This window comes from Astatotilapia calliptera, chromosome 10, assembly GCF_964374335.1.
Source record: "Astatotilapia calliptera chromosome 10, fAstCal68.1, whole genome shotgun sequence".
Lineage (NCBI taxonomy): Eukaryota > Metazoa > Chordata > Actinopteri > Cichliformes > Cichlidae > Astatotilapia > Astatotilapia calliptera.
The window spans coordinates 402,382-690,739 of NC_137431.1; the positions used below are offsets into that span (position 1 = coordinate 402,382).

Sequence of the window (288,358 nt, forward strand, 5' to 3'; positions counted from 1 at the left end):
GGTATAACTAATTATTATTCATTTGTCCACAAGGGGGCATGCCAAAGCTTTGAAAGGAGTAAACATGATTTAGGCTCAGACGACTTCTTTAGATATCTACAGGTCAGAAATTATTTTAATCAAAACTTAAAAGTGAACCTAAACGAATTACAAATTGTAGAAACATTTTTATTATTAACCAAATCTGGAGCGCAAAGTAAAATTATTTCCAAACTATATAACAGCATCCTGCGGTGTAAAAATGACAGCACTCTGTATATTACAGCAATGTGGGGAAAAGAAGGTAATTTGTCAATTACAGAGGAGTGCTGGGGCCACGCATGCATGATACAGTGGGCTACCACTGGGTCTAATGTTTGGCGTGAATTTTGCTGGAAAAGCATTATGAGATTTTTCATCACCCCTGCTCAACAAAGATATCGAGGAATTGGTGATAAATGTTGGCGATATGGGGGAGATGGAGCTAACCATTTCCATATCTTTTGGGATTGCAAAGTTATTCGCCAGTATTGGTCTCTAATCCATGAACATCTACAAATTGTTTTTTCATTTGTTTTTCCTTTAACCTTTGAGACCATATTTTTGTGTTATGTACCAGTGGATAAACTGAATTCCAGTGATAGAAGACTCTTGTATACCCTACTGGCCGCAAGTAAAAAGCCTCTTACGAGGAGATGGCTTAAGCCTGAACCACCAACGATGGAAGATTGGATACACTCTGTACAAGAGATCTATACGATGGAAAAATTGTCATTTTCTCTTAAAGTTCAGAGGGATACCTTTTACAGAATATGGTCTAAATGGACAGAATATGTTAAGCCTGTGAGGTGTGATTTTTTTATGAACCATGCTTTTTTTTACCTTAAAGCTCTGAGTATTATGCGAACTTACCCACCCTGCTACCTCCTAACCCAAGTCTTTTTTTCCCCTTTTTTTCCCTCTTTTTTCTTTTCAACTATAAGTTAAAAAATGTGAAAGCAAAGATAGTGTAAAAAGCCATACTACTGTCGTGTTCAATTGCTTTCTCAATAAAAGAGATAATGTTATAAAATTTGCATTTTACAATTCACAGTTTAGAGTGGTTTAAAGTGAACAGTGTAGCAGCTTGTAAACTTGAGCAGATTTTCTTGGGAGTAAAAATTGTCCATAGAACAGCATGTCAGAGGTAGTGGTGTGTAAAGTGCAATAGAATCAGTTAATGGTTTGTGTGGGTGTGTGCGGTGGGGGGGAAGTGGGAGAGCCGGTAGTGAGTTCAAGAGTCTGATGGCTTGTGGGAAAAAGCTTTCCCGCAGTCTGGAGGATGTGGCCCAATACTGCGATAGCGTCCGGATGGAAGGAGAGAAAAGAGTCCATGTGAGGGGTGTGAGGGGTCAAGCACAATGCAGGAGGCCTTACTGGTGCAGCGCTTGTGGAAGATGTCCTGTAGCAGTGGGAGAGATGTTCTGATCTTGGCAGCTGCTTTAACAATCCTTTGTAGCTAGCTGAGGTCGCGACTTGGCAGTTTCCAAACCACACGGAGATGCAGCTGGTCAGAACGCTCTCTATGGTGCCCCTGTAGAACATGGTGAGAATGGAAGGAGGAAGGTTGGCCCGCTTCAGGCGTCTTAGGAAGTGGAGGCGCTGCTGGGCCTTTTTGGTGATGGAGGTGGTGGTCCAGGTGAGGTGGTCTGAGATGTCAACTCCCAGGAACTTGCGGTTGACATGCGGTTAACAGTCTCTGCCGTGGAACCGTGGATGCTGACTGGCGTGTGGGTGGAGCGAGATTGTCACAGATTCGGACGGACTGAGGCCTCTCTGACAGGAAATCTAGTATCCAGTGGCAGAGAGAGGTGCTCAGTCTCAACTTGCTAAATTTGTCTAACAGTTTTTGTGGAACAGTCGTGTTGAATGCTGAGCTAAAGTCTATGAACAGGCATCTTTCTTGTCCAGGTGGGAGAGGGAGAGGTGAAGTGCAGTGGAAGTAGCATCCTCGGTCGACCTGTTCGGCCGGTATGCAAACTGCAGCAGATCCAGTGAACAGAGGAGGTTGCCCTTCACATGTGCCATGACAAGTCTCTCGAAGCACTTCACAGCTGTTTGATGCAGGCTTGTACTATCTGACGGCCTGAATGCCCTGCCATAACCTGCAAGAGTTTTTTTTGTGTTGTGGAAGTGGCTCTGGATCTTTTGTGCATGTGCGCGCTTTGCTTGTCGGATGGTGCGAGAGAGGTAGGCTCTGGCTGTTCTGAGAGCCATTTTATCTCCAGACCGGAAAACAGCATCTCTCTCTCTCAGACATGCACGTACCACTGCAGTGAACCAGGGCTTCTCATTGGCTCTCGTGGTGATGTTTTTGGAGACCGTCTCTGTGCACTTACTGATGTAGCAAGTCACAGTGAACTCATCCAGGTCCAAGAAGCCATTTTGGGTGGCTGCCTCTGTACATGTTACAGTCTGTGCACTCGAAGCAGTTCTGAAGCCCTGAGACAGCCCCACTCGGCCAGACTCTGATGGTTTTCCTGGCAGGTCTTGTGCGTTTCAGCAGTGATGTGTAGGTGGGCAGCAGCAACACAGTGGCATGGTCAGATGAGCCGATGTGCAGGCACAGAACTGCCTTGTAGGCTCCGCACACGTTAGTGTAAACTGTATCCAGGCAGTTCTTTTTCTGGTTAGAAAGTTCACGTGTTGATGGAATTTGGAGAGGACTGTCTTGAGATTCGCATGGTTGAAATCACTGACTACAAAAAGAAAAGCTTACTGGTGTGCAGTCTGGAGCTCGTTGATAGCTGGAGACAGCTCTGCTAGTGCCATGTTAGCATTAGCATTTGGTGGGAGATACAGTGCTATAACAAGTATCGAGGAAAACTCTCTCAGTGAATAGAAAAGATGACACTTTAATATTAAAAATTCCACCTGTGGTGAGCAGTGTTGGTCAAGTTACTTGAAAAAAGTAATCAGTAACTAATTATTGATTACTTCCCCCAAAAAGTAATCCCGTTACTTTACTGATTACTTATTTTCAAAAGTAATTAATTACTTAGTTACTTAGTTACTTTTTAAAAACATGATTTACAACCTGAATAGGTGATAAAGCGATAAATCTTTCAGCCCAATTCTACTTTCTCTGCATAATCCATCATACAAAATGTAATCAAATGGAAAAGTCTCTTTTTTTAACTTGTTTTATTAGTTTTAATCTTTTAACTTTATGCATCAAGTAAAAATTTAATTATATGCAACATTCTCTGACTGGAAGAAATTAGTTTAACATTTAAACCTTTTTTCTGCACATTCCAGCACATAAAATAAAATAATTTTTGTGTTTACACTCAGTCTTTCAAATAGATGCAAGTAAAACACAGCAGAAAATAAATAAAATCAAAGACTCAGCGGTCCTGTTGCTCTATTTTCACCTGTAAAGCAGGACTGCGGTAGGCAGAGGTTTACCCTGGTGCAGGTGTGCCGCAGCAGTCAGGTGAAGAATCCACGAGTTTCTCTGTGAATTTCCCATTACATCGTTGCGCACTCGGAGGTTGTTTAAGGTTTTTTTTCGCTGTAAAAAGAAGTTTTCTTCCCACGCACAGCGGACACTAATGTTTTTGTCACTTTTTATGGAATCAAACTCAAAGTAAGGTCAGTACTTCCACGCTTTAAACGCTGCACGCTCATACTCTCTCCGCACTCGATATATGATCCATTGTTGATCTGCACACAGCTGTTGTCACTAACGGCGCACTCGCTTACGTCACTGTCATGATACATTCTCGCAAAAAAAAAATCACGGTTTTAGTAACGCAGTAACGCAGCGTTCCTACGGGAAAGTAACGGTAATCTAATTACCGTTTTTGCAATAGTAATCCCTTACTTTACTCGTTACTTGAAAAAAGTAATCAGATTACAGTAACGCGTTACTGCCCATCTCTGGTGGTGAGCAGTGGCGGCTCACTTCAGCCGAGTTCGTGCACGTTTCCGTGATGATGAAAACACAACAGTTCTTTACGTCACGCTGGGTTGAATGCTGGAGCCACAGATAATCCATTTTATAGTCCAGGGAGTGAACGTTGGAGAGTAGTGGTGTGCGGATCGATATTGAAATATCGATTCTTCCGATACCAGTAATTTATGTTCTAGAATCGATTCTCCACAGCAGCACCATCAACGGCGCTGCTGTGGAGAGAGTGAGCAGCTTCCGGTTCCTTGGAGTACATCTGACTGAGGACCTTACGTGGTCAGTACACACAAACAAAACAGTGAAGAAGGCGCAGCAGCGCCTCTTCTTTCTCAGGAGACTGAAAAGATTCGGCATGAGCCCCCGCATCCTCAGGACCTTCTATCACTGTGCCATTGAGAGCATCCTCACTGGATGCATCACCACCTGGTATGGCAACAGCACCGCCTACAACTGCAAAGCTCTCCAGCGAGTAGTGCGGTGCTCTGAACGGATAATTGGAGGTGAGCTTCCCTCCCTCCAAGACATCTACAGGAAGTGCTGCCTGAGGAAAGCGGGGAGGATCATCAAGGACTCCAGTCACCCCAGTCATAAACTGTTCAGACTGCTTCCATCAGGAAGGAGGTTCTGCAGCATCCGGTCCCGTACCAGCAGACTGAGAGACAGCTTCTTCCACCAGGCCATCAGACTGCTGAACACGTCATAGACACCTCAGCTTCACTACTGGAACTTCAACATTATGCACTCCACACTGTATATAAACGCCACTTGTTCTGCACATATTCAACTCTGTATATTTTATATATTTTATTATTATTATTATTATTATTATTTTTTTTTTATTTATTTATTTATTTTTTTTACTATTTAATTTGTAAAAATGTGTATACACACACACACACACACATACACACACACACACACACACACACACACACACACACACACACACACACACACACACACAGGAAAATATTTAGTATACACATCCAGAAATGCATACACTATTATATATTGTACATATATTTATTAGTTTCAGGTTGGCCATTCTTGTATTTTGCTCGTTTGTGTTGTTGTGTTTGCACATCTCTGTTGCTTGTGGGGCTCGCACACAAGAATTTCACTCGCATGTGCTGTGCCAGTGTGCCTGCACATGTGATGTGACAATAAAAGTGATTTGATTTGATTTGATTTGATTTGATTCTCATGTTAAAACATCGATATTTTAGTACTTTGGGGTAAATTTGTAATTTTTCATTAACAGGAACACCGTGGAAAGAAACTATATCATTCGGATCGTCTAAATGGGAAGAAACTACTTCCTCCTAGGCCTTTCACAGTCATATGCGAAATACGGCTGTATAAATGTGTCAGCCCCTGGCGTGCGCACTCACAACAATGGCTGATTGTGAACGGAGTCATGTGCGGACGTATTTTACCTCCACAAACGGCTGAGACGTGGTTTGCGATACATGTGGCAAGACAGTGAGGTGTTGTGGCAACACCACTAACCTAGTCAAGCACCTCAGAGTAAATCATATCACAGAATATGACGAGCTTATTTTGAGGCGAACTGAAGAGGAGGAGAGGGACAGGTGCTGCTAGGGGAGACAGACGTCTCTGGCGGAATCCTTTAGTGCTGCAGGCAGGCAGCATGTTCAAATAGCGCACAACTTCAGTTTTTTTTTTATTTCTATAGGATAATTCTGCATTATTAAGCAATATGAACAAGTAGTCTGATGTCCTGTAATCATTATGATGCTATATTATTACGATTACATAATACAATTATATATTGTATTATGAAATACAATGAAACATTAGGTTTTTGTACAGAGTATCAGTATTGGATCAGTATCGTCGATACCACTCTGAATTTTACTTGGTATCGGATCGGAAAGGAAATCAGTGGTATTGCACATCACTATTGGAGAGCAGGATGGATGGAAGTGCTGGCCGGAATGGGTTAGCCCTTTAGCCTAGCACTAGTGTTGGTGCGCTTCCCTCGCTGTTGTTTACATTTGCAGTGCTTGCGTTTTGGCCAGCTGAGCCTCGCTGCCTCGGTGGGGGTTGGGGAGTTAGCAGACGCAGGCTCCGTAGCTCTGTCAGCAGATTTGTCGGGGAAATTGTGCTGTTTTTCCTGATTTTGTCTGCATGTTGTGGGTGGTCTGCATCATAACTCGTTCATGAAACAAAAACAAAACAATACACCATAAAAAGGACTCTGAATTAGCCAGAGCACTATCAGCTGCTGCCTGCTCGTGGTGCCGCCGGAAGTATAGGGATAGGGAGGGCTTAGGCCCGTCAGTCTATTCATACCAGCTGTCCCCTATGCTATGCTCTTTTCACAGTAAGACATCTATAGAGACTGAATAGTCTTAAGATGCCACAAGAAAAAGGTTAAACATTATGTACTGACGAGACACAAGTTCTGCACAAGAAAAAACATAATGATGAGCAAATAATTTCTCTGAGGCTAGTTCTGCTGGAATGTTAAAGGGGAGTTTTTTTCCCCACTGTTGGCAAATTCTTTCTCACAGAGGTTCATCTGATTTTTGGGGTTTTCTCTGTTTCCTTGGTATTGTTGCAGGGCCCTTACCTTACTATATAAAGCACCAGGAGGCAACTGCTGTTGACTGCGTTCTAAGTCTTTTTTTTTAATATGTATTATTCTTTTGTAACTATATTTAAATGTTTTCTCTTGACTCTGCACTTAATTTCACTTAATAATAAAGGTATTCAGATTCTGATTGTGACTATATAAATAAAATTGAATTGAACTGGCCACAAGATGGCAGTAATGAAAAGGATGAATGCACATGAGGAGCTTTATGACAGCACTGTCTGACATGAAAGTAGAGAGATGGCTTTATTATGGCGCGTTTTTATTTATATATTTTTAGATTTGACTTGTTCTGACTGAATGCCACTGTTAAACAGGCAAACATGACTTTCAAAAATTCAGAATCATCAAGACAGAGAACTGCTGCTATGTAGCACAGATCACCTCTTTCTGTCAGGGTCTTGGGCTTTGCACATTTAAATTCTTCTTTATTATTTAATAGTCCATTTGGTTCTTGCTTTGATTGCTTATTCTTGATTGACACTTGCCTAAGTATGTTGAGTCTTAGTTCTTTGTTTCAGTTAATGCTTATTTCAGTTAGTATTAGTATCTGAGCCTTTCCCTTCTGTGTCAACTTCATTTGTTCAGTCTGTGTTTTGTAACTTTGTTTATATTGGTAGTGCATATTATTGTATTAGTTCTACTTTTTGTTGCCTCATGTGTGGTTACTTTCAGCTGTGTTTCATTTGCCTGATTTTCTCTTGTATTTATTGTCTCTGTCATATGTCGAGAAACATGCTGCTATATATTTCCTACTGTTTCTGGTCATGGTGTAACTACTCATCATGGCTCCTGGGTTTTGCTTTCTGTTTTTGGTCTGTATTTTCTTTTCATCATTCCTGCATTAGACGCTTATCCTCTGTGTTTTCCATTTGGGGCTTGTAAATATGCAACCAGAAACCACTTTCTACCAGAGTGTGGTGCTGTCACTTAGTGTTTGCCCTCTCTGCAGTATGACTTCCTGTTCCTGCTACAACACACAATAGTGTTTTGTGTAGCTTATCGGTGTACCTTTTTAATTCCAAACTTTTAGATAACAAATTTTTCAATTTCAGTTAATGTTCACAAAGCACACTCTTTGTTGAATCCTGCTGATTATATTTGCTAGCACCCTAACCTTGTATGTGAGGAGCAGGATTTTGAATTCTGGATTTAACAGGAAGCCAATGAAGGGAAGCCAAAACAGGAGAAATCTGCTCTCTCTTTCTAGTCCCTGTCAGGACTCTTGCTGCAGCATTTTGGATTAACTGAAGGCTTTTCAGGGAGTTTTTAGGACTTCCTGATGATAATGAATTACAGTCGTCCAGCCTGGAAGTAATAAATGCATGAACTAGTTTTTCAGCGTCACTCTGAGACAGGATATTTCTAACTTTAGAGATGTTGCACAAATGGAAGAAAGCAGTCTTACACACACACACACACACACACACACACACACACACACACACACACACACACACATATATATATATATATATATATATATATATATATTTATATAGAATTGTACAAGATCAATGGGACCCTAAGAGCCTTCATCAGGAACTCAATGGGGATGTGGCGTACAACACTAGAGGCCAACTCCAAGCCCATAGCACAAGTCACCATCAAGTGCGGGATCTACTAAGGAGATGCTCTGTCCCCACTGCTGTTCTGCATAGGCCTGAACCCCCTCAGTGAGATCATTAACAAGACTGGCTACGGATACCGACTACGGAACGAAGCAACAACAACAACAACAACAATCTTTATTTATAGAGCACATTTAAAAGCCTTGGGCATACCAAAGTGCTTTACATAAAACAATAAAAAATAAAACAGTTCACACATTAACGTCAAATACATAAAGGTAACGAATTATGTTCACAGATAAAAGCCACCAATAATGGAAAGATAGCAGAGAATTTAATACAATAGGTCAATAGGTCACTGCAAGCAAGCCAGCATTTAACTGGTAGAAAAGGCAAGTTTAAAAAGATATGTTTTTAGCTGTGATTTAAAAGAATGAATAGAATCAGACGCCCGGATGCCAATCGGGAGATTGTTCCACAGCTCCGGTGCAACTAGAGCAAACGATCGATCACCTCTAGATTTCAGTCTAGATCTGGGCTGAACCAGCAGTAACTGTGAGGATGACCTTAACGCCCTAGCAGGAGCATATGGGTTTAAAAGTTCCTTAAGATAGCTTGGTGCAGTGTTATTGGTAATTTTAAAAGTAAACAACAAAATTTTAAATTGGATACGTTATTTGACAGGCAACCAGTGCAGATCAGCGAGGACAGGAGTAATGTGGGCAAACTTCTTGGTTTTAGTTAGAATGCGTGCTGCAGCATTCTGAACTGTCTGTAATCTATGTAAAAGGGAAGAGTGGAGACCACAGTAAAGTGAATTACAATAATCTAGCCTTGACGTTACAAAGGCATGGATGAGCTTTTCTAGGTCTTTATACGGGATATAGTGCCTGGCCTTAGAAATAAGGCGAAGCTGGTAAAAACTAGATCTGACAACAGCAGACACTTGTTTATCAAGTGTAAATGAGCTGTCAAATAAGACACCCAGATTCCTAACAGTGTCAGAGAAAGAACTAGTGAGAAAACCAAAGGCATCCCGAAGTTTGGCACGAAGGGCATTACTACCAAAAATCATAATTTCGGTTTTCTTATCATTAAGGATAAGAGTATTTGCCAAAAGCCATTTCTTGACCTCACACATGCATTCTCGAAAGCTATTCAAAGACAGAGCAAGATCATCGTTTAACTCAAAATAGATCTGGATATCATCCACATAATAGTGAAAAGCAATGTGGTATTTCTCAAAGATAGCACTTAAAGGAAGCATGTACAATGAGAAAAGGGTAGGGCCTAACAAAGATCCCTGGGGGACACCACAGCAAACAGGTACAGCCGAAGAAGAGGATGTGGCCAGATGTACCGAAGAGAGCCGATTGGAGAGGTAGGATTTAAACCAATCCAAGGCAGCGCCCTTGATGCCTACAGTGTGCTCTAGTCTCGCCAATAGGATGTTATGGTCAACCATGTCAAATGCCGATGAAAGATCCAATAGCACTAGGACAGAGGGGCGTCCATTGTCAACCATTAGTAAAAGATCATTGAAGACACGAAGCAGCGCTGATTCAGTGCTGTGATGTTGTTTGAAGGCCGATTGAAATTTATCATTTATATTATTCTCATCCAGGTAAGTCTGCAGTTGAAGCAGAACCACCTTCTCAAGAATTTTAGCCAGGAAGGGAAGCTTAGAAATCGGCCTATAGTTGGCAAAATCACTATGATCAAGGTTCCTTTTTTTTAGAACAGGTTGAATTATAGCATGTTTGAGAGCTGAAGGTACATAGCCGGACAGCAAGGAGGAGTTCAATATGGACAATAAACAAGGTCCAATTGCATTAAAACAATCCTTGACTATACAGGATGGGGGAACATCATGTACAAAATTAGTATTGTTCAGTTTATCAATTAGACACTTCAGAGTAGTGAGTGAAACGGGTTCAAATTGATAAAGAGTAGCAGAACAATCAGGAATAGACATACTATCAGTCACCAAAGGAAGAGTAGATTTAAGAGATAAAACTTTATCTAAAAAATAGTTTTTTCACAAAGACCCGGGGAGCACGGCAGTGGCATAGAGGGGCAGGGGTTCACCACAGAGTTAAAAATTTTAAATAGAATTCGAGGATTATCACCATTAGTGGTAATAATTTTAGAGAGAAAAGCCGCTTTGGCCATTCTGGCAGCAGTTTGGAACTTTGAGCGGCTAATACGTAAAATATCATATGATGACTGGAGTCTATCATTCCTCCACTTCCTCTCATCCCGCCGACAAATACGTCGTAAAGCACGAACAGAATCATTTAACCAACATTGTGAGTAAGTTCTGGGGCGTTTCATTTTGATAGGTGCAACAATGTTAAGAATCGAGGAACAAGTAGTTAAAAGAGTATTAGTAAAATTCTCAAGCGTGTGTGGAGTAAAACAATCCAGCATAATAAATGGGGAGTTCACAAAAGACGTAGAAAAGTTGACCACAGTATCAGCATTAATAGTACGCGTAGGGTAAAGAGGAGCCTCTAAGTATTGTCCAGTGTTGCCCAGGTCAACATCGAAGATAACCGGGGAATGATCAGAAAGTCCAGTATTTCTAATTTCCTTAATGCAAATATCCACATTAAATGAAAAAACCAAATCAAGGGTGTGGCCTTTAACATGGGTAGGCTCATTCACCCACTGAATAAGATTAAAAGAGTCAGTCAGTGCAAGAAAATCTTTAGCCAATTGGTCATCCATACAGCAGACATGAATGTTAAAATCACCAGAAATAATAACAGAACCATATTTAAAAAGAATGGATCCCAAAAAGTCAGCAAATTCAGAGATAAACATCTTATGGTATTTAGGCGGACGATAAGCCACAACACACAGAGTAGTCCGAGAGCCAGTCAATTCCAATAGCTGAGCTTCAAAGCTGGAATAGGTTGGGGAGGGTAGCAGCCGTGCTTCATGTTTATTTTTAAAAACCGAGGCTAAGCCACCACCTCTACCATTAAGCCTAGGTGAGCTAAAGAAGGCACAGTCAGGAGGGAGAAGCTCAGAGAAGGGGATGAACTCACCCGGAGAAGTCCATGTCTCCGTCAGGAATAGAACATCCAGTCCCGTGGTGAGAAAAAAGTCATTAAGGAGGAAGGCCTTATTTGAAAGAGACCTAACATTAAATAAGGCCATCCGAGTCCGAGGAGCCAAGTCCTTAGTAGTAGCCCGTCGCAAGGTGCTAAGGTTGTTGTGTTGAACACCACGGCCAGGCGGTGTTATCCAAGATCGAGCAGAGTGGTAAGCCACTGGGCAGGCAGAGTAGGTTTGAAGGCCGACGGAGCATATCCAATGGTGGGTTAGCAATCTAGCCGCAAAGCGGCTACTGAGATAGTGGATGAAACGAGATAGCTCACGGCTTGTAGCAGGGTAATCCGTAGCCATGGCTCTGATATAAGCCTTGAAGCGGACACGGACACCACTCCTTCTATCCCGTTTCCTGAGACGTTTCCTGCGGAGCATGGGAAGAGGTAAGTAGGTCACATTGGTGGGGGAGACAGGCATCAGGGGGATAGCGGTACCCGCGGTCCCAAGGCTGTCCAGACGTTGAGAACAGGAAAACCGAAGATTCAGGAGCGTGTCTCTATCATAAGTTATTAGCGTACAATCACCTAGAGAACATAAAACCAAAGATAAAACAACGAGGAGTACAACGCCGAGGCGCAGACGGGGTCGAAGAAACAGTAACACTCATTTAGTGAAGCAGTTGTCAGCCACCTCCTGTACATGGATGACATCAAGCTGTATGCCAAGAGTGAACGAGACATCGATTCACTGATCCACACTACCAGGCTATACAGCAATGACATTGGAATGTCATTCGGACTGGAGAAGTGTAGTCGGATGGTAACAAAGAGAGGGAAGGTAGTCAGAACTGAGGGGATTGAACTACCAGAAGGCAACATTGCAGACATAGAGGACAGTTACAAGTACCTGGGGATCCCGCAGGCGAATGGGAACCATGAAGAGGCCGCTAGAAAAGCTGCAACCACCAAGTACCTGCAGAGGGTCAGGCAAGTCCTGAGGAGTCAGCTGAATGGTAAGAACAAGATCCGGGCCATCAACATGTATGCCCTGCCCGTGATCAGGTACCCTGCTGGGCTGGCCAAGGAGGAGATGGAAGCCACTGACATAAAGACAAGAAAGCTCCTTACCATGCATGGAGGGTTTCACCCCAAGTCCAGCACCCTGAGGCTGTACGCTAAGCGGAAGGAAGGGGGCCGGGGACTGGTGAGTGTCAGCACCACAGTCCAGGATGAGACAACGAACATCCAAGAATACATTGGGAAGATGGCCCCAACTGACCGAGTGCTCAGTGAATACCTCAGCCAGCAGAAACCCAAGAAAGAGGAGGGAGACGAGGAACCATCATGGAAGGACAGGCCCCTGCACGGTATGTACCACCGGCAGATAGAGGAGGTGGCTGATGTCCAGAAATCCTACCAGTGGCTGGACAAAGCTGGACTGAAAGACAGCACAGAGGCACTAATCATGGCAGCACAGGAACAAGCTCTGAGCACAAGATCCATAGAGGCTGGGGTCTATCACACCAGGCAAGACCCCAGGTGCAGGCTGTGTAAAGATGCCCCAGAGACAATCCAGCACATAACAGCAGGGTGCAAGATGCTAGCAGGCAAGGCATACATGGAACGCCATAACCAAGTGGCATGCATAGTGTACAGGAACATCTGTGCCGAGTATAATCTGGAAGTCCCGAGGTCAAAATGGGAGATGCCCCCAAGGGTGGTGGAGAATGACCGAGCTAAGATCCTGTGGGACTTCCAGATACAGACGGACAAAATGGTGGTGGCTAACCAACCGGACATAGTGGTGGTAGACAAACAGAAGAAGACGGCCGTAGTGATCGATGTAGCGGTTCCGAATGACAGCAATATCAGGAAGAAGGAACACGAGAAGCTGGAGAAATACCAAGGGCTCAGAGAAGAGCTGGAGAGGATGTGGAGGGTGAAGGTAACGGTGGTCCCCGTGGTAATCGGAGCACTAGGTGCGGTGACTCCCAAGCTAGGCGAGTGGCTCCAGCAGATCCCGGGAATAACATCGGAGATCTCTGTCCAGAAGAGCGCAGTCCTGGGAACAGCTAAGATAAAGTGGGGCAAAAAAGTATTTAGTCAGCCACCGATTGTGCAAGTTCCCCCACTTAAAATGATGACAGAGGTCAGTAATTTGCACCAGAGGTACACTTCAACTGTGAGAGACAGAATGTGAAAAAAAAATGCATGAATCCACATGGTAGGATTTGTAAAGAATTTATTCGTAAATCAGGGTGGAAAATAAGTATTTGGTCAATAACAAAAATACAACTCAATACTTTGTAACATAACCTTTGTTGGCAATAACAGAGGTCAAACGTTTACTATAGGTCTTTACCAGGTTTGCACACACAGTAGCTGGTATTTTGGCCCATTCCTCCATGCAGATCTTCTCGAGAGCAGTGATGTTTTGGGGCTGTCGCCGAGCAACACGGACTTTCAACTCCCGCCACAGATTTTCTATGGGGTTGAGGTCTGGAGACTGGCTAGGCCACTCCAGGACTTTCAAATGCTTCTTACGGAGCCACTCCTTTGTTGCCCGGGCGGTGTGTTTTGGATCATTGTCATGTTGGAAGACCCAGCCTCGTTTCATCTTCAAAGTTCTCACTGATTGAAGGAGGTTTTGGCTCAAAATCTCACGATACATGGCCCCATTCATTCTGTCCTTAACACGGATCACTTGTCCTGTCCCCTTGGCAGAAAAACAGCCCCATAGCATGATGTTTCCACCCCCATGCTTCACAGTAGGTATGGTGTTCTTGGGATGCGACTCAGTATTCTTCTTCCTCCAAACACGACGAGTTGAGTTTATACCAAAAAGTTCTACTTTGGTTTCATCTGACCACATGACATTCTCCCAATCCTCTGCTGTATCATCCATGTGCTCTCTGGCAAACTTCAGACGGGCCTGGACATGCACTGGCTTCAGCAGCGGAACACGTCTGGCACTGCGGGATTTGATTCCCTGCCGTTGTAGTGTGTTACTGATGGTGACCTTTGTTACTTTGGTCCCAGCTCTCTGCAGGTCATTCACCAGGTCCCCCCGTGTGGTTCTGGGATCTTTGCTCACCGTTCTCATGATCATTTTGACCCCACGGGATGAGATCTTGCGTGGAGCCCCAGATCGAGGGAGATTATCAGTGGTCTTGTATGTCTTCCATTTTCTGATGATTGCTCCCACAGTTGATTTTTTCACACCAAGCTGCTTGCCTATTGTAGATTCACTCTTCCCAGTCTGGTGCAGGTCTACAATACTTTTCCTGGTATCCTTCAAAAGCTCTTTGGTCTTGGCCATGGCGGAGTTTGGAGTCTGACTGTTTGAGGCTGTGGACAGGTGTCTTTTATACAGATGATGAGTTCAAACAGGTGCCATTCATACAGGTAACGAGTGGGGGAACAGAAAAGCTTCTTGCAGAAGACGTTACAGGTCTGTGAGAGCCAGAGATTTTCCTTGTTTGAGGTGACCAAATACTTATTTTCCACCCTAATTTACGAATAAATTCTTTACAAATCCTACCATGTGAATTCATGGATTTTTTTTTCACATTCTGTCTCTCACAGTTGAAGTGTACCTCTGGTGCAAATTACTGACCTCTGTCATCATTTTAAGTGGGGGAACTTGCACAATCGGTGGCTGACTAAATACTTTTTTGCCCCACTGTACTGCGCAGGACCCTCAAGCTCCCAGGCCTCTGGTAGAGGACCCGAGCTTGAAGGATAAACCGCCCGCAGGGGCGTGCTGGGTGTTTTTTTTTATATATACACATATATACATACATACATATATATATATATATATATATATATACATATATATATATATATATATATATATATATATAACACCCAGCAACGATATTAGGGGTGCAACGATACTCGTATCGATATTGAACCGTTCGATACAGTGCTTTCGGTTCGGTACGCATATGTATCGAACAATACAAAATTTTTAATTTATTTTATCAACTTTCCTTCTGTCGATGCTGTCTGTGTTTTTTTTTTGTTTTTTTTTTCTTGGAACTTGGAACTTTCTTGGAACTTCCAAGATGCTGTCTGTGTTGAGCGCTCAGTGGATCTGCGCTCGACAGTGCAGCCTAGGCGGAGTAGTCGAACGAAGATTCACTGAGCGCAGGGCAAGCTAGCCAGACAGAAGTTAAGCTCTCCTTGCAACATGGCAAACTGAACCTCCCCCACCCTCATTCAGATCTGGCGTTTGGAATTATTTTGGTTTTCATGTGACGTATGACCCTGAAGGTAAGCGCGTCATGGACTAAAGTAAAACAGTATGTTGGATGTGCCACGCAATGCTCAATTACATGGGTGGGAGCTAGTGTGTTAGCACAGTTAGCTCGTTAATGTGTTGGCAGTCCAGCCCCACGCACGGGGCGATCAGGGATAGCTCGTTAACGGAGATTTGCCGTGTTGTGGCGTTAACGTCATTTCAGATTAACCTGAAAACACTAGTGGGAACACAATGAATATGACTGCACATTTACACCGACATCATCCTGGTGCAAAGACAAGTGGAAGCAGACAAAAACAACAAGCACGCATGCTACAAACTTTACCCGAGTCATTTAGACAGCCGTTAGCACATGATTCTCCTTATGGGGACCTGATATGTTTAATATGCTGCTGAGAATATAGCCCAGAAGAAGCATATAGTATAGCTTTTATTTTGGAAAGAGACATTTCTCTGTAATAAACTCTCTTTTCCAAAGATGAGTGATTCCTCAATCAGATACAAGGCTTGCAATATCGCTAGCCCGACATCCCGGGGCTAGCGATTTTTCCAGTCGGGCTACCAAAATCTATCTCTGCCCTGCCCGTCGGCCTATCGTAGGAAGGAAAAATATATGTCAATGCTTTTGCATTCTTTCGGAAATGTAGCTGGGTAATCATGTCATTGGCATCGGTGAGCCACTGTCAATATGTGACATATTGAAATCGCGTTTGAATTTGCGCTTGTTTTTTGCTTTCACTTTGCAATCGTGCGAACTGTGTATAGAGAGCAACAGCACTGATTGGTGAGTGACGATAATTTGCACCAATTCCTCTGACATCGTCTTATCAATCGTTAGCTTACTATGCAAACATGACAAGTGAAATCTCCGGCAGCTTAAACATGTGAGAGGTTGATCGCGCAGAGAATCGCTGAGCTTATGTGAGTGCGTGTGTAAAAGCAGCAGGATATATATTTTAGTTCTGCTGAGCCAAATAAGACAGGTCAGGGTGAAGAAGTGACAGCCAAAGAAAAGCTTACCACAAAACGGAAAAGTTATGACAAATCAGACTATAAGGCAAAAAGAAAGTGCAGCTTTATGGTTTCATGGACAAAATAATTTCTGTGGCTGCAATATGACGAGCTAAATAACCAGGCCTCTGGAGAACTTCAGGACATGTTGAGGAGCTAATTTAGCCATTTAAATCAGCTGTGTTGGTTCAACGACATGTCTAAAACCTGCAGGGACGCCAGCCTTCCAGGCCTGGAGTTGCCCACCCTTGCCCTACGACATAACAATGAATGGATAAAGTTTTACAAACTCACACACTATAAATAAAAATCTCAAGTTTACACTTTGTAGAAGCCAAAGGTTTCAGCCTGTTCAGAGCTTTGGTTTCCACTGGATCATCTCCAAACTTTAAAGCAATATATTAGTCATTGGGGAACATAAGAACTTTCTTTGTTTGAGCTCTTTAAAACATGTTTCAATACACCATTTTACAACTTCACAGTAAAACAAGAAGATTAATACACTACACTAGATTTCTATGTTACCAAAGCTGACATGAGCATTAAACATCAGTGTTTTAGTTTAGCTCTTGGCCTTTGTGGGGAGTTGTGGTCTCTCTCTGTGCTTTTGAGGTGGGGTCTGTCGCTCTGATGCACATATTTTGGGAGACTCACGTTGGGTTATGTCGTAGGTTTTCAAAGTGTTTCGCAGATAGGACACAGCCATGGTGGAGATTTCCTGCTAAACCATAAATCCTGAGTAACTAAGTTTAACATAATTATGTTTTTTGGACTGACTGCATTTTAAACATGATGTCAAAATATCAGTTGTGTTGTGTCCCTGGGGAGAAACTGTTAGAGGGGGATTAAACATTCACACCAAACCATTTTCTCTGTGTGCTCTTATTTTTTAAAATTCTTTGAACCTTTTGCTCTTTGACTACTCTTCTGATGGCTCTGTCATTCCCTCAGGACTTGGCTGACACGACTAGTACACGAGCTTTACATTGAAGGCCCAGAGCACCAAGATTCATGTTTTTACAAACAGAAAAAAGTTAAAATAATAGCGAAAAAAATGAGCCACGCCTTCTTGCTGTTCTGTTTACAGTGAAGGCAGGTTTAGAAAGTCGGTTCCAAGCTTTTGAAATGTAGATAAACTTAGTGAAAGTCAGAAAAACATCAAAATAAGAGAGAAATGTACAGTATCTCCAAAAGTGGCACATATACAAGCCCTCTGTCTGTCTGCCCTCACTTACCATCACCTTCTCTGTCTGGGTAATGAAAGCCAGATGTATGTGCATGAGGCCTTCGTTCACCCTCCTCCCACGCTCTAACTGTGCCTCTGTTTCTCTCTCTGGGGTTTCCTCTGCAGGCTCTATGCCTCTCTGTCCCACCACCAACTAAGCAGGAAATACTCTCGGTTCTTGGCCAGAAGGGAGGGTTCTGTTTCTAACTACTACCAGATGGAGGAATGAAGGAATGGAGAAAAAGCTATAAACGGACTGTAGCATAGCACAAAAAAGCTGAAATCGACTGGTTTCTGACTCAGTGTTAAATATTTTCAAATGTGGCTGCAAGTTTTTCTTTTGCTGCTGTGTTGACATGTTCTCTCCTCTCCCCTTCAGTTAACTGAAACAGCTAAATCCTAAAGTCATAAAACAGCCCAGCCCATAGAAATCCCCCTTTGGTCTCTCTCACACACACACACACACACACACACACACACACACACACACACACACACACACACACACACACACACAAATATCAGTTCAATTCAATTTTATTTATATAGCAGCCACCTAAAGGCACTTTGTTTGGTAAGGCAAAGAACATAAAATAATAACCACACCTTTTTTACTTTATTCCTGTCTTGATCACAAAATTGCTTTGAAGAGAGCAGCTGACCTTTGTTTGGTTACTCATAGGCACCAAAGATATTTGGCTAAGTTTGGGAAAAGAGCACGGTTTGATTTAACGTTACCAGAAAGCTCAGTTTTCCAGGGCAGCTGGGACTGATTGTCTGAGCAATCACCCCGTTTGAGTAGCCTGCTGGGACTGGAGACATGAGTGTGCTCAGTGCTGTGGTGTTGTAAACATTGTGAATAAATGGACACTCACCCTGCAAAGCTGCCTGTGTGTGTGCTGAGTCATTGTCACAATAGAAGCATTTATTATTTCATTTTTATGGTGATTGATTTCAAATAATCTGCTATTTTTAAATCCCTTGTCCAACTTATTGCATCCTTAATTTTGTAAAGTTGACATTACACACTTGAAAGAGAATATTAAGCCTTAGATATCAGAGACATCAGAGTCACACAGTGGTTGAAGATAGCAACAAAACTTAATGTTAAAAATTATTGTAAATGTGTAAAATGATAAACAGGCAATAAAGACAGAGTCACTGGTCTACTATCAGTCTGCCATCTCTCTGTGACTGAACTGGGGTCAAGTTATTTGCCAAATACATTTAAATACGATTGGCAATGACTTTATTTAAATGCTGCAGTCGTTCTACTAGCCTGTGCTCATCTACATACCTATAAATGAATGACTTACTTTCATACGACATACTAAACAATGCAAATATATTAAATAAAACAAATTAATATTAATGTACTTAAGCTCTGCTCATAAGTGCTTTTGATTTACACATAGCACCATTTTGGGTGAGTAAAAGTAGGCACATTCAGACAGCAAGCTCACCAAAACCTTTAAAACTTGGTTTCTAGTGAAACCTTGTTGGTATGTTGTGCCTTAACCCTTGTGTGGTGTTCGTATTTTTGTTACTCAGCCAGTGTTCATGGGTCTGGTGGACCCGCTAGAGTTTTGGCTTTCCAAATTAACACTATCAAACAATTTTATGTTAAATTACTCAACAGATGTTTACTTCATCCCAATTACAAGACATATGAACAGGAAACATGGTTAATTTTTTCCCTTTACCTTTGTTAGATCACATTTATGAATTAATGTGCTTCTCGTTTTTCTTTTATATAAAATGTTATAAATAAATCAGTTATAATCAAGTGGAGTGAGTGGAAAGACACAACACATTTACACGTGAAAAAATAATTAATTGTTTAATTTTTCTTTTGAAAAAAACTGAACACGGGTCTCACAGACCCGAACACCATACAAGGGTTAAGAGGAGTAGTGTTGTGAAATGAATTTCACACTACAGACACACAGTCTGTAGTGTTGTGATTTATACAACCAAGTCCCAAACAAAAGTCTTGGTCTAACATTAGGCCCCTTATCGTTTTCATTTGTGTCAGGGTAGTTCAAGTGAAGATATACATGGTTTGGAATATGATATACATGTGCATGCGTGACAGTGTTTCAGGACTTATCTGAACAAAGACAAGGACTTTTTTAGCGTGAGTCATCTATTTAAGACTTCTACTATCATGGAAAATGTCATTTCTACATCTTACTTTTGAAACAGAGATTGGAGATGCATAGAGTGACAGCCATTTCCTTCATTGCTTGTTGAGACTAAAACCCATTCATGTCCAAAATCAGTTCATTAGCATTTCCATGTAATATGTCATCACTGTACATAAACTCAAGGACTGCATCTCATGTTACTTCACTTTGGCATTCGTTTCACTTCATACAGTGGTCATTACTTTCAGTGAACCAGTACGGAAGCGCAAGATCTTCTTTTTAAGTGCATGTGAGGCCTTTATCTTGACAAAAGCCTTAGGCTGCAGAGGTGCTCCAGATGGAGCAAGTGTTGATGGGAGGGAAAGTCTTGGGGGTAATTGCTGTGGCCAAACCAGACCACCACTTTCATCTGAATCACTGGACAATGAGCTGGAATCTGGAGAGTCAGCCTCACTCATGCTCGACTCAGACTCTACCTGACCTGCGTGAGAATAATCATCGGTGGCCTGACACAGTTGCGTTTGGTCCCTTTCCAACTGAAACTCCATGTGCTGATGATGGTGGAAATGGTGTGAGGTTGTGGGGTAAGCATATGATGCGTGTGTAGGACGGGGTTTACGTGTGCGCCTAAGACAGCAGTTTTGGTTGCTTTGCACAGGTATTGTCACAGGTGGCTGATCAGCTTCATCTTGGCTGAGCTCCAAAGTGGACAGCGAGCGCCTGTAGCTACCGCTACTTTGTTGCTGCTTTTTGCTTCTGGGTTGATTACCGCGGCTTCCCCTTCCAGCGTTCCCACTTCCACTACCATCCTTCTCGACTGTATTAAACTTGCGCTCTGGAAACCTTTGTAAGCTATTCTCTGACTGAGACCTGCACGCCTTCTTCCCTGGCTTTCTGCTGGCACCACCTCTGTCTTCATTTGATCGACATTTCTTTGGGCCTCCTCTGTACCTTGGGGGTTGGATATGAAAAGCCGTGGGTTGCTGCTCCTGATGATAGAGTCTTTCTGGAGAATATGCACATCGGTTGGATTTGGACACCCCAGGACCTTTGTGGTGGTTGGTGTGGTGATGTGCATAAGCTCGGTTGGAGGTCCGACAAGGCTGACCCGGAATATACTCGGCACTGACCAGATGATCTTCGGGAGAAGATGGTTGAGTAGACTTTGCTGCTGCTGCTGCTGCTGGAGGCGACTGGTACTTGGGGAGACGTTGGGATAAGTCAGGCTCAGTAGTGCTGGAGTCTGGTTGGACATCTTTACCATGTGGATAGTCAAGCAGCGTCATGGAGGCTTGCCTGGGTTTGGTATAAAGCCCCTTTTGCTGAAGATGATATGGGAGTGGGGGATCTTCAGTAGGCCCTATCCTAAGGTATTGCTCCTGATCTAGGTTAAGGCCAGCCTCTGAAGCAATTCCTTCTGACCACTGGGAGGGTGCAATGATCTCTTGAGCCAACTCCTGTTTTGGTAAATGTTGTTCATCCTTTTGGCATAAACTACTCTGCCTTACCACATTAACAACTCGGGCATCATGTGCCAGGCTCGTACGAGGCTTTGAGGGCCGTGTGGGTAGAGTTCGTCGTTGAATCACTCCAAATATGTAAGTCTCAACCTTTTGGGTTTGTTGATAATCATACAGACTGGGGTCAACTTCTTTCAATTTCCCTAAAGCACCCGTAACGATGGCATGTCTTGTCAGGGTGGACATGTATGTTTTTTTTGTCTCTTTCTCACCACTCCCCTCGGGGGCTGAGAGGGAACATGAGGTCACGGGGTAGCAATTCATTTCAGAAGATCCATTTTCCTTGGCTACACGGGCTTTCCCTAACAAAAATAAAAAGCAGAGGTAATACATATGATCATTCTGATGTCAGTTCTCACTTTAATGAACATTTACCTGTAATTATGAATCTTGACCACTGCAGATAAAAATGAAAAACTATGGACCAGTGTGACACTTATAATTGATACACAAACAATACAGTAGTTTTCACTCAATAATCTATTAACCTTATTAGAGGAATAATATGCCTAGACTCTTCCATGTGCTTAAACTGCAAGGATTTAAAATAAAACGTCAGTGTGATAACCATTAAACATGTCTACACCAATGTTTTGTCTTTATTTTACAGCCATAAGCTAAATTTTCAGGTGTCAAGAAAGGCTAGGGTTAGACCTAGGATATGACACCTTTTATGTGCAGTAACTTGAAAAAGGCACCTTTCCACAAGAGTGGAATTATTAGAAAACCGATAAAACATCGGCTACTGTCTGTCGCTCTATGTTATAGATGTGAAACTGAACTGCTTATGAAAATATGATACAATTACAGTTCTAAGAAAAGTTGGCATGTATGTCAAATGTAAATTAAAAACAGAATCTTATAAATCTATAGTTTATTCATAATAGAAAATAGAAAAGAGGTCATTTTGAAGTTGATGGCAGCAACACTCGACAAATGGGACAGGGCCGTGTTCTCCTTTTAACAACAGTCCACCAGTTTCTAGGAATAAATTTCTTCATCACTATGGGGTTAAACTTATCTGAAAGGGCTCACAAATGTGTATGACATGATCCACAAACACAAGCTAAGATTTACAAATGCAATGATTTGTGAGTCATTTTGAATACTTGCAAACTTGTGCTTCAGTCCGATGACAAATACAAAACAATCTGAATGTATGTAAATCGATTTTACAAATCCATAAATAAAAACCTGAACAACTAGAGCTGTTCAACTTCACAAGCCTGGTCATTTTTTTTTCAAAATGCTTCCTGTGGATAGCTCGTCCTTCCTCCATCATACACACCAACAAATATATTGATCAATTATAGATTAATGCAGAGGTTCCCAAAGTGTGGGGCGCGCCCCCTAGGCGGGGCACAGCGCCATTGCAGGCGGGGGCACAGTATGAAAAGAAAAAAACAAAACAAAGAAAGAATGTTTGGACACTGCTAGCGTAATGGACAGGTTTTTGACGGGGCTCCCACACAAACGCAAAGCAGGAGATGAAGCATCACCAAATTTGTTTACAAACAACTTCCTTCCAAAGACTAGAAAATATGGTGAAGCATATCTTCCCTTTGGCTTCACCTGCACAAGTGCCGAGGTACAGTAGGTCTCTGCCACAGAATTAGTTTTTCCTGCGTCGGGAGCAGCGCTGGGCTCTCAAACTCACGGACAAACAGTACCCCACATTTTTAGTTCACAAACACTTTTTGTAATGACTAACTACACCTGACATTTTGGAGATGTTAGCTCTGTATACAGTAAAGTTACAGTGGGATACAAATAACATCAGGCTGATCCTGCCATAATTTGTTCCCCCGGTTCAAATCACAGACAAACAGGATCCCACAGCTGTTTATGTTTTTGAAACCATTTTGCACAGAGGCATTTTTGAAAAATGTATTAATAGAAATGTTGAATATTATTACACAGGAAAAAACAACTACACGTAAAATAATCACACCGTGACGCCTCTGCTTTTGTAAATGGAGGGACAGTAACTGCATGTGTGTATGTAAGCCTGTAAAACCTGCAGATAGTCAGATTAACAATAACAGTATTTTGGCTCTATCTGCCATTGTAGAAATTCATCTCATGTAAACAATAAGATTGCTCTTGTAAAACAAAGGGGGGCTTAACCAAAAAAGTTTGGGAATCACTGGTAAATGTATGTAATTGTGCCCCTGCATAGGAGAACACAGCATGACTGCACATCCCTGTGGCTTATCTTTGTCAAGTAAATGAAGTGAATGCATGCTAGCTTTCTGTAAGCACTATGAATATACAGTGGTTGCAAAAGTATTCGGCCCCCTTGAACCTTCCCACATTTTGTCACATTACAGCCACAAACATGAATCAATGTTATTGGAATTCCACGTGAAAGACCAACACAAAGTGGTGCACACGTGAGAAGTGGAATGAAAATCAGACATGATTCCAAACATTTTTACAAATAAATAACTGCAAAGTGGGGTGTGCGTAATTATTCAGCCCCCTTTGGTCTGAGTGCAGTCAGTTGCACATAGACGTTGCCTGATGAGTGCTAATGACTAAACAGAGTGCACCTGTGTGTAATCTAATGTCAGTACAAATACAGCTGCTCTGTGACGGCCTCAGAGGTTGTCTAAGAGAATATTGGGAGCAACAACACCATGAAGTCCAAAGAACACACCAGACAGGTCAGGGATAAAGTTATTGAGACATTTAAAGCAGGCTTAGGCTACAAAAAGATTTCCCAAGCCTTGAACATCCACGGAGCACTGTTCAAGCCATCATTCAGAAATGGAAGGAGTATGGCACAACTGTAAACCTACCAAGACAAGGCCGTCCACCTAAACTCACAGGCCGAACAAGGAGAGCGCTGATCATAAATGCAGCCAAGAGGCCCATGGTGACTCTGGACGAGCTGCAGAGATCTACAGCTCAGGTGGGGGAATCTGTCCACAGGACAACTATTAGTCGTGCACTGCACAAAGTTGGCCTTTATGGAAGAGCGGCAAGAAGAAAGCCATTGTTAACAGAAAACCAGAAGAAGTCCCGTTTGCAGTTTGCCACGAGCCATGTGGGGGACACAGCAAACATGTGGAGGAAGCTGCTCTGGTCAGATGAGACCACCATGGAACTTTTTGGGCAAAATGCAAAACGCTATGTGTGGAAAACTAACACTGCACATCACTCTGAACACACCATCCCCACTGTCAGATATGGTGGTGGCAGCATCATGCTCTGGGGGGGCTTCTCTTCAGCAGGGACAGGGAAGCTGGTCAGAGTTGATGGGAAGATGGATGGAGCCAAATACAGGGCAATCTTGGAAGAAAACCTGTTGGAGTCTGCAAAAGACTTGAGACTGGGGCGGAGGTTCAGCTTCCAGCAGGACAACGACCCTAAACATAAAGCCAGGGCAACAATGGGATGGTTTAAAACAAAACATATCCATGTGTTAGACTGGCCCAGTCAAAGTCCAGATCTAAATCCAATCCAGAATCTGTGGCAAGATCTGAAAACTGCTGTTCACAAACGCTGTTCATCTAATCTGACTGAGCTGGAGCTGTTTTGCAAAGAAGAATGGGCAAAGATTTCAGTCTGTAGATGTGCAAAGCTGGTAGAGACAGACCCTAAAAGACTGGCAGCTGGAACTGCAGCAAAAGGTGGTTCTACAAAGTATCGACTCAGGGGGCTGAATAATTACACACACCCCACTTTGCAGTTATTTATTTGTAAAAAATGTTTGGAATCATGTATGATTTTCGTTCCACTTCTCACGTGTGCACCACTTTGTGTTGGTCTTAACATTGATTCATGTTTGTGGCTGTAATGTGACAAAATGTGGGAAAGTTCAAGGGGGCCGAATACCCTTGCAAGCAACTGTAGGTATGATCCAGCTAACTGTAGCTGAACTTTGCTACTGTTTAGACTTAATCAGTTTTGCTTATTCCACTGCACTGTACTGAAACAACAAGCAAAAAAACCCAAACACAATGAATGTGGCATATGTAATTCTAAAATTTGTCAATTTTTGTTTACTACAAATCTTTCTCCTACACAGCAAAATCTCCAGTACTGATTTTCAAACACTGGAATATTTCTAACATTTTGAGTTATGTTCCAGTGTTAGAAAATCAACACTGCTCAGTGTTAGTCATTGTTAATCTTCAAAACTGACTAGGTTACTTTTAAAAATATAACACTATCAAAAGTGTTCATTTAACACTCAGAGGAGTGGACTCATATAGACACTCTCTAGTGTCACTTTAAGAATAACAAAAATCACACAGCAAAATCTCCAGTTTTAAAGACTAAAATGGAATGAAATCACCTGTTTAAAGCTGAGGTGTGTCAAATGATCATTTACTATATCGTCCATTTCTTCTGACAGTGGCACCCAAGATGGCTGAAATAATTTGGGTTGTATTATGCATCAGTTCAAAGCACTAATTAGTGTTTACTGGCTAATACAGTGGAGTGGGAAGCAAAGGATGTTACAAGGTGGCAGCCAGGGAAACACTCTGAAGGTCAACATGAATATGAAAATGGGCTCTTCCTGTGTGTTTTACTAGTTTACTAGTAATTAAGACACATTTTAAGAGTTGTACTACATGTTTAAATTGGGAAATAAAGTCATTTTTATACATATGTGTATACATTTTCCTTATGAATTAAATTTTACTTTTTCAGGGTTTTACTCAGTCATATCTCCTCCACTGACGAAATCAGGTAGTTTTTTCTGAAAAATATTATTTCCTGACCCTGCCATTTGTCCAAAACGCCTGCAAACCTGTTGATGTCAATTTGTTTTGTGATACGGTGACCCCGTTCAGTCCTTCTGAACTGAGTCGTTAATGGGTCTCTCTCTCTGTGTGTGTGTGTGTGTGTGTGTGTGTTGTTTTTTGTTCATTTAGCAAGACTATATCTGTATAAAAGGCCCCAAGTTCAAAGGATAATTCTATTTGAGTTCTTATACAGGTGTTTGTAAGTTTATATACTGTTCATTTAATGTTTAAGCTTCTGTTAGTTTGAGCCAGCCCACCGTCAGGTGACGTCATCCAGTTAGTAAGGTGGCCAGTTTAGTGTCGGACGAGAGGTGGATTTGTCGATGGGATGTGATGTGTGCGTGAATAATAACAAACCACACACGCACACCCGTGTTTAGAGCCACAGGAACTGAGTCGTGAGAATAAAGTGCCTCAAACCAAACCTCAAGCTGTTTCTTCTGTACTCTGGGACAATTTGGCCTTCAGTGGTGTTCTGGCCGACACACCAGGGTGACCATAGTGCTAAAGAAGGAATCAGTGCCATAATGCTGTGTATTTCTGATACCTCCACTACAATATCTGTTTTTGGCTTAGTTGAAGAGGATGGTGTGAGATTATAGCATATTCTTAGATTGCTATTGATATTACTGATTATGCTTTTGCACACTAGTAATTCTCTTCGCATCTATTTTCCAGTCATGGTTGTGAGTCTACTAGTCTCATACATATAACAAACGAAGATCTGTAAAATCATTCTGTCTTTGTTAAAAGTAAACTGTGGTACTTACACAGATTAGGCCTAATGACCAGCTGCCAATTATGTTGTGTTGGTCCCCGTGTTGCTGCCAAAACAGCAAACATCTGTGATGCACTGTGATTCTGACACCTTTCTATCAGAACCAGCATGAACTTTTTTCTGCAATGTGAGCTACTCTATGTTGTGTGTTGGATCAAAGCACACGGCCCAGCCACTGTTCCCCACATGCATCAATGAGCCTTGGCTGTCGCTGTCACTGGATCACCACTATTACTGTTACTGAGGTGTCAGTACTGGTAAACAGTCCCACAAGAGCTGCAGTTTTGGAGATGCTCATTGGAAAAAACTGACCTTTAAGTGTTTGAAGGGCGGAGCCCAAAGGAAGCGGGGTATTAATGTGATTGGTCACTTGATGGACCAGTGTACCTCAGTTTGTGGCAGCAACATTGAGCTCTGTTAGAAACTATATCTCTTTACATTTTGGAAAATGAAGTTAGCCAAATTAACTGTCAACACGTATTGTTTTCTGCGTAGCAGTGGAAATGCTGACAGCTGTTACTGGATTACTTTAATGGTAAACTAGAGGTTTTTCTTCGTTTGGGCACTGCTGTCCGAAAAGTCTAAATTCAGTTGATTGGTGCGTGCAGGATTCAGCTTCAAGAGCAGGGAGTTACTGCAGGAGTGTGCATCTGTTGCAGTGTTCACAAAGCAGACACTGTCGCATGCAACATGGCTTGTTTGCACACGTAGCTGTTGAGCTCTACACTTGTTGAATTAGCACAATGTGCTGTTGATTTCTTTCCCGTGTGGAACTTTTGACATTAATAGAATTTCATGCTCCCATGACAGATCTAAATTACTCACAAATGCATGCTTTTGTGAGTAATCCACACACAAATACAAAGTAATTCAAACACATGGAAAAATGTAGCCTTAATTCCATAATGCCCCAGTTTGAATTTGACCTGTGACCCTTTGCTGCATGTCTTTCCCGCCCTCTCTTTTCTGTCTATTCTTCACTCCTAAACTGTTAATAAATGAAAATAAATAAATATGATTTTAAAACTTACACAAATGATTGTATTTTTCAATCTTAGTTTCCAGTTCTGGATCATATAATAGAGATATGTGAGCCTTTCAATGTAATAATGTATACTTTATTGATCCCCTTTATTGGGGAAATTCCTCTCTGCATTTAACCCATTCACTCAGTGAAGCAGTGGGCAGCTATTGGGCACCCGGGGAGCAGTGTGTAGGGACTGTTCCGTGGATTCGAACCATGGAGCCACCACTCTACCTACTGAGCTATCCCTGCCCTGAATTTTACCTGAAATGAGTTGGCTGGCATCCAGATCAGTGGAATCTGATGATTTGACTTCACAGTCCACCTTCAGCTCTGCCACCTGCTCTTCTAAAGATGTGCTTAAACCCCAGGGAGTAAACTGCAGACTGCTCTGTAATACACACAGAAAGAAATTCAAATTGTCAAAAAAAATCATCAAAGACTGAACATTCATTCCAAAGCTGTGTGCTTCTATTTGTGTTCACATTTTATGTCACATTTTCTTCCCATACAGAAGCTACTCATCGCTGTGGTGTATATTAAATGTAACAGTGGCTTTGGCATTCATGGCTTTGGGCTGCCACAGCAGCTCTACATGTTTACTTTGCTAGTTTTACGCTGAACACCCTTCTTGATGCAACCCCCAAGCAACGTCCCCTCTAATGTTTCATGTGTGTGAGCGAACACACAAACTCCCTGAGCGTCCCTTGGACCACTGTGAGCAACAGCAGACGTGTGCACTGTGGTCACGCCAGCATCCAATCCATCCAAGTTACATGTTTATTAAAGTAATCAAATTACAGCATTTATGTTAGACTACTCTTAATTACCTGCTTTAGCCCACTTACAATGAAAATTTAAATAAATCTAGTTCATGACCTGTGCAGCATGTTAACACTATTGGAAGGAAAAATAACCTGAACTCCAAGTTTGAAAACACAACTTCTTCTTTTTTATTTTTTTATAAAGCTCTGACTGTATTATGAGTCTGTGGTCTGGGAGAGAGTCCTGTAACTCTGTCTGCAAATACAGTAAATAATGACCAATGTTGGGCAATTAATTATATAGTTACTTCTTCAAAAAAGTAACTGAGTTTTGCAAACAAAGTTTTTTGCAGCTGTTTACCTAAAAATGCAGCCAAAGCGTTTTTTAAACAAACATTTCAAACTATTTACAGAACAATCAGCTGTTCTGCATCAAATCTGATGCCACACAAATTATTTGTGCCGCTCCAAAAAATAATTTCTGTCCACTATGAGATGAAGGAGAACAACAGCCTGATACCTGCAGGCCTGACAGCAGCAGATGTGTCACTGCTGTAACACCTGTAACATTCAGCAGGCGCCTCATTGTTCTGACACACAACACAACTATTGACTACACTACACACTAACTACACACTAACTACACAAGATTTGTGCTAAACGTCTCAAATCTCTCAAAACACGCCATCACTCCTAAAACTTCCCCCTCCCTAAACAACTAAATGCCATGTTGCCATGTCATTTTTCCACCAATAGGAAAGGCTGGGGGAGGGGGGCTGTTTTGCTCACAGGCTTTCCAGCGTTTTCCTTATAAAACGCTGTTTTTACCGTTTCTTCCTGCAGTAAATAGAAACAACGACAGTATTCAGGAAGAAAAACAAACATTGCAGATATTTTATCATAACTCTGGTTTTACGTGGCCGATCAACACAATTTAAAAACTGGTATAAAGTCCACACTTTGTCCGTCAGTTGTTCCGTCTGTCCTGCTCACATCTCCAATGGTTGGACACGTTGTCATTAACGTGGCTTCACTCCACATCAGCCGCTTTGCTAAAACACCGGTGTCGCACATAAGGACGCTGTCATAGCCTGTCAACCACGTTGATTAGCTGCATACGAATGTGAATCGCATCATTGGCTGGACTGTGGGATAAGGCGGCATCGTTCTGATCCCATACGGGAGCAGCCAGTCACTGACTAACATGCAGAACAGAATTGTTAAAGTTTTCATTTTCATTTCAATTCAGGTTAGTTTTTTTTTGTGTGCAGAGAGCGTGCCAGCAGTGCACAGCTTAGAGGGAACATTCCCCCCAAGGGACCCTATAATCATTAATAATATAAGTAAATGTAATAATTTAATAATTCGTTGAAGTTGACATCATACATACTTTTAAATGAAGTCATAGGAATCTCTTGGAATCTCATACAACTACTCCCTAACTGCACAACTGTGTGAGCAGATGCAAAAATACTTTCTAGTCGTTCCCGGGATGAGAGTAGGTAGAAACAGACAGAGCAGTGACCTAGACATTAACAGACAGCTACACCCACAAACACTTACTATCACAATTAAACTACGTCATGTACAATAACAGGTACCTTATAGCTTAGCAAGTGAACATGCAGTTCACTTGTTAAGCTATAAGAAACATGGTTTATTCACAGGGAGTAAACATTTAGCCAGTATGCCACTGTAGGCCGCAAAATGCAATTTTTGAATTCTAAAGTTTATAGTTAATTTAGCTTTCACTATAAATAGAGGCCCTAATAATAATAATGCTGGCAGTAAACAGAGTCTTTCCTATTTTTGCAGTGCATTTATACAGATTTGAATGTGTCCCCCTACCTTAAGAAAACTGTCCTTCCCATATTGTTCTGGTGGTTTATTGAGGGAGGAACACAATCAGACCTTGTATTCAGTTATGATTAACATAGTTGTTAGATAATGCAGAGTGCATTTATGAAGCGCCTAGAGGCGACTTTTGTTGTGATTTGGCGCTATATAAATAAAATTGAATTGAATTGAATTGCATTCACACAGACACACTACACATTATGCATTCACATTGCCTAATACCCTCTCATTAATCTCTTTACACGCTGGAGGCCACTGTGAAGGTTGCTCTGTTTCCCCACCTGCTGTCAGCTGTCAGCAACTCCTCACTAATAAACACAGATACCCTCTCTTCATGCATACGCATCATTTTTTTTTCAGTCTAGTTGTCTTTGTTCCCACATTGCAGACATAAGGCCTTTTTGTCCCTTTTTTCCAGTACTGCCACACACATAAACAAATACAAGGGAGCAAGGGGTGAATGACTAATTTCAGTATTAACCTCTATAAGTCCCAACCAGTCCAAATTATATATGAAACCAATATGAAGCCATAGTGCCACTGCATTAGGTGTCATGGTTTAGGAATTAACCGATGAGCTACATAAAAAACAGAAAGAAAAACCAAGAGGCAAATGTTCCAAGTCACAATATCTTCTCTTGGGGTTAGGGCAGAGTGTTGTGTGCAACCTTAAGAGTAGTTTGGACATTTTCTAAATTCTGTAGATAGAGAGAAAGTCACAAGATGGAACTATTTGTTTCTTTACAATCAAGCCCTGTATTCCCAGTGCTCCTAGTGTTGTGCAAAGTCATATAAAAAGAATTATATGGCATAGTTGTAACATTTAAACTATTTATCCCGAGTCGGACAAACTCCACCATTCACCATGTAGCACGTCTTACACTGTTCACTGTCACAGTCAGCAGCTCATCTGCTGCATCCTTTTACAGGAGGACATTTGTCTCACTCATGTTTTAAGCGCACACTAGATTTATTGATAGAAATGGCAGCTACTTGTCTTTCAGATGTTACCTCGTTTCAGTAAGAGTTTCAGATTTGCACAGAATGAATATGGCTCTTTATAATGTGAAAAACAGTGTCTTATACTTCAAACTACAAACTGTTGTTGACATGGTTACATTTTTTAAATTGCATCTTTATTTCTGGAAGTGAAAACCAAGACAAAGTGCAGCATCCTTGGAGATAATAATAGTGTATTAAATTCCAAAACTGTAAATGATTATCCCATGCTACATTGTGCTGCAATATATAGCATAATGTATAATTTACAATGATATAAATATATAAGTTGATATTTGAATGAGAATCCGAACTGCATCCTGAGGCCACAGAGCAACTTCTTATCTGCTGTTGATTCGTGGAATTCATTTTAAAGAGTCAAAGATGGTTTGGTGTAATGCCAAAATAATGACCTCAGTCTTCATGTGAGAAATGATTCAAACTCAACAGACAGATCTCTGGATAAGCCACTGTGTTCAGCATAAAATGGATAATGTAATGAAGCTCCCCCAAACTGACCAAAAATGGTAATGTATGCCTGGCTCTCCACGTTTTCATGCACTAACCCCGCACAAAGAGCAGCCACCGACATTTTTCGCGTTCTAGGTCGTTATAGTTACCATCGTAATGTAAAAGCAAGAAGCTATTTCAAAGCCAATCAATCCCTACAAGTCAGCGCAAGTCAATGCTAAGAAACGAGGCACGGGTATTAGCACTACACACCGCTACCCCCCCCCCCCCCCCCCCCTCACACACACACACACACGCACACACACACACCCTTATGTATGGGATCAGCTGTCTTCGTATGCGAACTTTTGGAAAACGGATCAACTGAAATTTAAAGTAGCTGGCTTTCACGTCGGCTATACTAACTTTAATATTAATTTGGCTAATAAGCTAGGACAAATAGAACTTACATGGTGGAGATTGAGACCACAGCTTTCCTTCCCTTTTGGTGCGTCCATAGCACAAAGTTCCGAGCATAGAGCTCCCCAATCCGGGCCCCCGGTTGACGAAGGGTCCTTGATCCCAAGAGCGCGCAACACCCTGCTTTCCTGTCTCTGTTTGAGAAGCCCAAGCTCGCATAACCCGGCCAGGCTGGCTTGCAATCGCTCTTTATTCCGACTGCGCCCCGTTTTCATGTATTGCGAGAACGTTTCAAAAGAGTCTCGAAGGTCTTGGAAAGACATCACAGAATACCGTTTTCCTAAAAATTCAAGCTGAATGAATTCCCTAAAAGTCTGGCTGTCTCTTCAAATTCTTCGAATACCTGTTGTGGAACGGTATCCGTTGTGTGTTTGTCCTGATGAACTCACTGCTTTAGCTCTCGGTCCCATTCCCCTCCTCTAGCCTGCGCTCTGCCGGACAGTCTCACTTGGACAGCTGTTGGCGGAGCCTACAGGAATGCTGCTGGGAATCCTGCACAACCACAACTTAGTCTCATACTGCTCAGTGAATGCCTCATTCCAAATAAAAACGACACTCCAAGATAAAGAAAAGACATAAACACGTTATATTACTGCGATGTATTCCCGTGAGTATTCCAGTGTATTTTAGGAGGATGATGAGGTTGTATACGCCGCACTAGTTTTGCACACTCAAAACATCTGGAGGCAGGCCTTTGGTATAAACTGTAAGCACTTTGTCTAGCTTAGTGAAGAGCCATCAGCTCAAATTCGCAGGACTTTGGACTGTGGGAAAAGGGCGAATATTTGGAGCAAATACACGCAGGCAGACGGAGAACACGCAAATGCCCCACAGATATCCACAGCAGACATGGAACCATAAAGTTTCTTGCTGTGACAGCGCTAGCTGCAGCGCCACACTGCGGTGTGACTTTGGATCGCCTTCTTAGTAATATTACTGTTTACTGTTAATACAGCTCGTATTCTGTCTGGCACTTATTATAGATTCATGCATACACAGATAATCAAACGAGTTTGTTCTTGTGTGTGTATTTCTGTGTCTCAATATCCAAAAGGCTGGGATATAAAATGCTGTGTAGTCCCAAATAAAGCAGGGCAACGTTTCACCCGTGTAATATCTCAGGAAAAGACTGAACTAAATTGAATAATACAACATATTACAACATTGACAAAATATAAGAAGTAGCTCTAAATGTATACGACTAGCTCAATTACAAATATTCAGAATATTACAGGTGAAATATATATGTAACTCTTGTAACTCTCAAGCTTATGTATGTATTTTTGTCTCATTTTTATATCTATTTATTAGCTTGCTTTGCACTGATGTAACTAGAGCCTTGTCGTCTCATCTCTCTGTATGCTGCACTGGATATAGCAGAGATGACAATAAAGTTTACTTTGTCTTGACTTGATATGATTGCCATTTCACTCTAACCTGTCAAACTTTATTCATTGTTATTTTCACTGTATTTTAATTGATGGCAGAAAGCCATGGCTTAATTCCTTTTATTTAATAATTGCTTTTTAACATGTATGAAGAAGCATATCAAAATGAGGCTCTCACTCTGAGACAGGCAATGGTTACTTTGAAACCTCATCATGTAGACCAATAAGTCAGACGGGTTTGGACACTGAAATACTTTGTAAAGTTTTAGCAAGAAGATTAGTATCACACATTTAGTTCATAATGATTAAAATGGCTTTGTACTAGAACGTCAAGGGTTTCACAACATAAGAAGGGTTCATGAGAAATTTGATGCTAAGGATACAGCTTTATTATCACTGGATGCTCGTCAGGTCTTTGACAGAATAGAATGGTCATATTTATGTAATGTTCTCCCAAGAACAGATGGATGTGGAAATAATTTTCTCAGATGGGTTAAACTTTTTATACAAATCCCAAAGCCAGTGTTTTAACAAGCACCATTTCAGTCACTTCATCTGCCTCTTTTCTGATAAGTTCAACAGATTAAAAACATGTTTAAGGAGGAGAGAGAGCAAATAAATCTGTTCAACATCTGATCTTTGGGTTTTTGTTCAGTAATCAGCGTGACCTGTGTATAAACACATAAAAGAGATAACGTTGGTGTTTCTGTCATGTAGTAACTGCTGGCTTTAACTGTACAAAGGTTGTTCGACACTATGAAACACATACAGACTTCATGATGTTCGGCTAATATTTTTATTGTGAATATTAATCATGCTGACCTCGCTCTGTACACCACGCAGCGAGGTCAGCATATCCACGATATCCTCAGCTCCATGAGTTAACACAAAGTTTCCCAGCTGACTATCTAACTGCCAACTATTCCAGAGACGTGAAAATATACAGCATAAAGAAAAGTGTAAGAGACTCAGCAGCAGATTAGAATAACAGTTATACATTTAATAAATCACCAAATGAATCCAAGAAACGAGCAAACCTGTTCCGACAGTTTGAGTTTGTATTCCCTCAGCTGCAGACTCGCTGCTGTTTAAATGTTTGAAAAGGAAGATTAGATATAAACAAACGTCAAACATAGACTCAGTCTGCCTTCACATTTGATATGAGGCCAGCACGTATAGTGGCCTCAGCAGGCTATTACTGAAATACACGTGCTATATCATAAACTATGATATAAATAGGGAGGTCCTATTAACATGTTTAGTTTTAAAGGACACCTTCCTGCCTTTAGTCTCATTCATGAGCAGTATTAGTTTTCTTCTAACATCCAGAAGTCTGCACAACGTGTTTCATAGTTTGTAACAAGCCTTTGACAGGTAAACATAACATGACCGAAAAAGCAAAAAAAAAAAGAGAGAGAGAGAGAGTATTGACATAAGAAGAGAAAATGCTCTCAATTATGGAGACAGACAAATGGTTCATTTATGTTTGACGTGTGTTTATTCCTCCCTAAATATCGTCGGTGAAGTTTGCCATGCACGTCAGATTTTCCTGCGCATTTTTATACCTCTGCCAACAGAGAGAGAAAAAAAATCACATTCTAACAGACAGCTGGTGCTTAGAATACAGTTGAATAACTATTAAAAAACAGATGATATTTAGATGATAGTTCAGTCTAACACATGTGCCAGTGAACCATTAAACGTCTGTGAAACTATGCAGTTATGAAACGTAACTTTAACCTCAGCCAAACCGATTTGCTCAGTTGTAAATAAAACAGCGAAGTAAACGTGACCCGACAGACAGAACCTGAGTGAATGAAGTCCAGCGTTTAACCACTGAGAGCTAAAACTCAGCTGAGGTTTCAAAGCTGTGTGCCGGTGATTGGACATCAGCCGCTGATAAAGCTGTTCGCCTATAAAGTGCTCTGTAAGGAAACGAGCTCCAGCAGCTCTGCGCTCGGGGAAAACACTATATTTACTTATCTTGTGCAGAAAAATGCGCTGACATTGCTTTATATCGAGCACCGGCTGCCCAGTTAAACTGTGACTATCACCAGGTAAGGTAGGCGTGTTTCTTGAATTAGCAGCAGGTGTTAAACAGCTGACAGATGCATGCAGGTAAACTGAGGGTCTGTTGAGCTGATCGCTGGTTTCGTGAGAAAAATGTCAGCTCGTTCTTTATGTTACAGAAGCACAGAGACACAAGACCAGGCGGAAAGAGACGATCGTTCGGTGAAAATGAGAATCTGCGAATGCAACATGTGGAACACGGAGAGTGGAATATGTAAACAAACCGGTTAACGTAACCCCCTGGGTGCACTCTGCATGCTAATTGTTAGCAGAGCTAGTGAAATCTCGGAAAACATCTGAGCACTTTTGCAAACATGTTCTATGTTGACAACCTGACCAGACATACGGCGCGACAGTCGCGGCTAAAACACTGTTAAAAGTGTAGCTGGTGACAGAAAAACGGGGTATTTTAAAACTACACCACCACCATTGCTGCCTGTGATTTGATCTGCATTCTGGGATACCTGGCTGCCCCAAGTCTACACAAGCAATCGATTATCTAGGATCGACCTGTTTTGACTTACTTTGCACGGCAACCAATCAAATGTTAGAGAAGCTGCATGGGCAGCGTTAACCCCGCCTCCTGAGTTTGATGGGTGAGGCTGACAGATAAAATTATTTCATGATGAGAGCCAGGCGTCAGGACTGCCAAAATGAAATAAATAAATATATCATTAAATAATTAATTAAATGTGTCAATAATTAATTAAATGTGTCAATAATTAATTAAAATCAAATCAAATCAAAATTTATTTATATAGCACATATTAAAAACAACAGTGTTGACCATAGTGCTTCACAGTCAATAAAAACATGAGACAGTTAAAACAAACAATAGAAGAGGACAACAAACAATAGGTAACAACGCAACAAGCTAAAACAGCCAACTAGACAGAATCAAAAGCCAAAGTAAAAAAATAAGTTTTAAGACGTAATTTAAAAGACTGGATAGACTCGGCAGTGCGAATATGAACGGGGAGGTTATTCCAGAGTCTGGGTGCCACGGATGCAAAGGCCCGGTCGCCTCTCGACTTGATTCGAGTCCTAGGTTGTGCTAGGAGCCTGTGGTTGGATGATCTAAGTGCCCTGTTGGGATTGTATGAATGGAGTAAATCAGAAAGATAACTGGGCGCTAAATTATTCAAAATATTAAAAGTGAACAAAAGAATTTTAAAATCTATACGATATTTAACAGGGAGCCAATGTAATTTGGCTAAAATTGGAGTTATGTGTTCATAAATTCTCGTACCTGTTAAAAGACGCGCCGCTGCATTTTGAATTAACTGGAGCCGGCAAAGAGAGGAGTGTTGGAGGCCCGAGTAGAGGGAGTTACAGTAGTCCAATCTGGATGTAATAAATGCGTGGATAAGCTTTTCAAGGTCCTTTAAAGGAAGGAACGGCTTTGCTTTGGAAATCTGACGCAACTGGTAAAAGCTGTTTTTTACCACAGTGGACACCTGTTTCTCGAGTTTAAAAGAGCCATCCAGGAACACTCCGAGGTTTCTTACAGTGGACGAAAGATAGCTAGCGAGAGGGCCTAGGGCATCAACTAACTGGTCTAGCGGAGTGTGACTACCAAAGACTATGATTTCGGTCTTATTCTCGTTCAATGTAAGAAAATTATGTGATAACCAAATTTTTACTTCATGCAAACAGTTGAACAGAGGTTGCAAAGAAGCAGTCACATCAGATTTCAAAGGTAAATAAATCTGGATATCATCGGCATAACAGTGAAAGGAGATGTTGTATTTTCTAAAAATTAATCCCAACGGCAACATGTACAAAGAGAAAAGAGCAGGACCGAGCACGGACCCTTGAGGCACACCACAATAAATAGGGGCAGAAGCCGAGGAGTGTTGCCCCATAGCAACAGAGAACGACCTCTCTGAGAGATAGGATTTAAACCAAGATAAAACCTTTGAGACCAACAACATGTTCCAATCTTGATAGAAGAATGTTGTGATTAACCGTGTCAAAAGCAGCAGACAAGTCAAGTAAAACTAAGACCACAGAATATCCAGAATCAACAGTTAAAAGAAGATCATTAAAAACTCTAAGTAAGGCTGTCTCTGTGCTGTGGCGAGGTTTAAAACCAGACTGAAACTTTTCATTAATACCATTTGCATCTAAAAAGGCCTGAAGTTGTTTTAGAATTACCTTTTCCAATATTTTGGAAATAAAAGGGAGTTTAGAGATCGGCCTGTAGTTAGTGAGACCAATTAGGTCAAGATTTTTCTTTTTCATAATAGGTTGCACAACAGCATGCTTAAAGACAGACGGTACACAACCTGATGACAATGATGCATTCAGCAGAGATAAGATACAAGGACCAATAACATGTAAAGCTTCCTTAAAGAAACGAGAAGGAAGAATATCGTGCGGGAAACCAGAGATTTTGAGATGATCAATTATATCTTTTAAAGCAGAATAAGACACTGGCTCAAACTGTTGAAAGACAGTCAAGCATTCAGGAGCTGGAACTGGGTCTAAAACTGATGATGGATGAGATGGATGAGAAGCCCTTAGAGCTGAGATTTTATCAGAGAAATACTTTAAGAATTTATCACAAAGAGCAGGGGAGGCATCCCTATAAGTGGTAGTGCGAGGGTTTATCACAGAATTAAAAGTATTAAAAAGTGCTCGGGGGTTGTGGCTATTAGTCATAATAATGCTAGACAAAAAGGCAGATTTGGCAGCTTTAACAGACTTTTGATACTTAGATAGACAATTATGGAGGATGTCCAGAGAGACGTGGAGTTTGTCTTTCCTCCATTTTCTTTCAGCACGACGACATTCACGCCTAAGGGCGCGAGTAGTATCATTTAGCCAGGGTTGTGAGGATTTGGCACGTTTAATTCTCAGAGGTGCCACAGAATTAAGGATGTCAGCGCATGTAGTATAAAAGAGGTTAGCAAGCTCATCCGCTGATAAAACCCCATTACAGTTAGCAGCAGAGAGGGGACAGTCAAGGAAAGCATCAATGAAGTGGGCGATTGACTGGGAGTTAATCGTGCGCGATTGCCGCACAGGACCATCACTGTTCAAATCCACAATCCTCGCTACAGTATTAAACAAAACCGGAAAGTGATCTGAAATCCCAAAGTCCTCTATGTCCGTGATGCAAATATCCAGACCATAAGACCAAATCAAGTATATGACCTTTAGTGTGAGTTGGTTCACTTACCCACTGGGTGAGATTGAGGGTGCTAATAAGAGCGAGGAAATCCTTAGCTAGCGAACTGTCCTCACAGCAAACATGAATGTTGAAGTCACCAACAATTAATATACGGTCATAACGTGGCACTAGGCTCCCCAGTAGATCAGCAAATTCTGGAAGAAAATCCTTAATAAGTTTCGGGGGACGATACACCACAGCGCAGAGGATGGAGGGGACGCAGTTCACTTCCAATAACTGCACCTCGAAACTGCGGTACAGAACAGGTGGCAGCTGCCGACATCGAAGTTTGTTTTTAAAAACTGAAGCTAGCCCTCCACCTCTTCCAGTGGTCCGGGGTGAGCTAATAAAAGCATAGTCAGGTGGGAGCAGCTCCGAGAAGGGAAAAAGTTCGCCGGGGCGAAGCAAAGTTTCCGTCAGGAATAAGAAATCCAGTCCCGACGATAGAATAAGGTCATTTAAAATAAAAGTCTTATTCGTCAGTGACCTTGTATTTAATAAGGCCATACGGAGAGTGGTCACACTGTTACTGGTAGGAGAACGCCGCAGCAGGCGAAGGTTGCCGAGATTCAGGCCTCCTCTGGAGGACCGCACCCAGCACCGACCGGGTGGAAGATCAGCTGGGAGGTCCAGGTAACCATAAGGTCCGACAGGGCGAATCCAGCGATGACAGAACAGTGTGAAGTTAGCATGGTCTCGGAGGGCAGAAATACATGACAAAATGTTTGTAGAATAGCGATCATTTATTGCAACATAGGACTTTAAAAGGGCCTTGATACGAACACGGATGCCGCCACGTTTACCCCGTCTCCGTGAACATTTCCTTTGAGAGAAGGTAGATGGTAAGTGGCGGAGGTAATCAGGAAAGTCCTTCGAAAGCGGAGGAGGATCGTCAGATCTCCATTTAAAATCTTGTGTCTGGTAGTCCAAAGGCCGGAGATTCAAAAGAGTTTGGCGATCATAGACAAGTAACGTGGAGACATCAGGGCAGCACATAGAGAGAAGGACAATAAACAACAAACAAAAACGGAGGAGACGGCTTGCCGTGAACACTGGCGCCATCTTGTGACTTATGAAATGTGAAATACATAAATAATTAATTAAATGTGTAATTAAGTAATTACTTACATGTGTCATAACTATTTATTTAATTAATTCCAATTTTAATTAATTATTGACACATTTAATTAATTATTTAATGGTGTATTTAATTAATTCATTATGGCAGTCCTGGCATTCCATAGACATGGGGTTAGTATCTTGCCCAAGGATATTTGGCATGCAGCCAGGAGGCAGCCTGGGATCGAACCATCAACCTTCTGATTAGTGGCTGACCTGCTCTGCCACCTGAGCTACAGCCACCCACAACACATGATAAGGAACTCACTACTGATAAGTTGTACAGGAGGCGGACTGGGAAACTGCATGTTTAAAAGCCCAAAGGTAATCAATTAATACAAGGATGAAACTCCTCTGATATAAGTGGTTGATGAGAACTTACATAACCCCAGTCAAACTGAACCACTGGTCCCCTGTCATCCCATATAGCTGTAGTAAATGTTTAGACAGAAAGTTTAACCGTGTATGTAGCTGTCCAATATTACAGCATTACTGGAAATCAATTATATAAACTCTAAGATCATTGCAAAAATGTGCATATTGGATCGAGAGAACTGTGTTTTTAGCTCCAGACAGCTAAAACTGATTGACTCTGGACTCCTGCAGGCCACGTGGTTCATATCTTTGTTTTGGAAGAAAATGGATGTACCCTCAAGTCATATGTAGGTGAAGAAGATGGCATCATGTATTGTATTGGAATGACTTGTATTCATAGCTGGACTGGCCATCGGGCATACCAGGCATTTGCCCGGCGGGCCGCTGGCGATTTTTTGTTTTTATGGGCCGATGGATTTTTAATTTTTTTTTTGGAAGGGTATAAATAATGAAAGGTGCTGGATTGGCCAATTGGTCATGATCGACTCTGGGCTGGACCAATTACAGCCGAGGAGGTCGGATGCACCCTCCCCCTTGTTTAGCAATCTTATAGACGAACTAAAGAAAATGGAGAACAAAAAAAGGAAAGGAGGTGAAGAAAAAATTAGGGCCAAAAAGAAACAAGCCCTTCAGGCAGACGCTGCCAAATGTGTAAAAATAATTGAATTGTTTGGCGGTAGCTATGGCAGAGATTCCACAGATTTAGCAACATCAGCAAGTGGTGGAGGCCAGCAGGTGGATGAGGGAAAGGTGAGGCAGGAGGAGAGCCCCGAGGCGGCCGCCGGTCTGACTGTCAGGTGAACTGAACTTCAGGTAAGAAGTTATGACCTGCAGTCTATCTGGGTCAGATATAAACCAAGTTTAGTTGTTGTTTATTTTCGTTGTGCTGAGTTTTTACAGTCGCTTAGAATAACTCGTACTGCGTACTAGCTAGCATGACGGAGTTTCTATAGTGCTGGGCGGGTGCTATGAAGTTACTGATAGTGAATTTTATTTTATGCTTATGGTTGGTTTCTCAAACTCTTCAAAATCTTAACAAATTGTGCCAATCCTTACATGTTGCACCAGGCTGATTTATCATCAAAAGTGGAGAAGTCTGTGACAGAGGAGACAGAAGAGCAGCAGAGAGAGAGTTGGAAGAGCAGGAGAGTGAGAGCCAGGGCATAGATTACTTTGCTCGCCCTGAACCTGCCATATTACAGGCCTTCTTAGATTACCAACCACAGCAGAACAGCAGCAGTGCAGTTGTGATGAGGGTGTTCAGCTGTAAAGATGGCACCAACAGAAGTGGCAAAGAACACCATTTATTGTTCAGCTTTGTGTGTCTGGCATTTGCAAGGCGGACTGACACCAGCACACAAAAAATTTCCCCCAGGGATCAATAAAGTATTCTGATGATTTATAACAGGCATGAGTGACTGGCGACATATACATCTGCACACAGAGGAGCATGAAAAGAGCACTACACACCAGACCTGTGCTGAAGCTTTTTTCTCAAGGTGCTCAAAAGGCAACATCAGGAGCTTGTTTGCTGGCAGTCAGCTCACAGAGCACAAGTGAAAAAGAGACGGCAAGTTTTAGAGCGTATAGTGGATGTGATCAAAGTACTTGGGAAGAGGGGACTCAGCTATAGGCATGTGGAGAATGAGGCTGCATACACTTTGGGTGATAACACCATCGATCATGGTAACTTTCTGGAACTGATAGGCAAGTATGATATGTGCCTTGGAGAACATTTGAATGACTGCATTGAAAAAAGCAAGAAGTTGCATCAGACCAGTGGATCAAGAGGTAGAGGATCTCTCATCACCCTACTCTCCAAAACAACTGTTAACTCAGTGATTGATGCACTTGGCCATCTCATTCAAGAGAGCATCGCCAGTGATGTCCAGAAAGATGGTGTCACAGGCTGGGTCTCTGACCCAGCGCTCTGAGTTCATTTTGTATTTGTCTCATTTTAGATATGTGATTAGTTTGTGTCATTCCTATTTAGCTTTAGTTAAGGAAAGGCAGTTATTATTTATTGTTTCCTTGGTTTCTATGTTTGAGTTCTTGTATCGTTCATCACGTGTTAGGTCTGTTAAGCTTGTGTTGTCATGTCTAGTTTCAGTGTTTCCTGTTTTATTTTGAAGGAGTCGTGTGTTCTTTGTTCATTGTATTTAGTTTCACTTCCCCTGTCCTGTCATTAGGTTCATGTCAGTCAGCTGTTCCTCCATGTGTTCCCACTTCCCCTAATCACCTCCTGTGTATTTAAGTCCTGTGTTTTCAGTGTGTCATTGTCAGATCGTCTGCTTTGTTTGCAAGCCAAGAAGTTGCGTCAAGTTTCCTCATGTCAAGTCCATGTTCCTGTTGTAGGTTTTTAAGTTAATTTAGCTCACCCAGTTTAGTTTGTTAGCCTTGCATTTTGCCTTTTGTTTACAGTTATTTTGCCAGCCTCAATAAATGGCTCGTTTTCTGTTATTCAAGTCATGTTTCACATTTTGTTTCCGTCTGCATTTGGGTCCACCCTTCACTCTACACACAGTCAGCCCTGCTGATTGTGACAGCTGGGGTGTTTTCTGTTCAGCTAGACACAACCCAAGACATCACAGGTTATGATCAGTGTTCAGTAATCATCAGGTGTGTTACTGAGGCTGTGCAGGAGAGGCTTGTCTCCATAGTGAGGTGCGAAGCATCCACGGGGCAGTACTTTGTAAACTTGCTTTCCGGAGTTTTAGAGCATCTGAATCTAGACAAGGCCATGTGCATTGGGAATGCAACACATGGTGCTTCAAATATGCAGGGCCAGTACAAAGGCTTTTCAGCACTTATGACTGCCCAGTCTCCAACTCATGTGCATGTGTGGTGCTATGCACACATACTTAATCTTGTGCTTGCTGACACAACACAAAGTGTCATTGAAAGTGGATCACTCTTTAATTTACTTAATGACATAGCTGTGTTCATCAAGGAGTCCTATCACAGGGTTAATCTGTGGGAGAAGCAAACCCAAGAGACAAGACACAGACGCCTCAGTCCAATAGGTGAGACACGGTGGTGGGCCAAGCATGATGCCCTCCAAAAACTCTTTGGACATTTTGGAAAACCAGATGATGGCCTCTTCGTTGATGTAGTGCTGACGCTGGAAGCCATTGAAAAGAGGGAAAAAGAAAAGCCAGCTGTTCGTGCCAAAGCACGAGGCTTTAAAGAGTGTCTCTTGAAGCATGAAACTGTGTTAACAGCACAGATATTTCTTAGAGTGTTTGAGCAACAACTTCTCTGTCGAAGTACCTCCAGTCAAAGGGGATGGACATTATCTCTGCCCATCATGTGGTGACTGCCGCACAAGATAGCCTCAAAAGTATCGCCAGGGACTTTCCAACTGTGAAGGCAGCTGCAGACACATTTGTGAAACAGACAAATCAAAAACTAGAGGAGAGGGAGAACAACACAGACATGGAAGTGGAGGCTGAACTACCTGAAAAGAGAGCCAAGAAGAGAAAAGGCCAGAGAGATGCCTGAAGATGAGTTGCAAATCAATGCTGAGAAATCATATGAGGTGAAAGTGCACAACATCATCCTGGACAGTTATTCAAGCAATCCACAGACGATTTGTCATACATGGCCCTCTTCTTGCGGATTTGGCATGGTTGGACCCCAGGAAGTTTAGCCAGGTCAGAACAGTTTCTCTTCCAAGTAATGCATTTCAAAACCTCAGCACCCGTCTACTTAAATTTGACAGCAGGGCTACAGTTAATAATAATAATAATGATAATAATAATGATAATAATGGATTGGATTTATATAGCGCTTTTCAAGGCACCCAAAGCGCTATTCATTCACTCTCACATTCACACACTGGTGGAGGCAGCTACGGTTGTAGCCACAGCTGCCCTGGGGCAGACTGACAGAGGCGAGGCTGCCATATCGCGCCATCGGCCCCTCTGGCCAACACCAGTAGGCGGTAGGGTAAAGTGTCTTGCCCAAGGACACAACGACCAGTACTGTGATCATCTGAGCAAGTCCATCAATTGCCATTCACTGTTCTTTGTCCTTTCACTTGTGTCCTGTTTTTCAGGTTCCCATATAATTTCTTCAGAAGTAAGTACTGTATATGATGCCAGTATTTTCCCATATTTTCTAGATACTGTATTAGTACTGTGTGTAAAATGCCATCAAAAACTCAATTAAGTGTTATTCTTATTCTTCTTTCTCACCTTTCTTTCTCTGTCTCCTTGTTGTGTTAAAAAAATATATTGTGCTACCATGCTGTTTTGTATTGTTTTGGTAAATAAATAGTTTATGAAAATATCACTAAATCTGTCATTTATTAATTTTAATATTAATTAATGATCATGTCTCACCTCTAGTGTTCTTGGTCTTAATTTCAGGTTTCTACCATGTGTTGTAGATAGTTCAGGAGGTTAACTCTACCAAGCAGTCTTTTTGTTTCCGCTATGTACTGTTTAAAATCCAGAATAGGGAGGATGGTGTAGGTTTACGTTCATTAGATTGCCTTGTTGGTATATATGTGTGGCGAGACGGGGTAGAAATAAAATAAATACTCTTCACAGTTTTTCTTTTTTTAAAAGAGACAACACCACCCTGGGAATTCCGCCCAGAGAATACTGGAAATAACACTAAATCACCGAAAAGGCGCCTAGGTTCGCTATACTCAGTCCAGAGACGAGGTTCAATGATAAACAAATTGACAATTTATTAATAATTATTTAAAACACCAAATAAAAACACAATCATAAATATTCACGTACAAATATGCTTAAAAAGGTATTCAGAGCCGAGGCTTACCAGTGGAGGGGCAGGGATGCCTCACACAAACTAAAGAAAGAAAACACACCAACACACAGGTGCAACACACTATCACACTAATAAACTAAACAAGGCGGGTGTGTACACTCAAGGGATCCCACCACCAAGGCACCCTAGTCTCCTCCACGTCGGCACTCCGCATCTGAATAAAAGAAACAAAGAAAATTTTAATATATTACAACAAACTAATGTGTAGCACCGGGGGATAACCCAACTGCAAGACCACACTGGTGATCTACAGCTAGAAAAAGGGCCTCCCACCAGTGGTGTAACAAAAATCCAAACTACAAATCAAAAGCAATAAAACAACATACAATCTGGATAAAACTCTAAAATCTGGAGCAAACGGAATCGCCGTACTGCTCCAACTTGCCGTCACACGACGACAAGTTAACAGTCAATCAATATGCACGCCAGCTGACTCCGATAACTGGCATGCATATGGCCGTTGTCCACGCCGACGTCCACTGTAAAAGCTGACAGCAGCAGGGAAAGAAATCTCACAACGGGAACAGACGGTAAAAGCACAGCAAGGCAAAACAGCAGCACTTCAGTTCGCGTAGCTTGGCGCAAAACTAAGGCCCACACTTCCTGCGAAACATAATAAATAATTACTATAAAAGAACAATAGAAGGCAGAGAGCGTAACAAAAGTTGATTACGTACCAAGTAAGCCGTGTCATAGAACGTAAGCAGAATAGCTCAGAGGAGGCTTCTATAGCTACGACCAGCCGCGATGGAGACTTCAGAAGAGTAACCCGCAAATGATCTCTACCACACCAAGGGGGAAGTCAGGTGACCGAAAAGGAGATCACAGGCAAGCGACCCAGGGACACTCAAATGGGTACTATTTATACCAGCGCCCCCTAAGGTGCCAGGCTGAAAGTGGGTTGGACCGAGGGATAACATTCATCCTGCCACATTCTACCCCTCCTTCTTGCATCGTCGCCCTGACGATGAATTACAAAGACACCCAGATTAGTCCCAAGGCCTAAAAGATGCAGAGACAGCATGTACCCTAAGCTCAGAAATAGAGTTAGCAGCCCCTTGTGCCACCTCCCCTGTTGGTCTTGGGAGACGATGGATGTTTGAATGCTGGCCAGCTGTGGACCGGGTTGTTTTTCGCACCACCACAATTCTTGTATCAGAACTCGTAGAGGGAGCAGGAAGAGAGCTAGATGGAACTGGTGCTACACTCGGAGTAACTGTACAAGTGGCTGGGACATCGAATGTTCGGTCTTCTGGCGGGAGCAACAACTCAGGGCTACTTGGAATCACTGCCACTGGGCTGTAAGATGGTGAAACATTTACTTGAGGAGCTCCTATGCTCAGGAATAACAGGTCACTGTCACTTGATGAGTCATGTCCTGGTTCTGGGGAGGATATTTCTGGGCCATGTGGGCTACTGCTTGGAGCAGGCCCTTCTGATGGTGTAGCTGCCGTTACCACAGCCTTCAACAAGGTACGATGAACATGCTTCACGCTGCTGGGATCATCTGCAGGTGCAATGGTATATACTGCCCCACCTCCTTTAGGTGCCCTCAGGATTCTATATACCACTGGTTTCCATCGATCTTGGATTTTACATCTCCCTCTTCCACTCAAATCGCGCAGGAACACCAACTGGCCGTCGTTCAATGGTGCCTCTTTCACCTTTTTATTGTGGTGCCTCTTTCTGCGGTCGGCAGCCAATTGCAATCGTTCCTTGGCTCCTTCATGTACAACCTGTAGCCGGGCTCGATGCTCCTGAATCCACTCGTGCACATCTCCACTGATGGGGTCCGGTACTCTGCCCAACAGAAAGTCCACTGGCAACCTGGGTTCTTGCCCAAACATCAATAAAAATGGAGTTTCCCCAGTAGCCTGATGGGGAGTGGTATTATAACAGTAGAGTAACTGGGGCAAACATACATTCCAGTCTCTTTTTCTGGATACTGGCAGGGTCCGCAACAAATTGTGCAAAGTCCTATTAAAACGTTCGCACTGACCATTTCCAGCCGGATGATAAGGAGTAGTGTGGGACTTCTCAATACCATAAAACCTGCAGAGCTGCTGGATCAGGGAGCTTTCAAAGTTACGACCCTAATCGGAATGGATACGCGCTGGTACACCAAACTTCGAAAACCACTCAGTCACGAGAACCTGGGCCACTGTAGCAGCACATTGGTCACGACAGCCAATGTATACTTGCTGAAAACATCAGTCATCACCAAAACGTTCTCCAGCCCATTCCGGGAAGGTTCGAGCAAGGTGTAATCAATGGCCAAGATTTCATTTGGTCGAGAAGCCAACAGATGTCCCATGAAACTTTGAGCTGCTGGTTGGGTGTCTTTTGCAATTTGGCAATGTTCACATCTCTGACACCAACGAGCTACCTCAGCAGACATACCTGGCCAGTAGCACCGTGAGCGGAGAAGTGCTAGAGTCCTTTCCACACCTTGATGGCCGTGCTCCTGATGAACATGAGTCAACACCTGCTCAATTAGTGCACTAGGCAGCAAAAGCTGAAGTACCACCTCGGCACCGTCCGGGCGATGAACCTGACGATACAGAACTCCTTCCCTTTCAATCAGACGATCCCATTGTCGTAGCAGCACCAGAGCAAGTGGAGCAAGCTGCTGCCGCTCCTCAAAGCTGGGTCGCTGCTTCCGTCTCCAGAACACCAAAATCTCTTTTATCACTGGGTCGGCCTGTTGGAGGGTATGAAGATCAGGAGTAGTGAGATGGGGCAAAACTGTAATGGCAGCTTGTGATACCTCAGCTGGTCCCAGCCGCAAGGCTTGTTGAAGAGGTCCAGGCAAGGCTGTACCAGGAACCATGGCTTTAATCTCCTGAGGATCAGGTGGATGCTGGCGAGATAAAGCGTCTGCATTCTTATTACTCCTTCCTGACCTGTACTTTAAGTCGAAGTCAAACGAAGCGAGCTGAGCTGCCCAGCGCTGTTCAGTAGCCCCAAGTTTAGCAGAAGACAAGTGACTAAGAGGATTGTTGTCGGTGTAAACAATACACTTGTGGCCCAACAAGTACTCTCTAAATTTCTCAGTCATGGCCCACTTAAGTGCCAAAAACTCCAGCTTCATTGAGCTATAATTTAGCATATTGCGCTCAGTGGGCCTCAAACCCCAACTGGCATAGGCTATTGGCCTCACCTTACCCCCTTGCTCCTGGGAAAGCACTGCCCCTAGGCCGGCATGGCTGGCATCCACTTCTAAAATAAAAGGCAAAGAGAAATCTGCATAAGCAAGCACTGGTGCTGTTGTCAGTTTAGTCTTTAATGTCTCAAAACTTTGAGCACACTCTGCAGTCCAGTTCTCCGCGACACCATGCTCTGACCTCTTCTTTGATTTTCTGCCTCCCCACTCTGCCACCAGTCTATGCAGAGGTGCCGCCAACTTGGCAAAACCCTCTACAAAACGGCGATAATAGCTGGCAAACCCAAGAAAGGAGCGTAGTTCCGAGACAGTCTTAGGAGGCTGCCAGTTAGCCACCACTTCCACCTTGCTAGGGTCCGTGGAGACACCTTGATCGGAGATGACATGGCCTAAGTAGCGAACCTCCCGCTGGAAAAAGGCACATTTGGCAAGCTTTGCTTTTAAACCCTCCTGCTGAAGCCGACCTAGCATCACATCCAGCCGCTCAAGATGTTGCTGTACTGTTGATGAAAAGATTACAATGTCATCAAGATAGAGAAGCAGAGACTGGCACTGTTGATCACCGAAAAGGCGTTGCATTAGTCTCTGGAAGGTGCTAGGGGCATTACAGAGCCCAAATGGCATTCGGTTCCACTCAAATAGGCCGAAAGGAGTACAGAAGGCAGTCTTGGGCCTATCCTCTTCCGTAACTGGGACCTGATTATAGCCACTTGCTAAATCCATGGTGGAAAACCAACAGGCACCAGTCAGCGCATCTAAGGATTCTTCAATGCGCGGCAGGGGGAATGCATCTTTCCTTGTCTTGTTGTTCAATTGCCGATAGTCAACACACATGCGCGGGCTGCCATCCTTTTTCTTAACGAGCACAATGGGAGAAGCATAGGGGCTGCTACTCTCTCTAATCACCTTGGCCCCTAATAACTGGTTAATATGCTCTTTCACAACCTCGTACTCTGAAGGGGGGGATACGCCTATAGCGCTGCCGCACGGGGATATCATCTAAGAGTGGAATGTCATGGGAGATCAAGTTAGTGCAAGCCAAATCAGTGTCATGAGCAGAAAAGACAGAGCTGTATTTCTTAAGGAGAGACCTCACCTGTCCCCGTTCCTCCGCTGACAGTTTAGACAAATCAATCCCTTCCATCTGATCCTGCACAGTAGGAGTGGCGATGTGAGATGCCATTGTGGCTACATTAGGGGGTATTTCTGTCACACCAGCGGGCAAACTGACCACATGAACATCTTCCAGGGTCCCTATAACGGTCCTGGGGTAAAGCAAGACCGCCGTAGTCCCCACATTAACAACTGGTATGTATGCAGTACCTCTAACCACTCGAACCAACTAAAAGTCCAGCAGGCAAGTTAACATCAGTAGGTTCAAATAACACGGTGGCACCTGAATATTGCTCAGAACAGGTGGCGGCCACTACTTTCATTACACCACCCAGAATGCAACATGCTCGCTTACCCCTCACTCTCACATGGCCAGACAATTCCAGTGGGGCTCTTATACTAACGTCATGGCACTCTTGCAGCGCCTGCACAAGGGGTTTAGGGGCCTCTGTGACAAAGCCCAAACTAAACAATGCTTCACCGTGTTACCCAAAAAGCTTGTGGTAACACTTCCGAATGACATTCATCCCCAATACACCCGGAACCGTGGAAGGTCCTGCACCTGGAGGATCTTTAACGATCAACACGCCACACTGTGGAAGAAACTTGTCACAGAGCTCTACACTTAGCTCGATATAGCCAAGGTAAGGAATGGACAACCCATTAGCCGCTTTAAGCTGCAACCAATGACAAGCTTGGAGACGCTCTTGACCCCAGGACTCAAAATGCTGGCGGAAAAAACTTTCAGTAATGGTGGAGACCATGGACCCCGTATCAACCAAACAAGGTACTTTTATACCGCCCATGTCCACATCTATATGAGGACAGGATGAAATTAATTTGGAGACTGCCTCTGGACCATTAGAAGCAACCCTTGAGCCAATAGACACCCCACCCGAACTGTGGCTCGGCAATACGGAGGGTGCTAGTTTTCCAAAGCCGTATTTAAAGGAGAGTGCCTGCGATTATGCAGAGGGGCCTGCGAAGGAGGCCGGGAACGAGGAACGCGTTCCCCATCACACTCCCGAGCAAAATGTCCAGGTTGCTGACAACGACGGCATATAATGGAATCGCCCCGTCCTGAGCGAGGCATTCGATGGGGGCCCTGCAATCGAGCAATGCTCTGAGTGAGCTGATTAAGTTGCTCCTGCTGGCACTTTAACAATTCCTTCATCTCGCTCATCTCAGACAAATGGGTAGACTGGGCTATTCCTGAAGGACCGCTATGGACCCCATACTGAATGCCATAAACAGAAGGGACAGAACTGCTTCTATGCCTAACGCCACTAGGCAACCCTTCACGTTCCCACCTAATAGCTTCCCCTCTAATCTCCAGCAATGTCAGTGTTGGCTGCCTCCTTACTAGCTGCTTTAACTCCCGCCGCAAGGTACTATCTAAGACCTGTTCAACAAATTGATCTCTTAATAAAACGTCAGCATTGGGCATGCCATTGGGGGCACTCGATTTAACTTTTTCCATAAGACCCAAGAGAGCGAGGGAAAACTCTTGCAGTGTCTCACTTTCCTGCTGTTTTCTAGAGAAGAAAGCTTCCTGCAATGCTACATAGGAGTCTGAACAGCCATAAAGTTCTTGCAATATAGTAATTATCTTAGCAGGATCAGTCCTCTCTGCACTAGAGCGATATTTGATCTCCTCACGTGCTTCCCCTTCTAGGTGGTCAAACAGGAAAAATGCTTTATCAGCCAAAGACAAATGACGTGCTCTAGCACAACCTTCTATTTCCTCCAACCATTCATTCAACCCTATACCTGATTTTCCTCTAAACATAGGGCATTTTCTGTCACGGGGCACAAAAACTAGTCTCTCTGCTACAGAGACACCAGCCGTTGGGGGGTTAACAGATGATGCAGTTGAAGTAGAAGGTGTAGCACTAGTACCTGACCCAACAGCCCTCTCCTGGCGCAGCCTCTCATTGTCTGCTTTCAGCTGCGCAATCAAGTCCCTGAGTTCCTGTAACTCTTCCTCCATCTCTGTAACACAGCTGTGAAACCCCACACCAAAGTAGCTGCTGCTTTGCCTTTATTCTGTACAAAATAAAATAAAAAACAGTTTACGTTACACCAGACAACAAAAAAAGAACACACGTCTCTGTGTTAAAGAGTATATCCTGTCGACAACGCCAAGTTTGTGGCGAGACGGGGTAGAAATAAAATAAATACTCTTCACAGTTTTTCTTTTTTTAAAAGAGACAACACCACCCTGGGAATTCCGCCCAGAGAATACTGGAAATAACACTAAATCACCGAAAAGGCGCCTAGGTTCGCTATACTCAGTCCAGAGACGAGGTTCAATGATAAACAAATTGACAATTTATTAATAATGATTTAAAACACCAAATAAAAACACAATCATAAATATTCACGTACAAATATGCTTAAAAAGGTATTCAGAGCTGAGGCTTACCAGTGGAGGGGCAGGGATGCCACACACAAACTAAAGAAAGAAAACACACCAACACACAGGTGCAACACACTATCACACACTCACACTAATAAACTAGACAAGGCAGGTGTGTACACTCAAGGGATCCCACCACCAAGGCACCCTAGTCTCCTCCACGTCGGCACTCCGCATCTGAATAAAAGAAACAAAGAAAATTTTAATATATTACAACAAACTAATGTGTAGCACCGGGGGATAACCCAACTGCAAGACCACACTGGTGATCTACAGCTAGAAAAAGGGCCTCCCACCAGTGGTGTAACAAAAATCCAAACTTCAAATCAAAAGCAATAAAACAACATACAATCTGGATAAAACTCTAAAATCTGGAGCAAACGGAATCGCCGTACTGCTCCAACTTGCCGTCACACGACGACAAGTTAACAGTCAATCAATATGCACGCCAGCTGACTCCGATAACTGGCATGCATATGGCCGTTGTCCACGCCGACGTCCACTGTAAAAGCTGACAGCAGCAGGGAAAGAAATCTCACAACGGGAACAGACGGTAAAAGCACAGCAAGGCAAAACAGCAGCACTTCAGTTCGCGTAGCTTGGCGCAAAACTAAGGCCCACACTTCCTGCGAAACATAATAAATAATTACTATAAAAGAACAATAGAAGGCAGAGAGCGTAACAAAAGTTGATTACGTACCAAGTAAGCCGTGTCATAGAACGTAAGCAGAATAGCTCAGAGGAGGCTTCTATAGCTACGACCAGCCGCGATGGAGACTTCAGAAGAGTAACCCGCAAATGATCTCTACCACACCAAGGGGGAAGTCAGGTGACCGAAAAGGAGATCACAGGCAAGCGACCCAGGGACACTCAAATGGCCACTATTTATACCAGCGCCCCCTAAGGTGCCAGGCTGAAAGTGGGTTGGACCGAGGGATAACATTCATCCTGCCACATTCGTATCAGTGTACATCAAAGCAGTTGTTTTCATGCAAAGGCTTTATGGCTTTTCCTATAATGCCTGATGGGCCGGTCTCTAGTCAAAATGCCCGGGCCAATTTTTTGTCTCAGTCCAGCCCTGCTTATATTCTCAGAGGAAAGGGAGCAGATTATAAAAGAAATGTGGTCACATTTTATGGAACTCCAAAGTGTTCAAAATTAAATAAATAAATAGGTCAAGATGAAATAAATAACTATGTGAATAAATAAGACACAGATATGTAATGTGAGAATGATATTGTGAAATAATGGAACACATTTTGAAAACAATGCTCATTATTGTGAAAAATATTACATTCTGCTATATAAATTTTCTTATTATTGTGAAATATTATTTCATGGTCATTATTTTTCACAATAACAGAGATTATTCCTGAGGCATTTTATTTATTTCCAGCCGATTATATTCCAAAATGACCTTTTTTCAAAGTCAGTCTTTATTTCAAAATCCCGTTTTTCCCGATGGTCTATTTATTTCATAATGCGACTTTTCAGCAGAATGACTTTGTCTGTCAATCAAGACAGACAGGGCGGAGCCAGTTGTGTGATTGGTTGCTCCTTTACTAAGACATAAGTAATAGCACATGAATTGTCGATTTAGGTTTAATGGTGCAATGCGTCTCCTATGCAGCTGGCGGCAGTATGCAGCTCAAAATAAAAATTAAGGCACCGACAAATGCAAAACACTGGGCGCGAATAACGTTACAGGTGTATCAATTCTTGTGAAGGGCATGGCTGCAGGAAACAAGTCCGTTTCTGAGTTACTCAGAGAACTTGCTAACCGCTTAGATTGAACGTCTTCACCTCAGTCTGCGTATTGCAGCAGTGTACTGGAGATGAAGTGGTCCCTGGTCCAAGTTCTCATCACAACCGCACAGTGTTAACGTTAGCAAATGCTAACGCTATCACAGCTAGCTCCACTCCACGAAACGCTGTTCAGGGTAAGTAACGATATGTTATTATTGCTTGGTTAGTCTGTCTGTCTGGCAAAAATGAGCTTTTTAATCAGTTTAGTCACAGATTTTTTTTAATACTGTTTTTTATCATAGCAAAGAATTCTATAAATTAGGTAAGAGAAAATAATTGTCTTCTGGGTTAATGTCTGTATTACTATTTACATTGTTGTAGGTAATAGTTATTCATGACTGTTTTAAAGTGGCTTATCTTCTGTGCTAATATGGAAGACAAGTAATCTATGTGAAAGAAAAGAAAGCAATTTTAGTTCAACGTAGTGATTTTGTAAGTGGGTATAATTTGAAAATGCTTTTACTAGTATAGTGGATGTTCTTTAAATATTTAACATTTAAAGTGTGTGTCACTTTACAGACTCCAACTTCAGTTTTGGTTTGGTCTCACCGTTGTAGGTCATAACACAAACAAGTCGTCAAGTCAAGCAGCTGAGGAAAGGGCTTAAGGAAACCATGGTATGGCCGCTTCTGACAGAAAGATCAGACATCATTCCTCCTTTCTTACCAAGGGAATCAGAGACTGCTCCCTGTTGTGAGGTAAGGTCAGGTCACATCTTTTAACATCTGAATAGTAAAGCTATTTGGTTAATTTATGAAGGATGAACATTAATTGTTGACACAAAACACCAATATACTGTTTTGTATGCGTGGGTTAGTTGAACAGCTGGGTTACATTTAATAAAAATACACCTAATGTTGCTGATGCTCTTAAGACTACAAGATAAGTAAAGCTATAAAATGACTGTGGCCTGCCACAGAAGATGAAGATGAGGAAGAAGAGGAATGCTCTCGAGGATAAATGCAGAGTGGCAGGTTACCTTCGGTCCTTCATTGAAAATGGTAAGTCTGCTGCGATAGGTATTTTGCCATTGGTTTTCTCTGATTATACTTTGGTAAATTACATACAGCCCAGTGATCTTGGGTCATTAACAAAGTACACTATAGTAGAGCTGGGCGATATGAGATTTTTTCATATCACGATATTTATTTTTATTTATTTTTTTATAAAAAGGACAAGAGCGGTGAGGTCTATCGCAATAGTTTAATTTTTCTATTGAGAAAAAGTTATTTCGCAATACATATCGTTATCGTTCTATCGCCCAGCTCTACGCTATAGTATAATTTTGTTTTGTTATTTGCTCCATGCAATACATAAGAGTGGTGGCATTATCAGTTGCACTAGAATTGTATGTAGACTACTTTTAGCTTTGTTAACATAAAAATATCTATAAAAGCTACAACAGCAATTTGAGTGGGGCAAAAATGTCTGGTGCCCTGTATGTAAGTGGTCATCTTTATGGTATTTCTCCATAAAAGATTCAAAATAATGAATATAGGATGTCATTATAGTTTAAAACAATCTTCTGTTGCAGCATCTTGTGCACAACAAAAAGCCCTCATCAAGTTTTGGACAGGATGGGAAGTCTTGCCGAGAAATGACTGTGGAAGTGGTCAACAGCAATCTTCCAAAGTCTTCCACCGGTTTTGAAGTACTACGTCTTCCTGCACACTACTGTACCTATGAGTCATTTCTAATGGACATTCAGGTGTGTCTCAACTCTACTGACTCAGGTTTTGGTCTGGTTTACGATTGATTCCATAACCACATGGTAAAATTAGACCATTTCTTCTTTCTTGCATCACATTACTGTACTCGGTGTTCAAAGAAACGGACAATCTAGTGAGTTCTAGTTCTTTTTAATACACTTGACAGTGAAAAATACAGAGTACAGGTGTGCATTTATGGCTTTTTTAATATAAACTGATGAAGAGTTCAGATATCAAAATCAGTTGTTCACTGTACATTATAAATTACACAATATGTTTTGTTTATACTCGCTACTGATACAAAAAAAATTTCTAGAAAAAATTATTTGAATTAAGATGTTACACTACTCTGTGTTCATTGTATTAAATCTGCTCAGAGTTGACATGTACTGTATATCCAACCAAGAAATGAATATCATTAAAGTGACAGCTGTATAAAACAAATCCTGTTTTATAGCCACTCACTGTTTTGTTGAAAATGAAATTGGTTATGCTGTTTTGAGTCAGTATTAGCTACAAAGCTGTAGAAATTAAAAATAAAAAAAATCCTCCTGACATAGAAACTGATTAAATGTAATAATGTCTTTCTACAAGTGATTTTGAAGTATTGGTAGCACAGCAGGGTCTTGTTCATTCAGTGCATCTGGGAGCTGAATCTCAGGAATGGTGATCTCATTTGATGGGCAGCGATTATGTTGTCCTGTCCAGTCCACACCATAATCCTCATCAACCTGAAAGAGCATGCACATGTTTTAAATCTAAACTGAAGAGCTGTTTCCTGCAGCTGTTCCTAGATGGACTTATTGAGTCTGCCAGGGCCTATGTGAGTTGCTTAGGCATTGGCTACCAACTAATTATTCATTCACCCATTCTAGGTCAGGATTGGTTCTCTTCAGGTATAACAAATTTAACTTTGTTTAAAGTATTGCCATCTATACCTGACAGGTGGGATAAAAGAGAATGGCTTGGGAGGCGCACAGCAAATCTCAAAGTTTTCCAATTAATGCTGAAAGAACCAAGGATGTAAATGTATTCTTGTTTTAGCTTTACCGAAGACACCAGAGAAAGTATATCTATAATGCTGCTGAAATAGACAAAACCATTTCAATAAACTCGCTATTTAACATCAACCTTGTTATGCGTTATCAGAGAACAATCAACTGCAAACAGCAATGAAACATTCAACTATGTACTATTTAAAGCACTAATGACCCTGCTGTCTAACAAGATGTGATAAGTAAGTAGACTGTGGAAAGCTGGTGGGTCTACTCTCTGTGTAAAAGGTTCCTACAGGCTCCACTGACCCCAGTCTCCGAGTTAACACACTAACAGCTAACACTGCTAAACGTGTCTCAACGCCGAGATGGCGCCGATAGCTTTAGCCGTAGCTGCCCCACTTAGTTTAGACAGTAACAAAAAAAAGTAAGCGATAATATTTCATTGTCAAACGTCATAATTAAGGTCAACACCTAAACAATGCTGTGTACAGAATCACACAGGTGCTCAATTACAGCATAAACTTACCTTAGACCATCCTCCGTCATTTTCCTCCTAATTGTGCTCGGAGACACAGAAAATGTATCGGCAATTACCCCGACGGTTATCCCGGACAGCACTAAAGTCCTGAGTGCTGCACTGGGATTTCTAGACGTGGACGGCCAACATTTGAAGACTGTTCTTCCTCGGCGTATTCCAAACGAACACGGTGCTGAATTGATCTTAAACCTTTGACAATGCTGTCATCGATGCGAACATCTTGAAGAGCAATTATCATCCCAAGCATTTCAGAAACATCTAAACGACTCAAAACAGTATCTACAGGTAAATGATCCCTCTCTATCTGATTTGCTTAAATGAGCAGAACTGGCTGAAGTTCACACCAGTCCGCCATCCTCCGTGACTTTTGACCTAGCACGCTGTTGCTAGCTGCAGTAGCCGTCCCGCGGAGCCGGTATCCAGGAAAACTAGTCGATGGTAAACGATAAGCCAATAGGTGCAAAGGTCCAGCCCACTTACATTGATTGACAGACAGTCATTCTGCTGAAAAGTCGCATTATGAAATAAATAGACCATCGGGAAAAACGGGATTTTGAAATAAAGACTGACTTTGAAAAAAGGTCATTTTGGACTAAAAACGGCTGGAAATAAATAAAATGCCTCAGGAATAATCTCTGTTATTGTGAAAAATAATGACCATGAAATAATATTTCACAATAATAAGTAAATTTATATAGCAGAATGCAATATATTTCACAATAATGAGCATTTTTTTCAAAATGTGTTCCATTATTTCACAATATCATTCTCACATTACATATCTGTGTCTTATTTATTCACATAGTTATTTATTTCATCTTGACCTATTTATTTATTTAATTTTGAACGCTTTGGAGTTCCATAACATTTAACTGAGATTTCGAGACATTATGAAGGGCATTAATTTAGAAAACGATGCTTGGTGCTAAGTTTTTTTCTAAATCTTATTTTAACTGTACTATCATTTGCTTGTTTTGTGATATAAAAGAACTCAATAAATATATTGTTAACATTTAAAAAAAAAAGAATATAATAATATATATATATATATATATATATATATATATATATATATATATATATATATATATATATATATATATATAATAAAATAATAATGTCCACAGATTATTTTAGCCTATATGTGAAGTGCATCTATGTAACTGTATGGTTTATTAAGAATGTAGTTTAAACTTAACTCAGAAATGTATTTATTCATTTTATTATTTATTTATTTGTTATTTATTTTTAATTTATTAATCTATTAATTTTGCCTTGATGACTCTCAGGTTACTAGAACAAAATTTTCTTAATGAGTAGATTTTTTTTCTTTTAATTCTCCATCATTAAGTTTGAGTTCTGATAAATTGCACTACAACTCTATACTGTATTCATTGTATTATCATTTTTACATGTAAATAGTTAGTGTTTGCCCCCTGACCTTTTTGTTTGTTTCTTTTGCATATTTGTCACATTTAAATATTACAGATTGTCAAACGAACTTTAAAACTAGTCAAAGGCTGAGTAAACATATCAGTAAGTGCATATTTCTTTTAATGATGATTTGATTTATTAAGGGAAAAGAGTTGTCCAAAGCGACTAGGCCCTGTGAGGGAAGTAATTAACTACCACAGCATTTCAAAACAAGAACATCATACCAGCAGTAAAACAGTGGTGATGATGTCATGGTCTTTGGTTGCTTTGCTGCTTCAGCCTGCTCTTTACCAGAAATTCCTTTAGAGAATGTGTGGCTATCAGCTCCTGACGGATGGATTATATGGTATCAGTCACTAACAATAATTAGCAGGGCAGTCATGTATTCTACAAACAATGATTAACTACTTTGCTTTAGCTGTACTATAAAGGAGAATTAAAAAATAAATATCACAATTTAAAGTTACAAGGTTAAAGTTAAAATACCATCGTCTTCACATTTGCATTCAGAAATGCTTCAGAAACGACATTTAAAGGTAGAGGAGCAGCAAACGCTTGAACAGCAAGTGATAAAATTCCTTCAAACGAAGAATGTAAGTATTCAGAGCCATCATATTGCAGCATGCCACACGCTCCCCAGAAAAGACAGTAAAACAAAGCCAGCAATCATTCTTCGGTTTGTGAGTCGCAAAACAAAGATTGAGTTACTGAAACAGGGTAAGAAGCTAAAAGGGACTGGTGTGTATTTAAATGAACATTTAACGAAAAAGACTGCTGAAATTGCAAGACAGGCACGCATCCTGAGAAAACAAAATAAGATACAAGCGACATGGACGAGGAACTGCAAAGTAATGATAAGACTAAATGGCAATCCCGAAGAAGCGAAAGTTGTGATGATAAGAGAACTCAAAGACTTAGAGCAATATAAATAATCAGGAATCTGCTATGGAATCTATTGGAAAAGTGACGATTGGATAATGAACAATGGGTATGGAAAGTATTTCTGGCCTTATGGCTCAAAAACAATGGAAACAACAACAACAAAAACACATAAATGACAAGTTTGGACACAGATTATAGGTTTCCATTCGGAGATATTGAAGAGGAAGACTTTGATTATGAAAAGGACTGTCAAGGTGGTTATTTTGCCACACACGCTGAGAAAACGAACTTCAAAACGTTTAACTATGCAGAGCACAACATGAATGACCCTGAAAGTAGCATTGACCCAGATACCCACTTCTACAATAACACCAATAATACTTGTGAGTACTATACAGATGACCAATTCAATGTGAATATTAAAATGGCAAATGCATTGTCGGTCATACATTTCAATAGTAGAAGCCTGTGTTACGTTTCGGTGTTGTCAGTGTGTTCTTTTTGGCGTGACTGTTATGTGTTTCCTGTTTTACTTTGAAAGTCTGTGTTATCTTAGTCTTTTCAGTTTACTTTTCCCTGTCTCGTCAGTTCTGAGTTGCCCCAGCTGTGTTTCCCTCTTGTTGTCCATTTTCCTGATTGCTCCCTCTAGGTATTTAAACCCTGTGTTTCAGTGTGTCATGGTCGTGATTTTCCCCCCGTTGTAAATAGTTTGACGTTTTGTGTTTTGATGTAAATAAATATCGTATTTTGCTTTGAAGAAATAGTTGTCGATACTTTCGTTTTGGGATTATTTTTGTGGAAGCCCGTATTAGTTTTTTCTCGTGTGTTTTTGCCTTATTTTTATTTTTCCTGCGTTGCACACCGGTTGCCTAGGCCGGGGTGTAACATATGGGGGCTCGTCCGGGATTGCCATCGCTGAGGGGTCCGAGGACCGCTTCAGCCGTCCGCCGTCGCTGGAGGGTCCGAGGGAGGGACCGCTTCAGCCGTCTGTCTTCGCTGGAGGGTCCGAGGGCCGGTCCAGCCTTCATCCGCCTTCGCTGGAGGGTCCGAGGGCCGGTCCAGCCTTCATCCGCCTTCGCTGGAGGGTCCGAGGGACTGCTCCAGCCTTCGTCGTCTGCTGGAGGGTCAGTGGGACCGCTCCAGCCTTCATCATCTTCGTCTGCCTTCGCTTCAGCTGTCCGTCTCCGCTGGAGGGTCCGAGGGACCGCTCCAGCCTTCATCCGCCTTCGCTGGAGGGTCCGAGGGACCGCTCCAGCCTTCGTCGTCTGCTGGAGGGTCAGTGGGACCGCTCCAGCCTTCATCAGCTTCGTCTGCCTTCGCTGAGGGGAGGGTCCGTGGGACCGCCCCAGCCTTTGTCGTCGCTGGAGGGTCCGTGGGACCGCTCCAGCCTTCATCCGCCTTCGCTGGAGGGTCCGTGGGACCGCTCCAGCCTTCGTCGTCTGCTGGAGGGTCAGTGGGACCGCTCCAGCCTTCATCGGCTTCGTCTGTCTGGATCAAACTTTTCACTTGGTGTTAAATGTTTGATTTTTGGGTGTTACGCCCCAGTCTAGGGGTACAGGAACGCAACATAAGTTTGAAAAGACTGCCCCGCCCTGGTCCCCAAAACCATACACAGAGGGAAACCAATTCCTTAGTGAATCGTGTTTTATTATCTACACTGCAAAAATGAAGCTCCAGGGTGAACAAAGGCCAAAATAACAAACAAAACAAGCTAAGTCAGGAGGAGGTGCTATCTAAAACCCTATGTGAAATCAAACATCAAACAAAAGACAAGCGCTACACCTAACTCCCTAACTGAAATAAACAGGAGAAAACAGTGCAAGGAAAAACAATACGGCAGCTCACCCCTTCTGTTGCAGTGCTATTTACAATGTGCTATGTACAATGAAAGCTAATATACACACTATATACAAAACTCAGAGAAGCCGCACAAATCACAAGCACAAAAGTCTCAAGTTTTGGAGGCCAGGGTCAGGTCTGCTGCTGCTGTCAGTGGCTGCCCCGGGACAACTGCTGGTGAGGGATTTGAAGAAGATCACATGGCCAGGGGACCAATCAGCAGCCGTCAGCTCATCCACTCCGGGACCTGCAAAGACTTAAAGGAACAGACAACAACAGCCACCAAAACAGATTATGGACAGGGCCATAACAGCCTGTATAAAATTTTTTCTAAAATTACAGAATGTTTAAGTAAGTTAAAAAAGTTTAATATAATTGCAATATCAGAAACATGGCTCGATAATGAGAAAGTTAGTGAAATGGGACTGGAAGGATACGAATTATTTACAATGAACAGGGTGAATAAAAAAGGAGGTGGTGTTGCTTTATATGTAGATAAAGTTTTGAAATGTAGTCTGATTGAATGCATGTCAAGCACCATAGATAACATATTGGAATGTGTCACTATTGAAATTCATGTTGAAAAAGCTAACAATATAATTATAAGTTGCATCTATAGGACACCAGGTTCATGCCTTGAGATATTCAATGAAAAACTTGCTGCTATGTTTAGCAACCTAAATGATAAAAAAGTGCAAATAATTTGTGGTGATTTTAATATAGATTTGCTAAACCCAAATGGACATCAGAAAACAACAGATTTCATAAATACAATGTATAGTAACTCCCTTTTCCCTGTAATTATAAAACCAAGTAGAATAACAATTGATACAGCTACATTGATAGATAATATATTCACAAATAAAATTGACCATGAAATAGTAGGTGGACTTCTTATAACTGATATAAGCGATCATCTTCCTGTTTTTGCAATTTTTCAAAATTATTTTGGGATTAAAACTAAACAAAAGAATCAAATATTTGATATGATACGACATAGAACAACAAGAGCCATTGCTGCCCTCCAGGTGGACTTAAAGGAACACAATTGGAATGAGGTTTTTGCAAATGAAGATTCAAATAGTGCATATGATGCATTCTTATCAACTGTAATTTCACTATATGAAAAACATTGTCCTTTAATGAAAATCACTAGAAAGCATCACAGATCAAATAAGCCATGGATCACAAAGGGGATAGAAGATGCATGTAAAAAGAAAAATAATCTATATAAGAGATTCATAAAACAGAGGACAAAAGATGCTGAAATAAAGTACAAGTTATATAAAAATAGATTAGTAAATATTATAAGAACAAGTAAGAAAGAATATTACCACAAATTATTGGAGCAAAGTAGAAGTAACACACAAGAAACATGGAGGATATTAAACAGTCTAATCAAAAAGGGCTCAAAAAATAAGAATTATCCAGATTATTTTAAAAAAGATAAAGATATTGTGCTTGATAAAACTAAAGACATTGCAAATGAATTTAATGATTTCTTTGTAAATGTTGGCTTTAATTTAGCAAAAGAAATTCCAGAGTCAAGAAATAATAACGACCTAAATAAACATATTACTCAGAATGTGTCCTCCATGTTTATTGGTGCTGTAACTCATAGAGAAATAATTAACATTGTGAAGACATTTAAAAATAAAAAGTCCACTGACTGTTTGGTATTGACATGATATTAGTTAAAAGTATTATAGAATATATAGTGCAACCTTTCGCATACATTTGTAATCTGTCCTTTCAAACTGGTGTGTTTCCCTCACAAATGAAAATAGCAAAAGTTATTCCAATCCATAAAAACGGAGAGAGATGTCAGTTTACCAATTATAGGCCAATATCACTACTCCCACAGTTCTCAAAAATTTTAGAAAAGTTATTTGTTAATAGACTTGATAAATATATTGAGAAGCATAATCTCCTAAGTGATAACCAATATGGCTTTAGAGTGAAAAGGTCCACTTCAATGGCAGTGATGGAACTTGTTGAAGGGATATCTAATGCAATAGATAATAAGGAATATACTGTTGGTGTTTTTATAGACTTAAAAAAGGCGTTTGATACAATTGATCATTCTATATTAATGAATAAACTAGAGAGATATGGCATAAGAGGGATAGCATACAAGTGGATGAAAAGTTACCTGGATGAAAGATATCAATATGTCGAATTCAATAATGTAAAATCTAAGCAGTTGAAGGTAACTTGTGGTGTTCCTCAGGGCTCTGTGCTGGGCCCTAAATTATTTATATTATATATAAATGACATATGTAGTGTTTCCAAACTGTTAAAATGTGTATTGTTTGCTGATGATACGACTCTGTACTGCTCAGGTAAAAACTTAGAACAGCTTCTGACTACAGCGGAAAAGGAGTTAAATATATTAAAAAACTGGTTTGATGTAAATAAGTTATCATTAAATATAAAGAAAACAAAATTGATTATTTTTGGCACTAGACAAGTGAAAAATGTATCTAAAATAAGGGTTAATGGAATTGAAATTGAAAGAGTGTACGAAAATAAATTTCTTGGAGTGATAATTGATGATAAGCTGAGTTGGAAGTCTCATATAAACCACGTGAAAACAAAAATGTCAAAAACCATTGCTATTCTCTATAAAACAAAGCATGTCCTGAACAAAAAATCATTATACACACTTTATTGTTCTCTGTTGCTTCCATATATGACTTACTGTCTGGAGATATGGGGTAATGCATATAAAACGAACACTCTTCATATTTTCAAGTTACAAAAAAGAGCTATAAGAATTATAAACCAATCAAACTATATAGAACCAACTAACATTTTGTTTATTAATCTGAATACCCTGAAATTTTATGATTTAGTTGAATATAAAATGGCACAGATAATGTATAAAGCACAAAATAACTTGCTTTGCCGCAGTACTCAGAAGCTGTTCAAAGTCAGAGAGAGTCAATATGACTTAAGGGGAACAGATTTCTTTAAGAAAAACAAGATGAGGACAAATATAAAGCAGAGATGTGTTTCTGTTAGAGGAGTTAACCTGTGGAATAGTTATGACAGTGATTTAAAAAGGTGTAGTTCATTTTCCTTGTTTAAAAACATGTTTAAAAATAGAGTATTAGAAAAATATATATATCAAGAATGAAAAGAACAAAAAGGAGAAAAAAAACAACAACCTCTTGATTCTTTACTTTGATGTAGTTACTTATCTAAGGTGGAAAGTTTTTTTTTCTTTGTTTTGTTTGTTTGTTTGTTTGTTTTGTTTGGTTTTTGCTTTGTTTTATTATTTTCTTCAAGCCCTGTGTACAGGAGCTGCATACAAAAAGATATTTTGTGAAAAGGGTTGGCGTAATAAGCAAATGCTTCAGCCAATACCTTTTGATTAGCCTTGTCTCATGCTTTCTTTCTTTATGGTAGATTTTTGTTCTGTTTTCACTGTTTTTTGTTTTTTTTTTTCTCACTGTTTTCACTGAGATTTGAATTTGAATGCTAATCAATAAAATCAAATCAAATCAAAAACATTAAACTGGTAAAGTTATTAGTAAACTTACTAACTCCTCGACCCAGACTGGGCACTGAACCTTTTTCCCACTGGGAACCATGGTATCTAAGTTGGAGATAGTAATTTTCATTCTTGCCACTTCTCATTCAGCTTCAAATTGAACAGACCTGATGACAAAGGGGAGCCACCGAGTCCAACACTCACCGTTAATGAGTTATTGCCAGCAATATGAACCAAGCTCTCACTATGGTTGTACAGGAACTGAATGGCCTATAACAACAGGCCAGACGCCTAATGCTCCCAAAGCACCCTCACACTCCTCACAGGAGACCCTGAGAGATCCGGGCTTTTCCAAACCTACAAAGACACACTAGGTACTGGATACATGTTCTAATGAATGCAAACAACTATTTGACTAACATGTGTGTCTCACCGGCTCTTGTTCCATCTCTGTTCTGTCCTCATTCTCCATCTCCCTCTCTGTTCCTCTTTGTGCTAACTAAAAAGCCAAACACCAACATCATCAAATATTTCTAAGCTTTTCAGGGCCGAGTACAATAACCTCAGTTTGATCTGAATTAAGAAGCAGAAAGTTAGCGGCCATCCAGGTCTTTATGTCTTTAAGACATTCCTGCAGTTTAACTCATTGGTGTGTGTTATCTGGCTTCATGGACAGATAGAGCTGGGTGTCATCTGCATAGCAGTGTAAATGTATGCTATGTCTTCTAATGATGCTGCCTAAGGGAAGCATGTATAATGTAAACAGAATTGGTCCTAGCACTGAACCCTGTGGAACTCCATAATTAACCTCAGTGTGTGAAGAGGACTCTCCATTTACATGCACAAACTGGAGTCTATTAGATAGATATGATACAAACCACTGCAGCACAGTACCTGTAATACCTACAGCATGTTCTAATTGCTCTAATAGGATATTATGGTCAACAGTATCGAATGCTACTGTCACGGTCAGCGATGGCCGTGGAGTTGAGGAAAGTAGGGCCCAAACGCTAGACTCTTATAGTGAAGGACAGTGGATTTATTTATGGTGAGTGGACAAAAACAACAACTATGTCCAGCACTGTAGCTCCCGTGGCGATTCCTCTGTGAATCCCATACCGTGCACGTGTCCATAAACAGTGAAAAAGTGACGACTCCAAAACCCAGTTTCCCCTCGTGACGACACTCCTCGCTCCCGACTCCTGGTGACACAAAACACACACAGCTCAGCAGGAAACACACAGTAGCGATGTCGTTCACATAAACACTCATCAACGGAGGTACTTTACAAGTTTAATATAGAATAATCCCGTGCTGACTGGAGCTCGGCCACCTTCTTAAATAGGATGCTCTTGATGAGGCCATCGGCTGCAGCTGGTGAAGGCTAACGAGCAGCACGTGTGGCAGCTTCCAGTGCGGGAACACTTCCGGTTCGCAGTCCCCCTCAGCAACCCAAAACATCCGGGAGCACACAGGGAGAAGGAGGACAAAAAAGGAGAGAATACCACCAAAAACACACATAATAACAATAATCATAGTCCACACTGCTCAAGGACCCTGGGTCCCTCAGACCCAGGTCCCTGACAGCTGCACTGAGGTCTAGCAAGACAAGCACAGAGATGAGTCCACTGTCAGAGGCCATAAAAAGATCATTTGTAACCTTCACTAAAGCTGTTTCTGTGCTGTGATGAGCTCTGAAACCTGACTGAAACTCTTCAAATAAACCTCTGCAGATGATCTGTTAGCTGTTTGACAACTACTCTTTCAAGGATGTTTGATATGAAAGGAAGGTTGAAGATTGGCCTATAATTAGCTAAGACTGCTGGGTCTAGAGATGCTTTTTGAGTAAAGGTTTAACTACAGCCAGCTTGAAGGCCTGTGGTACATAGCTGATTATTAGAGATAGGTTGATCATATTTAAGATGGAAGAATTAATTAATGGCAGGACTTCTTTGAGCAGTTTTGTAGGAATGGGTCTAAAAGACACGTTGATGGTTTGGAGGAAGTAATTATTGAAGTTAACTCAGAAAGATCAATTGGAGAAAAAGAGTCTAACTTAACATCAATGGTACTAAGAGTAGCTGTAGATAATATTACATCTGTGGGATGATTATTGGTAATTTTTTCTCTAATGATTAAAATTTTATTTGTGAAGAAGTTCATGAAGTCATTACTAGTTAACGTTAAAGGGATGGTTGGCTCAACAGAGCTCTGACTGTTTGTCAGCCTGGCTACAGAGCTGAAGAGAAACCTGGGGTTGTTCTTATTTTCTTCAATCAGTGATGAATAGTAAGATGTTCTGGCTTTGCGGAGGGCTTTCATATAAAGCAACAAACTATTTCTCCACCTAAATTTGTGACACGCCATTTCCTCTCCAGCTTACGAGTCATCTACTTTAGGCTACGTGTTTGAGAATTATACCACGGAGTCAGGTACTTCTGATTTGAGACCTTAGTTTTCACAGGAGCTACAGTATCCAGAGTCGTACGTAGTGAGGAGACAAAATTATTAACAAGATAATCGACCTCTGTTGGGGTAGTGTTCAGATAGCTGCTCTGCTCTGTGTTGGTACAGGGCATTGAAGATGATAACAGTGGGTGGATTATATTCTTTAACTTAGTTACAGCGCTTTCAGAAAGACATCTACTGTGATAAAGTCTACTCTCCACCGCTGTGTAATCAATTATTGTAAATGTAAATGTTATCAGGAAATGATCAGACAGCAGAGGGTTTTCAGGAAACACTGTTAAATGTTCAGTTTCTATGTCATATGTTAACACAAGATCTAGAGTGCGATTAAAGTGGTGGGTGGGTTCTTTTACATTTTGACAGAAGCCAATTGAGCCTAATAACAGATTAAATGTCATGTTGAGGCTGTCATTTTTAGCATCTACATGGATGTTAAAATCACCCACAATAATTATTTTATCTGAGCTCAGAACTAAATTAGATATAAAGTCTGAGAAATCAGACAGAAACTCTGTGTAAGGCCCAGGTGGACAATAGATGATAACAAGTAAGACTGGTTTCTGAGTTTTACAGCTGGAAAAGGCTAAGCATCAGGCTTTCAAATGAATTGAAGTCTGTCTTGGTCTTTCGTTTCGGCTGCACCAGCTACAGGGGCCTGGCTATCTACGGGTGAATGAAGGGTGCGAAGCCGAGTCTCCAATTCAGTAATCCTGGCCTCCAGAGCTGCAAATATGGTACATGTGTTACAAGTATCACTACTACAAAAGGAGGCCAAGGAGTAACTAAACATCTGACACAATGAGCAGGAAAGTGCAGGAGGGACAGGTGAAGAGGCCATGCTGCTAGCGAGTCGGCTACAACCTAAGCTAAGCTAGCGAAACAGTAAAGACACGGTGAGTGAATACTTTGGCTATAAATTAGGTAGTGAGTACACAGAAAGTGTGCTTCGGATGAAGCACGTGAAGATTATGCTATGAAAAAAGAATGTATCTAAAACTTTTTAATTAAACTGCTAAGCAGATAAGCTACTCAAAGACACCACTGTGTTTGAGCAGGAACAGTAAGTGATGCTCTACCGCAGAGAGAGCGAACACCAAGTGACCTTCTTGTTGCTCCAAACTTCTCCAAGGCTTTTAAGATTGGGGTTAGAGCACGTCATCTATTAATTAGAAAGTTGGAAGGTTGATCCCTGGCAGCTCGTTTTCATGCCAAATATCCTTAGGCAAGAAACTAACCACAAATTGCTCTCTGATACCTCCAGTGGAGTTGGAATGTTAGATAGAAAGCACTTAAGCATAGAACAAAGTGCTTGTGTGAATGTATGAATGAGGCATATTGTATAAAGCGCTTTGAGTGCTCAGACAGAGGAAAAAAGCGCAATAATAATAACGAGCCTTAGCATAGTCTTTAGTATTTAGGGTAGTAGCTCATTCTTTATGAATAGAGGCACCATTTCCTCAAAAACACTCATTGGTATAGAAATGCTTAATCATAGATTAACCTGTTAGCCCTGTAAAACCACATCCACTTAAAGAGTGCCTGGTCCCAGACCACCAAAAAAAGAGAACAATATAGTACCCAAATAGTAAAAACTATGACTATTAAACATTAAGTCTTTCTCTCTTTTAAGTTCTTGTTAGTACATGAATTAATAAATGATAGACATACTGATTTACTCTGCCTTATTGAAACCTGGTTAGAGCAGGATGATTATGTTAGTTTAAATTAATCGACACTCCTGTGTTTAATCTAATTAGACAGAATTAGACTAAGTTTGTTTTTCTCAAATTGTAAAAGAACCCACCACTCTAGATCTTGTTCTGACATATTTAACAGTATTCCCCAAAAACACATCATCCAACATGCAATCAACATGAACCTACATTAAACTACAAGATTAGCATAGCAGTGAAGAAAATGACACAGCATTGATCAAACATCTGTTAACGACATCAACCAGTAGTCTGTGAGCACAAAGAAAATCTGCGCCTTTTCACCAAATGTTTTGATGGGGGAGCCATTAGCCGCTGCTAGTAGCTGCACACAGCCCTTAGCTAGCCTCTCAGAACCAGCCGAGGGCAGGAAAATGTCTACCCAAGTGTGAGTCTTCTATGAAGAGCAGCCATTCCTGGTCACGTCTGCTACAGACCACTGGCGGGCTCATTTCCCTGGGTCTTAAATCTTCACTTTGGCGCTGAAACGTCGTGCCGTGATCCCAGCCACTGTCACTGAGCCAGAGGCCTCTGGGAGAATTAGTGTGGGTGCCAGCCCACACAGAAGCGGACAGTTGTCGGAGATAACCATGTGTGAAGAGGAACTCCATGTCATCCATCCCCAGTAAGCACAGCATGTTCTCCATGAGCTTGAAAGTGGTACCATCACCTAAGCCTGAGAGAGAGGAGCTTCTTTTCTCTGTGTCGGAGTGGGAGTGGCACCGCAGCAGCAGCGCCTTGAGAGCGGTGTATTTCCTTTGGCCAAGGGGATTCTGGAGGAGGGTCATTGGACAGCGGAGTCCAATGAGGCCAATGAGGCCACCACATGTTTTTCATGTCTTCAGATAAAATTCCACAAAGAGCAAACTGAGCTTCGACATGCACGAACCATGAAGGAGGGTCGTGAAGCCAAAAGTCCTGTACTTTAACTACCAAAGCAAACGCAGGTGCAGACAGAGGTGGGAGTCTGGCAGCCACAGATGCTTCTGGGAAAGGGCCGGTTTCCTCTTCAGGCCTCAGCATGTTTGTCTCAGGGGTCACCAATGTGGAGGTACGTAAGGATGACACAAGACCTCATCACGTTTTACTCCAACTTTAATTTCAGCTTCACACAACTGAACTCACAAGGCAGAAAACACCTCCTACAACCCAAAAACATTACCCCTCCCTCTTCCCTTATTGCTGGATGTGAGTGGAGTCCCCTGGTGGTCCCACACAAAGCAAACAAAAAAAACTCTCAGACGGAAGTTTTTAGGTCCTGTGACTTATGCAAGCACCACTACGTAGTTCTTTCTGCAATGGAGCTTGATCCAACTAAAAAATACAATATTTAACGTCCATGGCCACAAATTAGTTTGTGGCCAACAGTATTTTACAAACTGCAATCAGACTGTGTTGCAGGTATTTTTGCATTTTCATGTAAAAGTGAACAATGGTAAGAACTGGTCCATGAACCTGAATTAAAAATTTTCAATAAGTACCTCTGAGACTGTGCATCATATCCAAATCTATAAAAACCTAAACTTTTGTCAGAAAGTAAAACTACAGGTGTTAACAGATGTATGTGAGATTGTTAGGTTGTTAAAAGTATACTGAAATATACTTTTAACAACCTAACAATCTCTCTCTAAAACCTACAGAGGTGACTGTGTACAAATAAATGACACCAGAACAAAACTGTTTTTATATTGCAGAAATTCTTCAAGAGTTAAGTTGCTGAAAGTGTTTTGTCACAGTGTGAATGAAGTAAGTTGAGGAACTGGATTTTTCTTCTACACGGCTTGGAAGGCCCTGGTTTGAGCTGGTTTGATCATAACAGCAGTGACTGGGTTTGGAGTGAGAGGTAGACATGGAAGTGGGTGCAAAAGATGTTCAGGGATCTTGGGAATCTTCTGATGGCATTCAGGTGGAGACTGTGGGAAAGCCTGGCAGTTCTCGTTAAGGGCAGCCACAGCAGGAACAAAGGCACACTGACATTTAGGTCCCATGTTGTGCACCATGGACTGGGTGGAGGAGGTGCCCGAATGGGAACTGCCAGAGCGAGATGAGGAGAGGGAGTTGGGCTTCACTAGTTTGGCTTTGGGAGCTTCTGCATCCTCCCTGAAATGAGAACATAGCTGCATGATTTACTGGCAGGACGAAACTGAAATTGATCATGAAAGTTTAGCTTTAGTAAAGTAGAAAGTATACTTTTAGTAGAAAAGTACCAGTCAAAAGTTTTAAAACACCCCAATTTTTCCAGTTTTTTATTGAAAATTATGAAGTTTACTGTCACATTGCACTCTGTAATGAAGCATAGTACAAATAAGCAACTGGAGTCAAAAGAAAAAATTCATGGAATCAATTTGTAGACCAAAATGTGTTCTAAACCAGCGGTCCCCAACCTTTTTTGCGCCACAGACCAGTTTATGTCCAACAACATTTTCACTGACCGGACTTTAAGGTGTCATGGATAAATTCACCAAAATAAAACCAGTACCGGTACCAAAAAAAGAAGATTTATTCATGACACACGGGAAAAGACGGAGGAGGAGACGGACGAAGGGAAACCAAGTTAATGATAAAAATGATTTAAAAAAAAAAAATGATAAAAATGCCTAAATTTCACACCCAAGCCTCAAATCTCACCGCCCAGTACCGAAAGATTCAAGGGCCAGTACCGCTGTTCTAAACTTTTGACTCACCAGAGTAGCCTCCTTTGGCAGATATAACAGCTGAACACACTCGTGTTATTCTTTCTACAATAGAAATCAAATATTCTCACATATCTGTAGCAGAAGTTCCCATAAATGTGGACCTTGTAGGCTGCTTTGCTTTCACTCTTCTGTCCAGTTCATCTCAAACCAACTTGATGGGGTTTAAGTCTGGAGACTGTGCTGGACACTCCATGTTTTCAAGTTTTGGGTCATCATCTTGCTGTAGGATGAACTCCTGATCAGCTAGGTCCATACCAGAGGCTACTGCATGGAGCTGCAGAGTGCTGTGGTAGCTGTTTTGGTTCAGGGTGCCTCTCACTTTGTACAAGTCACCGACCCTGGATCCAGCAAAAAGCCCCAAACCATCACACTTCCTCCTCCGTGTTTTTTTTTTTTTTTTGGATAATTTAATTTAAAATTTTTAAAAATATAAAACAAAAGCTGTCGTGCTAGCAATGTACCAGGTTTATCCCCAAACTCAAAGTGCTTTTGTTGCAAAATCCAGAGTAAATTGCTGACTAGGCCACTCATAATGCCATTATATTAATATTTTAATTTCAGTATCTCTTTATAATCCATAGACGATTTAGAGGTTTGATACATTCTTTCCAGGACAGGAAAGCTATTGATTTCCGACAGACGTTTCTCTCTTTCTCTTTTAAGAGCTGAAGTGTAAGAAATTATCGCACCCCTCAAAACAGTCTTCAGTGCTTCCCATAAAGTACAGGGTGGGCCATTTATATGGATACACCGTAATAACATGGGAATGGTTGTGAGGGGGCAAACTCCTCAAGATGGGTGGTGACCATGGTGGCCATTTAGAAGTCGGCCATCTTGGATACAACTTTTGTTTTTTCAATAGGAAGAGGGCCATGTGACACATCAAACTTATTGGTAATGTCACAAGAAAAACAATGGTGTGCTAGTCACGTGGATGATGTATCTAAGAAGGGGTCAAGATAACAGTTAAGGTCTCCAGCCACTATTATATTAGAATCGTTGTTATTAGTGATGGGATTTCCGGCTCTTTTTAGAGAACCGGCTCTTTCGGCTCCCAACCCGCTCTTCAGGTTGTTTTGTTGCTTTAATTAATTTATTATTAACAAAAATATAAAAGATAAAAAAATATATAAATATATAAATGCACAAAAGGAATTATTCATGTAAAAAAAAAAAACGTGATTTTATTTATATATGTTTATATATAAATATATACGGTGGCCCCAAGAGACAAAGCACGTACAAACTCCAAAACACATTTCTAGCGTTAACTGAACTTCCAAAACAGAGCTACCTGGATCACTTAAATTATACAATTGAAAGCATATGTGTATTGTTTGTGTATTTGTACACAAGCACTCAGATACATTCAAATAATTTAAGAAAAAACGTTCATTTACCTGTTACTACCACACACCAAATCTGGTCGTTGGTACTTCCTGCCTTGTAAATATACTTATATTTATTCATTCCACATAAAATGTAATAAATAAATCATATTATACAAAAACCAACTATTCACATTTCAACTTTTATCTATTTAAATTTTCAGCTTTTACCTTTTAAACAAATTTAAAGTGAAACAACACAAAACACTGCAAACCACAACACAATTAAATATAAATTAAAATATGAAAACAAAAAAGATGCACATTCTCTGTCATATGGGCCTGCATGAATAAACTTTCTGAATCCTTTATCATCCGTTTCATCCGGGCATTGTGATTCCTTTAAGTGAGGTTCACAATTTGGCCAGCAGCCTCGGTTTGGTTTACTAGGGGATAGATGCATGTCATTTTTGGGAGCAGCGGTGTGGGCGGGTGATAGGCGCTGGGGTATTGTTTTGTTTTGTGGCTTAGATGCGTGTATTCTATTGCACTTACTTAACTAATATAATTATATAACTATGACACATTACCAGATGATCTTACTGAACTATGTGCTTTCTGGAAAAGCTGATCGGCGCCAGTTTGTATGCAAACTGTGGATTGACAGTTAGCATACAGATAAAGAAAACAAAACATTTTTTAAAAAGTCAGAAATTAGGAGCAACACAGTGCAGTCTGTTTGATAGTCCACAGCGTGAGGCACAACACAAACTAAAAGCTCGCTCACCTTATTAGACAAAAAGAGAGAAAAAAGAAGAAAAAAGAAGACATGCAATCACAGCTGATACGCAAGTTACTCCTTCTCTGTAGCACTATAGTTCTAACGCTGGCGAGCCACCTCTGCTTGTTCTGGATCATTGAAAACCTCCGGAATATCCTCATCTTTCTAGTGCACACACAGCTTTGTTGGGTACCATAGCTGGAATTTAATTCCATCTTCTCTCAGGGCTTGCATCACATTCCGGAAGGAACAGTGCTAGCTCATTACTTCGCTGGTGCAGTCTGGGAAGATCAGAACTTTATTCCCCTTGTACTCCATCGGTTGCATCCTGGCGAGGCATAGAATAAGCTCTTTCATCTGAAAGTGATGTATTCGGGCGATGGTGGTATGCGGTTTCTGTCCCACTGCCAGCCTAGGCCATAGGGATCGATGAGCGTGGTCGACCTTAAGTGGATGTGGGAAGTGTTGCTTACCCAATAATTCGGGGATGAGGTTGGAAATAAACTCTTTCGGACTCCCTATCTTCTGAGCACTGTTTTATGCCAACAATTTTTATATTAAGTCTCCGAGTACAGGCCTCCAAATCCAATAGTTTGGGTTGAATCTTTACAAGCTTTGCCAGGTCCTCGCATTTGGCTTCAAGCGTTCCCATTCGCTATTCCCGGGGCGTTGACCGCTAATTTCCTGACCTTCCATGCGGTTCTGTAAGTCAGTCTGTATGGATAGCACCAACTGGAACTTGGCCTCAAAAGCATCAAACTGCTCATCAAGTTTTTCCAGGATTGATTCAGATATTGTCTTACATGTTTCCTGGCATATCTTATTCTACCTTGGTGTTCATCTGAACAATAGACTGGACTGGACTCATAACTCAGACGCCCTCTACAGGAAAGGGCAGAGCAGGCTGTACCTGCTGCGGAGACTCAGGTCGTTTGGAGTGGAGGGCCCACTCCTGAAGACCTTCTATGACTCTGTTGTGGCTTCTGCTATCTTTTATGGCGTGGTCTGCTGGGGCGGCAGCATCTCTGCTGGGGACAGGAAGAGACTGAACAGGCTGATCCGAAGGGCCAGCTCTGTTCTAGGATGCCCTCTGGACCCAGTGGAGGTGGTGAGTGACAGGAGAACGGCGGCTAAGCTGTCATCCCTGATGGACAACATCTCCCACCCCATGCAGCAGACTGTGACAGCACTGAGCAGCTCCTTCAGTGGGAGACTGCGGCACCCACGGTGTGGGACGGAGAGATTTCGCAGGTCTTTCCTCCCCACTGCTGTCAGACTCCATAATAAAGACTTTAACTGATCAAGCACACACATCCATACATATGCAATAATACTAAGTGCAATAATCCTTTCTGTCATCGTTGTATTTTTACTCAGTTGTATATAGTATTTGTATTTGTATTCTATTTTTATCTTATTGTATATTTATTTTATTTTATTCTACTGTATATAGTATTTTATTTTATTCTATTCTGTACAGTTGTGTACTGTATTTATTCTTATTGTATTCTAATTTTTGCCTCATAACTTTTGCACTGTCCACTTCCTGCTGTGACAAAACAAATTTCCCACGTGTGGGACTAATAAAGGTTATCTTATCTTATCTTATCTTATCTTATACATTTCACTCTTGTCATCCGGAGTGACAACTTTAGGCTCAGCCAAAGCCCTGCTGGTGCAACTATCATTAGCATCAAGCTCGATGCTCGACCATTTGTCGATGGTCTTATTCTTGCCTAGGTTCGAGGCTTTCTTTGGCGGAGACATTTCAGATATGCTGGGCAATGATTAAGCCAAAGGTACAAATCGATTATTTCAGCTCCTGAATGGTTTTATCGTGGTATCTTGCGTTTTGTGGAAACTGGGGTGTTTCTGAGTGTCTTTGATGGTGAAGGAAACTGTACTCACTGACACCTTGACTTTCTTTGCAGTTTCTTTGTAGGACAGACCTACATTTATAAATGTTATGATGGTCTGTCTCTCTTCCATTGTTAATTCCATTTTTCTCACCATTTCTGTACAACACACTACTTTCTGCAGTACAGTACTGTTCAAGTGATGCTCACGAGGGTACATCAGTGTGCTCCAACACTGCTTTTATGCAGACAGAGGGAGCTGGAAGTAATCCAGAGAAGTTGGAACACCTGTAGGAATTAGTAGCACCAGCTTTCAAGGCTGGATCAACCTCCATTGTTGCAGAACAGATTTAAATTGTTAAAACCATGTTGTGTTCCCTGAAAAAGGCCATTTTTCTGAAATGTACATTATTTTTTAGTGTTGGGTAACCTTACCTTTTTTTTAAACCTCTGGCAGTTCAACACTTACCTTTGTACCATTTCAAGCTATTCATTGGATTTGAACGACTTGAATTGCAATAAATAACTGGAAGGATTAGAGTGTTCTAAGTCTTCTGATCAGTAGTGAATACTTTCAACTTTCTTGTTCTGTAACTGGTTAATTAATAGAAAAATTCCACAACAGTCTGAATTATTGCAATTCAAACTAATACAATCACTTTGTGTAAAAAGTGAGAAAAGGTAACTGCTGTTATAACCAATACAGCCATAAATTGAAACTATCATTTTGGGATTCATCTATTTGAAGTTTTTATTTCATGCAGAAACATTGATGGATCAGAAAGGCAGTCCTACAGGTATACAGGTTATACATATATTTCAGTGATTCTGGTAATGAGATGGCTGAAACGATGAAATGAATGATTGTATAACATGCAGCAATTATATTAATATATTGAATAAAACTGTAAAAGTAAAGTTTTTTGTCATGGGTAGTTAACATGTGCAAAGAAATATTCTAGGCATTGTCTACCTGATTTCATTGGGCGTCTCCTCCTCTTCATTTTTTTCCATGTCCTTTTTGCAGAATACCAACCAGATGATGAGTAAGATAAGCAGAATGGCGAAGGACACACCAACCACTACACCTGCTACCACACCAATTCCCTTCACATCTACCAAAAATAACAAAAAATATTGATGTAAGACACACTATTATGCTACAACCACCAATGCATCAAATTCACCATTGCTATTTTTCAGTTGCATGCAAGTTTCAGTAAAATACTTGTCTCCCCGTCTTTATCATTTTCAGAAACCTATATAACACACCCCAGTATTATAAAAGCTAAAGCCAGATAAAAAAAAAACCCAATTTATCCCTTCAGCTATTATATATTATAGCTATAATATAAAATAATTGAACCTTGAAAATCAATACATTTTAAAATTGTTTTAAATAATGCTATTCCAGAAGTTCCAAGTTGTCGACTATAGTATTGTGAGAAAGTCTTGAGTCATCACTTTTTATTTATTGAAAAGTTGGAAATATGTTCAGTGATTTACTGAAGTATGTGCAAATATAAATGCAAATACTTATTCTAAGAGGTGGTTGTGGCTCAGGAGGAAGAGTGCATTGTCTACCAATTGGAAAGTTTGTAGTTTGTTAAAGGCCTGCCACCTCTTTTGTCTTCCACTTGTCCAGTTTCCCTCAAATTATTTTAAAGACACACAGCACACCATATTGAGCTGTAACAGATTTTTGGCTGTCTTTTTAAATCACCTTGTTGTTGATTCAAGGTGTGTTTTGCACCAGGCTGCTAGTAACAAGGTGTCTAAAGATTCCATTTAAAATGGGTTCTTTGATAAATTGTTTGGCTGGCACTGGTTCTGTCACGGTCCCCGTGTCTCTCTGGCTGGCTCACGCTGGCTACAGGTTTTGTTGTTGTTGTTCTTTTTTGTTTTTGTTTTCTTTGTCTCTCCTCCTCCTCTCTGCCTGGGTGGAGCTCGTTACGGGCTCTCGCTCTTGGCCCACGCACCTGTGTGATTGTCTCCACCTGCTGCTGATCTGGCTGATTTCCCCAGCTGCTATTTAAGGCAGTGGCACAGAGCAGCTCACCGCTGGAACGTTGAACCGCCTGAATTCGTGCTCTCGGCATTATCAAAAGAATCCCGTGTGTATTTTGTAAGTATTTGTATACTTGAATGATTCAAGCATAAAACACAAAGGCTTAAAAAATATTAAACAGATATGCTCTCTTCCATTTGCACAATATCTAAAATTAGAAAAATCCAGTCTTAAAATGATGCTAAAAATCCTGTTCATCCAGTTAATCTTCTAGACTGGATTACTTTAGTTCATTATTATCAGGTTGTTCTAAAAACTGACTGAAAAGCCGTCACTTGATCCAAAATGCTGCAGCAGGAGTACTGACAGCGACTAGAAAGAGAGAGCAGATTTCTCCTATATTGTCTGATGAGCTTGGAAAAGAATGAACCTGGACTTTTTAAAGTTTCTTGAAGACACTTCACCTCTCATCTGAAAGCTTCTTCAGTTCTAAAACCAAATGGTGGAAAGTCTCAGATATTTAAACCCTAGTGGGGGTTGTCCATTAAGAAGGTCGTTGAACCACTATTGATGATGTGCCTTGTCACATGAGCCAAGATGTTAAAAAAGCTGTAAGTCATTAACAGCAGAGTTCATCAGCAGAACAAACCTTCCCTCACCCTATATCATGTGACCCATTGAGATCAACTGACGCAAGATGTAAGTAGGGCTTGAGGCACCTTGGGAAAGGGATCTCAAAACTGCATTGTAGGTGGCAAGCAGTTGGTGTGATAAGCCACCTCCTCTGTTGAAAGATGGCTGTTCACAGTGGACATAGAAGGCCTCTTTCACTTCTCTGTCAAACTATCTGTCTTGTCTGTCTAAAATGTGAACACTGACATCCTTGAAAGAGTGATCTTTATCCTTTAGATCGGGGTGTCCAAATCCAGGCCTCGAGGGACGGTGTCCTGCAGGTTTTAGATCTCACCCTGGATCAACACTCCTGAATCAAATGATTAGTTCATTACCAGGCCTCAGGGGAACTTCAAGACATGTTGAGGAGGTCATTTCAATCAGATCTCACAGGTATAGGAATGCTTGGCACTATACAAGGCTTAAAGTACACTAGTAATGTTCCTTAGGAACTCAGTGCACTGGAAGACAATACTGGAGACCAGAGATGGGCAGTAACACATAATCCAATTACTTTTTAATGTAAGGGATTGCTATTGCAAAAAGGTAATTAGATTACTGTTACTTTCCAACGTCCATGGCACCAACAGACACATGTGTAGATCAAGAATAGAAAACATGGGGCGCGGGATAGAGCAGCACCATGCAGCATTTAATGTTGGGAAATACTGACATTACTTTGAGTTTGACTCTTTAAAAAGTGACTAAGTAACTAATTACTTTATTCAAGTAATTTGAACAACACTGCTGGAGACCAACTCCAGGCTACTGCACAAGCCACTGTCAAGCGTGTAATATATGTAGGACAAATATGTCCCACAGATGACAGTGCTGACTCAAAGTCAGAGGGAGGACTGGGAGAGTAGTTTATGTCCTGTGCCAGAACATTTCCCATGTGGCCACTGAGGGTTTTTATTATGTTCAAATCAAAAGAGCTGCATTGCTAGTGGTATGAGGAAAAGAATGGATTGGTACAGCAGATCCGGGAAAGTACTGACAAGCACTTAAGTTGTTCCAGGTTTTCTCACAATATTCATATTCATAATGGATGAAATTCATTTTTTACCTCAAATACCTACACACAATATCTCATGATGTTTCTGCCCATAGTTATTCCCTCATTGTCTTCAGTTGTGTTTTGATCCTTGTCTGCTCCAGTCTGCATGCCAAATGTCCTTGGGCAAGATACTAACCCCATGTTGCTCTCCGAAGTAGGATTTAGATAGAAAGCATTTACATAGAGCATAGAAAAGCACTGTATAAGAATAAGTCCATTTGCATTACATTAAAGTTTGAGGGAGGCTTTGTCACACCAAAGCCCCAGCCAATCTAAATTTAAACCACTAATGCAAGGTGATAGGGTGAACCAATGCACCACCTTTCCACTCAGAATCAACAAAAAAACACTATCATATATGGAGTCTAGTGTTAATTGATGGATCTGATCAATAATGAGTGTAGAAAGCCCCTTCAAGTGTGAGTTTACAATGCAATGTATTATTTTGAACTATAGAGAAAAGACTGTCTTCCCATCCACTTCAACAAATTTCATCCACATTTTTGCTAAAAGAAAAATGATCAATGATTTTAGGAAAATAACTGAGATTCCACTTAAGAAGCAGTGAACTTAAGGTTGAGAAGCACAGACAGACCACAAATTTTGAGAGATGTTGTGATCTGCAATTTAAAAGAATGTCACGTTCACCTACAGTTTCACTATAGCACTTCAGGCAGTGTGTATGAAAATAATTTGCAGATGAGCTCTACAATGACATGAAGAGGGGATTTTATTCTGCAAATCAAAAGCAGCAATTGTTAACTTATTCAGTGTTCAAAAAAAGTTCTTCACTCACAGTGTATCTTGACTTCCACTGTGCAGCTCTCTTCTCCCACATCATTGCTGGCTGTGCATTTGTAGAGTCCGGCATCGTCCTTGGTCAAATTCCTCAGTGCCACAATCTCTGGGGTTTTGAAATCTGATGTACCAAGAATGACAAGACAGCATCTAAGAGTGCACTACTGTTTTATGGTGTTGTTTGAAAAAGAGTTGATTTCTAGTGAAATAAATGTACCTAAAGATGAGTTAACATAAAGAAATAGCCATGGCCTTTGTACAAATCTTTGCTGTTTTTAAAAAGTAAATACTTTTGACAGATTCTTTATGCAAGCTAAATGTACTTGAAAAAGATAAAAGGAGAACAGAATAACTTAGATTAGTCAGAAGTCTTCATTTATTTAAGAGCTGAAACATGACTATGCAGTAAAACGAGTATGTAATCGGTTCTGTTTGTTTGTCTTTATGTTAGCATGCACAGCATCTAGTGTCCACAGTTTAGCATTTTTCAGATTTGGCATCATGGTAGAATTTTTTTGAAAATTGAAGGTCAGTAACACCAAATGTGAAAATCATTAAACAGTTTATATTACCTGCAATTTTTTTATAGATCATCTTCAAATTCCAGAACAATACACTTGACCTTGGGGGACGTGAGTACCGAGGTTGGATAAACAAAGGTCAAAGTTGACCAGATCGAGGTATATATATTTTGGGCATGGAGAGAGCTGTACAACACACTTTTTATGTTTTCATTATGATGCCCTACCACATCACAATGATGTGTGTGTTTTGTTCTTTTTTGCTTCGTTTCAAGGTTTAAATTTTTGTTTTAAAAAGCCCTAGGTACATCTGACAGACTTACCTATCAGTGTCAGTGGAGGCAGCTTGTCTACATATTTGCCTTCGTCCAGTACTTTTTCCCATTTGTAATGGATAGGATCAGAGCCATCAGCGGACTTGCAGCTCATCTTAACATCACTGCCTTCCAAGAATTTGCCCTCCATCCAGCACTGTGGCTCAGATGGCTTCACTGTGGACATACAGTCAGACAGACACACAGACATTCTCAAAATGCTGTTGAGTCATGTGGCAGGGTGTGGTTTGTGGCTCAGCTGCAGGGGAGGGGTGGAGCAGAGGGTTCAGGGTGCGGAATCAGCCTCAGGTGTGAGGCTGACTCAAACTTGAGCTCCATCATCTAGTCATGCCTCCTCGATAAAAGATGTGCTGGGACCTGAGGTGGGACCTAGGGCTACAAGCAGGGCAGATGAAAAGTTGTCCAGTTAAAAACAGTGCAAATAAAAACGTGTGCAACTGCAAACGCTGTTGGCGGGTACATCATTTCCACAGTGGTGCCAAAACCCAGCGCCTCCACTGGCAGAACCAAGACCGGCCCAGCCAGTGGAGGCGCTGGCCTGGATGGTGGGTGAGCTGGTGGGTATGCAGTAGGAGCAGGAGGTGGTGTTTAGCCACCAGCTGGAACAACTGCAGGACCAATCTGAGCACTGGATGGGGCTTTTGGGAAGTCTGGTAGCTTGGGCTGGCCCCCGCCAGTGTCCCTCTACTGTATGGGGGAGGGAGACGACCAGACGACCACCCCCCGCCTTCCTGGAGGTCTTGCGGGCCATGGCGATTGTGTACCATTGGTTGGAGGAGGAGTAAGTGCTGATTCTGCTCCCGCTGCTGTCTGGCAAAGCCCATGCAGTGGCTCTCAGCCTGCCCGCGTGTGAGCAGCAGCTTTGCAGATGTCCAACAGGGCCTTGTACCACAGGACTATCGCTGGCGGTTCTGGGAGGGTCGGATGGGGCCGAAGGACTAGCCTTTCCCCTACGCTAGTCAACTCAGCGAGGCTGTGGCTGTAACCCAGGTCCGCTCAAGGGGAGGCTCGCATCATGGAGCAGGAGATCCTGGAACTGTTCATTGCGGGCTGCCCATGGAGACCACAGGATGGATCTGCTGCCATCGCCCAGGCAGCTTGAGCGCCTCGATTTATCTCTGCACAACTGGGGGAGGCGGCAGGGCAGCCCCCTATGCCACCTAGTAGCTGGCCTGGCTCAAATAAACCCATCTAAAAACAAAATTGATCAGTTTTTGGACAACATAACTCCTCCAAAATTATTAGACACTCAAGCAATGGCACTGGATTCGCCACTGACACCAGGTGAACTCCAGGAAGCCCTGATAAGTATGCCCAATAATAAGGCTCCAGGTCCAGACGGCTTTCCTGCAGAATTCTACAAAGAATTCTGGACGATTCTAGCACCATTTTTTTTGCAGAACGTTGTTGGAAATCAAAGAAAAGGGCAGACTTCCATCAAATATGAATTCTGCAAACATTAATCTCCTGCTAAAACCAGGCAAAGACCCTGTATATCCCTCAAGCTATCGTCCAATATCCCTTATACATGTAGACCTTAAAATAATCTGCAAAGCTCTCTCAAAGAGACTAGAGAAAATAACCCCCCTCTTACTTCATCCTGACTAAACTGGTTTCATAAAAGGTAGGCACTCATCAACAAATACAGGTAGATTATTTAATTTGATAGACTACTCATACAGTAAAAACATCGAAACTACAATATTTTCTTTAGATGCAGAGAAAGCATTTGACAGAGTTAACTGGAAATTTCTGTTTGCAACTTTACACAAATTTGGTTTTGGATCCTCTTTCATTAACTGGTTAAAAATATTATACAATTCCCCAACAGCTTGTGTCAGAACAAATGACCAAACATCCTCCAGCTTCTGTCTCCTGAGGGGCACCAGGCAGGAATGCCCACTCTCCCCTTCACTGTTTACAATTTTTATTGAACCACTAGCAGCAGCAATTAGACAGAATACAGTAATTAAGGGCATAAAATACAAGAACGTGGAACATAAAGTCAGCCTTTATGCGGATGATGTGTTACTTTTTCTCCAAAATTCACAAACCAATATCTCTGGTGTGATTGAATCTACAGTCCTTCCGATAAATTGCTCCTTCCATAATTCTTCTTCTACACCACTGCAATCGGGAAATATAAAATATTTAGGTATTAATGTTTCTCCCAAGCTTGCAGATCTAACTAAATTAAACCATATCCCACTTTTAAAGAAGGTAGAAGGTGATCTGGCTAGATGGAAATCTCTACCCATATCACTCATGGGAAGGGTTGCCGCTATAAAAATGATGGCCTTACCAAAAATAAATTATTTATTCTCAATGATCCCAACTAAACCACCACAAGATTGGTTCAGATCCCTAGATTCATACATGTCCAAATTCCTTTGGAAAGATAAACCCCCACGTATAAGCTTAAAAACACTACAAAAGACCAAGGATAAAGGAGGATTAGAACTACCTAACTTTCAGCACTACTTCTTAGCCAACAGGCTTCAGTTTATCTCAGGATGGCTAAAACATACCCTCTTAGATGAACCTTGGCTAGATGTAGAACAAGCACTTTGCAATAATCTAGAGATTTCAGACCTACCATTTATCAGCTCAAACATCCAACGAAATGAATGCTTCAAAAGCGTCAACATCAGCGCTTCTCTGACAGCATGGTGGGAGTTTCTAAAATTGACAGCGTCTTCATTAATCCCATGCAAAAAATAATAATAATAATAAACTAATATAATCATATTGCTGTAAGCGGGTTTCTGTAAGGCAGACTAAATCAATATGTTGATCAGCTACTTAATCATTTACTAACAGGACTCTTCTATGACAGCATGGTGGGAGTTTCTAAAATTGACGGAGTCTTCATTAATCCCATGCAAACGTACACCTATCTGGAACAACCCTGACATATTACAAAACAATAATATGATAAACCTTTCAGATTGGTGTTGTAAAGGAATCAAATACTTGGAACATATATTAGAAGGAACAGAATTTATTCCATTTGACGGACTAGTTACACAATATAGGATCAACAAGAAAAGATTTTTAGAATATCAACAAATTAAATCCATAGTAAAAAAGAAATTTAAACCGGGTCAAGTTGAACTACAAACACCACCAAGTGTGGTTCAATTTCTTACTCTTAAAACCCCCAAATTACTATCCAAAATATACAGAATGCTTTCTAAAACAGATGAATCAATATCACTTCCTATTGCAAAATGGGAAGCAGATTTATCAGTTAACTTAGACCAAAACTTCTGGTCTCAGATTTGCTTAAAAACCTTTCATTTAATTAGAAATCCCAGTCTTCAATTAATTCAATACAAAATACTACATAGAGTGCACTATACAGGTCATCGGATGTTCAAGATAGGCTTTATGTCTATCAACAACTGCTCACACTGCCAAACCAATTCACCGGACAATTATATCCACGCTCTTTGGTTCTGTCCACCAGTTCAGAAGTTTTGGCGCGAGATATGTGAAGACTTATCAAAGTGTCTGAAATGTAACATTCCAACTTCCCCCTTAGTGTGTTTGTTGGGCAGCTTAGATAATGTCACTACAGATAAGAATATGGCCCATATGGTTTTCACTGCCCTATGCATAGCCAAGAAAACAGTCCTCATGAACTGGAAAAATAAAAATGATCTTAATTCTAACCAATATAGAATTTATCTAATAGATTACATTAGTCTTGATACAGCCTCTGCCACCACAATAGATCAATTGCTCTGGGCTCCTTTGATCAGCTCCATCACCTAGTGGGGGTGGGGGGTCATAGTTTGGTCCCACCTTTGCTGTTGTGATTGGTGTGGGGGTAGGGACAGGCTTAGGGCGTCGGGGGGTTCCCCAGGAGCATCTTCCTTGGGGGGCTCAACCTGGGGTTGCGGCCATGGCCTATTAAGGGCTCGGTTGGCTCTTAGGTGACGGTTTCCTCGTGGCTGCGTGCAGTGGGGCTAGGGGAGGGTCTGTGCTGACGGACATGGGTTACTGACCTGGTAGCCTGGCTGCCCCTGGGTGGGTCCGGGACGGGCGTGGGGTTCTGGGGGTGCTCCGTCTCTTGGCTGGGGCCCTGGCTGGGCCTTGGGGGCTTGGGTCCTGGTTGGTGTGTTGCCGGGGTTGTGGGTGGGTGGGTGTATGGGGGCCCAGTTCTGGCGCAGGGTGCTGCCGGTGCATTGAGCCACCTGGGGGGCTCTTCAACTGGTGGGGGAGGCTGTTACATCTTGCAGGAGGTCTCCTATCTTCAGGAACTCACTCTGCAGGAGGGGGAGATACAGGAGAGGTGGAGGAAGATCTCAGCCTGGCTGTCTATTGTCTTGCGTAGTCTGGAAGATGAGTGGATGGTGGGGTGGGTGCAGTTTTCTCTGTGGTGGGGTCGGGAAGGCTGTCCCGGGCTCTGTGGGGCCAGGCGGCGCTGCTGAACTGGGCCCCGGTCCGGATGGGCCTGGGCCCCCTTTCCCTGGCGGGTTGCAGAGTATGGGGGGTGCCTACTGGGGTCAGCGGGGGAGCTGGCCCCAGGGAGGTGTCACTTGCCCCTCCCTTCCTTCCCTCCCCATCTCCAGCTGCCTCCCTCTTCCCGCTCCACCACAACCACCCACACATGCAGGGCCTTGGGGTAAAGGTGTGTCACCAGGGTGCAGGGGAGGCATCCCCCCCTCCCCCCCCCCCTCTGTCCCCTTCTGGCTGCCTCTGCCTCAATTTTATCTCACAACTTAGACATTCACATTACTCACACTCTCATTACACATACATATAGGATCTTGGGGGTGGGCACGATACACAGAATCCAAATTACCATCAGGGTGTACACCTCACCCCTGGCGCCGTTGCCCACCTCTCAATTTTAAATGCATGTAGACATTGAGGGCTATCAGGAGGGGCTATGCACTAACCAGCTGCTCTCTGGCAGGTAGCTCCATGCCCTCCTGGGTTTTAAATGCACCTTAGGACACACATGCATCAACACTACATACGAGCGGGCGGAGGGAGGTTTGGAGTCTTCACACACCCCCGTTCTCTGCGGCCTGCTGGAGCTAGGAGGAGGAGTTTGCCATCCGATTGGGGTCTGGAATGTGGGGCCTCCCTGCTGCTGCCGAGTCAAGGCAGTCTGATTCTCTCCACCCCAGGGAAAAGGGTAACACTACCTGGTTCTGGGTGCAGTTTCCCCCTCCAGGGGCAAGGGTACCTAAACCCAGTTCTTAGAGTACACTTGGGGAGTGTGATCGTGTGTACAGTGTCTCTCTATGTCTGTCTCCACGTTGGGTGAGTGTGGAGTAATTGCATATGAGAGCATGAGGGTGGGAATGGATGTTTGCATCTGTGTGTGCCTGTATGTCTGTGTCTATATTTCAGGTTGGGTATCAGACGCTACCTCTCTGGGGACATCTCAGGCCCTCCAAGGTATGGAGGCCTATCTCCCCCAACACCTTCCCCTGCCAGTGGCAGACGCCCTCAGACATCGGTGCGTTGGTGGTTCTTTGTGTCCGGGGATGGGCGTACAGGTACACACCGGCTCACTCGTCGGGGCCTGGAGCCTGGAGCTCGCTCGGGCCACTTCGGGGGTGGGGTGCCCTCATCCTCTCGGCCTGGGGCTCGGTCACTCTGGCACAGCTGGCTGCTGGCGAAGCTCACGGGCATGTCACTGCAATCCCCCCTGAGTGCGAGTGTAACTACCGCCCCCCCGGAGTGAAGCGGAAAAAAAGTGCGAGAGAGAGGGTGAGAGAAAGAGGGAAAAAAAACCACGGCTCGGAATAAGGAGCTGGCTCGCGTCGTTCACTTCAAAGAGTCAGCTCTAAGAACCGTTTTGTTCGCGACCGACACATCACTACTGTGTTGGCTAAAGAAGCTGACGCTTGCATGCAATGCTTTGTTGCCAGCACAAACTAGACAGACCGTGGTTGGTTTTCTGAAAGAGCATTTAAATGGCCCGCCCCTCCCTCTTCTCCTGCCTCCAAAAATGAGAGAGCAGGCTACTATGGGGAACATGGCTGCCACTGCTGTAGACACCAGATAGGCAGGTCATGGGCTGGGTCCCCTCCCACACCTGTTGCTGATTCACTGCCTGTCCCTCCCACAGCGTCCTTCCCATGGCTCCGCCTCTGTGAGGCCCTGGTCGGTGGAGGTTGACTATCAGGTGGTGGATGTTGAAGAAGCTTCCATCCTCTCCTCCGGTGTTGCCCACCTGTCCCTGGGCTGCCCCCTGCTGGTCCCCAGGCACAGTGTCGGGTGAGATGGGTCCCTTCAGCCCTTGATTGGAGCATGCCAGGTGTGGGAATTAGCCCTTCCTGAGGTGCCATCTAGTAGAGTGGACCTCAAGGTTGATGCTATCATGCAGCCTCAGCACCTCCTGTCTCAGGTGCCGCTGCTGCGGCCTGATTGGTCTGGTTGCAGGCAGTCGTGTGCCCTGCCTCCCAGCATTTATGGTCCCCTGCCCGCAGTTGGTTGCTGCCGTGCATGGCGGGAGTAGTTGCCTTGCCTTTGGCCCCTCCTCCAACGCCCCCCCGGACAATGTTGATTGTCAGGAGGTTGATGTTTCTGACGCTTTGCTCCGGTCAGACAACCAGGGTTGCCTGATGGGACTGCCTGTCTACCCTGCGGCCACCTTGCTGAGGGGCCTATGCAGGCATGTGGAGATGGCCATGTTCAGTTGAGGCGGGGAGGACGCGGAGCCTAGGCTCAGCTGTCCTCCAGCCGCCCTCCTCCCTCCTGACATCCTTTGAGTTGGGCCTAGCGGCCAGCACTGCTGTAGGCTGTGTTCCCCAGGCGTATTGCCCGTGCTTCGCTGGTTTTATACGCCAGTCGGACCTCGCTGCGTCTGATGGATTGGCCAGCGGTTGACAGTTCTCCGGCCTGCGGCGCTGGCTCTCTCTCTGGCAGATTGCCCAAATGTTGTGGCTCTACGTGGCCGGCAGGGCCAGCTTAGTGAGCTGACACCCCCGACAAGCCATGTCCCTGGCTGCACTTCCCATGGGTGCTCACAGACAAAAACTACACCCTTTTTGGCTCCTACCTGTGCGCTGTCGATCCTACGTGCTGCACAATAATATTCAATATTTAGTATTTACTGTTATATTCACATAGATCATCGCAATGATGTTGTTTATTATACTCTCTTCTCAATCGAGAATCTGTGACAAGATCTGAAAACTGCTGTTCAGAAACGCTGTCCATCTAATCTGACTGAGCTGGAGCTGTTTTGCAAAGAAGAATGGGCAAGAATTTTAGTCTGTAGATGTGCAAAGCTGGTTGAGACAGACCCTAAAAGACTGGCAGCTGGAATTGCAGCAAAAGCTGGTTCTACAAAGTATTGACTCAGGGGGCTGAATAATTACACACACCCCACTTTGCAGTTATTTATTTGTAAAAACTTTTTTGGAATCATGTATAAATCATACATGATTCCACTTCTCACGTGTACACCACTTCCACTTTGTATTGATCTTTCATGTGGAATTCCAATAAAATGGATTTATGTTTGTGGCCGTAATGTGACAAAATGTGGAAAAGTTCAAGGGGGCCAAATACTTTTGCAACCACTGTATTAATCTCTGTCTCTCTTCCACAGCATGTCTTTATCCTGTCTTCCTTCTCTCATCACAGCAGATGGCCCCGCCCCTCCCTGAGCCTGGTTCTGCCGGAGGTTTCTTCCTGTTAAAAGGGAGTTTTTCCTTCCCACTGTTGCCAAAGTGCTTGCTCATAGGGGGTCATATGATTGTTGGGTTTTTCTCTTTATGTATTATTCTAGGTTCTACCTTACAATATAAAGCGCTTTAAGGCGACTATTGTTGTGATTTGGCGCTGTATAATTAAAATGAATTGCATTGAATCCAATGCACAGAACTGTATAGACCCATCTTTCCTCACCATAAGAACTATGGGGCTCCACTAGACACTGTGTGACACTTCTGCCACTCCCATCTCCAGCCTAGCAGCTGATTCTTTCTCATCTATTTGTCTAGTTATCACAAAAGAGTGAGAATGGAGTAGTGGAACCTACACCGATTTTTCAAAATAGTCAGGTTGTCCTACGCAACATACACATCTCTGGACTGCTACCAGGCCTGCTACATAACCTTAATCATCAGGCAAAGGTGAAAATTTGTTTTTTCAATATCCTTGTCATTTCCTAGGCTGTTGTCTTCACTCCTCAAGTCCAATATCTTGTTTGTTGCTGGCTCTATGTGCTGTAGGCATTTCAATTTCCATTTTTAATTTCAAACCTATGGTTATATTTCTGCTTCTTTGCCCGGGCCAAGTTAGGGTTACCTAGAACCTTTTGTTGCTTCTTGGTCACCACATGGTCTCAGGAATCTGCTTTGTATCAGGGGAATTATGCGTGGCTTGCTGCCTCCCTCAAGTCCCCAACAATGTCTTTTGATTCAGCATCTAGAGAGTTCCTGATTATATTAGGGATGGGTACCACCTCACCTCAAGATTCAGCCACACCTACTTCCAGTGATGGCCAATCCATCTGACTTTGGCAATGGCATGATTCCAGGAGACAGCAATTCCTCTCATGCTAGAAGATACTTGAATCACATTGGCCACACAATGCACATCTACATATGAATGGGTTCTTCTCTTTCAGTGACTAATTCCAGCCAAGTGGCCTATCTACCTCTATACCACTTTTTGTTATGGCTGGCTGTAGTCCTTGGCAATCCAGATACCAGCGATTCCAACCTCTTCTGAGTTACTCTTAGGTGTGAATCCTGATTTTTGAAGATGTAGTGATCTCCACTCCATTCACATATCTTTACTTCCTGATTTATGCCAGGACTGTTAGTCCATATCACATAGTTTCCAGTCAAATCCTAACATACAACCCACCAAAATGGATGAACAGCCCCTTTGGTTCCTGGTTTAGTTTGTTGGCCACTTTGATTCCTGGTTCCTTCTACCTTGGAATAGGCTAAACTGCTCTTCTTTTACCTGCACATCCCTCTTCTTTAACAAAATTGTCTCCAGTATGTCAAACTCATCACAACACTGCAGTGTCCTTTTGATGGTCACGTGCCTTTATCCACACTCTCTGCCCTGCATGGAACTGGTCCCACCCAGTCTTTCACAAAAGTGCATTGATTTAGCTCCTCTATTTGGGTCTTGAGACCGGTCTCGAGACCACTTTTACGTGGTCTTGGTCTCGCTGTCTTGGTCTTGCATTCTCAGATCAACATCGTCAGATGCCTGACTGACAACTGTATAAAACAAAAACTACACACAATATTCGAAGCACATAGCGCACAGTCGTAAATTCCCCCTAATTTTGGTATGATCCGAGCTCAGGCACTAGGCGACTGAGCACAGCACTTACGCATGTGAGCGAGGGGGGAGAAGCTGCTGCCTGCGAGTTTGCTGTAGGAGAAGCGCAGACAGGCAGACAGAGGAGAGCTTAAGTTTGACCAGGTACCAAAGCAAATCATTCGTACTGTACAAATAATGTAAATATGGCGGTGTATCACAAAAGATTGATATCAAACTATCACTTGACCCATATTACGTTACTTGCTCTTCAAGTGAATCAACAAATGGCGAAATGAAAAGCTGAACAACAACAATGTTGGTTTTTTTAGAGAGTCTTAGCTCACATGTGTGTGTTTATTTCATATTTTCAGTTGTTTCCCTCCACGGCTAAACAAACTCTCTAAATTGGTTTCAGTTATGTACTGATGAATACAACAATGGACATAAGGGGCTTCTTTCAAAGAAAAACTCAGGTAGATGTTATTTTATATATTATGCTTTGTATGTTGTTCAGTATATTTCTATGCAAAACAAGAGGAATTTCAATACACAGCAGTATATTCACAGCTGAAACCAGATATTTTAGACACTGTTGGAAAAAAACATCAAAAAATTTTTTTACTGTTAAACATGAATTTAGAGTAAACTTGTTTTGTTTTAGATAAATAAATATTGAAATATCTTTTGAATTAGTTGAATGTCAGAATAAAGAGAGAGAGAGCTGTCTATTTTTATCACTTTCATCAAATTTAGCAGTACATATACACTAAGTTTATTGTTAATTAATAAGAAACTCCAGACGATTCCATTCTGAGCTGAAGAAGCTTCTGATTGGTTTGTAGAGTCCATGTGAGTAAACTGGTGGCACAGCTGTGGATGCATATAAGGCAAAACACAGAGCCTGTTTCTGTGACATGGGAAAATCAAGAGATGTCAACCAAAACACCAGGAACAGAATTGTGGAGCTCCATAAGTGTGGCTCAGTTTGAATACAATTTGGTGCCATTTATAATTAAGAAATACAGATAGTTTCTCTCTTTACTCTTAAAGTTAACAAATATGTTAACAAATCTAAAAAAATAAACATTTAGTCTGATTTGATGTTACAATTAAAAAAGTGTTTTTATCTGAAGAGTAAATATCTGGTTTCAACTGTATATTTGATGATGTTGGTGTTTGGCTTGATTGTCAGCACAAAGAGAGAGAGAGAGAGAGAATGAGGACAGACCAGAGAGGGAACAAGACACACATGTTAGTCACATGGTTGTTTGCCAAAACTCATCAGAACATGTATCCAGTGCCTACTGTATCTTTTTAGATACAATATGTTACTTTCAAATTCTATATTTATTACGTTTTGCAGGCTTGTTCGCACAACAAGGCTAAGTTATTATATAAACATTTCTGAATCTAAATAGTGGACTTTGGTAGAATTAAAAAATAAGTGTAGTGCAGGTCTATGAGGATTTTTAGGTCCTCAGTAGTCCTGATTTTGAACTGTTGTAGTCCTGATTTAATTCCGGATCAGTTCTGGGTCTGGTTGAATTGGGGTTTAGTCCTCGTGTCTTGATACAGCCCCGACTTTGTTCTGCCTCGCTGCTTAATTAAAAAGCTAGATTAAGGTGTCCTGCATATGTGATATATATTTTTTTCCTATATGAAGTCATTCTTTTTTGAACAAAACTCAAAACACAGCCTATTAATCTTTCAGTAATTTCTACCCTCACTTAATTTCCTTACGCTGCTCATCTCTCACACAGTGGCTCAGCTATGCTCCAATCCCTCCATATTGTGGCCAAGCGTGCGTCTGTCCTCTTGGTTTCACTCTCGGTCTTGGTCTTGGTCTCGTCTCGACTTGGTCTTGTCTTGGTCTCGGTTTAGGTGGTCTTGACTACAAGTCTAGCCAACAGTGCTAATCGCTGCACTACCATGCTGCCCAGAAATCAGATAAGCAATGGAAATTATTCTAACGCCTATATTTTGCTAAATGAATGATAGCCTGATTCTTATTTAGCACTTTTCTACTCTCTAACACTCAAATCACTTTATACAACATGCCTGACTCATTCACACTCTGAAAGATGCATCAGAAAGCAACTTGGGATTAGTATCTTGCCCACAGATATTTGGCACGGAGACTGCAGCAGTGGTGCAGACTGAACCACCAACCTTCTAATGAGTAGATGACCTGCTCCACCTCCTGAGCTACAGCCACCCTGTCTTTGTGCGCACAGACATGATCCAGCTTCACACTTGGCAGATTAGTGTCTGTGTGGCTGCAGGAATATGAAAGATAACAACGCATTATTACACATGATTCTGAATAAAACAAATGGTACTAAGTGTTGTAGCTGAACAGAGAACCATATATGATTTTGCTGAAATTATTTTTGAAATGATATGATTTTTCTGATCTGAATATAATAAATAAAAATATATAATCTATATAATAATTCTAATAAAAGGCCTTTCACTTAGATTTCATATGGAGTGGCTTGTTTTTGCAAAGATGACCTTGGAAGTTGTGTGTGCATGTGTTTATGTGAAAAGGATGGGAGGGGCAAGTGAGCGAGTGACACCAAGGAGCCACTTATCTAAAAGAACGTCTGACTTTTAAAATGTGTGATTTAATGAAAGTAATTATATTGTGTTGTGTGATTAGTAAGCACAGAGTTTTGAAGAGAAAAGGTGAGAGAAAGTATTTGAATGTGTTTAAAACAAAAAGGGATTTTGAAGAAATACATTTTCATATTAGAATGAGCTAACGATAGATCTAGTTAAAGTAAAATAGCATAAACTAAATTAAAGTATTTTCATATGTGACTGAATGTTCATACATAATGGAATTTTCTCTGTTCAGAGTATTAGAAATAAGGTATATAATGTAATGAAGTGATTTTAAAGTTTAAACTTTTTTTTAAACCATGTATGTGGAGCAGTCAGGTAGAATGAGAGAGGAAGATAAGGACATCAGCTGATTGGATGTCACAGTGGGTGAGGCCAGATGTCATTTCAGAAGATATCCAGAAAGACAGGGGGGGCAGGTATGAAAGTTGAAAAGACACAGAGGTTCTTTCCTTTCAGGTGCCAGAGGGATCAACTGCTGCCCAAACTGTAAACCTGCAAATTGGTTTTGGCTTTTCTCTGCTCATTTTTGACAAGTTAGATTATGGGATAAAGAGGACTTTCCAGTCAACACTGAACACGGGAATAAATGCAGGAATATTAATGGTAGCTCCTCTATTGATCATGGCAATTGTTATTTCTGGGATGATTTTAGTGGCCTGGAAAGGAGGCTCCAAGGAATTATAAATTTATTAATATAGCTAGGATAACCTGTAAGAGCTATTTGCACCAATAAAGAAGAATCCTCAGACTTTTTAACCTTCTGTGAAACAGTAAAGTATATGTCCACCATTTAGACTTTGTTAAAGCGATTTAACAGGAGCAAAGCAAAAACAAAATGAAATAATAAAAACATCATTAAACAATTATTAAATACTTTAACTATGTTTATCTAACAACCTGCTCCGAGCTAATGCTGATTTTGTTCACCCAACAGGAAAGCAGATGGGCATTTAGTGGAAGTATGATGCAAATCAAAATACTTTTGAATGAACCATCAAACAGCAAAAATGAGCAGATGAAAATCCAGAAATTCAAAAATCAATTCACAGGTTCAGAGTTTGGACTCTATCTGCTGGAATCGTCTGAACTGCTCACAGAAGACGAAAGGGAAGAACCCAAAATCTCTTTTACATCTGCTCACCCTTTCTCCCTCATTTCCCTACTGGATGTCACATTTTGCATTTTGGACAGTCTAACTGTTGACGTTTAAATACCTTATCTATCTCTCTATCTGACTTACATGATTTAAAACAAAGCTTTTATTTATTTTTATTTTATTGATATTCAGCATGCCAGCTTTTACACTTTAAAATCACCTCATTACATTTTCTTTGTTATTCTTAACATAAAGAAATCATTTAAATTTAAACATTTAACTACAAATGGATATAATTCACTTCCTGCACACACACACACCAAGATCAGACTCTGTGCAGGCTCTCAGTGAAGCCTGTTATTAGAATCACTGTTACTGTATTTTCTGATTCATTATACTGGTTAACTTAAACATATTTATTTTATTTTATTGATATTCAGCATGCCAGTATTAAGCAACTAAGAATAATTAACCCTTAAAGTAAAGTAAAGTAAAATTGTATTTGTATACCACCTTTCAAGACAAAAATCCCAAATCCCAAAAAAGATCGGTTTTTAGCTGTTTTTTAAATGAAACCACTGAGTCCACAGATCTCGGGCTCAAAGGAAGGGAGTTCCAGAGTCTGGGGGCCACAGTTACAAACACTATCGCTTTTAGCCTCGTATGTTGGACGACCAGCAAGTCCTCATCACCTGACCTCAGGGACCTGCTGGGGATGTACTGATTTAAAAGATCTCTGATATAGGTTGGTGCTGAATGTCAAAGTCAAAATCTTGAAGTGGATTCTTAATTTTATGGGGAGCCAGTGCAACTGGATCAGCAGAGGTGTAACGTGGGAGTATTTAGAAGACTTGGTCAGAAGCTTTGTGGCAGCGTTCTGAACAACTTGGAGACGATCCACGGAGGCTTTACATAAACAAGTAAACAAAGAATTACAATAATCCAAACGAGATGAGACAAATGCATGGATGACCATTTCTAGTTCTGAGCGTGATATAATGGGACTCACCTTAGCAATATTTTTTAAATGATAAAAACAGGAGCGAACCAATAAATTAGCATGAGTGTCCAAAGTCAGAGCTGAGTCAAAAGTTACACCAAGGTTCCTGATAGAAGGTTTGGCAAATGTAGCGAAGTTTTCCCTCACCATAGGTACCAGTTTTTTGGGAGCACAAACAAGGACTTCAGTTTTCCCCTCATTTAGCTGAAGAAAGTTATCAGCCATCCATCCCCTAATGGAATCTAAGCACCTTTGTAAAATCGGTAGTTTGGAAAACATCTTGGGGCTTAAAGAAGATATACAACTGAATATCATCTGCATAGCAGTGATAAGAAATATCTTTAAAAGTGCTCAATAAGTGCTGAAGAGGGAGTATGTACAGCAAAAACAATAAAGGCCCCAAAACAGAGCCCTGTGGCACACCATATTCAAGAGAAGCAGAAGAGGACCTGTATTTAGAATTAGCCACAGATCATTTTTCTGTGGCTGATCCTTATGTATTTGCATTTAATATGTTATATTATATTAGTTTTAAGTGCAACTGTGTTAACCATCAGTACAACCACATATAAATCATGGTTTTGTGTTTTACACTTAAAAAACCTAATGCTATGGTTCTTCAGGATTATTTCTATGATGAGTTGGCAACACAGTTCTTATCTTCCTTCATTCCTTCAGACACACACAAGGTTGAGGCTGGCTCATGTGCACACACACAACTCTGACATTAAAACAATCATTTTCACTACTTAAACTATATTTTTCCTTTATATACTGATCAAACCTGTATTTTGAATTAACCCATTATTAACAATAAAAATGCTTTATAATTAGGAAATAGAGAAAATCCCTCTTTTAGGACTCTGGCTGGGAATTAAAACCTTTTACTTTCTCTTAGCTGTGATGTAGAGGGACCAGGTGTCACAACAAGCTCTTCAGCAAAGGCCAGACCTCTCTCAGGTATTTCACCATGCTCTCTCCTGGCTTTTTCAGTCAAACCAGGCTCTTTAAGGTCAAGGTCAAATTTGTTTAACTTTAACTTTTTGAATTCTGGGAAATCTTGGGTCTCACTTTGAGTTACCAGACCACTTTTTTGCCGCTGGTCCTAAAGACTGCAAAGCCGATTGAAATATCCCTGATGTAGCAAATCCACTTAGAAAAGTGTACTTTATTGATCCCCGTGGGGAAATTCCTCTCTGCATTTAACCCATTTACTCAGTGAAGCAGTGGGCAGCCATTGGGCGCCCAGGGAGCAGTACCTTGCTCAGGGGTACCTCAGCCGTTTAGTGGATTCGAACCACCGACCTTCTGATCATGGGGCCCGACTCTACCTACTGAGCTATCCCTGGTCCTATCCCTTAGCCAAGAAAACAGACAGGATATCTGTAAAAGAGACGATAGACTTTATATGAGACTTTAAAATGGTGGACAACATGAAACACTGAACAACAGAAGAGCACAAATTATAATGGCTTCCCTCATTTTTTTTCTTACTGCAAAGGATCCTGGAAAATGCTGTCTTCTAATGACAATTGACAGGATTGTTTTCACTCAGCATCCTGAGCTAACTGTATATTCTCTTGGTATCATGATGATTTAGTTACTGTTTAAAAATAGTTTAGTCTGGTATCATTTTCTGATATATTTGAGTTTTGTGGTTTGCATTCATTATGATTTATTCCTTGAGCTTATGTGCTTGTCTCACCTGTTGCCTGCCTGTGAAATCAAATGACTTCGTCTTTTATCGGCCACTCTAGTGGCAGAAACTGTTTACGTTTACCTCCCCGTGTGTCTTTGGTCTTCATGTTTATGTTTCCTGTTTTATTTTGATAGTCTTGTGTTTTATGTCCAATGTGTTGAGTTTTGCTTCCCCTGTGGTGTCATGTTCATTTGTGTCAGCTGTGTTTCCCATGTGTCTCCTCTCTGTGTATCCAGTGTGTGAGTTTCCTGTTATTCGTTGTCAGGTTATGTTCACACCATGTTTCCAAGGTTACCGTATCCTCGCCAGGTTTCATCTTCATGTTCAGGCCTTCAAGATACACCACAGCACTTCAGAGTGATATGTTGCCTCGGTCCCACAGACTCCCTCTTCTCAGAGGTCCACGTGTCAACTTCAAACAGTTATTCCACTTGAGTCTATGTCTCCTGTGAGTAGCACTGCCACCCTTTCAAACCCTAGTCTGCCAGCATAAAGACTCTAAATTCTTTCCGTGTCAGTAGCATTGGTTAAGACTGTGAACTCTTTTATCGGAGGCAAATTCAAGATGGGTTAGCAGTGGAGTTTCAGAGCTGCCTAATGAACTTTCTAGTTTAGTTACTATTAAACCATGTAGTGAACCTGAGGCAACAAGCAATAAGTCAGTGTGTCATTTTTCTACAGCTGTGTTGGACTTTGTAAAGACTTATTCAGCACCTCAGCATGTTCCTGTCCCAAGGGCGACTGCGGTCCAGCGTTTTTCTACACCTGTTCTAGTTCCCTGGGTAAAGGTGGCTAGGGCCCGGTCATTCCCTGTTCCTGCTACAAGGGTAGCAGTGAACTATGTTTTGGATGCTTATGCTCTTGTTTTTGGACTTTAGGCTCCTATTCATTTTGTTTTCTTGTTGATCCGTCTTATACCACCCAATTCCCTGGTGGGAATGTAAGTGGCTGCCTCATTTTCCTCATTGTGCACAAAAGTGAGAGGTCTAGAGTTCAGGGTAGCTTTGACTTCTGTTGGTACAGTGCACATTTCTTCAAAGCTGAGTGAAGCTCTTCCTAGTACGTTCTTGAGACAGGTTTTCACCAACTGGACAAGATGATCCCAATATTCACCCCACCAGGCTGTTTGCTCTGCAATGAACTTCCAGGTGATGCCCCTTTTTGAGAAAAACTTCAATAACTGCAGGACTTTATTGGTCTTTTATAGCCCTTTTAAGTCTTGGTCTGCTCTCTTAAATTTTGTCGAAATAGATAACGCCTCTCAGAGCAACAAATCTCTTCAATGCTACCAAAAATGTCTCAGTTGACTGATTCCAGACCAGCTCTAAATGGAGTGCTTGGATTGCAGGATGGGTAAATAGGGCAATGTTAGATTTTTTCACAGAACCATATGCTTTTACATAAAGCGGCCCCATCCAATATCTAATATCTCTCTCTTATTTGTACGAGAGTGCATCGTGACAGTCCTGTACAAGCATTTGTGAGAATCTGTGTTTGTTTGGCAGAATCCAAGGATATTGCCTTCTGAATGTAAATTCTGACTGTTCCAACCTCCCTCCAACACTAAGCAGCTCATGTGGAGGAATGTGGATGAACATGTGGAGTGGTCTGAAGACCATCGCAGACTACAAGGGAAACAGCGGCAGAGTGAGGAAGGTAACTGCTTCTCTACCCTAATAAGCTTAACACCTTCTATGCACGCTTTGATAAACATCTATCTCAAGAGCTTTTGCTGGAAGAGGACAGCTGCTGCTCTCTTCAGATTTCTCAGGCAGTCGTGTGTAAATACATCAGGAAAATAAACACTCGGAAAGCTCCTGGACCAGGCTGCTGTCCCAAAATGTTTTAAGAGGATCACCATCACCCCTGTCCCAAAGAAAACTAATGTGAGCTGCCTAAATGACTATCGAACAGTAGCACTCACCTCCATTGCTATGAAGTGCTCTGAGCACTCCAGTTTGCCTACAGGCCTAACAGATCTACAGACGCAATAGCAAGTGGACTTCACATTGCCCTCTCCCACCTGGACCAGAAAAACACATATGTGCATATGCTGTTCATTAACTCTAGCTCCGCCTTCAACACCATCATATCATCCAGACTCGTCCTGTCTGGATGATATGACCAGTGACCCGAACATCAGCTCCTCCCTGTGCAGCTGGATCCTGGACTTCCTGACAGACATCCACACTCTCACTCAGCACAGGTGCCCCCAAGGGATGAGTGCTCACCCCCCCTGCTGTACACCCTGTTCACCCACGACTGTACAGAAACACACAGCTCCAACACCATCATATATTGCAGATGACACCACCATCATCGGCTGCATTTCTGATGGAGATGAGATGGCATACAGGGCAGAAGTGAGAGCCCTGACATCATGGTGCCGCGACAACAACCTGCTGTTCAACGTCAGCAAAACCAAGGAGCTCATCGTGGATTACAGGAGACTGCAGAGAGGAGGCCACACTCCCATCCACATCGAAGGAGCAGAGGTGGAGAGAGTCATCTGCTTCAGATTCCTGGGCATCAGCGAGGATCTGAGCTGGTCACACCATGTTGGTGTGATCACAAAAGCAGCAAGACAGCGGCTCTTCTTCCTGCGGCGCCTGAGAAGATTCGGCATGAACCCCAGAATACTAACAAACTCATACCGATGCACCATTGAGAGTCTTCTGACTGGCTGCATCACCACCTGGTATGGAAGCTGTAACGCTCAGGACCAAAGCTCTGCAGAGGGTGGTGAGATCAGACAGCGCATCACCAGGACTGAACTGCCAGCCATGCAAGGTTTCCATAGACAGCGCTGCACGAGGAAGATGTAGTGGATCCTCTGTGATCCCAGCCACAGACTTTTCACACTCCTGCTGTCCATCCAAGCAGTTTAGGAGCATCCAGACCCACAATACCAGACACAGGGATAGTTTCTACCCACAAGCCATCTGGCTTTGGAACTGCTGACATTCTGCACACATCATTACACACTCACTATAGCTACTAGACTCTACACAGTGTCACTTTAACCACTTTAAATCCTCACTGCACAAGATTTTTGCAAAAAATGTAAATACCAAACAACTATCTTAAATTCTCTTATTATTTAATGCTTAAGTATTTTATTGTTGTTGTTATTATTATTATTATTATTATTATTGTTGTTGTTGTTGTTGTTGTTGTTGTTGTTGTTGTTGTTGTTGAGGAGCACGAGCCAAAGAATTTTACGCTGTTTATCTTTATATGACAGTAAAACTTGAAACTATTGTAGAACGACTGCTCTAATTCATAGGTTATGGATTTCATGGCACTTTATGTATCTTCTACCTATATATCTCTAGTTTCTGTGAACCAAGGGCTGTCTTTTACTTACCTAGCACTGTGAGACTGATGGTACTCCAGTGGTACCGTGGCCCAGTCTTGACTTTGCAGCTGTACTCTCCTGAGTCTGTGAGTGACAAGTCACTGATGAGCAGAGATGCGTCGCCTTTTAAGTACTCTCCAGCAAAAGCTACACGACCGCGTTGTCCTTCGTTGGGGTCAAAAACTCTTCCAGAAAAGTAGGTAATCACCTGGTAGGAGGATGTGAAACAGGTGGGTAGTAATGGTAGTGGTTTTGTAACATGTCATGCAAGATAATGCATATATAGAGGAACAACAATGTCCAGTTTATCTACAACAATGAGCAAATATATCAGAGAGAGAGTCGAACTATATGTGCTTAAGAATTTTAATATATATGTTTTTAATTATTTGAAAAAATAATTATTTAAAAATGGAAGGATGCTGATAAAACACTGCTTTGTTGAGCCTTTGCATACTACCAATGTCAAGAACCCAATGTTGCCATTTCTTTGCTTGTTCGTTTGATTGCCTGGAGTAGGGTTACACAAAAACTACCATACTGAATTTCATGAAATGTAGTGGACAGGTAGACCATGTGGAGAGGAAGAAATCCTTTTAAATGTTGGTGAGGAAGGTTCTGGAAAAATATCAGGTTTTAATGTATTTGATTGCAGAATTTGCATCATAGAATAGCGAGCTGTTGGCTATGAACAGATCTTTGAAATGCTCTTTATTTTCTGTCTGTGCATTTAACAAGGCAATGCAAAATACATTAATTGCAACAGCTATGGATAAATGCTGTTTTCCATTTGCAAAAGGTATGCACTCTTTTGTAGTTTTTTTATGTACTACAAAATCGCTAAAATAGTTTTATATAGAAAAACGACTATAACTACAACTTAACTCATACAACCTTTGTGTGAAACTTTTCATGATGCCTAGAAAACCTGTGCAACTGAAAAAATTCAAAGTAACTTAAATATTAAAATATCAATTAAAAAATATTAATAAAAATAATATTTTACTAAAATAATAGTTTAAAAATGACTATGAGACTATGGAAGAGAACAGGTAACAGTAGGTTTGTTGTTGTCTATCCAAAATGGGCAGTGAACCTCATGCATTGAGAGACACATACCACTCTCTGCCTGTTGGTCGGCTTGAGGAGCAGCCACTCAATGTCCAGAGTGGGATGATCACCAACCCAGAAGTGATGGTGGCAGGGCAGCGTGGCATTGTCTCCAACAACCCTCTTCATCACTGTCTGGGCACATGTCATTAGCACACCCAGCAGAACTGTAGAGATACAGGCTTCTTCAAGATCATTGTTCACTGCATCAGATATCAACATAAATATAATAAATAATAAACATTCATGAATCCTAGACAGAAATGTGATTTGAAGATATAGAAATTTAAAAGTGTAACAATTTAGCCAGCTTGCATATTTATGTTCTTAGTCCTTATTGTAAAATCTGAAAATGAACAAGAGTGTCTATTCAAAGAAAATAGATGCTTTAGCAGTGTAGTTTTTGACTTACATTAGATATTTTAAAACTCATGTCATTCAGAAACTGGTCAAGTTATAATGATTTGTTCAAAACTTATAATTGGATAGTCAAAGCCTTGGTTTTAATGTGAGATTTTAAGTGAGATCTGAATAACTATTCAGGCAGGTTCATTAACTCCACAAACATGGCCTCTATCAGCAGAGATGGGCAGTAACCAGAGGTGGAAAGAGTACTAAAATATTTTACTCAAGTAAAAGTACTATTACTTCGCTGAAATTTTACTCAAGTAGAAGTAAAATTACCTGTCTAAAAATGTACTCAAATAAAAGTAAAAAGTAGCTCATTTAAAATGTACTCAGAGTAAAAGTTACATAGTTACTTTTCTGTCAGCAGGAGGACAGCTGCTTCTGAGTAGCGCAAAAAAAAAGACAGTGGGATATAAATCTCAAAGTAGTTCTTTTTTAGTGAAAAGAAAAACTTTACATATTAAAGAGCAGTGGCAGTTAAACTGCAAGTCTATACATGAAAATAGATAATGGTCACCAAACCAATCAACCAAACTGTCAGGTATCACAGTGTTTTCAATACAAAACCATATCATTCTTTCACATGAGAATGTGTTCTGAACTGTCAAATAAGAGAACAAGTACTGAACTGAACGGCAGCTGCTTTAAAAATGTTTTTTAATTTTTTAAACTTGGCCCTTTTATTTATTGGACAGTAACAGGCTAGTTAACGGGAGGTTGCAAGTGCTAATTAACAAGTAACAGAAGTCAGCTGTCTTTGACTAATCTAAGGTAAGTGAGCGCTCTGTTATTCTTTTGCCTGCAGTGTGAACATATGTGGGTTAAGTAAGAAAGTAGCCGCTTCTGTCTTTAATTAAACTATTTTTTTAAATAAATTATTATTATTAATAAACAGGAAAAACGTAGGTAAACACATTTTCTTTTGGCAATTTACCAACCCAGTAAAAAAAAAAAAAGTAAGTTGCGTGGACAACAACGATTACAGCAAGTTTCTAGTACCAACCAACGTTATCTGTGTTCTTCACAGATGTCTTAACTTAATGTGATTAATTTGAACCCAGCCTTTTTGCTACCATAACGGTACGAGTTGTATTTAACTTACCTCTACATGCTTGTGCAGGTTTGATGTGGAATTTTTAAAAGCTGCTAACTCGGTCTCTCTGGGCAAACACAGCTTACACTGCATAATAAAGCTGTTGCCTTTCTTGCACTTAAAGCCGAAATGGTCCCTTAAATACGGCCAGGGGTTTACATCCGTTTCTTCGAGTTCAGGGTCAGCCGAATTCGACGGGGCTTCTTTTTTCACTGGATCCATAACACCGATGTCAGACTCCATCTTTAACGTGACCTTAGCGCCAATTTTTTCTACTACCCATCATTCCCTGCAGTATTTCCAAAGCGCAATGTTGTGGTTTTTTTTTAAATTTACTCAGTAATGGGTGTGATTGAAAACGTAGCGAACTACAATACTTTAAAAAATATATACTTAAGTAAAAGTAAAATTACAGACTTGAAAAATGACTTTAAAAAGTACAAATACACAAAAAAAAACTACTCAATTACAGTAACGCAAGTAAATGTAATTCGTTACTTTCCACCTCTGGCAGTAACGCGTGACAAGTAACGCGTAACTGTAATCCGATTACTTTTTCCGAGTAACGAGTAAAGTAAGGGATTACTATTGCAAAAAATGTATTTAGATTACTGTTACTTTCCCGTAAGCACGCTGCGTTACTGCGTTACTAAAACCATGATTTTTTTGCGAGAGTGTCTCATGACAGTGACGTAAGCGAGTGCGACATTCATGGTAACAGCTGTGTGCAGATCAAAAATGGATCATATATTTAGTGCGGGAGAGAGTATGACTGCGCAGCGTTTAAAGCGTGGAAGTACTGACCTTACTTTGAGTTTGATTCGATAAAAAGTGACAAAAACATTAGTGTCCGCTGCTCACTGCTTGGGATGAAAACTTCTTTTTACAGCAAAGAAACCCCTAAATGTCCAAGCAAGCACCAAATATGCTGCGGCTGGAATGTGAAATTCACAGTAGTGATGTTTCAGTCGCGAATGAAACAGCTCTCAGAGCCGACTCTTTGAAGTGAACGACGCGAGCCGTGGGTTATTTTTTCTTTCTCTCACCCTCTCTCTCGCACTTTTTTTCCGCTTCACTCCGGGGGGCGGTAGTTACACTCGCAGTAGCACAGGAACAGAGCGGGAGGGAAAGAGAGCCAGGGACAACAAGAGACAACATTAGAAAGGTATAGTAATCATCCACAACTATTTTCAGTTGTGGATGATTAAGGATTCAGAACGTTTATTCATGCAGGCCTATATGACAGAGAATGTGTATCTTCTTTTTGTTTTGCATATTTTCATTTATATTTTATTGTGTTGTGGTCTGTGGCGTGTCCAGCGGGGTGGCCTGGGGGGGCACATACCACCCCCCCCAACCAGACTGGCCACCCCAGGTGCCAATCCGAAGCTAAAACAATAAAATTCAATCAAATATCAAATGCTCGATTATGTTTTCACAGTGAAGCTCAGATATCCGAGTGTAAGTGAATGCAGCATCGGCTTCTGTACTATGAGCATCACATTAGCAAAAGAAAGACGGCAGGGCAGAAAACAAATTTTCGGCGAAAGAAAATGAGGAGAGAATAAATGTCCTGGTAAGTAATATTAAGTTTGTTGAGTTTAGTAAACTTTGGTGAAATTAGAATACCAAGGAAAAAATAACACTTAATAATAATGGATTGGATTTATGTAGCGCTTTTAAAGGCACCCAAAGCGCTTTACAATGCCACTAATGCGATCTTATAAATCGTCATAAAAATAATTCAAGAATTCTATTTGATACCATCAACAGTATTGTTTCTCCTCCAACCCAGCATGCTCTGTTGCTTTCTGATGAAGATTGTAATACTTTCCTTAATTACTTTGTAAATAAGGTGATGGACTTGAAATCTAAAATTTTCTCAAGTGCCTCCCCTTATGAAGATACCCCTTGTTGTCCTGGATCATTTACCTCCTTTTCTCCAATCACACTAAATGACTTAATTATAGTTTTAGGTAAAATGAAATCCTTGTCATGCTCTGTAGATATATTACCTCCCTCTGTCCTGTCCAGGTCTATCACCAGCATTGGTCCCACATTACTATCCATCATCAACAGTTCACTGAGGCAAGGCTGTGTTCCATCTTATTTTAAACATGCTGAGGTAACCCCTCTGTTAAAAAAACAGAATCTTGATCCTAGCTCTGCTAGTAATTACCAACCTATTTCAAAATTGCCATTTGTCAGTAAATTACTTGAAAAAATTGTTGAAAATCAGTTCAGGTCTCTATTATGTCAATTACAGATTCTTGACCCTTTTCAGTCTGGCTTTCAAAAGCAGCACTCTACAGAGACCGCTCTCTTAAGAGTCTATAATGATCTATTAATGGCATCTGACGCAGGGAACTGTTCTGTGATCATTTTTCTTGATCTTAGTGCAGCCTTTGACACCATCGACCACAAAATCCTACTTAACAGGCTCAAGGTTTTGGCTGGTGTATCTGGCTCTGCCCTAGACTGGTTTTCTTCCTACTTATCAGACAGGACCTTTTCTGTTAGGACTGATAGGTTCTCCTCTAACACTGCTGCCCTGACCTGTGGTGTCCCACAGGGTTCAGTTTTAGGTCCATTACTATTTTCTTTTTATATGCTTCCTTTAGCTGGTATCATTCAATCTTTTAGCGACCTGTCTTATCATTTTTATGCTGATGACATTCAGCTCCATATGTCCTTTAAGCCTCATCAGCTGGATAGGCTGTCCACCCTAGTCCAGTGCTTAACCCAGGTTTCTGATTGGCTTTCAAGCAACTACCTCGTTTTAAATACTAACAAGACCGAGACCATGATCATAGCTCCTCCTGAGCTACATTCTAAAATCAGTCAGGTTCTTGCCTCTTTCTGTCCATCTGTCAAGTCAAATATTCGAAATCTTGGAGTAATATTTGACTCTTCTCTGGGCCTTGACTCTCATGTAAAATCTTTGTCTCGTTCCTGTTTCTATCATTTAAGAAACATATCTAAACTGCGACATATGGTTTCCTCAGCTGAACTGGAAAAACTCATTCATGCATTTGTGTCATCACGCTTAGATTACTGTAATTCCCTGTTTACTAGCTTGGATAAATCATCTCTCTCTCGCCTCCAGACAATACAAAACGCAGCAGCCAGACTACTAACTAGCTCTACCAAGCGTGTTCACATCACTCCCATCTTATACCGGTATTCTTTACATTGGCTCCCAATAGAGTTTAGAATTTGCTTTAAAATTCTTGTTTTAACATACAGAGCACTAAATGGCCAGCCTCCAGATTACTTATCCAAGCTTCTTTTAAAATACACTGCTGCTCGTCATCTCCGCTCACAGACTCAGAGTCTCTTAGTTGTTCCCCGTACACGACTGAAGACAAAAGGGGACAGAGCCTTTCAGTCTGTTGCACCAAGGCTGTGGAACAGTCTACCACTACAATTACGTTTGCTTGACTCTGTGGATTCTTTTAAAAAGCAGTTAAAAACTCTTCTGTTCAAACAAGCCTTTTGTTGATCTACATATTTTATATTTTTTTACATTATTTACATTTGATCTTTTACATTGTATATAATGTCTATTGATTTTATTGTTTCTTTTATTATTTTAATATTTGTGTACAGCGCTTTGTGATTGCCTGTCTGTGAAAAGCGCTTAATAAATAAAGTTTACTTACTTACTATTCATTCACTCTCACATTCACACACTGGTGGAGGCAGCTACAGGTGTAGCCACAGCTGCCCTGGGGCAGACTGACAGAAGCGAGGCTGCCATATCGCGCCATCGGCGCCTCTGGCCAACACCAGTAGGCGATAGGGTAAAGTGTCTTGCCCAAGGACACAACGACCAGGGCAGAGAGCCCAGGGATCGAACCGGCAACCTTCCGGTTACAGATACGCTTCCCAACCCCCTGAGCCACGGTCGCCACTTAAAGAATTATTGCAACCGTCAAATATTTCAGACAGTAGGCTACTGGGGGAAGCTAGCATAAGAGTTATGAGTTATAAGTAGGGATGGGTATCGAAAACCCACTGTTTCAATTCCTTGGAGTTGTTTGCCATTTTTGCAAACGATTCCCTTATCGATTCCAGTCGCCCCGAATGACGTCACCACGTTGCTGAGCGTCATTTACCTGGCAGGAAACATGGCGCCTAAGCGGCTCAAACGCTCAAAAGTTTGGTTATACTTTACGAGAACGGATGACAACAGGGCAACTTGCAATACTTGCAAAGCAGATATTTCATTTAAGGGAGGAAACACTACGAATATGCAAAAGCATTTGCTCACAAAACACGCGATGACCTTAAATGAATGTCATGTTTTTAATTCCTCTCCGGACTCGTGAATCTCAACCCAGCAGCAGCGGTAACGTTTGCACGTCCTCTCCCGTTAATGCGGCAGGTAAATAATCAATAACAGTGCATATTATGTTAGCGCGATCTGCCTTATTACAAAACCTGCCATTACTGTGCATTTAGGTGACCGTGATGATGAGACAGACAGAGTCTGGCTCAGACGCTGGCAGTTCTCGCTGCAGTCTGCCGGCAGCGTCTCCTTTCAGGCCAGGATAGACGAATGTCACCGAGCAGAGACTCAGTTTGTGGTCAAAGGCTTGAACCCATTTGCTACAGCAGATGATTTTCAGTAAGTGAATGTGTTTAATTGTAGGCAGGGACATTACTGTTGTGTAATTGCTACAGAATAATTTATGTTATACTTTGTTATTGCTACAGAAGAATATTTATTTTATTATTTTACATTTACAATTTTTTTCCTGGGCACCCTGTGACACCCCATTGAAGAGCCGTAGGCTGTGGATCTCTTAAGATCTCACTGTTGGGTTTGTAAGGCCATATTACTCCTAAATTTCTACCTTGTTCAAAGAGAAGATATAAAACAAAGTTCTAAGCTAATCGAACTTAGTGTTCTCCTTTTTAAAAAGAATCGATAAAGAATCGAATCGTTAAACAGAATCGAAAATGGAATCGGAATCGTGAAAATCTTATCAATACCCATCCCTAGTTATAAGATATAATCCAAGTCGTAACATTGCTGTATGGAGCTGCAGAATTGGTTGCAGGTTAATACTGGCAGTGTCACCATGCCAGCTGATTGTATTTAATCATCAGCCAGTGTTGTTCTTTATACATCAATATTACTAAAGTTTACCATAAGGCAGCACTTACACTACACAGTGCGGTCTAGCTAATTTCTCTCATTACTTATCCTATCTTCCAGCTCCATGTTATGAATAGAGTGTAAATCACCGCATGAAACGGCTGTGCCATGTTCAATGCAGGGATGTGCAGTTCTGGTTCTCAAGGCTCCTGTCCTCCCGGTTTCAGATGTTTCCATACTTCAACACAGCTGATTTAAAGAATCATTTACAGACTTGTGCACAGATTATCTTCTTTTTTTAATAGGCAAATAAAGTTTTGCATTGGCATTGGCTAATTTGCCAATTGTATGTTAAAAATGTTCGTATTTTAATATTCAAAAATGTTTTTGCCCAAAACATATGTGCACTATATGTCAGTAAAAATACTATGAAAACATTGCTGTCCTTGAATGCTTAATAAACACTGACAAAGCACTGATTGTATCTCTTGTACTTTATCAACACAGTATCTAAAAACTTTGCACCGTAGTGGTTAAAATCTCATTCTAATAAGAGTTAAAAGCGCATTCGGTTATTAGGTTTACAGGGTTATTGAATTATGGTTAACGGTTGGTAGAATTTTTTTTAACACTATCTGCCAATTACATCTGCCACCCTTCTCCAAATCTGTGCCCCTACCTGCCCTGCCCCCCCCAACAAAAATTTTCTAGACACGCCACTGGTTGTGGTTTGCAGTGTTTTGTGTAGTTTCACTTTAAAAAATTTTCCAAGGAAAAAGCTGAAAATGTAAATAGTTAAAAGTTGAAATGTAAATAGTTGGGTTTTGAATTTTATAATTTGTTTATTACATTTTATGTGGAGTGAATAAATAAAAGTATATTTACGGTGGCCACTAGAGACAAAGCGTGGACAAACTCCAAAACACGTACAAACTCTGAAGCACATACAAACTCTAAAAAACATGCAAATTTGAAAACACATAAAAATTCCGAAGCCATGTAAGGTCTTAAAAACAAGTGTTAAAATTTTTAAATCAATTCGAAAGCTGACTGGTAGCCAATGTAATGATGCAAGTACGGGAGATATGTGATCCAGTTTGCATGTCCCAGTACAGTTTAAAATGGTAAAAGATACAATATCGACGTTAGCCACACTTTTTTAATTTGAGCTTGTGGCGGAGGGGTGTGTGTGGTCTATGGCTCCACTGCAGGGGAGGGGTGGTGCAGCAGTGCAGGGGAGGTTGGTAGGGCAGCTGCACTTTATTTCATGCTCTCCCCTTCTTCAGTGATGTTGGAACCTGGAGAGGATGCGTGGTGCCAGCTGGAAAGTTGCTCAGCTGAAGACTGAACGTCAACAATTGAGACAATGCCTCGCTTAACTGTTCCAAAATATTAAACTCTTTTTGAATTCAAACATGTCATGTGCAGCAATGTTAAAAAGAAGGATCATGGTCTGAACACTGTGTTGTGCCAAACACATTTGCTTTACCAACAAGAGCTCTATCTGTAGGTTCCTCTTGTTAGATAATTTTATTATTTTTATATTTAGTGTAACAATGCCAGAGCTGACAGGCAGAAGAAAAGGAGTCTTTAATGAAGAACACTGTGTAATTTGTTGATAATAAAAGATGTAACAATGTCAGTGGAAGACAAAATCACTAACCCTTTGAGGGCTGGATTAAAAAAAGTTGAAAACTGTTACTGAAGGAGCTACTCATAACTGTTCTAGCCACATCTCAGTCTGATAAGATGGAAATGCAGCCGGTTGAATTAAAGGTCATATTTATGACAGTATCAATGCATAGTAGTGATGTTGCCATCACAGCCTTGAGGATGTTGTTGTGATTTGGCGCGATATAAATAAAATTGAATTGAGTTCAATTGAATTGAACAGCTTTAGTCCTGTCAGTTTGGTGAAATAGTATGCCTGCACATCCAAATATGTCTTCCTTTTAAAATAATGCAGAACAGCTGAATCGCTTGACATCAGTGTCGCTCTTGGGAGCTTGCAGCTTCCCCTTGCAGCCTGCCAGTAAATGTGCAGTGATGAGTAAAAGTCATTGGTGTGTTCACAATATGGTCTTACGGTCAGTACCTGCTGGTAGCAATGACTGGGCATGGATCTTGACTGCTGCAGAGTTTGAAGTTATTTGTTAATCAGCTAATGGTAATTCAGTTTTCTTGAGAGACTCAATTATATTTGAGTTTTTTTCCCTTGTTTCTTTTGTCTGTTTCAGGGATTTCCTTCCTCCTCCCTTCATTTCTTTTGCTGCTTGTTCAAGGACAAAGTTCTTTTTTCAAGCTCCTTTAAGTCTTCATATAAGTTGGTGGTATGGCCACAGTAGAGAAACATGCATCATGTTTGCAGTGTTTCATTTAGAGTACTTCAACACGATGCTCTGCTTTCTGACTCACTACAGTATGTTACTGCTCAGTAAGGCTCAGTCACATGAGTGCAGGACAACCAATCACAGCAGATTATGGAAGAGGGGGTGGAGCAACGTGAGCCTGCTTGAGAAGAATGGTGTTTGCAAAGACGTCTCATTTTGGATGAGCGGCAACAATGTACTGAACCTAGAGGAGAGAAAGTATCTTTCCTATTGTCCTATTGCAGGGGTCGGCCGCATGCGGCTCTTTAGTCCTTATACTGCGGCTCCGCGTGGTTTGGGAAAATAAATTAGAAGTATTTAGCTGAAGTGTATTTTATATATGTTAGTTCTTTTTTAACTTTTTAACTTGTAGTTCTAAATTGGAAGATTATTGTGATATTGAAATATAAAAATAAATATAAAATAAAAATAAAATTATATTTTATTATTTTTTTCATCGCTCAAAATAAGGGTCACACTAGCGTAAGCCGGTGTACCCCCCGAAACGCCGTGCAGACTTTCAACCCCAGGTAGGCCAATTATTGATCTTCGGATCCACATTATGTCAGCAGCTCCACCGTGAACTATGTTAAAAACAAACACTGCTCACGCCTCACAGAGGTCAGCTTGCTCCTCCCCTTTTGTGAGTGTGGACGCTTCATCTCTTTGCTCTTAAATGCTTTGCTTCTTTTATTGTTTTTCATTGATTTTTATGCTGATTTTTTCCGTTTTTTCCGTATGAGCTTACCTGCGATAGCTTCTGGACACTTATAGATCATTAGGACTAAAGTGTTCTTAACAGAAACAGCAACATTTTTATAGTTACCTTATCCTCAGTGCTCCGTGTGTCTGTGGCCTAGACACAGCTGAAGCCTGATTACAGCGTCTGGGCACCGAACAGCCTCAATAGCCTGGAAAGGTGCTAACCGCTAGGCTAACTAGCAACAAGATGCCTTCCCTCTCCACAGATGACTACCACAGCCTCCTGCAGAAGATTGCAGTACTGGAGACAAAAATTCATCGCTTAGAAGTAAACGTGGAGGTAAATGGACTGTGTGGAAATGAAACAACCTTGCCTTTGATTCAAAACAATGGCAATGAGCAAGCTAGTACACAGCTAAGGAGCACAGATAACATGACCAAGAAAGTAGACTCTGTGCATTATTATAAATCCTCAAGTGATAATCCCCCCTTGGACTGTCTTGGTGCAAAACCAAGACATAAATCATGTCTCCTGGAAGGGGGAGGACGTATCACGGGCAGAGCACAGCGAGCTGAAATCTCTGAAACTGACTGGCCTTCACTTCCTACGAGACAGAGAAGCTCTTCTACCCCTGTATACGAGAGGAAACAGGACTGGACAACCGTGAATAGGAAGAATAACAACAAACCTCCAAAACAACTGAATGTGAAACTGCAGAACAGATTTGCTCCACTATCAAAGGACCCTGGATCTATATCAGACAACCATCCATCTAAAAGCAGTGAAGTAAGGTCTGAAAATCTGTTGAAAAGTGAAAGGCCACAGGGAAAGCTAAAGGCTAGGCCTGAAACTCTGATTGTGGGTGACTCTGCCGTAAAGGATGTACAAAGGATGTGCGGTAAGAACACTAAAGTCCTCTGCTTTCCTAACGATATGGTCAACAACCTGAAGGAGAGAATTCTTCAAATTGCAGATGAATATCCAACTGTGACAAACATTGTTCTGCATACAGGGTCAAACGATGTGTCCAAACAACAGTCGGAGGTTCTGAAACGGGACTTTACTGGATTATTAAATACTGTAAACTCTCTGAATGCAGTTGTATTCATCAGTGGACCTGTACCGCCCGTCAGAGGAGGAGACGAGAGATTCAGCAGGTTGTTTACACTGAATAAATGGCTTATATCAGCATGTGCTGACCACTCAGTGCATTTTATCAACAACTTTAATATTTTTTGGGAACGCAGGCATCTGTTTAAAGCAAATGGATTTAATATTAACAAGTCAGGGGTGAAACTGTTCACCTCCAACTTGTTTTATTCCATACGTCATCCATCTGTGCTTGGTGCCAAGGCTGAGATAAACGAGGAGTTATCTCATAAAGAGGAACAAACAGTACTCCAAGAACAGACAAAGCCCAGCAGAAACCTTGAGGAGGAGCTCCATCTGCCCACACCCGGGAAGAGCCTCAGAAAGGAGAGACATCTGAGGCAAGAAGAGGGGTCTCTATTTGCCTCCAACTCTCTTAACAACACCAACGACCAGGACCAGGGACCACGATCTTCCCCAGTCCCCCAAACCCCTGACAGGCCATCACCCTCCTCCCCTCCCTTTCTCCCTCCTCCCCACACCTGAAATTCACTGAGGAGATGATGGAGCGGGTCAATGCTGGGCTCAGATCTACCCCCGGCCCAATCCCTTTTTGTCCCCCATAAACCCCCCACCAGAGCGGCCAAAGGTTCGCCATCGAGCCCCACCCTCAACAGAGCAATCGAAGTCACATTGCCCAGCCTCGCCCCCCTTAGTTCCTCTTCATGCCCTGTCTCCGCAGTCTGATGCGTGATGTGTGAAGGGTCCGGGCTGCGAGGATTATGGCAGTGATGACTTTTCCCAGGAGAAGCTGGGACCCTGTTCACTAGAAGGTTTTAAAATTTCTGTACTTTTAGGTGACAGGAGACATGTGGCCTGGTCAAAACACAGAGAGCTGCACTCTAAAAGATCTTTAAACATAGTAAACATACCTTGTGTGCCACAGACTGCTCCCAAACACGAGGGGACAAGTAATACCTCTAAAACACTTAAGTTGGCTTTATTAAACGTTAGATCTTTAGCTGGGAAAACATTTTTAATTAATGATTTAATCACTGAGCACAGCCTTGATTTTATGTTTTTAACTGAAACTTGGTTGGACCAAAGTAACAGTGGAGCTGTTCTCATCGAGACGACCCCTCCTAACTACAGTTTTATCAGTGAGGTCAGGGCGAGCAGGAGAGGAGGAGGGGTTGCTGTCTTATTTAATGAATCATTTCAATGTAAGCAGCATCTCCTGGAAGTTTTCAGTCTTTTGAATATGTGGCTTTACAGCTGAAGGCCCCATCCAAAGTTGTGTTTCTTAATGTTTACAGGCCTCCCAAATACTGCACAGACTTTTTTAATGACCTCAGTGAACTGCTGTCTGTGATCTGTGTTGATTTTGACTGTGTAATTATTGTTGGGGATTTTAACATCCATGTGGACAACCCTCAGGACAAAGGGACTAAAGACCTGAGTAACACTCTGGGCAACTTTGGGCTGACTCAGCATGTAACAGAGGCCAAACATAATAGAGGACACAATCTTGACCTACTGATATCCAAGGGCCTGAGCATTTCAAAGGTTACTGTGTCTGATGTGGGCGTGTCTGATCATTACTGTGTTTTCTTTGAAAGTAAAATCTCAGCCCACATAAATATATCAACAACAGTGATCACAAAACGGTGTATAACTGAACACAGTAGTGCAATTTTTAACCAGGTCTTCCCATTAACACCTGACCTGTCCAGAGGGTCAGTCAATGAGCTCGTCAATAGCTTCAATGCTAACATGTTAAATGTAATGTCCCCTTCTGGCTGCCTCTGCCTCAATTTTATCCCACAAGTTAGACATTCACATTACTCACACTCTCATTACACATACATATAGGATCTTGGGGGTGGGCACGATACACGGAAACCAAAGTACCATCAGGGTGTACACCTCACCCCTGGCGTCGTTGCCCACCTCTCAATGTTAAATACACGTAGACATTGAGGGCTAGCAGGAGAGACCATGCGCTTACCTGCTGCTCTCTGGCAGGTAGCTCCATGCCCTCCTGGGTTTTAAATGCACCTTAGAACACACATGCATCAACACTACAATGAGCGGGTGGAGGGAGATTTGGAGTCTTCTCTCACCCCCATTCTCTGCGACCTGCTGGAGCGGGGGGGCTAGGAGGAGGAGTTGGCCGTCCGACTGCGGTCTGGAGTGTGGGGCCTTCCTGCTGCTGCGGAGTCGGGGCGGTCTGCCTCCCCCCACCGCAGGGAAAAGGGTAACACCACCTGGGTCTAGGTGCAGTTCCCCCCTCCAGGGGGGAAGGGTACCTAGACCTGGTTTGTAGAGTACGCTTGGGGAGTGTGATCGTGTGTACAGCGTCTCTTTCTGTCTGTCTCCACGTTGGTTGAGTGTGGAGTAAGTGCATATGAGAGCATGAGGGTGGGAATGGATGTTTGTGTCTGTGTGTGCCTGTATGTCTGTGTCTATATGTCAGGTTGGGTGTCAGACGCCACCTCTCTGGGGACATCTCAGGCCCTCCAAGGTTTGGAGGCCTATCTCCCCCTACCACCACTTCCCCTGCCAGTAGCGGACTCCCTCAGGTGTCGGTGCGTTGGTGGTTCTTTGTGTCCGGGGATGGGCGTCCAGGTACACACCGGCTCACTCCTTGGCGGCCGCTTATCGGGGCCTGGAGCCTGGGGCTCGGTCGGGCCACTTCGGAGGTGGGGTGCCCCCGGCCTCTCGGCCTGGGGCTCGGTCACTCAGGCACGGCTGGCTGCCGGCGGAGCTCACGGGCGCGTCACTGCAACTCCCCCTGGCTTCTGCTCCGCGGCTGCTGAGTGAGCCCTCATCTGGGACTCTCCTCAGCTCTTTCCGGGACAGTGGCGCGGCTGCCCCTCTGTTGGTCTTCCTTGGTCTCTTGTGTTCTGGGGGCCTCTGGATGTCTGGAGTTTTGATCTCCTCCACACCTGCTTCATGCCCTGGAGGACGGGGCTGTGGCCCCCCCACACCCTCTAGCAGATCATTACATGAAGGAACCTTTAAAAAAAAAAAACAAGCGCGTCCATGCTCACAGGTGTACACACGGGTGATCACACCCATAAACTACACCCTTTTTGGCTCCTGCCTCAAAGCACACTGTGTTCTGTTGATCTTATGTGCTGCACAATAATGTTTAATATTTAGTATTTACTGTTATATTCACATATATCATTGTGATGTTGTTTATTCTATTACTCTTGTTCTCTTCTGCTTGTTTTCTTTTTTCTTTCTCAGCAGGTGATCCAGGTGATTGATATATGCATTTTTTTTCTTTTTTTTTCTGCTCATTCTGTTGGTTTTTGTCTTTTGCCCTTCTTCCCCGTCCGTCTTCTCAGCTGTTTCTCTTTCCCTCTTTCTTTCTCCCCTTCTTTCCCCCAGTCAAGTCTGTCCCGTATTCAGTAAGTGAAAATAAAATAAACAATAAAAGGTGAATCAAATGGACCATTACCGCAAGGCTGGGATGGTCAATTTGGTAAAGTAAATCCGTTGGGCATCTTTCTTTGCCTTTAGACAACAATTCTGATGGCAAAAGAGCCAAACGGGACAGGCAAAAAAAAAAAAAAATGTAATGGATACAATTGCTCCCATTAAGGTGAAGGTTATCTCTGGAAGGAAAAAGTCTCCATGGAGAAACTCCACACTAGTGAAAAATGAAAAAAGAGAGTGTAGGAAAGCTGAGCGCAGATGGAGAAAAACAAACCTCCAGGTTCACTATGACATCTATAAAGAGAAACTTCACAATTATAATTTACAACTGAGGAGTGCAAGGAGGTCCTACTTCTCTGACATCATCACTAAAAACAGCCATAATGCTCGGGTCTTATTTTCTACAGTTGACAGGCTAACAAACCCTCCTGTGTCAGTGGCAGCTGAACTTCATTCGACCATGGCCTGCAATGACTTTGCCAAATTCTTCACAGAAAAAATCCAAAAAATTAGACAAGCAATTGGTACATCAACAGCAGATCCAGGATATGTACTGTGTCTACCGAAAAACTGTTTAAACACCATGAAACAGTTTCACCCTATTAACAGCAAAGACCTGGAGGACATCTTAGGTCAACTGAACTCCTCCTCTTGCTGTTTAGATGTCCTGCCAACAAGTTTTTTCAAAAAGGTCTCAAAGACTTTGGAGTCAGACCTGTTACAGATCGTCAACTTTTCTTTATTATCAGGTGTGTTTCCAGAATCACTAAAAACTGCTGTAATCAAACCTATACTGAAAAAGGACAATCTTGACAAGACACAAATGAACAACTACAGGCCGATCTCAAATCTCCCGTTTTTAAGTAAGATCATTGAAAAAGCAGTTTCTCAACAGCTCAGTTACTTCTTAAAACAGAATAATTGCTACGATGCCTTCCAGTCAGGTTTTAGACAGAACCACAGCACTGAAACCACTCTGACCAAAGTGTTTAATGACATATGTCTGAATACAGACAGTGGAAAAATGTCAGTCCTAGTTTTACTGGATCTCAGTGCAGCATTTGATACAGTTGACCACAACATATTACTCAAACGACTGGAGAACTGGACAGGTCTTTCAGGAACTGTACTAAACTGGTTCAAAACATACTTAGAAAACAGGAAATACTTTGTATCAATAGGTAACTTCACATCTGAGCAGACAAGTATCACATGTGGAGTTCCCCAAGGTTCCATCTTGGGACCCCTTCTGTTTAACATTTACATGCTCCCACTGGCACAGATTATAAAGAACAACAAAATAAACTACCACAGCTATGCAGATGACACACAAATATATATCACAATGTCACCAGGAGACCGAGGCCCTGTACAGGCTCTTGGTAAATGCATTGAGGAAATTAATGACTGGTTGTGCCACAATTTTCTCCAGCTAAACAAAAACAAAACTGAGGTAATAGTCTTTGGCGCCAAAGAAAAACGATTACAGGTCACCAGAGAACTTCAATCTATACACCTAAAAACCACAAACCAGGCGAGAAATTTGGGTATAGTGATGGATGCAGACCTAAACTTAGAAAAACACATTAAGACAATAACAAAGTCAGCTTACTATCACCTCAAGAATATTTCAAGGATAAAAGATCTGATGTCTCAACAGGACCTGGAAAAACTAGTCCATGCATTCATCTTTAGTAGGCTTGATTACTGTAACAGCATCTTTACAGGTCTACCTAAAAAATCAGTCAGACAACTACAGCTCATTCAGAACTCTGCTGCTCGAGTCCTCACTAAGACCAAAAAAGTGGACCACATCAGTCCAGCTCTGAGGTCTTTACACTGGCTGCCTGTCCGTCAGAGGATAGACTTTAAAGTTCTGATGCTGGTCTATAAAGCTCTGAATGGTTTAGGACCAAAATACATCAGTGACCTCCTGACCCAGTATGAACCTTCCAGATCCCTCAGGTCATCTGGATCCGGTTTTTTATCAGTTCCCAGAGTCAGAACCAGACACGGAGAAGCTGCATTCAGCTTTTATGCTCCTTATATCTGGAACAAACTCCCAGAAAGCCTCAGATCAGCTGAAACACTCAGTTTATTTAAATCCAGGTTGAAGACTCACCTATTCTCAGCTGCATTTGAATAAAGCACCAAATCCACACTTTTAAGCTTAAATTTCAAAACTTACATTTAACTACTGATTTTATCTACTGTTCTGATTTTATCTGTTTTGATTTTATATACTGTTTTGTTTGTTTGTTAATTTGTTTGTTTGTTTGCTTGTTTTAATCAATTTTAAATCATGCTTTTTATTTGTTTTTGTTTCTAATGTCTCTGTAAAGCGCTTTGAATCACCTTATTGTTGAATTGTGCTATACAAATAAACTTGCCTTGCCTTGCCTTACTGTCCTGCATAAAGATGAAGTGACTTCGTACAGCCCCAATTTGCAGAGGTTCAGCAGCAGAAGTCCTATTGTAAACATATCACGGCAGACCCGACGATGTTTGCATGAACACGCTTTTCAGCATCTCTTTATCGACCGCTTTTCACACACGGTTGCTGTACGCATACAGCTGGCTGTAGCTTTTCAGCTCACAGCCCGACACACACCAACAACAATACAACAGTATAGATAGCACAGACGTTAAGGCGGCGAGGCTTGATTGGGGGTGCCGCTCAGGTGCGTCCGCCTCCCCTGCAGCGGCGCTGCAGACGATGCCCCGCCACACACATTAACCTGGTAAAATACATATTTAGGGTCCAAGGACTTGCCTGTTAGGACTGAACGATGAGCTACCTGCCGGCTTTCGCAGCAAAGATCTCCTTCACATACTGCTACACTACGCTCGAAAGTGCATTATGGTACTGTGGATTTCTGATAAGGCCCCATCTGTCAACCAGTGGCTACAGTCTGTGATATGTATCATGCCAATGGAAGCCTTCTCTACAGCACTTAAGGACAAACCTTTCCTTTTCTATCGCATATGGGACCCTTTTTTGGCCCACTTGAACACTCCTTCTGCTCAGAGGTTGAAATCGGGCTTACGGGATTTAGCCTGGCAACAAAGGGACGATTGTTAACCTTTTTCATTGTTTATGAATATTGCTGTTGGCTTTCTCTTTCTGCCTCCCACGTCCTGCTATACATGTAGATGCATCTTTGTCCTGTGTGTATATGCTGGTGACTGCTGTTTCCCTGCTTTGCAATTAAAAGTTCAAAAAATAAAAAATAAAAAAATAAAATAAAATACATATTTAGGCAGAATTTTGCAAATATCTATTTTTCATTTTTTAGCAGCATAGTGCTTTTTTTCCAATTATTTTTTAAAAGTCAGTTCAAGGCTCCAAAAGTCCAAAAGCGATATAAGGGGGGTGGCTCACAACAGTTTTTGTTTCCTTTTGTTATATTTCTTTAAGAGTTCAAAATGTGTTAATTACATAAATAAAATGTAATTTTCTCTGTAGCACTTCATGGATTTCATAAGCAACACACCTTAGTTGTTCACACAAAGCATAAAAGTAAAAAACAATATATACAGTGTTATCTTCATTTTAGATGTCAAAAAATATTTGCAGCTCCCAGTGTTTTCTTTTGCATGGAAACTGGGTCCAAATGGCTCTTTGGGTCTTAAAGGTTGCTGACCCCTGTCCTATTGTCTCAATGTTATTGATATTTGGATGGACACACTGACCCTCACCTCAGATTCTGACAGTTAGTATGAGTTGAGGGTGCTGATTCGTTTAAACTAATATAATCGACGCGGCTTCATCTAGAAGGGCTCCCACGCTGTCATCGCTGTGGACCGGCTGTACGTGGACGGACAGCTCCACCGCGACCCCAACATCACTCCGTGGCTGTATTAACCTCACACCAGATAAGAATCAGCTACACCATTTCCCTATCCACTCACACTAACTTGCATTAACATCTGTTTAACTTACCAGTATCAAATCGCATCTTAAAGTGTGATTTCATAGCAGAATTAACACCGTCACTCTCCGTCAGTGATTTAATTGGAATGTTTACGTTTTGTTTTGTGTTTTTTTTTCTTCTCGTTTTTTTTTCCTCTCTTTCCCCCCCTCTTGGTTTTATGCTGCTCACCCCTGTCCTTGGTTTCTTTCTTTATTCCTTTCACTGCCTCGATCACCTGCTTCGACACTCATCCACAAACATCCTTTATTTCGACACATACGCACCATGCGCTCAACGGCAGCACATTTACATCAGTCAGACAGCGCACACAGTCATATAAGATACACACACACTTAAGCCAAGCCTACTCATATTAGTAACTATGCATACACAAAGTCAGACTCAGGGAGCATCTCGCCACACATTTTTTCTCTCTCTCCTTCTCTTTATTTATGAACAAGTGACATATTCTCTCCACCTGGCTAAGCGACGCACACAGCATACATCCCTAGTTATACACAAACATCTATGGGTGCACTAAAGTTCGTTACATGGAATATAAATGGAGCTGGCTCCAGAGAAAAGAGGTTAAAAATATTTAACCAACTCAAAAAACTACAGGCAGATGTTGTCCTTTTACAAGAGACCCACAGACCTCTTAGAGGTTCGAATGAACTTAAAACACCTGAGTTTCCCAATATGTTCTCAGCTTGTTATAATTCTAGACAAAGGGGAGCAGCAATTTTAATACATAAAAATATTAATTTCATGGTACTCGATACAGTTATAGATCCAGAGGGCAGATTCTTAATCATTAAACTATCTATACGTGATAAAAAGCTATGTATTGCAAGTGTATATGGTCCAAATGTTGATGATCCCTCATTCTTTCACGGTTTTTTCAGTGCACTCTCTGAACACTTAGATGGCACACTTGTTCTTGGAGGCGACCTCAACCTTGGACTAAATGAAGACATGGATAGGCTCAATACAGCGTAATTGGCAGTCCACAAATATAATCAAACAGTATATGAGCGACTTTGGTCTTTGCGATGCATGGCGCTCCCTTCACCCCACCAGTAAGGAATATACTTTTTTCTCACATGTCCATCACTCCTACTCTCGTCTGGATTATTTTTTGGTCAGCAGCTCACTGCTGAACGACATTTCAGACACTGAGATTCATCCTATAGCTGTCAGCGATCATGGTCCTGTATCTTTAACACTAATGCACAAGAATAATACTACGCCAAGAAAAAACTGGAGATTTAATATATCACTACTTAAAGATGAAGACTTTATTAAATATTTTAAAAAAGAGTGGACTTCATATTTGGACTATAATGACACTCCCGAAACATCAGCTTCTGTTCTATGGGAAGCAGGGAAAGCTGTGATGAGAGGTAAAATAATTTCTTTCTCATCACATAAAAAGAAAAAAGAAAACAAAAATATTCAGGAATTAGAAAAAAACATCAAATCACTAGAAGAAGCCTACGCGTCCCACCAAGATCAGGAAACATTGAACAAAATACGCAAAACAAAACTAGAATTAAATGAGATAATTGATAAAAAAACAAAATTCTTAGTACAAAGACTACGCCTACAAAATTATGAACATGGTAATAAATCCGGTCAATTTCTAGCAAACCAGCTAAAAATAAAGAAAGAAAAAACAACTATATGTGCTGTTCAAGATTCATCTGGGAACACATTATATGAACCGATACAAATAAACAACATTTTCAGGGATTTCTATAAAACGTTGTATTCACCACAAATAAACCCATCTAAAAAAGAAATTGATCAGTTTTTGGACAACATAACTCTTCCAAAATTATTGGACACTCAAGCAATGGCACTGGATTCACCACTGACACCAGGTGAACTCCAGGAAGCCCTGATAAGTATGCACAATAATAAGGCTCCAGGTCCAGACGGCTTTCCTGCAGAATTCTACAAAGAATTCTGGACGATTCTAGCACCAGTTTTTTTGCAGAACGTTGTTGGAAATTAAAGAAAAGGGCAGACTTCCATCAAATATGAATTCTGCAAACATTAATCTCCTGCTAAAACCAGGCAAAGACCCTGTATATCCCTCAAGCTATCGTCCAATATCCCTTATACATGTAGACCTTAAAATAATCTGCAAAGCTCTCTCAAAGAGACTGGAGAAAATAACCCCCCTCTTACTTCATCCTGACCAAACTGGTTTCATAAAAGGTAGGCACTCATCAACAAATACACGTAGATTACTTAATTTGATAGACTACTCATACAGTAAAAACCTAGAAACTACAATATTCTCTTTAGACGCAGAAAAAGCATTCGACAGAGTTAACTGGAAATTTCTATTTGCAACTTTACACAAATTTGGTTTTGGATCCTCTTTCATAAACTGGTTAAAAATATTATATAATTCCCCAACAGCTTGTGTTAGAACAAATGACCAGACATCCTCCAGCTTCTGTCTCTTGAGGGGCACCAGGCAGGGATGCCCACTCTCCCCTTCACTGTTTGCAATTTTTATTGAACCACTAGCAGCAGCAATTAGACAGAATTCAGTAATTAAGGGCATAAAATGCAAGAACGTGGAACATAAAATCAGCCTTTATGCGGATGATGTGTTACTCTTTCTCCAAAATTCACAAACCAATATCTCTGGGGTGATTGAATTGATAAACTCTTTTGCAAGAATATCAGATTACTCAATTAACTGGTCAAAATCTACAGTCCTACCGATTAATTGCTCCCTCCATAATTCCTCTTCTACACCACTGCAATCGGGAAATATAAAATATTTAGGTATTAATGTTTCTCCCAAGCTTGCAGATCTAACTAAATTAAACCATATCCCACTTTTAAAGAAGGTAGAAGGTGATCTGGCTAGATGGAAATGTCTACCCATATCACTCATGGGAAGGGTTGCCGCTATAAAAATGATGGTCTTACCAAAAATAAATTATTTATTCTCAATGATCCCAACTAAACCGCCACAAGATTGGTTCAGATCTCTAGATTCATGTATGTCCAAATTCCTTTGGAAAAATAAACCCCCACGTATAAGCTTAAAAACACTACAAAAGACCAAGGATAAAGGAGGACTAGAACTGCCTAACTTTCAGCACTACTTCTTAGCCAACAGGCTTCAGTTTATCTCAGGATGGCTAAAACATACCCTCTTAGATGAACCTTGGCTAGATGTAGAACCAGCACTTTGCAATAATCTAGAGATCTCAGACCTACCATTTATCAGCTCAAACATCCAACGACATGAATGCTTTAAAAGCATCAACATCAGCGCTTCTCTGACAGCATGGTGGGAGTTTCTAAAATTGACAGCGTCTTCATTAATCCCATGCAAAAAATAATAATAATAATAAACTAATATAATCATATTGCTGTAAGCAGGTTTCTGTAAGGCAGACTAAATCAATATGTTGATCAGCTACTTAATCATTTACTAACAGGGACTTTAGAGAGAGAGACCTAATGTTTAATCATACACGTTTAACTTTTTTACTCTTTGGTTCAGTTGACAGTGTTTGTTAAGTATGTGTATTAATTATTCTGTCTGTGACTTTTTCATAATTAATGTCTTATTTGCTGATTTTTGGTCTGGGTTTGGTGGTCTGGGAGCAGAGAGGTCTCTGTGGGGGTGGGGTCATGCTTTCCTGGGTTTAATAACTTTGGCCAGATTTGTAAAAATGAGAGCTGCTACTTCCAAAGTGGGACGGACCAGGTTTCCCCCAGAAGGTCCCACCTCCCACCATTTCCTCTTTTCTTTCTCTTGCCTGTCCTGCCTTGGACGTCGTCATACCATACCACATATAATGTAAAATCTGAAATAAATAAACAGCTAACAGATTCACAGGAACAAGAAGAGCCTATAGAGATTCTATATAGCTGTCATAAGTGCCAGACAGGGCAAGAAAAAAACAGACAGCGATTTAAGATGAATACAGTATGCTAAACATGGTAAACATGTTCTAATGACCTTTGACTTCTGGCATCACTGCCGATGGGAAATATCAGTAACAGTTTCAGGGCTTCTTTAGTGCCGCCTGCTCTGGCCCATGGAAGGCAATAAACAATGCTCGGTCATGTGTCTAGCATTATGCTTCTCACGATACAGTTGCCATGTTTTTTCTTGGTGTGTTGCTGTGTGGGGAAAATCAATTTAAAGTGTGCAGAGGCTGGTGGTGTACAAGGGGCTTCTATTTAGGGCTATGCTTCCTGCTCATAGTCACCCAGCTGGACTGATTTTCAACATCATTTGCTGGCTAATACAGCTAATAGTGGCTAAGCTACCTTCACTCACTCTGACTACAGCAGCCTGGTGGAGGCCAGGGCCAATGGTGTGGAGCTGGTTCTCTAATTCATTCATCCTGATACCCAGAGCTGCAAACTGGCTAAATTTCTTACAAGTATCGTTATTATTAAAGGAGGCGGTGGATTAGCTAAACTTTAGTGATGGGATTTCCGACTCTTTTTAGGGTTAGAACCGGCTCTTTCGGCTTGGCTCTTTCGGCTCCCAACCGGCTCTTCAGGTTATTTTGTTGCTTTAATTAATTTATTATTTACAACAATATAAAATTCTGCACAAAAGGAATTAGTAATGTAAAAAAAAAACGTGGTTTTATTTACATATGTTTATATATAAATATATACAGTGGCCCGTAGAGACAAAGGACATACAAACTCCAAAACACATTTCTAGCGTTAACTGAACTTCAAAAACAGCTACCTAGATCACTTAAATTACACAATTGAAAGCATATGTGTATTGTTTGTGTATTTATACACAAGCACTCATGTATATTCAAATAATTTAAAAAAATGTTCATTTACCTGTTACTACCACACACCAAATCCGGTCGTTGGTACTTCCTGGCTTGTGTAGCCACTAGGTAACAAAGCTCAACACTGCCCCCCTAGCATCCTGGAGCACTTCTGTTGTGTTTTGTATGTGTTTTGGAGTTTTTACGTGCTATGGACTTTTTACGTGTTTTGAAGTTTGTATGTGCTTTGTCTCTAGGGGCCACCGTAAATACAGGGAGTGCAGAATTATTAGGCAAATGAGTATTTTGTCCACATCATCCTCTTCATGCATGTTGTCCTACTCCAAGCTGTATAGGCTCGAAAGCCTACTACCAATTAAGCATATTAGGTGATGTGCATCTCTGTAATGAGAAGGGGTGTGGTCTAATGACATCAACACCCTATATCAGGTGTGCATAATTATTAGGCAACGTCCTTTCCTTTGGCAAAATGGGTCAAAAGAAGGACTTGACAGGCTCAGAAAAGTCAAAAATAGTGAGATATCTTGCAGAGGGATGCAGCAGTCTCAAAATTGCAAAGCGTCTGAAGCGTGATCATCGAACAATCAAGCGTTTCATTCAAAATAGTCAACAGGGTCGCAAGAAGCGTGTGGAAAAACCAAGGCGCAAAATAACTGCCCATGAACTGAGAAAAGTCAAGCGTGCAGCTGCCAAGATGCCACTTGCCACCAGTTTGGCCATATTTCAGAGCTGCAACATCACTGGAGTGCCCAAAAGCACAAGGTGTGCAATACTCAGAGACATGGCCAAGGTAAGAAAGGCTGAAAAACGACCACCACTGAACAAGACACACAAGCTGAAACGTCAAGACTGGGCCAAGAAATATCTCAAGACTGGTTTTTCTAAGGTTTTATGGACTGATGAAATGAGAGTGAGTCTTGATGGGCCAGATGGATGGGCCCGTGGCTGGATTGGTAAAGGGCAGAGAGCTCCAGTCCGACTCAGACGCCAGCAAGGTGGAGGTGGAGTACTGGTTTGGGCTGGTATCATCAAAGATGAGCTTGTGGGGCCTTTTCGGGTTGAGGATGGAGTCAAGCTCAACTCCCAGTCCTACTGCCAGTTTCTGGAAGACACCTTCTTCAAGCAGTGGTACAGGAAGAAGTCTGCATCCTTCAAGAAAAACATGATTTTCATGCAGGACAATGCTCCATCACACGCGTCCAAGTACTCCACAGCGTGGCTGGCAAGAAAGGGTATAAAAGAAGAGAAACTAATGACATGGCCTCCTTGTTCACCTGATCTGAACCCCATTGAGAACCTGTGTGTGATATTCTGGATTAGGCTCTTAGAAGGATCAGGACAGAAGGACGTGGATAGGTGCCTTTATTGAACAGCAGGACATCACACACTAACTTGTTGTTTCTTAGCGGTGCAGAAAACTACCCTTTTTTGTTGTTATATATTGGTCAACCAAGAACTAGCCCTGTAACAGGCACTTCTGTATTTTACCACTGGGGGGCAACAATTCACTCTATTACATTCCTCCCCTTTTAGATTTGTAATTGAAGTAAGCAACCCTTTAAAGAATGTATTTCACTGCCCCCACCAAAAAGAAATATTCTGTGGCCCTTACGAACAATGAACAAATGTAGCCATTACTTCCATTATTAACTCTTCACTTCTAAAATAACTGGCAGTAAATAACTAAAACATAACTCTGCATTTTCAAAGATTCAGTCTCTTTGGGGGAACTCTGCGTCTCTCTGGGTATCTGCGTTCCACAGATGGGCTTTGGGTGGTTTCTGGGTTGGATACTGGTGGTTCATCGGTTGTCTGTTTAGGTGGTTCAGGAGGTAAGGAGTGTGATGTTAAAATCCCAGGTGGACTTGGTGGTATCTCTGGAACAACACTGTCCATAATCACTTCTGGCCGTCCCTCTGAAACCGGTGAAAATATAACTGGGGGTTTCTCCACAGTCTGTCTCCATGGTAACAGGTGGTCCACATGTATTGTGCGTGTTCTCTGTCTGTCATGACTCGCTGTGTGGCAGGCAGGAGGAGGACCCAAACGCAAAACTCACAGACACGGGGATGAACTCAAAATCACAGCTTTAATGCTGGAATGGCAGAACATAGGAAATACAAAACTAAACTGGGAAAAGTAAACTAACATACGCAGAGAGACACAGGGAGATCCACACAACATGAGGGAGAACGCGACGCCGAACAGAGGAAGACGCAGACAGAAATACACAGAGGGTTAACGAGGAAAGTGGGAACACACGGGGAACACAGGTGACACAGATAACCATAACGAGACAGGGCGGGGTGAACATAACGCTGACGGGTACAGGCACAGAGGTTCAGACAGGAGGAGAGAGAGCACGGGAAGAACGCAGACATAACGGGCTAGGGAAAACATAGAATAAAGCACAAAGAGAGACGAGGGCTCATAAATACACAGAGGGGCACACAGGGGGTAAGAGTCACGAAGGGAAAACACATGAGGAACAACGTAACAGATCAACCCAGGAAGCATGGCCTAAATAAAGAACAAAATACAAAAACACATGAAAACTAAGAATACTGGGCCCACATGGCCCAGGACCATGACACTGTCCCTCTTGTATCAGGTAAGTAACACTTCCCATTTTCTTCAGAACTGTTCCCTGAGTCCATTTTGTTTCCCCCCCACCCTGAAGTTTCGGATACGCACAGCGTCTCCCTCCGAAAAAACACGAACAGGTTGGGTTTTGTAATCATGGTGTCGCTTCTGCTCAGACTGTTTCTGTTCAATGTGTCTGCTTAGTTCAGGTTTCAGCAGGCTGAAGCGAGTCCGGATCTGACGTTTCAGGAACAACTCTGCTGGTGTACGACCCGTTACAGTGTGCGGTGTACTGCGATACATGATAAGGAAGTTTGCCAAACGATGACTGAGTGGCAATGTGGCCTTACCATCTGCTTCCAGCACATTTTTCATCAGGGATCGTTTCAGGATTTGTACTGACCTCTCTGCTGCCCCGTTTGATGCAGGATGATAGGCAGGAACAGCTGTGTGTCTGATCCCATTTAACTCCAGAAACTGATTGAATTCCTTTGACACAAGTTGAGGTCCATTGTCTGAAACAAGCTCTTCTGGAAGTCCATATGAAGCAAATAACCCTCTCAAAACCTCAATGGTGTTGTGTGAGGTAATGGATGGCATAGGGAACACTTCCAACCATTTTGAATGACTGTCAATGACAACTAAAAAGTACTGCTTGCCTTTTTCAGCGAAATCAATGTGAATCCGTTGCCAAACTCTCTCAGGCCACTTCCACGGATGGAGTGGTGCAACGGGTGGTGACTTCTGTACAGCCTGACAGACTGAGCAGCTTTGAACCAGTTCTTGTATATCACCATCACAGCCTGGCCACCACAGGTAACTGCGAGCGAGTGCTTTCATACGACAGATACCTGGATGTTCATGATGCAGGTCTTCCAGCACTTTCTGTTGGTAAACCGGTGGAATGATGACCCGTTGTCCCCAAAGAACACATCCTTGTTCTGCTGACAGCTCGTGTCTGCGTGTAAAGTAAGGCTTAAGTGATTCGTCTTGCATATAACTTGGCCACCCATTCATGGTGTAGCTCCAGACCTTGCTGAGGATTGGATCCTTCATGGTTGCTCTCTCAATGTCTTTAGCTACTATTGGTAGCTCTTCCACATGTGAGAAATAGAAGATACTTCCCTCAGCGGCAATGTTGTCTGGCGTATTCCGAGGTAGACGTGACAATGCATCTGCATTAGCATGTTCAGCTGATCTTCTATATTCAATGTCATAATTGTATGCCATTAGAATAAGAGCCCAGCGTTGCATTCTTAGTGCAGCGAGTGTTGGGACAGCTGACTTTGGCCCTAGTATAGCCAGCAGTGGCTTATGATCTGTTATGAGGGTGAATTTCCTTCCATACAGATATTTATGGAATTTCTTTACTCCAAAAATTATGGCAAGGGCCTCTTTTTCTATCTGGGCATACTTTCGCTCAGCTTCAGTTAATGTTCTTGATGCGAAAGCCACAGGCCTTTCCTCTCCATTTTCCATGACATGAGAGATGACTGCGCCCAATCCATAAGGTGATGCATCGCAGGCTAACTTCAATGGCAGATTTGTGCTGTAGTGCACCAACACTTTGTTCTGCAGCAGTAGACTTTTTGCATCCCTGAATGCTTTTGCACATTCCATGGTCCAAATCCATTTAGCATCTTTTCTCAACAGGTTATGCAAAGGCTGAAGAATGGTGGATGGATTTTCCAAAAATCGACTGTAGTAATTTAGAAGACCAAGAAAGGACTTCAGTTCAGTGACGTTTGTTGGTTCTGGTGCATTTGCTATGGCTGCTACCTTTTCCTCTAAAGGATGCAGACCATCCCTGTCAATACGATGTCCCAGGTACTCCACACTGCTCTGAAGAAAGTGGCACTTGGAAAGCTTCACTCTGACACCATGCTTCTCCAGACGTGTGAGTACTTCCTCCAACCTCTTCAAATGATCCCTTTCAGATGAAGCAGTGATGAGGATGTCATCCAAAAAGCAGGTGACATGCTCCATCCCCTGAAGGATTTGATCCATCACAGACTGGAAAAGAGCCGGAGCACTGGAAACACCATAGCTGAGGCGATTGTACTTATAGAGACCTTTGTGTGTGTTGATGACCAGATACTTCTCTGATTCTTCATCTAACTGTAGCTGCTGATAGGCATGAGAAAGGTCAAGTTTACTGAAGGATGTTCCTCCAGCTAAAGTGGCAAACAAATCTTCAGTATTTGGAAGTGGATATCTTTCCTCTTCAACACACTGGTTGACACTGACTTTGTAGTCACCACATATCCTAATTGTTTTGTCTGCCTTTGGCACAGTAACAATAGGGGATGCCCACTCACTTTTCTCAACCTTTGAAATAACCTTCACCTTTTCCAATCTGTCCAGCTCCTTTTCCACAGCTTCTTTTAGTGCATAAGGAACTGGGCGAGCTTTACAGAAAATTGGTGTGGTGTTTGGTTTAGTGTGGATTCTAGCTTTAAATCCCTTTATGCAGCCTTGGTCATCCGAAAACACTGCCTGATGGCGCTGAATCACTTCTAGTACTCCTGGCTTTGCTTCTTTCTGCACCAGTACCTTGTGTACTGTGAAAATCTGTTTCCAGTTCAGCTGTAGTTTCTTTAACCAGTTTCGTCCAATCAGAGCTGGTCTGTCTCCCTGAACAACGATCAGTGGTAGGGTGATGTTTTGAGTCCCATACTGTACTGGTAACATAATATATCCACGCACAGCAATGTGTTGGCCTGAGTAGGACTTGAGCTTTAGCCCACTGGCTGGTTTTATAGGGAAATGAGTGAGATGCATCTGATAATACTTGTCTGATACTACCGACACTGCTGATCCTGTATCCAGCAGCATGGTGGTGTTCTTGCTCCCAAGCGCAACATCCACTGTGTATCCTTTTTCACTGGAGGTGATGGAGTACATTGAATAAACTCCAAAAAGTTCAGCTTCATCATTCCTACTTGAGCATTCATCCTCAGTTTCCAAATACTGAGTTTGCTGACTGAATTTTTTATTCCTGCAAGCACGTGCAATGTGTCCTATTTTTGCACAAACATGACACTTTTCGCTCTTAAATTTGCACTCACGTGCTGAATGCTTTCCACCACAACGATAACATGGTTGCTTCATTCCTGTGTCTTTTTTAGGTCCCTTCCAGTTCTTTGGCTTGTTATTGCCCTCTTGCCTGTTCTGTCCTTTCCATCCTTTGTTGAAAAAATTTGGAGCATTTGTCAAGGCATTTACGTGGTGAGGGTCCTGGCGTCCTGAGAACTCCATCGTATTTTTCGAAGCGAGTTCCATGGATACGGCAATCTCACATGCACGTGGAAATGTAAGATCCTTTTCCGATAGTAGCTTGCGCTGCACAGCATCAGAACGCAGCCCACTAACAAAACGATCCCTCAGGGCCTCATCCAAATATTGTCCAAAATCACATGTGGCTGACAACTGCCTCAGGGCGACAACATAGTCAGAAACTGCCTCCCCTTCTTTCTGGTTACGTGTCTGAAAACGAAAAGGCTCAGCTATCACCACTGGAGTCGGCTTATAATGCGCACTTAACGCCCCAGTCAGCGCTGCATATCCCATGGTACTCGGTACCCTCGGAGACACAAGATTCTTTAGCAGCCTGTATGTATCTGCTCCGATCACAGAGAGAAACGTGCACACTTTCTTCTCATCGGAAACATCATTTGCCAACATCCATTGCTCCAACCGCTCCAAATATGACTCAAAATCTTCCTTCGATTCATTATACTCTTCAACACGACCCACATGCATCGCCATGTTAGCTCACCAAAAGCTGTTCCGCTGCAGCCGTGAAGAAAACGTCTTGATTTGTCTTTTTCTTTACATGTGAACACAACCCTCCTACAGCCTCTGTCACGCTGTGGAAATCTTTAGAATCCTCGTCGCCAGTTGTGATATTCTGGATTAGGCTCTTAAAAGGATCAGGACAGAAGGACGTGGATAGGTGCCTTTATTGAACAGCAGGACATCACACACTAACTTGTTGTTTCTTAGCGGTGCAGAAAACTACCCTTTTTTGTTGTTATATATTGGTCAACCAAGAACTAGCCCTGTAACAGGCACTTCTGTATTTTACCACTGGGGGGCAACAATTCACTCTATTACACTGTGGTCCATCATCAAATGTGAGATTTACAAGGAGGGAAAACAGTACACCTCTCTGAACAGTGTCTGGGAGGCTGTGGTTGCTGCTGCACGCAATGTTGATGGTGAACAGATCAAAACACTGACAGAATCCATGGATGGCAGGCTTTTGAGTGTCCTTGCAAAGAAAGGTGGCTATATTGGTCGCTGATTTGTTTTTGTTTTGTTTTTGAATGTCAGAAATGTATATTTGTGAATGTGGAGATGTTATATTGGTGTCACTGGTAAAAATGAATAATTGAAATGGGTATATATTTGTTTTTTGTTAAGTTGCCTAATAATTATGCACAGTAATAGTCACCTGCACACACAGATATCCCCCTAAAATAGCTCAAACTAAGAACAAACTAAAAACTACTTCCACAAACATTCAGCTTTGATATTAATGAGTTTTTTGGGTTCATTGAGAACATGGTTGTTGTTCAATAATAAAATTATTCCTCAAAAATACAACTTGCCTAATAATTCTGCACTCCCTGTATACTTTTATTTATTCACTCCACATAAAATGTAATAAATAAATCATATAATACAAAAACCAACTATTCACATTTCAACTTTTAACTATTTAAATTTTCAGCTTTTTCCTTTTAAACAAATTAAAAGTGAAACAACACAAAACACTGCAAACCACAACACAATTAAATATAAATATGAAAAAATATGAAAACAAAAAGAAGATGCACATTCTCTGTCATATGGGCCTGCATGAATAAACTTTCTGTATCCGTTATCATCCGCAACTGAAAATAGTTGTGGATGATTACTATACCTTTCTAATGTGACGTTGTTGTCCCTGGCTCTCTTTCTCTGTCTCTCCCTCCCGCTCTGTTCCTGTGCTACTGAGAGTGTAACTACCGCCCCTCCCCCCTCTTCCCAGCGCAAAGCACAAGGAGAAAAAGCGGAAAAAAAGTGCGAGAGAGAGGGTGAGAGAAAGGAAAAAAAACACGTCGTTCACTTCAAAGAGTCAAATTCGTAGACTCCCCCGAATGCAGCCGACAAATGCGTCCTCCTTTTTCCCGAATTTGAAGGATGGGTCGGGTGTATCCTTTGTGGCCCACCATATCCCAGAATGCATAGCACGGCCCAGCCAATTCCAGTTTTCAACAATGGTGGCTACTAAGTTTTAACTCTCTGGTGTCGACAGACGTGCCGGCGCATCAAAATCACATGACCAATTTAAGATGACACAGCTACAATATGCAGCGACTCAGAGTCTCCATTTCAACTTGGGTCGAAAGTGCGGACTTCAAACTATATACCAGTTTTGTGAATTGTGTCGATGGGCCACGTAAAACCAGAGTTTTGATAAAAACCTTTTAGAAATGTACAATTTCTATTTGCATTTCAAGTTATGAAAATGATTCGTTAAACATGTTTGTGGGTTTTACAGTAAAAAAAATATAACTTTTTCCTACTCAGATGTTTTATTTTTTGTCTGAATTTAGATCAATTGTGCTAATATAGTATGCCAAAATGAAAAAAAACTCAAATTTCAAATATTTGAGGTTGTGCTGAAAATAATGACACCAAACAAGGCAAGATAAACAGTTTTTAAAGGGGAAATATAGAATATAAAATCAAAAATAGTCAAAAACGGCCAATTACACCCTGGACCCCAGAGGGTTAATATTACTCTTTTTACTCTTTCTGGGTCACAAAATACACTTTCAACATATTTTCAGGTGAGAAAGTAGCTGTGTAAACTTCAAATATCTGCTCGGTTTATCAAGACATCACATATTTGCAAAAGTGCTCCGACGTTTTCAGAGACGTCTGTTATCCACCAGCTTGATAGCTAGCCGGGAGCTCGAGGGTCACTAGAGCCAGCGAGAACTCCCGGCGGATCATTTTCAGATCACCGTGGTCTTGCACTACTCAGGTTAAACGTGATATATAAGTCACTTAGATAACCTAAAAATGTTATTGTTTGGCTTTTTTCAGTGTTTTATTTGTTCCTGAGTAAATCGGTTTGGCTGAGATTAAAGTTCTTAGATTAGATTAGATAAAATAAAACTTTATTAATCCACGTCAAACAGAAAACTGATTAAACAGAAGTGTGAGATGGTCGAGAATTTACACCAGTGTCCTGTTATATTTTAGATAGCAAGGAGCAGACGGACGAGTTTATTAAACTCCACCGAGACAGCGGTGATGCAAATCTGAAGGCTAGACCGTCCAGTTTCACAGCCGCTCGCTTCCTGTCTACCTGACCTTCTGAGGACCCAGCCCACGTAGACCGTGAAGGACGGGTCCTCAGGAGGATTCAGCCTATGAATTTGGACACCCCTAACATGTCTTGAAGTTCTCCAGAGGCCTGGTAATGAACTAATCATGTGATTCAGGTGTGCTGACCCAGGGTGAGGTCTAAAAACCTGCAGGACACCGGCCCCCGAGGCCTGGAGTTAGACACCCCTGGCATGAAGTCTGTCGGAGAAGGTCTTCATTTTCAGATGTTTGTGTTTGTTACTGCTGTGATGACAAAGCAGCCTTTTATGCCCCATTCTTTTACACAGCCTCAACATGAGAAACAGGTTGGGAGGGTAGCATTTAATAACAAGTAACAAGTATCAAGTGCAAGTATCAGGCCATTTCCCCAATTTCCATGAAACAAACTGGCCTAAATAAACCTAATGTAAGGCGATATCCTTACACATTTAGACAATATATCTTATTTAGATGATATATGGTACCTAGTACTGCATATCATGTATTATATACAACACTGGAAACTCAGGAAACACTGGGGACTTTTTGCACTTCCTCTTGTTTTGAAAGGACTTGTGTCCTAAATGCCAAACTTCACCACAAACAACCCTAAAGTATGTAGCAAGAACAGACATACAGCTGGTGAGGATGTACATGTCTGACATGGGGTGTGTAAAACAAGAGCAAAACTAAACGTTAGTTGGGCTTTTGTAATGTACCTGAATGAAAAGACACTGCGATTTAAAAGTACACAAAGTAAAAATGCTGTCATGAGTCATGGAAGTAATGGGAAAAAAGCCATTCTATATGACAATAACCTCTACACTATAACAATGCAAACCCTCTGCACTAAATGAATAGGAACAACACCTGCAAATGAAGGCGTCTTTATTAATGCTATAGCTGCATGTGGAATGAAAACTAAACTGTGGCTATTTACTGATACCACCAGTGTCAACTTCACACAGCATGTGATTTCTGCCAGAATGTAAATAAACCACTCACCATCTTAATCAAGCACTTGAAATATGACACAGAAAATGAACATTTAATGTTTAACAACTTGTTTATAATCTTTACGTGACTGTATTAATATGTAGTGTCATCTTCTCTGCTGAAGTTACTCCAAACAAGACAAGCCTCTCATTTTTCCCTAAGCACCTTGTGACCAGTTAGGTCTGTGATTCACAATTATGTTATTATTTACAATAATGCACTTTTTGGACGATCTTGTTAGTAGTGCTGCAGACCGCACTGGGTGCTGTGGCATCACAAAGCTCCAATTTAAAGCAGAGAACCCATAAGCCTGAAGTGAAGTGTACTTGCACTAATTAAAAATGATTTCAGTTGGACTGGAATGATTTAATTTATCACAACAAACCCACTATCTGTCAGCAAAAGAAGAAAAGGCCCACTGACAAAGAATTTTTCTGGGCCTCATAGTCCTTCAGTAAGCAGTAAGGACTTGATGAATTTCTGTACAGATAAATAAAACTCTCACAACCTTTAGATGAAACATGGGAACAAGATGCTGCAGGTGTAGCTAACTGTGAGCAGCATGGACAGCACTAAAATACAAAAGAAAGAAAGCAATATTGACAACAGACAGACATGTTAATAATGACACAAGGAACACTCTAGACTCAAGGGAAGCATATTATAGGACTCATTTTTTATTTTGCTCACGTGTCTGAATCAGGCATTGATGCCACACAGTCGCACCAGGTTAAGGATGTCTGTGCTGGTCCATATACGTGTAACTCATAATACTGCACCACGGTACTACTACCACAGTAGGTGAATGAATTGATGGGGTTCTCCTACAAAGGAAGTGGAACTATTTGTGAAATCAGCTGGGGTAGTCGTGCATTTTAATGCTAACCTACGTGTTTGCCCCACCTATTTCATCCGTGCTTTTATTATGTTTTGCAATCTCTCTGTTTATTGCCAACAATCCCATGCAAGATTGTAAGTGCAAAATACACTGAACAAAAATATAAACGCAACGCCTTTGTTACTGCTCCCATTCCCCATGGGATGGACGTAGAGACCTAAAATTCATTCCAGATACACAATATAACCATCCCTCCCAAACAGTGGTCACAAATCAGTCCAAATGTGTGGTAGTGGGCACATCTGCCATATTGAGATAATCCATCCCACCTCACAGGTGTGCCACATCAGGATGCTGATCTGACATCATGAGTAGTGCACAGGTGTACCTCAGACTGCCCACAACAAAAGGCCACCCTGGAATGTGCAGTTTTGTCTCACAGCAAAATGCCACAGATGCCACAAGCAATGAGGGAGCGTGCAATTGGCATGCTGACAGCAGGAATGTCAACCAGATCTGTCGCCCGTGCATTGAATGTTCATTTCTCAACCATAAGCCGTCTCCACAGGCGTTTCAGAGAATATGGCAGCACATCCAACCGGCCTCACAACCGCAGACCTCGTGTAACCACACCAGCCCAGGACCTCCACATCCAGCAGGTTCACCTCCAAGATCGTCTGAGACCAGCCACCCAGACAGCTGCTGGAACAATTGGTTTGCACAACCAAACAATTTCTGCACAAACTGTCAGAAACCGTCTCAGGGACGCTCAACTGCATGCCCGTCGTCCTCATCGGGGTCTTGACCTGACTCCAGTTCGTCGCCGTAACAGACTTGTGTGGGCAAATGCTCACATTCGATGGCGTCTGGCACGTTGGAGAGGTGTGCGCTTCACGGATGAATCATGGTTCACATTGTTCAGGGCAGATGGCAGCTGAGAATGTCCCAGTTCTTGCATGGCCAGCATACTCACCGGACATGTCACCCATTGAGCATGTTCGGGATGTGCTTGACCGGCGTATACGACAGCGTGTACCAGTTCCCACGAATATCCAACAACCTCGCACAGCCATTGAAGTGGAGTGGACCAACATTCCACAGGCCACAATTGACAATCTGATAGACTCCATGCGACGATGTGTTGCACTGCATGAGGCAAATGGTGGTCACACCAGATACTGACCGGTTCTGGGTCCCCAGACCCCCAATAGCGCAAAAAACTGCACATTCCAGGGTGGCCTTTTGTTGTGGGCAGTCTGAGGTACACCTGTGCACTACTCATGATGTCAGATCAGCATCCTGATGTGGCACACCTGTGAGGTGGGATGGATTATCTCAATATAGCAGATGTGCCCACTACCACACATTTGGACTGATTTGTGACCACTGTTTGGGAGGGATGGTTATATTGTGTATCTGGAATGAATTTTAGGTCTCTACGTCCATCCCATGGGGAATGGGAGCAGTAACAAAGGTGTTGCGTTTATATTTTTGTTCAGTGTATTTTAACTGTTCTAAACTGAAACAGCTTTAACATTTTCTCTGTACGGTAATAATTTTTCTTTTTGCAGAAGTATACTCATTTCTTCAATGAACACCACCATAACAGGTCACACACAACTTTTGTTGAACACAAACAAACCTGTCTGCATTTTTAAAACATTCATACTTATTGTGAACCACATTTTGGTACAGTGACAACAGGTGAGAATGAGAAACAGACTCAGTTTTAGTCAACTGTTTGGCTTCTTAAGAGGGGATAAACTGAAGAAGCTGGGATCAACTTTTTAAGGTTGATCCCAGCTTCTGCTGATAAAGGTCAGTCGCAGCAGCACCAGTAGGTGGAACGTGCTCGGGAACCTTTGCAGGACACACCCCACAGGACGGTTCATTTGGTATTCCTTTTCCTGCAAGACACAGTGTGTTTTTACAGTTGCATGAGTTAAAATTTACTTGGTGTAATCAACATAAATATAACTGCAAAAAATGTATTTAGTTTCATATATGATCTTGTCCTATTAGTCCAGTGCCCCTTCAGCTTATGTATCAGTTGATTAGATCTCGATGCAAATACTCAAAAACAAAAGGAAATATACATATAATAGCAAGATATAAGATAAGATAACTCTTTATTGTCATTGCACAGTCATACATAGTACAATAGTACAATGAAATTGGAAAACTGTCCTACGTCGGCACCACATATAACACGACACAATACGACACATCACAATGCAACACAAACAACACAGCACAGTATATTAACTTAGTAATAAAAAAGAAGAATACGTGTATTTGAATTGCACACTGTTATTATTACACATTAATTGTTATTGCACCTTGTTATAAATATAAATATTATTATTGTTACTGTTTTTACCGTTGTTACCTCCCCCCCAAAAAAGTCCAGGGAGGTATCCAGTCAGGTCAGCTGTTAGCATTGATCAGGGCTGTTGCCCTGTTGTAAAAGCTGTCCTTGAGTTTATTTGTTCGGGACCTCAGCAGCCTGAACCTCCTGCCAGACGGCAGCAGCTTAAACACCCGGTGTCCTGGGTGTGTGCAGTCCCGTAGGAAGCTGCGTGCCCTCCTGAGACAGCGAGTGCTGTACAGGTCCTTCAGGGAGGGAAGAGGATGTCCAACGATTTTTTGGGCCATATTGATGACCGTCTGGAGTGCCTTTCTGTGTGCTGTGGTGCAGCTGGAGAACCACACACAGATGCAATATGTCAGCACACTTTCAATGGAGCAGCGGTAGAAGACGGTCAGCAGCTCCTTCAGGTCCATTTTTCTGAGGATTCTCAGAAAGTGGAGGCGCTGTTGGGCCTTCTTTCAAACCACAGAGGTGTTTGAGCTCCATTGGAGGTCTGTGTCTATGTGCACACCCAGGAACATGAAACTGGACACCCTTTCTACCCGCTCCCCATTGATGCTGACAGGCTGCAGCTCAGACTTCCTTCTTCTGAAGTCACTACCAGTTCTCTTGTCTTGGTGGTACTGAGGTCCAGGTTGCTATCTACACACCAATCTGACAGCCTCTAAACTTCAGCTCTGTACGCCGTCTCATCTCCCCCTGAGATGAGCCCCACCTTTGGGGGAGATGAGACATATCCAAATAATTCAGGCCAAACTAATGAGGTGTTTTATAAATTCAAACTGTCCCATCTGTTGTAAATGTCAGCATTTACAACAGATGGGATGTGGATGTGCACATATGCAATTAATTACACATTTGTGTGTGTAGACTGTCAAACTAAACATATGCAGCGTTCCAGATAGCTCGGAACTCAGATGTCCTGATGTTGCTGTCATTCAGTATCACTACGGCCGTCTTCTTCTGTTTGTCTACCACCACTATGTCCGGTTGGTTAGCCACCACCATTTTGTCCGTCTGTATCTGGAAGTCCCACAGGATCTTAGCTCGGTCATTCTCCACCACCCTTGGAGGCGTCTCCCATTTTGACCTCGGGACTTCCAGGCCACATTTGGCACAGATGTTCCTGTACACTATGCCGCCCACTTGGTTATGGCGTTCCATGTATGCCTTGCCTGCTAGCATCTTGCTCCCTGCTGTTATGTGCTGGATTGTCTCTGGGGCATCTTTACACAGCCTGCACCTGGGGTCTTGCCTGATCCACCCAAACCTCTATGGATCTTGTACTCAGAGCTTGTTCTTGTGCTGCCATGATTAGTGCCTCTGTGCTGTCTTTCAGTCCAGCTTTGTCCAGCCACTGGTAGGATTTCTGGATATCAGCCACCTCCTCTATCTGCCGGTGGTACATACCGTGCAGGGGCCTGTCCTTCCATGATGGTTCCTCCTCTTTCTTGGGTTTCTGCTGCCTGAGGTATTCACCGAGCACGCGGTCGGTTGGAGCGATCTTCCTGATGTATTTGTGGATGTTTGTTGTCTCATCCTGGACTGTGGTACTGACACTCACCAGTCTCCGGCCTCCTTCCTTCCACTTAGCGTACAGCCTCAGGGTGCTGGACTTGGGGTGAAACCCTCCATGCATGGTCAGGAGCTTCCTGGTTTTGATGTCAGTGGCTTCTATCTACTCCTTTGCCCAGCTTATTATCCCAGCAGGGTACCTGATCACAGGCAGGGCGTAGGTGTTGATAGATCACATCTTCTGGTGATGGCCAGAGGAGCCGATGGCGCGATATGGCAGCCTCGCTTCTGTCAGTCTGCCCCAGGGCAGCTGTGGCTACAACTGTAGCTGCCTCCACCAGTGTGAGAATGTGAGAGTGAATGAGTAGTGGAATTGTAAAGCGTTTTGGGTGCCTAGAAAAGCGCTATATAAATGCAATCCATTATTATTATTATTATTATTATCTTGTTCTTACCGTTCAGCTGACTCCTCAGGACTTGCCTGACCCTCTGCAGGTACTTGGTGATTGCAGCTTTCCTAGTGGCCTATTCATGGTTTCCATTTGCCTGCGGGATCCCCAGGTACTTGTAACTGTCCTCTATGTCTGCAATGTTGCCTTCTGGTAGTTTGATCCCCTCAGTTCTGACTACCTTCCCTCTCTTTGTTATCATCTGACTACACCTCTCCAATCTGAATGACATTCCAGTGTCATTGCTGTGTATCCTGGTGGTGTGGATCAGTGAATCGATGTCTCGTTCACTCTTGGCATACAGCTTGATGTCATTCTGATGAACTCATTATGGGTTCCCTCTTTTGGCCCACACACTGGTAATTGATCACTCACCTGCAGCCTGTTAACCTGACTCTTCTAGCCACTACTTAAGGCGGCTGCTCAGTGTCTCTCGTTGCTGGATCGTTGTGCAACCTGTGTTTGTGTAGCCCCAGCTCTATTCTGCTCTCGTGTTCTTTGTGATCTCATCATATTGTTTCTAACCACCTGTTTCCTTGTACATAGATCTTTCTGGACCTGTCCTTGTCTCCCTCCTGGATTCCTGAGCGTGAGTTTGGAAGATCACGTGGATGAGAAGCTTGTCATGTTTGGAGTAACTTGCGAAGGCTTCAGCAAAGAAGATGTGTTACGTGCGTGTGTTGTTGGTTTGTTTGTTTCTTAATGTGTGTATGCTAATTCACCTGTGCAGGGGCTCGGCTGTGATTGGTGGACGGAAGGCACGGCCTGATGTAACTGGCTCCGGCTCTGGACGTAATCCATAAAGGACGATTGAAGAGTTGCGAAAGGGGTGTGTGTGTGAAAACTTCCCATGCACTTGCCGCCGGTCCAGATGGAGCGGCCACAGTTATAGCTACCTAGTTAAATTTGGCCGTGTGTGTGAAGTGCGGAGCAAGTAAGGGTGAGCTGCCGATTATTTTGGGAAGCCTCGTTTTCTCCTGTGTTGTTAGACCAGGGAGGTCAGACTGTGTCATTTCTTTGTTTATTTTCTTGAAGAGGTAAAAGGGGAACCGAAGTGTAACCCACATCAGATTTGTGGGTTGTGCTGCTGAATAAGGCTGGAGGTGTAATTTTCCCTCCCCGCCACTAGGAGGCGAGTATGCCTTGTGATGACTTTCTGTCAGTCAACATTTCCTGTTTTGAAAGCCATTACTCATGAGGCAACCACCAAATTAGCTGAAAGATCCGGTAAGAAAAGCTAAAATAAAAGTTAAATTCACAATTTATCTTCACATACTAGTAGGGGCGGGCGAGCTATCTCACCACGAGCTCCGGTAAGGGATGCTACATGAATGTTAGCACCATAAAGACATGTAGTTGACTGCTGTTAATATATTTTCTGCTTTAAAAAACAAAACCAGTCGGAGTTGTGATATTTATGTTTAAAGCACTGTAGCATCACTGATGTGCAGATGTTTAATTTTAAGTGCTAAAGAATATATTAAAATGTGCCCAGCTAACCGCTAGTATTAAGCTACTGCTTAGCGATTTCTGTGTATTTCTGTGTATTCTAACATTACTGTGATTCATCAGTTTGTTAGCTTTCCAAAACGTTGGAGAAGCAGTAATATTGTCGTGTAGTGCTTAAATGCACCCTTTCAGTTTTGTTGACTTAGAAGTTAATTCATTTAATAAAGATGCAAAAAGTTCATAAAATGTGATTATAAAATGTGAGGGATCTCATCACTCTGTTGAAGTATTAATGTTTTAAGAAGTTGATATATTTTTCTGAGAAATAATTCAAGTTGAAATATCTTAAAAAGAAGAACAGTTAAAAGCGAGCTGTTAAAAGGATAAATATGGAAGAGTGTATCTTACAAGTTTATTTATTTTAAAAAGGGTAAAACCTTGTGTGATGTAACTCAAGTTATTTCATGATGGTTGAGACATTGTATAACTAAAATAATTTGTTATACTTGAGCAATACTTGACTGAAAGATGAGTGATGGAAGAAGTATAGATAAAATAGTAATGTATGCACTCTGAACTGTGTGCATAGATTGGTTTTTGACCAGGACTGGATCATTCGAGATCTGAACCCTTTGGGTTCAGTGGCTAGCCAATCCCAAGAGAGTGACGGTAGACGGACCAGAGTACGGTGTGGCCAGCCGTGGGATCCATCTTCAGCAAACCTCAGGACTATAACTACATTCCTTGACACAGATAAGACTAACACATTAAAAATCTACCCGGGTAGTGTTAGAACCAGTGGACAGAAACACACACACGCACACACACACAAGGAACTCTAATTTCTCTTCCCAAAGAGAAGTGGACTGAGCAACAGGAGCGGAAGCTCTTTAATTGAAACTCTTTGGAGAATTTCCTTAAAGAGGATGTTTGGTTTTGATTTTAATGTGCGTTTGTGCACTGTAGGAAGCCGGCTTTAGACAGGCAGGGTTTGTAAACTTTACAACTTTCAATACAGTTTCTATTCAAATCACATCTTATCTATCATTGTGTGGTTCCTTCTCTGCTGATCCTTTCAAGGCTCCATAGTCTTACCTAGAACTTTCTGATACTAGTCCAAAGTTGTCGAGACAATAATTTAATGTGTATCTCATATTATTTAATTGTAATACCTGTTACAGAAGCCTAGGTTGATTTTTGTTTGTTGTGTTGGCCTAAGCTCACCCTGAGCTAATCATACACTCGCACTACCATTGTATTGAGCGCCATTGCTGTGAATAAATTATTCTTAAAAGTCCGATGCTGTGGCTGTGTCTGTTTGGGCATGGGAAGTCGCGGGACACCCCGCTCCTGTCACGGTCATTCTGAGCCAGGTTGTAACATGATTTGGGGGCTCGTCCGTTTTGTCTGTTTTTTTTCTGGCTGGTTTTGTGGTCTGTAGTTTGTTCAGTCAGCTTTTCTTTTGTGTGTGTGTGTGTGGGGGGGGGGGGGGGGGACGTGAGGTGTGTGTGTGTGGGAGGATGGAGTTTTCTTTAGATGACTTTGTTACCTCGCCTTCCTGGGATAAGATAGAGTTGTGTAGAAAGGCAGATTTGCTTATTATAGCAAGTTTTTTTGGTATTAAAGTGTCCTACAATGCCCGTAAAGTGGAGGTGAAGGTTGCTTTGTGTGCAGGTTTGGTGCAGCAGGGCATTCTCCCTTCCCTGAAGGCAGCTCTAAAGCAGCCTGGCAGGGGCGGCGTGGAGGTGCCAAAGGGCCTGCTAATGTGCTCCCAGCTGAGGTGGAGCCTGGTGTGGCTGAGGTGGAGTCAGGGTGGCTGAGGAGCCTCAGGCAGTAGGGTCTACGGAGGACCTCTGTTTGACCCTCCGTATTAGGGAGGTGGAGGTTCGCGCTAAGGAGCTTGAAGTGCAAGCTATGCACCTCCGTGTTAGAGCTTTGGAGTTAGAGCGCAAGCCCGCCGCTGCCTCAACACCTGTTTCCGCTGCCTCCACACCTGTCTCGGGTCGCCCTGACACATCCACAGTTACTTCAACAAGTTTTGACATCACCAAACATGTTACACTAGTACCTCCGTTTCGGGAGGCTGAGGTTGATTCCTATTTCAGTGCTTTTGAGCGTATAGCAGCTACATTGAATTGGCCTAACGAGTTTTGGGCACTGCTACTCCAGTGTAAGTTAATCGGCAAGGCTCAAGAAGTATGTACTAGCCTTTCCGTTAATGACAGCCTCCAATATGATATTGTGAAAAAATCCATTCTGCGCGCGTATGAATTAGTTCCTGAGGCTTACCGTCAGAAATTTCGTAAAAGTGAAAAGACCGCTGATCAAACTTTTGTGGAATTTGCCCGTGAGAAACATCGCTTGTTTGAACGCTGGATGCAAGCCAGCAAAGTGAAGGATATTGAGGGATTGAAGGAATTGGTACTTTTAGAAGAATTTAAGAAGTGTCTCCCGGATCAGTTAGTAGTTTATTTAAACAAGCAGAAAGTGATGTCCCTGGAAAAAAGTAGCAGTTTTAGCGGACGAATTTACCCTCACACATAAAAACATTTTCTCACATGAGGCAGCACGAGAAGTGAGGGGAGGGCAGGAAAAGAGACAAAAATCTCCTAAACAGACCCGAAGGGCGAGACAGGAGGAAACTGAAAGGCGGGAATGTTTTTATTGCCGTGAGTCTGGTCACCTGATTGCCTGTTGTCCTGCACTGCGGAAGAAGGAGCAGCGCAGATGGTCTAACGGACCCGTGGGGCTCATTAAAGTAGTTTCCCCACCTATATGTCCTGATCGGATACAGGGGTGTGACCCAGAAATGGAGGGAGAGTCACGTTTGAAACCATTCCTTTCCCAAGGCTTCGTTTCGGTAACAGGAGAAGAGAAGGACAGGATCCCTATCACTATTCTCCGAGACACTGGAGCACATCAATCTTTTATGTTAGATGATGTGTTGCCACTGTCGGATAAAACCGCCTGCCACACGGATGTGTTGGTGTGGGGAATTGAAATGAGTGTTCTGCATGCGCCACTCCACAGCATATATTTACACTCACCGATTACAACCGGCCCTGTGAAAGTCGCTGTACGGCGACAGTTGCCGTTTAAAGGTGCGTCATTTATTTTGGGCAGTGATTTGTCCGGGGGAAAAGTGTTCCCACCGCCTGAAGTGGTGGATACCCCTGTTGCTACCGCCTCAGATGGTACTGATCTAAAAGTGACAGTATTTCCCGTTTGTGCTGTTACGCGGGCGCAAGCGCACAAATTTGCTGATGTCGTTAGTTTTGCAGATACGTTTGTGGCTATGGAGCAAAAGCTTTCTGTAGTGGGGAAAGACGGTGTGAAAAAAAATGCAGTGTGCTACATTTAATGCCGGAATTGGGTGGAGATGTGAATAAAGAAGCTTTGATAAGCACTCAGGAAAATGACAAGTCTTTAAGTTCCTGTTTTGCAGCCGTTGTTACGGCCGGGGAAAGCCCCCTTCCTCGTTTTTTCCTGCAGGATGGCGTGTTAATGAGGCGGAGGTCCTCAGATCAGAGTGGAACATCAAATGTTACACAGGTGGTGGTATCATCTCAGCATCGTGATCAGGTGCTAAGCTTAGCACATGATGCTGGCATGGCTGGGCACCTCGGAATAACTAAAACTTATTACCAAGTGTTGCGTAATTTCTTTTGGCCTGGCTTAAAAAAACATGTAGCTTCTTACTGTTGATCTTGTGCTACCTGCCAGTTGGTGGGCAAACTCAATAAACCCATTCCACCTGCGCCGTTATCTCCTATCCCTGTAATGAGTGAACCTTTTGAAAAAGTAATACTAGACTGTGTAGGACCGTTGCCGAGAACAAAAGCCGGCCGTCGGTATATTCTTACGGTAATGTGCTCAGCAACGAGAAAGCAGTAATTAAAGCTTTGATCAAATTCTTTTCTGTGTTTGGGTTGCCGAAAATCATTCAAACAGACCAAGGCACCAACTTCATGTCCAGAGTCTTTGCACAGATTGGGCAGGGATAGCTCAGTAGGTAGAGTGGTAGCCCCATGATCGGAAGGTCGGGGGTTCGACTCCACTGAACGGCTACCCTGAGGTACCCCTGAGCAAGGTACCGTCCCTACACACTGCTCCCCGGGCGCTGCATTGGTGGCTGCCCACTGCTTCACTGGGTGAATGAGTTAAATGCAAAGGAACTATTTCCCTATGGGGACTTACACACACTTTACACTTTACAGATTGTTAAAGAACTACATGCCAAGCATGTTACATCTAGTCCATATCACCCCGAAAGTCAAGGTGCTTTGGAAAGGTTCCACCAAACTCTTAAAGTTATGTTACGTAAGTTCTGTTTGGAGTCTGGTAGGGGGTGGGATGAGGGGTTGCCCCTATTGTTGTTTGCTGTTAGAGAGGCTAAACAGGAGTCCCTGGGATTTAGCCCCGCTGAGTTGGTTTTCGGACATGTGATCCGAGGCCCTCTCCAACTTTTGAGGGAAAAATGGCTGTCGGAGACCCCGGACGTGAGTCGGCTTCGAGACAGGCTTCGCCTAGTGTGGAAAATAGCTGGGGAAAACCTAAAGCAAGTGCAAACTAAAATGAAAGCTCGATTTGACAAAAAGTCTGTGGTTAGAAGTTTCCAACCAGGGGAGGAAGTGTTGATGTTATTGCCCGTGGTGGGGTCCAGTTTACTAACGCAGTTCGCTGGTCCTTACAGTGTTGAATGTAAACTCGACAATAACCACTATGTGATTCGCACTCCAGATCGGCGGCGAAAAACCAGGGTTTGTCATGTGAATACGTTGAAACTATTCCATCCACGTGCACAAAATACAACAGCGCCCCCGGTGTGCGCTGTTGCCATCCTCCCCACTTACAAACTGTCGGATGACGGATTATCTGGGAGGGATGATGCATTAGGTAGTGGGCATCTGAAAAACTCTTTCATTTTAAATGATCTTGAATCATTTGTTGCCGACTTACCTGAAACTGCTCGAACTGACATCATTACTCTGATAAAAAAATAACTTTTCACTGATCACCCATGCCAAACCACTGTCTTATGTCATGACATTGATGTAGAGAGGCATAAGCCAATTAAACAACATGCGTACCAGGTGAATCCATTGAAAAGGGAAATAATGCAGAGAGAAGTCAATTATCTCCTAGAGCATGGCTTAGCCATTCCAAGTGCTAGCGCATGGAGCTCTCCATGTGTGTTAGTGCCCAAGTCTGACAATACTCCTCGATTCTGTACGGATTACCGAAAGGTAAATGCGGCCACTAAAGCAGACTCTTTCCCATTACCTAGGATGGATGACTGTGTTGATGGTGGGTGGGATCCGCTACTTATGTGACCAAACTGGATTTATTAAAGGAATATTGGCAGGTTTCTTTAACTGCTAAAGCATCTGAGATCTCTGCATTCGTTACCCCCAATCACTTCCTTCAGTGTGATGCCCTTTGGCTTGCGTAATGCACCAGCCACATTTCAGCACCTGATGGCTAAGGTTTTGGCCGGGGTCCCTAACTGTGATGCCTACTTAGATGATGTGGTCATTTATTCTGCTTCCTGGAGCGATCATCTCCAAACCCTCTTAACTATTTTTAAGCGTTTTGAGGAAGTATCGCTCACTGTAAATCTGACCAAATGTGAGTTCGGGAAAGCAACCATCACCTACCTTGGAAAGCAGGTGGGTCATGGGCGAGTGTGCCCCGTGACCGCGAAGGTAGAGGCTGTTATTGAGTTTCCGATTCCACAAACAAGGAGGGGGTTACGCCGCTTCCTCGGAATGTGTGGCTACTACCGAAGTTTCTGTAAAAACTTTGCCTCCGTAGTCGCTCCCCTAACTGACCTGGTCAGCCTGACCAAACTCTTGATATGGACTCTGGCGTGCCAAACTGCTTTTGAGTCAGTGAAAACTCTACTGTGCAGTGCCCCAGTTTTAGCAGCACCTAACTTTGAATCCCCTTTTAAGTTGGAGGTGGACGCCACCGCAACTGCAGCGGGTGCGGTTCTGCTGCAGGCAGATCAACACGGAGTGGACCGTCCAATCTGCTATTTCTCGAAGAAATTCAATAAACACCAAGTGAACTATAACACTAACTAATAATGCAATCACTATTAAGGAGGCAAGAGTGCAGCTGAAGTGTTAATAGTTATCATAATAAAGTGACTGAGATAGACAATTTTTCAGCTGGCAAATATATCTTCTTTTGATAAATTTGATCTGTGTAGTCCTACTATCAATATTATTTCACATATCCAATTCAGGGTTGGGGGGTTCAGACTCCTAGACCTAAAGTTGTGCTCCCCCCCCCCCAACTTTAGTGCTCTCTGTCAAAATTGACCAGTCTGTTTTAACAGCTCTGAAATTAGCATGACAAACATTTTTCACCAACAAATTCGGTTCAGTGGGTGGTTCAATGGGTCATTCACTGGGCCATTCAGGAGTCAGAGGCCAAAGGGGGGGGGGGGGGGATTCCCATTAATTTCCTATGGCAGTCACTTTCGACCGGGAATATCCCAGATGTAACAAGGTTGATTAAAACACTCAAAGTTCAATGAAAAGAGGTGCTCATCACTTTTATATGTTCAAGTGCATAGTGTGGCGGATGTCATAAGGCCTCGAGGCAATCGGATGTAAAACACAATATTTATGAGTTTTTTAAGTTGGCAAATTTGCCCTGCACGTGACAGGAAGGCTAGAGGGTCCGAGCTGCAGTACTCCCTGGACAGGTCACCAGTCTGTCACAGGACTAATGTTGCATATTAGCGACTCAGTTACATCTGTAATTGCACAAGACTGCAGGTTTATTTGTACACGGTGGACTGACCAATGGGAAAGTTATTACCCACATATGAAAACAATCAGGGCAATCACAAAGCATGTAGTAAAACTAGAGCACAGCATGTAAAAAACACGGTTCAAAGTAAGGCAGGAAATGCACTATCAAGACTAACATCAAACAAAGGTAGGAGTGGAGGTCAAAGACGAGACAGCATTCCCCAGCAGACCCCAAGCAGCTGGGGAAAGAGGGTGGCTGGGTGACGGTGAGGAGGAAGCATAGTCTTAAACGGAAGCCCCAGGTACACCCCCAATCTGTTCATGTGTCTAACCATTTTTACCCACTCTGCGACACACCCGCCGGGGGTCAAACTCTAGTAATTGGTGATTCTGTTCTTAGACATGTGAAGCTAGAGACACTGGCAACCATAGTCAATTGTCTTCCAGGGGCCAGAGCAGGCGACACTGAAGGAAATGTAAAACTGCTGGCTAAGGGTAAACGTAAATTCAGTAAAATAATAATTCACGTCGGCAGTAATGACACCCGGTTACGCCAATCGGAGGTCATTATAATCAATATTGAATCAGTGTGTAACTTTGCTAAAACAATGTCGGACTCTGTAGTTTTCTCTGGTCCCCTCCCCAATCAGACCAGGAGTGACATGTTTAGCCGCATGTTCTCCTTAAATTGCTGGCTGTCTGAGTGGTGTCCCAGAAACGATGTGGGCTTCGTAGATAATTGGCAAACCTTCTGGAGGAAACCTGGTCTTGTTAGGAGAGACGGCATCCATCCCACTTTGGATGGAGCAGCTCTCATTTCTAGAAATAGGGACAAATTTATTAAACCCCCCAAAATATGACTATCCAGAGTTGGGACCAGGAAGCAGAGTTGCAGTCTTACACGCCTCTCTGCAGCTTCTCTCCTCCTGCTACCCCCCAAAAACTCATCTCCATAGAGACTGTGTCAGCTCCCAAACAGACAAAAAACAAACTAAAAACCAGCAACAAACAACTTAAACATAAACAATCACAAAGAAAGAACAATACAGTATCCACATCTGAACCAAAGAGTAAAACAGTGAAATGTGGATTATTAAATATCAGGTCTCTCTCCTCCAAGTCTCTGTTAGTACATGACTTAATAATCGATCAACAAATCGATTTACTCTGCCTTACAGAAACCTGGTTGCAGCAGGATGATTATGTTAGTTTAAATGAATCAACACCCCCGAGTCATTCTAACTACCAGAAATCTCAAAGCACAGGCCGAGGGGGAGGTGTGGCAGCAATTTTTCACACCAGCCTATTAATCAACCAAAGACCCAGACAGACTTTTAATTCATTTGAAAGTCGGATGCTTAGCCTCGTCCACCCCACCTGTGAAACTCAGAAACCCGTCTTACTTGTTATCATCTATCGTCCACCTGGGCCTTACACAGAGTTTCTCTCTGATTTCTCAGACTTTTTATCTGATTTAGTTCTCAGCTCAGATAAAATAATTATTGTGGGTGATTTTAACATCCATGTAGATGCAAAAAATGACAGCCTCAACATGGCATTTAATCTGTTATTAGACTCCGTTGGCTTCTCTCAAAATGTAAAAGAACCCACCCACCACTTTAATCACACTCTAGATCTTGTGTTAACATATGGCATAGAAATTGAACATTTAACAGTGTTTCCTGAAAACCCTCTCCTGTCTGATCATTTCCTGATAACATTTACATTTACGATAATTGATTACACAGCAGCTTTTGGGAAGTCTGACCACAACGCCATCTTCCTCATTCCCCAGTATAAACAAAGCATACGGAGGGAAGAAGTAACCACGAGGGAGGTAAAACGGTGGACTGCCCAATCAGAAGCTACGCTACAGGACGCACTCAACGACGTCGACTGGGACATGTTCAGAGCATGCGCAGTCGACATCAACGAGTTTACGGAAGTAGCAGTATGCTTCGTCAATATGCTAGCGGAGGAGATTATCCCCACTGCGAGAGTCACCACATTCCCAAACCAGAAACCATGGATGGACAGATCGATCCGCACTGCAGTAAACGCCAGGACTGCCTCCTACAACGCGGGTCTCGCCACTGGCGATATGAGCGCCTACAAAGCGGCCTCATACGGCGTGCGGCGCGCGGTGAGAGATGCCAAACGCCGGTACCGGGAACGTGTGGAGTCCCACTTCCACCAGGGCGACACACGGAGTATGTGGCATGGACTACACACCATTACGGACTACAAAGCCAGGGACACTGCGCTGATCAACGCTGACTCTGCATTCACCAACGAGCTGAATCAGTTCTACGCCCGTTTCGAGGTTAGCCAGGCGGCTAATGCTATCTACCGCCTGACTACCGAGGACAGTAACGTCATCAGCGAGAGACCGGTGACCAGCATCGCGGAGCATGACGTCCGAGCGGCACTGAGGAGAGTGAACACAAGGAAAGCGGCGGGGCCAGACGGCATCACCGGCCGTCTGCTGCGCTGCTGTGCTGACCAGCTAGCAGGTGTGTTCACTTACATCTTCAACGAGTCCCTGGCGAAGTCTGTGGTCCCCACATGCTTCAAAAGATCCACCATCATCCCTGTGCCCAAGAACAGCAAACCCTCATCCCTGAACGATTACCGGCCAGTTGCACTGACCTCGGTAGTAATGAAGGTGTTTGAGAGGCTGCTGAAGAACATCATCTCCTCCTCCATCCCAGACACCACAGATCCGCTGCAGTTCGCCTACAGATCCAACAGATCCACAGAGGATGCCATCGCCCACGTCCTACACACCACTCTCAGCCATGTGGACAAGAAACAGGGTAACTATGTGCGAATGCTGTTTGTTGATTACAGTTCAGCGTTTAACACAATAGTGCCCTGCAGACTGTTCACAAAGCTGAGGGATCTGGGACTTAACAGCCGTCTGTGTGCATGGGTGTTGGACTTCCTCACTGGCAGAACTCAGGTGGTGAGGGTGGGCAGGTGCTTCTCCAACAGCATCACCATCAACACAGGAGCACCTCAGGGATGTGTCCTCTCGCCACTGCTCTACTCCCTCTACACTTCAGACTGTGTGGCCACCCATGGCTCCAACACCATTGTGAAGTTTGCTGACGACACAGTGGTGTTGGGTGCCATCTCCAACAACGATGAGACGGCCTACATGGATGAAGTGAAGAATCTGGCATTGTGGTGCCAGGACAACCACCTCCAGCTGAACGTCAGCAAGACCAAGGAGCTGGTGGTGGACTTCAGAAGGGGTCAGCACAGAGACTACAAGCCCATTATCATCAATGGAGCTCCAGTGGAGAGGGTGCAGTCCTTCAAGTAGCTTGGTGTCCACATCTCCTCAGACTTGACATGGGCTGCCCACATTCAGGTCCAGACCAAAAAGGCTAGGCAGCGCCTGTATCACCTACGACAACTGAGGAAGTTCAGGGTCTCTCCAAAGATCCTCAGGATTTTCTATGGAGAGCATCCTCACACAGAACATGACATCGTGGTTTGGGAACAGCTGTGTGAAGGACCAAAAAGCTCTCCAGAGAGTGATCCGTACAGCAGAACGCTGCTGCAGGATTGTTCTCCCCCCGCTTCAGGACACCTACACCAGGAGATGCCGGACTAGAGCAGCGCAGATACTGAAGGACCCGTCCCATCCTGGCAACAAACTGTTCCAACTTCTGCAATCTGGTAGAAGGTTCCGCATCTTCCGGGCAAGGACAGAGAGACTCAAGAGGAGCTTCTATCCCCAAGCCATCCGTACCCTAAACACACACACCCGCCCTCTCACATCATCTATAATTGACTGAGACAGGACTCTTCCAGACACTAAACCAAGGCACAATGTACATTTCAATTCCTTTAATTTTAAATATGTTTATACTGTCTATCCTGTAAAATAGTCAGATGTCTATTCATATTAATGTACAGAATTCACCTGCTTGCTGCTACTACTGCACATTCACCCAATGTATATACTACATATATATATATATATATATATAATGTTCTTCCTCTACACCCCCCCCCCCCCAATTTTTTTGCACATGTCGAGGAGCGTGTCAGGCTACATTTCACTGTGTGTTATACTTGTATAACTATGCATGTGACAAATAAAGAACCTTGAACCTTGAACCTTGGAGAGTAGACTTTATCACAGTAGTTCTCTAGCATATTGAGACTATATGTCCACACCGTTACATATTTCATATGTACGGGGTACAACCCCCTTGGTCATGGCGTGTGGATATTTCTTTAAGACACTCTGGCACACCCGGCTACGCCCCACAGCTCACGTATAAAACAGCTGTGCAGACGTGACACCGGTGATCATTTGATCTCCACTTGTGTTGTGTGTGTGTGTGAGTGCCTTGAGAGTGCTGTATGTATGTGCGTCCGTCAGGAGCGTTTTTCGGCATCCTCTGTGGGCGCTGCATCTCCCCTGGTATTCCCCTGGTATTCCTTAGCTTGGTTCCCCTTAGCTGGCCCTTAGCTCTCCCCTTGGTTGGTCTCCCTTTGTCACGGTTCTGGGTCAGTGTTGACCCAGCATTTTGAGTTTCTTATATTTTGGTTTATTTTTGCATTATGGATTATTTTCTGATGTTCTGGTGCTTTGTTTATTATTATTATTATTATCATTATAGATCTGTTTCAGTTATTCTTCGTGAGGTATCAGTTCTTAGGTTTTGGGTTCTCATTGCAGTTTCTGTTCAGTGTCTAGTCTGTCTCTGTGTCGTGTCTGCATCTTTGTTTAGTGGTTTCTTGTTTCCTGTCTTATTGTGAAAGTCTTTGTCTTATGTTAGTGTGTGCAGCGTAGCTCCCCATCTCGTTAGCCCTGATCTCTCCCAGCTGTGTCTCCCTCCTGTTGCCCATTCCCTGATTTCCACCCTGTGTATATACAGTAAGCCCTGTGTTTTCGCGTCGCGTCGTCCCCTCAGATTATGCCTGTGTGTCTTTGTGTCAGCATTCTAGTGTTCAGTACCTTTGCTCTGTTTATGTTTTGTTTTCATGCCAGCAATAAAGCTGAGGTTTTGATTTACAATTCTGTGTTCGAGTCCTGCGCTTGGATCCTCCTCTCCGCCTGCCCGCACACAGAGCCCTGACACCCTTCTCCGGCTTATGGCCTCGAAAAATAGGCTTATGCGCTGGTCGGACCACACTGTGCGGCTGCCGGCTAGCCAGTAGCTCGGCTACAGTGAGGAAACACAGCAGGGACATGGCTTCAGCGTTTAAGCATACGCTGTCGCCTGGGCACTGTGCAGCTTGGCTGTGAAGTATGTAAACACAGAGGGGACACGGCTTCAGCGTTCAAGCATACGCTGTCGCCTGAGCACTGTGCAGCTCGGCTGCTATGTGTGTTAACACAGAGGGGATACGGCTTCAGCATTCCAAGTGTTCGCTGTTGGCCTGCTTAACACTGGGGAATAAACAGTGGGGAATTAGGCTACGGTTCGTGGCGGCTAATCGTTAGCCGGCCTGCGAGTAGCATTCCAGCCAGTTAGCCTGTCTGGCGTGTTGCCCGCAGCTCGCGGGTTAACGCGGCCAGCAGGGCTCCGCTCGTAGCTCGGCTACATTGGGGAACTGTGTCAGAGTTCCAAGCATATGCTTTTAACTGTCAGCACTGTGACGCAGGAGCTAGTAAACAGTGAAAGGGGAATTCAGGTTGCGGCTAGTGCCGGCTACCTGTTAGCACTTCGTGGTTAGCATGTGGCCCCGCCCCCTTGCTTGATAGCAGAAGTATGGCAGCTTTCCATACATGTCTGTGTATGGCATTTTTGCCTTTTGACGATAGGCACGAGCAGTGTTGCTGTGACTGGGCGAAAAAGGAAAAATAAATAACAATGTTAAAGCAGCCTAGAACATGCTGTGCTGTAGTGATGGGAATTCCGGCTCTTTTTAAAGAACCAGCTCTTTCGGCTCGGCTCACTAAAAAGAGCCGGCTCTTTCGGCTCCCAACCGGCTCTACAGGTTGTTTTGTTGCTTTAATTAATTTATTATTAACAACAATATAAAATTATGCACAAAAGAAATTACTAATGTAAAAAAACATGGTTTTATTTATATATGTTTAGATATAAATATAAATGGTGACCCCTAGAAACAAAGCACGTACAAACTACAAAAAACGTACAAACTCCGAAGCACGTACAAACTCCAGAACAGAGCTACCTAGATCACTGAAATTACACAATTGAAAGCATGTGTATTGTTTGTGTATTTATACACAAACACTCATTTATACTGAAATAATTTAAAAAAAAATTTAATTTACCAAATTCGGTCGTTTGTACTTCCTCGCTTGTGTAGCCACTAGGTAACAAAAGCTCAACACTGCCCCTAGCATCCTGGAGCACTTCTGTTGTGTTTTGAAGTTTGTACATGTTTTGGAGGTTTCACGTGCTTTGGAATTTGTATGTGCTTCAGAGTTTGTACGTGTTTTGGAGTTTGTACACGCTTTGTCTCCAGTGGCCACCGTAAATATACTTTTATTTATTCACTCCACATAAAATGTAATAAACAAATTATAAAATACAAAACCCAACTATTTACATTTCAACTTTTAACTATTTACATTTTCAGCTTTTTCCTTTGAAACAAATTTAAAGTGAAACTACACAAAACACTGCAAACCACAACACAATAAAATATAAATTAAAATATGCAAAACAAAAAGAAGATACACATTCTCTGTCATATAGGCCTGCATGAATAAACGTAAACTGAATCCTTAATCATCCGCAACTGAAAATAGTTGTGGATGATTACTATACCTTTCTAATGTGACGTTGTTGTCCCTGGCTCTCTTTCTGTCTCTTTCCCTCCCACTCTGTTCCTGTGCTAGTGCGAGTGTAACTACCACCCCTCCCCTCTCTGCTCAGTGTAAGCACAAGGCTCACGTGCGGAGTGAAGCGGAAAAAAGTGTGAGAGAGAGGGTGAGAGAAAGAAGAAATAAAAACACGGCTCCCAATAAGGAGCCGGCTCGCGTTAATCACTTCAAAGAGTCGGCTCTGAGAGCCGTTTCGTTTGTGACCAACACATCACTACTGTGTTGGCTAAGCTGATGCTTCCATGCAATGCTTTGTTGCCAGCACGAACTAGACAAACCGTGCTTGGTTTTCTGAAAGACCATTTAAATGGCCCGCCCCTCCCCCTTCTCCTGCCTCCAAAAATGAGAGAGCAGGCTACTATGGGGAACATGGCTGCCACTGCTGTGGACACCAGATAGGCAGGTCATGGGCTGGGTCCCCTCCCACACCTGTTGCTGATTCACTGCTGGTCCCTCCCACAGCGTCCCTCCCATGGCTCCGCCTCTGTGAGGCCTAGGTCGGTTGAGGTTGACTATCAGGTGGCGGATGTTGAAGCTTCCATCCTCTCTCAGGTGTTGCCCACCTGTCCCTGGGCTGCCCCCTGCTGGTCCCCAGGCACAGTGTCGGGCGAGATGGGTCCCTTCGGCTCTTGATTGGAGCATGCCGGGTGTGGGAATTAGCCCTTCCTGAGGTGCCATCTAGTCCCTCAGCATGTCCTGCCTCAGGTGCCGCAGCTGCCTGATTGGTCTGGTTGCAGGCAGTTGAGTGCCCTGCCTCCCAGCATTTATGGTCCCCTGCCCGCAGTTGGTTGCTGCCGTGCATGGCGGGTGTAGTTGCCTTTGACCCCTCCTCCAATAGCCCCCCCCCCGGTCCCTAGTTGCCACTTCGGGCCTTCCCTGGGCAGGGCGGCATGCCCTAACAGGGCGTGAGGGTTACTTATGCCCTGCTGGTGGCTTGACATGACAGCTGCAGGCGGCTGGGCATGGAGTGCCCGCCCCAATCCTGTGCCTCTCAGGCTAAATGGGGATGATGGCTGCAGTGTTCCCTCCCATGGCCCCGCCTCTGCGAGGCCTGGGCCGGTAGAGATTGATTATCGTGAGGTGGATGTTGAGGAAGTTCCATCCCCTCTGGCTACCACTGGAGTGGGGCCCGGACGAGTGAACCCATGTCTGGGTCGCCTGATATCAGGCCCCTCCCACAGCATTACCTCCCATGGCCCTGCGTCTGTGAGGCCTGGGCTGGTGAAGGTTGATTGTCAGGAACTTGATGTTTATGAGCAACCAGGGTTGGCTGATGGAACTGCCTGTCTACCCTGCGGCCACCTCGCTGTGAAGAAGCTGAGGGGCCTATGCAGGCGTGTTCATGTTCAGTTGAGGCGGGGAGGCTCCGCTGTCCTCCAGCTGCCCTCCTCCCTCCTGACATCCTTTGAGTGGGGCCAAGTGGCCAGCACTGCTGTAGCCTGTGTTCCCCTGGCATATTGCCCGTGCTTCGCCGGTTTTATACACCAGTCGGACCTCGCTGCATCTGATGGATCAGCCAGCGGTTGACAGTTCTCCGGCCTTCGGCGCTGGCTCTCTGTCTGGCAGATTGCCCAAATGTTGCGGGTCTACGTGGCTGGCAGAGCCGGCTTAGTGAGCTGACATCCCCGACGAGTCATGTCCCTGGCTGCAATCCAGCTCTAGGCTGTCTTCTCCTGGCGTGTTGCCCGCATTCGCCGGCTTATGCGCCAGTTTGACCTCGCTGTGGCGAGTAAGCGTTCACCAGCCTATTTTAGCTGGATTATCTCTGGCATATCAGCTGCTGCAGCTCCTGGCTGTGTTCCCCTGGCATATTGCCCGCATTCACCGGTTTACACGCCAGCCGGACCTCACTGTGTCTGATTCTTCAGCCGGCGAGTGAGTGTTCTCCAGCCTGTACGGTGCAGAATGGCTGCTATGCCCTCGTGACGAACCTTGGGTCACTCATCACTTGGGTCCTCTGTGGCCTGAGCCACCAGCCCTTCCCCTTTCATGGATGGTGCAGGTCAGCTGCTCTGCTCCTGGAACAGGCCCAGAGCCTCGTCCTAGCCCGGCCATCCACTGAGTGGGCGAGCTGCTGCAAAAGGCTCTCTCTCCCTGGCACTATGTCACTGGCTAGAGGATGGACGGGTCACATCCCTAGCTTGACCTGCGGTTGCTGGCTGTGTTCCCCTGGCATGTTGCCCGCTTTGCCGGCTTACACGCCAGTCAGACCTCGCTGTGGCGAGTGAGAGTTCTCCAGCCTGTAGCGCCGACTCTGCCTGGCATTGCCCGCATGTCGTAGGCCTATGCAACCAGCAGGATGCTACTTGACAGCTTGGTGTGCTGCGTTCCTTGACGGTCTGCCTCACGGTTCCTGGGCTGACCTTGAGCGGCCCTGCGTCACTTGCGGTCACTTGCAGTCCAGCATCCTGCATGACCGGTTCAGGCCAGTCTGGCGTCTGCAGACTGCTGCCTTCGCCCCTTGGCTCGGCCTTTGCGTCTGCGAAGCCCTGACCAGGGTGGTGTGCCTATTACGTTGTCACTGACTCCCGGCACCTTCACTCTCGGCAGTTCAGTTGCACTGTCTCCTCGCGGGGTGTGTGTCTTACAGAGTTACCCCGTACATATGGAATATGTAACGGTGTGGAGAGATAGTCTCCTGAAAGCGCTGTAACTAAGTTTAAGAATATAATCCACCCACTGTTAGCATCTTTAATACCCTGTACCAACACAGAGCAGAGCAGCTACCTGAACGCTACGCCAACAGAGGTCGATCATCTTGTTAATATTTTACCTCCTCACTACGTACGACTCTGGATACTGTAGCTCCAGTGAAAACTAAGGTCTCTAATCAGAAGTACCTGACTCCGTGGTATAATTCTCAAACATGTAGCCAAAAGTAGATAACTCGTAAGCTGGAGAGGAAATGGCGTGTCACAAATTTAGAGGATCATCATTTAGCCTGGAGAAATAGTTTGCTGCTTTATAAGAAAGCCCTCCACAAAGCCAGAACATCTTACTATTCGTCACTGATTGAAGAAAATAAGAACAACCCAGGTTTCTTCAGCTCTGTAGCCAGGCTGACAAACAGTCAGAGCTCTGTTGTGCCAACCATCCCTTTAACGTTAACTAGTAATGACTTCATGAACTTCTTCACAAATAAAATTTTAATCATTAGAGAAAAAATTACCAATAATCATCCTACAGATATAATATTATCTACAGCTACTCTTAGTACCATTGATGTTAAGTTAGACTCTTTTTCTCCAATTGATCTTTCTGAGTTAACTTCAATAATTACTTCCTCCAAACCATCAACGTGTCTTTTAGACCCCATTCCTACAAAACTGCTCAAAGAAGTCCTGCCATTAATTAATGCTTCAAACTTAAATATGATCAACCTACCTCTAATAATCAGCTATGTACCACAGGCCTTCAAGCTGGCTGCAGTTAAACCTTTACTTATAAAGCATCTCTAGACCCAGCAGTCTTAGCTAATTATATGCCAATCTCCTTTTTGCTAAAGCATATAGTTAGGGCTGGACCAGGTGACCCTGAATCCTCCCTTAGTTGTGCTGCAATAGACGTAGGCTGCCGGGGATTCCCATGATGCATTGAGTTTTTCCTTTCCAGTCACCTTCCTCACTCACTATGTGTTAACAGACCTCTCTGCATTGAATCTGTTAGGATGCCTGGGTCGTCGACCCAGGGTTTTTGAGTTTATGATATTATTTATACTGTCTAGTTTTTGGTTTCTTTGAGTTCTGTCTTATGGCTTAGGTCTCTGTCTTCTTTAGTTGCTCTGTCTCCCCTATCACCTGCATCCCCTTGTCTAGTTCGCGTCTATGTGTATCTTAAGTTCCTATATCCCCGTGTTCAGTCAGTGTTTTGTGTCTGCCCTGTTCCCACGTCTCTGTTCCCTTTGTAGTGCCTGCTTATGAGCCTGTGTCTTTGTTCAGTCTGTGTTATGCATTTCCTGTTTTACTTTGAAGGTCTGTGTCTTATCTCAGTGTGTTCAGTTTACGCTTCTTTGGTCTCGTCAGTTCTGATTTGTCCCAGCTGTGTTTCCCTCCTGTTACCCATTCCCTGATTGCTCCCTCTGTGTATTTAAGCCCAGTGTTTCTCTGTGTCTGTGTCGCGATCTACCGTTTTCCTAGCTGTGTGTTCTGTCATTTCTCTAGTTTAAGTTTGTTTTGAGTTTTTTCAGTTATGTTATATTTTGAGTATTAAATTAAAGCCTTTTTTGAGTTCACGTCTGTCTCCGGAGTCTGCACCTTGGGTCCTATTCCTGCCTGCACACAGCCATACCTAACAGAATCATATCTGTTATTAATCTCTGCCTCTCTTCCACAGCATGTCTTTATCCTGTCTTCCTTCTCTCACACCAACCAATTTGCATTCAGTCATTAGTTACTATTCATCTCTGGCTGTGTCCCCTCTTCCTCCCTTCACCCCTAACCTGTTGTGGCAGATGGCCCCGCCCCTCCCTGAGCCTGGTTCTGCCGGAGGTTTCTTCCTGTTAAAAGGGAGTTTTTCCTTCTACTGTCACCAAAGTGGTTGCTCATAGGGCTTCATATGATTGTTGGGTTTTTTCTGTATATATTATTGTACGATCTACTGTGCAATATAAAGTGCCTTGAGGCGACTGTTGTTGTTGTGATTTGGCGCTATATAAATAAAATTGAATTGAATTAAAAGTTAGTAACTAAATTCCACAGGGTTCTGAGCTGGAACACATATTCTTAATATGAACAGTGAGGGACTGACACACACACCTTCATACACCAAGTTACTTTTTGCACAATACTCAGTCTTTTGCACTTTTCTATAGCACTGTTGTGTCTGCACTGTCTTGTGTACTGTGTACAGCTTCATTCACTTCCGCCTACTTGCAAAGGGGAAGCCATTTCTCTGCTTCAGAGACTTTGAGAAAGCAATCCATGCCTTTATTTCACCTCGCCTCGACTTCTGCAACAGTCTCTACTCTGATGTTACTTCGTCGTTGTTATGTTATTGTATGGTTGATTGTCATTTATGCTTAGAAATATCTACTCATATATGCTTAGAGTTGTATAATCAATGTCATGTTGGTAGAGGTTTGATCCTTAATAGTCTGCAAAGGCTTGGTGTGCATTCCAGAGTGTTCTGGCATTCACACCTACATCCTGGGAGCATGAGAGAGGTCGTACCTTGTCTTATTGTTTTTTGGTAGGATAAACGTAGCTATGTCAGCACCAGCTTTGGGGAGTCTTCACAGGGTCACATCTTGACCCCCCCCCCCCCCCCCACCCACACACACACACACACACACACGCACACACACAGGCAAGGTGCTCTTTGTGTGTATGTAGACGTCATATGTTAATGAACCTATGTATATTCATGTGAGCGCAATAAAAGAACAATGTTATGGGGGAGCGGACGAGAGGGACTGGGGTCAAGCGAAGGAACGGCACTTGTCGTGGTTCTCTCCCTCATGCATGAGTAACACGAAGAACTTTGCCTACTTGGTGTTCAATGCTTTTGTTGTGTAATTAAATTGTCTTGAACGTTACAGCGAATAGGTTTATGTGCTAGACAGACCTAACAGTCATCTATTGGCTGACTACAGCTGGTTCAAAATGCTGCAACAAGGCTTCTGACTGGCAAGTGGAAGCGAGAGCACATATCCCCTATACTTGCCTTGCTACACTGGCTGCCAATAAGTTTTCGAATTGATTTTAAGATCTTGACACTTGTTTTTAAAACATTGCATGGACTAGCTCCTATATATCTTTCTGATCTTTTAAATTGGTATAGGGCTTTGGAGCATGATGTCATGGGAGGGGACGTGACTGCCGAGGCACCATTTTAGCAGGCCAAACAAAGGGCTAAAGGAGCGAAAGCATCAGCAAAGGTTCGCCCTTGCTGTGTTGTAAGTTGTTAGATCACATGACCGGGAAGGGAATAAGCTGGAAAATGGGCTCGCTTTTTATTCTTTACCCACTTAGAAGCAACGTGCGGGAGCTTATGTATCGGATGTTACCAAAAGAGGGCATCTAGCCTGGATAGCAGCTGTGAGACGAGTAGGATCTAAATAAGTTCATATTACTCTTTATAGCCTATTGGTTTTATAGGTCATAGCAAATTAGAACAAACATCCTAATGAGTGATTTTGTAGATATACGTTCTATAGAGTTCCTAATTGTTTTTCATTATTGTAGCAAACCAGCCTATGAAATGGATAAAACAAATCCTGACTGGGTTCCAACGCTACACATGGGGCACTACGAAATCCCTGCTTCAAACCACATGCTACATACTAGAGATGGACCGATCCGATATTACGTATCGGTATCGGTCCGATACTGACCTAAATTACTGGATCGGATATCGGAGAAAAATAAAAAATGTAATCCGATCCATTAAATATCACGAAAGCACCTCAGAAAACTTGCAACACGCCGTAACTCACCTCAGAACGTTAGCACGTCGGAGCAGTATGCATCACGTGATAGAGCGACTGTGGCATGCGGGACCTGTGGTGGTCTGGATAGCATGTGGAGCTTCGCTAGCTAGAGAGAAGTAAAGCAAGTGTGTAAGTCCATCTCTGAATGTTTGTAAAGCATTCCTGCGTTAAGCTTAACAAGCGATATATGGAGCGACTGCCTCTTCTTGCTGCTACTTCAATCATGAAACTGATCAATGATCAGCTGATCAGCTTTTCTGTCGCGAGTCCGTGTCTCTTGTTTGCTTTTGGCCCACTTTGCACCAGAAAGAGGAAACCAGCGGCTGAACAACAGCAGCACGTTTAAGCTTGATCAGCTGTTGTTAGAATTTATTTAATATTACTTTCTACACCAGGATCTTTTTCTACGTAGCTGACGGCTGTAACTGTGCAGGGGCGGATCTAGCAAAGTTTAGCCAGGGGGGCCAATAGGGCATTAACAGGGAAAAGGGGGCACAAAGACATACTTTTCTTTCTTATTCTCATTTAAAATGTCTTGTTTTTAATAATTAATTATCTGACACCCAAAGTTTTAATTTGATGTAAAATGAATAGAAGTCAATTACTGTATATAGTGACTATTAAGTCTAATATACCCTAGTAAGCTATAGTACTTTTTCCTTTGGGAAGGTACCATCTGTGCAGTCTGCAATTTTGTTGAAGAAAGCTGTTGAATCTATTTAATATTTCTTGAAAAATAATTGATTTCTGTGCATTTTTTTTCACACTGCATCAAATTAAGGTTGATTACGTCGATTAAGCATCATGAGGTGGCGCGTGAGGGGTGGTTCCCTATTTTTTATTTATTTATTTTTGTTGTTGCTGGGAGTTGGAACCCTATTAGTTAGGTTGCTTAATATTTATGCTAAGTACTCTTTAAAATACCAGAATAGGGAGGATGGTGTAGGTCTAAGTTTATTAGATTGATCAGTATTGCTGAACTATGAAATATTCTCTTTTGCATATAGGTATAACAGAATAGCTTTAGTGTAGTTGTTGTTTTAAACTTGAGTATGAACTTATACAAAATGCAGCAAGATATTTAAAAAACAGTTTTGTTGATTAAAAAACACTATATCGGATTCATATCGGTATCGGCAGATATCCAAATTTATGATATCGGTATCGGACATAAAAAAGTGGTATCGTGCCATCTCTACTACATACCAGCATGCCAATCAGATTACTTCTTCCATGTGAGGGTGAACATGTGCCCCAGTGTGGTAGTAAAACCAGGGAAACATGCTCTTGTTAAATACTCTTAAAAGTCTTGTGCTGTATATGTAGTGTTAAGTTTTCAAAAGAGAGTAAATTACAGAATGCTAGTAGTGGGTGATATTATTTAAATGCTGTCATGATTTTATGTGAACATTTTGTCGTTTGTAAACTATTAATGACATTGATTCTACATTGTTACTGATGTGATGTTCTACAAAGTGGTTTTAATTAAAAAAAAAAAAGGCAAACATTTATTTGTTTCTTTATTCAACTTTTCAACAGTGTTACTTATATGTAGTAAGTACATATTCAGTAAATGCAAATTATTTACATGGCAATGCACGTCAGGCACAAATGTAGACCCCCTAAATCAGGGGTGTCAAACTCAAATACACAGTGGGCCAAAATTCAAAACTGGAACAAAGTCGCGGGCTAACATTAATATTTATTGAAAAGAAAAAAATCTTCCTCCAGATATAAGAATGAATCTCTTCTTATGGAGTCAAACAAGTTTTGCTGAAAAACTGAATATGGAACAAGCAAAGCTTAAATACTAGACAATATATATATATATATATATATATATATATATATATATATATATATATATATATATATATATCAGCTGGATAGTGTAGACTACACGCCTTTGGAGCAGAGGGTCGCAAGTTCGATTCCTGCCTGGGGCGTCTGTATCCAGTAAGGGTCCTAAGGCTAGACCCCCTATGCTAAGCAAGCCTACCGCAGACATGAGCGAGACAGATAAATATGAAGGCATGCCGGCTCGGACGTCGCCCGGATCAACAAGGTCCGCGTCAGGTGTTGAGGAACCAGGGCACCCTGACGAAAAGTGGGCTACTGGAACAAGAAGGCATCGGTGGGCAAGAGACGAAAACAGGGCGTTGTTGGAATGCTACTACGCAAGTAACCCCGGCGGAAGGGGCTACATGAATAGGATGCGGGACCTATGGATTCTTCGATATCCAACATCCACAATGACGGCGAAACAACTAGTAGCTCAGTGTTCCAACATTCGAAAGAAGGGACTGCTCTCACAGCTAGAGATTGACGAGGTACAACACAAATGCTATGGCAAGGAGGAGTCAGGACGCCAGGTCAGGGGGGAGATATCATCACCCCCACCCGAGATTGGGTACATAGCCCCAAGTGCGATAGGAGAAGGATCGTTGAGTGCGAGAGGAACTGACCTGAAAAATAGGATCATGGCCAAGCTTGAAACCTGTATCCCCCGTAGTCGGTTACCAAGATTACGTGAAGTACCCTCAGAAGGTCTGCTAGATGATGTTAATGCAGCACTACGGACGATACCTACAACCACGATTACCGACACTAGCAAGCTGATCTACAATACGGCAGCAGTGATCAGTGAGATGCTTGGCTACAAGTTGAACAGCCACAAGGGGCAGTACCCTCCATGGAGAAGGAGGCTAGAGGGCAAGATCAAAGTAGCACGGAGGGAGGTTAGCCAACTAACGGAGTTGCAGAAAGGTGCGACAAAGAAGATGCATAAGAAATACAGCAAGCTGTCCATACCTGAGGCCTTGGAAACTGCCAAGCAAAGACTCATAGCCTTGGCCAGCCACTTGAGGAGGTACACCAGAGAGATAGAAGGCAGGAGAATAAACCAGCTGTTCTCCACAGAACCAGCAAAGGTGTACTCTCAGTGGCAAGGGAACAATAATAAGAGAACAGCACCACCAAGGCTGGAGACGGAGCAATACTGGAAGAGCATATGGGAGAAGGACGCAACCCATAATGGCAATGCTCAGTGGCTAGTGGATCTGAGGGCAGACCACAGCGACCTCCCTGAACAGGGTCCAGTAACCATCACAGTGGCAGATATCCAAGAAAGGGTCTCCAGTATGAAGAGTTGGACAGCACCAGGGCCCGACATGGTTCACGCCTACTGGCTAAAGAAGCTGACTGCACTCCACGAGCGTCTGGCAGCACAAATGAACCAGCTGCTAGTTAACGAGAGACACCCGGAATGGCTAACCGAAGGTCGGACGGTCCTGATCCCCAAGGACCCCAAGAAGGGACCGGTCCCCTCCAACTACCGACCAATAACCTGCCTCAGTACTACATGGAAGCTCCTGTCAGGCATCATATCGGCTAAGATGAATAGGCACATGGGTCAATACATGAGCGGCACACAGAAAGGGATTGGCAAGAATACCAGAGGCGCAAAACACCAGCTACTGGTAGACAGAACAGTCAGTCGAGACTGCAAGACCAGACTGACCAACCTGTGCACTGCCTGGATTGATTACAAGAAGGCCTATGACTCAATGCCCCACAGCTGGATACTGGAATGCCTAGAATTGTACAAGATCAATGGGACCCTAAGAGCCTTCATCAGGAACTCAATGGGGATGTGGCGTACAACACTAGAGGCCAACTCCAAGCCCATAGCACAAGTCACCATCAAGTGCGGGATCTACCAAGGAGATGCTCTGTCCCCACTGCTGTTCTGCATAGGCCTGAACCCCCTCAGTGAGATCATTAACAAGACTGGCAGATGGTAGTCGGATGGTAACAAAGAGAGGGAAGTTAGTCAGAACTGAAGGGATTGAACTACCAGAAGGCAACATTGCAGACATAGAGGACAGTTACAAGTACCTGGGGATCCCGCAGGCGAATGGGAACCATGAAGAGGCCGCTAGAAAAGCTCCAACCACCAAGTACCTGCAGAGGGTCAGGCAAGTCCTGAGGAGTCAGCTGAATGGTAAGAACAAGATCCGGGCCATCAACACGTACGCCCTGCCCGTGATCAGGTACCCTGCTGGGGTAATAGGCTGGCCAAAGGAGGAGATAGAAGCCACTGACATAAAGACAAGAAAGCTCCTTACCATGCATGGAGGGTTTCACCCCAAGTCCAGCACCTGGAAGGACAGGCCCCTGCACGGTATGTACCACCGGCAGATAGAGGAGGTGGCTGATATCCAGAAATCCTACCAGTGGCTAGACAAAGCTGGACTGAAAGACAGCACAGAGGCACTAATCATGGCAGCACAAGAACAAGCTCTGAGCACAAGATCCATAGAGGCTGGGGTCTATCACACCAGGCAAGACCCCAGGTGCAGACTGTGTAAAGATGCCCCAGAGACAATCCAGCACATAACAGCAGGGTGCAAGATGCTAGCAGGCAAGGCATACATGGAACGCCATAACCAAGTGGCCGGCATAGTGTACAGGAACACCTGTGTCGAGTATAATCTGGAAGTCCCGAGGTCAAAATGGGAGATGCCCCCAAGGGTGGTGGAGAATGACCGAGCTAAGATCCTGTGGGACTTCCAGATACAGACGGACAAAATGGTGGTGGCTAACCAACCGGACATAGTGGTGGTAGACAAACAGAAGAAGACGGCCGTAGTGATCGATGTAGCGGTTCCGAATGACAGCAATATCAGGAAGAAGGAACACGAGAAGCTGGAGAAATACCAAGGGCTCAGAGAAGAGCTCGAGAGGATGTGGAGGGTGAAGGTAACGGTGGTCCCCGTGGTAATCGGAGCACTAGGTGCGGTGACTCCCAAGCTAGGCGAGTGGCTCCAGCAGATCCCGGGAACAACATCGGAGATCTCTGTCCAGAAGAGCGCAGTCCTGGGAACAGCTAAGATACTGCGCAGGACCCTCAAGCTCCCAGGCCTCTGGTAGAGGACCCGAGCTTGAAGGATAAACCGCCCGCAGGGGCGTGCTGGGTGTATATAATACCAGTAGGCCAGCTCTAATAGTAATGTGGTATGGCTTCGCGGGCCAAATGTAATTAGGCTGCGGGCCAAATTTGGCCCGCGGGCCAGAGTTTGACACCTATGCCCTAAATAAAACATTATGGGTTATTCAGAACAGAACTATGCTTAGAGAAATATTTTCCCATCAGTTGATCCAACTCCTCCACAGTAGCAGGTGGAATTTTTCTTTTTTGAGGACGGCTTCTTTTACCTGTCACTACGGATGGTCTGTTTATGTTTTGATTGAGAGCCTTTTTTGGGGGCAGCTGAAGAGGAGAAGTCTATCTTATGGCCAACCACTGATTGTATCTTGGTCATATTACCCAGCAAAACCCAGTATGCAGGTTCATCTGTAACAGTCCTTGTGCCACAGATCAACACTGTTGCTTCTACACTCAACAAAAATATAAACGTAGAAACCTAAAATTCATTCCAGATACACAATATAACCATCCCTCCCAAACAGTGGTCACAAATCAGTCCAAATGTGTGGTAGTGGGCACATCTGCTATATTGAGATAATCCATCCCACCTCACAGGTGTGCCACATCAGGATGCTGATCTGACATCATGAGTAGTGCACAAGTGTACCTCAGACTGCCCACAACAAAAGGCCACCCTGGAATGTGCAGTTTTTTGCGCTATTGGGGGTCTGGGGACCCAGAACCGGTCAGTATCTGGTGTGACCACCATTTGCCTCATGCAGTGCAACACATCGTCGCATGGAGTCTATCAGATTGTCAATTGTGGCCTGTGGAATGTTGGTCCACTCCACTTCAATGGCTGTGCGAGGTTGTTGGATATTCGTGGGAACTGGTACACGCTGTCGTATACGCCGGTCAAGCACATCCCGAACATGCTCAATGGGTGACATGTCCGGTGAGTATGCTGGCCATGCAAGAACTGGGACATTCTCAGCTGCCATCTGCCCTGAACAATGTGAACCATGATTCATCCGTGAAGCGCACACCTCTCCAACGTGCCAGACGCCATCGAATGTGAGCATTTGCCCACAGAAGTCTGTTACGGCGACGAGCTGGAGTCAGGTCAAGACCCCGATGAGGACGACGGGCATGCAGTTGAGCGTCCCTGAGACGGTTTCTGACAGTTTGTGCAGAAATTGTTTGGTTGTGCAAACCAATTGTTCCAGCAGCTGTCTGGGTGGCTGGTCTCAGACGATCTTGGAGGTGAACCTGCTGGATGTGGAGGTCCTGGGCTGGTGTGGTTACACGAGGTCTGCGGTTGTGAGGCCGGTTGGATGTGCTGCCATATTCTCTGAAACGCCTGTGGAGACGGCTTATGGTTGAGAAATGAACATTCAATGCACGGGCGACAGATCTGGTTGACATTCCTGCTGTCAGCATGCCAATTGCACGCTCCCTCATTGCTTGTGGCATCTGTGGCATTTTGCTGTGAGACAAAACTGCACAACCAGGGTGGCCTTTTGTTGTGGGCAGTCTGAGGTACACCTGTGCACTACTCATGATGTCAGATCAGCATCCTGATGTGGCACACCTGTGAGGTGGGATGGATTATCTCAATATAGCAGATGTGCCCACTACCACACATTTGGACTGATTTGTGACCACTGTTTGGGAGGGATGGTTATATTGTGTATCTGGAATGAATTTTAGGTCTCTACGTCCATCCCATGGGGAATGGGAGCAGTAACAAAGGTGTTGCGTTTATATTTTTGTTCAGTGTACTTTAAACAGAAGAGCAGCGACATGGCTGCAGGTCTCCACGACTCCGGCCTTACAGGTGCAGTGGGTGGCTTCAACCTTCCCTGTGATGCTCACATTGACCCATGGCTGCAATGCTGGTTTATTCAGTCTTTGAGAGTGCAGGACCTGAAACACACACAGACAAAGTTCATTTAAAGACAAGAATAAAGTGTTTAGAAAGTTAGCACATACATGTAGGGATGGGTACCGGTGTCCGGTGCCATGATGGCACCGGTTCTGACATAAACGGTAGTAACCAGACCGAAAAGCAGCGCACATTTCGGTGCTTTATTTCGGTGCTTTTTTTTCCTGAGCTGTGATACACTTCTAGCCAATCATTTTACGTTTCCGAGGATAGTAGGCGGGTCCAGGTACGTACGTTCTTTTAGAGCAGAGCTACAGATTAAAAATGCCCAAGGCGAAGCGGTCAAAGTCTGGTTGTACTTCACAGCAAAAGATGCAAACTCAGCAGCAACAAGTGCTTTAAGCTGATACTGTGATACTGTCAAAGGAGGTAACACCTCAAATCTGATGAAACACCTGGCGACATGCCAGCGGGTTTTTTTTAAAAGCCGAGAAATGCGCCGTATTTGATAGCTTGCTGTGGGACCTCACACCGTGCACATCTACTGTGGGTGTAGTGCCTGTTATCTGACCCGGATTTAGCAACATCCCCCAAAAACCCGAAGAGGAGAGTCCTGGCCCCTAGCCCTGCCAGTGTAGCAGAAATGATGAGGATGATGATGCAGCAGCAGTCGTTCTTCTCTGCGTAAGTAGCTTAATGTTGTTCGTGTGTAATTTATGTTGGGTAGGCTAACCACGTTATTACATTAATGCATGTAAGGTGAATTAGCAAACATCATCATAGCTACATGCGGCTGTCTTCTTGTTTGATGGCAGATACTCCCTTCACCCTGGACAAAAAGGCTAAAACGACCAAAGAAAAAGTGGAAAACAGCTAAACATGAGAGGTTTTTGGACAAAGTTTGTGTTTTTTCCATTGTTTAAGCACTGCTTCCAGCCAAGAGTGATACCATATATGCCCCATAGCTGCAGAAAAGGCTAACATTGTTATCTTTTTACAAAAAAAACCAGCTGAACATCAGAGGTTTTTGGACCAATTTTGTGTTCTCCATTCTTTAAGCACCGGTTTGAGCACCGTTTGAGTACCGGCACCGTTTCTAAAGTACCGATTTGGCACCGGTATCGGATAAAACCTAAACGATACCCATCCCTACATACATGTAATTTTTTATCTTTTTATGTATCCATCTATAGAACGCTGCATGTTACATTCTAAATCTGCCAACAAAAAATGATGTAATCACTTTAGAGATGGAGAAAGTTTCGTTTAGTTTAGTTTAATTATTTATATAGCACATTTAATTACAACAGGAGCGTTGACCAAAGTGCTGTACAAGAATACAACATACCTAATAAAATAACTTAGAGTATTGATAGCAAACACCAAATATGAATTAACAAATAACTCTCATGCTGTATTAAAAGCCAGTAAATAAAAATGCGTTTTAAGATAAGATTTAAAAAGATTGACCGTGGGAGCCTGTTATTCCACAGCTTAGGCGCTACAACTGCAAATGCTGGATCGCCTCTATGAACCAGCCTCGACCTTGGTGCAGCTACAAGCAAAAAATCACTTGATCTAAGAGATCTAAGGGGGGTATAAGTCTGCAAGACGTCAGACAAATACCCGGGAGCCTGTCCATTCAGGGCTTTGTAAGTCAACAATAAAATTTTAAAATTAATTCTGAAGTGGACAGGGAGCCAATGAAGGGAGGCGAGCACCGGGGAAATGTGTTCACATCTTTTAGTACGTGTCAGAAGACGAGCTGCAGCATTCTGGACTAACTGCAGCCTTGCCAGACAGGTCTGGCTAACTCCAGCATATAAGGAGTTACAATAGTCCAGCTGGGATGTAATGAAAGCATGAATCGCCCGTTCAAAGTTTTTAAAAGATAAAAATGATCTCACCTTAGATAAAAGCCTCAGTTTGAAGAAAGACCACTGTACGACTGAGCTAATTTGTTTTTCAAAGGTGAAATTGCTGTCAAATATAACCCCCAAATTTTTGGCATGTGATTTGACAAAAGGCTCAAGACTGTGCAGGTTAACATTAGAGGTGCTGGGATTGCCGCTTGGTCCAAAAATTAGCACTTCAGTTTTGTTCACATTGAAGTTAAGGAAGTTAGAGGCCATCAAAGATTTAACTTCACAGAGACACTGAAGTAAGGGATCTAGTGAGGCAGGACTGTTTCCCTTCAGTTGAAGATAGATCTGAGTATCATCGGCATATGAATGAAAACAAATGTTACATTTTCTAAAAATTAGACCTAGAGGCAGCATATAAATGGAGAACAATATTGGCCCCAGTATAGATCCCTGGGGAACACCACAAGTAAGGGGAGCTGAGGAAGAGATAAAATCGCCAAAGCTCACAGAGAAGGTCCTGTCAGACAGGTATGACCTGAACCACTCTAATGGGGTGCCCTTTACGCCACAATGCTCCAACCGCGAGATTAAGATGCTGTGGTCAACAGTATTGAAGGCAGCGGTCAGATCTAAAAGCAGAAGCACAGCTGAGTCACCTGAGTCAGTGGCTAATAAAAGATCATTAAGAACTTTTAAAAGTGCAGTTTCTGTACTATGAAGAGTTTTAAAACCAGACTGAAACCTCTCAAGAACATTGTGTCTGTTTACAAAAGATTGCAGCTGTACAAACACAATCTTTTCCAAAATTTTCGACAGGAAGGGGAGCTTTGAAATAGGCCTGAAGTTAGTGAGGACAGAGCAGTTGAGATTAGGTTTTTTAAGTACAGGCGGTACAATAGCATGTTTAAAACAGGCTGTACAACACCTGAGCTAAGGCTGCTATTAAAAATAGCTAAAATGTCAGAACTGACAACCTTAAAAATCTTTTTTAGAATGTGTTGGAATAATGTCATTTGGACACGATGATGTCTTTGTGCCATTACATACTTCCTCCACCTCATCAAGACACACAAGCTCAAACTGATCAAAATCAGCAAAGCAGGTGAATATTTTAGAAACGTCATGTGAAGGCAGGGCGATCATAGATCGAAGCTGTTTTATCTTATTGATAAAAAAACTGCAGGAACCTTTCACAGGTGTCTGAGGAACTATTAATACAAGAAGCTGGGGAAATATTCAGGGCAGAGTCAATAATTGAAAAAAGAACCCGAGAATTATTGGAGCTATTCTCAATAACATTAGAAAGAAACCTTGACTTTTCAGCTTTTACAATGTCCTGATACCTGATAGGACACCTGCAGCCCATCTTTTTTCCACTTACGTTCAGCCTTCCTGCACTCTCGTCTGGCTGAACAAGTGGCCTTATTTATCCATGGGTCTGGTCGTGGTTTCGAGCTTATAGTTTTAAAAGGAGCAAACTCATCAAGGATAGTTTTACATATATCATAAAAATTAACTGTCATTTCCTTCGTACCAAAGCCAAGGGGAGAACTTAAAACTTTTTTAAAAGCAATAGAAAATCTGTTGTAGATTGGTTAAAGACACGACAACGACGTGTTGAAATAAGAGGTGTAAAATGGCGGAGAGATAAGTATATCAAACACAACAGGACAGTGATCAGAAAAAACAGCATCACATATTTCCATGCTTAGGACCGGTAACCCTAAAGCCAGCACAAGATCCAATGTATGACCCTGTTTCTGGGTTGGCCCAGACACAAGTTGAGCAAGACTGAAGGAGTCTATCAAACTTAAAAAGTCTCTGGCCAATGAATTGGAGGGACAACACACATGAATATTAAAATCTCCAACGATTAAGATTCGATCATGGTTTGGCACAGTTCCAGCTAAAAAGTTTGAAAAGTCTTGGATAAAATCCTTGTGATATTTTGGAGGCCTGTATACAGCTGCAACGAGTGTCGGGTGGGGATGCCTCAATTCAAACGTCAGAAGTTCAAAACTAGAATACGAGTGAGTTAAGAGTTGTTTGCAAGAGAGCTTCTTCCTAAAAACAGCTGCCACTCCACCACCACGCCCAGTCATCCTCGGCACATTAAGATATTCACAGTCAGGCGGTAAAAGTTCAGTAAAACAGCTGGACTCACTGACTCTCTGCCAAGTTTCCATTAAAAGCATTAGATCCAGTCCCCGATCAGTAAAGAAGTCCTTAAGAATAAAAGTTTTGTTTGCTAGCGATCAAGCATTAACAAGACTTAATCTTAGTGGTACAGGTGGCTCAGCGGTCGATGTGGGTGCCCGACCTATCGGCCGTAGGTTCTGAGGGTTTACTCCACCTGAGCGAAGACGGGGGGACGCTGGCGCGGGGTTATTGTCGTAAGCCCGACAACAGGTGTCAGGCAAGTGTAAGCCATGTCCAGAGAGTGCCAGTAGTTGACGCGGTCAAATCCAGTCGGGATAGGGTGAGGTATTTTTCGAAATCGTGTCCAGGTAGCCTTCATTCTCACCAATAAGCCACTGCGTTTCCCATGGCGTCTACGGCGCCCTCTCAGTTGAGGTAGCGCCGGAACACAACGGAGACAAGCTGGAACTCCTGACAGGAGCGGTGGGGAGAAGGTTCCCTGATATCCACGATTGCAATAACGAGTTTTTAACTGAGAGGATCTTAAAGCCAGCAGCATTTGGCGATCATATACAAGCAGAGAGTTAGCATGGTTTAACACAAAGTAAAAATAAAACACTAGTACAAACAGAGTCAGACGGCAGGCTGTACACACTGGCGCCATCTTGATATTACGGATATCACGGAAAGCATAAAGTTCGACTTTTATGAATCACTTAATATGATAAGGAGATTCTGCAGGTCATTAATCAATGTATAAAACCAAAATAGAATACATTTTGTCACACAGGACACAAACACGGAAGCAAGGTGTATAATTAGGATTATTTAGAATAAATATGAATTAATTAGTGCAATTTCTTTAACCATATAGAATAACTACATCCTTCAGGACAATGTCACATCAATGCACTGATCTCACTATGTTATCCATCTAACAGAGCCTCCACATGTTCTCACTGTAATTTCCCCTCATGAATGCACTAACTTGAATGTTCAGGGGGAAATCAAACGCATTTTACTCGCAGTACTCAAGCTGACTTACCTTTGTTTGAATGACGCCGAATTCACAACGTGGAGGCTTAAAAAAAGCCAAATCTTGTACCCAATCATTGGTGAATTGGATGTGTGCCTCCAGACATTTATAATTGCAAAATTGGTTCGCTGTGTATGCACTGACTCCACAGACAAGGTACGAAAATATATCAGGCTAAGTCAATAGCGGTTGGTCTTCAGGGTTTCTACTCCACAGCCGTATTTCATACGGGTCTACATTTCCAATACACACTATTTTTTGTAAGTACCGTCTCTTTGCATCTGGACGCAATCTGTCTCTATAACGTCCTTTTTCTTTTGAGCTGCTTTTAAGTGTGGTTCGTAGCAATCTTCCTTCCAACACAGTGTGTTTGTTTTGATTCGTGGCCTGCTAAAATGGTGGTGCGCTCCCATAATGCATTGCGGCGTGACAACTCCAAAGCCCTATACTCCAGCAAGACCTTTGAGGTCTGCGGACCAAATGCTTCTAATTGTCCCTAGGTCCAGATTAAAACACAGAGGAGATCGGGCTTTTGCTGCGACTGCTCCGAAACTGTGGAATAAACTGCCTTTACATATCAGGACCTCACCAACACTGGATACTTTTAAAACTCGTTTAAAGACCCATTTTTACTCTTTGTCTTAATTCTGTATGAATCTGTCATTATTTTATTCTTATTATTTTCTTATCTTTTATTTTACTTTCCTTTTAAATTTTATCTGATTATTTTATCGTACAGTTCTTTGGTCAACAGTTGTTTTTAAAAGTGCTATATAAATAAAATTGATTTGATTTGATTTTTGTTTTTTGCACACTTGCACTTTATGTAGTCCCATGTTGATTGTCTGTTATATGTAGCACCATGATCTTGGAAGAACATTGTTTCCTTTAATAAATAATTTAATGTTATTAATTTAATTAAATTTAATTATTTAGAAAGAGAGAAAATACATATTAATGAACATTTTAACAAATATGCCAGATTATAGCCTTGGGCTAATTTCCATCTGCAGACCCTCTGGCAGGTTGGTCTTACACACAAGTTAGTAAAAACATACAGAGACACTATTTACAGATCATGTGACAAGAACAAAAACAGTAATCACATCATATTAGAACAAACAATGACAAGAAGAATGGACAACAGAGGACAATAGAGAACAATAACGGAAACACATCAATTATATTGCACAAACCCCAGGATTACACATGCTCTGACTGTCCTGATATTGCACTGACCCGTTACACTAGAGTTGGTCTTGGTCTCCAGACCGGTCTCCAGACCACTTTTACGTGGTCTTGGTCTCCACGGACTTTGGTCTTGGTCTTGTCTTGGTCTCGCTGTCTCGGTGTTGCTGTCTCAGATCGACATAGTGGTTGGGAGATTTGGAGTGACACACAACGTAACATTCGATAATGTGTCATGTGCAAAAGCATCAGCTCTACGAGCCGTGCTTAGAGAGTACTTTGTAGTGAATCAGAAGAGTCGACTCCCATTGAGCGAGAGCCACTCCTCACTTAATTTCCTTTCGCTGCTCAGCTCTCACACAGTGGCTCAGCTATGCTCCAATCCCTCCATATTGTGGCCAATCACATGCGAGGATATAGGATAATATCATTATGTGAAAAACAGAGAGGGTGAGAGACGCGACAGTCAAGTGGAGCGTGCGTCTGTCCTCTCAGTGAGTGGGTGAGACAGTAGACAGCGGTGAGGAGGGCTGTGCAAGTGCATCGCAAAAACACATGAATATGCCTGACACCCGTAAACAAAGCAGCATCTGGCTGCAGTTTAAAGGCTTTATTGTCTCGGTCTTGGTCTTGATCTCATCTCGACTTTGTCTTGGTCTTGACTCGGTCTGTCTTGGTCTTGTCTTGGTCTCGCTACCCTCTGGTCTTGGTCTTGTCTTGGTCTTGGTTTAGGCGGTCTTGACTTCAAGTCTACGTTACACTAATAGTTGTTTCCCTTTTTCTAATACACTAACTCTTTGTCACGTCCAATATAAAGCATGATTAATTATGATCACCACTGCACATGGTTGGAATGACAGTGAAGCCACTTGACTTAACTAATATGCATCTTTACAAAACACCACACACTGGGTATCTGCTGGTTTGTAGAAGATACATCGTTACATTTGTTGACAATATCAGATATAACTGAGCTCAAATCAATTAATTCAATTCAATTTTAGATGGTGCCGAGCATTGCAGCCTTGTCGCGAGCTCCCCCAAGCAACAGCTGGTTTTTGTGTTTAATTTTACTTTTCCTTTATTTTTTCACGAGTAGCACATGTCTCTCTGTGTACAACCGACAAACCTTACTGGACATAAGAGATGGACTTTCTCATCACTTTCCGGAGTTCAAGTTTTGCAACGCGGAGCCTCCGTTTGCAGACCCCCCATTCATCTCACCTGAGACGCCTTTGTTCTGGGCCCCTGGAGGCCGCAAACGCTGACACAGAGGAAGAAGATCTGGCGTTCTGGTTCGACTGAGACGGCGCACTAACAGACCACCGTTACCCAGTTTATTACTGGCTAATGTGCAGTCTCTGGAGAACAAGCTGTGCGAGCTTCGGGCACGGATCTCATTCCAGCGAGAGATGCGGGACTGCTGCGTGATCTGCCTCACAGAAACCTGGCTATCGGACAAGGTACCGGACTCCGCAATACAACTACCGGGGTTCTCCGTGCATCGCGCGGACAGGTCACAGGATCTTACTGGGAAAAGCAGAGGCGGCGGTGTGTTTCATGATCAACAACAGCTGGTGTGATTATGCGAACGTGCACCCGGTAAAATCCTTCTGCTCACCGGACCTGGAGTGCCTGATGATTAAGTGCCGGCCATTCTGGCTACCGAGGGAATTTACAGCAGTGATTATTACGGCTGTTTACATTCCCCCACAAGCCGACACTGACCGAGCACTCAGGGAACTGTACAGCGCGATCAGCAGCGAGGAAACCGCACACCCAGAGGCAGCGTTTATCACGACCGGGGACTTTAATAAGGGAAACCTGAAGAAAGTCTCACCAACTTTCTTCAGGTTTTTCACCATCCATTTCAACACTCGTGGAGACCGGCTACTTGACCACTGCTACACCTCTTTCCGGGATGCGTACAAAGCCCTCACCCACGCCCCGTTCGGCCAATCAGGTCACCGCTCAATCCTGCTCCTGCCCGCCTACAGGCAGAAGCTGAAACAGGAAGCTCCAACCCTGAGAGCAGTGCACCATTGATCGGACCAATCGGAGTTCACGCTGTGGGACTGTTTTGATCACGAGGACTGGCAAATGTTTCACGTGGCTGCTAATGACATCGATGAGTACACAGACTCAGTCTGCGGATTTATCAGGAAATGCGTGGAAGATGTCGTCCCATCCAGAACAGTTAAATCCTTCCCAAATCAAAAACCGTGGATTAACAGAGATGTTCGCACAGCACTGGCGGCACGGAGCACCGTTTTTGCCTCCGCGAACACATCGGACTACAAACACGCACATTACCAACTCCGGAAGACGATAAAAGCAGCCAAACGTGAGTACAGGGACAGGGTGGAGCAACAGTTTGACAACCCTCGGAGTATGTGGCAGGGACTAAACACGATCGCAGACTTTAGAGGGAAAACCAGCACACCGCAGACCACGGCCTCTCTGTGTGAGGATCTAAACCATTAAATGTCTTAATGGTCTTGGGCCTTCTTATCTCTCAGATCTGCTTTTACCATATGAACCCTCGCGGACCCTGAGGTCCTCTGGTACTGGCCTTTTGATTGTCCCTAAAGTCAGGACACATACTCACGGAGAGGCAGCTTTTCAGTGGTATGGTCCTCGTCTGTGGAACAGCCTGCCGGAGGAGCTCAGGGCCGCAGAGAACGTACATGTTTTTAAGAACAGGCTCAAGACCCACCTTTTTAATTTAGCTTTTACTTAGCGTTTATTTATTTTTTATGCTTATTTATTCTATCCTGTTATTCTATTATTAATTTAGGATTTACCTAATATTTTTTGATTTTATTCTTATTCATTTTTTAATCTTCTTACTCTATTTATATTTATATTTATATTGTATCCTGTTCTTATTTATTTTATCATTTTACCCTGTATATATCGTATTGCGTCATATCTCCAGTGTTTCCTCGGAGGGCGCTCTCTGCACCGGGGCTGTTATTGACCGTGGCTGCTGGGTCTCTGGGGTCCTCTCAGCCTGGTTGGGGGGCTCCTTGGCCTCCCTCCTGCTGTGTGCCCAGCCCGGAGGCTGCGGTCTGTGACCAGCTCCCGGTGCAGACGGCTCTCTGTTATAATGTTTCCTCACTTGGCTCATGCGAGCCCAGCCCAATTTTTACTCTTTAAGTGTGCGCGTGTGTGTATGTGTGTGTGGGTGGGGGTGGGGGGATATATGTGTATTGAGAGTGTGGGGAGTGAGTTGGAGGGTGGGGTGGGCTGCTTTTAACTATGTAAAGCACTTTGTGCTACATTTTTTCTGTATGAAAAGTGCTTTATAAATAAAGATTGATTGATTGATTGATTAAACGTATTCTACGCTAGATTCGACACAGCGAACACCATGAGACCGGACAGTGTGCGCACCGCGGATGACGTCAGTGCGGACACTGTGTCTGAGGAGGATGTGCGGAGGTGCTTCAGGAAGGTGAACAGACGCAAAGCTACTGGTCCGGACGGGATTCCCAGCCGCGTCCTCAGGTCATGCGCGGCTCAGCTGGCTGGAGTGTTTACACACATCTTCAACCTTTCCCTCTCTCTGTCTGTAGTCCCAGCCTGCTTCAAAATGGCCACCATCGTCCCTGTACCCAAATCCTCCACCATCTCCTCATTGAACGACTGGCGACCTGTAGCCCTGACCCCCATCGTAAGCAAATGCTTCGAGAAGCTGGTCAGGGACTTCATCTGCTCTGCACTACCCGACTCACTGGACCCTCTACAGTTTGCATACCGCCACAACAGGTCCACTGATGATGCCATAGCCCTGACACTACACACTGCCCTGTCACACCTGGAGAAGAGAGACACGTATGTGAGAATGCTGTTTGTAGATTACAGCTCAGCATTCAATACCATCGTTCCCTCGAAGCTGGACAGGAAACTGCAGGATCTAGGACTGAGCAGCTCCCTCTGCAGCTGGATCCTTAGCTTCCTGTCTGACAGACGCCAAGTGGTCAGACTGGGCAGCATCACCTCATCCCCCATCACACTGAACACTGGTGCTCCACAGGGGTCCTATTCCTCTGTGGGGCAACCTGCATATGGCCAATAAAGCATTCATTCATTCATTCATTCATTCATTCACAGGGGTGTGTACTGAGCCCTCTCCTGTACTCACTCTACACCTACGACTGCACAGCCACTAACAACTCCAGCATCATTGTGAAGTTTGCGGACGACACTACGCAGAGGCGCAGCAGCACCTCTTCTTCCTCAGGAGACTGAAAAGATTCGGCATGAGCCCCCGCATCCTCAGGACCTTCTATCGCTGTGCCATTGAGAGCATCCTCACTGGATGCGTCACCACCTGGTACGGCAACAGCACCGCTTACAACCGCAAAGCTCTCCAGAGAGTAGTGCGGTGTTCTGAACGGATAATTGGAGGTGAGCTTCCCTCCCTCCAGGACATCTACAGGAAGCGGTGCCTGAGGAAAGTGGGGAGGATCATGAAGGAGTCCAGTTACCCCAGCCATAAACTGTTCAGACTGCTTCCATCGGGAAGGAGGTTCTGCAGTATCCTGTCCCGAACCAGCAGACTGAGAGACAGCTTCTTCCACCAGGCCATCAGACTGCTGAACACTTCATAGTCACCTCACCCTCACTTACCAGAACTTCAACATTATGCACTCCACACTGTATATAAATGCCACTTGTTTTGCACATTCCCAACTGCCAACCTCTGTATATTTTATTTTATTGTTTAGTCTATTTCATTTTTAAAATATGTACACACACACACACACACACACACACACGTAGATATACATATTTAGTACACACATTCAGTAATGCGCATACACTCTTATATTTTACATATGTTTATTCATATAATTCTCAGATTTACCCATTTTTATATTTTGCTTGTTCTTACGGTATTGTATTTTTACACACCTCTGTTGCTTGTGGAGCTTGCACACAAGAATTTCACTTGCATGTGCTGTACCAGAGTACCTGCACATGTGATGTGACAATAAAAGTGATTTGATTTGATTTGACTTATGTAGCACTAAATCACAACAACAGTCTCTCCACAATAATACAGAGAAACCCCCAGCAATCAGATGAACTATGAGTAGGCAATACATTACAGTGGGCAGAAAAACCTTTCTCTTAAGGGGAAGAAAAGCTCCAGCAGAACCAGACTCAGGGAGGGGCGGCCATCTGCTGCGACTGGTTGGGGGAGATGGCTTAAGGAAATACAGAAGACTGTCTATTTGTAATTCTCTGTATATAAATTCAGACAAAAATAAAATCATTATATCTGCCTTTAAAAACTGTATCAATAAGTTCAGGCTCATTTCTATATGTTTTCATATGGCCTGTAAGATGCATATCAAACATCCTGACTGCTCTAAGTCCTTAATAACATATTAGCTTCTATTCACTGGCCACCCTTGAATGTGAAAAAATGCTTTTAAAATCTTCTCCTCACTTACAAATAATTCATTACTGTACTTAAGAGCACTTTGCCCTAAAAGTGGAGCCTTATTTATTGTTCCTAGTTTCCAGAATTGGAGGCAGAGCCCTCAGCTATGGATGTAAAAGCCCAACAAGGGGCATGGGTTGGAAATGAGCAGTAGCTTCACTTTAATTCACTGGTGGCATGGTGGTTTGCTCTGTCAGGCTACAGAGCAGTCCAAAGACTGTGGGGTTTGTGGGGTTAGGTTAACTGGTGATTCTAAATTCAAATGGTTGTCGGTCTCTCTGTGTAGCCCTGTGGCAGACTGGTGACCTGTCTGGGTCGCACTAAAGGGTTTTGCTTTGTATTCTATTGGAAATTGTAAAATACGTCCACACAGACCGAACAGTGTTTAAATCTGTGGGTGTAAATGGTAAATGGATGCTTTTCTACTCTCCCAGAGTACTCAAAGCACTCTATACAACATGCCACATTCACCCATTCATACAAGCTGTTTCTTCTATGATTTTTTTAAATGCTCACTAACTAACATTCATACACATTCATACTCTGATGGATGCATCGCACAGCAACTTAGGCTTAATATCTTGCCTGAGGTTATTTGGCATGCAGACTGGGGATCAGTCAGGGATCGAACAACCTTCCAAACCCTCCTGACCTACAGCCACTCCGATGTGGCTGTGGAGAAATAATATTGGAATATTACTTTGGAAGTGAATTGTAACCTCAGTCCTCAGTGCAATAACATGTGTAATGTATAACCATCTGTAATGATGGAAATCAAACCCATAGCTAGGGATGGGTACCGGTATCCGGTGCCATCTGACATAAACAGTGGTAACCAGACCGAAAAGCAGCGCACATTTCGGTGCTTTATTTCGGTGCTTTTTTTTCTGAGCTGTGATACACTTTGAATTCTAGCCAATCATTTTACGTTTCCGAGGATAGTAGGCGGGTCCAGGTACGTACGTTCTTTTAGAGCAGAGCTACAGATTAAAAATGTCCAAGGCGAAGCGGTCAAAGTCTGGTTGTACTTCACAGCAAAATATGCAAACTCAGCAGCAACAAGTGCTTTAAGCTGATACTGTGATACTGTCAAAGGAGGTAACACCTCAAATCTGATGAAACACCTGGCGACACATAGCGTTTTTTTAAAGCCGAGAAATGCGCCGTATTTGATAGCTTGCTGCGAGACCTCACACCGTGCACATCTACTGCAGGTGTGGTGCCTGTTATCGGACCCGGAGTTAGCAACATCCCCCAAAAACCCGAAGAGCAGAGTCCTGGCCCCTAGCCCTGCCAGTGTAGCAGAAATGATGAGGATGATGATGCAGCAGCAGCTGTTCTTCTCTGCGTGAGTAGCTTAATGTTGTTCGTGTGTAATTTACGTTGAGTAGGCTAACCACGTTATTACATTAATGCATGTAAGGTGAACTAGCAAACATCATCATAGCTACATGCGGCTGTCTTCTTGTTTGATGGCAGATACTCCCTTCACCCTGGCCAAAAAGGCTAAAATGACCAAAGAAAAAGTGGAAAACAGCTAAACATGAGAGGTTTAGGACAAAGTTTGTGTTTTTTCCATTGTTTAAGCACTGCTTCCAGCCAAGAGTGATACCATATATGCCCCATAGCTGCAGAAAAGGCTAACATTGTTATCTTTTTACAAAAAAACAGCTGAACATGAGAGGTTTTTGGACCAATTTTGTGTTCTCCATTCTTTAAGCACCGGTTTGAGCACCGTTTAAGCACCGGCACCGTTTCAAAAGTACCAGTTTGGCACCGGTATCGGATAAAACGTAAACGATACCCATCCCTACCCACAGCCATAAAAAGACTTCTCCATGGTTTTAAACCTTCCCTGAATGATCATTACTCTGAAAGCCATTCAGGGAAGGTTTAAATACTGGAACTGGAAAAATGGCCACAAGTGAGAAAAAAGAAAACAAACCTGTGACTGTCATTTTCATTCAGTGCTCTGAAATCTGATGGAAACTCATAAATGTGAGAAATCAGTTCATTAAAAACTATCATGTGGTGCAAACTTTTATTGCAGACAGAAGGGGGACCAATCCCTGCTGCTGTACACAGCCAATTAAAACTCAGTGTTTACATACACGCATGCAGCCCCATATCAGTTCCACCAGGCAGGACCGTGTGTCCACCACCGACTGGATCTGTACTGGCACATAAACTCATGGTTGCATCAAGAATGAAGCGATGATTAGAGCCAAGTCTAAACAAAGTTTACATTGATGTATTTAAGGTATACATTTTACTCACATTTCTCACAGTTCTGGATGAACAAGACAAAACTGCCACTTCCTGCCACCTGACCTTAGTCTGAGTGAAACAGGCCTTCTGTACTCGGCACTCTGACATTAAGTGTACAGAGATTCTACTCTGATTATCAAACATGACGAGTGTCTGAGCGAGATGCACACTGAAGTCCTAAGGTGAATCTGGAGTGATGGAAAGAAGAGATGGCATGTGCATCGTTGCGGGCGGAGGGAGTGCACTGCTCCCCACATCCCAAAGAACAACAAATCCAAAGCTATTGGCCTATTTGAGTCTTTTGGCTGTCAAAGTCACCGATGACACACACTGCTGAGACACTCAACAAGAAGAAAAGGAGACGAGGGAGGGCAGCTGCCACAGATTTGAGGACAGAATGCTGCAACACATCACACCCTAACGTCTATCATCTCCACTCTTAACAGAGCCTTTGGCCTGCCACTGCTGATCTCTTTATCCAGACACAAGCAGAGGAATAAGGCCGAACTCACTGTTTGTGCAAATCAGCTCAATGTAAGCAAGGAGGTCGATAGTTCTCAGTACTCAACAGGAGGCAAAGAGGTGAGTTTCCTAAAGCTCAAAGAGAAAGTACACTAAAACCCTAACCCACTCAAACTGAAAGAGATGAATTCTTTTTGAGGACTGATGAGGGCGAGAGCTGGTTTACAGACAGCTTTTAGCAATCTTCATACTTCAACTGTACTGAATCCTAAATTGAATACTACTACACGACCCACATAATCAGATATGGTGTCAGTGCACAAACAAACTGATGTGTCATGGTGGCTCCATCACATTTACTTAGCTGCACGACAAGCTGATGAAGTACAACAAGCTGTGCTTGCTGTGGCTCGTCTAACATTTTCCCATAATGCAAGTAATGAAGTGTCTCATCACCCACAGACAAGCATACCAATGGTGGTGCTGTTTCTCTCTCGTGTGGGACTTGTTTTCTAAAACAGTAATGGTCAGCAGAACCTGCAGCAGCTCTGTTTACTCCACCTTCATATTTCTCAATAAATGCTAACATGCTTGGTAAGTCTTAGGCATTTCTGTCATAATGTGAAATTTGCACATAAATAGCTACACACACCCTACACACTATGAAGGTAAATCAGGATGGAATCAGCACCTAATTCCAAACTTCAATCCATCGTTTTGTCTTCTTTGCTTGCCTAACACAGAACAGGCAGAGAAACAAGGACATAAAGTGAGAAAGGTTCAGAGCACGGAGAGTAACGATGCTCGTGATGTTCAAAAGACTGTCCATCTGGAAATGTGTGACAAATTCCTCTTGGCACAAAATGGCAGTCAGCTGAATGTGGGCAGTGAGTACTGTGACGGTAAAAACTCCATCAACAACACTGCTGTCCAATGTTTTTATCAACATGAGCACTGACACACACACACATATATCCTGTGGAAGAACACTGGTCTTACTCTGTCTGCAGGTGAAACCACAGCTCAGGTGCAGTCTTTTATTCTATTTCTCTAATAATATAAACGGGAATAATTCTGTCCTTCATAAAACAATCTTCCTTTGTCATTTGACAAGCAGTCTGTGCGGTGTCTACTGTACTGAGGTATTTATGCCCTTATCTTGTATGTGCACATTAATCCACAGAGGTGCTTTTCAAAGCTTCTTTTCAAACAGTACCGCGAAAACTTTTTCAAAGCTGTGTGGGAGTGCAGCAAGAACCCGCAGTACACACACACACACACACACACACACACACACACTGCACTGTATGACATTTAAAGCAAAGCTTACCCACGAACAGACTGATCTGATGAGAAGCCGACATCCCTCCAAGGACAAATCCAAGCAGGGGAGGACTCTACCGCGACTACAGCGAGACCCGGAGCTGCACCTCAACTGCACGCCACAGTCAGCATCGCCCTTCATCCGAGCGCAAAGTCTCGCGTCTGCTGACCTGTCTGCTCGTCAGCGTGCTGCTTCCTTGATGTCTTCCTGTCTGTGCGTCCTGCTGCTACTCCTGCAGCTAATCACAAGCAGAGCTGCGGACGAGTGCAGATGCCCAGATCTGCACAAACATTTGAAATCGTCACTAAAATCACATTTTTATGGTCTGGCTGCTAACGCACGTTGACCTAAACATTTTGGTTTTAACAGCCTTAGTTGTTGTTTTAGATTTTTTTAATCACTTATTTTAGTTACTTGTGTGTTTTTCTACATTTTACTGCCTCATTGTTGTGGATTTTATTTATTTTATTATCATTTTACATCGTTAAGCCCTTTCTGCATCATGGAGTGTTTGGAAATGTGCTATAAATAAACTGGACCTTCTGTGTGCTGCTGTGACCTGCAATTTATACAATTATTATACAAGAATGTGATATTACATCTATATAAGGTCTAATAGATATTACAGACTACAAGTATAAAATCATTTTCAAAACTCTCTCCAGGGTGCAAGATGCTAGCAGGCAGGGCATACATGGAACGCCATAACCAAGTGGCCAGCATAGTGTACAGAAACATCTGTGCAGAGTATGGCCTGGAAGTCCCGAGGTCAAAATGGGAGACACCCCCAAGGGTGGTGAAGAATGACCGAGTCTGTGGAACTTCCTGATACAGACAGACAAACTGGTGGTAACTTACCAATTGGACATAGTAAGTAGTGGACAAGCAGAGGAAGATGGCCTTGGTAATAGATGTTGCGATTACAAGTGAGAAGAAGGGAGAAGAAACACAAGAATCTGGAGAAATACCAAGAGCTGAGAGAGGAGCTAGAGAAGATGCAGAGGGTGAAGCAACAGTCGTATTTGGGTTCAGGTCTTCAGTACTGATGGCCCCCCTTCTCCTGGATCTTTCTCTGTGTGCCTTTGGCTAGACATTGTTATATTACACATATGCTGAAATAAGAGAAATAATACTGATAGAAATGAATAAATAAACAGATAAAACTAACACACAAACAAGAGGAGCCTAGAGAGAATTTATAGAGCTCATCTTGGAAAAAGTGTTTAGTACGACATCACATTCGGATCATAATTGTGATTGCAAAAGTGCTGAACAAAATAAAAACAAAGTGTGTACTTTAATCTCACCTTGACTTTTTGATTTAATGTGAAGATGTAGGCAAAATTACAAAAATAGACCTTTCTATGTATGAGGGGAGACCATGAGAAAAGTACAAGATCTGAACCCAAGTCAGTGATGGTGCAGTTTTACTCCTCCTCACTTCCTCCATCACCATCTAGTACGCTGCTGCCTCTGCTACATCTTTATCTTTAATGCCATGCAAACACTGTAGATTGCTTTCTCTCTCAACAAGAGACATTTTTACATAATTTGGCTCTTTTCTACCTGAAAATGCAAGCCAAGATGCTGTTGCCAGCGAGCACAATACAGTGTATTCTTGATGGATTTCAGCATGTCCATAGCACTTCTATGTCAGATGTTTTTGACAGGTTGAAGGGCAAGCTTTCTGAGCTAGACATACCACAAACTGAGATAGAAATGATTATTCAAAATCTCTCTAAAGAGGATGTCTTCACAATATACAACAAAGGAATACTCAGATCTGACAAAACAAGGAGAACATTTTACAAGCAGTATTTTGACTATGTTGAACCCACCCAGATTTATCTGGGAAGTGATGCTGCTGGAAAGGAATGCTTTTGCCAGTACATTTCCATCAAAGAGACATTAAAATCCCTCCTTAGACAGTCAAGTGTTAAAGAGCAATATCACCAATCCAAAGATCATACCTCTTCCAACATGGTTGTAGAGGATGTGGCAGATGGAAGAAATGTAAAAGAAAATGCTCTGTTAAAAGACAATCCTTCTTCATTGTCCATCATCCTTTACCAGGATGGATTTGAGGTTGTGAATCCTCTTGGGTCAGGGAAGAAAAAACATAAAGTTTTGGGGGTTTACATGAGTCTAGGTGAGGTCCAGCCACACAATCGCTCTTCAGTTGATCCCATGCAGTTGGTGATGCTGTGCAGAGAAAGGGACTTCAAGACATTTGGTCAGGAGAAAGTTTTCTCAAGTATTATCACAGACCTTAAAGATCTAGAAGATACAGTGATTGAGACAGATGATGGAAATACCCTCAAAGCGGCCTTGATTTCCATTTGTGGAGATAATCTTGGTTCACACTGCTTAGGTGGTTTCACTGAAAACTTCAGTTGTAGTACGCATTTTTGTAGATACTGCTTGATTGAAAGGACAGACTTTGAAAAGACACCACTAAAGCTTGGTCCAAAAAGAACCATCACTGGTCACAAGGAGAGTGTACAACAGCTATCCACCACTGACCAAGACATGGTACAGGGGGTAAAGTTTGACTCACCTTTCAATTCTCTGAAATATTTTCATGTCTGCACTGGGCTTCCCCCATGTTTGGGTCATGATTTATTTGAAGGTGTAGTCTCTAATGACTTGGCATTGTACATCAGTCATTTAGTGAAACAGGAAAAGCATTTCACTTATGCACAACTAAACAGGTCGATCACACAGTTTAAATACTCAGGGAATGATAGTCTCAGTAAACCATGTGAGGTTAAGGAGTGTGGCAAAAAACTTTCTGTCTGATACTGTCAACATAAACAAAGGAAAAATATTTCAATGATTTTGGGTATCATCATTCAAATCAGTTCCTTTTGTGTTTTAAAGGCTTTTTCCACCAAGATGTCTGTTGAGAGAGAGATGACCTTACTCATCACACCAAGGGTAATAGCGCTTGGTAAGTAAATAGTTTCAATCCTCTTGTAATATTTTTGTAAAAAATCTATGTAATTATTGTGGTATTTGTACCCACAACAACTTACTTAACAGGGGTTTGTCTGTTTTATATTGTATAAAAATAGAATACACACAGTTTGCTGCTGTTTCTCTTATTATTTATTATACACAATGACCAACAGGAAAAAACAGCCTAACATTTCAGCACAGGCCAAAATGCCAAAACATTAGGCAGTTTTTTCCTGTAATTGATCATAATTTTCATTACATAATAAATAATAAGAGAAATAGCAGCAAACCGTGTGGATTCTATTTTTGTACAGTGTGAGGCCTGCTATCCAGTATTCTTGTGGAAACCTTATTTGTAAGGGTGAGCACATTGTCTTATTGGACTCTTGTCTGTTTTTAGGGAATAATTTCATGTCTGCAAGCCGCTGGATGATCAGTTTGGAGGGCAAGGTATTTTATGAGCCTGAGCAGATGCATGACTTTGCCAGCACCCTTGCTGTCTTCTTTGCGTCATACTACGTTTTCAACCTTGAGTATCAGGAGTCAGCGTCCATCACACTGGAGATGATACAGAGGTAAATACTTTACACCATTAAAGCTTACAGCATTTAAGAATGAAATATATGTGATAGCTTGACTACAGTTGCAGAAACATATAGGTGATTGCTGTAATGTATGTTTTAATTTTGAAATTAAAGCAGCCTTTTTTCCGTTAAAAGGTTCTTTGTGAGGATCAATCCAGACATGGGAACAAAATGCCCTGCAAAACTTGGTACAAGCCGCAAGACAGGTCGTGTCGTAAAGAGGAACAACAACAACAACAACAATCTTTATTTATAGAGCACATTAAAAGCCAGGGGCATGCCAAAGTGCTTTACATAAAACAATAAAACAATAAAATGATTTACACTAAAACATCGGAGTCATATAAGTGTGGGATTATGTTCACAGGTAAAAACCACTAATAGGAATAATCTATAGCACACAGCTGTAGCAAAGAGAACTGTACCATCATACACAGTGATAGAGAACATAGACAACGCAACAATAAAATAATAAAATAATTAGCACTATAACGTCAGAGTCATATAAGTGTGAGATTATGTTCACAGGTAAAGACCACTAATAAGAATAAACTATAGCACACAGCTATAGCAGAGTAAAGCTGTACCATCAAACACAGTGATAGAAAACATTGACAGCGCAGGACAACGCAAAACAACCAGACACATTAATAGAATAACTCACAAGAAGCGAGGCGAGAATTTAACTAGTAGAAAAAGCAAGTTCAAACAGATATGTTTTAAGCCGTGATTTAAAAGATTGAATAGAGTCAGACGCCCGGATGCCAATCGGGAGATTATTCCACAGCTCAGGTGCAGCTAGAGCAAACGCTCGATCACCTCTAGACTTCAAGCGAGATCTGGGCTGAACCAACAATAACTGTGAGGAAGATCTTAAGGCCCTCGTAGGAAGATATGAATTTAAGAGTTCCTTAAGATAACTTGGCCCTGTGTTATTAGTAATTTTAAAAGTAAACAACAGAATTTTGAATTGAATACGAAATTTCACAGGCAACCAGTGCAGATCAGCAAGGACGGGAGTGATGTGAGCAAACTTCTTAGTTTTAGTTAGAATGCGTGCAGCGGCATTCTGGACTGTCTGTAATCTATGTAAAAGGGAAGAGTGGAGACCATAATAAAGTGAATTACAGTAATCTAGTCTTGACGTTACAAAGGCATGGATGAGCTTTTCCAGGTCATTGTGCGGGATGTAGTGTTTGGCCTTGGAAATAAGGCGAAGTTGGTAGAAACTGGATCTGACGACAGCAGACACTTGTTTATCAAGTTTAAATGAGCTGTCAAGTAGCACACCCAAATTCCTAACAGTGTCAGGGAAAGAACTAGTGAGAAATCCAAAAGCATCATGAAGTTTGGCACGAAGAGCGTCACTGCCAAAGATCATAATTTCAGTTTTCTTATCGTTAAGGATAAGAAAATTTGCCAGAAGCCATTGCTTGACCTCACACATGCACTCTCGAAAGTTACTCACGGACATCGCTAGATCATCATTCAGCTCAAAATAGATCTGGATGTCATCGGCATAATAGTGAAAGGCAATGTGGTGTTTCTCAAAAATGACACTTAAAGGAAGCATATACAGTGAGAACAGGGTAGGGCCTAACACAGATCCCTGGGGGACACCACAGCAAACAGGTACAGCGGAGGAGGAGGAGGTGGCCAAGTGAACCGAAGAGAGCCGATCGGAGAGGTAAGATTTAAACCAATCCAAGGCAGCGCCCTTGATGCCTACAGTGTGCTCTAGTCTCGCCAATAGTATGTTATGGTCAACCATGTCAAATGCCGATGAAAGATCCAATAGCACTAGGACAGAGGGGCGTCCATTGTCAGCCATTAGTAAAAGGTCATTAAAAACTCGGAGCAGTGCTGATTCAGTGCTGTGGTGTTGTTTAAAGGCCGATTGATATTTATCATTAATGTTATTCTCATCCAGGTAGGTCTGAAGTTGAAGCAGAACTACCTTCTCAAGAATTTTAGCCACGAAGGGAAGTTTGGAAATCGGCCTATAATTGGCATAATCATTTTGATCGAGGTTACTTTTTTTAAGAACAGGTTGGATTATAGCATGTTTAAGAGCTGATGGTACATAGCCGGACAGCAAGGAGGAGTTCAATATGGACAATAAACAAGGTCCAATTGCACTAAAACAATCCTTGACTATACGGGATGGAAGAACATCATGTACAAAATTAGTATTGTTCAGTTTTTCAATTAGATGCTTCAGAGTAGAGAGAGAAACAGGTTCAAATTGACAAAAAGTAGTAGAACAATCAGGGGTGGGCATACGGTCGGTCACCAAAGGAAGGGTAGATTTAAGAGATGCGACTTTATCCAAAAAATAACTTGAAAATTTTTCACAAAGGCCCGGGGAGCACGGCAGAGGCATAGAGGGGCAGGGGTTGACCACAGAGTTGAAAATTTTGAATAAAATTCGAGGGTTGTTTCCATTGGTGGTGATAATTTTAGATAGGAAAGCTGCTTTAGCCGTTCTGGCAGCTGATTGAAACTTCGAGCGGCTAATGCATAAAATGTCATATGATGACTGGAGATTATCTTTCCTCCACCTCCTCTCATCCCGTCGACACATACGTCGCAAGGCGCGAACAGAATCATTTAACCAACATTGTGAGTAGGTTCTGGGGCGTTTCATTTTGATCGGTGCTACAATGTCAAGGATAGAGGAACATGTAGTTAATAGAGTATTGGCGAAATTCTCAAGCGTATGTGGAGTAAGACAATCTGACGTAGTAAATGAAAAGTTCACAAAAGAATTAGAAAATTTCAACAGAGTATCAGCATTCACAGTACGCGTAGGGCAAAGAGGAGCCTCAAAGCGTGATCCGGTGTTGCCAAGGTCAAGATCGAAGATAACCGGAGAATGGTCGGAAAGTCCAGTGTTTCTAATTTCCTTAATACATATATCCACATCATATGAAAAAACCAAATCAAGGGTGTGGCCCTTAACATGGGTAGGCTCATTCACCCACTGGGTAAGATTAAAAGAAGCAGTTAGTGCTAGAAAATCGTTAGCCAATTGGTCATCCATACAACAGACATGAATGTTAAAATCACCAGAAATAATAACAGAACCATATTTAAAAAGAATGGATCCCAAGAAGTCAGCAAATTCAGAAATAAACATCTTGTGGTATTTAGGCGGACGATAAACCACAACACACAGAGTAGTCCGAGGGCCAGTCAATTCCAATAACTGAGCTTCAAAGCTAGAATAGGTTGGGGAGGGTAGCAGTCGTGCTTCGTGTTTGTTTTTAAAAACCGAGGCTAAGCCACCACCTCTACCAGTGAGCCTTGGTGAGCTAAAGAAGGCATAGTCAGGAGGGAGAAGCTCAGAAAAGGGGATAAACTCACCCGGAGAAGTCCATGTCTCCGTCAGAAATAGAACATCCAGTCCCGTGGTGAGGAAAAAGTCATTTAAGAGAAAGGCCTTATTTGAAAGAGACCTAACATTAAATAAAGCAATCCGAGTCCGAGGAGCTAGGTCATTAGCGGTAGCCCGTCGCAGGGTGTTGAGATTGCTGTGTTGAACACCACGGCCAGGCGGTGTAATCCAAGACCGAGCAGAGTGATAAGCCACTGGACAGGTAGGATAGGTTTGAGGGCCAACAGGGCATATCCAACGATGACTTAACAATTTCGCCGCAAGGCGGCTCCTGGAGTAGAAGATAAATCGTGACAGCTCACGACTTGTAGAAGGGTAATCCATAGCCATGGCTCTAATATAAGCCTTGACGCGAATGCGGGCACCACTCCTTCTACCCCGTTTCCTGAAGCGTTTCCTACGCAGAAAGGGAAAAGGTAGGTAGGTCATTTTGATGGAAGAGACGGGCGGCAGGGGAGTGGCACCACCCATGGTCCCATAACTGTCCAGTCGTTGAGGACAGGAGAACCGAAGGTTACAAGCATCAGCCCTCGGATCACCACCTTCCTCCAGTGGCTCTCTGAGTTTGAATGGAGGACTTCCAACTAGGTAAGAATACAGAGATGATAATATCTTTTACATAGCTGATAATTATATACATACTGTACACACATCCATACAACAGTATGAATGATCTCAGACAGATGTGAACAAGTGAATAACCTGAGCAAACATGAATATTGATGATGTGTCTTTGACAGGTGGTGATAAAGACTACGCTGAACCCGACCATCCTGGTAACGGAAATCTAAATCCCATGTCACATTCTATTTCCTGGGACCCACTGATAATTATTACATTTTGTAAATGATTTTTGTTTTACAATTGTAATAGTTTATTTAATGTTCATGCTGGTGGGTTTGTCCTGTTTTTAGTGGAATGAAAAACTGTTTTCCTTAAAAAAATCAGACAGAAAGGTGAAGGACTGTGTAGTTTTCATGTACGCTTCTATTTATTTTGGTTATTGACATTGTTTTTATTCAGTTGAAAAATGTTTTTCTTGTTAAAAAAATATCAACAATAAATGTTGGTTTAATTCACTATTCTGAGACTACTTTATTGAATTATATTGTTTTTTGTAAATGTTCTTATATTGAATATGAATGTTAACATTATTTTTATTTGCTGTAAAACACAATTACAGTGTTATACCATAAACCACATTTGCAGTACAGTGATACTATAAAACTTAATCACGGTAAGTCTTTCTAACTGTAAACCACGTTTACAGTAAAGTGGTTGAACTGTAAAACATCACAACGGTAAAGATACTGTAGATCAGTAATTACAGTAACTTACTGGCAATAGTGTTGCCAGTAAGTTACTGTAAAAATACAATAAAATGTCTAACAGTGTATAGACTGGACACATTAGCTACACACAGCTACACAAAGTCAGATATTGAGCATTAACCAGGAACAGAGTCATCATTTATAAGTCTAATGGTTAGCAGTCTTGCAGAAGCCCACACTAGAGTCTTTAATGCATGCATGAAGCGCCTTGAGGCGACTTTTGTTGTGATTCGGCGCTATATAATTAAAATTGAATTGAATTTAATGAATTTACGTAATCCTCAATAAACTGCAGCATATGTGGACAATGCCGATGCCTACTACACTCTTTAATTTCTCAAGACTGCAATTTCTGGCCAAAAATTATTAATTGTAAAAATAGATTCGATTTTGGACTTGAATCTAGTAATGCTGCCCGTTACTAAAACTTTTCCAAGGTTAAATAGTGTGAACTTTTTACCATATAATATAAAATTAGTTCTTTCTTGAAAGCCACATTTTCCTGTTTGTTTTATGAAAAGTGGTGTTTATCCTCCTTCACATCTAATGTTTAAGCTGAGTGCAGTCACACTTACCTTCAGTGTGTGCTTGTGTTGCTGCTCAGATACATACTGCAGGATGTAGGAGGAGGGGATACCTAGATGGAGCTTCAGGTATATATAATTTAGCTAACTGAACCTTATCTATTTTTAGATTAGTGCCACTTCTGTTCTCTGTGAGGAGAGTTAATTAAGTGCCTGGCCTTTTCCCAACTCTGCTTTAAATGAATGTGACTGCTGTATGTATCTCAGTGAGGGAAGGTCACTGCATTTATCTGCTCATGTCTTTGTCCTTATTTGCTTTATAGTCATTTTTGTACCTGCCGTTTTACGTTTGCTGCTTTACACTGGTTATCTGATATATATAAAGCGCCTTGAGGCTCCTGTTGTTGTGATTTGGTGCTGTATAACTAAAACTGAATTGAATTATATTAGTATACAGAAATCATAAACTTCACATTTTTAAACCAAACAGGTTATTCGTTAGACAAATGCAGTTTTTTAGGAGCTTTTGATCTTTCTAATGACATATGTCCTATGTTATTAAAGAGCCACAAAAACTGACAAGCTGTGATTTTTAACTGCATGTGCAGCCTGTGTCTTTGTGCTAGGGATGGGTATCGAAAACCGGTTCTTGTTGAGAACCGGTTCCCACCGTTTCAGTTCCTTGGAATTGTTTGCCATTTTTGTAAACGATTCCCTTATTGATTCCAGTCGCCCCGAATGACGTCACCACGTTGCTGAGCGTCATTTACCTGGCAGGAAACACGGCGCGTAAGCGGCTCAAACGCTCAAAAGTTTGGTTATACTTTACGAGAACGGATGACAACAGGGCAACTTGCAATACTTGCAAAGCAGATATTTCATTTAAGGGAGGAAACACTACGAATATGCAAAAGCATTTGCTCACAAAACACGCGATGACCTTAAATGAATGTCATGTTTTTAATTCCTCTCCGGACTCATGAATCTCAACCCAGCAGCAGCGGTAACGTTTGCACGTCCTCTCCCGTTAATGCGGCAGGTAAATAATCAACTAACAGTGCATATTATGTTAGCGCGATCTGCCTTATTACAAAACCTGCCATTACTGTGCATTTAGGTGACCATGATGAGAGAGACAGACAGAGTGTCACGGTCCGCTGTGACAGACCGTGTGGAGAGTGCGTGGAGGACTCAGGTGCAGACACGAGTGACACGGGAGTAAACTTTAAACAAAAGCGAGCCTTTTATTGTGGCTGGTAACGCAAGAGAAACAAACAAGAATAAGGGCAGCTCAAAAGCAATAACTAAACAGAAACCTAAACTGGGAATGAACTAAGGTAAGGCTATGAATACAACAGACCGGGCATGGAAACATGGAGGGTGGGAACACAGACGACGCGACACAGACTGTATGAAACACAGAGACTAAATACACATGAGGGATGATCAGGGGAAGTGGATGCACACGGGGAACACAAGTGACACTGATAATCATAACAAGACACGGCAGGAGTGAACGTAACACTGATGGGAGATGGGCAAAGTAAAACAGGAAGTACACAGAGGTTCAAACAGGAGGAGAGAGAGCACGGGGAGAACGCAGACATAACGGGCTGGGGAAAACATAGAATAAAACACAAAGAGAGACGAGGGCTCATAAATACACAGAGGGGCACACAGGGGGTAAGAGTCACGAAGGGAAAACACATAAGGAACAACGTAACAGATCAACCCAGGAAGCATGGCCTAAATAAAGAACAAAATACAAAAATACATGAAAACTAAGAATACTGGGCCCACATGGCCTTTCAGGCCAGGATAGACGAATGCCACCGAGCAGTGACTAAGTTTGTGGTAAAAGGCTTGCACCCATTTGCCACAGCAGATGCCACCGATTTTCGGTAATTTCATTCATTTCATTTATTTATTCATTTTCAGGCACAACAAATACCTATATTGAACATAAAATACACAAAACAAAAAACAAAACTTGCCTGAAAAAGGAGTGGGACGAAGAAAACTTATTAAATCCCACCCCTATACTCACTCATCAACAAAAAAAAACAATAAACTTCCCGCAGCTACGCCCATCATTGCATACAGACCCATCAACAGCCCCGGGCAGATACAAGCATCTAAGCGGCAGCTCGCAACCAACAATTAGAGCCTTCATAACTGAATACAGAATATATAAATTATAAATTGCATTACCACAGGTAACAGGCAGTAATAACTACAAGTAACAGACACACATACATATACATACATATATATCTACACACACAAGTACATATATGTACATACATACGCACACTTTATTTATTTTTTTTTTTTTGGAATCCATACCAGCAATGGTAAGAGGACAGACATTACAGAGCACACTAAAACCCATCATTGAGTATACTGTGACCAGACCAACTGTTTGTAGAGAAATTTAAATCTATGAATATTTTTGCATTGTTTCAATTGTAAACTCAGACTGTTCCAGATTCTCACACCACATACAGACACACAAAAGCCTTTACGGGTTGTTCGAGTTCTGGGTAATTTGAATTCTCCAAATCCTCTCACATTATAAACCTTTTCTCGAATTTCAAATCTAGTTTGTAAATTTGCCGGTAAAAGTTTAGTAAAAGCTTTATACAAAATTATGGATGTATTGTAATTAACCAGATCCTGGAATTTAAGTAACTTTGCCTGAAGAAAGAATTTGTGAGTATGATCTAGATAACCAGCCTTGTGAATAATACGCAGTGCTCGTTTCTGTACTGTGACTAATGGATTAGTTGTATTTTTATATGTGTTTCCCCACACTTCCACACAATATGTAAGATATGGAAGAACCAGAGTACAGTACAGAGTACGAAGTGCATCTTTATCAAGGAATTGTTTCACTTTGTTCAAAACTGCGAGGCTTCTAGAAATTTTGGTTTTTATGTGTCTGACGTGGGGTTTCCATGAAATTTTGTTATCAATTATGACTCCCAAAAATTTGTTTTCACTCACATTATCAATTGGTACACCTTCAATGATAATTGGTAATTCTATATTATATTTTAAATTACCAAAAAACATTGCTTTAGTTTTATTTATATTTAATGATAATTTATTTATGTCCATCCATTTTTTTATTAATTTTAGCTCCCTGTTTACAGTCATTACAAGATCAGTATAATCATCGCTACTGAAAAATATGTTGGTGTCATCTGCGAACAGTATGAGTTTAAGTACTTGAGAAACATCAAAAATATCATTTATGTATACATTGAAAAGTTTTGGTCCCAACACTGACCCTTGGGGAACACCACATGTAATACCAAGTTTCTCTGAATGGTAATGCCCTATGCTAACATATTGTTCCCGACCTGTTAGGTAACTTTTTAACCAGTTACCAGCTTTCCCTCGAATACCATATCTTTCCAATTTATCCAGTAATATTGAGTGATTGATTGTGTCGAAGGCCTTTTTGAGGTCAACAAAAATACCAACTGCATATTTATTTTTATCCAGTGTATCAGTAATTTCTTCTACTGCCTCAATTATCACCATTGAAGTGGTTCTTTGCGTTCTGAAACCATACTGACCAACATTTATTATTTGATGTTTTTCAAGGAATTTTTCTAATCTTGAATTAAAAAGTTTTTCTAGAATTTTTGAGAATTGAGGCAGTAGAGAAATAGGCCTATAATTGGTAAAACTGTGTTTGTCATTACTTTTATATAGTGGTATTACTTTCGCAATTTTCATTTTTTTTGGAAAACAACCGGACTGAAATGATAAATTACAGATATATGTTAAGGGACTAGCAATATTCAGAATAACCTGTTTAACTACAGACATATTTATGTCATGATAATCCATTGAAGACTTACTTTTACATTTTAATGTGATATTTATTACTTCTTGCTCATTTGTAGCTGAGAGGAACAGTGAAAAGGGATTTGATTTTATATTACTGATATTTTCATTTTTATGACACGGGATGTCCGCTGCTAGTTCAGGGCCAACATTTATGAAGAATTTATTGAACCCATCGACAATATTACTCATGTTGTGATTTTCACCATTTGCATCAGTAAAATATTCAGGATATGATGTTCCAGAAGATCCTTGTTTAATTCAGTTGTTTAACACATCCCAAGTTCCTTTTATATTGTTTTTATTTTCATATAATCTTCTTCTATAATAAAGTTGTTTGCTCGTTCTTATAATATCAGTCAATTTATTTCTATATGCTTTATATCTTTGTTCCACTTCTTTTGTTTTTACTTTGATAAACTGTTTATACAGATTGTTTTTCTTTTTGCAAGCATTAATAATTCCTTTTGTGAGCCAAGGACTTTTTATCTTTTTTTTCTTTGTCATGTGTTCGTTTACAGGACAATGTTTATTGTACCACATAGTAAAAATATCTAGAAAATTATCATAAGCCTTGTCCACATCTGACTCTTCACACACCGAACTCCAATCTTGTTGTGCTAAATCGAAATTGAAGGCATGAATTGCTTCTTCATTTATTGTTCGCTTTGCTATCATGATCTTGGTATCTATTTTTTTTAAATCACAGTCACACAAAGTAAAAACTGGTAAGTGGTCAGTTATATCACAGACAAGCAGACCACTATTAATTTGGAAATCCATGACATTAGTAAAAATGTTGTCAATAATAGTGGCGCTATGTGATGTTATTCTGCTTGGCTTTGTTATTGTTGGATATAGTGATAAGCTGTACATTGTGTCAGTAAAGTCATCAATGGCTTTTAACCTTGTTGGATTTAGCAAATCAATGTTAAAATCACCACAGATAAATAGTAATTTTTGGTTCACCGAAGCAAACGTTTTTTCTATCCATTCATTAAAAGTGTCAATACTTGAACTGGGTGTCCGATATATACACCCAGTAAGTGAATGTGTTTAATTGTAGGCAGGGACATTACTGGATATTCTTGTGTAATTGCTACTGAATAATTTATTTTATACTTTGTTATTGCTACAGAGGAATATTTATTTTATTATTTTACATTTACAATTTTTTTTCCTGGGAACCCTGTGACACCCCATTGAGATCTCACTGTTGGGTTTGTAAGGCCATGTTACTCCTAAATTTCTACCTTGTTCAAAGAGAAGATATAAAACGAAGTTCTAAGCTAATCGAACTTAGTGTTCTCCTTTTTTAAAAAGAATCGATAAAGAATCGAATCGTTAAATAGAATCGAAAATGGAATCGGAATCATGAAAATCTTATCAATACCCATCCCTACTTTGTGCTAACCATAGTTGTTGCAAACTTCTTTGAGGGCTGTACTTTAACTTGTCTTTTATCTTGATCTGCTGAATAACTTAAGTGAACAGGTATAGGGGAAAGTGAGTGAACATGGGAAGCCCGCAGCAGTCTACGGCTATTGCAACGTAACTAAAGAAGGATTCACGGTCACCTGATCAAGGTCTGACTACAAACCTTATCAAATACGAAATCTGGGGTTGGACATCATATTTTTTAGACTTTTAGGGCCAAGATTTTTTAGGGTCGGTCCTTAGTTGCACTGCACTGCAGCATGTGACAGTTAAAAGCTACACTTTAGCTACTAGGAGTGGCTCATGGTCAAAGTAGCAATTTATTTGACTTGAATCTCTCCCTTCCTAATTATGTCCCTCCTATTTATTTCGGTCACCTCCTCACTCTTTTTGGGACGCCCCCCCCACTTCTCTACAGGTGGTGCTAATAGCAGCCTGCTGTGAGAGCGAGGGCTTGCTGCTAGTTGTTTGTTGTTGCTGCTACTACTGTTTAAAGTGCAGCAGCAGCCCTCACAGCTAACATGTCAGCTCATTTGAGTTTTTTGGTTCTTTTTCTCTCGTAGTGTTTCAGCTCCACCTTTTCACAACTTCTGCCACACAAAACTCTGTTGGCTTGTATTGTGAAGTGCTTTGTGTGGTTAAAATGCTACTGATGTAGAAAACTGCTAGTCTTTTCTAAAAAGTATTCACCGCATCATTCACGCTTAAGGTGGTGATTCTTAGGCCTAGTAAGTACACTCAAAAAAATAAGTCATTGGATGAACTCAATTGGACTGATGGCAGGTTTTCCACGTAATACATCTATTTTGGTCCAACCTAATCTATATACATCATGACAATTCAATTAAATTGAGGCAGTAGAACACAATTTCGTAAATACTGCTAAAATGAAAAAAAGTACATTAATATGATGTGAAAGGTTTTGGTTGGTCCAACTCAATACAATGTCATTCACTTGAGCTAGATTTTCATTGCATTGAAATCATTATTTTGAGTTCAACTAAATCATAATTTTCATTACCAGAAAACTAATTTAATTATTAAAATAATGACAAAATGAATTTGTTTTTACAACTCAGGTTTATTCACTTGAATTAAAAGCAGAAACAGAATATTTTGTGAATAAACATACATGTCACATGGTCAAATCAACCTTAACAAAATATTTATAGTGACACTTGCAAATTCACAATGATAATCTACTAAACATTGCAATTCACACCATAGTATGGCAGTCACTGAAGATTTGAAACAACCCAACAATACATAAATACACACACACACACACACACACACACATACATATATATACACATATACATATATATATACATATATATATATATATATATATATATATATATATATATATATATATACATATACACATATATATATATATATATATATATATATATATATATATATACATATACATACATATACATATACATATATATATATATATATATATATATATATATATATATATATATGTATGTATATATGTATATGTGTGTGTGTGTGTGTGTGTGTGTGTGTGTGTGTGTGTGTGTGTGTGTGTGTGTGTGTTTTCATAAACAACATTTTTCTGTTACCAAGGGGGAGGTATTTTAATAAAAAAAAACAACTTTCAACTTTACTTCTCCAAAACCAATTACATGTAAACATTTACAAGCTTATAAGAACGGGAAGACCAACTTTAAAACACTGGAAGACACAAAACTTGTCAACATTTTTCTATTACCTTTGCAAATCCCAAAAGCAATCAAAAATAAAATGGTGGTTACAACCATGAAACTTTTTCTGAGCTAAATCCCCAGTCCTTTCATCCATCTATAGTAGTACAGATTAAAGGTCACATCACTCACAACAGAACAGCAGACAAAAATAGACAACTTCCATTTGGCCAGAGAAAAGAAAGAAAAAAAGGTCACAGTTTGAACAAAAGATATAAAAAGGCCAAAATCAACTTTTGTGCTGGGTCTTGTTTGCCTAAGCAAACATCTTCATTTTCATTTGCTGCATCTTTGTACTGAGCCTTTGTCCATCCAGATTCATCAAAATCTTCTGACAGAACTCAAAAGTGTACTTGTGGTCATTTGGATAGCTCAGATCAAGTGCATAAATCAGTCCAAAGAGGACGATGAATGCCATGATGACACTACCGAGGTTGTTCATAACTGTAGTACCTTCAATGACAACTCCAACATCCTCTGGCTCCTGAATTCCTTCTCTTCTGATGGTGTAAATACCCATGACAGTTGCTGCAGTGGACCTCAACCGTTCATCCTCAGTGGAGGAGGTCTGAAAAACAGGATGTTTCAGGTTTAAGGGCTCTGTCACTTGGAAGGGGAAATATTATGCAAAACTCAGCTTTTGTATCCTTTTGTGCTGAAACATGGGTCTCTACAGCCTCTATAAACACTCCAAACATGAATAAAACCCATCAATCTGTTTCCTATCCATAGTTTGGGTTCAGGTATTATGTACCTCCCTTTGGGAGGGGCTTGATATAGAGCAGCAGCTCCTCCAGTGTCTATCAGTGTGTGTGTGTGTGTGTGTGTGTGTGTGTGGGGGGGGGGGGGGGGGGGGGGCTGGGTCAATTTCCCTTATTTCATCACAATTGGGAACCTTGTTTTATGCACATTATTCCTGAAACCAGGAGATTGCTGTAATGGCAGTGACACTAGTTAGTGTCTTGATGCAATCTGCTGTGTTCCTTATAATGAAAACTTTTTACTAATTGGCATAATTAACTGAACTCCATTGGAGTGTTTACTTTCTGAAGTGCCTTGAGATGACTGTTGTTGTATACCGCTATATAAATAAACTGAATTGAAACACTGACGGAAAATGGATGAATGTTTTCTCCACATTTACTGTGTATATAGAGGCAGTAGATACCTACATGGCAGCACCAAAAGAATGAACAATTGAATTTTTGTTGAAACTGTCCCCTTAAAAAGTGCTCTCCAGCGCAAGTTTCAACAATGACTATTAAGAATAATACATATTTCACAATTATATTGTCTCTTTTGAATATATGAGGATTTTGTGTGCGATGAACCTAACTCAAATTGAATCTAGAAAAGAAAGTGTGATAAGCGTACCAGATACTCCTTGAACAGTAGGTCTGGATCTTCATTAAAGTAGATCACCAGGCTTTTAAGAGTATGCTCCCTCTTTATGTCGATGTCATCACACTAATGCAAGGGTGAAAAACAAGGGTGAAATAAATGTAATTGATTGCATTTAATTGATGGGTTTATCATTAGTACTGACCAAACTACTGATCGCCATGATATCCTTGATCTTTTGGCCCTTTGCTCCTTTGCTCCCCTCAAAAATTTGCATCAGCTTGTCTGTTAAGTTGTCCAGCTGAGCCAAGAACTTTGCCTGCAGGGGTTTTGTAGTGATCCGCAGGAACTCTGCATTCACCTGGAAATAAAACATACATAAATATAGTAAACTAGAAGTTAAGTAAATACAGACTGCTGAATCAACACACTTAAAGTTGCTAAACATTTGAACCATCAGTGAAGTTTGTCAAGACCTAAACTGTTTGTAACTGAGTTTTAAGTTTGATGTGTCCTTTTTCATGACAACAGCATTCAAAGTTCATTTAGCCTCTTCTTACAATACCGTTATAGGGGTTTTCCCAGCAGCACTACTCAGCATGACTCGGATGGTTGTGGTTCGGTTAGACAGCCTTGTCCAACAGCACGATTCGCTATTGTCCCCCAAATTTTAGTACCTACCCCATTATTGTGCTGTAGTGTGCCTGAATTATACTTCACATTGTTTACTGTTTACCTTGTGCTATTTCTGTCTCCAATAAAGATAATGACTGCAACTAATACCCCTTAACTAGTGTTTTTTTTTCCTCTCCACTGATTTGGCAGGAAAAACCAACTACACTAATGTGAGCTGTGTTAACCCACACTGTACTGAGTTGTTTTGGGTGAGTAGTGCTGCTGGGAAAAGGGCTTCAAGTCACCACCCTTACCACTAGGACCACTATGTTTTTCACCAAAGTTTAGTTTAACTTTATTACAAGTTGGCTAAAATACAGACAAAAGGGTTTTTTGCTCAAATCCTCAGTTCATCTACACAAAAATATTCAGTAATATACCTAAAAGCGCTGACAAAACAAACAATACTTAAATTTGTTGATACACAATCATTTTACTTACTTCACTTTCCTTGAAAAGGGCAGGCCATCTGTTCATGAAGTCTTTGATCATCGGCCTCTGTTCCACGATCTCTAGTCGTCTATGGGAGAAGGTTCTTTCCATTTTTGCTTTTATCACTGCTTCATTGTCCCGCTTTTTGATTTCTGAGAGTAGTGCCACTCTTTCAGTTTCCAAGCTTTCAGTGCTTTCACCTTTTGGGGGCAAAGGGACATAATAGACCTCGGCCTTTCTTGGTTTTTTGATGTTGGCAGCAGTTTTTCCTCTGCCTTCTTGTTTGTGCTTTAAGGAATTCACACGGATTTCAGGATCACCGAGCCGCCCAAGCTTTGTTCGATAGTTTTGCATTTTGTACTTCAGTGATTGTTTCCATCCCCAAAATCCTGTCTTAGATCCTAGCTGCCCTAAACAAGGATGGGTCCTTGTCAGTGCTGCTGCCACCTCTTCACATTGATAGTCTTTAGGATATTTTGTGTATTTCAGCATTTCTTGAGCTAACCCATCAAGGATGACTCCCTTCAGTTTTATCCCAGGCTTGAAGAGTGTGCCATTTGCTTCATATTCTGCGTTTTTCTGCTGGAGTTCCAATTCCACGTCATATGTGAATTTAGGGACCACAAACACATTGGGCCAGGAAAACTGTCTTGTCGGTTGAACGTCTGGTGATGAATGAGGGGTTGATGTGTATAGGGTATCATCACTGCAGGATGAAACTAAAGAAGGCCCAGGGCTGGAAGTTCCTTGGCAAGTGTAAACACTGCTGTTTGTGGAAGTCTCAACTGGGTACAAAGTGATGAATTGTTCCTCAAGTGTGGGTTTAGGATTGGATATCACTTTCAGTGTGCCTTTATCCTTTACATCAGACATTGAAGTTAAGTTCATAAATGCATTAAAGTCTTCATCCATGTACTGCAAACGGAAGTCTTCTGTCAAATTGAAGAATGTCTTCACCAACATATGGAGTTCTGATAATGTTGCTGGAATTCCAGAGTCCAGATGCATTTTCCTGGAGTCTGACACATCCCCAAAGATGATTCTGAGAACAGGGCTTGCCATTATGGGACAACCTTTACTCTGGAACAGAAAAAGCACAGCCAAATGATGGCATATTAAATGAACATAAATACAGCTCTAGACCACATACATTTCTAACACCTTTGTATGATTCTTCTGGTATGCTCACCCAGCAGTATTATTTTTATTAACTTTTCAGTGTCACCTAAGAAAGTGTGCTGCTGGGTCTCCCAGAGCTGAAAGAAGCTTCCAGGACGACAATGGAGAGTCTGGCTTTTCGACGCCGGACACAACTATAAGCAAAACCTTCAAAGAGTTTGCTTTCAAGAGCTTATTGTCAGGCATCCTCCAGCAGAGGGGTTGCTCTTTATAAGAATCTTTACATACTAAATTTAGGAATTTTAAGAGCCATGTTATTGAAGAAAACATACCCTTCACGATGATGAATCTCTTTAACATCACCAAGCGTAGTCCCTCCACAATGTAGTCCGCAAGGGGATATGGGTCCTCCAAGTCACCAAGCTCAATTATGGCCAGCTCTCTAGTGGATGGGGTAGACAGCTCAAATCCACCATAATGCTCCCTGTACCAAGAACATAGTTCCCTAACTATGAAACACAGTTTCTTCTCAACTATGCACAGCTGAATGATCTCATTAAGTTTCGGCAGCCCATTTACAGTTCCATGAACAATAAGCATGCCTTGACTGTAATGCATACCATTGCAGGATACCTTCTTTAACAGAGCAACTTCAGAAACAGATGGGTATCTTTCCATCAAAGCAGACACTACTCTGTCATTAAGAACCTCAACGGGCATGACAGAGGCATTTCTAACTTCCAAGGATGACTTTTTGTAATTAGAGGAATGTGTCTGATGGGCAATCATGAACTGATGTTTAACAGCTAATGAGAAAGGTATGTTTTTGAAGCAGTTTGTATGTCGTGCAACCTGCTTGAAAAAACTATGCTTTGCCTCGAATCGCATGGTCCATAGAGAAATGAGAGGTCCAAAGCATTTAATCAGCTGTGGATAGTGCTCCAAATAATGATGCTTTGGCAACAGATTTACATGTGGAAAGAGATCAAGATAGAGCTGCTTATGATCATAGATCTTGGCCTCAAGGTAAGCTAAGGTTTCATCTGTGTGGACATGGGCAACAACCAACTCAACTATATCTTTAAGATGTAGAATTACCTGCCATGCTGGCTCATCAACTGGCAAAAATGGCCCTATGATTAAAGGAAGCAATCTCAGCAAGGACCAATTTTCATGAGCATTGCCCCCTATTGTGTTTTTTGAAGAATAAGTGTGTGGTATGGCATGAGGTCGATTTGTTTTGTCATCAAATTTGTATGGAAATGTCTGGATCAAGGTGTTAAGTTTGTCAAGTGTGAAGTATTTTTTGGCGATCAATAAGCTAATACAACGTGCCAGTTCTGTGGGAACAATACCTTCAAAGATATCGTGGACAATATCTGGAGGATATCCAGTGCTGACATGAAAATGTGAGAGATTCTCTGTCAACACACACTGTTTTTTTACACCACAGACAGCAGTTGCCTTTTCTTGAGCACAGCGGACATGAACTTCATGGACCTCTCTGGTTCGAAGTTGGAAAATCCCTGACATTACATCCTGTTTTTGAAATTCTGATTTGTCTCCAGTACAGAACCTACAAATGTATCCACCAGCAAAACTCTCAACAAATCCACCAATACCATGAGCTGAAAGATTGTCCGCTATTACACATTGGACAGAGCCTTTTACAAATTTACCAAGCTGAGACACAAAGACACCATGCTTTTCTAAAATGGTCAAGTCTTGAATGAGAGGCTCCAATACTTTCACGAAACCAAAAGCTTTTGTGTCATCTGACTTGCAAAGTACAGCTAAATAAATTGAGGTTAGGGCTGAATGGGAACCTGGTGGTAAATTCCCCAAAACCCAATAGACACCACAGAGTTTGTGCTTTTTACGAGATGTCCCAAGCGGGTTACATATCTCAAAATCATCAATATAAAGATTTACAGCAATTCTTAACTCTTCACCACAGAAGAAACTGTTTTGCTTGTAGTACTCACCATCTCTAACTGTTCTGTATTCTTTAGAAGTCAATTGTGTGTTTTGACCCTTCTGGGCTACAAGAAGTTCAAGAACATCTTTCTGAGAAAGCAACTGCTGCAGAGATCGTAATAAAGGAATGTACTGATAGGTCCGATTCCTTTGAGCATCTAGTATGTACTCTATTGGCTCTATAATACCAAAATGTGCACAGTAATACTGTTTTCTTCTATATGCAGTAGCAAGAGGGCCGTCACTCGCAATGGCTATGCAAACAGGACTAGATCTGCAAACAATAGAGGAAATCTCATCAATTAAAGACTCTTCAATTTGTAGCTGATTATTTTGAAATACACCAGAAATAACGTTTTTCGTGGCATGTAAAGATGCTGTACTCAATAAGTAATCGAGTTCAGATAGCAGTTCATCAACAACTGTTGTTGGGACATGAATGACATTTTCTAACTTCAGTAAAAGGCAAGCAATTCTTTCTTCAAAGTAATCTGAAGTAAGTAATTCTACCGGTTCATGACAATCTAGTTTTTCCTGAAGGGTATCTGTTGTCCCAGCCTTAAACAGATCATCTTCAGAACTCCCTGACTGAATCAACTGATTACGTATACAAATATTATCTCTAAAATCATGAAGGGAGTATTTGTTGTGTTTTCTGTATTTGTGTGTCTGAAATGTACTGTATATATTAGTTTCAAATTCACAATTTTTAAACACACATTGGACAGTTTGGTGACGCCTGAGATGTGTATTTATGTGTTGGAAAAAATTTCTCTCTGAAATATATTCTCTGCGTGAGCAAATAGGACACTGAAAAATGGATTGTTCTGATTTGTTTTGTGTTGTTTGTTCTGAATGATTTTTGTACGTGTGATTTAACAATTTAGTCCATGTAGTAAAGCTACATGGACAATCTGAGTACGGACAGGGAAACCGAATAACACCTCTTATATGCCCGTGAGCCTGTCTAAAATGTTTCAACAACAAATACCTGCTAGATAATTCTAAACTGCAGCTTTTACATGTCCACATCCAACTACCTGAAAGAAAGAAAAATAAGACAATATCAGTGAAAAATAAGTTTATAGAATCCCAAAACTGTTTTACACAAGGGAAATGTGTAAAATGTGTAAAAAATGCTACTTACCAACACTTAAAAGTTGACAGATAACTTGGTGACTTAGTGATGTAAAAATGATGATCACACTTCAAAATTGATCACACTGTAAAATAAATCATATAACATTTTAATTGGTAAAAGAATAATTTCATGGTTTTTCTTTACTTGTTCCTTACAGTGTTCCCATAATAACATCATGAATATTTCCATAATATAGGCAACAATAAAAGCTCTGGACACAGATAGAAGTGGCAGAGGTTCAATACAGTCAGACAGAACAGTTATTAGTAGTGTGTTTCGATTTTCTAGTTAAAAGAGAACATGAGAAGAATGTCAACAAGTGACGATTTGTGAAAATTTCACTAATGAGAATGTGTAAATAAGAAACATGCATTTGAAAACAAATATATCCGCCTATGTTACTTTTTTCATGAAAGTTTACGTTTGGAATGCAACAATTTCAACAAAAAGGTGGGTAAAAAAGGCAGTAATTCTCCATGAAGAGGTATCGGTTAGATTTATTTTGAAGCGGTTTGGGACAGTTTCACCTTATGTGAGAGCATGCTGCGACATATGCGCGTTCACGAGGCCGTGTTCTTCTTGAATTAGCTATAAGTTAAGTTAGGGGCTGGAAACGTTTCTGACCCAAAACGCTCACTGCATTTGTTAGGCGGCATGTCATCGTAGTTCTAGAGTCGTTCAATAATACCGGCCTGCATAATGATAAAGTATAGGGAGCGGGGAAACCTCCGAGGGCAATCCGATATGGGCTCACTGTCCCGGGGAATAACTTTCCGCGATGGCCCGCCACACTTCACTGGTTTCACAGTGCTCTCCCCTACAAACCAGGCGACTGTCATCCGCCTCTCCTTCCAACACTTCCCGCCTGCCAGGGTGGATATTTTTGAGAACTCCATTTTTGCATTTAGTGTGGATGAGAAAAATGGAGAAAATGCAGTGTCAAAGGTGTGCGCGTTTTTTGGCGTCACACTGTGCGCCACGTTATTGTTTCGGTGAAATTAATCTCTACAATAGGGGACTTAGACAAAATACTGTTAATTGTCCTCTCTGCAGTATTTAAATGCTTACATATACACACAGTTACTGTCCCTCTACACATAGGTCTCAGTTCTGCTGCTATGCGCCATCTTTGTTTACTATTTCTCGCCAAGTCTTCTAGACTTCTGATTGGCCAACATTTCTACACGGTTAGGAATATATCGCCACCTGTTGCTTTGGCATGTTCATAGCAGCGTTTTCCTTCAGTTTTGCGTTTACATGTGGACGGGATTATTTCTTGAAATGAAAACGGAATATCTCCGTTTACAAAAATACCCGTGCATGTGTAGACGTAGCCGAAATCATTCATAATAATAAGTAGGTTTGAACATCACGGGAGTTCGCATTGTGCTGACTACAGTTACTCTTCCGGCCACATGGTTCGCTTTTGGTAGCACCCTCAGTAAACTATGCAGTGCTTTTAGAGACACCTCAAAACAATACGTTCTACTAGAAAATGGCATTATATGATAATAAGCACAGAATACCACATTATTTGATTATATAAAAAAAAACAGTAAGAAAGAAGTTAGCTATAGGACATCATCTTTCATTGAGCACATGGCCGCTGGCTAGCTGCTGATAAGCTAGCACACGCTCTGAGTACTTAAAAGTTGGCAGCTACACAATTTCTCCTCTATAACAAGGCACTTTTGAAAAGACCTGTCTATATTGTCCAAAAATTAGTATTCAAGCAGAGAAGAGAATGGTAGCACCAGCTAGAGTTCGAAAAACAACTATTAAAAGCTTCTATGATAAATAGCATTGCCATACATTCAGCTCATAAGGTAATACACAATTGGATATATGAAAAATAAAAATGTTACCTTACCTGAAGGTGTAGTTTTGTTCGAAAGTACAGAGAGAGAGGCCAACAGCAGCTGCATTCATTCTGATGATCCTGAAAGAGCGCAAAATCTTCGGAGAGGGCGGGCTGTTGGGTAACTCAGCAACTTTGTGTTCTTGTGACAAATACCGTTTTGAGGGAGAATAATTTAGGTTCACCACACGAATAATAGTTGCAGTAACGCTGGAGTGCTACATTTGCGTTGAGTGAGATTAAAAAAAATGTTTAGGCTTAATGAGGGGCTTGAATTTTTTTCTTTGAGTTTACAAATGCGCAAGTGCAAAAATGTACTCCCCCTACCCCCAGTGCCCCAACAAACTCATTCATGTTGTGTTCAGAATCAGCCTCTGCTGGTTTTGAATAATTTTAGGTTTACACAAAGAAAATCAAATTGATTTGGTATTTTTTAATTGCATTTGTGAACAACTAACATAATTTGCATGTGTTCTTTGAAAGGAGGACCTGAATCTGTTTTTTGAGTGTATAGTATTTTTAATATGTAAGTAATGAACAGACAAAGCACTCACACACATTTGTACAACCCATGTTTTTACCTGTCATACACACTGCCACGGATGCATCGGGGCAATCTGATGTAGGTCTGTTCGATATAACGATATATATCGGATGACGATATAAAAACATCTATCGTTTCATTTTACGCTGTCGTTTGTTTCGTGGTGTCGCAAAATAAACTGTTTACGGCAATATTTTTTTCATGGTTCTGATGGTCATTGTAGCGGCTATATTCATTTCTTAATTTCTTTCAACAACAACGGTAAAACCACCGCGTGTCTGCTTGTTTATTTTCCACATAAACCTTTCACAATAAAGCTCAAGATCCTGTTGAGACTTTTCAAAATAAACTGAATCACGTGAAAGATGCAGAGTGTTTACGGATGAGAAGTAAAAAAGAGCCGCCAGGTGCTAAAAAATAAAGCTTAGACTCAAACTTAAAACAAGCTTTTCCCCACAGCACGCCGTGTAATAAATACTCACAAAGAAAACGGCGCCGTTACAACTTATGTCTAAAAATGTATCGTTTCATGCATCAGTTAAAACACTCGACTCCAGCTACACGACGCGCAGCTGGAAACACTTCAGGCAAGTCGAGCTGCCCGAGATTCACAGAATTTACAGAAAATGTTAATTTTCTGTGATTTATATCGTTATCGGACGATAGATGTCTTATATCGGGATATGAGATTTTGGTCATATCGCACAGCCCTAATCTGATGTTCACTACCTTGATTTTCCGATGAGCTGACTGACAGTAGGCACAATAAAGTTGTAACTGGAGGTAAAAGTGAAGGCAAATAAAGCAGTAATAAAGGTTGTTACATTCTTTTACTGATTAACTTTTGCATCTACTTTATTAAAGTGCAAAGTCAGCTAGAGTGGCAGCATACATGTTTGCACAGCCACACAGGCTGTCCTTCTTCGTTAGGGTTTTGACACGTGCAGCCTCCGACCTTGTGATGGTGTCATGAACTCGAGCTGTACAGCCTTCATTGTTTGTCTGTCTCTTCCAATGAAATGAGCAGGGACAGTTACTGAATCAGTTGAGCCGTAGGCAGTATGTTCACAACACTTTGATTCATGGCATACCCCGGGAGCCAGGTGAAGTGAAAATAGCTCCACTCACTGGCTGTTCATGTCAATGTATTCATTTGGGAAACTCAATAACTTCACATTTCTATCAGCTGGCCTGAGTCTGTGTATTATTTAATTTTAAAAGGCCATTAAAATACACAGAGACAGTAGTTGCCACAACCAATTAAATGAAAGGAACATCTGCCAATATGAAGTAAACCGAGATAAGAGAGATTAAGTCAAGCAGGAATATCAAAGCACATAAATGCTCCAGCAAAACTCAAGTTTTCCATAAGAATGCGACATCAGTCAATTTTGGTACTCCGGAGTGGACTTTACCCAGGAAGTACACTAAATGCAGCTAAACTATAGGTAACACATTTCAAAATGGTGCTCTTTGAGTGTGGAGTGTCCAGGCAGGGGAAGGACACATCTGCATCTACCAACCCTATTGCAATAGAGTGAGGCAGGAATAGTTGAATTTGGCACCTTGGGCCCTAACTCGTGTCTTTCCTTCACCAAGCTTTTAGGAGGTTGACGTAGTATATTTGTGTGGCTACACCCTGATCCCACTCCAAAATCATCCTCCACTCAGTTGGTGTCTGAGTGTGTTGTTTGGTCTGAAGTACACTGGGATGTTGTGCTTGGAGAAGACTCTCCTGAGTTTCTCTGATAAACCTGCTACATAGAGAATGACAATATGGCTTTGTTTGTCCTTCTACTTTCTCCCTAGTTGATGTCTGACCTTCTTTACTGTGCATCTTCATACCAAATAGTGATGTGTCGGACGCGAACGAAACGGCTCTCAGAGCCGACTCTTTGAAGTGAACGACGCGAGCCAACTCCTTATTGGGAGCCGTGGGGTTTGTTTGTTTTTTTCCTTTCTCTCACCCTCTCTCTCGCACTTTTTTCCGCTTCACTCCGCACGCGAGCCTTGTGCTTACGCTCAGCAGCAGTGGGGGGAGGGGCGGTAGTTACACTCGCAGTAGCACAGGAACAGAGCGGGAGGGAGAGACAGAGAAAGAGAGCCAGGGACAACAACATCACATTAGAAAGGTATAGTAATCATCCACAACTATTTTCAGTTGCAGATGATAAAGGATTCAGAAAGTTTATTCATGCAGGCCCATATGACAGAGAATATGCATGTTCTTTTTGTTTTCATATTTTTAATTTATATTTAATTGTGTTGTGGTTTGCAGTGTTCTGTGTTGTTTCACTTTAAATTTGTTCAAAAGGAAAAAGATGAAAATTTAAATAGTTAAAAGTTAAAATGTGAATAGTTGGTTTTTGTATTATATGATTTATTTATTACATTTTTTGTGGAGTGAATAAATAAAAGTATATTTACGGTGGCCCCTAGAGACAAAACACTTAAAAACTCCAAAACACGTACAAAAGACAACAGCAGTGCTCCAGGATGCTAGGGGGCAGTGTTGGGCTTTTGTTACCTCGTGGCTACACAAGCCAGCAAGTACCAACGATCGGATTTGGTGTGTGGTAATAACAGGTAAATGAACATTTTTTAAATTATTTGAATATATATGAGTGCCTGTGTATAAATACACAAACAATACACATATGCTTTCAATTTTAAGTGATCTAGTAGCTCTGCTTTGGAAGTTCAGTTAATGCTAGAAATGTGTTTTGGAGTTTGTACGTGCTTTGTCTCTAGGGGCCACCGTATATATTTATATATAAACATATATAAATAAAACCACAGGTTTTCTTTTACATTAGTAACTCCTTTTGTCCATAATTTTGTATTGTTGTTAATAAATTAATTAAAGCAACAAAACAACCTGAAGAGCGGGTTGGGAGCCGAAAGAGCCGGTTCTCTAAAAAGAGCTGGAAATCCCATCACTAATAACAAAGTATTTGAGTCAATACTCTGGCAGTTTGTTGGTCTGGACATCAACAATGATCTTAGAGAAGCAATTTCTGCTACCCATCAATCTGGCAGGGGGTTATACAGAAGAAAACTGCAGCTTGGCAAACCAAACCCAGTATGACAGGTGGTAAAAAACACCACGCTGGAACAATGTCCTTTGGACAAGACCAAAGAGAATGGCTACAATGTAACGTAACAAATAAAGCCTTAGAGGCATTGATAAGATTGCTGTCTTTGAAGGATTTTGATATTACCTCGAAAATAAACACAAAATGAACATTTTAAAATGTCAACAAAAAACTAAAATGTAAAGAATTCATGGCAGAGCTGCTACAATGGATTGCAATGCAATGGCTGTCAAACATCACAGGTTTATATAATAATACATACTGTGCACTGAATTTAAAGTCAGGTAACTTACTGGTCTTGATTTGAAGCATTTTCCATTTATTCAAAAGATTCTCTTACACTTTCAAAGACATTGCACTTCGTCTAAATCAGTTTAAACCAAGTTGTACTCTAAGCTAACACCACCCTGCTGTACATTCTTTGCATATTGTGTATGAGCTTTGACTTACTGACTCAAACAAGTAACACATCATTTCCATTTATGTTGAACCCACGTCACCAGTCAGCAATGACAACTTTTCAAACCTGCTATATGGGTGCCAGTTTAGCTCAGTAAGCAGACCACATGCTACATGGGCTGGATTTGAATCTGACCCAGAGTGGCCCTTTGCTGCCACTGTCCAATAAAGGCTCCAAACATATGATCAGAAAATAAAACTACTGTACTGTTAGAAATGTAACAGTATGAAGACGTTTGAGTTTGGAACATTCACGTCCGTCACTTCACTTAGATGTTAAATATTCCAACATGTCATTGCACTGCATTTCCAGTTATCTACACCACAGCACATTGAAAATAAAGAACTTGAAATGGATAAACAAATATTTGGGTATTTTCTGTTATAGTTGCTCCCATTTCCTGCATCATGTGGTACATGACAGTAAGGAAACAAGAAGTTTTTCCACAGGCACAACCAGGTTTATTTGGTTTCACTTTCAAAACAAGAACAATTGAAAATTGCATCAGACACTGTCTCAATCAACACAAAAATCCAATCTACCAAAGATCACTATCATGAACCTGGACAAAAGGATTTCTCCTGAAAAGAAAAACAAAAAACCAACTGCTGCTTGCTTCTTTCAATGAAACCTTTAAATTTACCACTAACAATATTCTAACAAAGGATTATTGAGCATTCGCAAGTGCACAAACAAAAACCGATGGCAATACAATAATAACACTGAAGACTATATTCTCATTCTATGTGCTAACTCATACTGCTGCCTCCATTTTCAACAATCGTGCAATTCTTCTCTGATGCTTTGAAGATGTTGGCTCTGTAGTACTGCAGCTCCTTGATGCTCTCCCGGATGTCCTCCAACGCTCTAAAGAAGAAAAGCTCCATTTTAACTTCACCATCGTGGATATTTCTACATTCGCCTCCACATGCACACTTCGTTCCAGGATTAAAACAAGATTCTGCAAAGGTGGCTATCACCTAAAAGCTCAGCTCCACGCCCTGAGCTCAGGCTGCGTGTTTGTTTAAACTTATATTTATGGTGGAAGATTTAAAAAAACATGAACTTTCCATTAACCTATCAGAATGTCAGCTTCATGTCTAAAAAAGCGATATGAACAGCAAAGTCTGAAGATTAGGCTGTGGAGGCCTTTTACATTTTTGGACTGTGCAATAGTTCACTAACATCACATAATAGACTGAAATTATTATTATTATTATTACAAAATAATATATTACAACAGTTCAGAGTAATGTGTTTGGGCCGTGACACTTTTCTAAAAGTAACGCACGAGGTTGCTTCCCCATAGAAACTTTGTTTCACTACAAGTTTCATTATGTCCATGTTCCTTCATCACTATGGCCCAAGATGCATTTCATAATTACCACACAGCAATATGAATCTCTGTCCTTATGAGGACGTGTCTTTATTGTCCTCATTAAGAATGAACACCAGTGGTACCCCTCACCCTCCTCACAGATGCACCTGTGGTAGAAATGTGAAAGTCCTCTGTGCTTTGTTTCTTTGTTTGACTGCTGAGTTCAGGAAGTGTGCAACCTTAACAGGGGATCACATACTTTTCCCCTCACTGTACAGGTTTTAGAGCAGCATACGCTCCCACAATGTCTTTTTTCATATTTCCATATTTCAGCAGGACCAAGCTAAACCCAATACAGCATCTGTGTAACTAGCTTTACACCAGGGGGGTTCAACTCCTTATCACCCTGAGGAAGAGAAAGGTTGGCGGTACACTATTCTGTTCAACATCTCATCCAAGATCTTCAATAATCAGGTGCAATCTTCACTCTTTTATAGAGAGGTCATGCTTTGACACTGCAGGCCTACTTGTTGTTCCTAGAGTATTTAAAAGTAGAATGGGAGGCAGAGCCTTCAGTTTTCAGGCCCCTCTTCTGTGGAACCAGCTTCCAGTTTGGATTCAGGAGACAGACACTATCTCTACTTTCAAGATTAGGCTTCAAACTTTCCTTTTTGCTAAAGCATATAGTTAGGGCTGGACCAGGTGACCCTGAATCCTCCCTTAGTTATGCTGCAATAGGTGTAGGCTGCCGGGGGATTCCCATGATGCACTGGGTGTTTCTTCTTCTTCACTATGTGTTAACAGACCTCTCTGCACTGAATCACACTTGTTATTAATCTCTGGCTCTCTTCCCACAGCATGTCTTTATCCTGTCTTCGTCGCCTCACCCCCAACCAGAGGTTCTGCTGAAGGTTTCTTCCTGTTAAAAAGGAGTTTTTCCTTCCCGAGGTCAACTGTTTTCTGATTGTTGGGGTTCTCTGTATTACTGTAGGGCCTACCTTACAATCTAAAGCACCTTGAGGCGACTGTTGTTAGGTTTTGATGCTGTATAAATAAAACTGAAGCTCATCAGCCGTTTCATATATATGTTGATGCAGCTTTCTTTTTATTTACCTGTGTGTTGCTTTCTTGTGAGGCACCATTTTGTATTCTTCTGGAAACCAGCGTCTGAAAGTGTTTGTAGAAAGAAAGTCAATCGTACTGATACATTTATGATTTTCATGTATGGGCAGCATGCAGATGAAAATGCCATGCAACCTTTTCTTTGCTATGATGTGCAGCGGTGCATTAACTCCAGTAAACGGTTCTCACAACTTTAGTTCACATCAAAGTGAGAAACCAAGTGAGTGAGTGCAGCTTGTCTCTGGCAAACACTGTAAACTCTAAAATACCTGAGCCATGAATCTGTGGCCATTCATTTCTATAAAGGGTTTGATTAGGAAATGGAAATTAGACATAATATACATTCATGTTTATGGGTGTAGTCCCCCCCACCCACACTCCCTGTGACCAACAGTGTTTAACAGTGGCTCTCCACATGAAGATGCCAGATTATTCTGAGGTCAGCTCATGCAAAGCGGCCTGGCTGCAACAACTCTCACAGTTTACATCTCCTAAAGTCACCTGCCTGCTAAGCTCCTTGATGGTGCTCACGTCGATGATTCTGTAGTGAAGGTGGTACATGAACTGTGGCATATACTTGTCCAGGAACCTCTTATCTGCATGCACAGAGTTACCTGTAGAACAACCAATCACAAGCATGACTCCTCAAGCCAATCACTGACACCAGCACATGTGCTGCTGTTACACACATGATCTACAGCAGGGGTGCCCAATCCCGGTCCTCGAGAGCTACCGTCCTGCAGCTTTTAGATGCATCCTTGTTCCCACACACCCGAATCAAATGAATGGCTTGTTATCAGGCCTTTGCCAAACATGATGGCATGCTGAAGAGGTAATCAAACCATTTGATTCAGCTGTGTTGGAGTAGGGATGCATCTAAAAGCTGCAGGATAGTAGCTCTCGAGGACTGGGATTGGGCAGCCCTGATCTACAGGATAGTCTGAGCTTTGAGTCCAGTATGAGGAGGGTGAAGCAGAAGAAACAGATCACCTACACTGACACCTGACTCAGTCCTTTCACACTCAGCATGTTAATCACTTTCATGAGCTCACTGTGCATTATCCAACACAGGGTGGGGAGCTCCAGGCCTCCAGGGCCGGTGTCCTGCAGGTTAAATGGCTAAATGACCTCCTCGACATGTCTTCAAGTTCTCCAGAGGCCTGGTGATGAACATTTGATCCAGGGTGAGATCTAAAACCTGCAGGTGCTCGAGGCCTGGAGTTCCCCACCCCGATCTAATTAGAGTAATCACAGCAACTCAAATGGAAACCTCGGAAAATTAGGAAAGCTAAGCTGACGATTGGCTCTCCTCGAGCTCCTGTAGCTTCACCGGAGAGTCATTACAGAGATGCTAGGCATAATCCAGCCACCCACACAGTACCACAGACAGACATGCAGAATCATAACTTTGTGCCCAGGTCTTGGTTCTGAGGACATGAACAGAAAGAGTTTACCAGCGAGGGGACATTGTCCAGGTGGTGTGTGCTGTCTGACGAAGGACAGGAACTCATACTCTGCTTGTTCCAGGGTGATTTTACTGTCCCGTACAGCCTGGGTCAGTCCTGACTAAGACACAATTACACCAACAGACTTTGTTACTTCACTTTAAAACACGCCTCATCGTTCAAACAAGACAACAGTAAAGTGGAAAGGAAAAGCAGGCGTGAGCACAAATACTAAAATCTGAACTGCTGTGTCTGGGTTTTCTCTCAGTGTTGCACAACCTGAGGTTACAATAACATTAACTTCTGGGAAGATTGGTAACTGTCTGCACCTCCCTGAATCTTTCTCACTGTAAAATGATGAACTTTAAATGATTTGACGGGTCGCACCAACTGTTTCTGTAAGATCATTGCTGATGTCCAGACCAGCAAATTGTCAAAACTTCTGATTAATCAGTCCATTGATTAGCAGCACCTGGTGCTACTTAACCTCTACTGAAGCAGCAAAGGGAGACTTCACACACTGTCTACATTCTGGTTTAACGTTAGTCTGACATGGTGTCACATGTCATGCTCTTGTGCAAAGCTGCATTTATCTCATTTTAAGAGCTACAGAGGATCAGAAGATTTTGTTTTGGATACGTCAAACCTTGGAGTTAAGCATGTGGACTTTGTCACCTGAATGATAGTAAATTTCATACACTAGTAACCTGGTCCTTAAGTGATGACGTATGAACCCTGCTTCAGTCCAAACAACTCTGTGTTTACTAAGGCTGTTGTGTTTTTAACATGTTTTAATGTTTTGTATCTTGTTCTGTTTAATCTGAACAAGCCCCTAAAAACAGTCCATGATCACTGCCGGCCTCTCAGTTTTTAAACCCTTACAATGTAACTGCAGCCCATGCAGCAGTATATGAATGACTAACCTCATATTGTGGATGGATTATCTCAGTTGTTCTCCTGACTGAAGTTTGGTCCGTTTACAGCATCCTGCCATGCGACTGCATTTGTCTCTAACCATCAGGAACCTTCACGTTAACTTTTATCGAGTAGAAAAAAGTTAGCGTTCATCCTCCAGCTTCACTGTGTTTATGCTATGCTAACATAGGTGTGTCGCTAGCGATCACGTAGCACATCATTATATACCAGCTAGCCCAACTTCAGTAACCCTACAAACGTCACTGCTGTTTAGTTTTCTGTCCTCATTTATGTTGGAAGTGACAGCAGAGCTGTACGTTTGAATTTGTTTCAGAAGTCTCTCTGTCAAAACATGCTATATTATGTTTAGATGGAAGCTAGCGAGCTAACTTCCTGCTAACGTCTAACACCGTTAAATGTAATAAATTCTGTTTTCATGGATGCCTGGATGTTAAACTTCATTGTTACACCTGGTAAAGCAGCAACGCTGATCATTTTATTACAGATGAAAGAATTTAGACAGTTTGCAACTCTCAGTGATGCTGCAGTGTTGTTTGACTTTGGGACCTGAAACAGAGTTTGGACCAGGACACAGCTAATGGCGTCAGACTTAAACACACGATTGGGGAAAAAGGTTATTTTTGAAATGACAATGTGTCTGGTAGGGGTGCAACGATATTCGTATCGATATTGAACCGTTCGATACAGTGCTTTCGGTTCGGTACGCATATGTATCGAACAATACAACATTTTTAATTTATTTTATCAATTTTCCTTCTGACGATGCTGTCTGTGTGGAGCGCTCAGTGAATCTGCGTTCGACTACTCCGCCTAGGCTGCACTGTTGAGCGCAGATCCACTGAGCGCTCAACACAGACAGCATAGACAGAAGGAAGAGCGCAGGGCACCTCCCCCACCCTCATTCAGATCTGGCGTTTGGAACTATTTTGGTCTTCATGTGACGTATGACCCTGAAGGTAAGCGAGTCATGGACTAAGGTAAAAGAGTATGTTGGATGTGCCATGCAATGCTCAATTACATGGGTGGGAACTAGTGTGTTAGCGCAGTTAGCTCGTTAACGTGTTGGCCGTCTAGCCCCATGCACAGAGCGATCGGCGGTAGCTCGTTAACGGAGATTTGCCGTGTTGTAGCGTTAAGGTCATTTCAACGAGATTAACCTGAAAGCACTAGTGGGAACACAACGAATATGACTGCACATTTACGCCGACATCATCCTAGTGCAAAGACAAAAACAACAAGCATGCTACTAACTTTAGCAGAGTCATTTAGACAGCTGTTAGCACGTGATTCTCCTTATGCTGCTGAGAATATAGCCCAGAAGAAGCGGATAGTATAGCTTTTATTTTGGAAAGAGACATTTCTCTGTAATAAACTCTCTTTTCCAAAGATGAGTGATTCCTCAATCAGATACAGGGCTCGCAATATCGCTAGTCCAACGTCCTGGGGCTAGCGATTTTTTCCAGTCGGGCTACCAAAATCTATCTCTGCCCTGCCCGTCGGGCTATTGTAGGAAAAATATATGTCAATGCTTTTGCATTCTTTCAGAAATGTAGCTGGGTAATTATGTCATTGGCATCGGTGAGCCACTGTCAATATGTGACATATTGAAATCGCGTTTGAATTTGCGCTTGTTTTTTTGCTTTCACTTTGCAATCCTGCGAACTGTGTATAGAGAGCGACAGCACTGATCTGTGAGTGATGATAATTTGTGCACCAATTCCTCTGACATCGTCTTATTAATCGTTAGCTTACTATGCAAACATGACAAGTGAAATCTCCCGCAGCTTAAACATGTGAGAGGTTGGTCGCGCAGAGAATCGCTGAGCTTATGTGAGTGAGTGTGTAAAAGCAGCAGGATATATATTTTAGTTCTGCTGAGCCAAATAAGACAGGTCAGGGTGAAGAAGTGACAGCCAAAGAAAAGCTTACCACAAAACGGAGAAGTTATGACAAATCAGACTATAAGGCAAAAAGAAAGTGCAGCTTTATGGTTTCATGGACAAAATAATTTCTGTGGCTGCAATATGACGAGCTAAATAACCAGGGCTGCACATAAGTGGTCCGCAGGTGCGCATTCGCTGTCAAAATAAAAAACATGCACAAGGGTTAGGGTTAAATTTAAAAACTGTACTTTTGAGTTAAAATATATATTTATAATTTTAATAAATGACAAATTAAAAAGGCATGAACATTTTTTTGTATCGAAAAAATATCGAACCGTGACACCAAAGTATCGAACCGAACCGAACCGTGAATTTTGTGTATCGTTGCACCCCTAGTGTCTGGTGTACTGTGGGAGATACGACACGTCCCACAGTACACTGGTCACCACTTACCTTATGTCAACTTAAGGACCACCCTTAGGTAAGAGGTTAATGTTTTTAATGGGTTCGTGTTACGTTGTCAGCCTAATGATGGCCACCTTCATTCACATCAACATCTCTTTGAATCTCAAGAATTTCAGTGAAACAATACCAAAGCAAGTTTAAGAGTTGGAATCTCAAGCAGAGCCTTCGTGTTCTGAATTTGTCCTACAGGCAAACGGCAGGTCTCACCTGTACAGTTACCTATGAGCCTGTGAGAAACTGGAACATAAAAATGACTTCAGTAATGTGACAAGTATTAAACTTGATTTGCTACACTAACCAGAACCTTCATTTAAGTTTAGGTGAGTGAACATTTTAGATTTTATTAATTGACACGAATTAGCCAGTAAAGGTTTTTGTGTATTGAACACAATAAGTTCCTAAGAACGCTTGAGTAACAGCCCATAATACCACACGCCGCCCTTTCATCTGCACTGGGTCACTCCAGAACGACCACCACGGCAGCAACCAAAACACTAACGTTAAAGCTTCAATTCAATTTGATTTATATATTAATATATATTAATTAATATATATTATATTTAGTATCAGTGTTTTTGACTCAGGGAGCATTCAAATGGCACAGTGCAACCAGCAGAAAGAACATATGTCTGCACAATCTCTACGATGAATAAGAAGAGACTGATTCAGAGACTCATAAGAGTGTAGGAGCCGGGAACATTCGTGCTCACGCTATGGTTAAAGGCCGTGGTTGTAAGGAGCTGCATGTTCCCATTAGCATTCTAGATTAGTTTGTTTTCTTGCAGAGGTGCTTTCCAGCACAGACTTTTGACAGACGTGTAGAAAAACAATCTGTATTTCTGCTTTACTGGTACGAGCCCCTGAACAAACGCCGGCTTACCTTTCCGTGATGCTCTTTACACCACTCTGACATCCCTTCCAGTAGCTCGTCGGGCTGCTTAATGATCACGTTTGGCCCCTGGAGAAAAACAACAGCTGCCTTGAACTTGTATGACAGAGAGACGAGCAGAGGCTCCAGTGTTCACGTTCACATTACCTCGGCCAGGATGTTCAGGTTAGAGTCTGTAATAAGGCAGGCCATTTCAATGATTTGGTCCTTTTCAACGTCCAGCCCTGTCATCTACACACACACACACACACACACACACGTAGTCGTCATTATAAACAGCACAGACAGATTGAGAACAGCAGCTCAAGTCTGCACACCCGCGTGCCATGTTCCTGCGTGGACTGCCTACAGCTCGTTGGACACTTCACACAACTATTCCAGCATCCAGCGCTATATGCGCCATCTAGTTCCACAGCTTACCGTTACATTCAAAGGCTAAGTAAAGCGTTTAGTGCCTTGTAGCAATAACCACAGTTCCCACGACGTGACTCACCTCCAGGTCCACCCACACCATTCTCTGGGACATGCCCGTGGCTGTCATGCTGCCTCTTGTTGATGCCTGACCTGCGGCTGGTGCTAACAGCGGACTTCCTGGCCGGCTAAGCGCTGCCTTTCCGAGAGACAGCGCGAACAGACTCTTGCTGAATGTAGCGAGCACCCATGCCGAACTGCGCGAGCACACCGGCATGCTGAGCCCATTTCCGGTCTTATTTGCCATAAGAAAACTTTTCAAACACAGACTTCAGCAACGAACTGCTGCATTACTGCCACCTGCTGGTGTGGATGTACGTGTACAGCTATCAAGATCACTACTGAAGTCCAGGTGCTTGGAGTCGTTGGTCTGCCTGCCTGTCAGTTCTTGCACTCTGGCTACGATCAACTGAAATCGTGCCGCAGTCTGTAGCGTGGATGCGGACATTTATTTCATTTTTACTGCACAGAAGTAGTGATGTGTGTTATGATATTTTGATACCACGGTAGCATTTACAGGATATTGTTTTATACAGGAAAACTGTTACTCAATAAGGCCAATCTACTAGTTGTTTTTCTCTTTCTCTGTGACCCAAGAATTAATGTGTAAGACTCACAAGCTGGTACCTCAAGGTCGAAAACACCACAGAGATGAGACCACTTCCTTACTCCCATCCTCCCTTTTTCTTTATCTCCTGGAAAAGGCTCGTTAAAGGCTAGGTGGTTTGTTTCAGAATTCACTAATGAAAGAACTCTGTATTTTATGTCTAGGAGTGTATTTTGCTGGGATGATCATAAATTATAGCTGAACTGATAAACTACACACAGGATACTTCTTTGCTCAGAAGGCAGGAAGACGTTTCCTTATTTAGTCTGTACCGGTTTGAACTGGGAAAGCTGACACACGAACCTTTTTTTCTCTATATAAACTGCTGTGTATCAAATAAACCTTTGAGTCGATTGGGAAGGCAACCTAAAGCAGTCTCTGTTTTCTTGTTCTCCCAAGCTGCTCCCGAGCTCGTACTAACACGCTGAATGGCATACCTGAGTGTTACTTTAAATAATTAGGAATCTTAGAAGGAAAGGACAGAACTCTGCTTATCGCTCACGCCACGGAGGAAACCCGGGAAGGCAATTTCCTTCAATCTGACTGTATCGAGGCTTCAACGCTTGTGTCTAGTGATGTGTCGGTCGCGAACGAAATGGCTCTTAGAGCCGACTCTTTGACGTGAACGACGCGAGCCGGCTCCTTATTGGGAGCCATGTTTTTTTTTTCTTTCTCTCACCCTCTCTCTCACACACTTTTTTCAGCTTCACTCCACTCGTGAGCCTTGTGCTTTCCTTGTGCTTTGCGCTGGGAAGAAGGGGGGAGGCGCGGTAGTTACACATGCTAGGTAGTTACCAAGGGAGAGACAGAGAAAGAGAGCAGGGACAACAACGTCACATTAGAAAGGTATAGTAATCATCCACAACTATTTTCAGTTGCGGATGATAAAGGATTCAGAAAGTTTATTCATGCAGGCCCATATGACAGAGAATGTGCATCTTCTTTTTGTTTTCATATTTTTAATTTATATTTAATTGTGTTGTGGTTTGCAGTGTTTAATGTTGTTACACTTTAAATATGTTTAAAAGGAAAAAGCTGAAAATTTAAATAGTTAAAAGTTGAACCGTGAATAGTTGGTTTTTGTATTATATGATTTATTTATTACATTTTATGTGGAGTGAATAAATAAAAGTATATTTATGGTGGTCCCTACAGACAAAGCACGTACAAACTCCAAAACACGTAAAAACTCAGAACCACATAAAAACTCAAAACACGTACAAAAGACAACAGAAGTTCTCCAGGATGCTAGGGCGCAGTGTTGAGCTTTGTTACCTCGTGGCTACACAAGCCAGGAAGTACCAACGACCGGATTTGGTGTGTGGTAGTAACAGGTAAATGAACATTTTTTAAATTATTTGAATATATATGAGTGCCTGTGTATAAATACACAAACAATACACACATGCTTTCAATTGTCAGAATCAGAATCAGAATCAGAATACTTTATTGATCCCTGGGGGAAATTATTTTTTGTTACAGTGCTCCATTTTAAACCAACATTAAGACAAGACAGACAATACGCTAACTAAGAATAGTACAATATATACATATATATACATACATACATACATACATAAGTCACTTATAAATAAATATTTGGAAAAGAAACATGTGTAGTTGTAGCAGCAAACAGTGTGTTAAGTGGATGCGTTGTACAGGGAGATGGCCACAGGCAGGAATGATTTCCTGTGTCGTTCAGTGGTGCTTTTCGGTAATCTCAGTCTCTCACTGAACGTGCTCCTGTGACTGACCAACATGTCATGGAGTGGGTGGGAGGTGTTATCCAACATTGTCTTTATCTTGGACAGCATCCGCCTCTCCGACACCACCTTGAGGGAGTCCAGCTCCATCCCCACAACATTGCTGGCCTTACGGATCAGTTTATTAAGTCTGTTGGCATCTGCGACCCTCAGCCTGCTCCCCCAGCATGCAACAGCATAGAGGATCGCACTGGCCACCACAGACTCATAGAAAATTCTCAGCATTTTCTGGCAGATGTTGAAGGACCTCAGTCGCCTCAAAAAATAGAGACGACTCTGGCCCTTCCTGTAAAGTGCTGTGGTGTTTTTAGCCCAGTCCAGTTTATTGTCAATGTGTACTCCAAGGTATTTATAGTCCTCCACAATGTCAACACTGACCCCCTGGATTGAAACAGGGGTCAAGTGTTTCCTGGTCTTCCTGAAGTCCACGATCAGTTCCTTGGTCTTTGCCACGTTGAGCTGCAGATGATTCTGCTCTGCAGCTCAACATGGCAAATTCAATTCAATTCAATTCAATTTTATTTATATAGCGCCAAATCACAACAAAAGTCGCCTCAAGGCGCTTCATAGATACAGAGAAAAACCCAACAATCATATGACCCCCTATGAGCAAGCACTTTGGCGACAGTGGGAAGGAAAAACTCCCTTTTAACAGGAAGAAACCTCCGGCAGAACCAGGCTCAGGGAGGGGCGGCCATCTGCTGCGACCGGTTGGGGTGAGAGAAGGAAGACAGGATAAAGACATGCTGTGGAAGAGAGACAGAGGTTAATAACAGATATGATTCAATGCAGAGAGGTCTATTAATACATAGTGAGTGAGAAAGGTGACTGGAAAGGAAAAACTCAATGCATCATGGGAATCCCCCGGCAGCCTACATCTATTGCAGCATAACAAAGGGAGGATTCAGGGTCACCTGGTCCAGCCCTAACTATATGCTTTAGAAAAAAGGAAAGTTTTAAGCCTAATCTTAAAAGTAGAGATAGTGTCTGTCTCCCGAATCCAAACTGGAAGCTGGTTCCACAGAAGAGGGGCCTGAAAACTGAAGGCTCTCCCTCCCATTCTACTTTTAAATACTCTAGGAACAACAAGTAGGCCTGCAGAGCGAGAGCGGAGCGCTCTAATAGGGTGATATGGTACTACAAGGTCATTAAGATAAGATGGGGCCTGATTATTTAAGACCTTGTATGTGAGGAGCAGGATTTTGAATTCAATTCTGGATTTAACAGGAAGCCAATGAAGGGAAGCCAAAACAGGAGAAATATGCTCTCTCTTTCTAGTCCCTGTCAGGACTCTTGCTGCAGCATTTTGGATTAGCTGAAGGCTTTTCAGTGAGTTTTTTGGACATCCTGATAATAATGAATTACAGTAGTCCAGCCTGGAAGTAATAAATGCATGAACTAGTTTTTCAGCGTCACTCTGAGACAGGATATTTCTAATTTTAGAGATGTTGCGCAAATGGAAGAAAGCAGTCTTACATATTTGTTTAATATGTGCATTGAAGGACATGTCCTGGTCAAAAATGACTCCAAGGTTCCTCACCGCGTTACTGGAGGCCAAGGTAATGCCATCCAGAGTAAGAATCTGATTAGATACCATATTTCTAAGATTTTCAGGGCCGAGTACAATAACCTCAGTTTGATCTGAATTAAGAAGCAGAAAGTTAGCGGTCATCCAGGTCTTTATGTCTTTAAGACATTCCTGCAGTTTAACTAATTGGTGTGTGTTATCTGGCTTCATGGACAGATAGAGCTGGGTGTCATCTGCATAGCAGTGAAAATGTATGCTATGTCTTCTAATGATGCTGCCTAAGGGAAGCATGTATAATGTAAACAGAATTGGTCCTAGCACTGAACCCTGTGGAACTCCATAATTAACCTCAGTGTGTGAAGAGGACTCTCCATTTACATGCACGAATTGGAGTCTATTAGATAGATATGATACAAACCACTGCAGTGCAGTACCTGTAATACCTACAGCATGTTCTAATCGCTCTAATAGGATATTATGATCAACAGTATCGAACGCTGCACTGAGGTCTAGCAGGACAAGCACAGAGATGAGTCCACTGTCAGAGGCCATAAGAAGATCATTTGTAACCTTCACTAAAGCTGTTTCTGTGCTGTGCTGAGCTCTGAAACCTGACTGAAACTCTTCAAATAAACCATTCCTCTGCAGATGATCTGTTAGCTGTTTGACAACTACTCTTTCAAGGATTTTTGATATGAAAGGAAGGTTGGCAAAGACCAAGGAGTCATTTAAGTGATCTAGTAGCTCTGTTTTGGAAGTTCAGTTAATGTTAGAAATGTGTTTTGGAGTTTGTACGTGCTTTGTCTCTAGGGGCCACCGCATATATTTATATATAAACATATATAAATAAAACAACTTCTTTTTTTTACATTAGTAATTCCTTTTGTGCATAATTTTATATTATTGTTAATAATAAATTAATTGAAGCAACAAAACAACCTGAAGAGCCCGTTGGGAGCCGAAAGAGCAGGCTCTTTTTAGTGAGTCGAGCCGAAAGAGCCGGATCTCTAAAAAGAGCCGGAAATCCCATCACTACTTGTGTCGAGTAGTGAGGAGAGAAGGTTAGGAGAGAATGGAGCCAGCTAAGAAGAGGAGGATGTCCTCCCCTGTGTGGGAACATTGTGATTTTATTACTCCCAACAAGGTATGTAAATTTCTACAGAAGATGTATTTTCATAATACTGATGGTGCAATACAATTTATGTTAAGCAGCTTTACTTTTGTACAAGGTGAAGTGTTTGCTATGTGCCAGGGAGCTGGGATATAACAACAACACCTCATCCATGCTTAGGCACTGCAGAGCTTTGCATGAGAATAAGGGGGAACACCGATTATGGAGCAAGACCAGGTGAGCCATCAAATGCCACGATAATATAGCATGCTGTAATGTTACTAAATGATATATCAATATTATACAACTGTAATAAGTTACGTGTGTGATATTTATATTTGTGCTTTGTTTTTGTTGTCTTTCCTCAGGAGAACAATCTCAAATAGATGAAGACCTGGTTAGCATGGTGATTGAGGACTCCCAGCCATTTAGCATTGTGGAGGACAAAGGTTTCAAAAGATTTGTTAAATCATTAAATGTTTAAAATGTTATCCCCACTAAAAAGGTCATAAAAGCAGTGAAAATTTAGTTTTTAGAGAATGAAATGTGGGCAGGACTGAGGCTCAAAGCCTCAGTGTGTAGCTGTCCATACCTCAACGTTACAAAAGCACAACCACTGTCCACACCCCAACCACACCTCACCTCACAGTAAATGATCATTTCCATTTTAAGCATTTCCAAATGATCATTTTTCATACTGCCACTATAAATATACACAGTATACTGCCATCACTACAATATACATGTTTTACACACTCCTTTTGTTGTTGACATTTACAGGCTGTGTGCAAACGGCCACACTCTTCAAATTCATGCCAACTAATATTTTTACATCCAGTAGATGTCCTACTAGAGCAAATGAAGCTTCAAGACGCTTTGCACTGGGGTGAACCAATTGGATGAAAAGCTTCAGTGCTTCATGAAGCTTCATCTGCCCATCACTACACAGAAGGATGAGAGCGCGATAGTAAAGTGGAGACTGCTCCACGACAGACACAACTGCATCATACTCGGCAGCATGCTAACGCTAAGCTAGCCAAGAACCCAGAGTGACGTTAAAGCTGACCCCAGACCAGCACCTGAACAGGTAAGTAAGTAAGTCAGTAAAGTTTATTTATTAAGCGCTTTTCATAGACAGGTAGTCACAAAGCGCTGTACACAAAGATTAAAATAAACAGTACGATAAATTGCAAAATGCACAATATACACAATATAAGAGGTTAAATGTAAATTCAAAATGTAAAAAGCGTTGGTCAACCGAAGGCTTGTTTAAACAGTAAAGTTTTTAACTGCTTTTTAAAGGATTCCACAGAGTCAACCAAACGTAGTTGTGGAGGTAGACTGTTCCACAGCCTTGGTGCCACAGACTGAAAGGCTCCGCCCCCTTTCCTCTTCAGTCGTGTTCGGGGAGCAACCAACAAACTCTGTTTCTGAGCAGAGACAACGAGCAGCAGTGTATTTTGTGAGAAGCCTGGATAAATCATCTGGGGCCTGGCCATGTACTGCTCGGTACGTTAAAACAAACATAACAAAGTGATGAGCAGTCAGGCTGCAGCTTTCTGCCTGCTCATGTTTCTACAGTAGAATCGTGTGTGCAGCTATGGCCTCTGGGTTTATTATCAGACAGCAGTGTGTTTCAGATCATTTTACAACATCATAAGAGTAAAACGAAAGTAACGTAACGAGTAACGTAACAAATGTCTTTCTCCTGGGTGTAATTAAGTAAGGTGCGTCATTACTTTTAAGAAAAGTGTTCTATGTGCAATAATTACTTTTTGGAGTAATGATCACAACAAAGAGGGGAAACGCTTCCAGCACCCACAAACATTTGACCGTCCAGGATGTAAAGTCTTTGATGCCTCAGAGATGGTCTCAAAGCGGAGCCAATGAGAATCGATAAGTGATATCAATTATGGAATTTGGAATTTCTAAATTCTTTTCAATTTCCCTCCCAGTGTTGAACACAGCTGCAGATGTTAATGCTTCTGCTTATTCCTGCTGGATTCTGTGCACGTTGCATCCAATGGCGTCTGTCTTCTCGGTCACATCACTTCCTTTATTGCTGACTCTGTTTCCTTTTCCTTTTATTTTTAGAGCACTTTCATAATCACTTTGCAAATGATGGGCTCCCCTCGGCCACCCACGGAGCCATCGCCAGCTCTAAGGCTTGCATCATTCTGTGTCTGCAGCACGCTGCTCTATATGTTCTATCGGTCTGGCGTTGGCATGAGCTCACCACCCTGGAGGAGGTGATCAGTGACTGCTCTTAATCATGGACTCCCACCCCCTCCATTACACCCTGGACAAAAGAGCAGTTTCAGCAACAGGTTCCTTCAGCCTGGCTGTCTGACGTTGTTACAGGAGGTCGTTCCTTCTGCTGCTGTCAGACTCTTTCATTAATCCACTGGGGTCAGATCCACACATGTGGAACAAGATTAATCACACCTCAGTGCACCCTGTCACTTTGTACACCACAACATATATTGGCACTTATACTTGTTCTTTTGTATGTATATTTATAGCTATATCTCTATAAGTATATATCATATCTCTGTTTCTACTCCCATTTTATACAAGTGCTTGATGTTTGTTGTATATTTGCTGCTATGACAGCACTATACTTCTATCTTTGAACAGATACGTAAAAGAAAATGGAAACTGGAAAAACGTCATGACGCATGCTCAATCATCCAGGTAAGTAAATCTCCAAAAGTAGATTTTGTTCATCTGGGCGTAGCATTTTGTGGGAAAAATGTTTCATCACTCATTCAGGTGACTTCTTCAGTTTCAGCTGACTGCAGGTTTCAATCTTATAAACAGTACATTTGCATAATGACTGAAACCAGCCCACTGAAGGAACAATGGGCTGGGAGGTCAGTTCCTTAATCTTAATTATGCAAATTCTCCATCAGTAATGGGGGACATCTAAAAGCTGATGTGTACCGTAAACCTGACACAGCGGCCAGGGAGGCAGAAGAACATCAAGAAGGCCCTGAGTAAATGTGGTTATCCCAGCTGGACTTTTGTCAAAGCTGGGAAGGCTCCTAAAGAAAGCTCCAGCAGATCCAGGAGAGAAGGACAACCGCTGCCCACCTGCAGTGATCCCGTACGTGTCAGGAGTATCGGAGCAGCTGAGACGCATTTTTTCTAAACACCGGGTCTCTGTGGCTTTTAAACCCCAAAACACGCTGCGCCAAAAACTGGTCCACCCCAAGGATCGGGTCCCCCGACACAAACAGAGTAACATAGTGTACGCTGTTAAGTGCAGGAGGACTGGCAGGATTTATACATCGGGGAAACCAAACAACCTCTGGCTAAGAGGACGGCACAACACAGAAGATATACCTCATCAGGCCAGGACTCTGCAGTCTGTTTACACCTACAGGCCAGTGGACACTCTTTCAATGATGAGGATGTAACATCCTGGACAGGGAGGAACGCTGGTTTGAGGGCGGAGTCAAGAAGGCCATTTACGTGAAAAGGGAAAGACCATCTCTGAATGGAGGAGGGGCCTAAGGGTACATCTGTCACCATCTTACATGCTGTGATTGCAGCCATTCAACTCTCTGTGAATGGGACTCATGGACTTTGATCAGTGGTTGTTGACCATGGTCATGAGACTTTACATATTGATGATTATAAACTGACCTCCCAGCCCATTGTTCCTTCAGTGGGCTGGTTTCAGTCATTATGCAAATGTCCTGTTTATAAGATTGAAACCTGCAGTCAGCTGAGACTGAAGACGTCACCTGATGATGACGAAACGTTTCTCCCACAAAACGCTACGTCCAGATGAACAGAATCACCTTTTGGAGAAACTGGAAAAAGACACAAAACAGGATAAAAAAGGATTTGTGTTTTTTCATTATTCACATGATTTCCTCCAGAAGTATTTATTCACTTTGTTTTAAAAACTCAGTGACAGCAGTCATGCACACAGCATATTTCTTTTACTATGTTTTACTACTTTTGCATCGATATGACACCGATCGTGAGTTTCAGAGTCCCCTTGTAACCATGGTTATTCTGTGATGGGTACATTAGAGAGGAGAGCATCTGTCCTGCAGCCTGATCAGCTAGATCATTTAATGTTTACGTCACAGGTCTGTTTTGTTCCTTATTGTCTGCTACAGTACGATCTCACCTGCGACTCACCTGAGCCTTCTTCGTTTCCTTTTTAGAAACACTTCTTCATGGTTGAACTGTTTTGGCTAACTAATCAATACCACGTTAACTTTGGTCTCCTGGTTGGAAAACAAGCACATCATTTTAGAATGACTAAAGACAATACTCCAATAACTGACTGATTTTAATTGTAGGGATATCTCACTGGAACATGTGTGTATAGTTTGATAATAAATCGGTGCATTGATCATTTATTACTTTGACATCAATTCATTGTTGGCCTTTTTTCACACTGGTGTGATGAAAAGTAGTTTGAATGTAAACACATCTTAAACATCTGGTTAAAAACACAAACCTACAACCTGCCCTGTGTGAAAACATTACCTGCGGTGTATCACATCTTTAGAAAGCCGAATAGCCACACCCAGGCGTGATTATTACCACACCTGTGCTCAATCAAAAAATCACTTACATAACAGCTGCCTGACAAAGTGCAATAGACCAAAAGATCCTCTGAAGTCAGACTTCCTGCTGTGATCCAAGAAAATTCAGGAACAAATGAGAAACAAAGTACCTGAGCCCTCTCAGTCTAGGAAAGGTTATAAAGCCATTTCTAAAGCTGTGGGACTCCAGCAACCCACAGTGGGAGCCATTATCCAGAAAGGTGGATGAACCAGCAGTGAACCTTTCCAGGAGCTGCCGGCCGACCAAACTTAACCCAAGAGTGCATCCACGAGGTCACAAAAGACCCCAGGACAACATCCAAAGACCTGCAGGCCTCACTTGCTTCCCTTAAGGTCAGTTTTCATGACTCCACCATAAGACAAAAAGAGCCTGGGCAAAAATGGCCAGCATGGCAGAGGTCCAAGATGAACACCAGTGCTGAGGAAAGGAACATAAAGGCTTTCAGTTTTCCTAGAAAACATCTTGATGATCCCCAGGGCGTTTGGGAAAATATTCTGTGGACTGGTCAGACAAAAGGTGAACTTTTTGCAAGGTGTGTGTCCCGTTACATCTGGTTTTCAGGAAAGGAACATCATACCAGCAGGAGAATATGGTGTTGGTAGTGTGACGGTCTGGGGCTGTTCTGCTTTATGTCTGAGCATCTGTTCAAGACCTCACAGTGAAGCGCACTTCTGCAGCAGGACAATGATCCAAAACACACCAGTGAGTCCAACTGTGAGTGGATGAAGGTTTTGGAGTGCCTTAGTTACAGTCCTGACCTGAATCCAATTGAGATGCTGTGGCATGAAAAGACGGTTCTGCTCAAAAATCCTCCAATTCTGCAAAAATGAGACAAAGTTTCTCATCAGCGCTGTCAAAGACTCATTGCCAGTTATCATAAATGCTTGATTGCCGTTGTTGCTGTTGAGGGTGGGCCAACCAGTTATTATGTTTAGGGGGCATCACCTTTTCACAAAGGACCATGTAGGTTTGGATTATTTACCCCTCAAACAAAAACACCTTCATTTAGAAACAGCATTTTGTTTACTTGTGTTGTCTTTGTCTAATATTTACATTTGTTTGATGATCTGAAACACTGAAGTGTGATAAACACACAAAGAATGAGGAAATCAGGAAGGAGGGGCACACTTTCACACCAATGAACTCACAATGTGTAAACAAATAAAGTTAATAACTTTATTTTAATAAATACTATTGTTCATATGTGAATATAAAATCTGTGACACTGTAACCAAAGCATTTTAACATGAACTTGGATTTATGAATGACAAACGGCTTTGATTTGTTGGTTGTTAATGTCTTTCTTCATCAAAGGTTCAATAAATACTTTATATTCTAACTTTCTTCATATAACTACAATCTTTTAACTTCAGCTTCCTTCCTTCTCTCACTCTTCTGTGTAGAGATCACAAGTTTAATTAAGTATTCAGACATCACCAGCTTTTGCAGTGCGAGTGGAAATGGGAGAATCTGACACAGACGAGTTTTATTGGAAACAGCAGGCACAAACTGCTGCTGCACATCACAGCCCTGTGGACAGTCATTCAGCTCCACCGACACAAGTCTGCATCAAAAATGGTGATTGAACCATCATATGTTGTGTTCACCATATTGACGCAGACCGCGCGCACACTGATCATCGGTCGGCTTCATCACGTCCTCCTTGCAGCAGCTGATGGACCACGACAGCTTCAGCAGAGCCGCTGGTAGCTTGTTAGTAGTGATGGGATTTCCGGCTCTTTTTAGAGATCCAGCTCTTTCGGTTCGGCTCACTAAAAAGAGCCGGCTCTTTCGGCTCCGAACCGGCTCTTCAGGTTGTTTTGTTGCTTTAATTAATTTATTATTAACAATAATATAAAATTATGCACAAAAGGAATTACTAACGTAAAAACAAGTGGTTTTATTTATATATGTTTATATATAAATATATGCGGTGGCCCCTAGAGACAAAACACGTACAAACTCCAAAACACATTTCTAGCATGAACTGAACTTCCAAAGCAGAGCTACTAGATCACTTAAATTACACAATTGAAAGCATGTGTGTATTGTTTGTGTATTTATACACAGGCACTCATATATATATATATATATATTCAAATAATTTACCTGTTATTACCACACACCAAATCCGGTCGTTGGTACTTGCTGGCTTGTGTAGCCACAAGATAACAAAGCTCAACACTGCGCCCAGCATCCTGGAGCACTTCTGTTGTCTTTTGTACGTGTTTTGAGTTTTTATGTGCTTCTGAGTTTTTATATGCTTCTGAGTTTTTACGTGCTTCGGAGTTTGTACGTGTTTTGGAGTTTGTACGTGTTTTGGAGTTTGTACGTGTTTTGGAGTTTGTACATGCTTCAGAGTTCGTACGTGATTTGAAGTTTGTATGTGCTTTGTCTCTAGGGGCCACCGTAAATATACTTTTATTTATTCACTCCACATAAAATGTAATAAATAAATCATATAATACAAAAATCAACTATTCACATTTCAAGTTTTAACTATTTAAATTTTCAGCTTTTTCCTTTCACAAATTTAAAGTGAAAAGAACACAAAACACTGCAAACCACAACACAATTAAATATAAATTATAATATGAAAACTAAAAGAACATGCACATTCTCTGTCATATGGACCTGCATAAATAAACTTTCTCAATCCTTTATCATCTGCAACTGAAAATAGTTGTGGATGATTACTATACCTTTCTAATGTTGTTGTCCCTGCCTCTCTTTCTCTCTCTCTGGCTCTGTTCCTGTGCTACTGAGTGTAACTACCGCCCCTCCCCCCTCTGCCCAGCGTAAAGCACAAGGCTCGCGTGCAGAGTGAAGCGGAAAAAAAGTGCGAGAGAGAGGCTGAGAGAAAGAAAAAAAAAGAAAACCCACGTGACGGCTCGCGATAAGGAGCCGGCTCGCGTCGTTCACGTCAAAGAGCCGGCTCTAAGAGCCATTTCGTTCGCGAACGACCCATCACTACTTGTTAGCACGATGAAGCATGACATGGACAGGACAGTCGTTTGCGTAAACGCTGGCAGGAGGGTATGAAGAACATGAACACTCACTGTGAATGACTGACTTTATTAAAGGACTGCAAACAAACGCGACACCGAGACGTTCAAACTGGATGTAAACAATGCTCCATTAGATCACCTGGATTAGGGCAGTCATCCCTCGAAGAAGAAACCGAAATGGTTTTCGCATAGATGGCGGTAATGCGCCCCGCCGCTTGTCGCTACCTACCACTGAAACCAAAGAAGAAGAGCTGTAGCGTCCTCTTGTTAGCTTCTCGGCTGTGGACGCAGTAATGCTTCCGAGTTGGTTTCAGTTGAGGAGCCACCATGGGCGCTCGGTGCGCAGCCTAACATGCTCATAACGCTGTGCTACGTCTACATGTGGGTGCGCTTTCATAGGTGCTACTCTGCGCTGATCCGGAGCGGTCTGAACAGCAGCAGCTTCAGCTTCAGCCTGTGCTCGCGCCGCGCCGCGCGCGCGCGTTCAGGCTCGCTTCAGCTCGAGGACAACGTGTTTCTTCAGCGGGGAGATAAGGCCGTGTATGTAAGCGAGCCTCAGGTTGGTCACCGGACACACGCTTACGTCATACCGTGGAGAGCGAGTACTTCCTGAACGCGTTACAATCTTACTAATCAGTTTGACAGCTGTGTGTGTGCTCGTGTGCGGTGGGCTCACGCGCAGGTCCCCACGGAGCCTGAGCTGAACAGTACGCTGAGCACCTTTCTGAAGCTGTACCGCAGCTAAACGGATGGAAAGCTGCGAGTTAGGCTGGCGTTCACTCGGTGATACAGTGTGTGTGTGTGCGTGCGTGCGCGCGCGCAGCAACAACACAAAACTCATTGTGCCACTGTTGTCTCACTGTAGTGTCACTGTAATTTCAAAGGTGTCTCATTAGTGTCTCACTGTAATGTCACTGTAGTTCCATTGTTGTCTCACTAGTGTCTCACTGGTGTCCCACTGTAGTGTCTCACTGCTGTCCCACTGTAGTGTCTCAGTGGTGTTCCACTGTAGTGTCCCACTGTAGTGTCTCACTGGTGTCCCACTGTAGTGTCCCACTGTGGTGTCCCACTGTAGTGTCTCACTGTGGTGTCCCACTGGTGTCCCACTGTAGTGTCTCACTGGTGTCCCACTGTAGTGTCCCACTGTGGTGTCCCACTGTAGTGTCCCACTGTAGTGTCTCACTGTGGTGTCCCACTGGTGTCCCACTGTAGTGTCTCACTGGTGTCCCACTGTAGTGTCTCACTGCTGTCCCACTGTAGTGTTCCACTGTAGTGTCTCAGTGGTGTTCCACTGTAGTGTCTCACTGGTGTCCCACTGTAGTGTCTCACTGGTGTCTGTGAGCTGTGCTCTATACAATGTGCTTATGCTGCTCTGAGTCTATGGCCAGACCCTGGTGTAGTGCTACATCCTACTTTTTCATTGGCTTGGTTGCTAGGATTTGAACTTCCAGGGTAGTGCCAGAATGACAGACTTTACAGGCAGTTATGCAGCTGTGTGACTGGGTAACAGCAGCATCTGTCAGAATAAAGGCAAACACATTACAGAAAACTACAAACAAGTTCAAGAACACTGAAATCGAGACACATTTTCAAATACATATGGCATACAGTCACAGGAACTTTAATAGGTACAGCTGTTAAAGAGCCTGTGCTCCAGTCACACAAATCTCCAATCCGCCAGTCACATGGCAGCATGCAGATGTGGTGTACCGCTGCCTGAAGTTCAAAGCAATGTTTACTGGGTGCTACCCACAGTCACCTTTCTGTCAGCTCACACTGAGAGTGCAGGGCACTGCTGACTGAGACCAGGTGGCCAGTACATCAGACACACCAGCTGTCAGCTGGAAAAGTGCAGTAAGCGAATCATTCACGGGAGTTGGCTTGGCTATATTCCAGTTTATTCTGACAGCAAGACTGGTTCAGTAGTTTTTTTTGTTTCTGGGCGGTAACATTTGTAGACTGAGACGTAGCTCATTTGGTGTTTGCTGTTTTCCTTAAGCCTGCATGCTGGCTTTAGATAAAAAAGCTAACAATCTAATTATAAATCAGAAACTAATTATTTTGAACACTTGTGTCACTCCGGTCTCAGCTCTTCAAATCATCATGACCTAAAATTTAATGTTAGAAGTGTTCAACATGCATAAACAACATTAAACTAATTCACTCCGTATCATTTGCAGTTTGAATGTTTGTCTTTTTGTGAATGTGTGCTGGAATATGAGACTTTGTAGGAGTGCTGCATTTTTCCTCATATTTAGCCAGTACTCGTATATTTTTTTACATCTGTCTCAAATTACAGGATCTATCTGATGGAGAAATCACTCATCTTTGGAAAAGAGAGTTTATTACAGAGAAATGGCTCTTTCCAAAATAAAAGCTCTACTATACGCTTCTTCTGGGCTATATTCTCAGCAGCATATTAAACATATCAGGTCCCCATAAGGAGAATCATGTGCTAACGGCTGTCTAAATGACTCGGGTAAAGTGTGTAGCATGCCTGCTTGTTGTTTTTGTCTGCTTCCACTTGTCTTTGCACTAGGATGATGTCGGAGTAAATGTGCAGTCATATTCGTTGTGTTCCCACTAGTGCTGTCAGCGTAAATCTGAAATGACGTTAACGCCATAACGCGGCGAATCTCAGTTAACGAGCTACCGCGGATCGCCCTGTGCGTGGGGCTGGACGGCGCTTTGCAGTTATTTATTTGTAACAAATGTTTGGAATCATGTCTGATTTTCGTTCCACTTCTCACGTGTGCACCACTTTGTGTTGGTCTTTCACGTGGAATTCCAATAACATTGATTCATGTTTGTGGCTGTAATGTGACAAAATGTGGGAAAGTTCAAGGGGGCCGAATACTTTTGTAAGTCACTGTGTATTAGTAAAGGTCAGTCTGCCATGTCAGCTTTGTTGATGAACCCACTAATAGTACCCTCCGGGCCCTTTCATGAGTTCCCACTCTCCAGGCCACTGGTTCCATTATCAGACAGATCCCTGGATCATTAGGTAGGATGTTGCACAGACTTTGCTGCATAGTGCATTGCTGGTGTGATCCACAGTCGAGCACCTCAGGTCTGGCCTGCGAGCCTGAGTAATGTAGCAGAATAAGTAAATGGAGCATGGTGAAATGCTGAGCAGTGTTAGGATCAGAATGCACCCTTGTATGAAAACAGAACGAGGTGATTGTAACTACCACTCGTGTCTTGCACAAGCATGGGAAGAGTGAATACAGAGGATCAGGTCAGCTGTTACAGTATGAGGGACTCGTCTTTGCATCGGAGCTTTAACAGCTGGTCATGCTGAAGCCACTCCCACAACGAAATAACATCTTAGCCCAACACTTTCATATCGGTCACATTGTACACCACGCTGATACCATACTTGATAATGGGACACCGAGAAAACATGTGACTATTGTTACTAACTACTTTATGTGTAACACTTTGTAGTGTTTGAACTTGTCGTCTGTTCTGTCTGTACTTTTCCAGGTATGTGAGGACCTCAGCCAGTGGACTGTTCTCCTGCGGTCCTCTACCGTTTGTGCTCCACGAATAGACAATATTTTTTTCATCATAGAAGCTACAGAACATAAAGTGGGCTCTCCTTCTCATCGGCCGTCTAAAAAGAAAGTAAGCAATGTGCTTTCTTAACTTCTGTTCTCATTATGAAGCAACAAGCTTGTATGTATATAAATATAAATGAAACACTGACTGGGTGACTGGCTCCAGCACAGCTCAGGACAGATGTCTAAGAAGAGCACAGTCCTGGGAACAGCAAAGATACTGGACAGGAACCTCGAGCTCCCAGCCTCTGGTAGAGGACCCGAGCATGAGGGTTAAAGACAAATGTCAAAATTTTAAAATAATGAAATTAATAAAATTTGGATTTTGTTTGGTAAGCTCAGGAAAAAAAGGTGGAGGTATCTGCTCATTTATTCAGTAGTTTCTCTTGATCGCAGCTTTTCTGCAGTGTAAAACAAAACTATTCATCAAAGTAGTCATCCTCTGCCCCTGACTGATTGGATGCTGTAATAATGAAACTACTAACAGGAGAGTTGCTCCAGGAAAAGAAGCCCAATAGTGCCCTCTACTGGAGACGTTCATCAGTTACTACACCTTTTAACTTTTCAATAAAAGTTAAAAGGTCCCATGTCATGCTAATTTACAGGCAAGATTCAAACAACAACAAAAATGCCACATTTCTTTCAAAGAAACTCATAATTTAAACGCCATGTTTGTCCTCACCATTGCTCACCAAGAGAGTAACCGTAACAACGTTTAGTGTCCAAATAAATAAACCTACAGTGGGTTGCAAAAGTATTGGGCCCCCTTGAACTTTCCCACATTTTGTCACATTACAGCCACAAACATGAATCAATTTTATTGGAATTCCACGTGAAAGACCAACACAAAGTGGTGCACACGTGAACAGCGTTTGTGAACAGCAGTTTTCAGATCTTGCCACAGATTCTCGATTGGATTTAGACAAGGCCGTCTACCTAAAGCGTTCAGGATCATAAATGCAGCCAAGAGGCCCATGGTGACTCTGGACGAGCTGCAGAGATCTACAGCTCAGGTGGGGGAATCTGTCCACAGGACAACTATTAGTCGTGCACTGCACAAAGTTGTCCTTTATGGAAGAGTGGCAAGAAGAAAGCCATTGTTAACAGAAAACCAGAAGAAGTCCCGTTTGCAGTTTGCCACAAGCCATGTGGGGGACACAGCAAACATGTGGAAGAAGCTGCTCTGGTCAGATGAGACCAAAATGCAAAACGCTATGTGTGGAGGAAAACTAACACTGCACATCACTCTGAACACACCATCCCCACTGTCAGATATGGTGGTGGCAGCATCATGCTCTGGGGGGGCTTCTCTTCAGCAGGGACAGGGAAGCTGGTCAGAGTTGATGGGAAGATGGATGGAGCCAAATACAGGGCAATCTTGGAAGAAAACCTGTTGGAGTCTGCAAAAGACTTGAGACTGGGGCGGAGGTTCAGCTTCCAGCAGGACAACGACCCTAAACATAAAGCCAGGGCAACAATGGGATGGTTTAAAACAAAACATATCCATGTGTTAGAACGGCCCAGTCAAAGTCCAGATCTAAATCCAATCCAGAATCTGTGGCAAGATCTGAAAACTGCTGTTCACAAACGCTGCCCATCTAATCTGACTGAGCTGGAGCTGTTTCAAAGAAGAATGGGCAAAGATTTCAGTCTGTAGATGTGCACAGCTGGTAGAGACAGACCCTAAAAGACTGGCAGCTGGAACTGCAGCAAAAGGTGGTTCTACAAAGTATTGACTCAGGGGGCTGAATAATTACGCACACCCCACTTTGCAGTTATTTATTTGTAAAAATGTTTGGAATCATGAATGATGTTCGTTCCACTTCTCACGTGTGCACCACTTTGTGTTGGTCTTTCATGTGGAATTCCAATAAAATTGATTCATGTTTGTGGCTGTAATGTGACAAAATGTGGGAAAGTTCAAGGGGGCCGAATACTTTTGCAACCACTGTACTTCACTTTGTCACATTCAGAAAGTTCCCTTAATCGTAGCTGAGGGCTTAAGCTTATGTGAATGCTGATTTTTGTCAGTGACGTGGTTCTAAAGTGATAATAATTTTCTTTTAAATGGCTTTGGCTGGTTGTCACTTTTGTCCTAATGAGCTGATGCTTGTTCCAACAGAAAGAAAAACGGCTGAATGTACAGTTGGCTGTGCTTTAATACAGAACTATGAAGAGAAGGGAGCATCGGCCATACGTAACGTTAGCCACATTAGCTACCCACCATGCTAATGGGACAATCCCATTGTTGTAATGTTGCCGTCACAAATCAGAGTACTTCACCAGGTCTTTGTACTTAAGTGTGTTTTCTAACACAAGCGTCTGTAGCTAGCATGCAGCTGGCAGGTGCTGACGTGACATCAGTGTAAATGAGGCCGTTGTTTCCTTGTTGGAGCCTTTGTGCCTCTTTAAAACACTACACTGAATGAACCGGCACAAAATGCAGAATGTGGATAATAATGGTTTTGGTGGTTATGATGGTTTTCATATTTAGTATTTTAGCAATGTTAAATGTAGCACACAGAAAAATATGCATTTAACAAATATGGGATAAGGTACATGTTCTTCTGGTTTGTGCTGATGGAGCCATTGATGCTGTTCGGATGATGCTGTGGTTGTTATTAGGTTAGCTTTTATGAAGTGAGGTGAAAATAGACACGTGACCATCATTACAGGCTTATAGTTTCTGTACTAATCCCTCCTTACACCAGGTGATGATGTAGTAGGCGGGGCATGCTGAACTCTAACACGTGTCACTGTGTGTTGTGCAGGTGCTGAAGTTGTCCGACTGCTGTCTCCCTGTGGCGTGTTGCCCTGGCCAGCCGTTCAGGGCAGTCGCTCGAGCCAGCGTGGAGAGCTACAGCCAGCTCGGGATAGCTTTCATAGAAGATCGCCTCCAGCTGGACAATGGACTTACGCCCTCAAAGATAGTCCGTATGTGGTCTTCAAGTAGATTTTCTACGATGTTTTTGTTACATGGTATCACACCTCACAGTTCCTTACTCATGTCTCGTTTGCATCGAGTATTATGTTGATCAGCGTGATTAATAAAGCCCAAAGAAAACAGCAATTTCATGTGCCAACACCTTCATCTTGTCACCGTAGAGAAAGCGATGAGGATCGTACTGAAATTCTGTTGGTCGGGTTTTGCTCCACCCCTCTACCAAACGCCCTAATATACTTCCCCGAGGTTGTGTTCATGTAGTACTGCAGTGATGACGTTCAGAAGGAGAATAAACTTTCTTATTGTTAGTTTACGTTTCCAAGATAAAAAGGTAGAAGCGTGTTCTCACCCTGTAGTGTCTGAAGTAGCTCTTTAAACTCAGCCTTGCATCCAGCAGCAGCAGGAAAGTGCTTTCACTCACAAAACCTCATATACAACGTTGAGCTTACAGGTATAGAGCCGCACAGTTTAAACTTAAACTGTCTCATGACCCATTGAAGAGTTACAGACATTTTTTGACTGTTTTCAGGAGCTCAGGTTTAAATAATGTCACAAACATATTTTCTGTCGTCTGTGAGGAAGTTGTGACCTGTACCTGCCCAACATGTGGAACTCTACAGCCACCGAGCTTCTTACCCCATCATGATATGAGCTGTAGCTTCAGAGGTAGAGCAGGTCATATACTAATTGGAAGGTTGCTGGTTCGATCCCTGGTTGTCAAACATGCCTGCATGCCAAATATCCTTCGGATAGTTGCCAGGTTGCTCTCTGATGCTTCTATCGAAGAATGAATGTGTGTGATTGTTACATAGAAAGATAAGATAATTCTTTGTCATTGCACAGTCATCCATAGTACGATAGTGAAATGAAATCGGAAAATTGTCCCACGTACGAACAACACAAAACGACACAACACAGAAACTTATGTAATAAAAATAAGAAGAATAAGCGTATGTGTATTGCACATTGCTATTAATGCTTGTGTGTGTGTGTGTATTTATTTATTCATTTATTTATTCAGTGCTTCTTTTCCCTGCTGTATTTGTGTATAGGGTTAAGCTTTTATACCAGGGATGTCCAACTGCAGGCCTCGAGGGCCGGTGTCCTGCAGGTTTTAGATCTCACCCTGGGTCATCACACCTGAACCACATGATTAGTTCATTACCAGGCCTCTGGAGAACTTGAAGCCATTTAAATCAGCTGTGTTGGATCAAGGACACATCTAAAACCTGCAGGACACTGGCCCTCGAGGCCTGGACTTCCCCACCCCTGCTTTATACCTCTGTGGTGTAGCACAGCTGAATGAAAGGTTTCAGCGGCTCTGAGCTGTTTGTTCTCCGAAGCTGCTGGATACCAGAACTGTACCAAAGAGCTTACATTGTTACTGTTTTACTGTTCAGTAGTTTAGTGGTTGACAGAAACAGTTGTTTGAAGTTTGAATACAAAGATAGATCAGTAGATGGTTCTGATGTTTTTGTGGTGTGGTTGTATTTCCACAGCTGTCCTCCTGCAAGAATCCACTCTGAGTGCACTGCTGGACCAGCAGTGTCCACAGAGCCCACGGGCACAGTCGTCACTGCTTCCCTGTAGCACTGGAGAGCCCATAGCTCGCCACCATCATCTGCAGTGCCGTAAAGGCAGCTTCCTTCTCATCCCAGAGGTAAAGAGGAGGTTAGAGGACCGGCGAGGGTCAGAGCCACTCCGCAGCTCCCAGGATTTGGAATCTCTCGGTGACTTGGAGGAACACTCCCTGGGGAATCATCACCACATGGAGGGCCACGGACACCACCTGCATCTGTCCAGCTGCCATGAATGTCTGGAACTGGAGAACAGTACTATACTCTCTGTCAAATATGCCTCCGCTGAGAATATTCCAGACCTACCGGATGATAACTCTGTTGGAAACGAGTGTCTCGATGAACTTGAAAATGATTCCCGAGGGTTTTTTGGTCAAAGCGGTGGCAAACTCCCAAATGTTCTCGTCTACACGGGGGGCTGTCAGGAACGTTTTCAGACAGTTCGCCAGCTTTTATCAGAATGTATAAACACGGAAAGTAACATCATCTATCCGCTCCAGCCAGAGCAGGCACTGAATGATCCCTGGCTGGAAAACACAAGACTCCTGGTACTGGCAGAAGAGGAAACCCTAAGTCCCCAGCTTCAGACCCGCTTTCTCACCTACCTGAGCCAGGGGGGCAAAGTCCTCGGGCTAGCCTCTTCTCTGTGCCCTGCAGGACTCTACCTGGAAGTCAGGCAGAGCCAGTGCATGCAGGTCAACAAGCTGAATTTCACCAAGGAAGACAGCACAGAGCTGAATCTGAGTATATTGGCGAGTGGGAAAGTCTACATCAGGGATCCTCGGGGGGGAGGAGAAGTTGAACTGTGGGGGGAGCTGAAAGGGGATGTCCCCCATAAGAAGGATATGGTTATTGTACGACTGACCCACGGAGGGGACAGTGGAGAAGCTGTCCTTTGTCAGGTAAACCCATGTAAAGCATGCTATTCATTGTCCTCGGGGACAATGAATAGCATGCTTTTATTGAGGCCTGCAGTAGTGCTAACACATGTGGGACAGTGAACCTGCATGCTGTTGTATTTCTGTAGTGTCAGATCAAAGCAACAGTTGCCTCACACATAAAGCCCATGTGATGTTAGAGAGAAAAGCCCAACATTCAGGCGATCCCACGTCCAAGGACTTGGCGGCAGTTGGAAAATCTCTTAACGGGAAGAAAGAGGTTCAGATGTGTGAGGTCTCAGTGACTGACATGAGTGTGAGTGGCTCAGTGGGTACTCCCCACCACAGGAGTGCAGCAGCCTGGATTCAACTCTGATGTTTGCTCTTTCTCCTGATTTTCCATCTTCAGTGCTGCACAGTCCAATAGAGGCAAAAATGCCTTCAGGTGAAGGATAATTGCATCATGGGATGTTTCCAGCAGTCTGAGCCTATAGCAGCAGATCTAAGAGAAGATCAGCTGATCTAGCAGTCTCCCTATAGCACACGATTCCTTTATTAATGGTGTAGCTAGCAGTAAATTAACTGCCACAGCAGCCTGAAACTTCTATAATCCAGGAACTGTTCTGTCCTCGTTTTGCAGTCGGGTCTAGAAATATTATCATAATTATTATTATCATTATTTATGCATTCTGAATGAATCCGGGTGCTGACAGTGGGTATGTGGTACTGCTAACTGTTGGGCTAGTAAATGAAGCCCGAAGTCATATGATGTCTAGATTACAAGCAGATTTATTAGGTGCAAATATTTGCAGTATAAAATAAATAATACTCATTTTTGCTGCCACATCAATGTTTCCTGCATCTTCTGATGTTTTTACTTAAACATGTATATCTGCAGGTCCACTTTGAAACTGCTCCCAACTCTCAGAATTTGCCATTGGATGCTTTTGATGAACTGAAGGTCAACAATGCCTCGCGGTATGAAGTCTTGACAGAAATCCTCACCTCTCTAGGCCTCAAATGTGAACCAAGTCAGACTCCAAGTCCAAGTGCGGTACACCTGCTCGCTACCTCTCAGGTAAGATACTCAGCGTTCTTGTGTTCAAGACTAAGAACAGCTTCATGTCCTATTGGCTCATCTCTCCATGTGAAATAGGTTCAGTGAGTGCCTCCCACCTGAAGTACAGTAGCTTTGCTTCATTAAATGTGCTATATTTTAAATATGAAGTACTATAGTTACTGTAAGTTACAGGGTTAGGATAAAGTTACTCTCTTCTTTTTCTGGCATTTTGAGACCTCATAACTTGTTGAGTAAAGGAGCTAGCCCAGATAATTTTGGGGACTGAGCCTTTGTTGAAAACTGCAACAGAATCAAGTTACATCACGTTTTCTATCACTTTGATTAAATTGTATTAATGCTCATTCTAATTAATCATAGTTTTTTAATAACATGGTAAAGGTGTCCTTTGTTACGTCCGTAGCGCAACATAAAGCTCAAACACGGGTGTCCCCGCCCCGGCCCCCAAAGCCACAAACCCAGTAGCCAATTCAAAGTTAAGGTGAGCTTTATTGCTCCACCAGCTTAAACTCCGGGGTGAACCATGGCCAGAATAACCAACAAAACGAGCTGTTCCAAAGAAGTGCTACCTAAACCCTGTGTGAAAACTGAACCAAACCCTAACTCTAAAAGTTAATAAACCAGACACATGCACGTTCAGTTAACGGTGTATCTGAGGCACCCACGTTGATGTAGTTCCTGCATTATACTAGTGTAGATCCAGGATCAACACTGCAACTGACCTACCACACTGCAAAACTATGACATCATAACAATGTGGGGAAAAAAGGCAAATAAGATGCCTTTGTTTAATCTGAACTCGTGTTAGGGAGCAATAGTAGAAGGTAACTCTTATCTGGTAGACTTCTGTGGAGGGACGGTGCTGCCAGCAGGGCGGGATTGCCAGAACATTTTAAATCTACCAAGATTGTCCATTACATGTTTGACACAGCGTTTATTCCGTTTGGCAATATTACAGCAGCAACAAGCTAACACGGATCATCTATGATCACATTTAGATGTTGAGAATGAAGATACCCATCTAACTTCATGAATAGTTGTTTTCCTGGCCTTGTAGAAGAGGGCTAGGTCACACAATGACACACTGTTCACAACCCAAGGATGGAAACAGAGTTTGAAAGCACCGAAGGCTCCAAACTTGTTTGTGCTGAATAATTAGAAAATGTCTTTGACGCAGAAGGAACCTCGTCTAACAGATGAAGCTGATTGGTGCTGTCGTCTGCTGCAGCTTCTTTCAACCACTCACCATCCAACATGGTGACATGACCTTTGAAAGTTCACCTAAGATGCTCCTTTTAAGGTTTGAATATGGAATTGTGGGCACATGTAGGGTGCACAGCTGAACTCTGCGTCTATTGTTAAGTGCCATCAGGTCCTTAAATGGTGACAGCTGTGTCCACATCCTTGAGATGGTGTTGGATTCCACCTGTGCTTGTCTCTAATTCTAGGCCATACGTGTCAAATTGTTCAGTGCTGCCCAAAGTAAGGAGCTTCAAGTATCCTGTGGTTCTGGAGTCTTCGTAGGAAGATGGAGCGTGCCATGGATTGGTGCAGACTCTGCAGTAATGGCACATTTGCCAGACTGTAAATGGACTGGTTCTTGTATATCACATTTCTACTCTTTATATAGAAATGTGTCTCAGTGTTTAGCCTGTATCCAATGGCTTAATCCCTCAGAGTGCGGGTGAGATGTCGGTAAGTCAGCTGACTGTAACTGAATCATTGACAGCACTGTTACAAGGGTGTAACTTGGTTTACTGCAGTAATCTGAACTGTCCATCAAAGTGACCAATCACATTAGGAGCCTGCTCCCTTTAGGCTCCGCCCTCCAAACTCTCAAAAACCAGTTAGATCCAGTGCAGGATTCAGGTTGGAGAGCGCAGCGTTACCACAGAGTGCTAATCTGCTACAGCCCTGATAAAGCAATCAGTGTTGTGTGAATGATGGCTAACTCACAGCTGCTGAGATATTTACTCAAAAGTAATTTCATTTTTTATATAAATATAATACGTTAGTTCATTTAATTTGATTGGTGTCTTGGCTCATAGTGAGGAGGACACCTTGGCTCCTCATCCAGGCCAAAAAAAAGGTGACACATCTGAATTACAGATCCTCAGTTCACAGTTAACCTGCAGGTTTCCTCTGCTCTTTATTGACTTCGGTGAACTTTCCCATTGTTCTGAGTGCTGTCAGACACTGTCACTGTGTGCTGTACAGACATCCTGGAAAAACTGGAAATATTCATGCATTGTCTGTGTGTGTGTGTGTGTGTGTGTGTGTGTGTGAGAGAGAACAATTTGGCGCTGGGAGTTTTTATTTATTTTTAACCCCTAGGGGGCGTTGAAGGCCCACATTGCTCAGTAGCAGGAGCCCTTCTTCACAGCAGCTCTATGACTGAGTGTCACATTTTAAAAGAAATTGGCTGTAGCCAATACAGACGCTGCAGGGAGGCAGAGCAGGTCACCTACCGATCGGAAGGTCGGTGGTTCGATCCCTGGCTCCTCCAGTCTACATGTCAAGTATCCTTGGGCAAGATGCTAACCCCGAGTTGCTCTCCTATGCATCGGTCTGTGAATGTGTGTGAGTGTCGTCAGAAAGCACTCGGATTACAGAAAGTGCTTGTGAGAATGGGTGTGATTGGGTGAATGTGGCATGTTGTATAGCTTTGAGAACTCCGGGAGAGTAGAAAAAGTGCTCTATAAGAATCAGTCCATGTATTTGGTGTGCAGTACACCATTCATTTTGTCTTAAATGGGCAAAGTCATCTTCCCTCTCTTACCTATATCTCATACATTATCAACTACTCACATTAAACCACTGGTATGATAAAAATAAAGGTAATTTATTTCATTGTTTCTTTATTTAAAAATGCTGCCAAGCTAACATTCATACTATTGGTTTGCATCACATCGATGCTGTGGTCACTGCAGTAGCACTACCTTTGATTAAAAGCTGCTCCTGCAGCCACTTTGAGCGTGGTGATGAGCTGGGTTTGAACACTCAAGTTTGTTTTCATATATATATATATATATATATATATATATATATCTATCTATCTATCTATCTATCTATCTATCTATATATCTATATATCTATATATCTATATATATATATATATATATATATATATATATATATATATATATATATATATATATATATATATAATTTTATTTATTTATTTATTAGGGGTGCAACGATACACAAAAGTCTCGGTTCGGTTCGATACTTTGGTGTCACGGTTTGATATTTTTTCGATACAAAAAAATGTTCATGCCTTTTTAATTTGTCATTTATTAAAATTATAAATATATATTTTACCTCAAAAGTACAGTTTTTAAATTTAATGTTGCTGAAACAACAAAGTAATAAAATATATATATATCTCAGGGCTCGCAAAATTTCAAAATCCCTGGTAGCCCTTCGGGCAGGGACTCTTCAGTTTACTGCAGACTGAGCAATAATGCATTTCTTGCATTTCTCATGGGTTCTAATGGGGGCCTTTCTTAAAATGACTGGTCCCAGTAACAAAGGCGCTTGTCGACTCAGAAATCGAGGGAAAACCAACAACACACCCGGCAGAACATTATGTTATTTACACGGTTGCACATAAGTGGTCCGCATGTGCGCATTCGCTGTCAAAATAAAAGACGCGCACCAGATAAGAAGTTGCAGCGCGCGTTTGCGTCCATATAAAAGGCTGTTTTTGTCCTAGAGTGGGATTTTCACGGCACATTCTGCAGCACATCTCTGTGCGTTCATCATTTATTTGAAGCCAGCTCACCTCCTGCAACCACTTTTCCGAGAATACGCGCTTCCTTTGTGGTTCGGACTCCTGACGTTTCTTTGGAGGTGGAGGAACATCACAGTAATTGCTTAAAGGAGCTTCTTCGACATCTTTAAGAGTTTTAAACAAACGTCTGTCCTCCTCCTGAAAATCTTATGTACGCAAACACGCGTTGCAACTTCTTATCTTGTGCGTGTTTTTTATTTTGACAGCGAATGCGCACCTGCGGACCACTTATGTGCAGCCCTGGTTATTTAGCTCGTCACATTGCAGCCACAGAAATTCTTTTGTCCATGAAACCATAAAGCTGCACTTTCTTTTTGCCTTATAGTCTGATTTGTCATAACTTCTCCGTTTTGTGGTAAGCTTTTCTTTGGCTGTCACTTCTTCACCCTGACCTGTCTTATTTGGCTCAGCAGAACTAAAATATATATCCTGCTGCTTTTACACACTCACTCACATAAGCTCAGCGATTCTCTGCGCGATCAACCTCTCACATGTTTAAGCTGCCGGAGATTTCACTTGTCATGTTTGCATAGTAAGCTAACGATTAATAAGACGATGTCAGAGGAATTGGTGCACAAATTATCATCACTCACAGATCACTGCTGTCGCTCTCTATACACAGTTCACGCGATTGCAAAGTGAAAGCAAAAAACAAGCGCAAATTCAAACGCGATTTCAATATGTCACATATTGACAGTGGCTCACCGATGCCAATGACATAATTACCCAGCTACATTTCTGAAAGAATGCAAAAGCATTGACATATATTTTTCCTACAATAGCCCGACGGGCAGGGCAGAGATAGATTTTGGTAGCCCGACTGGAAAAATCGCTAGCCCCGGGACGTCGGGCTAGCGATTTTGCGAGCCCTGTATCTGATTGAGGAATCACTCATCTTTGGAAAAGAGAGTTTATTACAGAGAAATGTCTCTTTCCAAAATAAAAGCTCTACTATACGCTTCTTCTGGGCTATATTCTCAGCAGCATATTAAACATATCAGGTCCCCATAAGGAGAATCCTGTGCTAACAGCTGTCTAAATGACTCGGGTAAAGTTTGTAGCATGCATGCTTGTTGTTTTTGTCTTTGCACTAGGATGATGTCGGTGTAAATGTGCAGTCATATTCGTTGTGTTCACACTAGTGCTTTCAGGTTAATCTGAAATGACATTAACGCCACAACACGGCGAATCTCCGTTAACGAGCTACCCCTGATCGCCCCGTGCGTGGGGCTGGACGGCCAACACATTAACGAGCTAACTGCGCTAACACATTAGTTCCCACCCATGTAATTGAGCATTGCGTGGCACATCCAACATACTGTTTTACCTTAGTCCATGACGCGCTTACCTTCAGAATCAGAATCAGAATCAGAATGGGTTTATTGCCAGATGTTGAGGTTTACAACATTAGGAAATTGCTGCGGTGCTTCAGTGCAAACAATAAGAATTAAAGTGCTATGTAGAAAGAAAGATATGTGCATGAGATATACATGAGATATATACATGAGAATAAGAATTATGAGTGCTACGTAGAAAGATATATACATGAGTGCAGGTGGTGATCAGTGCCAGACATGAAATGATGCAGTGACACAGCGTAGGGTCATGTGTTAGTGGCGGGGACAGTCATGTGGTTATTGTTCATGTGTCCAACAGCAGAGGGGAAGAAACTGTTCTTGTGGCGAGAGGTTCTGGTGCGAATGGACCGGAGCCTCCTGCCTGAGGGGAGCAGGTCAAACAGACTGTGTCCAGGGTGAGAAGGGTCAGCTGAGATCCGGGCTGCAGGGTCATACGTCACATGAAGACCAAAATAATTCCAAACGCCAGATCTGAATGAGGGTGGGGGAGGTCCAGTTTGCCATGTTGCAAGGAGAGCTTAGCTTCTGTCTCGCTAGCTTGCCCTGCGCTCAGTGAATCTGCGTTCGACTACTCTGCCTAGGCTGCACTGTCGAGCGCAGATCCACTGAGCACTCAACACAGACAGCATCATCAGAAGGAAAGTTGATAAAATAAATTAAAAATGTTGTATTGTTCGATACATATGCGTACCGAACCAAAAGCACTGTATCGAACGGTTCAATATCGATACGAGTATCGTTGCACCCCTAATAAATTAGGCCAGAGCAAATAAATATCGTCTTAAACTTTAGTTAAATCCAGTTTCTGTATTGGTAACAGAGTCCATTCATCCTTAGTCTTGTATAAAGCTGTTCTGTTCATTTTATTGGTTTTTACCGTTGGTATTAAAATCCTGTAGCCTGTCTGCCAGAATATTCATGTCTGTGTACACTGAAATTTTTATACAAAATAATTAGAATCTTTGTAAAAAAATAATATTTCTGAAAACATCAGTAAAGAATAAATGAATACGTGTTTTATAGCCAACCAGTTAAGACATTTATGCCTTGTTATATTTGTCCTGAAGCATTCATGTGGCTCTGTTCTGTACCATCTGCAGTTTCTGACCTGATCACACTCCTGGATGATATCAAGACGAGATTATATTTATTTATGAAGCACAGCAAATATCACCTCAAGGCACTTTATATTGTAGATTAAAAACCCTGCAGTAATAAAGAGAAAAGCCCAACCATCAGACCGAACCCCTGTGAGCAGGCACTTGGCAACAGTGGGAAGGAAAAACTCCCTTTTAACAGGAAGGAACCTCCAGCAGAACTAGTCTCAGCCATCATTCTCCGGCTCTGCAGGTGGTGGTTGAAGCTTTCCTTGCAGGCAGCGCAGGGGAAGACGACCTTAGTGATAGATGTAGCGATACTGAATGAGTGCAACGTCAGGACGAAGGGAAGAAAAGCGGGCTGAGAGAAGACCTCGAGAAGATGTGGAGGGTGAAGGTAACAGTGGTCCCCGTGGTAACAGTGACTTGAAACTAGGCGAGCGGCGGTGTCTCGTTCACTAGTGGCATATAGCTTGATGTCATCCATGTAGAGGGAGGTGGTTGCTGATCTCACTGAGGGGGTTGGGCCTGCGCAGGACAGCAGTGTGGACAGAGCATCTCCTTAGTAGAGCTGCACTTGATGGTGACTTGTGCCCTTAAACACACTTCTCAACTTAAAACGGACCGGAATTATTAAGATATACCACTGTGGTTGTGCATAAGTCCTAAAGCAATTTAAACTACTGACAGTCTGTAAAATAAAACCAAACTGATGTCCTCTCTTCTGTATTCAACACAGGAGGCCAAGGCCAGATTCCTGAAATGGCTCCAGGCGCATGCAGAACACAACGGTGTCCTTACGTTGTCCAAGGCCTCCCTCGTCATGATGTCTGGTTCAGACCTTCAGGATGCTCTTTTGCTGCCTGAAGGCTCTGTGGCCCTGGTCACTAATTCTGCAGAGTCGCAGAGCTGGGCCCACTTTAGTATGGAGACCTACAGCAAGAACCTGAAGACCAAGCTGCTGGGTCACACTGTGCTGTTTGCCGAAATTGTCACTTCTACCATGGATCTATTAGAGGGGTAACGCGTGTTTCTAAGAATCTGTTTAATGTTTGAAATGTGGACTTGGGCCAGCAGGAGTTTATTCTAACAATGAAATATCCAAGTAGCTCTGAGATGAGACTACGGCAGTATGGGCTGTAGCTTTACAGCCGGGGTGTCGAACTCCAGGCCTCGAGGGCCGGTGTCCTGCAGGTTTTAGATCTCACCCTGGGTCAGCACACTAGAATCAAATTATTAGTTCATTACCAGGCCTCTGGAGAACTTGAGGAGGTCATTTAGGCATTTAAATCAGGTGTGTTGGATCAAGGACACGTCTAAAACCTGCAGGACACCGGCCCTCGAGGCCTGGAGTTCGAGACCCCTGCTTTACACCATATCATTCACTGCATTTGGCTTGAAATGGGCGAAATAACATAATCTTATTTAGAATGCTCGAGACCTAAAAGTACAAACTATGGAGTTGCATTATGTGTAAAGTCTTCTCCGGCACATCCTAGAGATGCCTCTTGATGGAGGTAACGTCCAGCCAGTCCATGTGTTATAATGCGTCATGTTCCCTGACCTGTCCTTTCACAGGATGAGCCTGATATAATATATGCCTACAGTATGGGTCAGTATTTACACGTTGTAGCCCATAACACTGCCATACAGGTCAGCTGTCCAAGATCTTGTTCTTTACCCTGTTATGTCCATCAGTGTGGAACAGGCTAAATCTAGACTCATCACACCACATGAGTTGTTGCCACGGCCCCAGGGTCCAGTCTTTATGCGTCCCAGCAAACTGAAATTTGTTTCCAATAAGTCTTACTGATAGTTTTTGTGCGGCAGTACAACAGTTGGGTGTTTGTCCCTTGAGTTCTCGGCACATAGCTTTGAGTCCTGTGTCCAGGTGTTTCCAGGTATTATTGCATTGGACATTTCTTAACTCGTATTTAGTAGAGTCGGTTTCTTTCTTTGCTTGATGCAGGCCAGTAATTTGACCCATCTGAAACAGCTCGACATTTTTCCACTAACAGGTTTTCCATGAAAACATGTTGGGTTGTTTAAGGAATGAGAAGTTGCTCATTTCCTGATTTTGGATGAATCCAAACAAAACATACTACAATAATTAGTAGTTCTTATTAATTTCCTTGGTCCAGATGGTGACTTGTTTTGGGGCTGGGCAGTGTTGGGCATGATAATGTAAATGAAGTGCTAGTTGGAGCACCTTCATTCATTAAATGTTAATAAATAGGCAAATGAAGCAGAAAAAGATTATCACAGCAGTTGCTGTAAATTCATATACAAGCTCGTATGTGGAAAGTGAGATCAGGTCTTTACATGGAAATTCAAACATGGTTTGAAAATCTTTTCTTGTTACTGAGCCAAACACATCAATCCCAGAGAAATCCATGGTTAGGGTTGTCTTTTTTTGGCTAAATTGGTAAATGGATTTCAGGGTATGTTGATGCACAAATTTGCATATTTAAGAGAGAAAATGGATATTTCTTCCAACCTTGCTTAGAATTCTTGATGGCAAACCCAAATTTTCAGGAGCAAGTAGTCATAGAAAGTACAGAACCTTTAGATTACATTTTAAATCACAAAAATAATGACAATATCTTCTGGTCCCTAGCAGGTCTTGAAATGTATGTCAATATTTATCAGATGAACACCAACACATCACACATGTCATTATTTCTATTCATTGTCTTTTTGTTCATGCTTGGGGCTGTAGTCTGTCCCAGCTGTCAGTGTTTATCTGACACTAATTTTGTCAAAATGTAGAAGCAATGTGTGAAAACCTAATAACGTCCTATTACATGTCCAAGCCTAATAGGCATTAAGAGGGTAAGTAGCAGCCAGAAATCAGATGCGCTAATTGCTAATCAAATGCATTAATTGATCATCATCAGTGTGAGCACTGCTATAAAAGCAGGAGTTTTGGCAGTTTGCTGGTCTCGAGTGAGGTGTGTTAACACAAGGAGGAAAAAGGCCAGCAATGATCTTAAAAAGTAACTCTCTTCTGCGAAGCGATAGAAGGCCATTTGCAAACAATCTGCGGTACAAAACACTATTTACAATTAGAAGACATTCAATACAGCTGCCAGTCTTTAGAGGAGACAACCCGATGTCACCCTAGTCTCAGACCATGAAACACTCAGAGAACATCTCAGACTCTACAGGTATCAGGTAGCATATTAAAGTTTATTATAGTACCATTAGAGAAAGATTTAACAAGTTGGGCTTGTTTGGAAGGGTTGAAATCCTCTTCTCTGTAAAAAGAACCACACCACAGCTTAGGCTCACGAAGTTGCACCTGAACGAACGACCATACTTCTGTACCAGTGTCCTTTGGATGGACGAGACCAAATATGAGATGTTTGAGCGTAATGCACAGTAGCACGTTTGGTGGAAACCAAACAGCGTACCGGCACCAACACCAATGGTGCCAGTGGTGAGCACAGTGGTAGAGCGATGATGGTTTGACCTTGTTTTGCAGCCAGAGGGCCTGGGCAGTCATGTGAAAGACTGAAGTCGTACAGAAAAGGATTACTTCAAGTTATTTCTGCTTCACGTGGTTCATGCATGTGTTCTGCATTTGGCTGAACTTTTGTTAAGTCAAAAAGGATTTAAATCTAACGTCAGATGTAAAACACACAGTTTTACATCTGAGGTTAGATTTAAATAATTTAAGCATATGCATGAAAGCTTAGAATTAAGACAGAGTGTACTTCCTTTAAACTCTGACTGCATGTTTTTTCTGTCATGATGGTTTGCACAGAATACACCCATGCAGCTAACATTAAAACCACCAGCTAGTTTTGTGTGTAGCTCAGTTTGGATGTTGCCTGCAGACATGGGCACTGAAGCTTTGCTGGTGTGCTGTGGGGTATGCCAGATTGTGGATCAGATGTACCTGCACATCCTGTGCATGCTCAGTCAAACTGAAGTCTGGGGACTTTGGAGGTCAAGATAACACCTTGGGCTCATTGGTTTCTGCAGCACACATGTGGGGGGGGGGGGGGGGTTGACATGGCAATGAGGTGTGTGTTGTTTTTGGACCAAAGATTAGGTGAGTGGTACTATCATAGTAATATCAGCATGATTACCAGGACCCAACATGCTGTTTTTTGGAGTTGCCAGTGCTTCCAGTGTTGTGGCTTATAGTTTAAGTCAAAGCTTTTCACTCGCTCTCTTGTGACCTGACTGAGATTAGGAATCAATCCCTGGCTAACAACACTGCACTAACTGTGCTGACATTTAATATCAGCTGTTAGTTATACACTAAAAATACATCTTACAGTGCAGACACAGCTTTAACAAGGCCCAGACCGCCAACCTTGCACATGCATATATGCATGTCATGCATGCATGCAATACATGTTGAATAAGCAAAGGGATAATGGAGGACAGACCACTGGATGTCAGTCTCTCCATGATGTTCACTCACTAGTTGGTCAAAGTGCCTCTTTATGAACATTTGACAGCAAACAACAGAGAGAGAAAAAAGATAAGACAAAGTTTTCAAATGCATGTAGTGTTTCGTACTGGAACTGGGCTGGAACTAATTTAATGCCCAAGTGACCTCACTGGAGCAAAGGCAAGTTGCACCTAATAGACTTCTTTGTCTGCATCCACACATGTGACTGAAAGTGGCTGTTGAGCGGGTCGATGAGGCAGCAGGTGGGAGCAATTAAAACTGTCATAAAGTTTGAAAAATGGATCGTAGAGCAGCGCTGAGCTGATTGGAACAGACAGTGTTGTCATTAAGCTTATGCAGAAACTAAAGCGGGGTGAATAAGTAGGCCATACAACCCCAAACGTGTTGCTGCAGTTTGATTTCACTGCTAATGTTTGAGTTTCCAGATGTTTCTCTGGAGTGGCCTTGATTAATGTTATTATTAAGGAATGCCTGTTCTATTTCTCCGAGCATTCGTGTTTTTTAAGTAGTCGTGATCCTTATTATTTCAAGAGAAAACCACTTTTTGAGGGGGGAGAACTGACAGTTTTAAACAGTTGTAGAGAAACATGGGTAAACTGGTCTGGAGCCTCCATGGATCAGGCTTTCTCCAGTTCAACACAAACTGGTGGGGACTTTGTTTTCCTCAAGCTCTTCAACTTTCAGTTACTTTAAAGTAGATTTCAATTAGAAAGCAGTCTCTGCTTTTTCAGTGGCACATCAGCCGTTTCATTTTGTCTGTTGCATCTGTTCATCTGGTGATAATTTTGCTTTGCCATCAGATGACGTATCCTTTAACTCCCTTTACTGAACCTTAGAGGTTCAGCATTGTCTTCATCTGTTGGCTCATTGGTCCCAAGGTGCTCTGTGTTCAGTAGTGATGTGCGGATCAATCCTGAAATATCGATTTCTCCGATACCAGTCATTTATGTTCTAGAAACGATTCTCACATTAAAATATCGATATTTTAGTAATTTAGGGTAAATTTGTAGTTTATCATTAACAGGAACACAGTGGAAATAACCTATATCATTCGGATCGTCTACAATTGGAAGGAACTACTTCCTCTTCCGCCTTTCATAGTCATGTGCGAAATATGGCTGTATAAATGTGGCAGCCCCTTGGCGTGCGCACTCACAACAATGGCTGAGCGTAACTGGAGTCATGTGCGGACGTGTTTTACATCCACAAACAGCCGAGACGTGGTTTGCGATACATGTGGCAAGAAAGTGAGGTGCTGTGACAACACCACTGACCTCGTCAAACACCTCAGAGTAAATCGTATCACAGAATATGACGAGGGTAATGTTGAGGCGAACTGAAGAGGAGGAGAAGGACAGGTGCTGCTAGGGGAGACAGACGTCTCTCACGGAGTCCTTTAGTGCTGCAGGCAGGCAACGTGTTCAAATAGCCACAACTTCAGGATTTTTATTTCTATATGATGAACTCTGCATTATTACGTGATAAGAACAAGTAATCTGATGTCCTGTAATCATTATGATGCTATAATTTGAGATACAATAAATAAAATAAGTTTTTGTACAAAGTATCGGATCAGTGTCGTCGATACCACCCTGAATATTACTTGGTATCGGATCGGAAAGGAAATCAGTGGTATCGCACATCACTACTGTTCAGAGCTCTTCTGTGTGCTCAGGTTAAAAAAAAACTACATCAACAGTGGATTTTATATCAAACAACCATGACATGATTGAAGACTTTGAGCTTGAATTTAATAAGAAGATGTTTAGGGATCACAGACATCTTTGAGGGGCTCAGAGGTCACTGGAAGAAGTAACAAATTTAAATGTAAGGATTTGTGTCAATAATTAGATGAATGAAGTGTAGAACCCACAACATCACCAAATACTGCATTTCCTGCCCGGAGATGCTCTGATAGATCTTTATTACAGCACCTTCAGTTGCTCCCCGTTTGTTGTGATCATGTGACTGACTTGGCCACTGGAAAAACACCATTTTTCTTTGAGTTGAGACGTGTTACAAATGTGCATGGATTGATACACAAGCCTAAAGTGACAGTTATTTTTGTGTGTCATTTTTGAGGACTCACAAGAGGCCGTAGCTCAGGTAGAACATCTACTGATCACAGAGCTGCTGGTTTGATCCCTGCCTGCTATAGTTTTATGTTCATGTTAGATAGAAAACACTTCAGTAAGACAAAGCATAGAAAAAACTGCTTGTATGAATGGCTGTGAATGAAGTTGTATATGGTGCTTAGTAGAAAAGCACTGTATAAGAAAAAAGTCTGTGTGCTTCAGTCCATACAAAGCAATCTGACTACAATGAAAACAGCTCTACAAATGCATCCAAACCTGAGTAAAAAGTGATCATTTATACAAGTTCAGCTTCACAAATCTTTCAAAAAGCTTCCTGTGCACACAGATGTGTAAAAATACACATCCCAATCAAAATGGCACATCTGGGCTTCCACTGTGTCGCTGCCTTTTTTTCAAATGAAACAGACGTTTTCATCTTATTTGGTTCTTTTCTAAATAAAAGAAAATCTCGTCAACATAGCTTCTCCATAGCTTTTACTTCCCTTCGTTCGGCTAAAACTACAATCGTGGTTTCATCAGTCCAGACTGTCAGAAGCTTTTTTTAGATGGTTTCTGTCTTGAGCACTTCAGTCACGTCTTTATAGTTTGATCTTCATTAACCTGTGAATTTTATTCAGAATGTTTATGCATATTCATATGTTATAATATTGAAAAGGGATTGATACCATAATTCTGAATATATTTAGGTGAAGTGTTAGAGCAGCACACAGTGTGTTTTTTAATTGTTGCATCGATGAACACAGCTGTAGATGTTGTTTTTCACGGTAAGCTACGTTTTGCTCCTGGACGTAGAATAAATGGAGGATAGAAAATGAGCCTGGCATAAAAAAAGTGAGCTTTCATATCCACCATCATTTATGGTGATGTCATACTTGAAAATTTACCTGAAAGTTTTATCAACAAGAAATCACAATTACTGTTTGCTGCCAGCAGAGTGCTTTCCACTCACACTGCACACAGTGTATGCTGTCCACAAAGAACAGTTCATTGATTGACCCCAAATTATCACAAGCGTCTGTAAACCTTTGATCACAACTGTGTGTTTGTGTGATTCTAAACTGCAAAGGAAGTTTATCTTTCAGACCTTAGCTGTTACCAGGTGGGCCGTCAGATGAGTCCTCATCAGGCGAGGGCCACCCTTCCTAGATGCTTCACTTTTTTAATCCAAGGACATCTTTGGGTGGTGCAGCAGCGACAGTTTGATTTATACAGCGCCAAATCACAACAACAGTCTCCTCAGGGCGCTTTATATTGTACGGTAGGCCTACTCTTAAAAAAAACAAAACAAACATATGACCCTATGAGCAAGCACTTTGGTGACAGTGGGAAGGAAAAACTCCCTTTTAACAGGAAGAAACCTCCGGCAGACCCAGGCTCAGGGAGGGGCGGGGCCATCTGCTGCGACCTGCAGCTAGCCTATCTTTAATTCCTGATGGTATCTTCTAAACAGCAGCCATAACCTCCCGTTCTATGCCCCTTCACCCAAATCCTTTTTTTTTGGCTTGGACCCAGTGACTCAGAGGACCTGTAGCAATGGTTGACGGGATTTCCCAGCATGTATCCAGCATTTACCTTTTTTGGGCCTTTTTCCAGCTTTATTAGATCGGGACAGTGAAGACTGACAGGAAGACATACGACAAAGGGCTGCAAGTCCACCCTCAGCCATACAGCATGTGGTCGCCTGAGCTAAACAGGCGCCCCTGTACTTCAGGTGTAGCTCATTTCTGGGGCTTGGCAAGGTGTTGTGTCTGAACCTCCCCTCAATCTTGCCTTTTTTCAGCCCAAGGTATCAAGTTATGGTTTTGCTTCCCAGTTTATCCATCTTCTTTTCAGCAGCTCTTTTCTCCCGCTGGTTCCTGGTGAACCAGCGGGAGAAAAGAGCTGGTGGTTACTTCTGTAACCACCAGCTCTTCAGCTGTGGAACTTTCAAGATCTAAACCACATGGAAATCTAGCTTCCTGCATTTGTCGGTCTGGTTTTGGTCCCAGGGGAAAAAAATCTGCTCTGTTCTCCTCACACTGGTAAGTCTGTCTCTCAGTTGGGCCTAGAAAGCTTCACGTCGTCCTTATCGCTCTCATGTGCTTACCAGAATACTGTGTTGAGGTGTCATCCGCCTTTTATTTTATCAGCGTGACGTTCCTCAGTCTCTCTTTTGCTTGAGGCTGCTCATCTTCTCGGGCATTTCTCCTCTTCCTTCTGGCTGCTGGCTCATGGTGTATCACTTGTGATTGGACTCGCTCTCGCTTTTTGTGGAGATATGGAGATGTTTAGGAGAGGGAGCGGTGGAATTTTTAACAAAACTGTTGGCAATATGGTGCCAAGAAAGTAACTGAGTACTGCATCAGGAAGTCAGGAGTGGCAGAGAAGTAAGTGAGGGCTGTGGAGAACATGTAGGAGTGACAGGGTGGAGACGAGTGGTCAGAAGGATCGCAGCAAGAGTGAAAGGGAAGGTTTACAAAATGGGAGTGAGATGTGAGGGGTGTATGCTACGAACAAAACTCAGCACATCCGGACTTTCTTCGAATTAGCGAAACCTACGCTGTTTATTTCTGATCATCAGAGCAGTGAAATTGGAACTGGACCCATTGAAACATTAAAGCTTACTGTCCCACAGCCATTCACACACATGTTGTTTGAACATGCTGTGATCCAGGTTTGTTCTTTAACCGTTAATATGAGTTTTTTTGCACTGTTCAGGTCATAATCAAAACATGCTGATCATAAAAAGTAAGAAATACTTGTATGCAGTTCAGACCTGAGTGAATAACAGAGTCGGTGGTTACAGAGGCGAGAACGTGTGTTTAAACTAGAGCTGCAGCTGTAGTCTGCCCGAGCTTCCAGACACTGATTTACTTTGTTTGGCTAGCTGAGTATTTTTGCACAGATATATTGTTGTTTCTGATGTTTTATTGTTCATGATAAGAAACCTCAGCTTTATGGATTAGTGAGGATATTAAGGGACTGGTCTCTCATTTCTCGCAGTTGTGTTTGTTTAACAAAAGTTTGAAGAGACGAATTTCAGATATTAGAGTCCTTTGAAGTGACAATGACCGAGCTTTTCTTCTGTCAGAAGGAGGATTATGCATTGCCACAAATGCTAATAGACACAGACGGTCTGAAAGCAAAGTTCCTGCCGGTCAGCGCTGCCTCAAACTGAATAGCTGATGAAAACGCAGGTTTAGCTGCTTGAATGAAGAGTCTTGAAGCTGAGGCTCAATGGCTGGCAGGCTGTGTGTTTGTTCAGGGTATTAATGCTTTGTCTGGCTGTGAGCAGCTAATTACAGTCAGCACTGAGACACAGGACGGTGTTCTCACAAGCTCACACCACACTGGAATCTCATTGTGTGTCAGTGAGAAGCTTCACACTGCAGTTTCTCTTTTAATTTCACTTTTGAATTTGTTTATAGACTTTTATTAAAGGGAGGGGTTGTACGTGGGAAGATGTGTTCTGTTGGGAAATGACATGAAAGTCTCACTGATATTATGTCACCTTTGTTTCAGTGTGAAAATGTGCTCTTTTATTTACTTGTTCCTCAGCAGTTTGAGTGTTAGTTTGACATTTTTTACATTTTAACAAAAGCTTTAATATTTTTTTTGGGGGGGGGGGATAGAGAGAGATCAGTAGGTCGTATGGTTACACTGTAACCTTGGTTCTCTGAATGAGACACTATCTCTCGAGTCCGTTACATCTTCCACATGTATGGGGTATGACCCCCACTGGGTCATGGTGTGTGGAAACTTCTTTAAGACACTCCAGCTAGCCTGGACACGGCCCACAGCTTACATATAAAACAGCTGCACAGATGTGAAACCGGTGATGGTTTGATCGGCACATGTCTCCGAGTGGCCTGAAGGTGGAGAGTTAGTTTCTCAGTCAGAGAACCAAGGTTACAATGTAACCGTTCTCTATCATATCGAGGCTATCTCTCCAGCCCATTTCATCTTCCACATGTACGGGCTAACTCTGTGAGTCACCCCGCGAGGAGACAGTGCAACCGAACCCAGAGTGAATGTACCAATGAACTATTTAGAAATGTACACATATACCTGCTACCCCGCAGCATCAGGGAGGCTGCTGAGACATTCTCGCAACAGCAGACCCAACCACGACGCACAACACCCTCACACAGGATCTCACACACACACACACACACACACACACCACTCTCAAGTGTAGATCAAATGACCGGTTTCACATCTGCACAGCTGTTTTACACGTAAGCTGTGGGCCGGGTACTGGCACTGAGCCTGGTTCTGCCGGAGGTTTCTTCCTGTTTAAACTGAGTTTTTCCTTCCTACTTTTGCCAAATGCTTGCTCACAGGGTTTCATCTGATTGTTGGATTTTTCTGTAAATAAGAGGAGTAAAAGTTTAAAGATAAGATAACTCTTTATTGTCATTGCACAGTCATACATAGTACAATAGTACAATGAAACTGAAAAACTATCCCACATTGGCGCTACGTACAACACGACACAGTAACTTAAGTAATAAAAAGAAGAAGAAGTGAACATGAAAACACGAACTGTTTAACCATTGCAAACCTGCATTGTAAGACTGTGACATTGGACTTGCTCTAATCAAATCTTCCGCTCGAGTCGTATGCTGTTTCCTGTCATTATTTTCCTCATAGTTGATTTTTAGTGTGAGCGTTGATGGGACTGGTGGGCATATCAGTAAGCAGTTGGTGTTTTGTTAAGGTTTGTTAACGTGCTGAAGTGTTTATTGGTGGAAAACATGAGAGACTACGAGAGGCCACTCAGCTAGCCTGGAGAGCATAATGATTCTTTTCCTGCTGTGCTGAACTTGATCCCTGGGTCTGCAGCAACACTGACTACATGTTCACGTCTTTGTAAGAACTTGGACATGAAAACCCAAGGGTCCACTTTTTGCTCTTGTATTATATTTCCCTTATTTTTCAGTCAAAAACTGACATGCATAAATGAAGAGAAGCAGTAGTGGATTTGCACTTGTGGTCATAAAGAGTCAGTTTTCATTGTTCTGTGAAACGTATTTTTGAATAACCCAGTTTAAAACCATTGGCTTCGTAAAAACTACTGTGAAATTGCAGCCTCCGTAAATAATGTTAGAAAATGGTGTTTTGGTGTAAGAGTCACACAAATAGGAAAATTCTGTGAACAAAAAAAACAACCTTACGAGATTGTTTTTCCAGTTGTCCACTCACCATTTGTTTGGACAAGCAATCGAACTTCCAGGCTAACGGTGTGTGTGTGTGGGATGAGGTCCTGTTTCCTGTGAACAGTACATGCTGCACAACGGCTGTGGTGGAAACAACATGGATTCGTCTTCTGTGGCAACAGGTTAGACCATAAAAATCAAATTGCCCTAGTTGACCTTGCATGCTCCACCTGCAATTATAAAAAATTGGAAGCAGATGCCTAAACGTCCTCCGCGTCGTATTTGGAGAAACATATGGAGGCGTGTTTGACTCAGTCCTGTGCTGCGGAATCCAGTGCAACGCAAGCCATCCTGCAGGAAAGATGGTGGCACCAAGAAGCTCGGTGTTCCTTAAAGAAATACTTATCAGGCTCTCTGTGATGATTCTGAACAAAAACGATGGCTGCACTAGTCAGTGATGACAGAAACAGAAATGAGGAGCCACTGGAGGGTCTTTAAGTTTAAGTTTAAGCAGAGGTCAGCTGCAATTAGCTGTTCCCACACAGTGCCACTTAGGTCACGCTTTACACAGTGATGACGAAGGCATGCAAAAGTCTGTTTCAGTGATGAAGTCAAAACAGCACCAAACCTGCAGAGGAGGTCAGTTGGTGTGTATGTGCTACACTACTGTGTGTGAAGCCCATAGCTGTGCATGGAGCAAATCGCCTTCTTTGGTTCTTGATTGCAAACCCGTGTCTGTTGTATCCATTTAAAGCATGCAGCAGACACGAGTTTGCAGTGTGTGAGTGCAAAGGAAGATAAACTCCAGACTCTGAAATCAAGCTGAAGGTAAAAGCTAGCTACAGGTAGAGTCGCGTAGTCCAACGTGCTCTTTATGTACCAGAAACACGCTCCATTGTGACATGCTGTGTACAGACTGATTTGCATCCCATTCATTTTAAGGCGCTGACTCTAATGGATTGTTGAGCATTGCTGGCCTTTCCACACCAGGCAGTCAGCAAGGCAAGGTCGTTGGTGCCTCAGCTGGCCGCTAGTAATGGAGCAGCCCTCTCTCATTGATCACTTCCAATAATGCTATTTGGAAATGATAATTTCTGCTGCTCCAGAGTATACAGGATTAGCTCAATTAATCACATTTACAGATTAGTTTGTCCTCCCTTATTGATCATCCCTTTGTTGCTGCACCAGCATCAATGCAAACACGTTTATCTACTGCAAATCCTTTTTTTAAAATGAGCATTGATGGCAGGAATAATCTTTTCATCTGGGATGCTTTAATCTGGGAAGTAAGTGGTGAGTGATGTGGACCTGGGCGGCTGGTGGCAACGTTGGAGGATGCAATAATCTGTGTTTGGAAAGGCTTCATCGTGTGTGTTTTAGGACACAGCCGTGGTTTGGATGGACGTGAAAGCTGTTCAGTAAAAACCAGACTCCACTCTTCTCTTTGTTTGCTGCCTCATAGCTGTGTGTGAAAGATGGCATGTAGCTCCTCATCACAGGATGACTCGGGTGGCGGCCGTTTATCCTCCTGACCTACCTACGGGGTCTGAGGGTGACCCCCTCGGCTCGGCTGCCGCCCAAACAGAGTTCAGAGCGTGCTCCTCCTCTCTCTGTGTGTCAAATGTGCTGCTTTATAGAGCAGGGCGATATGGCCAAAAATATTTATCACGATATATATTTGAAAATTTGTGATAACGATATAAGTGACAATATAATTGATGTGAGATAAAATACAACTCCACAACTTTACTAGCGCAAAAAACCCATCCATTTATTTTCATTTAAACAAGCAGCTGTTTTATGTGCATTAAAGCCATATAAAAATTTAACAGTGCAAATGCAAATTCCTTGCTGAAAGCTTAACCAAAAGGCATTTCCAGTAGAAATGGGCCGACATATCCTGAGCATAACCATATATAATATCCACTGAAGTTAAAAAGAGGTGCTTTGCAACATTAAACTGCAGTGTGCAGTACGCATTTTTCGGACCATAAGGTGCACGGGATTATAAGGCATATTAAACGAAACAAAGCAGTCAGATAAATCAAACTTTATTCAACTCATTCTTCTTGCTTCCTCCACTTCTGTACCATTGATTCATTAATGCTGTATTCTATCACAGCTGTTCTATTCCCATGTTGTTGCAGTATATTAATGACTAACCTCGTATTGTGGATGGATTATCTCAGTTGTTCTCCTGACTGAAGTTTGGTCCGTTTACAGCATCCTGCCATGAGATTGCATTTGTCTCTAACCATCGGGAACCTTCACGTTAACTTTTATCGAGTGTAATAAAGTTAGCATTCATCCTCCAGCTTCACTGTGTTTATGCTATGCTAACATAGCTGTGTCGCTAGCGATCACGTAGCAGATCATTATATACCAGCTAGCCCAACTTCAGTAACCCTACAAACGTCACTGCTGTTTAGTTTTCTGTTTTCATTTATGTTGGAAGTGATAGCAGAGCTGTACGTTTGAATTGTTTCAGAAATCTCTCAGTCAGAACATGCTATATCATGCTTAGGTGGAAGCTAGCGAGCTAACTTCCGCTAACTTCCTGCTAACGTCTAACACCGTTAAATGTAATAAATTCGGTTTTCATGGATGCCTGGATGTTAAACTTCATTGTTACACCTGGTAAAGCAGCAATGCTGATCGTTTTATTAAAGATGAAAGAATTTAGACAGTTTTTAACTCTCAGTGATGCTGCAGTGTTCGTTTGACTTTGGGACCAGAATGGGACGGCGTTTAGGACCCAGATTACTCCCAGATTTACAAGCCCCTTAGTCCGACAAATACGGCAATAACGACGGCCCACTTGCATGTTCTACGAAACAAATGTGCTTTGGTGGGTATCTGACGGACAAACACCAAACCAGTTCCACATCACTGAAGTTGCACCATTTTTACAAACTAATTCTGGTTCAGCCACTTCCAGCCCTCCCCACTCTGAATTACTGAATTATTTGGTGTCGTGGTTTAACCATTCGACTGCAACTTCATTTAAATACAAATATATTATATTAGTCTGTGATGATGTCACAGACTAATATCAGTTTTCAAGACCTTTTAGAAGTGAGCACATGGTGCCAGTTATTGGGAACCAGAAACATTATTAAAATGTGTGCTGTCACCTGTTTTTACCCCTCAGCCTTAAGAGGCTGTTTGGCTGTATTCATCACCCAACGGGCAGGTGGGCAGGCAGCATGGACACCCACCTGTTGTGAAGGCAACAACTCAAGAATGAGGCAACGTAGCATTTTGAAACTGACACCAGAGGTGTATCTACTAAAAATGTGAATTTCAATAACCTCCAGCTCAAGGTCAAAGTCACAGTTTTCTGAAAATCTTGTGAATGCATTAACTCCAGCATGAGGCAACATTTTTCAAATCACCACTGCAGCGATGACAAAGGGTTTGAAAACCCCTGTGATCCGAAACAAACGTGTCTTTAAAACAGGGAAAAAGATTCGGCTACATTCCTCCTCTTTACTGTCAGCTCATCATATCCAAAAGATATCCTTTCAAGACTGACGTAAATTTTGCTTGGGGGTTCATACGAGGCCCTGTCACTATTATGTCTGTCCTACAACATATATCATAATCACCTGTACCAATGACCTTGGCTATGAGCCTAAAGGCCTATGAATTCATTGCTAATATAGGTTACAGTGGAGGTTACACAGCCTGTCCTCTCACACGTCCCTGAGCTGGAAACACTTCTTACAGGCAGCGTGCTACAAAGCTCTAAGCACAGCTGGGAAACCCTCTCACTGGGACTGAGCTTAAGCTTGATTGACCCCACACCAACTTTGCATTACAACAGCAGAAAGAGTGTGCTGCTTCAGTCTGTATTCACTGACCAACAGTTGCCTTGAGTCAGTGACTGAGCTTTAATTGCATTTGGAGCTGAATGTAAACACAGTGCTTGGATCAGTGATTAGAACCTTGCAGAGTAAATGTTCAGCTTCATTGTACCAATGACCTGCTGCCTGGCTGTGGTTGGGATGTCAGCGGAGCTCCTGAAAACGATTCTGCTGCTGCGTAAAGGTCAATGCTTTTCCCTGGGTATGCAGTCCATATAAATTCATCTTCTTAAATTTTTGTGGGTGGCTGTAGCTCAGGTGGGAAAGCAGGTCACCTGCTAATCGGAAGGTTGGTGTGGTCGAGCCCCGCTTGCTCCAGTTTACATACCAAATGTAATGGCAGTATACTAACCCCAAGTATTGAAATGATACAAACATACGAAGAGCATAGAAAAAAGTGCTCGGGTCAGTGAAACAACAGTGAAACTCAGAGAAGAAAAGTGTTCTTTTTATTTGTCCCCAGGCCAAATTACAAGACTTCTGGGCAGCATGGTGGTGCAGTGGTGAGCAGTAGCACCTCCCAGCAGGAAGGCTGCTGGCTAGCCTGCTGTCCTGGTGTGTTTGAGTCTCCTCTCTGGTTGCTCTGGCTTCCTCCCACAGTCCAAGCACATGCTTGTGCATTTAACTGAGGATTGATGAGAGCTAGATAAAGGCCATAAATGTGTCATAGATTAAGTTTTTTATGGATGTGTTGTTCAATGTGACTTATAGTCTAAAAGCATTATGTCATTCATACATACAGTTGTGGTCAAAAGTTTACATACTTGTAAGAATATAATATAATGGCTCTACCGAGTGTCCCGTTATTTATAAAACTGATTTTTCTCTGATAGAGTGATTGGAACAAATACTTCTTTGTCACAAAAAACATTCACAAAGTTTGGTTCTTTAATGACTTTATTATGGGTTAACAGAAAAAAGTGATCACATCTGCTGGGTCAAAAATATACATACAGCAGTGCTAATATTTGGTTACATGTCACTTAGCCATTTTCACATCAATTAGGCACTTTTGGTAGCCATCCACAAGCTTCTGGTTGAATCTTTGACCACTCCTCTTGACAGAATTGGTGCAGTTCAGTTACATTTGATGGCTTTCTGACATGGACTTGTTTCTTCAGCATTGTCCACATGTTTTCAATGGGGTTTAAGTCAGGACTTTGGGAAGGCCATTCTAAAACACTTATTCTAGCCTGACTTGCCATTCCTTTACCACTTTTGATGTGTGTTTGGGGTCATTGTCCTCTTGGGACACCCAACTGTGCCCAAGACCCAACCTTCGTGCTGATGATTTTAGGTTATGTTGAAGAATGTGAAGGTAATCCTCCTTCTTCATTATCCCGTTGACTCTCTGTAAATCACCAGTTCCATTGGCAGCAAAACAGCCCCACAGCATAATATTCCCACCACCATGCTTGATTGTAGGCATGGTGTTGTTGGGGTTAAAGGCCTCACCTTTTCTCCTCCAAACATATTGCTGGACATTGTGGCCAAAAAGCTCGATTTTTGTTTCGTCTGACCACAGAACTTTCCTCCAGAAGGTCTTATCTTTGTCCACGTGATCAGCAGCAAACTTCAGTCGAGCCTTAAGGTGCCGCTTTTGGAGCAAGGGCTTCCTTCTTGCACGGCAGCCTCTCAGTCCATGGAGATGCAAAACACGTTTGACTGTGGACAATGACACCTGTGTTCCAGCAGCTTCTAATTCTTGGCAGATCTGCTTTTTGGTGATTCTCGGTTGACTCTTCACCCTCCTGACCAATTTTCTCTCAGCAGCAGGTGATAGCTTGCGTTTTCTTCCTGATCTTGGCAGTGACGAAACAGTGCCATGCACTTTATACTTACAAACAGTTGTTTGCACTGTTGCTCTTGGGACATGCAGCTGCTTTGAAATGGCCCCAAGTGACTTTCCTGACTTGTTCAAGTCAATAATTTACTTTTTCAGATCCATGCTGAGCTCCTTTGACTTTCCCATTGTAGCGTTTGTGGGTGTTTGTATCCAATGAGCCCTATTTAACTGGCCTAAGAGAAGTCACCAGCTGTAGTCACTCATAATCACTCACAAGAAGTGAAGAGGCCATGCTATGAAGCTCAGTTCACTGACAACTTTCTAAGTCACCAAAATTGCTAATTCATGTTGCTGTATGTATATTTTTGACCCAGCAGATGTGATCACTTTTTTCTGTTAACCCATAATAAAGTCATTTAAGAACCAAACTTCATGAATGTTTTTTGTGACAAAGAAGTATCTGTTCCAATCACTCTATCAGAGAAAAATCAGAGTTTTAGAAATAACGGGACACTCAGGAGAGCCATTATATTCTTTACAAGTGTATGTAAACTTTTGACCACAACTATACATGCATTCCATGTACTAATTGCTACTCTTGGTAGCCGGGGATCGGTCTGCCAAGGCCTCGCTCCGGGCCGTCCTCCAACCAGGGGCGGAGCGTGGGGGTGGCTTACTGGGCTTAAGCCCGGGTTGTTTTGTCAGAAGCCCGGGGTCTTTTGGAGTGTAATTTTTTCATAGTTAGATGCCTGGCTGACAACTGTATAAAACAAAAAGTACACACAATATTCGAAGCACATAGTGCACACTGTGGGAATTTACGACTGTGCGTGAATCCCCCTGATATTGGTATGATCCGAGCTCAGACACTGAGCGAGAGGGCGGGGCCGCTGCTGCCCGTGAGTGCGCTGTTGGAGAAACGCAGCCAGCCATACTAAGGAGAGCTTAAGTTTGACCAGGTACCAAAGCAAATCATTCGTACCGTACAAATAATGTAAATATGACGGTGAATCACGAAAGATTGATATCAAACTGATCACTTGACCAATATTACGTTACTCGCTCTTCAAGTGAATCAACAAATGGTGAAATGAAAAGCCGAACAAATGCTATTTTTTTTAGAGAGTCTTAGCTTACGCGTGTTTATTTCATATTTTCAGTTCTTACCCTCCCTGACTAAATCGGTTTCAGTTATGTACTGAAATATAAGAATGGACATTAGAGGCTTCTTTCAAAGAAAAACTCAGGTAAATGTTACTTTCTATATTATGCTTTGTATGTTGTTCAGTATATTTCTATGCAAAACAAGAGGGATTTCAGTACACAGCAGGATATTCACATTTGTAACCAGATATTTACACTTTAGGGAGAAAACATAAAACATTTTTACTGTACAACATCAATTTAGAGTAAACTTGTTTTGCATAAATAAATATTGAAATATCTTTTGAATTAGTTAAATGTCAGAATAAAGAGAGACAGAGCTGTCTATTTTTTATCACTTTGATCAAATGTAGGAGCACATATACACTAAGTTTATTGTTAATTAATAAGAAACTCCAGACGATTCCATTCTGAGCTGAAGAAGCTTCTGATTGGTTTGTAGAGTCCATGTGAGTAAACTGGTGGCACAGCTGTGGATGCATATAAGGCAAAACACAGAGCCTGTTTCTGTGACATGGGAAAATCAAGAGATGTCAACCAAAACACCAGGAACAGAACTGTGGAGCTCCATAAGTGTGGCTCAGTTTGAATACAATTTGGTGCCATTTATAATTAAGAAATACAGACGATTTCTCTCTTTACTCTTAAAGTTAACAAATATGTTTTTATATTTATCTAAAAAATAAACATTTAGTCTGATTTGACGTTACAATTAAAAAAGTGTTTTTATCTGAAGAGTAAATATCTGGTTTCAGCTGTATATTTGATGATTGTCAGCACAGAGAGGGAGATGGAGGAGCAGAGAGGGAGAGAGAGAATGAGGACAGAACAGAGATGAACAAGAGCAGGTGAGACTCACATGTTAGTCAAATGGTTGTTTACCAGAAGTATCACCGTATCATAGGTCCTCATGTATCTCGTACCTAGTGTTTCTTTTTAGGTTTGCTATTTTTCCAATTCTATATTTATTAAGTTATGCAGCTTGTTTACACAACAAGGCTAAATAATTATATAAACTTTTCTCAATCTAAATAGTGGACTTTGGTAGAATTTAAAAAATAAGTGTAGTGCAGGTCTATGATGATTTTTAGTGCTACTATCATCTAGTTCTGATTCTGGTTCTGTCTTGGTTAAGTCCTCAGTAGTCCTGATTTAATTCCGGATCAGTTCTGGCTCTGGTTGAATTGGGGTTTAGTCCTCGTGTCTTGATACAGCCCTGATTTTGTTCCGCCTTGCTGCTTAATTAAAAAACTAGTTTAAGGTGTCCTGCATATGTGATATATATTTTTCCCTATATGAAGTCATTCTTTTTTTGAACAAAACTCAAAACAGAGCCAATTAATCTTTCAGTCATTTCTAACCCCCCCCCCCCCAAAAAAAAAAAAAAAATCCCACATGCATACTACCCTTTTGGGCTAAGCCCTGGGTGTTGCAAATGTCTGGCTCCGCCTCTGCCTCCAACACACATTGCCCCTGACCCCCACGGTGCCTCCTGCGAGTGGTGGGCCTACAGGAGGATGGGCCCATCTCCCTTTTATGGGCTGTGCCCGGCCGGGCCCCATGGACTAAGGCCCAGCCACCAGACACATAAGTGTTTGGTGTGAACTGTAGCCAACAGTAATGGACACATGGTTAAGGAGAGCTGTTTAAAACAAATCCCTGACTAGACATACTGACACTCTGAGGAAGGCTGTGCTTTTCAAATTTGAAATTCTGACTTTCATTTGAACGGTGAAGGGAAGCACAAGTGTAGAGCATAGATAGGACTGGAAATTTAGGCTTCAGTTCAAGATTTATTGACCATGTCCACTCCCCTTCATGGTCACATGGTCTGTTTTTCTCCTACTGGACCTAAAAACTGAACCTACCTGTGCAAACTTGCTTTTATTTAGTTCTGTCTGTTAAAACTGTTTTAACTGTGTCCTTTTGTATTGACGTGGTTCTCCTGCAGCACATTTCTGCTAAATTGAGTCCAAGTCTCATTCTCCTATTCACACACACATTCATATAGTGCTCTTATCTATATCTAATCAGACTTATCTAAAGTACACATGCACAAAGTATTTTAGAATAGAATAGAATAGCCTTTATTGTCATTGTACAGAGTACAGCGAAATTGGAGTGCCACTCCCTTGGTGCAAGATTCAATAATAAATATAAATGTAAAATATAAAAAGTACAATAAAACAATCGCAAGTACTCAAACAATAGTAAGTACAATATATACAGGATAGCAGCATAATATAATGACAGTATGAATAGCAGCATAATATAATGACAGTGACGGTATGGTGCTTATTTACTACGGTGATAGCTCTGGGAAAGAAGCTATCCCTGAATCTGTTTGTCCTGGTTTTATGTGACCTGTACCGTCGGCCTGACGGTAATAGTTCAAACAGTTGGTTGCTGGGGTGAGAGTGGTCCTTGATGATATTGCCAGCTCTGCTGAGGTACCGAGAGTTTGCAGTGACCTCCAGGCTGGGCAGAGAGCAGCCAGTGATCTTCTGGGCTGTGTTGATGACCCTCTGCAGTACTTTCCTGTCCGCAGCTGAGCACCCTGCATACCATGTTGTTATGCCGTACGTTAGGATGCTCTCTATGGTGGCTCTGTAAAATGTCACCAGCAGCCTCTCCTCCAGGTTGTTCCTCCTGAGCACTCTCAGAAAGTGGAGACGCTGCTGGGCCTTTTTAACCACCGCCGTGGTATTTGCAGTCCAGGAGAGGTCATCAGATATCTGCACGCCCAGAAACCTCATGGAGTGTACCCTCTCCACACAGTTCCCGTGAATGTAAAGTGGGGCCGGGTCTGCTCTGCCCTTCCTGAAGTCCAAGATAAGTTCTTTAGTTTTCGTGGTGTTCAGTTGGAGGTTGTTAACTGAACACCACTCAGTCAGTCTCAGTCAGTCTGTTGACCTCATCTCTGTAGTCCGACTCATCCCATTTTGCATCATTCCTTCATCATATAAATCAGCGGTCCCCAACCCCCGGGCTATGGACCGTTCCGTGAGTCATTTGGTACCGGGCTGCGAGAGTTGACACTCGGGTGTGAAATTTATGGTTTTCAGGGATTTTATTGGTTTTTATCGTTATTTTTTATCATTTTTATCGTTAACTTGGTTTCTTTGGGTCCTTTCCTATGTGTTATGAATAAATCTTCTTTGTTTTTGGTACCGGTGCTGGTTTTTTTTTTCCTTGTATGTATCCGCGAAACCTTAAAGACCAGTCCATGAAAATATTGTCAGACATAAACCGGTCTGTGGCACAAAAAAGGTTGGGGACCGCTGATATAAATGATTAGTTAACTTACGTTATTGGATTCTTCTTGGTCACTGTCCTGGATCTCAGTTTGGAGTGGCCAGGTTGGGAAAAATAAACACATTTAGTGAGATTGTTGGATTTAGTAGAGAGACTGAATTAAGAGAATTCATCATTAGTGTGACACAGAATATCACTTTCACCGATGGTCTTATAGAAAATGATTACAGCTATACAACACGCTTTACAGTAAGCTGAAGAAACGCGTCTCTGTGCACGGGCCTGCTGTGGCTCCTCTGCTGTGTTTTATCCAAAGCAGTTGGAATCAGTACAAACACACCAAGTTTCTCTGTAAGAGCGTCACACACATCTGTTCCCAGGATAACACTGGAAGTGTCATGGTTTGCTTGAGGACTCACACGCAGGACTCAGAGGCACAGTTGGTATTTATTACTGTTCCACCAGGTGTATATACAAATAGTACAGGGGTAGTGCTATATACAAAGCGGTGACAGGGAAAAGGCTCCGGGGAAATCCAGGTAGGGAAAAGACACTTGCTCCTCTTCTGACTCTCTCCTATCGTGACCAGTCTCTCTCCAAACACTCACAAAAAACAGGAATCCACTCGGGGAATGCAGGGTCGGGTCCAGGGGATCTATGTACAGAAGGAAACACGCGTTAGAGGTTTTGCGCAGGGAAACGAAAGAGAACTTGCTCAGAGCCGGGCTGCACTGACGCGAGTCACACACAACGATCCAGCGATGAGTAGAAGCCACTCCCTGGCTTAAATGCTGGCTGCACTGATGAGGCCCAGGTGTTTCCTCTTCAGAGGGGCGTGGGCCGAGGGCGTGAACCCGCCATGAGTTCCGCCCTGGCGAGAGAGAGAAAGAGACCGCTACTAGTCAGCGGCCTGCTGATCCCCTGGCCGTGACAGAAGTGTATAGATGAAACACCAGGTTTGCCCCGGTGAGCAGTTGCATTCGTTAGACGTTCACTGTGTTACTTTTGCTTCCTTGCGAGTAAAATAAACACGTTGGAACTCGCTGCTCTGTGTGTCTCACTTCATAAGAGAATTTTTGAAACATGTCCCGCAGAGACACTTTGACACATTTCTGTCTCTCCTCAGGCTGACTGTACACTTACCAAGAGACATGGGTTTACTAGTAGTAGCTACTCAACAAAGCCAGGGAAGAGGTCAGTGCATTCATTTTTTTATTTTCATTTTGTACGTAGACTACCAGTCCAACATTTGGACACACCCTCTTATTTAATGGTTTTTCTTTATTTTTACTGCTTCCACATTGTAGATACAAACTGAAGACATCAAATACATGAAGCTAGATATATAGAATAATGCAGCAAAGAGAAAATGTATAAATAACTCTGAGGAATCTAAAATATAAGACATTTAAAGTAACCCTTTGCTTTGTTCTTAATGACGTTGGGACCATCTGTTGTGTTGTGCAGCAGTCAGGTTGGTGCACAGCTGACAGGCCTATTTGACAACTGCTAGAATTCATATTATGGCAAGAACCAATCAGCTAAGTAAAGAGAAACAACAGTCCATCATTACTTTAAGAGCTGGAGGTCAGTCAGTCGGAAAACTGCTAAAACTTTGAATGTGTCCCCAAGTGGAGTCGCAAAACCATCAAGACTACGATGAAACTGTCTCACATGAGGATCGGCCCAGGAAAGGAAGACCAAGAGTCTCCTCTGCTGCTGAGGATACATTCATCCGAGTCACCAGCCTCAGGAATCACAATCACAAGCAGCAGCTCAGATCAGAGCTCAGATAGATGCCACACAGAGCAGCAGCAGACACATCTCTACATGTTCAGTGGAGACTGTGTGAATCAGGCCTTTATGGTCAAACAGCTGCTAAGAAACCACGACTAAGGAAAAGCATCATTGAAGGCAAACTGAACCAGCATGGCTACCACAGCATCCTGCAGCCACATGCCAGGACAGGACAATGAGCCCAAACACACCTCCAGGCTGTGTGAGGGCTGTTTGACCATGAAGGAGAGTGATGTCTGTGCCAGATGGCCTGGCCTCCACAGTCACCTGACCTAAACCCAGTGGAGATGGTTTGGGATGAGATGGAGCGCAGAGTGAAGGCAAAAAGGCCAACAGGTGCTCAGCATCTCTGGGAACTCCAAGACCGTTGGAAACCATTTCAGGCGACGACCTCATGGAGAGAACGCCAAGAGTGAGCAAAGCAGTAATCAAAGCAAAGGCTGGCTTTGAGAGTTATTTCACACTTGTTCATTACTGCATAATTACATATGTGTTCATTCATGATGCCTTCAGTGAGAATCTACGATGTAAACAGTGTGAAACTAAAGAAAAACATTAAATGAGAAGGTGTGTCCAAACTTCTGACTGGTAGTCTATTTCACAGTATGCTTTAGGTGTTTGGTAAAACTTGCTGCTTGTGCTTTGTGCTGTAGGTCGGGGAAGGAATGCCTGGCTCAGCCCTCTGGGTTGTGCCATGTTCACTCTGAATGTCCAGATTGAGCTGAACTCCAAGCTCGGACAGAGGATTCCCTTCCTGCAGCACCTGGTTGCTCTTGCTGTAGTGGAGGCTGTTTGCTCACTTCCTGGATATCAGGTATCCCAATATCTCCATAATAACATTAAGACATCCAACTGTTTAGCAGTCCATGTTCTTATTACAGCATTACTACCAGTTAATGTCACTGTATTAAAAGCATTTTATTCGAAGCACTGCAGCGTTACGGCCTTTTTCCTGCTTAGATGTTCTTCTATTGTTCTAAAAGATGATTGTGCCCTTACTGTAAGTTTTATTTTATTCATTCTTTTAGGTTTTTCCTCATATGCCCTGTGTTTGTTCCCCCATCATTAGCCTAGTATTTACCCAAAAGTTGATTCTGTTCATCAGGACGTTTTCAGTGGGAGAAACATTTCATCATCATCCAGGTGACGTCTTCAGTCTCAGCTGACTGCAGGTTTCCAATCTTATAAACAGGACATTTGCATAATGACTGAAACCAGCACCACTGAATGAACTGTGATTGATCATTAATATGCAAATTATCATGGACATTGATCAACAACCACTGATCAAAGCCCATGAGTCCCATTCACAGAGAGTTGGGCAATGACTGCAATCACAGCATGTAAGATGGTGACAGATGTACCCTTAGGTAGGGCTGCTCAATTAATCGAATTTTAATCACGATTACGATCTGGGCTTTCAACGATCATTAAAAATGACTGAGCCGATTATTAGCCCCTCCCTCATTTATCCGCGACACCTTAAAGGCCGGTCCGTGAAAATATTGTCGGGCATAAACCGTCCGTGGCGCAAAAAAGGTTGGAGACCGCTGATTAAGAGGACCCGAGGGAAGCTCGGAAAGCTAAGCAGGAGTTATTTGGAGAGTGACTGCCGTTGGTTGAAAATAGAGTTTAAAAAAAAAAACTTCAGTGGTGTTGCACACTATGTTATATTATTTTTTTAAAGTCATTGTTAGCCCTTTAAAGCCGGTCAGAGCAGCACGCTCCGTTTTGCGTAACTACTGTTAAATCCCTGTAGAACCTGAACCGTGTAAGCTAGCGCAATAATTTGTTTTGCATATGAAACCGGAGGAGTTGTACTTACATCTGATGCCATCAGCTTGTCCTCGGTCACGGTTTCGTTCCACATATAGCTTTGAAAAAATTGCATAAAAAGCACTTGCAGGAACAAAAACATAATATTCCAGAAACACGCTTTGCCGTTCCTATCAGCTGTTCGTAACACTTCCCACAGTGAAATGATGCACATGCTGTTTTCTTTGCAAATTTGCATCATAGGATTGTTTTGTTTTTCCTGCAGTATATAAAAATTGCTGTATCTCCAAAATAAAACTATGAAGACACTCAAAATAAATTTCCTGTGGTGGGAAATTATTTTTTGCAACTTTATTGTATTTAAAGTTTTGAGGGATAAACCTCTTAAACTTCTCCAAGTAGAAATATATGTAAAAACAAAAACGATTTTCAATTTTTTTTGTAGTTTATTGCACTTTTTTGCAATTAATGTAATTACTATGGACTTAATGCATACATATTATTAAAATATGGGCTATAACTTCAATTCAATTCAATTTTATTTATATAGCGCCAAATCACAACAAAAGTCGCCTCAAGGCGCTTCATAGATACAGAGAAAAACCCAACAATCATATGACCCCCTATGAGCAAGCACTTTGGCGACAGTGGGAAGGAAAAACTCCCTTTTAACAGGAAGAAACCTCCGGCAGAACCAGGCTCAGGGAGGGGCGGCCATCTGCTGCGACCGGTTGGGGTGAGAGAAGGAAGACAGGATAAAGACATGCTGTGGAAGAGAGACAGAGGTTAATAACAGATATGATTCAATGCAGAGAGGTCTATTAATACATAGTGAGTGAGAAAGGTGTATAACAGTTGTATTGATGTATAGCAACTTGAAATGCTCCCACAAATGGCACTACAGCATGTACAAAAAAAATATATATATAAGCTCTGGTGGACTTGGTTCTATAGTAGGTCTTAAAGGGTTAAATAAATATCGTCAAATAATCGTGATCTCAATTTCAGTGAAAATAATCGTGATTATCATTTTTGCCATAATCGAGCAGCCCTACCCTTAGGCCCCCTCTTCCATTCAGAGATGGTCTTTCCCTTTTCTCATAAATGGCCTCCTTGACTCCGCCCTCAAACCAGCGTTCCTCCCTGTCCAGGATGTTACATCCTCATCATTGAAAGAGTGTCCACTGGCCTGTAGCTGTAAACAGGCTGCAGAGTCCTGGCCTGACGAGGTGGCTCTTCTGTGTTGTGGCGTCCTCTTAGCCAGAGGTTGTTTGGTTTCCCCGATGTATAAATCCTGGCAATCCTCCTGCACTTAACAGCGTACACTATGTTACTCTGTTTGTGTCGGTGTTTGGAAGAAATGTGTCTCAGCTGTTCCGATACTCCTGACATGTACGGGATCACTACGGGTTTTCACTTACGCAGCAGTTGTAGCGTCCTGATGACACCCAGTTTGTGCTCCAGTGGATGTGGAGTCAAACCTTAAATACTGATCCGTATGCGTAGGTTGATCAAGGAACTGACCTCCCAGCCCATCGTTCCTTCAGTGGTGCTAGTTTCAGTCCTTGTGCAAATGTCCTGTTTATAAGGTTGGAAACCTGCAGTCAGCTGAGACTGAAGACGTCACCTGATGATGAAACATTTCTCCCACTGAAAACATCCAGATGGACAGAATCAACCTTTTGGGAGAGCATGCATGAAGACAGCCTAGTATTTACCTCATAATGGAAATTAACATATCCAAGCATGGTCATTAACATGCAATTACTTGGTACCATAACCTTGTTAATCACATGGAAATGTTATTAGACTATTTTCACACATTTTGAAGTATAATAAAGATCATTGTGTTGGTATTAAAGTACATGTAAGATAGATGACGTTTAACCTCCTGTAGGACATAGATCTGAGGGTGAAGTGGCCCAATGACATCTACTACGGTAACCTGATGAAGCTCGGAGGAGTGCTGGTGACTTCCACAGTACTGGGATCAACTTTTCATCTGCTCATAGGTGACAATCTGCACGGTTCAACGGACACATTTCACTCATATCAACATGAAGCCGTTCCTCACATGGCTAAACTAACATGCTCATTTTAAACTTGTTAACATAAGAGAGTACCTTAATGTAGCAGTATACAAAGTTTTATATGAGAATGGGCGTCTGATTGGTTAAAACCGATGAGGAGAAATCCTAGTGTACATTTATTCTGCCTTCGTTGGCGCCCCGAGGTGGTCCCAGCCTCTCAGCAATCCTGAAGAGCAGCACCTAAAAGGGAAGGCCCCTACTCTGCTACACGGGTACTAGATGTTTTTCCCTGTTCTCTCACCTTTCACCTAATCACTTCTCACATCTTAGTTAGCATGAAGGCCACCCTGGCTGAGATACTGGATACTGTTTTTGTCTCACGCCGTCCCGATGACCCACCTTATCATAGGACTTTGTGTCCCTTCACCTTGAAGCTTCTTCACTGTCGCCATTTCTAACTAAACACTGTCTAGACATCTAAATTCTTAAGCTGTTCACTATAACACCAAATAGTCCCTCCTCTTACACCTGTTAAGGTGTAAACCTTTATCTCACACATTGTCTTCCCCTTTCCATTTTCCAGGGCATCTGTGGTGCCCTGGAGCTTCAAACCTTCAACACTACACTTGCTTTTGCCCTCAGAGGCCTTTACTCCCTCCTGTTACACCTACTCTTCCTCGTCACCCTCTGACTCCTCCTCCACTCGGAACAATGGCAACTGTTATGATGTAGAGTTCTTCTCCTTAGACAAAACAGCTACGATCAACCTATCCGATAGCCGTCCAGCTCATGGAATACAACAACAATCACAGGAAAGTGGAATAGCTAGAAAGCACGCTATTTATACTAACAAGGACATGCAGGGGTTTACGCGTTTCTGTCGGCTGTCTGTCGCCGGTTCGGTTTCTGCCAGATTAGTCCTCACCTCGCCCAAAGTTCGCTAGGGTGGTTGTGCAGGTACACAGTGTGTCAGGTGGTACCAATTAGCTCCAGCTTTACCTGGACTGCATGGGTTCTACATTGAATCACCTCATAGGTCCAGTCCTGGGTTCAAGCCACTTTCTCTTGTGAACTTTCACCCATGCCCACTCACCAACCTTTACTGCTCATTTGGAGTTGCCTCGGGCTCAGCCAGCTGCACCTGCTTAGACAAAACTCTGGTCAGTTTAGTCAACGCTGTCGTATGTTCATCACGACTCACCTGCCAGACATCCAGAGAGGGCATATGACCTCCCTCTCATGGTGGGCCAGGGCAGGGAGGTTCTCATTGACATGAGAGCAATGGGGAGAGAGTCCACCCACATCAGTCTAGTTCCATAAGAGAAATCAAGAATCTTTCTCTTCAGAGTCTTATTTGCCCTTTCCACCAGCCTTTGTGAGGCAGGATAGCAAACGGCCCTGAAACTGTGTTATACCTCGAGCCTTTTCTACCCCTGCCAGTTCTTTATTTGAGAAATACGAGGCATCATCAGAGCATATGCTCCTCGGGACCCCAGACCAGGGTATTAACTTGTTTTTCAGCCACTTCACTACAGTCTGTGCTGATTCATTTTTGCATGATACTGCTTCCACCCAGCTTGTGAACTTTTCCACCATCACCAGAAAGTACCTGACCCACTCCCACATCAGTGAAGTCAATTGTGATATCTTGAAGTGGAGCCTCTGAGACTGGAAACCTTACCACTGGGCATTTGTAGGGCGCCCTTGGGTTGTGCTCATTGCATGTGTGACAGCCCGTGACCTAGTTCATCGGTCCCCAACCTTTTTTGCGCCACGGACCGGTTTATGCCCGACAATATTTTCACAGACCGGCCTTTAAGGTGTCGCGGATAAATACAACAAAATAAAACTAGTACCGGTACCAAAAAAAAGAAGATTTATTCATAGATCTAGAATGGCATCTGATTGGGGAACCTTGGCCTTGGCGCTCCTTCATACTGTCTCTGGTTGGACACTCCTGCTCCTCTGCCTGTGAATGGGTTTGGAAAAGAGGGATAAGGCTCCTGAGGCCCTGTTGTGCCTGATTTGGCATTAGAGAGGACCTTCACACACTACAGACTGCCTGGATTGCATTATTGGAGTTATGTTGTGCACCTGTATGCCTTTCCTACAGGGTGGCAGCCCATTTTAAGCACTCCAGCATCCCTTTGTGTTATTTCCTTTTTTATGTCTCCGATAGTCTGTCAATTGGGCATTCCTTCCTTAGAACTCCCACAGGTGATCCCATTACAGGTTGAATAGTATAGCGTATCCTTCTCATGACCCGATGCTGGCTTCCTTTAGTAGTTAATGTGTGGTGTCTCTCCCCTCCAACTTACTCAGCAGGGCCCTCAGGTCTCCACCTCCGTAGGTGTCTCCCATCGTCTCTCCCTCTAGGGTGGTCTGAGGCTCCTCCTCCCACTGGGGGAAATTTGGAAGGTAGGCCTCAATGTCTCTTTGGGGAACATACAGCAGGCCTCTTCCATCTACTACTCGTAGTGGCAGTTGGGTTATTGGTATTGATTCCCCGCCTTGACCTCTCGGTCACATCCTACGAGTCTGGGGTGGAGATCTCTCAAATGTGAGCTGGGACCCCTCTGCACCACTCATTGGTGGAGGAGTGAATACCCCTGTGAAGTCTCCCACTAGTGTACCCTGAATCTGGGTTGTTGGTTGTTTCCTTCAAGTCGTGTGGATCCTCCTCCAATTTTCCACTTGTCTTGGATCTCGTCCTCCAATCTGAGTCCTCCTGTAGGGCTGACCCTTAATATGCAGCCTGTCGATGGCATGGAGGGCGTGCTGGCACTGGTTTGTGCTTCGTGGATAATCTTTTTGGTGTGCAGTCCGAGGGGGCTTGTGAACTCCCGGTGCTAAGTGATCCTTCTTGTTTCAAGGTAAGCTCAGCAATGGCCTGCTTCAGTTCATTCACCTGCCAAGTGGATTGAATTACCACCTTTACCCCTGTGTCTGCCATTTCTGTCACTTCCCTGTGAAGTGTAGCATTTGCCTTCTGATCCGAAGCCTCATCTAGATCCAGGACGCCAGTCTTTACTTGGAACAGTGGGGGTACTGCCCCCAGCATCAGCACAAGGGGGCGGCGTTGTGAGCAAAGCAGGTAGAGTCTGGCCGCGCTCCTTTTTCTTCAGAGTTCCCTTCTCCACCTTTCTGTTGCTTTTTCTTTCATTTCTTCGCTTACTTCCCTGCTGTGTGTGTGTGTGTGTCTCTTATGGTCTTTGCCGATCATTTTCAAACTGGTTTGGCTGGAAATAACCATTCCTGTTTATGTGGTTTCTTTGGTCCTCACAGCTTGGTTGATTTATTTGTTCGACACTGCAAGGAGTTTACACTAGCTACCCAGTACACACTGTGCACATCCTTGTTTTGTTTTTTTGCAGAGGATGGGGCATCCCCGGTTGTCACAGCTGACACAATGCAAAGTCAGTTAAAGAATAAAATGTTACAATCCTAGCAGAACGGACAGTAAGGTTTTATCAGGGAAAACATTGGTATGCTGGCCCTTTGCTACTATTGTACCAAAACACCACTATTCTAGCTTCTTGGAGTTCATCTTTTATAAACAATGCCTGAATGACCCCCTCATTTCTGCACCAAAGTCACTGCAGATCAGTGGTGTTCGATACAGCTCTGTTGTATTCTCATCTCTGCTTTAAGGAATTTGTTTTTGCAAAGAAATTATAATCTGTTGAATAAAACGGCATGAAAATAACGTACACATTGGTGACCATAGAAAACAAGCAGCAGAATTTATACCTACATTTCTGCTGTATATTCACATATCACACATTCTATCCAGTTAAACATTTTTGCGTCCTCACCTTGGGCCTGAAATTGCTTACAGTGTGTTCACTCATTGGTGCATGTTAAATGTTAAAGTTCACGATAGTACGATTGGACTGAAATTGTTTGGCTTGTTTGGAGGAAAGCCTCTTTTCTCAAAAATGAACTTGGTAGCATGGCTTGGGTTTGCATCTGAATAAACCAGAAGATTTCTGGAACAATGTCCTTTTATAGTAACACGAATTCTGTTAGCACAGCGTGGGGAGGTGATGGTTTGGGCTTTTGCTGCAGTCCACCATGAGATATCATATTTAACTGTAAAACAGCAAAGTATTCTGCAGTCAGATGTGAGGCCATCTGTCTGACAGCTAAAGTTTGCCAAAATCGGATTGTCTAGCATAACAAAGATCCCTCAAGTACAGCAGCAACTCTATAACATAGTGGCTAAAGAGGAAAAAAATCAAGGTGCAATAATGACTCAGAGTAAAAGTCAAAATCACGATCCTGATCAAAACGCTGTGGAGGAACCTCGAGAGCTGTGCATGGATGAATGTGCACAAACCCAGGTTATTTCAGAATATTGTAATTATCTCTTAAACGTGTTCTTCCCTACAGGCTGTGGGTTTAATGTGACAAACAGCAACCCAACAGTGTGCATCAATGACCTGATCCAGTCGTACAACTTACAGCACAACTGCAGCCTGCAGCCGCTCAGCTGTGCCCAGCTCATCGCGAGAACTGTCAACTGCCTGGAGGCCCTTATTGACAACTTCCAGCAAGGAGGCCCAGAGTCTGTCCTGCCCACGTACTACAAGAGATGGCTCCACAGGTGTGTAACGTAGACAACTCTTGATGCTTTGAACTAAGATTTCACTTTTACTTAGAATCACACACTTTCTTTTAGCAACATGGGAACAAGGATTTAATGGGCGATTTTCAGTGTAGAGATGCACTGACCGGATTCAAATCAAGTATCCTTATGATACCACTTCCTATTTTTGCTTTTACTGACCCAGTCTCTAATACGGGGAAACTGTAATGTCATATATCTCTCTAATTACAAATTACATAATATTTAACAATCTCTTGTGTGGATACAAATTGAGGTAATTAAATGTGTTCTCTTTATCTTGTGATTAAATCTCATTCAGTCATATTTAACTTTCTTTTTCTGATTCGCCTGTTAATAGACTTTTAATCTTTTATGTACATGTATCCTCAAACGCTACTAAAATGCAGTCAAATCTAATTTATATTCCATTGTGCATTCAGAAGTACATAAATGGTAAATGGCCTGTATTTATATAGCGCTTTACTAGTCCCTAAGGACCCCAAAGCGCTTCACATATCCAGTCATCCACCCATTCACACACTGGTGATGGCAGCTACATTGTAGCCACAGCCACCCTGGGGCGCACTGACAGAGGCGAGGCTGCCGGACACTGGCGCCACCGGGCCCTCTGACCACCACCAGTAGGCAACGGGTGAAGTGTCTTGCCCAAGGACACAACAACCGAGACTGTCCAAGCCGGGGCTCGAACCGGCAACCTTCCGATTACAAGGCGAACTCCCAACTCTTGAGCCACGATCGCCCCACGAAGCATAACATGAACAAAACTGTGTAAAAGAAAAATGGCACATAAAATCCTGAAACAGATGATGTTTTGTTTTTCATGTAAGAGTAAAGTGGCTCTGGAGTTGGGTTTTAACCACTGTTCAACTTAATTAAGTTTACTAGACCCCACATTCACATTTAAACTGTAAAAACTGCTCTCTTTGTTCTGACCTCAGTGGAACCTGGGTGCGTCTCTGGAGTGAGGACGGCCCAGAGGTTCAGGTGATGGGTCTGGACCACAACGGTTTCCTCCAGGTGCACAGCAAGGAGCAGGGTGTGGTCTCAGTGGAGCCGGATGGAAACTCGTTTGATATGCTGAAGAATCTGGTGGTCATCAAAACACATTAGGACCAAATTCATAAAGCACAGACTCATTGTGTGTGTGTGTGTGTGTGTGTGTGTGTGTGTGTGTGTGTGTGTGTGTGTACTGGACCATGTTAACCAGATGTTTTTATGTTGGTCAGGTTACTTGTTCAGAAACATACAATAGTGACAAAGACAGAAAAAACATGCAGAGATCTCTGCATTGGTAATGACTGGTGTGCTGGTCTGGGACTACTAAATGATGTTAATGTCTTACAATGTATATTCATTTTGTCTTTCAAAATAAATCTTGTACCCGTCACTAGAATGATTCCATGAAAACAGTGAGCAGTGCGATTTGGACTGTTGCTATTTTCAGCAAAATAAAGATTTCCACACACGTTTTTTTGTCATTTCCCTGGTTAGACCCTTTTTTCTGTAATCATGATTTTCAGGGGAAGCTTCAAATGTTCCGACATATGGAGGACCCTGGAGTGTCCTGAAAGGCCTGAGGATAAAGATGTGTTGAAAAGTCTAGCAAGTCACTGACAAAGCTTTTCTTTGGATGTTAGCTGCTTTTTGTTCGTTTTTTTTGATCCCCCACTGCTTCAGTAACTGCTTCAGGATCTGGGAAGGCCATTCCAGGACTGTCAGTGTTCCATTGTATGTTTTTCCAGGTATGCTTTAACTGCACTGTTTAGGATCATTGTCCTCTTGACAATCTCTCACACTCACTGCACCACTCTCCTGACGTCCTGCATTCATGAAACATCAAACAAACATTCGATTTGACTCAGATAACGGTCTTCTGAACTGCTTTTTCCTCCACCACGTTAAAGTTGTGATTCACGGAGGGGAATCTCAATTCTGTAAAATTTTAATCACGTCAGCAGTAATGACACCCGCTTATGTCAACTGGACATCACTATTATATTTCAGTTCAATTCAGTTTATTTATATAGCGCCAAATCACAACAACAGCGCTTTATATTGTAAGGTAGACCCTACAATAATAGATACAGAGAAAAACCCAACAATCATGTGACCCCCTATGAGCAAGCACTTTGGCGACAGTGGGAAGGAAAAACTCCCTTTTAACAGGAAGAAACCTCTGGCAGAACCAGGCTCAGGGAGGGGCGGGGCCATCTGCTGTGATTGGTTGGGGTGAGAGAAGGAAGACAGGATAGAGACATGCTGTGGAAGAGAGACAGAGGTTAATAACAGATATGATTCAATGCAGAGAGGTCTGTTAACACATAGTGAGTGAAGAAGAAACACGCAGTGCATCATGGGAATCCCCCAGCAGTTTCAGTTCAGTTTTCAGTTTTATTTGTCATATGCAAGTTAGCACAGGGTCAACATCGCAATGAAATGTATTTGGCGAGCAGAAGACAGTCACTCAGCAGAATGGTACAGTAGAAAAAAATAAAATAATAAATAAATAGAAAAATAGTAAGAGCAAAATATTAATTAGATATAGTAAAAGAAAAAAGAGATTTTCAGTTAACTGACTAAATATATATGTATGTATATATAAATATATGTACACACTAGTGATTAAATAAAGAAAATCTTAAATAGGAATGTGAGGGGGGGGCAGATGGGATATTGCACAGGAATGAGCAGCAGTACAAACTGAACAGTACAAAAGTTTTTGGTTTTTGTGGCAGTTGTTACAGTGTTGCACTTTTTTAAAATATAAATATCAATGAAGTGGAGTGACCAGTGCAGCCTACACCTATTGCAGTATAGAGCGAAGTGCTCTAATAGGGTGATATGGTACTACAAGGTCATTAAGATAAGATGGGGCATGATTATTTAAGACCTTGTATGTGAGGAGCAGGATTTTGAATTCTGGATTTAACAGGAAGCCAAAACAGGAGAAATCTGCTCTCTCTTTCTAGTCCCTGTCAGGACTCTTGCTGCAGCATTTTGGATTAGCTGAAGGCTTTTCAGGGAGTTTTTTGGACATCCTGATAATAATGAATTACAGTCGTCCAGCCTGGAAGTAATAAATGCATGAACTAGTTTTTCAGCGTCACTCTGAGACAGGATATTTCTAACTTTAGAGATGTTGCACAAATGGAAGTAAGCAGTCTTACATATTTGTTTAATATGTGCGTTGAAGGACATGTCCTGGTCAAACATGACTCCAAGGTTCCTCACAGTGTTACTGGAGGCCGAGGTAATACCATCCAGAGTAAGAATCTGCTTAGAGACCATATTTCTAAGCTTTTCAGGGCCGAGTACAATAACCTCAGTTTGATCTGAATTAAGAAGCAGAAAAGGCTCACTCCTGGTGGCCGATTGGCGGGGCCTGGCGCCTGTGGCCCGGCTGGGCCCCTTCCGGGGGTGGGATGCCCTCAGGCCTCTGCCCTCTGGGCCTGAAGCTCGGTCGTCTCTGGCACAGCTGGCTGCCGGCAGAGCCCGCGGGCACGCCACTGCAACCCCCTCTGGCCTCTGCTCCGTAGCTGCGGGGTGACCTCTCGTTTGGGGCTCTACTCAGCTCTTCCCAGGAGGGTGGCACGGTTCCCTCCCCCCCTTTTGGTGGTCCTCCTCGGGTCCTTGTACTCTGGGGCCTCTGGATATCTGGGGCCTGGATCTCCTCCATACCTGCTTCATACCCTGGTGGACGGGGCTATGGCTCCCCACACTCCCTAGCAGATCGTTACATGGAGAAACCTTTGGAATGCAAGCATGCTGATCCACACAGGTATGCACACAGGTGTACACACGGGTATTCACAGAGGCGGACTACAGCTTTCTTGGCTGCTGCCTCAAAGCACATTGTGCGCTGTCTATCTTGCGTGCTGCACAATATCGTTTAATATTTAGTATCTACTGATATCTACTGCTAGCTAGTTTATTGTGATGGTGCCGTTTTTTTTATTATGTTGCTCTTTGTTGTTTGCTTTCTCTTCTGCTTTTTTTCTCCATACAGGTGACCCAGGTGTTTTTTTTTCTTTCTTCCCCCCCTTCTCACCGCCTCTTCTCCCCTTTGGTTTTCTTTCTCTCCCTCTCTTTCTTTCATTCTTTCTCCCTGTCCTATCCCACAGTCATGTCTGTCCCGTTTGTAGCAACTGAAAATAAAATAAATTCATAATTATAATAAAGGTCAATCAAATGGACCAATATGGCAAGGCCATGATGATCCACTTGGTAAAATAAATCCGCTTGGCATCTTTCTTGGCCTTAAGACAACAATTCTGATGGCTAAAGATCCAAACGGGACACAAAAAAAAAGAAAAAAAAAAAAGAAGCAGAAAGTTAGCAGCCATCCAGGTCTTTATGTCTTTAAGACATTCCTGCAGTTTAACTCATTGGTGTGTGTTATCTGGCTTCATGGACAGATAGGATTAATATTAAATCAGTGTGTAACTTTGCCAAAAAAAATGTGGGCCCATAGTTTTCTGTAGTCTCCTCCCCAACGAGTGACATGTTTAGCTGCACGTTCTCCTTCAATTGGTGGCTGTCTGAGTGGTGTCCAAAAACCTGCGTGGGCTTTACTGACTCTTGGGAAATCCACCCAACTCTTCCAAATTTGTTTTTTTTCTTTTCTTATCAGATTCTCCTTTTTGCAACACCTTTTCTTCATCTTTATACTTATCACCACACTATGCTTATCTCCTAGAAAGATAAATAATTTCCTTGTAAATAAAAACAGTAACTCATCTGCCCAAAGCATTTTGTAGATTGTATAGCAGCAGTGGCAATCTCCACTTTTTAACTTTTTTCTTGAAATTGAATTCCACCTTTAATCTCAAAAAGTTGGAATTCAACATTCTCGCAAAAGTTGAATTCCAACAATGGCGGCAGCTACTTAGTTGTAATATTACTCTTTCTGGGTCTCAAAATACACTTTTAAGATATTTTGAGGCGTGAATGTAGTTGTGTAAATGTCAGATATCTGCTCGGTTTACAAGACATCACATATTTGCGTCTTAATTAATGTCCCCTGCAGGGCTCCGTACAATGCTCTGTAGTAATTATTAGACTCAATTATATAGGCTCAATATTAGACTTCTTCAAAATACAAAAGAACCCACCCACCACTTTAATCTCACTCTGGGCCTTGTTTTGACATAAAGGATGGAAAATGAACATTTAACAGTGTTTCCTCTTTTGTGATTATTTCCTGATAACATTTACAGTTTTGGGGGGAATACATCACAGCAGATGTCGTTCTGAAAGTGCTGTAACTAACAGTGGGTGGATTAAGAATATAATCCACCCACTGTTATCATCTTCAATGCCCTGTACACAGAGCAGAGCAGCTATCTGAACACTACTCCCACAGAGGCTGATTATCTTGTTAATAGTATTATTATCTTCACTGTATAACTCTGAATACTGTGGGAAAAGTCAGAAGTACTTAACTCTGATAAAACTCTGAAAAAATAGTTTATTTATCTATTTAGAAAAAATACCCTTCATAAACCATCTTACTCTTCATCACTTTAAGAAAAAGATCAACCCTAGGCGTCCCCTCAGCACTGTGGCCAGGCTGACCAAAAGTCTGAACTGCCAACCATTCCTTTAATCTGAACTAGACTTCATGAACTTTTTTAATCATTAGATAAAAACATCCATAACCGTAACATTATGCACAGCTGCTTTTAGTAAAATTGATATTACAAGCAAAGCGTTGAATAGACACGCCGGTCCACCGTGTCCAGTCATGCTTTGCTTCTCCAAAACGTGATGTATACACACATGCAGGAGTTGCAGTTAGCTGCGGGAACAGCAGAGGGAGATCATCATAATCACGGGAAAGCATTTAAACAGACATTATTAACACATTTACATGCAAATACATACTAGGAGACTAGCTTCATTGTTTCTGGCTATTAAGGACCCTGGAATGCACTTTATAAGGTTTTTGCTCACTATCGACTTTGTGGATTTAAATATATTACCTCCCCCTGTAGGGTGGAGTGCCCACTCCGGGTCGGGGATGAGTTCCTGCCCCAAGTGGAGGAGTTCAAGTATCTCGGGGTCTTGTTCGCGAGTGATGGGAGAAGGGAGCCGGAGATCGACAGACGGATTGGGGCTGCAGCTGCAGTAATGCGGACGCTGCACCGGTCCGTCGTGGTGAAGAGGGAGCTGAGTGTAAAAGCGAAGCTCTCAATTTACCGGTCGATCTACATCCCTACCCTCACCTATGGCCACGAGCTGTGGGTAGTGACCGAAAGAACGAGATCGCGGATACAAGTGGCAGAAATGAGCTTCCTCCGAAGGGTGGCTGGCCTCTCCCTTAGAGATAGGGTGAGGAGTTCGGCCATCCGGGAGGGGCTCAGAGTAGAGCCGCTGCTGCTCCACATCGAAAGGAGCCAGCTGAGGTGGTTCGGGCATCTGACAAGGATGCCCCCTGGGCGCCTCCTGGGTGAGGTGTTCCAGGCATGTCCCACCGGGAGGAGGCCCCGGGGCAGACCCAGGACACGCTGGAGAGATTATATCTCTCGGCTGGCCTGGGAACGCCTTGGTATTCCCCCGGATAAGCTGGAGGAGGTGGCTGGGGAGAGGGAGGTCTGGGCCTCTTTGCTTAGGCTGCTGCCCCCGCGACCCGGCCCCGGACAAAGTGGATGAAGATGGATGGATGGATGGACCTCCCCCTGTATTTCCATGACACTGGGTTGGATATTTAGTTAGACTCCTTCGCTCCAGTTTATGTTTCTGAGTTAGTTTTGATTATTACTTCCTCCAAATCATCAATGTGTCTTTTACACCCCGTTCCTACAAGACTCAAAGAAGTCCTGCCATTTATTAATGTTTCAATCTTAAATATGATCACCCTATCTCTATTATTGGGCTACGTACCATAGGTCAAAAAGCAGTATTCAGTATTGTAATTCATTATTATCTGGACATCCTAAAAACTTCCTGAAAAGCCTTCAGTTGATCCAAAATCTTGTAGAAAGAGGAACAGGGACTAGAACGAGAAAGCGTATTTCGTCCATACTGTCGTCCCTTCATTGGCTCCCTATTAAATCCAGAAGCAAATTTAAAATCCTCCTCATCATAGAGCTTGAACAGTTGGTCCCCGTCTTACCTTAAAGACCTCACAGTACAGAGCCTGTCAAACAGAGCACTTCTCTCTCAGACTGCTGGTTTACTTGTGGTTCCCAGGATATTTAAAAGTACAGGGTGGGCCATTTATATGGATACGCCGTAATAACATGGGAATGGTTGGTGATACTAAAGTCCTGTTTGTGGCACATT

At 42.4% G+C, this 288,358-nt stretch overlaps 6 protein-coding genes and 5 long non-coding RNA genes across 14 annotated transcripts; 4 read left to right on the forward strand and 7 right to left on the reverse strand.

Moving 5' to 3' along the window:
- Nucleotides 1-18,202: 18,202 nt before the first annotated feature.
- On the reverse strand, nt 18,203-33,284 carry LOC113031154 (uncharacterized). The gene is made up of 3 exons (XM_026183087.2): nt 32,448-33,284; nt 28,172-28,298; nt 18,203-21,650 (listed from the first exon to the last, which is right to left on the reverse strand). The coding sequence occupies exons 1-3, from the start codon at nt 32,718-32,720 to the stop codon at nt 20,053-20,055; spliced, it is 1,998 nt and encodes a 665-aa protein (XP_026038872.1). The 5' UTR covers nt 32,721-33,284; the 3' UTR covers nt 18,203-20,052.
- A 20,492-nt stretch (nt 33,285-53,776) lies between these two features.
- On the forward strand, nt 53,777-56,035 carry LOC145431332 (uncharacterized). 2 transcript variants are annotated; one of them, XR_013911623.1, is made up of 4 exons: nt 53,777-54,016; nt 54,440-54,580; nt 54,802-54,883; nt 55,417-56,035. It is a non-coding gene; the product is annotated as an uncharacterized LOC145431332 (long non-coding RNA). The 2 variants fall into 2 exon arrangements; XR_013911624.1 differs by having other exon boundaries at nt 53,782-54,016; nt 54,402-54,580.
- Nucleotides 55,726-57,519, reverse strand: LOC113031162 (uncharacterized). The gene is made up of 2 exons (XR_003273691.2): nt 57,116-57,519; nt 55,726-56,322 (listed from the first exon to the last, which is right to left on the reverse strand). It is a non-coding gene; the product is annotated as an uncharacterized LOC113031162 (long non-coding RNA).
- A 2,684-nt stretch (nt 57,520-60,203) lies between these two features.
- Nucleotides 60,204-68,490, reverse strand: LOC145431515 (uncharacterized). Its single transcript, XM_080307402.1, has 2 exons — nt 66,112-68,490; nt 60,204-65,980 (listed from the first exon to the last, which is right to left on the reverse strand). The coding sequence occupies exon 2, from the start codon at nt 60,916-60,918 to the stop codon at nt 60,313-60,315; it is 606 nt and encodes a 201-aa protein (XP_080163528.1). The 5' UTR covers nt 60,919-65,980; nt 66,112-68,490; the 3' UTR covers nt 60,204-60,312.
- A 1,546-nt stretch (nt 68,491-70,036) lies between these two features.
- LOC113030199 (CXADR-like membrane protein) lies at nt 70,037-183,443 on the reverse strand. 2 transcript variants are annotated; one of them, XM_080307403.1, is made up of 8 exons: nt 183,226-183,443; nt 167,433-167,523; nt 101,170-101,327; nt 100,060-100,258; nt 81,000-81,167; nt 80,154-80,276; nt 76,594-76,735; nt 70,037-71,059 (listed from the first exon to the last, which is right to left on the reverse strand). In XM_080307403.1, the coding sequence occupies exons 1-8, from the start codon at nt 183,358-183,360 to the stop codon at nt 70,732-70,734; spliced, it is 1,344 nt and encodes a 447-aa protein (XP_080163529.1). In that variant the 5' UTR covers nt 183,361-183,443; the 3' UTR covers nt 70,037-70,731. The 2 variants fall into 2 exon arrangements, with proteins under 2 accessions (XP_080163529.1, XP_026037177.1); XM_026181392.2 differs by lacking the exon at nt 167,433-167,523 and having other exon boundaries at nt 183,226-183,388.
- A 2,649-nt stretch (nt 183,444-186,092) lies between these two features.
- On the forward strand, nt 186,093-187,080 carry LOC145431334 (uncharacterized). Its single transcript, XR_013911626.1, has 3 exons — nt 186,093-186,169; nt 186,578-186,752; nt 186,897-187,080. It is a non-coding gene; the product is annotated as an uncharacterized LOC145431334 (long non-coding RNA).
- Nucleotides 187,081-190,663: 3,583 nt separating this feature from the next.
- LOC145431333 (uncharacterized) lies at nt 190,664-191,240 on the forward strand. The gene is made up of 2 exons (XR_013911625.1): nt 190,664-190,746; nt 190,899-191,240. It is a non-coding gene; the product is annotated as an uncharacterized LOC145431333 (long non-coding RNA).
- A 7,597-nt stretch (nt 191,241-198,837) lies between these two features.
- Nucleotides 198,838-205,208, reverse strand: LOC145431516 (uncharacterized). The gene is made up of 5 exons (XM_080307404.1): nt 202,947-205,208; nt 201,505-202,575; nt 200,594-200,749; nt 200,422-200,514; nt 198,838-199,615 (listed from the first exon to the last, which is right to left on the reverse strand). The coding sequence occupies exons 2-5, from the start codon at nt 202,555-202,557 to the stop codon at nt 199,304-199,306; spliced, it is 1,614 nt and encodes a 537-aa protein (XP_080163530.1). The 5' UTR covers nt 202,558-202,575; nt 202,947-205,208; the 3' UTR covers nt 198,838-199,303.
- Nucleotides 205,209-212,127: 6,919 nt separating this feature from the next.
- smfn (small fragment nuclease) lies at nt 212,128-220,498 on the reverse strand. Its single transcript, XM_026182988.2, has 7 exons — nt 220,241-220,498; nt 219,895-219,978; nt 219,739-219,816; nt 215,584-215,695; nt 214,635-214,743; nt 214,121-214,174; nt 212,128-212,556 (listed from the first exon to the last, which is right to left on the reverse strand). Exons 1-7 carry the CDS (start codon nt 220,463-220,465, stop codon nt 212,439-212,441), a joined length of 780 nt encoding a protein of 259 aa, XP_026038773.1. The 5' UTR covers nt 220,466-220,498; the 3' UTR covers nt 212,128-212,438.
- A 9,020-nt stretch (nt 220,499-229,518) lies between these two features.
- On the reverse strand, nt 229,519-233,103 carry LOC113030208 (uncharacterized). Its single transcript, XR_013911853.1, has 2 exons — nt 232,965-233,103; nt 229,519-230,635 (listed from the first exon to the last, which is right to left on the reverse strand). It is a non-coding gene; the product is annotated as an uncharacterized LOC113030208 (long non-coding RNA).
- On the forward strand, nt 231,436-282,539 carry hlcs (holocarboxylase synthetase (biotin-(proprionyl-CoA-carboxylase (ATP-hydrolysing)) ligase)). Of its 2 annotated transcripts, XM_026181405.2 has the most exons (12): nt 231,436-231,527; nt 232,791-232,853; nt 236,312-236,452; nt 239,157-239,319; nt 240,829-241,808; nt 242,683-242,862; nt 249,850-250,130; nt 271,968-272,035; nt 273,292-273,452; nt 276,312-276,426; nt 280,837-281,050; nt 282,013-282,539. In XM_026181405.2, the coding sequence occupies exons 2-12, from the start codon at nt 232,803-232,805 to the stop codon at nt 282,182-282,184; spliced, it is 2,526 nt and encodes an 841-aa protein (XP_026037190.2). In that variant the 5' UTR covers nt 231,436-231,527; nt 232,791-232,802; the 3' UTR covers nt 282,185-282,539. The 2 variants fall into 2 exon arrangements, with proteins under 2 accessions (XP_026037190.2, XP_026037189.2); XM_026181404.2 differs by lacking the exons at nt 231,436-231,527; nt 232,791-232,853 and adding an exon at nt 232,882-233,384.
- Nucleotides 282,540-288,358: the final 5,819 nt, after the last annotated feature.

Bases quoted from the DNA above. Each gene is read 5' to 3' on its own strand.
- LOC113030199 (XM_080307403.1), bottom strand. From the start codon at position 183,360: ATGAAGGGCGATGCTGACTGTGGCGTGCAGTTGAGGTGCAGCTCCGGG. The intron at 101,328-167,432 runs GTAAGGCCGGAG...GTATCTCTACAG, and splicing joins TGAAGCCACCCACTGCACCT to TTCTGCTGGGTGTGCTAATG. The intron at 76,736-80,153 runs GTGAGTGAAGAA...TATTTTTGGTAG, and splicing joins AGTGGAAGTCAAGATACACT to ATGTGAAGGGAATTGGTGTG.
- hlcs (XM_026181404.2), top strand. From the start codon at position 233,178: ATGCTCATAACGCTGTGCTACGTCTACATGTGGGTGCGCTTTCATAGG. The intron at 236,453-239,156 runs GTAAGCAATGTG...TGTGTTGTGCAG, and splicing joins ATCGGCCGTCTAAAAAGAAA to GTGCTGAAGTTGTCCGACTG. The intron at 273,453-276,311 runs GTATCCCAATAT...AACCTCCTGTAG, and splicing joins GCTCACTTCCTGGATATCAG to GACATAGATCTGAGGGTGAA.
- LOC145431515 (XM_080307402.1), bottom strand. From the start codon at position 60,918: ATGAAGGCTGGAGCGGTCCCACTGACCCTCCAGCAGACGACGAAGGCT.
- LOC113031154 (XM_026183087.2), bottom strand. From the start codon at position 32,720: ATGTCTTTCCAAGACCTTCGAGACTCTTTTGAAACGTTCTCGCAATAC. The intron at 28,299-32,447 runs GTAAGTTCTATT...TGTGTATTACAG, and splicing joins GTGGTCTCAATCTCCACCAT to AGCAGTCTGCAGTTTACTCC. The intron at 21,651-28,171 runs GTAAAATTCAGG...TATTTTTGTTAG, and splicing joins TGCCAGCCAACTCATTTCAG to GGAAAGCCCGTGTAGCCAAG.
- smfn (XM_026182988.2), bottom strand. From the start codon at position 220,465: ATGGCAAATAAGACCGGAAATGGGCTCAGCATGCCGGTGTGCTCGCGC. The intron at 219,979-220,240 runs GTGAGTCACGTC...GTGTGTGTGTAG, and splicing joins TGGTGTGGGTGGACCTGGAG to ATGACAGGGCTGGACGTTGA. The intron at 219,817-219,894 runs GTAATGTGAACG...GTTTTTCTCCAG, and splicing joins ACCTGAACATCCTGGCCGAG to GGGCCAAACGTGATCATTAA.
- LOC145431516 (XM_080307404.1), bottom strand. From the start codon at position 202,557: ATGGCAAGCCCTGTTCTCAGAATCATCTTTGGGGATGTGTCAGACTCC. The intron at 200,750-201,504 runs GTAAGTAAAATG...TTTTATTTCCAG, and splicing joins CCCTTTTCAAGGAAAGTGAA to GTGAATGCAGAGTTCCTGCG. The intron at 200,515-200,593 runs GTCAGTACTAAT...CCCTTGCATTAG, and splicing joins TCATGGCGATCAGTAGTTTG to TGTGATGACATCGACATAAA.